Genomic DNA, 288,358 nt, shown 5'->3' with positions numbered 1-288,358 from the left:
GAATTTTATCTAATATATAGCGAAGTAGCCAATCGCTATCTTTGACGTTCTGTTGCTATATGACTTAACAAAGACTCCACAGCGCTGATGTTGATGATATTTTATGATGGTGGTTCTTTCCCCAGCTAGGAAAATGTGGAAAGGTTCATTAAAAATCAATAAGTGTTGAAAACAATGAAGGAAAAGGTGGTGGTGGTGATTACTGTTTTAAGAGGGAGTGCAACTGGGCAGCCATCCTCTATTAATACTAATCAGAGGGGAAAAATGGAAGGTGGCCCATACTTCAAGAAAATGAAGGTTTCGGGCAAAGAAAGACAAGGGCCTTTTCTAAAAAATGTAAGTACCCCTGGGGCCCCTTTTAGTCACCTCTTACGATAGGCAGAGGATACTGTGGATGTTACTCTGCCACCCCAACACACAGGGGAAAATAATGGTCGATGAATGACACAGAGGTGTATTATTATTATTATTATTATTATTATTATTATTATCATCATCAAAACATTTTTCTGTGGTCTTAAAGGTAATATAACGTATTTTTCCTTTTGATATAAATTTAATGTTAATGGTATTGTGTCCTCAGGAGAGGCCTGGTCAGTGAGTCACCGCTCACCTCACCCCTCCTGCCGTCATAGCAGGCATCTGCGATCCGGAGTCGTGGATTTTGACTCATTGGAATATTAATTTAGCTATTAGTTTGCAGTCGTGAGTTTTGATACCATTTGCTACTAATTTTTGCACGTGAGTTTTGAGACGAAACCGGCCATACGTACACTGTAAATTACGCTGGCGTAGGCGTAATTTGCAGTAGCTTCTTCACCATAAATATCCCAATTACTGATCTTTTTTTTTTGTTCTTTTTGTTCGTTGCTTGTACGGCCCAAGTGTAGAGCTTAAGCTTCTAGATCTGACACTGTACTGTAAACAATAATTATTTTGGATATTTCAAACAACATATGGAAACTATTCAATTTGTTGGGGAAATTATTGTTATTGCTGAAAATTAACGGCAGTGGCAAGTGATATGTAGAAGATCCCTATGTATGTTATTAATATGATTAATGTACACAGTCCTGCACCATTGTATTGCCTAACTTAAACATGTCGAGACACATGATGAACACGCTGTGTAATATTGAAACTTGAGAAATCTTCATATTAAGTGAAAATCCAGCTGACACTTGTTTATATTTTATGTTGCATCTTCGAGTGTAGATGTCTGCGGCACCACCTCCAGACTTCTTGGATCTTCGTATTTTCCTGAGTATTTGATTGTATGTACATCGTAATTTTTTTATTTTCTGTTTCAGTTCCGTTAACCCAAAACCCTCTTTACCCATTTTCGCAATCAAGTCCTCTTCCGCCGCCCGTCTCATATTCTTATTTCTATAAGTAACGCTGTTTATGTTCCATAAACATTATTTTTCGCTGTAGAGCTCCACAAATTTGCAAGTTTCTTCTTCCGTCCACTTCATTTTGCCGCCAAATAAACGCTCGACATAATACCACCGCATGTACACACATGCAAATACAGCAGTCGAATGACGCGTCAGCTGAAAAATCGAACGTCCTCGGACTTCTCCGCCAGCTCTCGGAGCTCGGTTCCGGTGGAGGGGGAAGGATAGTGGTAGAGTTACTTTACCGCAGCGGAAACCCACTCTACTCTACTGCCTACTAACTACTCTACTCTACTTGCTACTATCCCGGTCGTTTACACGATGCTAGTAGCTCTACTATCCACTCTACTCGCCTCGCTACTCTACCCGTGTAAACCAGCCCTTAGTTAGGTACCAACCCGGTATTTGCCTGGAGGAGAAGTGGGAAACCACGGAAATCCACTTCCAAGATGGCTTAGGGGGAAATCGATCCCGCCTCTACTCAGTTGACCTCCTGAGGCTGAATGGACCCCGTTCCAGTTCTCGTACCACTTTTCAAATTTCGTAGAAGCAGGAATCGAAACCGGGCATCCGGGGGTGGCAGCTAATCACACTAACCGCTACACTACAGAGGCGGAATGAACCGAGATTGTTTTTTTCTGTATTACACATACTTTTTAGACAAACTAATATACGCAGGGATATATGGACTTTGCCGGGCTGAGTGGCTCAGACAGTTGAGGCGCTGGCCTTCTGACCCCAACTTGGCAGGTTCGATCCTGGCTCAGTCCGGTGATATTTGAAGGCACTCAAATAAGTCAGCCTCGTGTCGGTAGATTTACTGGCACGTAAAAGAACTGCTGCGGGACTAAATTCCGGCACCTCAACGTCTCCGAAAACCCTAAAAGAGTAGTTAGTGGGTCGTAAAGCAAATAACATTATTGTCATTTTGGATATATGGACATTTATGAAAAATATAATAACCACAAAAATCTCCGTTATTATTCCTCGACTGAACTCGATAGCTGCAGTGCGGCCAGTATCCACTATTCGGGAGATTGGGCGTTCTAACCCCACTGTCGGCAGCCCTTGAAGATGATTTCCTGTGGTTTCCCATTTTCACACCAGGCAAATGCTGGGGCTGTGCCTTAAAGGACACGGCCGCTTCCTTTCCACTCCTAGCCCTCTCCTATCCCATCGTCGCCATAAGACTTATCTGTGTCGGTGCGACGCAAAGCAGCTTGCAAATATATATACATACAGGACTATATATATTATTCCTCGCAAGGTAACTGACAAACTTATGGAACGTAAGCGGTCGAACTAATATTTTACGTAGGTTTTATTACGTAGTGTGTTTGGATATGGCTGATATTACCGGGGAAACTAGACATATCCCATTTTGAGTCCCTTAATTTCGCTACGCCAATGTTTACTAATCGCCTAGTCCTTGAACTTCGCCGAGTTTCCAGAAATTCTACAACGAAGATTTCCTGTGAGGTCACGACAAACAAAGAGGTCGACAAAAATTGAACTGAACCTAATTTCGAATTCTGTCTACCCAGTCCGAGATAAATACAAAGTATGAAGCAGAACATTTGAAGGGTACAGACAAAATTATAAAATACAGTAAAGATAAGTTCGTTGATAGCATTCCCCACAAGTTCGTCCTTTTTCCAGTATTTCCTTTCCAGTATTTCCTAATCGACGTTAAACAGAAGAAAATGCTATACATTCTTACCTTTGTGTTGAGTTCTACAGGTGAATCAGAACTCATGATCGGAGAATTATCGTTTCAATACAAAATAAACTGTACGTCTGGCTGCTACTTAAGCACACAAGGCGGATACAAGCCCTACACTGATAACGTGTATACTGCTTACTGCTTTGTGCTGCTTGCTGCAGCCAGTGTTGCCAACACAATTTTCATTTAATAAGCAAGATCATCATCCAATATAAGCTAGAAAAAGCTAAATCAGAACTAGAAAAAGTAAAAAAAAAAAATAAGCCGAACTTTTATAGCACTGCTGACCGTGTAGAGAACGAAATTGTTATTTGTTCTGTTCAATTAGCAAAGAACTATAACCATAAACCATGGATATTTAATTATGTATACTGAGCTAGTCCTGACAGGTGGAGTTGGTGGTGATTATTGTCTTAAGAGGAAATACAACTGGGCAAGCATCCTTTATAAAACACCCAGAGAAAAAGTGGAAGGGTTCTGACACTTTGAAAAATAAGGACGTCGGCCGAAAAAATACAAGGACCACGAAGGGCGTGAAAGTGAAAGACTTAATAGGCCTCGTGACCTAATACCTTCGGGGTCGGAAAAGAACAAGCGTTGACCAAGAGAGATCGGATAGGATAGAGCCTGGCACAAATAAGTAAGTTTTGTGAGGTGATCGGACGATAGTAAAACTGAAGTATGAGAAGACATATCATAATATTACATCATAAAGGCACATTCCAGGCTCCCGCTGGACCAGTGGTGAGTGACCTACAATGATCACAGCTAGTTTCGCTGTTACTACCACATCATACAAGGTGAGAGTGTGTATGTTCGTTCATACCGGGGGGATCACAACGCCATATCTCGTCAGGCACGTTGAAGGAAATAAGCTAGATTTAGTGGGGGAAAAGCTAAATTGGCAAAACTGGCTGCAGCTGCGCTAGTTCGTTAGGACTCTCACCACACACTCCGGTGAATCCCACCATGAGTCATAATTTTCAAGGTGAAATTGTAATTACATCTAACATACTTCTAACTTAAGTACCGGAAAGCAACAAACAAGTGCAATTAATTCACCCCTCCGTATGAGAAGAGTCAAATTTCATAATCGCACTGCTAACTAGTAACTAAAAAGTTTAATGCGTAGGGACCAAACGTATGAGATTCTAGCGCTGTCAGAACTAGCAGTCTAGCACGCCAAAATGGTAGTCAATGGTGGGAGAAAGAGCGATTTTCAGTCAGATCAGAATAGTGGGACACTTGAGGTTAGCAACATCACTGGTAAATATCAGGGCAAAGCGCTGTTGTCAATCTACTGGTCTAAGATTCGCGCTTCGTATGTGGTTTGTTTGCAGTTTATTGTTTTCGTGATAACTTTAGGCGTGTTATTACTGCAGGAATTATAGATGCATTCTGTTATATGACAACTTTAACAATCTTTCATCTTATGCCATCAACAAGTCACCCGTGCGGAGTGGCCGAGCTATTGCTCTGCAGTCGTTAGACGCGTGGGTTCGAACCTCACCGTCGACTGTCCTGAGAATGGTTTTCTGTGGTTTCCCATTTTCACTTCCAGGCAAATGCTGGGACAGTTCCTCTTCATAGAGCACAACCGAGACCTTCCACATCCTTACCCAGTTCCATTACGGTTGCCAAATAAAAAAGAAAAGAATACGGGAGATAAGGGACTCGTCAAATTTTCACTAGAAAACACTGCTTTTGTAGTTGTGAACGGCACGTACATAATTTTTTATCCACTCAGTAAAATAAAGACATACAAAGCACATACCTTACCAGGGTTTAAACTGATACCATGCAAGGTTCTGTGGTGTAGCAGTTATCGGGATTAGCTGCCTCAGTTAGATTCCCGGCCTTGCCAAGGAAATTGAAAAGTGGTATGAGGGCTGGAATGTGGTCCATTCAGCCTCGGGCGGTCAACTGAATAGAGGAGGGTTCAATTCACACCTCAGGCACTTCTCCTCCAGGCAAATGCCGGGATGGTTCCTAACTTAAGGCCACGGTCGCTTCCTTCCCTCTTCCTTCTCTATCCCTCCCGAGCTTCCCAGCCCCGGACAAGGCCCCTGTTCAGCATAGCAGCCGGGGCCACCTGGGCGAGGTACTGTTCCTCCTTCCCTGTTGTATTCCCCCGACCCATGGTCTCACGCTCCCGGACACTGCCCTTGAGGAGACAGAGGTGAGATCCCTCGCTGAGTCCGAGAGGAAGAGAAACCCTAGACGCAAAATGCATTAAGAAAGAAAGAAAGGAATAAGGAAGCAACATGCAAGGTACTTATGATTGATACACTAAGAAAATAATTCTTCTTCTTCTGCTTTATCTGTTTACCCTCCAGGGTCAGTTTTTCCCTCGGACTCAGCGAGGGATCCCACCTCTACCGCCTCAAGGGCAGTGTCCTGGAGCTTCATACTCTGGGTCGGAGATACAACTGGGGAGGATGACCTCACCTGCTATGCTGAGCAGGGTCCTTGCGGGGGATGCGAAGATTGGAAGGGATAGATAAGGAGGAGGGAAGGAAGTGGCCGTAGCCTTAAGTTAGGTACCATTCCGGCATTTGCCTGGAGGAGATGTGGGAAAGCACGGAAAACCACTTCCAGGATGTCTGAGGTGGGAATCGAACCCAACTCAAGTCAGTTAACTTCCCGAGGCTGAGTGGACCCCGTTCCAGCCCTCGAACCCAGGCCTCCGGCGGGGGACGGGGTGGCAGCTAATCACACTAACCACTACACTACAGAGGTGGGCAAGAAAATAATTCTACAATTGAAATACTAGAAATACTTTACTTTTTAAAATCATAGTTCACTATTTCCCTTCAAAGTTTTTCATCATTTCTAGCAAACTGAAAGAAATCCCTACACGAGTAATCAAAATTGGTTATATTTTGCAGTTCACATTCGATCAGATGTGTTGAGCTTCTGTTTCGAATCTATCCACTTGTTCATTAGAGTGAAATACTCTGTCTATAATAAAGTTCCTATTATATGGTCTATATTTGTACTTAAATAATTGAGTTATACTGAGTTTAGGTCGTGGTGGACCTAATCCATTTGCAAGTAATTTAGTGTTCTAGTTTTTAAATATCCCATCTTGTTCATTTTACTTATTTTAACTAACAAATCACTCACAAATAAGTCGTGAATATTCACCAATATTTTTTTCTAAAACGCATGTACTAGCGACATGCACCTTACACGCATATTAGGTTAAACGTAAACCATGTGTTTACTTCCCTGTTTGGTTCGGCCTGGCCAACAACTGCATGGAAAACCCACAAGCACGAAACGAAAATTCCCTTTTATTGAATGAATGAATGAATGAATGCAAACCGACAACCTGTTTTCCAGTCTTTGACCGGGTCAGGGATGTATTGAATGAAGCATATATAGGCTGTTAATGCAATGGGGTCGCCACTCCCAAAGTGATTTATTAATGACTGATACATGCTATGAAATGAGAATGGAGAGTGTTGGTGGAATGAAAGATGACAGGGAAAACCAGAGTACCCGAAGAAAAACCTGTCCCGCCTCCGCTTTGTCCAGCACAAATCTCACATGGAGTGACCGGGATTTGAACTAGGGTATCCAGCGGTGAGAAGCCGACGTGCTGCCGTCTGAGCCACGGAGGCTCTCCCTTTCATTATAAAATTGAAATTAATATTTCTATTTTATTCCGATGGAAGAAGTGGAAACAGCCAAACTCCCTACATGAACAAACATTTTTATAATTCGCCCTGCTGAAAAAATCTCGAATCGGTTAGGTCCTGCGGAAAAATTGCTACATTGGCAATCAATCAACACTGATCTGCATTTAGGGCAGTTGCCCAGGTGGCAGATCCCGTCTGTCTTTTCTTAAATAGTTACAAAGAATTTGGAACTTAAGTGAAGATCTCCCTTGGTAAATATTCCAATCCTTAACTCCCTTTACTTTGAACAAGTAATTGTCCTCTTGAATTCCATATTGGGATCTTTTCTACTTTTAAAGACACCACTCAAACATATTCATCTACGAATTTCATTCCGCTCCATCCCTCCATTAACAGCTCGAAACGTACTACTTAGTCGAGCAGCTCATCTCCTTTCTCCCAGTGCCCCCAGCCCGATCTTTGCAACATTTTCGGAAATCTTCCAGAACAAATGGTGCTGCTCTTCTGCGGATTTTTCCAGTTCTCGAATCAAGTAATCCTTACATACATTGGAACCATACTCTATTTGAGGTCTTACCACAGACGTATATGCCCTCTCCATTACATCCTTACTACAACTCATAAATACTCTCAAAACCATGTTCATAGATCGGTTCCTTTTATTTACAATCCCATTTATATGATTATCCCCAATGAAGATATTTCCTTACATTAACACCTACGTACTTACAGTGATCCCCATAAGGAAATTCACCCCATGAATGCAGTATCTAAAACTGAGAGGACTTTCCCTATTAGTGAAGCTCACAACCTGAATTTTAACCCCACTTATCATCATAGCATTGCCTGCAGTCCATTTCGCATCATTGTCGAGGTCGTTTTGCAGTTGCTCACAACCTTGTAACTTATTTACTACTCTATACAGAATAACATCCTCCGCAAAATCCCCTATCTCTGACTCCAGTTCTTTACTCATATCATTTATATATACCAGGATTCTCCCCAACGCCGTACTTTCTGCTTATAAATGTCCCGCATGCACAAATGATGAATGGGATGTCTACCAACTGATTTTCACAGGGGCACTACTGCCAGCCGGCAGCTTACGTCAAAATATGAAGACATAAGAACCGGACTGTCGCTCGCAGAATGTTACTCAGCGCTTGCGCCCCTTGCATTAGGCCACCGCATAGTTCTAGGCTGGTGTATAGTATAGCCGCACTATATTTCCTGTCTGCATATCGGCAATGGTTAGTGTTGTAACCGTCCAGGCTTCTCCAGCCATATTAATTGTTATTGTACAGTCCTATTACGTGATATCACTCGATTTCAAGATTATCCACCATCGGCAATTATTCATTAACACATATTAATTTAAATTCAATCAATTGTAAATAAGGCTTTTGGAATCATATTGTATATATTAGAACGTCATTTATTATTTACCATAAGATAGGAATTCATTATGTACTGTAAATATGTTCAATATATTGAGACAGAGTTTGTGTCATTTCATCTCATACTTGTGTATACGGAAACGTTATTCTTGACGCTGGAAATTTGGAATGAGTCATTGGCATGACGAATATAAGAACCAAGTGTGATTACTCATCGAGTTCAGGCGCCCCCCGCCAGGCAGCGCTAGAGTTCGGTGGCTCCACAATACCTATCAGCTGGTCTTAGGAATGGTGACACAGGAAACGTATTACTCCGTAACTGATAAGTATATACACTGTCTTTTATAAAAAAAAATGAGAGATTACAATTAAAATGCCACGGCAGAGAACAATGGAAAAATATCACACACGGAAATAAGAGCTACGACTTTCATCACATGTTGCGAAAAGCACAAGTTACTCGAGTGTATATATACATATACATAGCATATTAAAAAGCACCCATGAACTATTTAAAGGTAATACTCTACTTACCATCTCAGTTTGTCGGTTACTGGACTTTCGAAAGCTTCCGTGAAGATTTGGCGGATGTTCGAGATTGTAAATCTCGCCGGATTTCTTTCACTCTGAAGAAAAATCTGCATTTCAGATAATGATAAACAAGTCTGGGGATTATATCCATAATATGTTGAAGACAACAGCCAGCACCTGAAGGATCAACTGAAATTTTGTCTATAGAATCGATACAATCAAAAAATATTTCGCTCCACATCGATTTTGAGTTCAGTTTTTCACTAATTACTTTCTCGGCCTGGAAAAGAATGTCACATATACTTTTGGAAGGGCGTGTTAAAAACACTTCATTATTGCTTGAACCGTAGTCTTTTATTTCGGAGAGAACTGAAAATGTACTATGATTATTATCACGTAGAGAATGGGCACAGGACGAACACTTAATAAATTTAGAAGAGTGCTTAACAACGTACCCAGCCAAATGGTACACTAAACACTTTTCAATCGAAGAGTTTCGAACTGCGCTATCAAATTCAGGTACAGAGCTTTCCCAGTCTTCGATATTTACTGCATTTTGAACCACGATTTTTTGCTTAATGGAAGTTTCCACTGATTTTTTCACTGTCTCATTATGCATTTCCACATTCCGGGCTAACATACGCATCTGATTAACATACGAGGTCAAGATCGGCTCCCGTTTAGGTTCGCAATTTCCTCCTACATTTAAAGCCTGCTTTATAGGGACATAGACACATTGAAGTAGATGCAAATGAAGGAAATCTATTGTCGATGGATGATCATCTGAACTGAAAGAACGCATAATTCCGAAGTGCCGTTCCAAGGGATCCTGGGTGAGCTTTCCTGTTAACACATACTTATAACCTCTTTCCCAAAGCCATTCAGACATTTCCAAAGTACTCTGTAGGGTTACCATAAGTGATTCCAAGGTTCTGTTGGAGGCAAAGGTGTTATTAGTAGATCTCACAGTTTGAAGAAAATTAACAAGAACTGTATGAGAAGGTGAACCTCTACGAAGAGCCTGAGAAGGGATGAATGCATTTAGTGCATCAGCAACAATATTTATATCGCTGGTAAATGTTTCAGTGTCCTCACTACCTTGTAATCCTGCCAGTCCCATTTCGCGATAAAATTTCATACCTTTGGCAACACTATCACTAAAAAGTTGGAAGGCAAGCCTAGCATTCATTCTCTGGAACGATGATGGGTCTAAATGAGCAACTGTCAGCTTGGGGCAGGCTCTAAGTCCAGCATATCCTGATAGATCTTCTTTGAACAGTTCCCTATAGAAATTGAAATTAATGATTTTGTCGTTATAGTGAAGTTCTACTTTATCATGAAAGTGGTTTCTTATGCATTTCAATACATGCACGAAGTCGGAGAAAGCCCAGATCTTTCTCTTAACATCTGCAGGATTAATGATGCGAGGTTGTAGAGAACTTGTCTTGCCACTGATTCCTAACGATTTCCAGGCCTTTTTATTTGTCTGACTACCATCACAAGTAAATCCAACCACCCTCGCCCCAGCCTCTTCTAACTGCAAAATCACCTGTATTAGAATTTTTGCGAGAATGTCTCCTGGAGTAGCATTTCTGCATGCATAAACAGCAACTGGTTGCACCCAATTATGCATAAAAGGTACGAACATGAACACTAGAGCGTGATTTGCAAGCAAGTTTTTCTGGAGGTCTGGCGTGTGTTCACCTAAATCAACTAATCCATCTACTTTATGGGAAAAACTATTGAACTGGATTTCTTCTCTTAGCTTAACTTCATCAAAAATAACAACACCATAACGTGAATTATCATTTTCATCCTTAAGAAAATCTGAAATAGCATTTATGCTATGCGAATTAACTCCATAAGGGCACTTAAGCCCTTTACAAAGTTTTCTCAAGTGACTTTCTGAGGGCAGAGGCAAGAGGTCATGTCGCCGACAATGACGGAATCCTTTCGGTGATTTTATTCTCAACAATAAACTCTCTAAAATGAATTCATTGCTGTACCTCATTCCATTAGAAGATTTCACCTGGCATTTCTTAAGCATGGTATCGATTATCATCTTTTCCTTCTTGCTAAGGTGTTCGTTATCTCTATAATTAAATTCCTGTGTATTTCTAACCTGCTTCTCCAGTAAATTAATTCTCGATTTTGCTGCGTTTAGACTGGACCTAGCTCGAATTAAATTTCGATTAGCATTTTTAGGCGCCTTTTGAGCGATAATATTGTCTTTTCGGCATCAGAAAGCACACTAGCATAACCCAAATTTTGATCAACATTAGACTGACCTTTTAATTCTCCATTTGCTGCTACACTCGCGTCTTCAATCTTCTTTCTTCTCCTAGTGGTGTCTAGATTCTTTTTCTTGTTGGGAGTTTCACGGGACTTAATCTCACTTGAAAGGTATTTCGGCAAATTAGGGAAAATGTGAGGCACTGCTCCTGGACGTAATTTCCATCTATCACGAGGCATAACCACTTTTTCACCATTCACTATAAAGTTATCTGATTTTACTATCAAATCATCAGAGAAATGAACTTGACAAATTCTACTTCTACGCGTTAACACAGTATCCTTTCGTGGAATAGCTCTGGCCCATTTTTCAAATTTATTTATATCCTTCGGTGGTGAAAAGAATTTTATACCATTAACTATTCTACCATAGCCTGACTTACAGCCAGGCACAAAACAGTACGGCATGTTGAACTATTAATTTAATCAGACCACTAACACACGTGCTTTAAGTGCACAACACACAATGAACTTAGTTTAGGAACTGAAAACAAAGGAAATTCAACTTGTTGACTTGAAATATCTCGCACATCAACATCTCCCGCACTTTCCAACACATGGTTTGCCGGTCTACTGAAGCACGTGTTGGATTCCGACGTTTGCAGTGCTCCCAGTGGCGGGTCCACAAACTACCACGCTATAACAGTTGAGTAATCACACTTGGTTCTTATATTCGTCATGTCATTGGGTTTAACTCATGAGTACTGTATTATACAGTGACCCGCGCGCGAGGCTAGCGCAAGCTACCGCCTGCTTCGTCGCCACGCCTACTGGTTACTTGTGAAGAATGAAGAGAGGGAAGATATGATATGAGATCAACGAATCCGATGCTACATTGTAAAGAGACTGGGTATGGAGCTGTTACCAAGAGTGGGGAGAGCTCGGGTATATTATCGCGTACGGAGCAATCACCAGAACCCCAGACAACCAACTTTATTATTTTGGAACAGTGAGTGGTCGCCTCGAGACAATTATTTTCGGAACAGTGAGTTGTCGCTTCAAGACACAGTACGTAGCTGCTGTGATGTTGTCGGATCAGGGTGAGACGAAACAAGCATACGGCTTGTGATATATTGTATAATTATTCTGGACGAAGAACTACGTTAGTTCAAGTCCACGGTATTTGGTACAAGTCTGTATTATATCAGGAGAATAGCTAAGTTGGATTGAGATTTCTGATAACATGGAAAAATTTATAACACTGAATTTTCTCCTCCTAAGATCAACGGTGATCAATGCTCACAAGCATAGGGCCAATGTCTAATTTAAAGACTAGGCAATTAGGGAGTACTAGTCCAGATAGCCCACGGAATACAGATGACCTCAACGGTAGCTACAATTGGTGAGCCACAATTAGACAATGCAAGCAACAGTAAATTGCAGTAACGTTAAATTCGTAATTCCCTCCAAACTAAAAGTTACTTTTCCGAATCATCTCATTTTTTAAAATTCATTTGACCAGATATTGCGTTAATTTTCTTTCTCAAAGTGATAATTAATGGTTAATTATTTAAAATCCTACTCCTGTGATTTAAGTATAAGTCTGTATGCTAGTAAATATAAATTTTGTTGTAGATTTTTGTTTAAATCTGTAAAGCTGGCCCCCAAACATTACATAGAGAAATGGGAAACCATGGAGTGATAATTGATTCTATTTGCGTGGCAATTTGCGGGCAAGCCAAATATAGTTTATATTTATATTCATGTGTCCCCAGCTATTAACTTTCGTCTCCCCAAGTGTGGAAGCATAACAGAGTGAACAGTTACAGTGTGTTCAGCAGCGACGAATACACAGACATTATTTTAATCTGGACAACCCGGTCGCAATGCAGCCGAAGCTCCAAACAGACGTATGCCTTCTACACACGTATTTCGCCGAAGAGTATTAGTTTTTGTTCCATACAAGCAACTCTTTTATCGAGTGAAATGTCTACACGTGTATAAATTAATAAGTTATTAAATTTCCTTTTCTGCATCTTTGGCGTGTTTACAAACAGTAGCGGCGATTAGGGTTGGGGCGACGGGGGACAGTCGCCACCCCCCCACGTTGTGGAGTAAACAATATTTTTTTATTCCACTTTAGCCAACTGGAACTAGGAATTACTTTTTAAAGCTATTTGTACAAGCCTTGTTGTCTTATCTGCTAATTCTTTCCTTTATTTTCTTTAATTATTAACATAATTATTGGCGGAAATACGCACAAAATGACGTTCGTCGCGGCTAATCGATTTGTATAGCACTACGGCAAGTAGTGGAGACTTTGCACGTGCTGTGATGAAGGGTAGTAAGGGTACATATTTTTTTGCCAAGGTCGTGGACACTGAGTTATAATTCACTACTTTCCGCGCGCATTCGTCAGTCTGGCAGTCTCTTTAGTGTCTGTTAGATTCTTAGTGTGTTTTCAAATACTACATTTTTAATTGCATAATCATGCTGTACTTCTATTTAATTGTACCGGGCGAGCTGGCCGTGGTGCTAGGGGCGCGCAGCTGTGAGCTTGCACCCGGGAGATAGTGGTTTCGAATCCCACTGTTGGCAGCCCTGAGGATGGTTTTCCATGGTTTCCCATTTTCATACCAGGCAAATGCTGGGGCTGTACCTTAAGGCCATGGCCGCTGCCGCTTCCTTTCCACGCCTAGCCATTTCCTGTCCCGTCGTCACCGCAAGTGCTATCTGTGTCGGTGCGACGTAAAGCCAATTATAAAAATATATATTTAATTGTAATTGTAATTTCAACGGGAGATAATACCACGTTTACTTTCACCGGACTAAATTCTTTCGTTTGTGTTATGTTATTTATTATGTAAATGTAATTAACTTTCCGCGTGATTTTATTTATAATAATAATCTTTTTGAGACTTTGATTCAATGCTGTATAATAAAATTTTCACCACGTCTCACAAACAAACCAGCTGGCTAAAGTGGAATAAAAATGTAATGTTTACTGCACAAAGTGGGGGGGGGGGGCGACTGTCGCCCCTCGCCCCACCCCCTAATCGCCGCTACTGTTTCTAAATACGCCAACGATGCAGAAAAGGAAATTTAATAACTTATTAATTTATACACGTATAGACATTCCACTCGATAAAAGAGTTGCTTGTATGGAACGAAAACTAATACTGTTCGGCGAAATACGTGTGTAGAAGGCATACGGCTGTTTGGCGCTTCGGCTGCATTGCGACCGGGTTGTCCAGATTAAAATAATGTCTGTGTATTCGTCGCTGCTGAGCACACTAGCCATTGCCGATATGCAGACAGTAAATATAGTGCCGCTGTACCATACACCAGCCTAGAACTATGCGATGGAAAACGAGGTTTACTAATGCAAGGGGTGCAAGCGCTGAGTAACATTCTGCGAGCGACAGTCCGGTTCTTATGTCTTCATATTTTGACGTAAGCTGCCGGCTGGCAGTAGTGCCCCTGTGAAAATCAGTTGTTAGATATCCCATTCTTCATTTGTGCATGCGGGACATTTATTAGTAGAAAGTACGGCGTTGGGGAGCCACCTGGTATATAAGAAAATAAGAATAGCAATAATACCGCCTTTATGAATTTCCCTCTTCATGATTACAGGATCAGATAATATTTCACCTACTCTCATTCTCTATTTTCTGTCCTCTGGAAATATAGCCACCCATTCAGTCACACTTTTGTCTAGTCCTACTGCACTCATTTTTGCCGGTAGTCTCTCATGATCTACTCTATGAAATGCCTTATATAGGTCAGTCGCGATACAGTTCATTTGATTCCCTTAATCAAATAGATCTGCTATACCTTGCTGGAATTCTAATATTTGGTCTTCAGTGGAATAACCTTTCCTACACCCGAACTGCCTTCTATCGAACCAGTTATTAATTTCGCAAACTTGTCTAATATAATAAGAAAGAATGCTTTCCCAAAGCTTAATTATAGCACATTTTACCGACTGTCTATCACCCATTCCTTTATATACAGGGGCTACTATAGCAGCTGTCCATTTATTTAGTATAGCTCCTAACCCATTAGTGCATAAAGTTATTTTTGCCCTGCCACCATCCTGGCTACAAATGTGATTCAACAATGAACGCTAAGAATTGAGAATAATGTACTCTTGTTTCCTGTTAGCTACAGCCTTTCTTAAGTGAAGGAAAGTACTGTGGGCTGAAAACCATGCATAAAATTCGTACTTTTCTCATTTTAAGCCGTCCGATTTTTCGGACGCTATGCACTAATGGGTTTGCGACAGTAATCAAATCAGAACTATGGTACTATATCAAAACCCACTGTCTTTAGTATATTCCCAGAAATCTTATCTTTTCAAGTTTTCAACTTTGTATCGTATTGTAAATGTCTTTGTAATCGGAGCCCCCTCCACTACCACCCCTCCTAAGCCGAGGTCCCGGGTTAGTGCCGAGGGATCTGTGGTGGGTTCGCTTGCATGCTGAAAGCAGTTGTGTCGCTCCGATTTGTCTCGGAGGATCAATCTCGTCATTACGCCTTGCGATCCTCGCGTCTTTCCCCATGCTGGATGGCCGGTGCCATCTGGTGACGAGAGACGTAGCCAACGATTTCTTCGACCTCTCACAACGAAGCACTAGAACACAGGATAGCCGAGACGACGCACACGCAAATGCCAAAATTATAGTTGTTTTTCCAAACTGTTACCTCGCGAAATTAGATTAGAGTAAAACCATTTTGCATTATGCATTACTTTAATTATTGCCTTTACTTCAATTATTCAATCATTACCATTCATCCACAATTATTTCTTAACCCTTTACTGCATAGTGTTGCCTTGAGACAACATATCACTTTTCACCTACGTACGTGAATACAAATTATGATCAGAGGTAGTTTTACGGCACACTCACCCTCAACTGTACAGTCAATCAACCACATATGCCACAGATGCCTTTAATATATAACAGACAACAAAAGAGCCCTGCAACCAAAGGTACTCCTTCCACCCCGTAAACATCCACGTTTACCAACCACCGTTCATTTTCCGTAGCACCTCCCCATCACATTACCACAGGCTTCAGGAGTACCTCTGGCTCAACCTCAAAGACATTACCGACCTACGGTCGTGCAAGTATACGTGTGCCTTGAAATACGTACCCATGGCCAGTAAGCAATATAACGATCGGTCTTAATCACCCAACACGCATTCCAATTTCAATTATTCAATTTATTTATTTATTTATTTATTTATTTATTTATTTTATTGACACTTGCAAAATCTTAATAGACTGGCTGTAACGGATCAAACACCCCATAATTAAAAACAATTGCACGCTGGACGCCAGGCTTCGAAATAAATGCAATTTGAAACCGAATTTAGATATAAAAAGTACTAAACAGAATTTAATGAGACTATCTCGGTCGTGAGGTATAGGGATACTAACCATTAAATACCATGTGGAAAAACATAAGGAACCTACTAAAAAGTCAATTATTTAACGACGTAAAAAGAAAAAAGTTTTATTTAAAAAAGATGAAATTACGTAAAAACGAGTTTTTACCAAAATTAAAAATTACTGACTGAGATTACAATTTATTACTACACGCGCGGACTTGCGTTAACAGGGATTACTAATGCTCACCGTAGGTTGATCTTTTCGTCGTCTGCTTCCGTGGTTGATCGTTGTCGTCTCTTTTCCACCAGCATCATCCTTGGCATCTGCTTCATGGAATGGATTCCACCCTGAATCTATCACTCCCTATTGTGCTGAGTACCAATAACATAATACCAGCCTTACAATGTGAAATTCCACATCGGAATTAATTGAATAGGGAGAACGGAAAACATCCAGTCCTTCTATATTATTTGAACTTGTCTTTCTAAATAATCTGAGTAAGTCCCACAGAGCCGATAAGAAATGTTGAGTATAAGCACATCGTAAGCGATGCACTCAGACAGCAGAGTTGGATGCAGAATGCCGAATACAGAATCAGAATGATGAATGATGAATGATCTTCACCACGCCGTGTAGATCTATATACACTGACTGACAGAGCAAATGCAACACCAAGAAGGAGTGGTCAGAACTTTATGCCAATTGCAGGGTAGACTGACGTCACTGAGGTATGCTCATGATGTGAAATGCGCCGCTGTGCTGCGCACGTAGCGAACCATAAATGGGACACGGCGTTGGCGAATGGCCCACTTCGTACCGTGATTTCTCAGCCGACAGTCATTGTAGAACGTGTTGTCGTGTGCCACAGGACACGTGTATAGCTAAAAATGCCAGGCCGCCGTCAATGGAGGCATTTCCAGCAGACAGACGACTTTACGAGGGGTATGGTGATCGGGCTGAGAAGGGCAGGTTGGCCGCTTCGTCAAATCGCAGCCGATACCCATAGGGATGTGTCCACGGTGCAGCGCCTGTGGCGAAGATGGTTGGCGCAGGGACATGTGGCCCGTGCGAGGGGTCCAGGCGCAGCCCGAGTGACGTCAGCACGCGAGGATCGGCGCATCCGCCGCCAAGCGGTGGCAGCCCTGCACGCCACGTCAACCGCCATTCTTCAGCATGTGCAAGACACCCTGGCTGTTCCAATATCGACCAGAACAATTTCCCGTCGATTGGTTGAAGGAGGCCTGCACTCCCGGCGTCCGCTCAGAAGACTACCATTGACTCCACAGCATAGACGTGCACGCCTGGCATGGTGCCGGGCTAGAGCGACTTGGATGAGGGAATGGCGGAACGTCGTGTTCTCCGGTGAGTCACGCTTCTGTTCTGTCAGTGATAGTCACCGCAGACGAGTGTGGCGTCGGCGTGGAGAAAGGTCAAATCCGGCAGTAACTGTGGAGCGCCCTACCGCTAGACAACGCGGCATCATGGTTTGGGGCGCTATTGCGTATGATTCCACGTCACCTCTAGTGCGTATTCAAGGCACGTTAAATGCCCACCGCTACGTGCAGCATGTGCTGCGGCCGGTGGCACTCCCGTACCTTCAGGGGCTGCCCAATGCTCTGTTTCAGCAGGATAATGCCCGCCCACACACTGCTCGCATCTCCCAACAGGCTCTACGAGGTGTACAGATGCTTCCGTGGCCAGCGTACTCTCCGGATCTCTCACCAATCGAACACGTGTGGGATCTCATTGGACGCCGTTTGCAAACTCTGCCCCAGCCTCGTACGGACGGTGGTGGTGGTGATTATTGTTTTAAGAGGAAGTACAACTAGGCAACCATCCTCTATTTAACACTAATCAGAGGGAAAATATGGAAGGGGCCCGACACTTCGAAAAATGAAGGTATCGGCCAAAGAAAGGCAAGGGCCTCGAAGGGCGTGAAAATGAAAGACTCCCTAGCCCTCGCAAACCTAATAGCGTCGGGGTCGGAAAAGAACAAGAGTTGACCAAGGGAGGTCGGATAGGATAGATGAAAGTGAGGAGCCTGGCACAAGTAAGTGGAAGCAATGCCAGGACTCAGCTGAGGGCCCCGTGGTCGCCAACCCACGCTCCGAAGCTCAGAGCCCCTGGGGCTCTCGTACGGACGACCAACTGTGGCAAATGGTTGACAGAGAATGGAGAACCATCCCTCAGGACACCATCCGCACTCTTCTTGACTCTGTACCTCGACGTGTTTCTGCATGCATCGCCGCTCGCGGTGGTCCTACATCCTACTGAGTCGATGCCGTGCGCATTGTGTAACCTGCATATCGGTTTGAAATAAATATCAATTATTCGTCCGTGCCGTCTCTGTTTTTTCCCCAACTTTCATCCCTTTCGAGCCACTCCTTCTTGGTGTTGCATTTGCTCTGTCAGTCAGTGTAAATCCTCTTCAGATACCCACTTCCTCCCTTGTCACAAGACATCTCGTTCCAATGAGAGCCGATATACGTCACCACCCTGTCTACATAGAGATGAAGTATCTGTCCTTGACAGAAAAAGCCCTCCTGATAGGAGCACGTGATATGGGGTGATTTTGCGTCCCAACAACGAAATTATGTATCTTTCTCTTGCTGTTGCGTACGTTTCCAAGAACCATCCAAAATTAACCTTCCTGGACTATTGCGAGATACCAAGTAGCCTGTTAGCGCAAGACCTGTCTTGACATTACCACGGAATATTCTAATATATTACAAATAAAAATAATATCTCGTTCTTACGTACAATTACATAAATGATGATGATGGACGTTAATAATGAATAAAATTATATATGATACATGATACATATATATACAATTAATTCGGGTGGGCAATCAAATTATGTACATGTCGTGGCGACTACGATTATTACATTCGCCCCCCTGATTCTGACATGCGTAACACGTAGTGTCGGAGTCACTCACAACATATTTATATATAACACATCAAATATACTAGTTTGTCATACATCGAATCATCATTCACAGCTTGTCAAATTTACACTCCTCTCGACGTCTCATACAGTTCATCTTGCATCAGTCTATCATGTGGTATCACCTCAAATTAGACCGACACAAATTATTTACCCAACTTTAACATGCCAACCATGTATACATATATTTCAGCCTCCACGCTCTCGAGTGTTCAACTGTCCTTCAACTTCCATCAAAATTCACACATTACACAATTGCAAAAACAATACCTAAAAATACTACTATACAACATCTCTGATTTCTTCACACTGAAGCGTTCATCAGTTTTAAGATTGTCTTCACCAGATTAAAATAGCACAAAAAACATATAGCGCAACCACACGCTATTCCATATGTGAGATCATCATTTCACCTGGTGTCATCCAATACCAAGTGTATCCCCACACATGACCCTACAAGCACTGTTACACACGTTCACCCACACGCCGTTGGAACATGTAACCGTGCTACCGCAAGTCCTCTCATGGCACATATTCGCCTGCGATAACTCTATTTTACAAAAACAAACGTTTTACGTAGGTATTCCTATTGGGCAAGTCTGAATTCATTTACATTTACAAAAAAACATGGCATCACATACGCGCCGATTGACATGACTCAAGTCCGCAGCAGTACAGTGAGCTCACTCCAGACAACACACCACGCCCCCCACCTGTCTACAGACATACTCCGGAAAAACCACTCCTTACATACACACAGCTAATACACAAACACACCAACACCTCGACACAGTAACCAGGCTGACTTCCCGTTACCTGCGTTCTGATTACTTAATGGCTCAATCACGCCGTCTGATAGCATACTTTGTATTTGCTCTTCTACTGCTTTAGAAAACTTGTTTGGAATGCCATACCTCGGTCCACTAAAAAGGCCACTATCCAGTACAGAAAAGGAATGCTCAAACACATGAGATCGGTCAGGTTTCACTGACGTGTTCAAGCAACACCGCCAACAACTCATCTTGTCGTCCTTCCTCTAACAACTCTTGCTTACAGCTTCCCATAATGCGTCCTTTTCACGCTTATTCAACAACACATGACACAGAACGAAGTTCTCACTAACTTCTACTTCCCTGAAGCTCTCTCTAGCTTCCTCGATATATTGTGAAACCCTGACAACACACCCCATGGCACAATCACCCTGTTTCCCCTGAATGTCACCCTCAAAATTGACTTTAATATGAGCCTCGTTCCACGTTAAGTTAACCACAGCTTCTTTGTAATCTAATTGTGCTGAGTGTGACATCAGCCAGTCCCATCCCAAGATGATATTAAATACAAGATGCGGAATAACTAAACATATCTGAACCATAATATAACCAGCAATACTTATAGGTAATGCCACCTGCTTACATACTTGTTTGGACTTCTTGCCAACAGCAGTGATGATATACGTACTCTTAACTGGCATTTCCTCCACATAAATACCTCGTTGTACAAAACTCATATACCACTCATAACTAATGCATGACCTCTGACTACCTGAGTCAATAAGTGCATGGACACCCGCCTCCCATACTTCTAACTTAACAATGGGATTAACCACTTGCTCCTGTTTATTAATATATTCCTGCTGTGGCTCAAACATTAAGTCATCTCTAGGTCATACGATAACTCCATAACACAACTTTGGGTTATCGGTGGATACGGATGAAATACAGACCCTGAATTACAGCCCGTACTTAGTTTAAATGTCTTACTTGGCCCAGACCGTTCGTCTCGCTAGTGCTCACATTCCTATCCGCCTGTCGGTTACCTGCTTGCTGATCCGCTCGTTGTTGGTTCCCGTTACTCCTAGGGATTCATTGATTTCTATTTTCCTAGTTCGGCTGCCTACGGTTTTCCCTGCGCTCATACTGCGGGGCATAATCTTGCGCGTTCCCATTTCTACTCTCTATATTTCCCAACCCATCAAATTTAGTAAGCAGCTGTTCCATCTCCTGAATAGTGCTAGATTTCTGCATTACCGCTGCAGTTCTTACACGTTCAGGAAAATGCCTGAGTAGTAGCCTTACTACGTCAGTATCCGTCGCTATCCCAGCTAAATTCTGGCATATCATGACGTGAGCCAAGAAGTACTCCGTCATGGATACCCCCTCATTCGCCTAAACTTGCCAAAAACGACTCTTTCCCTCTCACGACTCTGAATTGTCTCGCTCCAGTATTTTTCTTTAAATTTATTCCGGAACTCGTTGAGGTCATTCATACTGTTACGGTACACCACGAACCAGAATCTCGTTTCTCCCACGATAGCACTGCTAATAATTTCCAAAACTTGCTCCCATTCAATATACCCCTCATTTATGCTTCGCTCAAACCGCTTCTGAATAAGGTTAAGGAAGTCCAGTGGGTTGGTTTGTCTCCCGTTAAACTTCGGTAATTCCTCTTCTCTTACGTAATTTCCTCCGTGCTTCACCCCATCACAGCTACCTTGTTTCTCTCGTATCTACCGTCTTAGCTTCGCTTCTACATTATTGACTCTCTCCTCAACTTTCATTTCTCTACCTTCTATCTCACTTAACATGCTTGTCTGTTTGTTTCTTAACGCTTTAATTTCACTTTCCTGTGTTTCTACTCTCTCCCTAGTTTTATTATTTTCCTTCCCAATAACTTCTAAAAGTTCGATTTTTTGCTCTACCAACTTCTTATCCACCTCTCTCTTATGTTGTTCAGTCTTCTCATTCTGTTCCTCTAACCGTTTATCGCAATTCTCACTCTTTCTTAACATCTCGCTTATTTCCTTACTATGTTCCTTCATTTTCTTATCAGTTTCTGCTTTGTATTCTCTAAGTTCGTCACATAGCTCTTTCTTAGTTTTCTCTAGGTCTGCCTTAATTTCCTTCCCCTGCTGCTTTAATTTTTCATTGATTTTCTTCCCCTGCTGCTCTAATTTTTCATTAATTTCCTTCCCCTGATGCTCTAATTTTTCATTAATTTCCTTCCCCTGATCCTTCAACTCCTTCTTTAACTCTTTAAACATAGACTGTATAAAACCTCTTAACTCAGTGCTATTTTCTTCGGTGGTAGGGATAACCTCCACTCCGCCCCCCCAATTTATTACCCTCTGAGTCATCATGTTGAGCCTGGTTATCCGTCTTATCTACTCTCATCTCCTCCAGAGACTCATCTACCATGTCTTTATCGTTAGTTGACGAACCACTTCTAAGCACACTACCATCACGTAACATCATACCTTGCGTTTGATCTGCCATGATTCTCTAACATCAAACATATACTGAAATATTGAAATTTATTGATAGCACTTTCGCCCCTTAACAAAACACAGACCCTATCTTCAGATTTGCCGTTCCCTATATCGTATTTAATGGTTTTTCGCTCCCCACGTTATGGTGTCATAATGTAACGGATCAAACACCCCATAATTAAAAACAATTGCACGCTGGACGCCAGGCTTCGAAATAAATGCAATTTGAAACCGAATTTAGATATAAAAAGTACTAAACATAATTTAATGAGACTATCTCGGTCATGAGGTATAGGGATACTAACCATTAAATACCATGTGGAAAAACATAAGGAACCTACTAAAAAGTCAATTATTTAACGACGTAAAGAGAAAAAAGTTTTATTTAAAACAAGATGAAGTTACGTAAAAACGAGTTTTTACCAAAATTAAAAATTACTGACTGAGATTACAATTTATTACTACACGCGCGGACTTGCGTTAACAGGGATTACTAATGCTCACCGTAGGTTGATCTTTTCGTCGTCTGCTTCCGTGGTTGATCGTTGTCGTCTCTTTTCCACCAGCATCATCCTTGGCATCTGCTTCATGGAATGGATTCCACCCTGAATCTATCACTCCCTATTGTGCTGAGTACCAATAACATAATACCAGCCTTACAATGTGAAATTCCACATCGGAATTAATTGAATAGGGAGAACGGAAAACATCCAGTCCTTCTATATTGTTTGAACTTGTCTTTCTAAATAATCTGAGTAAGTCTCACAGAGCCGATAAGAAATGTTGAGTATAAGCACATCGTAAGCAATGCACTCAGACAGCAGAGTTGGATGCAGAATGCAGAATGCCGAATACAGAATCAGAATGATGAATGATGAATGATCTTCACCACGCCGTGTAGATCTGTATAAATCCTCTTCAGATTCCCACTTCCTCCCTTGTCACAAGACATCTCGTTCCAATGAGAGCCGATATACGTCACCACCCTGTCTACATAGAGATGAAGTATCTGTCCTTGACAGAAAAAGCCCTCCTGATAGGAGCACGTGATATGGGGTGATTTTGCGTCCCAACAACGAAATTATGTATCCTCCTCTTGCTGTTGCGTACGTTTCCAAGAACCATCCAAAATTAACCTTCCTGGACTATTGCGAGATACCAAGTAGCCTGTTAGCGCAAGACCTGTCTTGACATTACCACGGAATATTCTAATATATTACAAATAAAAATAATATCTCGTTCTTACGTACAATTACATAAATGATGATGATGGACGTTAATAATGAATAAAATTATATATGATACATGGTACATATATATACAATTAATTCGGGTGGGCAATCAAATTATGTAAATGTCGTGGCGACCACCATTATTACATGGCTTAGGAGCGAATGCAGCACACCGGAACCAGTGAATTCCGGCGCTATCCCGAATGCCCCCTCCGAGATAGGGGGGTGTTCATTCCGTAAACCCATGGCCGTGTGCAGGGACCTTGCCAGAGAGAAGGCGTTATTTTCCAGCTGGCCACGTGAGGAGAGGAGCAGTGGCCACGGCTCTACATCTCTGTACTCGGAGACAGAAGGGCCCGTCCCCACCGTCGGCTGTTCTGTTGAAGACATTTGACTGGACATTAAAAGTGGGAAACTATAAAGAGCTCTGAGTGCTTTATTTTGAAGAATTTGAAGTTCTGCCATTTGAACTTGGGTACAGCAACTCCATACAACATTAGTGTATTGCAGAAGGCTATCAATTAAAGCATAGCAAACACACTTTACGTTAGAATCGGGAATTATTCCAATACGCCTGTAGTCGGTACTATTTTACTCTCCTAAACTAAGGCGAATTCCGGGACAGTTTCTAGTATGGACCATGGCCGCCATCGTGCTCATCTTCTCCGAACATCTCCTTCACGGAATCAAACCTCCCTGAATTGAGGAGGCCCGCCGTCCCCTTCAGGGACGGAATGAGGGGGGGAATGTACAGACAACAAGAAGTACCCGGGCTGATGGGATTTAGCGTGTGGGGGGCCGGCGGGATATTTACATCGAAACAGGGGGGAAAATGGGCTACAAAATGGTAAGTTTCTTGAAGCTCTCTGAGCGAATTTCGACAAAGAGGTAAATAGTAAGAGTTTACCGACTTAAGTGCGGTAATACAGTAGTTTCTTGAGATTCTGATTCAGTACTATACAATAAAGCTTACACCAAAGGAAGAACATTACACACGCATTACAATCAAATAGAAGTACGGCGTAATTATAGAACTAACAATCGTTTAATATTTGACTACAAGCTAATGAACTAACAGACACTAGAAGAGACTGCCAGACTGATGAATGCGCGCGGCAAGTGGGTGAATCATACGTCACAGTCCATGACCTTGGCAAAAATATACCCCTGCTACCCTTCGTCACATTTCATGCAAAGTGTCCACTGCTTGCTGTGGCGCTATACAGATCGGTTAGCCGCGACGAACGACACTTTTATTGCGTATTTCCGCGAATAATTTTAAAGAATATAAAGGAAATAATTAGCTGATAAGACAAGAGGGCTTGTACAAATTGCTTGATTTAATAATTCCTAGTTTCAGCCGGCTAAAATTGGAAATTCCCCTTCGACCCCCCAATCGCCGCTACTGGTACAGAGTATGCTTCGGTCTACAAGTGGCCACGGCTGGTCCGTGGTCCGACAGCTCTGCACTCCGATCCAACCGAACAACCGAGAATATGGCGGGTGGCCACGGCTTACCGTGGATCTACAATACACCGCTGATTCGGGTGACGGGAGGTGCTGGTCCCTACCGTCGGCTGTCCTTAGACAGGTTCTCCAATTGCGTGCAGTAAAGCGAATGCCGGTATAGACCACGGCGGCTAACTCCCTTACCTTCCAAATCTTCTGGCTTGAGAGACGGCGTCAGCGTCTAAGAGGTCCACCAGGGGCACGGAATGAATTGTTAGTAGTACCAGGAGCAGACATTTTTATTTGACGCCATCTACTTGTTTGCTCGTCAATTTCCACGTTCCGTTCTACTCTAGGCCCACTAGATGGCAGAGTAAACCGAATCTGTATTGGGCACCTGTGGCTGTATTTTGTCGGGTAACCACCGAATGTGTCATCGGAGATTTTGTACATGCCGATATCGTACTATATGGAGTGACGAATGGACTTGTTTTCGCCCTTCAAAAATCCAACTACCTCTGCCGGGTTTGAACCCGCTATCTTGGGATCCGGAGACCGACACTCTACCACTGATCCACAGTGGCAAATATTGTGTAGTGAACTCTTTGAAGTTAGCTCCGTATTTTTCTCCATACCTTTACATAACACAAATAAAGTATATTACTGTACATATAAAATGTCCAGAGGACCAACAGGCATAACAGGCTGTGCACTGTTGCTGTAAGATATAGTTTCAAAGAATTAACATGACAACAATTTTTATGCGTTATTTTATTATGACGATCTCTTGGTGAAAATTATACTCACAGAAAATCTAGACTACTGTACTATTACTGAAGCGAATAAAGATGAATGTGAAGTCAAACATTTGCTCGATTTTATTAATTGAGCGTTTCTTGAAAAATGACGTGTGTTATGCTTTCGTCCTTCTTTATGAAGCTCATGTTATGTTCTTAGTTCGGGACAAATTTCCCAGTTTTGTGTTTATGTAACCCTATCACTCTCAGTCTTGTTGAAGTGTCCATCAGTTTCTTGAAGTAGAACAATTCAGCCACGGTACTTTTGCTGTGTAGACTCATTGTGCACACAAGACAGCCAGCAGATTGAGGATCTATTACTAATTACGCTGAGTAGAAAGTGCTTTTGATACAAGCGCAGACAGCAAGTTAACAGTAATGGAGGAAGAAGGGAGGAAATGATATGATAAATCAATTTCAAAATATATGTGAATTCTCTTAAGTACAATATACCGTGGGCCGATGACCTTCGATGTTAGGCCCCTTAAAACAACAAGCAAGCAAGCAACAATATCCCGTACCTTATAATCGTCTTCGTTTTATTTTTTAAGCACTTTTGTGATATTAGTAGTTAAGCGAATTTTTCCATCTTTGTCCACGAAGTTTTTGTATGTAGGGTATTTTCACTTGCAAAGAATAGTTCTGTCGACGGCATTGTGGTATGTAAGTCCGATGAATCATTCTTTGTCACGTCTGTGTAGCACAATGAACGACGTCCACCTTCAGACTTGAGGGTGACAGCGTAAGCGAACATTGACGCCTTTTCAGCATCTCCAACGTAATGAACACACGAGGTTATACATCAAAAATAGTTCCGCCTCAGGTATGCATTAGATCATACACTTTTACACCTGAGAAAGGACTGGGCCATGTGCAAGTGAGTGAAGTAGAACGAAAAATGTATTTAGGGTGTGCGTCGGTGTAATGTTTAGACAATTGCTCTCTACCCCCAGTCTATGTGCAGACCATACGGCACTTATAAATCCTGTGATAACAATTAACTTAATGCTGCTGGACGTTTGAGCCCAGTAATCTCATAGTGCAAGCACGATCTTTATTCTCTCAAGGGAAGACAATGCACTTTGCCATTTCTTCAGCCATATAATTCCTGGCGGAATTTAACCCTGCTCTGCATACTGGACATTTTGTCACACCTTGCTGCTTACATTGTGAGCAAATGCTATGACCGGACCGTCAATTGTGATTTGTACTTGTCATGTACTTAAAACAAATAGTCTTCAGTAGATCCTCATCGAATACACCTCACTGTGATTCAGCAAATCCAGCCATTTGATCCTCCTCCTGAAACAAAAACGGACGGATTAGTGCAGGCTAAACAACTCGTGACCTCTTCTCATACGTCCTTCGCCCAAACTGAGTAATGAGACGTACCGTAAGGGACATTCATATCTCGTCATAAATTTATTTAATATCGGAATGTGATAAAATAATGTATTCAGCCACCAGTCTTCTGTCCTAGAAGTTAATACTTCAGTGTTTAATTCTCTGACACACTAACACTACCATCACCAATAATAATAATAATAATAATAATAATAATAATAATAATAATAATAATAATAATAATAATAATAATAATTTATACGATTACATGGAAGTCAAAGTGTAACTATTTTTATAAAGGTACATATAAAATATTGTTAATAATAATAATAAAGATTTCATTGCAGCCAATGGCCATTAAAGTATGCTTACACGACTAATTCCATTAAACAGAATTTGATTAGTCCGATCTGTCTTTTAGTACACGTCACAACTTGATATAAATCGCAAGTCTTCTCGTACAATGCACATACACACATTCCTTTCTCGAATCTGCTCTGGCACTTTTTTGGACCGCACTGTCGCCAGCCCTGAAAATGGTTTTCCATGGTTTCCCATTTTCACACCAGGCAAATGCTGGGGCTGTTCCTTAATTAAGGCCACGGCCGCTTCCTTCCCACTCCTAGCCCTTCCCTGTCCCATCGTCGCCATAAGACCTGTCTGTGTCGATGCGACGTAAAGCAACTAGGAAAAAAAAAGGTACTTTTTGGTTAACTTTTAGCATTAGTATTCCATGTTTGAAGTGAATTTTTGGGGTTTCTTTATTGTGGCGTTGATTGATAGTTTACGAAGTCAGATTTAGATATATTTCAGTGTGTATAATTTTAAGTTTTAATTATATTTTTTTACCTTTGCATTAAACTATTTCCTTATGGCACCCCAGATTGTCTGGGAAGTTGTTGATCCTGTCACTGCCTTCGTAATACAACAGGCCATACTGTAGGAAGCGCGCGAAGGCAATCAGCTGATCGATTAGGGCGAATGTTACGAGTTGCATCTCTGAGTGTAATACGAAGTGTTTGAAAGCTTTCTGTGAATAATAGGGGTTATTGAAAGTCAATTATTGATTTTTAAGTACGTTAAATACATTTTCTTCTAAATTATCGTAATTCATCAAACCAAGATCCACACAGATAGCTGTAATTGAAATAGTGAGACAAGGTTGTTTAGGTTAGGTATGCTATCTCCTCGTGGGGAGCTGAGTTCATTCAGAGGATATATTGCTCCTTGTTAAATACATTAATTGAATATTTTCTGTTCTGTGTTAATACAATGTGTTGTGAGTTGAAGTGTGTGTGAAAAGCGATTGCCACTATGCCAAAAAGTTGTTGTGTGCCAGGATGCAAGTCCAACTACATTTCCTTCGGATGAGGAAAGAATTCATTTATGGAAGAGGAAAATACCGAGGGAAAATTTAACAATTACAAAGAATACGAGAGTATGCATAATTCATTTTCCTGAAGACCAAATTGTGAGAGAAATCAGAGCAACCCATGCTGATGGTGAGTCCTGCTTTTGTCTTTCTTCTTGTGGTACAGATTTATAGTAGTGAGTTTTGCAGAATAAGTCTACAAGTAATTAAATGGGCAATAACTGAGCCTGAATTTGTGATGTTTCTTGGGTAGGGAACATTGAGAATTAGCTGCCTTCTTTCCTCTGATGCTAAGTAAGATTAAAACACAGTTTAAAATGTAGAAATGAATGCAGTTTATAAATCCTAATCTTTGTTAAATGATTTTAGCATTATTATAACACTGAAAAATTAAACTATTGCTAGTATGAATGATGTTTATCTTGTAGACAACAACAAATGGGCCAATTTTTTTGCTTAGGTACTGAATTGGTGGTACCACGCAAGAAACTGGAACTGACAAGTGATGCCGTACCATCAATATTTCCAAATTTACCAAAGTTTCTTACTTCAGACAATCGCGTTTATCGTAAAGATCCAGAGGAAAGAAGAAAAACTTATATCGAGAATGAAAACAGGAAATATACTCAGTGGTTGTCAGAAGATGAAATTTCAAATTTAGATCAGGTTTTAAATAATGAATCAAAGTATAATCATTTAGATTGGATAGTCAAAGGTAAAAATGAGAAATTGTATTTTATGAATGTAGATTTCAGTGAATGTGCATCCCTTAAAGGAACTGTGACCATTGATAAAGAGTTAAAAGTAAACATTGTTGTTGATAGTATAAATATTGAGGTAGGGCAGTTTTCATATATTTTAGGCCCAGAGCTATTATGCAACTCTTACTCTAAACTGGTTAATTTGTTAACGGCAGTAAACAACCTTGAAAGTAAAGATGTCACAATTAAGGATAAAATTAGACATATCCAGGTTATTCTTAAGTGTAATGATGTTTGTGAGGAAAGCAGAATAAAAGCTGCTCTGGATTTCATTAGTGAACAGCTTGCACTTTTATTTTCCAGTCAGATGAGGTATTCTGTTGATACTTTAGTTTTTGCCTGTAGCTTTTTTTATTCATTTCCTGCTGCTTACAGATTTCTTAGGAATTTGGAAATTCTTGTGTTGCCACATCCCTCTTATCTCAAAACATTCACTTTATCTAGCATTAGTTCTGATGTTAATGATTCACTTAAGAAGTATCTGAAAGTAAAATGTGATGCCCTGGAAGCGCATGAAAAACTGGTATGTCTGTTGTTAGATGAGATATATGTTAAACCAAAAATTACATACAAAGGCAACAAAATTGTTGGCATGGCAAGGAATTCATTGGATCTTACATCAGCAACTACTGTTCAGACTTTTATGATTAAATCTATTTTGTCAAAACAGAAAGATGTAGTAGCTTTACTGCCAGTAAAAAATATGGATGCTGATTTTCTCTATTAGTCAGTAATGAATGTCTTACGCACACTTCATGAAGCAGGCTATGAGGTTGTTGCTGTTATTGCAGACAATGCTAAGGTTAATGTTAAATGTTACAAACTGTTAAGTAATGATAGTGTGATCCACCCATTTATCTTTAACCCCTGTGACAGTCAGAAGAAGTGCTTTTTACTATTTGATACAGTTCATCTGTTGAAGAATTTAAGAAACAATTGGTTAAACGAGAGGGACAGTACTTTCATCTACCCATCAATGTTAATGCCATTCAGTTGTGTAAATTTCAGGATGTCAGAAGAATTTATCAGGACCAGAAACTTCATCTTGTAAAGCATGCCCCAGGACTTTCCTATCGAGTGTGCTATCCAAAAGTTTTGTACGACAAAATGTTAATTATGCCGTAGCGCTTTTTGATGATAAAACAATTGCAGCAATGTCTACTATCCAGGATACAGAGGGTACGAAAGAGTGGTTGCAAATTATCAGGAAGTGGTGGATGATTGTTAATGTGAAGCATCCCGAGAAGGGGATTCGTTTGAGAGAGAAGTATGCTGAGCCTATTAGAAACATGGGTCAGGAAAGTGTTCAGTATTTGTATTCCTTTTGCTCCTGGCTCAAAAGCTGGAATGATATTGTTATCATTGACTCTCCCAAAAGTTGTGGAAAGCTCAGTAAGGAGACATTTTCAGCTTTGTTACATTCCACTGAGACCTTGCTCGAACTATGTAAATACTTTCTGAATGATCTGAAGTTGCATTATGTAATGTTAGGCACTTTTCAAACTGATGTCTTGGAGCAAAGATTTGGAAAGTATAGGCAGATGAGTGGGTGCAACTACAATGTTTCAGTTCAGCAGATAATAGAATCTGAGAGAAAAATAAAAGTTACAAATTTACTGAAGTTAAAGTCTAGGCAAGCAATTTTCAATGTTTCTGAGATGATCAAAGATATTAATGCAGCTTCAGACCAGGACATATCCAATGAATTCCTTTTGCCTGCTGAATATGACCATGTCATAAATGAAAGTGAGGAAATTGAGATGGAATCCTCTACTTTAGAAATAATAATATTTCTTGCTGGCTATGTTAGCTTTAAAGTCTCTCTCAGATGTGAGTGCTTGTTGTGTAAGACAACTCTAATTACAGCTTCAGACTTAATTTGTGATTTACCCCCTGAAGTGAGTTATTTAAACCATTTAAATGGTGGAGGATTAAAGTATCCATCTTGTTTCTCACTTGAAATTGGAATTCAGGTGTATAAAATGTTTTAAGTTCTTGTTTCTGATAGTTACAAATTGTTATTTTTGTATTCTGAGGACCCAAAATCTGTGCTTAATCATCTGGTACTAGAAGCAATGCAACTTAGTTCCTCTACAATTGTATGTGAATGTGGGAAAACATTAGTATATCTTGCTGGCCGGTGTGTTACCATTTGGGTGAATGTATTGCTAAATAACTACAGTAAAATTCAAACAAATGTTTGTGTGGAAGAAAGTGCCTCCAAACGATCTTGAAAGGATAGTGCCGGAAGTTCCAAGAAGAAAACCAGGAAAGCTGCCGTATTTATGGACATCTAAAGTTATGGAGGTAATGCCTTTTATTATTACACATTTTATTTTTGTGCGTTCGTTGTTTCCATTCTTTTATCAATGAAAAATATGATTTGTTGAGTGCGTTGACAAGTAAGACAATCGTTATGCTTTGACTGTTTTTATCACGTTCTAAACCAAATTTTCCTAAAATTATGTCGGCCTTATTTACTATATTTCGAAAGATCACAGTGTTATTGTGTTCATCTGTTATATTAATGCAACCAATCGTTAATATTTCGTAACTAAAAGACAAATTATATCGCATTACAATGATATGTGCATGCATTGCGCGGGTCGGACGGACCTAGCCGACCGCCTCTTTGCGTGACGCCACAGAAGTTACAGTACGGCCTGATCATTACGAAGGCAGTGATTCTGTCAAACGAATAATAGGGCTAAGAGTAAGTTATAACTGTGTGTACTTACGCGTCGCAATATGGACATGATTTACACTATTTCAACTCTCACTACGTCTGTCATCAATCAGTCTAGGGACCCAGAAACTATGGAATCAACACTCCTCTCAACCATTCTGAACATGTTCAATTTCATCCCTTCCCATCCACTATAACGATAGTGGGGGGGGGGGGGTTGAACTTGGACTTAAACCGGAGTGTCTCATCTTAGTGACCCCAAAAACTATTGATCGTACATCAATATGGATCGTTTCCTACATTTTAATCGTCCATCCCCGCCCCTATGGCTGCTAGTAGTGTCTCATCCCTACAGTGATTTTTTCATTTAGTGAGTCGTGTGGTTGAGGGCTATACTGGAACATACACACGTTCACAATCACGGACAGTTTGTACCTTTTCATCTCTTCTCAATTGCCATGCCGATGGAAGCTGAACTTGGACTTAAACGGCATTCAGAGTGTCACAGTTCATCTCAGCAGCCCATAAAACTATGGATCTTTTCCCAAATTCTTCGACTGATCGTTCCTTCACATTCGATAGTCATCTTCATTACATTCCTGATGAAATGGTTTTGCAGCTTACAAAAAACAACCTGCTGAAACAGGAGGAATAGCTCATTTCCTTGCAATGCCTTCACCATGAAGTAAGCAGCAGAAATCGCAAATTTCTTCATTAATCCATGATTTACAAAACACAACAATTTGTTTGCGTGTTGAGAATTTGTTCCAGTTTCCTCTTTATAGACTCCCTCTGCTTCCACAAGTCTATAAAATCTGTTTTCTTCATTATAGAACAAAACCGATTTTAATTGTCATTTCGTCGCAAATAAGGGAGCAAACTTTCTCCACATCATTCCTTTATTAGCGTCGAAATACCAGCTCCACACTTCACCGTCCCTACTGTACCAGGAACGCACGGTGCATGCCGTATTTATTAACAGCAATGTATAATTATCACACGCGCCGAGAACTCCTAGCTCGCTGTGTTTACATCTGCCAGGACGAGGAAGCGAGCGAGCGAACAGCTGTGCGTGACGTAGATACAAGAGCAAGGCAGACAATCCCGCCCAACTCGTCAACCTACCTCGTGGCGAGAACTGGATGCATCTGGAATTCATAAGGCATGCATTCGAGAATTTGTGTTATTCTGTCCATTGCAAAGTCAAGTGACGACGTGGTGATTGTAAAACGCGACTTGTAGATTATCACGCCGAGAATTGAACTTAGTGTAATTCTCGAACTGTGGAACTTAATATTTCTTCGATCAAAAAACAACTGAAGTGTTTAACTTATTTCGTTACTGTGCAGGTGTTAGAACATTACTTAATATTTCAGTAACTGATATTTGAAAGTGTTTGAGATATCTCATCGTTATAACACAAGTGTTTACACATTTCTTACCATTCAAGACTTAAGTGCTCCTTACCTAGTGATAAACTTTGAGTACGATAGACTGCGCCAACGGTACTATTAAATGCGAGTGACTTAAACTGATAATCCATTACGGTGTTAATCTTAAATGGATTGGAAATGATTTCTGCACATAATTGTATATAATTGCTACTAAATATTCTTCAGTGACTTTGTTATTTTATGAGACTCACTGTGCTAAGAGTGACTGACTAGTTATTATTTATTTCATCGCTATTAGCAGTGTCGTACAGACAAACTCTTTTTTGTGTGTCAAGTGCGACAGTATTATTTTTAAGTTGTGGCAAATAACCACAGACAGTGTATAGCAAGTGAACTGTGTTTAGTTTCATCGTTTTTCAGTGATAAATAACCATAAACTGTGTTCCATTATTATTTCATTTTTTGGTAACATTTTCGTTCCTTAAATCAATGCCATCCGCATTTTCATCTTTAACATTTTGAAGTGACATTCATTAATTTCTATCTGTAAGTGTCAAGTGAAGTTTATTGGCATATTCCAAACAACGTGTTGTCTGCCAATATGAATTAAAGGTAGTACTTTGCAAATTTTGGTGACAAGTGATTGTGAACGGATTTTTTTTCGGAAAAGTGGGGGGAGTAACTTCGACAATGAACCGTAGCGAACGTTAAAATATGCAGGCGTATTGGGATGACGACATCTAGGCTCCGCGGGTGTCAATTCCCCGTTCCCTTTTACTCGGCCAGATCGCATTAGTAAACATTAATAACATGATTATTGAAAGGTTAATAAGAATTTACTTTGAATATGATAACTTACGGAACTTTTTCGAATTCTTTCAAAATGTTTAATCAATTTTTTACAGACCTTTTATTTACAAACTGTTTTACTTCGCACCGTCGCAGATAGGTTTTATAGCGACGATGGGATAGGAAAGGATTAGGAATTGGAAGGAAGCGGCCGTGGCCTTAATTAAGGTACAGCCTCAGCACTTCCCTCATGTGAAAATGGAAAACTAGGAAAAACCATCTTCAGGACTGCCGACAGTGAACCCACTATCTCCCAAATGCAAGTTCACAGCTGCACGCCCCTAGGAGCACGACCAACTCGCTCGGTAAAAAAATATAATAATAATTGTTACCTTGTTTTTGTGGAAGAGAGAGATGAAAGAAGGCGTGGGCACGAATGGGCCGATATAAGACAAATAGATTAATTAGAGCTATATTTCTTTTCTCTGCTATTTTAGTTTCTTTTCAAATGTTAAATTTTAGCAAACAATTCGCTTAGCGAAAACAAAATTTCAGTTACAAAACTAGCTCGTTAGAGTAGGTACAATGTAAAAAGAAACAACAAAATGCCAATTAACAATCTGCTCTTAAAGCTCCCAATTTACAAATGTGACTTGAGCACTACTGCTCCATTCACTCCACAATCAAGGAGACGGATCCCCCAATTTATTTTCTACAAGTTTACTAGAAGATTACTCCCAGAACCTTATGACATTACAGTCTTCCAAAGGCACCATTCAGCCATAACATTAATAGAAAGACCGTCTTTGCTCTATAAAGTTTACACTTAAGAACAGTGGCGGTTTCTGGTATAGCGCAAAGGAGCAATGAACCTCCAGTTTATATCAAATTGTACTCAACTACGTAATTTTCATAACTCCCTTGTCAATCTCGAAGCTCTTGCTATTGCTAATTCCCTCAATCCGTAATATACTCGTACTGGCTTTCAATTCATGTGAGCTGCGCAAGGTCTGTGGCTGGATATTTGTCTGGAATGAACCCCCTTGCAAAGGCGATCTCTCCGTCCGTACATAGGCGAACGGAGTGGCGAGGTGCGGGGGGACGAAAGCCAGCACTAAGGCAAGACCAGGATATCGCGGAAACGGATCTCTGTTCTTTACGCATGCGCAATAGGCCACTGTCTCAAGACTAGCTAGTCGCGTTGTTGGGGTTGCGGTATGTGCCTGCCATCTGTTGGCCTTACGGGAATTTGACTAGGCAACAGAGAATAGTGCACGTAACTAGCGCTAGTGTTGAAAAGCATCGTTACTACCAAAAGTCACATTAAACTGTCAAATTCCAATTAATATCTTGTCCCAAATATATCATTACTTACTAAACACCTATTAATTTGCCTTCTCTGAAATAATTACCTTTTGGAGAGAAACTTAACTCAAAAATCATTGAGGCAAAGAATAGCGGCAAGGTAATACCAATGAAAACTTTGAAATATAGTTGTGACATCGGAAGCAGAAAGGTGTTTCTCTACCCTGAAGAGAATAAAGACTTTCTAGCGCAGCACAATGACCGAGGATAGACATCTCTTGCTATGTTGTCAATTGAAAGAAACTTTGTTCGAGACTCTGCGGACTTCAATGTAGCAGTTATTTCTTATTTTGCATGTGGTAAAACTCGGCATGTAGGCCTACCGTATTTTCTGCCCCTCTCGTATTTGATCACATTTCTAGAACTTATGTCATCTTAGTTTAGGAGGTTACGGCCCACGATGGAAGAGAAGCTAGCGGAGATGGGGAGAGGAGAGGGTGGGGGAAGGCAATTTTTTCTTCTTTTGAACGCCCAGTGATGAAAGTCAAGCGCCGCCACTGCTTAAGAATCTATTTCCAGAAATTACCAGGCCTATCAAAGACACAACCGACATTTTACAACTTCAAGCAATATGCTCACCAGTCCAACATCTTAACATAAAAGAAATGTAATACAGTAGGATTTCACAGGGGTATTTAATACCCGCTCTACCGCGCCTTTGTGAAAAACAATAGGTTAAAGTTACTGGCCCAAAAATCAAAATTGTGTGGAGGCGGACACTGCACTCCTTGAAATTTGAAAAGAAAAGCTCAATACCCTAATTGGGCTTATGGCCAGAAGTTACAGAGGCTAAGCTTATACTACTGAGGTGACTAGGTGGAGAAAATACTTAAGTTACAGGTTACAAACTGAAAAATGTTACAAAATCATAGTCAGGTCGAAATGAAGATGATAGGTAACACAAGAGAGTAGCTCACTCTCTATTCCCTGATTACGGTTAACTTCCTTTGGCTTGTTTGAAATTCACATTAGATGTTTGACATCTACATTTTAGAAAATTAAAGTTACATTATTAAAAAGTGGGAACCTTCCCCTCGAGGTAGCTGTCAAAGACTATCATTTAGTTAAACCAGGACTGCCATTACCTTGAGCTTACGGACGTCTCAACGATGGACGAGGCATCCCCACCTCTCTTCGCAAACACATACACTAGACTAGACAACCTGGTCGAAAATGTGCCATCTTCTATACCCGAGAGGAAGGTTCCAGAAACTCTGAGCTAAAGCCCGACACACACCCAATTTTGATTGGGTAATTAAATAAATACTAGACCCTGTTTGATTGGCTAAGAAATAAATATACAAAATTTTCTATTGGCCAACATCTTAAGTTGGCGGGAAGAGATCGAAGTGTTGTAAACTTTAACACACAAAAAACAAAGAATAATCATGAGTTTACGAAATCTAGGAATACAAATTTACTTTATAATTTTAGTAGTCAATTTTCACACCAGAGTGCTTAACATAATTTATAATAGAGACATCTGTAGGGAAATCTCCAAACTTCTTGTATTAGTTGTTGCGCGTTTTAGTTTGGCATTCTTCAAGGCGCTTTATTTGAATGAACGGGGCGGATGTATCTTCCGGTACAATAATAATAATAATAATAATAATAATAATAATAATAATAATAATAACTGAAATACGTAATAATGAAACCAAGCAAGCGATTATAAATCGTGTGATCGAATCTACTTAACTATAAGAGACTGAGAAACGCTAGAACTCAACAGATCAGGAACGCAAAACTACGACACGCTCACAGTTTAATTCAACTGAATGTTTTAAAAGCTATGTAGTGGAAATCCACAATGAGCTTTGGCATTACCAAAGGACGAGATGACGAGGAAATAAATATACCCTTGGAGAAAGTGAACGATTATTTTAAATCAAACTGCACATTAAATGCAGCCCTGCCGGGCTGAATGGCTCAGACTGCTGAGGCGCTGGCCTTCTGACTCCAACTTGGCAGGTTGTATCCTGGCTCAGTCCGGTGGTATATGAAGGCGCGTCCCAGCAGTTCCAGGTTTCCCGGCTACCAGGACTCAGGGAGCACCTGGACGTCTCGGGCTACCAGGAGGCAGCCACGTAGACGGAGCCAAGGACCGAGGACGACGGCGGCGCTCCCGAGCGCCGCGACGGCGCGACCCAGTTGGAAAGCTGTACTGTACGAAGTACACGCAGACCAACAAGGCCGCCAACCAGGATCGTCGACCACCTACCAAGGCGAAGTGGTCGCAGACGCAGGCCTACCAGGAGGGGCCTGTCACCCGGGTGCAAACCAGGAGAGCGCCCGTGATGGTGGATGGCAGCACGGCAGTGGAAAAGGACGTCCCTTGGCGTGCTGAGGCCGCCGTCCAGGCCCTGCCAGCCAACATGTCGTTCGAGATGCAGACCTCCATGTGCGTCCCCCAGGGCAGGGAACGCAGTCGAGTGTTAGCACTGACCGACGCCGCCGCCGCCAGCCAGGAGGAAGAAGCAGATGGCAACGCAGCGGAACCACCAGCCACCCCGGGGTCACCAGGACGGGAGGAGAGCCACCAGGACGAGGCCTCTTCCCCAGCCGAGAAGCAGCCCCAGGGAAGAAGAAGAAGACGACGCCGCACAAGGAAGCAGAAGGCGACGGTGGCTCATCAGGAGAGGACCGCCCAGCCGCAACCCAGGACTGCTCCCAGGACAGCAGCCGACCGAGGAACCAACCAGGAGAAGACCTCAGCGGGTAGCGGCAGTCAGGTGAGAGTAAAACGTCCCCCTCAGCAGCTCTTGCAGTGTTGCCGCTGTCTGAGGTGGGGCCACCGACAGGTCAGCTGTGGGCTGGAGGTGAGGTGCAACCGCTGTGGTGGTGATCACCACTACACGGCCTGCGCAGCACTTAGAGACGCGCCGGTGTGCGCCAACTGCTCGGGGGACCACCCGGCCTCCCATCGCAGTTGCCCTGTCTACCGGGCTATGGCGCGGGCAGAGAGGAAGGAGGCCCGGCGCCATGACCCACCCCCTTCCAGGACACCCCGTCTCGGCGGGCTTGGCCTCATTCTCCGGGATCGGAGACTGGGTACGAAGTACCCCAAGGAGGTGGAGCCGTGCGGCAGGCCCTAGCGGTACTCGACGCATGGCTCCGCAGCCGGCAAGGACCGCGCTAGTCACAGCAGTGCCCAGACGGACTGATCCCCAGGCGATGGAATGGCGAGGAATGGATTTATGTTTTGTGCATGTTACCTGTTCCTAACTAACACAACCTCTGGTCTTTTTCCAGCCCACATCCTTGCATGTGCTATCACAAGATATCAGGTTTTACACGTAGGCTCTTTCTTCTTTCTGCCTATGTGGTTTTTCCCTGACCCTTCAATACCATACTTCAACACCATATACCTAACACAATCTCGCCTGGTAACGTGTCTGACATGGAAACAGGCAGATACTCCTTGTATCACTTCCCACTCTACCCAGCTATCTCTTTTCTTCTTAGAAATTAATAGCATGTCGGAGGCCATGTAGATTGAGTCGATGGTCACGGCGGGGGAACGGGCTACGGGGGCCCCCCGTAAAAAAAAGCCTCTCCAGGCACTCCCACAGTGTCCAGCGATCAGACTACACCGTATGTCAGACACGGTGGTGGTGGTGGTGATTATTGTTTTAAGAGGAAGTACAACTAGGCAACCATCCTCTATATAACACTAATCAGAGGGAAAAAGGGAAGGGATCCGACACTTCGAAAAATGAAGATATCGGTCAAAGAAAGACAAGGGCCACGAAGGGCGTGAAAATGAAAAACTCCCTAGCCCTCGCAAACCTAATAGCGTCGGGATCGGAAAAGAAGAGGAGTTGACCAAGGGAGGTCGGATAGGACAGATGAAAGTGAGGAGCCTGGCACAAGTAAGTGGAAGCAATGCCAGGACTCAGCTGAGGGCCCCCTGGTCGCCAACCCACGCTCCACAGTTAAGAGCCCCTGGGGCTGTCAGACACGGAGGTACCCTCATAAATAAGTGTTCTGAACAGGTGGACTAACTCGGGAGGTGTCACCTCAGGACATCGCCTCATGCATCCTGCCTCCCGTATCGCCAACGTGCATCCTGTCCTAGCATTCTGCTACTCATGAACTTTAACACAAGTTCCCTGCAAGTTCTCCGACTTCAATCCAACCATTCTGCTATTCATGAACTTTATCGCAAGTTCCTTGCAAGTTCTACAACTCCTAACTAACATTCTGCTACTACGGACTTTCTACAAGTTCCACTTGTCATTCTACCAATCACAGATAGTCGTCAACTATCACGGACATTCATTCATTCGAGCAGCCTATCTTATCAAGATAGAACTCAATATACATAGAAATATTAATGTGTATAACTGTAAATAATTTTCAGACCCTCATTCTAGTAATTTACACTGACTGACAGAGCAAATGCAACACCAAGAAGGAGTGGTCAGAACTTTATGCCAATTGCAGGGTAGACTGACGTCACTGAGGTATGCTCATGATGTGAAATGCGCCGCTGTGCTGCGCACGTAGCGAACCATAAATGGGACACGGCGTTGGCGAATGGCCCACTTCGTACCGTGATTTCTCAGCCGACAGTCATTGTAGAACGTGTTGTCGTGTGCCACAGGACACGTGTGTAGCTAAGAATGCCAGGCCGCCGTCAACGGAGACATTTCCAGCAGACAGACGACTTTACGAGGGGTATGGTGATCGGGCTGAGAAGGGCAGGTTGGTCGCTTCGTCAAATCGCAGCCGATACCCATAGGGATGTGTCCACGGTGCAGCGCCTGTGGCGAAGATGGTTGGCGCAGGGACATGTGGCACGTGCGAGGGGTCCAGGCGCAGCCCGAGTGACGTCAGCACGCGAGGATCGGCGCATCCGCCGCCAAGCGGTGGCAGCCCCACACGCCACGTCAACCGCCATTCTTCAGCATGTGCAAGACACCCTGGCTGTTCCAATATCGACCAGAACAATTTCCTGTCGATTGGTTGAAGGAGGCCTGCACTCCCGGCGTCCGCTCAGAAGACTACCATTGACTCCAAAGCATAGACGTGCACGCCTGGCATGGTGCCGGGCTAGAGCGACTTAAATGGCGGAACGTCGTGTTCTCCGATGAGTCACGCTTCTGTTCTGTCAGTGATAGTCACCGCAGACGAGTGTGGCGTCGGCGTGGAGAAAGGTCAAATCCGGCAGTAACTGTGGAGCGCCCTACCGCTAGACAACGCGGCATCATGGTTTGGGGCGCTATTGCGTATGATTCCACGTCACCTCTAGTGCGTATTCAAGGCACGTTAAATGCCCACCGCTACGTGCAGCATGTGCTGCGGCCGGTGGCACTCCCGTACCTTCAGGGGCTGCCCAATGCTCTGTTTCAGCAGGATAATGCCCGCCCACACACTGCTCGCATCTCCCAACAGGCTCTACGAGGTGTACAGATGCTTCCGTGGCCAGCGTACTCTCCGGATCTCTCACCAATCGAACACGTGTGGGATCTCATTGGACGCCGTTTGCAAACTCTGCCCCAGCCTCGTACGGACGACCAACTGTGGCAAATGGTGGACAGAGAATGGAGAACCATCCCTCAGGACACCATCCGCACTCTTATTGACTCTGTACCTCGACGTGTTTCTGCGTGCATCGCCGCTCGCGGTGGTCCTACATCCTATTGAGTCGATGCCGTGCGCATTGTGTAACCTGCATATCGGTTTGAAATAAACATCAATTATTCATCCGTGCCGTCTCTGTTTTTTCCCTAACTTTCATCCCTTTCGAACCACTCCTTCTTGGTGTTGCATTTGCTCTGTCAGTCAGTGTATGTTATCATTGAACGTGTGCAGCACATTAAAGATCAGGACAAGTTTCGTTCCTTTTGTGTACATACTGTATGAAAATTTCCAGAGAATAAACTTTTATGTTGTGCCTTGTATATCAAGTTCCTTGTATACAACACAACACAGGTCCCATTCTTCAATGAGAGCCCGTTCGAGGTCCTGGAGAGTCTGTGATGGAACAGGACGCCCACGAATACTTCTGTCAAGCCTATTCCACACATGCTCGATGGGATTAAGGTCGGGACACACTGGTGGTCATTCCATCTATTGAATGTCCAGTTCTCGCAAGACAGCTCTGGTGATGCACGCTACATGAGCCCTGGCATTGCCGTGCATGTGTACGAATTCAGTACCTACACCTTATTCAGCAACCAACAAATGCTGTAGCAGTATCTGCTCGTTGTACCCCGCAGCGGTAAGATTACCACGGACGACGACAAAATCCGTACGGCCATCGATACTGATGCCACCCCACATCATCACAGAACCTTCTCCGAATCGGTCGTCTTCCCGGACTATATTTGGCATGTACTGGTCACCATGGCATCTCCATACACGTTGACGTCCATCACGCTGTATCAGGGGAAATCTTGACTCGTCTTTGAACAACACGGGTTTCCATTGGTCAAGTTGCCAGTTGACGTGGGTACGGGCAAACAGAAGGCGAGCTGCATGATGTTTCTGCGTTAAACGGGGCACTCGAACAGCACGTCTGGGTCGTAAGGACACTTCTCTTAACATGTTCCTTACTGTCTGGTCAGATACCGTGACTCCAGTGACCCTCCTGAGGTCTTGTTGAAGTTCTCTAGCAGTTCCTGAATGACGCTGCAACACACAGATGGTCAGATATCGGTCATCCTGTGGGGTTGTCATGCGTCCACGACCTTGTCGAAACGCCCATATGAATTGGCCTGTCTCATTGTAGCGATTCCACAAGCGTTGAATAACTAGCGGAGGGACATTGAGATCCACAGCAACACGACGAACAGTCCATCCTTCCTGGATCAAAGTGACGGCCCTTGCGACTTGAACCTCGTTAAGATGTCTCATGTGATGTGCTAATTTACGTACAACGTGCTCAAATGACTGCAGTATTTTGTGTAACTCAGTAGTTGATTTGTGAGAGTTCTGGATCCTCCTCCTCCTCCTCCTCCTCAGCAGGCTGCCCTTCCCGACGTCAGACCATTCGAATTAATGTTATAGGGAGCACGTAACAGGTGTTCAACCAGAAGGCTGCACTTTTTCTACACCAGACTATTGGGAATAATGGGCAAGGGAGCGTTTAACGACCGTTATACTAGCAGGCTTCCCTTCCCTATACCAGGCCTTTAGAATTAATGACATAGGAGCGTTTAACAGGCGTTCTATTAGCAGGTTGCCCTTCCCTACGCCAGACCGTTACGATTACACAATCAGAGATATTTAACAGCCGTTCATTTAGAAGGCTGTCCTTCCCTACGCCAGACCGTTAAGATGAACGCGATAGGGAACATTCAACAGGTGATTAAGAAGGTATTCAACAGATATTCAATGAGGTGTTCAAAGGAGATGGAATTCGGTATATAAATAAGAGAGATTTTTCTTAATATGTTTATTAAAGATACATATAAATCAGTAAAAAGCATATTGTGCAGCATAATCTTATGTACTACATTATTAATCACTTTACATTATTGATAACACAGTATCTACAACAATGTTGTAAAAGTACACCTCATCTAACAAAACATAATTACATAAACTAAATGTAATCCTATGTGAAGTAATAATGGTCAATGATACTATTACCCCAGGCTAGAGTATCTGTTGAGTTAGGTATAATAAATCTCTTATTATCATCATTACTTAGAGCAACTTTGTTTATTAACTGAGTATAAAGCTGATGATGTATGCTTTTAAACAAATACATTTTCTTCATTAATACTGGTGAACTATTGGTAATACAGTTCTTATAATCATCTACACTCAGATCATTCTCAACAACATTCTTCTTAATACCTTTCAGATTCTTAATTACTTTATCATTTTCAGGTATAATGCTGTATGATTTAGCTTTAGTGCCTACAAAACTGAATTCATCTTTCATTTTCCCAAGAACTTTTTTATTAACTCGTGGGAGGTTATAAACATTACTTTCTGGGTAGTCACTTGTATCAAACCTGTCTAGATCTGGTTTTATATCATTATAAATGTCATTTGTTTTAATCTCGTATATAAAAGAATCAGTGTCTGTGTAGAGCAGCTTTACATTTTCAGAGTACTTCTCCATATATTCATAGTGAAAATCATACAGGAGCATTTTGGATAATTCAAGAACTGTAAAGCCTACATAGATTGGTTTGTCATAGGTTACTTTTAATCGATTCATTTGTATTAAAACTAAATCTTCATGAATAATTGCACAGCTGTGGAAGTTTGGTTTACTTATTAAGTTGTTAGCACCATAGCTTCCACCAACATTCTCCCATTTTGTTGTAACTAATTTTACGTCTACTCTTTTATCAACATTTTCAATAGTTTTCCCAAAGACTGAATTAATCATGAGTTTGTAGAAGTCTTTCTCAAACGCATTTGTAGACATCATTCTTAAATTAGTATTGAAATCGATGTAGGGTCTTAGCCATGGTGACTGGTGAAATTCAAGAACCCGATGAATTTTGGTAAGCTTCAACCCAATTTGCAAACATTGTTTCAAGTTACGGTATATAAATAAGAGAGATTTTTCTTAATATGTTTATTAAAGATACATATAAATCAGTAAAAAGCATATTGTGCAGCATAATCTTATGTACTACATTATTAATCACTTTACATTATTGATAACACAGTATCTACAACAATTTATCATTTAAGTTTGCAATTAACACATTCGTTTTTGATGTGATATATGGAGATTTTATATTCTCAGGGCAAAATGGATAATCATTATGAAATTCATTCAGCTCTTTCGGGTATTGGAGACTAACTTCAAGAATGTATCCTTTGTCAGCTTCGTCATCTATGTTTTGAACCTCTAAATTCTCAATTTCACTTTTTGATAGCCAGCGGAAACTATTTAGTGGTAGATATTGACTCATAGCCCAACCGTACTGAGTATTTACATCTAGATAAACGATATACTTCGACTGTTTACCTGGATCATAATTAGACATATATTTGTTGTTGGCAGCAGAAAATCGCGTAGAGCACTGACTTAAACCACCGCGAATATTTGATTTTATGAAATGTACCATGTCAAGATCAGTTAGTAATTCCATATTCACCTGTGTGTATTTCAACATAGCATCCCAACTTAAACCCGGTGCCGTATAATACTGACAAGGATCAAGGTTGTATGTTTTGATGCAAACTTCACGAAACTCTTCGAAAACATCTGCTAATAATAGAACATCTGTTTTTAGATATAAATCAGAGTATTCACCTAGCGTTTGAATGCGAAACTGTTCCCAGATACGTTGTGCATGAAAATAGTCATTATCAGTAATTTCAGTTAAATTTAGAGAGCTGTAAAATGACTCTTTTGATGGCAAAGAGCGTTCTTCAAGACGCTCTACACTATATATAAATTCGTAAGGAAATACACCTTGCGCCTAATTAAATTAGACTCGTCATCGTTCGGAAAGAAGCGCCGAATTTCTGTGAATTGTTCTGAATGCAAATTACTGGAAAGCTGATCAAGACTAAATGGCATGAAGCGTAATGAGTCAATGAATATTAGTTTGATAGTACATTTATCATTTACCTTTAAGAATTTTGTAAATGAAATATACCGCTCTTTGTTCTGAGGGATTAGCTCAATTCTCTCATCTGAAGCAACAAAATCTTTAATAATGAAGTGTGAGTCGTAACCGAATAAGTTATGCAGTATAACTGGGATAAATTTAGGAATTTTATACTTCAAATTACAGCTATTATGGGCAGGAAATCTATAAAATCCAGTCAAATGGCGGGTGCTACTCTTATTAGGTTATAAAAGTGAATGTACTTCTGGGGGTGGGTTGGTGGGTTCCTAGACATAGCAATGAACAGATCTCTCCCCTAAGAGGAATTCCAAGTAAGATTTGCATTATTTTCACACTCTATTCCCTGGTTTCGGTGAAGTTCTTTTGACTTGTTTGAAATGTACATTTAAAGTTTGTAATTAACATTTGTGAAAATAAAAGTTACATTACTAAAGATTTGAAATCTTCCCCTCGAGCTAGCTTTCAAAGATGATCACATATAAGCCCCCGCCTCCGTTACGAACATACTCTGGACTGCAACGACCACAAAAACAATATGGCTCACCAGCCCTCGGCTTTTATATCCGAGAGGAAAGTTCCAGAAAACTCTGGGGCAAGGCCCTGACACCCACCCCCCATTCTTATTGGTAAATTTAATGGATATCAGAAAAATTTGAAGGTAGATAAATAACTTACTTACTTCCTCTTCATGGATTGGGCTAATAGCCTGGTCCGACCTCAGATTTCATTCCATCTCTTCATAGGACGACCAATATCTCTTCTTCCCGTAGGATGGTATTCCATGGCAAGTTTTGGGATTCTGTCGTTATCCATCCCCAGAACGTGTTTTTTTTCAATTTATCCTGTTTGGAATATTCTTTCATTCATTGAGACTATATTTCATTGTTGTCTTATCTCTTCATTTCGTATTTTATCTTTTAGGGAGTATCTTTCACTGATCTTAGGAATCTCATTGCAGATGATTGTATTTTATTCCTATAGTTTGTTTTATCCACCCATGTCTCACTTCCATATAACAAAGTTGGTACAGCCATAGTCTTATAGAATTTAAGTTGAGTATCTTCTCTTACTTTTCCTTTCAGTGTTCGGCGAATTGTCCCACACATATATTGAAATCGATGAGGCTTCTTCTTCACCTCGTCATCATCATTAAAAGATATTTCACAACCAAGGAACTTCAAATTTGTGACTTGTTCTCGTTGCCTACGTTATAATACAAGGCCTGGAAATAGAGCCCGTAAAACGCTATGGAAGTGGTTACACTTAAGTTCAATGCCGGGCCGCTAGAATCGCTATCTTGCCCCCTGTCTACCAGGCTCGCGCCTTTAAACGTGTTCATTAACTGAGTTGGTTGTGAATGTATTATGTACTTGTCTGATGTTAAGCATTCTCAGTTCCAGTCATGGTTTATCACGAGAAATTAAAGGTAGTGGAATTTCGTTTCACAAGTTTCCAGTGAATGTTCAATTGTCGAAGCATTATACAGAGGAAGTATTACGCATGAGATACGACTTCAAGCTGATCGAAGTAGGCCTCTGTTCCTAAGTTTAGATCCGTGTTACGTCAGAAGAATCGGGCGATCCCAAAATTTGTCACTGGACTTTTTACAACTATGCTACCGTGACCGGCAATCATTTGAGAGGCATCTTCAAACTCAGAAATCTTAAATTAGGAAACCAACGAGGAAAATAATTTGCCCAATAAATTTCACGAAAATGAATGTAGCAAGAGCTAAAAATATTGTTTTTCCCCTGAAACAACATCTGGTTTGAAAAGTATGGAGGTGGTTTTATCCCGAGAGCATAAAATACAGTTTGAAATAAGCCATTTGTTTTATGGAGCATTTTATTAAATTGTTCAATGTGCATAACATCTGCAACACCTCACATGGGACATATTCAGTAACGAGAACAAACGAGCATCTTTTAACCGGGCGAGTTGGTCGTACGGTTAGGGGCGCGCGGCTGTGAGCTTGGATCCGGGAGATAGTGGGTTCGAATCCCACTGTCGGCAGCCCTGAAGATGGTTTTCCGTGGTTTCCAATTTTGACACCAGGCAAATGCTGGGGCTGTACCTTAATTAAGGCCACGGCCGCTTCCTTCCAACTCCTAGGCCTTTCCTAGGCCTTTCCTCTCCCATCGTCGCCATAATACCTATCTGTGTCGGTGCGATGTAAAGTCACTAGCAAAAAAAAAAAAAAAGCATCTTTTAGTACTGAAGATGAACTCCTCAGTTGGTTAATTAATGATTTCCTGTCATATATTAAGAAACTTAAAATGCATTCAGAGAAAGTAAAAAAGAATCATGAGAGAAATGTATCAGGCATAGATCTTGACTACCCAGTCCACTGTGGCCTGCGTAAAATACCTCATAAGTATACATTTGCATTATGCATTGATGAAGAACCTAACGAGCTATGCCATCGAGCTCTTCTTCAGCTACCTAAGACGCCAATCGGAATACAATGACATTATGGTTCGTGTGGCAAAAGAAAAAACAGACTGTAAAGGCTGTTTAGAACATATCTGTTCTCCAGCTACTCAAAGTCCAACATTGTGTCTTATTCGTTTTCAAGATCGAGGAGCCCTCAGATACCGAAAATCGTCTGTGGCACTTCTGCAGTGAACGACGGAATTTGTCACTTCCGTTACATAGTACTTGTCCCGAAGAGAGTTACTAAAAGGTGTACGTTTACTTTTTCGAAAGACGTGTTCAACAGTGAAATTAAGTGTGGAAAGTGTAAAGGCGACAAACCACCTCTTTTTCTACTATGAAAATTTCTGAGCCCTCTGTTAGACAACATTGCTTTGAGCCACTCAAGTAGAAGAGAGAAAGTTATGAAACTTGATAAGAAGCCCCTCAGGAGGAAAGTTTTGAAACTTCAATGACATATCCAAGCCACTGCAGCACCGCTCTATAAATAAAGTACTGCCAATACTCGCAATAACATTCAGTTCTTTTTATTTAGGATATACTTTACTTATTGACATATACGGCCATGCGAATACAAGGGGGCAAGACCGCGATCCTAGCGGCTGAATGGTGAACTAGGATGCTACCCGTTTCCACGAGTGCATTTCAAGGCCTTGTATAGTATTATAGCGTAGGCAACGCTTGTTCTACTGGTTGACTGTCAATTACTATCTTCGCTCTGATAGGATATTTCCCTTGCCACGCCATAACTTTGGTTTTTGTTCTGGATAGCCGAAGATTATAGTAGTAATAATGATTTTTTGCATGATGACCTGGTATTTCTAATGAATGTGTGGAAGATATTTTGTCGGAAACAATGGTGATGTAGCACATACATTCGTGTGGAAAAAATGTAATATTGTAAATACTGAACGATCTAATATCATTCCATTTACGGATATTCTGGTGTAGGGGTTCTTTTACAGTATTCCACACCCATTGCACTCAGCTAACTTTTCATCCTCACTACGCCTAAATCACTTCCAAACGTCAGGGGCATCTATATATGAAGTTCACAATTTTAAACCGGTATATTAAAGTTACTACCAAACAGTGGAATATCTGTGCAATTTCTGTTAGTACGAAAAATAAGCCAATAACGAAAAAAAAAACTATCGTTGACTATCGATAGTAGGCAACTGACTATCGATGTCAGACGATAGTGGTCGCTATCGATAACTATCGATAGCACTATCGATAATTTCCCGCCTCTATTGCCAACATTTAAACTGGGATATGATATCATTGTGACAAGTGACATACGAGCGTAATTCTAGGTGGTACTTTCGCAACGACTAAATAGTGTCTGAGGTTTCACATAATCCATACAGAGAATGATATATATATATAAACAGTGTTCCTTATCAGCTGATTGTGTTGTCCATAGTGTATAGTAAGAAAGGAGTGAATTGTGAAGGAAAATTTAACCATTGCCTCCACCGCTGGGAGATGCCACTTTGGTCAGGGAATTTTTTTACTAGCGAATAACAGCTCAAATTTCTTCCAATGAACTCTTATCTCATTGACTCCTGCTGACGTATAGAAATTAAACAATACAGAATAACAGCTTAACTAGAATATACACATCGACTGATTCGTGTAGGGTTATGCATTTCAATATCCAACAACCTAAGAATAAATAGTTCATTCATCTTTCTTATCTTTAAATTCCAAGCGTTTTGCCGGTCAATTCGGACAACGAACCAATCTCAACAAACAAAAACGAATCAAATTGTGGTGCATGCAATAATTAATTTGAATCTCAATATAATGCTCAGTGTGAAGGCCCTTGTAACAAATGGTATCATAAAGATTGTGCGAAACTTACAAACGGAGAATTTGAAATTATGAAAAGAGCAAAGTGTAAACTCACTTGGCTTTGTGACATCTGCAAATCTAAACTTTTGGATTTTAAAGAAAAAAATAATCCGCTCAATCAAATGAATGAAAAAATAGAAACCACATTGTCCTTTCTTTCTACAGACATGACTACAATAATTGAAAAGACTGTTGAAAAACTTCTAAGTCAAAAACAAAAATCAACGGTTATAAACGAAGGCCCTGTTATGAATGGTGTGAAAATATCGTTCACAGGGTCGGTTGGTGCATGCATTTCAGTGGGCATGGTAGACTGATATGTAATAGCAACTTCTGATTCAGTGAGGAAAGCAACGGGAAACTACCCCACTCCTCATTTCCCTAGTATGCCTCTTCAGTGACACCTAGGCTATCTATGGCAGCTGTTGGTGGAGCTGTAGAGGATCAAACCAGCCTTTGGGCTGAATACCCAACATACATAAAAGGCCAGCACCTACAATTCCTGTCCAACAAATAGCTAACGCCGCAAAAAGTCATGTCGTTCAGAACTCTAAAAGAGGTACTACTACATCTGCCCTTCAAGATTTGAACAGAAAAACGGGAGAAGAAGGAAGAAACTATAGAGAAGCATTGAGAAGAAATGAGATCCCGCGATACCTTAAGACAACAATAGGCACAATGCAATCAACCAAAGGGGAACTTCAGGCTGGAGCTAAACATGCTTGGCTCTATGTCGGCAAGGCGCATCATGATACCGCTAAAGAGAAAATAGAAGGACATTTGCACAAACAAGGAATTACCACTGTAATTGAATGTGAAGAATTACAAACGAAAGGTCACCATAAGGCATTCCGCATAGGAATATTATTTGCAGACCTTGCAAAAGTGGAAAGGGCGGAATTCTGGCCCAGACATGTCCTTGTAAGACGGTATCGATTTCGACGTTCAACCAGGGCACGCTTTGATTTTTAATCTACTTTTGTGGAATGTCGAAGGTCTAACAAATCCCCTCAAATTGATACCTGACGATTCATTAACAAGACAAGATATACTCATTTTTACGGAAACTTTCTTAACAGACGATATGGGACTTCAAGGATTCTATGCAACTTATGCACTTGCAAAACAAAAAGAATTAGGCAGACCGTCGGGTGGTGCCTCCTGCTATTACAAACCACCTTTCGGAAAAATTCAAAAGGTATTCAATGATGAAAATATTATAATAATACGTTCGGATCTGATCACAACAGTAGGTCTATACCTGCCACCCGGTCCTCCCATAGAAGACGTTATAGAAACTATAATGGAAACAACAACAAAAATTGATTTATCAAGAAATATAATAATAGCTGGTGATTTCAACAGCAGAATAGATATTCAGAATCAGAGACAAGAGATTCTTTTGCAGATAATGGATGAAGAAGGTTTCAAGCTAATCAACAAGCCAGAAGATAAAACCTATTTCGCATCAAACGGATGCAGTACAATAGACCTTATATTTTACAGAGGTCAACGGATGAAAATCTTAGATTACAACTTAAGCACTCTCAAATCAATTATTCCGTTCAGAAAACATTGTCCAGTATCAATAAAAGTGGAAATCTTGTCTTCTGCGAAAGAAACTACCCAGCCACATCACTCTGGCACAAGAAAACTAGATGAAACGAAGCTCGCTGCAGCCTTGGATCAAGTGAGTACTATCCAACATCACTTGAGTAATAATGAACTAGGCGCAGAGGCTAGACATTGGAAAATATAATTCTAGACGCAGTTATTCCATATAAAAAGAGGAAATCCCAAATATGGTTTGATTCACAACGCTTTCAAGAAAGATAACGAACTTTACACTTCTTAAGGATCGCAAGTGAAACTAATCGACAAGAAGATCTCTTAAAATACTCTTCGGCGAGAAGGAAATATAAAGACCTCAAGAAAAAGTTAAACCATATAGAAACTAAAGCTAGAGAACTTGCAGAGGTAGCAAAAAGAGATCCATTTATAGCATTAAGAAAAAGAAAATCACAAATTGGGAATCCCATTTCTCCAAAATTCTAAACATTTCTGGTGTCCATTTGGCCTTCAATTTTGACTCTAATGATAGTAAAAACATTCATTCATAAGTTTTTACCAATCTGAAGTGGAACAAGTTATTCAATCAGTCAAAAGCAAAAAATATTCAAGTCCTGACCACATATTTAACGAACATATAAAACAAACGGTAGATCTACTCTTGGACATTTGGACAAAATTATTAAATAAATGCGTTGAACTTGGAAACATCCCCAATAGTTGGAGGAAATCGACAATCAAAGTATTATATAAAGGCAAAGGTGATTCAGAAGATTCAAATACATACAGAGGTGTCGCACTGGAAAATAATATATTAAAAATACTTACCAAGTTACTAACAAGTAAATTTACTGAAGAACTAGACAACAATTTGCCAGAGGAGCAATTTGGTTTCCGTAAAGGCAGAAGCACACTACACGCAATAAAAAACCTGACTGATGATATAGAAGAATCTTTGAGACATCCAAAAGGGAAGATCTACTGTGTATTTATTGATTATACAAAAGCTTTTGATCTACTAGACAGACAAGTACTATTTCATAAACTCGAAAAAATTCTTGGGAAAGTACACCCACTAGTTAAATTATTAAGAAATATTCTAGCATTCAACTATGTAATTATCAATGACTCCACATCAAGCTCGTCTGAGATTATTCAAACAAATGGAGTCTTACCCGGAGATCCCATTAGCCCACGGACGTTTAACATTGCAACCTCTGACATTGTCAAATCAATTAAGGACATATCAAACTTATCACTGTATATGTACGCAGATGACGTCCTGGCCTCAAACGACAAAGAAGATCTTCAAAAAGTATTGGACAGCAGACCTGCGTGGGCAGATGATAATAAATTTAAAATCAACGATAAGAAAACAGTGCAAATGATCTTCAGAAAATGGGGAAATTTAGCAGCAAGTGATAAAATATTTCATAAGAGTAATCCATTAGAAATAGTGAACACATTTAAATACTTAGGCATTACTCTTCAAACAACAATCAAATCCTTCAGAATCGATATAAAAGATACATCAACAACAGTAATAAAAGGTATTCATGATATACAAAACTTACAACAGCTCTCACTAGAAACTGCCATGAAGCTTTTTTATGCCAAAATTGTACCCAACCTAACATATGGTATCGAAATCATATGGCCCAAATTATCCCTCCATGATCTTGCTACAGTGGAAAAAGTGAAAGCTCGGTTTTCGAAAGCTGTTTTAGGCCTATCAAAATATATCCTTTCAAGACTCTCATACGAACTTACTAGAGAAACATTCCTCATAGAAGATTTAAGGATAAGTCACGGTTTGCTTTCTACTGTGAACTATGAAAAATTGGTTACGTGAACGATGTTGATCCACGAAATATCACTGCAATATTTATCACAAACGAAAGGTAATTATTGATTTACTCAAATAAAGTCTCAAATCCCAGATTGATTAAGAAATACGTCGTTACGAGCAAGAAATATGTATACGTATTTACTGGCTGTAAATAGGAGTCCATGGTGTTGCATTCCGCTGCTTGCGCCGTCTTTTGTTTCTTTCTTGAGGTCCAGGGCTGAAACCAACGAGCTAGAAAGAAGACTATAGAGTGGCTATTGGACCGCCATATTTGAATCTACTTGAAAGCCACGTCCACCATATTGTAAGCGATCAAATCGAGTGGGCGTGTGATGAATCAAGTTCAGAAGCTGCGGAAATAAATACAGTTACACAGTTTTCTTTATTAGAGAAGCACTCAAAGATCCATAATGCCTGTTTAAAAGGACATTAAAAATACAGGGTACAGGCTATATACTTACATTTTTTTTGCTATTGGCTTTACGACGCATCGACACAGATAAGTCTTACGGCGACGATGGGACAGGAAAGGGCTAGGAATGGGAAGGAATCGGCTGTGGCCTTAATTAAGGTACAGCCGCAGCATTTGCCTGGTGTGAAAATGGGAAACCACAGAAAACCATCTTCAGGTCTGCCGATAGTGGGGTTCGAACCCACTATCACCCGAATACTGGATACTGGCCGCACTTAAGCGACTGCAGCTATCGATCTCCGTCTTACATATTGTATAAAGAAAGAAAATTAGTGCATTTCCAGTACGGTAGCCCTAATTACAAAACATATCACAATAGTACATTGCCATTAAACAAATTTAGACCTACATACAGGGAATGAAAATATAGAACAGAAAACCTTGAACAAAGTGATATAACAACACCGAGAAATAATTCATATAACTTTAATGAAAATGAAAACCTACAACCTGTTTTCCAGTCATTGACCGGGTCAGGAATGTAATGAATGAAGCAGATATAGGCTGTTAGTGCGATGGGGTCGCCACTCCCAAAGTGATTTATTAATGACTGATGGATGCTATGAAATGAGAATGGAGAGTGTTGCTGGAATGAAAGATGACAGGGAAAACCGGAGTACCCGGAGAAAAACCTGTCCCGCCTCCGCTTTGTCCAGCACAAATCTCACATGGTGTGACCGGGATTTGAACCACGGTATCCAGCGGTGAGAGGCCGACGCGCTGCCGTCTGAGCCACGGGGGCTCCTATAACTTTAATAATAATAATAATAATAATAATAATAATAATAATAATAATAATAATAATAATAATAATAATAATACATCCTGGTATTTTGCCAGTTACCTGGATTTGGCATTTGTATGGATTTAGCCTAATTCTACGACCGGATGCCCTTCCTGACGACGACGCCAACCCTAGGTGGAGTGATGTATTTACTATTACGTGTTTCTGTGGTGGTTTGTAGTATGTTCTGTTGTGTGTAGATGAAGAAGGTTATCCAGTCGCCGATCCAGAGGAATTAACTGTCAACTACCCGGTAAAAATCCTCAACTCGGTCTAATCCAGGGCCCTCTGAACCAAAGGCCAGCACGCTGATCATTCAGCCAAAGAGCCGGACACAAAGCAACTTGGCAGGTTCGATCCCAGCTCAATACGATGGTATCTGACGGTGCTCAAATCCCCCAGCCTCGTGTCAGTAGATTTACTGGCACGCAAAAGAACTCCTGCGGGACTACATTCAGGCACCTCGGCTTATCAGAAAAAGTAGTTAGTAGGACGTAGAACTAATAATAATTTACGAAAAATAAGTATTTGTTCACATAACTTCTTTTTCAAAATGCTGAGGAAATATGCTCTGTAGGATACAAAGTAATAATAAATAGTGTTATTAGTTTTTCGTCCTACCAACTACTTAGTACGGTTTTCGGAGACGCTGAAGTGGCGGACATATGTCCCTCCGGAGTCCCCTTACGTGCTAGTAAATCTACTGATAGAAGGGTGACGTATCTGAGCACCTTCAAATACCAAATATGCCAACTTAGCTCAGAAATCCAGCGCTCTACCGTCTGAGTCACTCAGCCAGGCTGGATACAGTTTATCGTGTCTGGCTGTCTGGTCAGTTCCTACAAGAAAATAAAAGTAGGCCTACCCTACACGTGCTGGATTGTGCTACACAGGCAACGTAATTCTGCTAATCACCCATAACTGTGTACTTTAGTAAAAAAAATATTTTTTGAAATATGATTACATTCTTCGTGTTTTTTCTACAGTTTATGCATTATCTTGCCACACACGTAGAGAGCATAATTTATTCGATCTAATCTATTAAAAGTAACGCATCGTAAGCGGAAGAATGGCGCTTAAACTATGGAGTCGCTATTTCGCCTTGGCACCACCCAGAGCACTGTAGTAGTCATGTTAGCCACTCTATAGACCTCTTTCTAGCTCGTTGGCTGAAACCGATGAATGGCAGTGCTATGTCTGCGATTTTTGTTATCTTTGGCCGTATGTCTTGCATTCCGCTGCTCGCGCCGTCGTTTTTTTTTTTTTTTTTTTTTTTTTTTTTTTTTTTTTTCCCTTGAGGTCCAGGACTGGCACCAACTAGCTCTCTTTCTAGCGAATGGGAGTGCGGGTAGTTTGTTGAAAAATAGCATGATCCCTGGACCAATAAATCGTTTAATGAATCAGTTAATGTACATGAAGTTGACAGCCCATCAAATTCCATCGAATGAGAAAAATCAATAAAACGACATCAAAGAACTTCAGTGAGCAAAGACATCACAGACGACAGTTTTGGACGAACAAAACACTTACGGAAGCGCTGCGACGTAGCAGAAATAGTTGTTGTAAGGCAGTAAAGTATGTATTCTCTAAATTAAATATTTCGTATTATTTCTTAATCAACCTGGGATTTGAGACGTTATTTGAGTAAAAGCAATTACTATCTCCCATTTGTGACAAATATTACAGTGATATTTCGTGAATCACATTCGTTCACATAACCTGAAAAATTAATTAAAGACAGACAACGAAAAAGATCTGAAATATGGAGTGAATTTTATTCCACTGATGGTGTAACGACCAATGAGTGGAAGCAAACTCACTTCAAACTCAGACATATCACAAGGAGGTTTGATACTCATGGGTTCCACTACAAAATATTTTTTTTTGCTAGGGGCTTTACGTCGCACCTACACAGATAGGTCTTATGGCGACGATGGGATAGGAAAGGCCTAGGAGTTGGAAGGAAGCGGCCGTGGCCTTAATTAAGGTACAGCCCCAGCATTTGCCTGGTGTGAAAATGGGAAACCACGGAAAACCATTTTCAGGGCTGCCGATAGTGGGATTCGAACCTACTATCTCCCGGATGCAAGCTCACAGCCCACTACAAAATATGTGCGAACAAACGATTTCACGAACCCGGACAAGCATGTGTGTGTGAAAGATGTAACCTCCAATGCGACAGGTATCATGCCATGTACTGTGTACTTAGAACAGAATCTTTGACAAAATTCTGTTCATGTAATTTTTTGCACATTGTGCGCATTTTCTAATAATAATAATAATAATAATAATAATATATATATATTTGCTATTTGCTTTACGTCGCTCCGACACAGATATGTCTTACGGCGACGATGGGATAGGAAAGGCCTAGGAATGGGAAGGAAGCGGCCGTGGCCTTAATTAAGGTACAGCCTCGGCATTTGCCTGGTGTGAAAATGGGAAACCACGGAAAACCATCTTCAGGGCTGCCGACAGTGGGGCTCGAACCCACTATCTTCCGATTACTGGATACCGGCCGCACTTAAGCGACTGCAGCTATCGAGCTCGGTTATAATAATTTCTAATAATAACAATAAATTGCAATTCGGCTTAGAGTAAGATAACATTGTAAAAAGCTGTCGTAATTTAAAACGGTGTCCCTACTGTCTATCTTTAACGAGAGTCACTAAAATATGGCAATAACAAAAATATAATTCATTGTCCTGAAATTTAAACATTTGTTGGTAAATAATATTTCCATGGGAAAATGTATTAAAATTATGTTCGTATTTGACTGTTCTCTATATTTCTTTGGATTGCGATCGTCTCCTTAGGGTGAGGTCACCATGCTGTTGTGAGACCTTAGGTTCTAGGAGGTGTCGTGGAAACCATGAAATGAGAGGAAAGTGAGGGCACTTCCTGTTCATCATGGCGTCAGTTATACAGAAATCAGGCCAAATGCTGGCCTACCTCATTCTTCTGATTTGGAAGGAAGTTTTGTGGGTTAGTTCATACACTAATCTCGATGGAGTTGTTTAATAGAAGATGGTTGTTTAGGTGCACTTCCTCTTAAAACAATCTTCAATAACTATGACGGATCTGAATGTTCAAAACACCTTGCCATCTAGCCCCTGTGTACTTCACTGTCATCCGGCTTCACTTTCGGAGCACCAAGGCTTCTTCTTGTATTCTTTATTGAGTCCATAAAGTGCCATTTCGGTCCGCAAGTCTACCGCCCCGTACTTTCCATTTCTGTACGTCTGTGAATTGCTTTATTCGCTTGTATCTCGTATTATCAATCATTTTTCCCTTACCAAACCTGGTTCTTCTTCTTTCTTTCTTGCGAACCGGCCAAACTTAGGACCACGCCAATACCACTTCACTTCCTTCTAATCATCCCTTCTTCCTTCCTCTTTCTCCACAGTGCCTTCATTCTTTCAGAATGTTGCGCTCTTCTCTCTTCAGTCCATCTTCCCCCTCTGCGCTCTTTCTTTTCTTCAACCAGAACTTTTATGTTGGAAAGTCTTTTCCTGAATTGGTCTCTATCACGATATTCTTCATCTGCAATTCCTAACCTCTTGAGTTCCAACAACTGCTTCTATTATATAAGTTACGTGAAGTAGGTTATGACAGCCCATCACTTCAGAGACCCAACTAAAATTTACTTTCAGATTCATGATGTTTGGTCAACTATGTTATGTTCATTGTCCTTTTCCTTTCTTGCAATAATACGATTTATAAGGCAGTGAATTTATATAATAACAGTCCCTACTTTTACTCTTCGCCTAGACAAAGAACAACAATTAAAATAAGACAGTGAAGAAGACAGTTATTAAATCATACGAGATAAATGTAAAATAACAACATGTTTTCCACTGAGATATCAATGATTGGTTATGGAGAGCTCATGAGGGTGTGTTATAGTTTTCATGCTTATAACTATTCACAACTGAAGAGATCACATTCCTTCCCCTCTGTAAGTAAATGTTGCAGATGTCCCAGAGAGCAAATCATTATTCCCATTACTGTTGTCATTTTCTCTTTCATACTCTAATTCTACACTTTTCTTTACATGCTACAACCTAATTTGTAACCATCCTTTCATTTTAAATTGTGATTACTCTTCCGTTAGACTTCGGGTTATTATTGTGACAGGGTATTTAAAATATGTTTACGTTATGTCCGGTGTAAATTCAGAACAGTTATTCGTCTGTCTTGAATCAAACGTTACGGTTCTCCTTTCCTTTTTCTACGTAGTTAATTCGTAGCTTACGGATGTGTGAAGCGGCCGAGTTCTCATCAGTGGAGTCACGCTCTAGATAGGAGTGGTAAAATAACACGCACGGTATCTCCTGCCTGCCTTCAGACGAGCCTAAAAGAAGCCCCAGGGGCTCTGAACTTTGGAGCGTGGGTTGGCGACCACGGGGCCCTTAGCTGATTCCTGGCATTGCTTCCACTTACTTGTGCCAGGGTCCTCACTTTCATCTATCCTATCTGACCTCCCTTGGTCAACTCTTGTTCTTTTCCGACCCCGACGCTATTAGGTGTGCGAGGGCTAGGGAGTCTTTCATTTTCACGCCCTTCGTGGCCCTTGTCTTCCTTTGGCCGATATCTTCATTTTTCGAAGTGTCGGAACCCTTCCCCTATTTCCCTCTGATTAGTGTTAGATAGAGGATGGTTGCCTAGTTGTACTTCCTCTTAAAACAATAATCACCACCACCACCACCACCACCTTTCACGCCCTTCGTGGCCCTTGTCTTCCTTTGGCCGATAACTTCATTTTTCGAAGGGTCGGTCCCTTCCATATTTTCTCTCTGATTAGTGTTATATAGAGGATGGTTGCCTAGTTGTACTTCCTCTTAAAACAATAATCACCATCACCACCACCTTTCACGCCCTTCGTGGCCCTTGTCTTTCTATGACCGATATCTTCATTTTTCGAAGTGTCGGATCCCTTCTCTTTTTCCCTCTGATTAGTGTTATATAGAGGATGGTTGCCTTGTTGTACTTCCTCTTAAAACAATAATCACCACCACCACCACCTCAGTTGAGTCCTGGCATTGCTTCCACTTACTTATGCCAGCCTCCTCACTTTCATCTATCCTATCCGACCTCTCTTGGTCAACTCTTGTTCTTTTCCGACCCCGACGCTATTAAGTTTGCGAGGGCTAGGGAAGTCTTTCATTTTAACGCCCTTCGTGGCCCTTGTCTTACTTTGGCCGATATCTTCATTTTTCGAAGTGTCGGATCCCTTCCATTTTTCCCTCTGATTAGTGTTATATAGAGGATGGTTGCCCAGTTGTACTTCCTCTTAAAACAATAATCACCACCACCACCACTTTCATGGGGCACGACTTTGGATCTTCTTTTGCCTCCAGTGCATCGATATTTCTCCTCTTATTGCATCGAAGTCGTGTAGTGAGGGTTGTTGACGTTGGTAGTAGTGAAGGTAAGGTACTGTTGCGACCATCTTTTCAGCCATATTATAAAAGCTTAACAGAAAATTGCTGAGGCTTCGCTCTATTTCCTGTAACACTTAGTTCATATAATAAATATCCATATTCGATTCCATTTTATAATCTATACTAGCGAATGTACCCGTGCTTCGCTACGGTATTCTACATTGTATTCGAATATCGAAGTAAATAGTGTACATGCAGTAAATAAGAGTTTTAAAATTGCATGTCTCTTAGCGTTATCCGAGAAAGAGCACCCCCTGTGGGTGGGGGCGGTAGAATAACACCCACGGTATCCCCTACCTGTCATAAGAGGCGACTAAAAGGGGCCTCAGGGGCTCTGAACTTTGGAGCGTGGGTTGGCGACCACGGGGCCCTCAGCTGAGTCCTGGCATTGCTTCCACTTACATGTGCCAGGCTCCTCAATTTCATCTATCCTATCCGACCTCCCTTGGTCAAATCTTGTTCTTTTCTGACCCCGACGCTATTAGGTTTGCGAGGGCTAGGGAGTCTTTCATTTTCACGCCCTTCGTGGCCCTTGTCTTTCTTTGACCGATATCTTCATTTTTCGAAGTGTCGGATCCCTTCCATTTTTCCCTCTGATTAGTGTTATATAGAGGATGGTTGCCTACTTGTACTTCCTCTTAAAACAATCACCACCACCACCACCACCACCTCACACCATGTTGGTGAGTTTCCATCAAAATAGCAGGTCACTATGCCTAATGCCAGTCACATTTTAGTTGAGGACATTTCTTTATAATGGCGGGCACCCTTGCCTACAGCCAAACAAATCGGGTAGGGGAGTTTTAAACAAAACTGCATGCTCACTTGCCTTCTGCAAGTCAAATCGAGAAGGGAACTATTCATTACAATTGTAGGCCTTCCTTACTAATAACAGTTACACAGGCATTGGTGAAGGAACCCTTTCTACTGCCAGTCAAAGTCGGTGTGGGGAGTACTGATTACAATAGCAGACCCACCCTTTCTCGATCGCAAAAAATCGACATCAGTGAATATATATAGATCGACATACGAAAGTATATGCGTGTTTACAATATTGAAGACCTTCATTTACAGATTAACTGCTACTAAACGTACGTCAGATCGACAAAGGATTATACCAAAAGACACGCCAGATTTAGTGGACTAAATGGCTGGTCCTATGATATGTAATCTATTCTTGGGTCAGATTGAGTTAGAAACGTGGAACAGAGTAAAGGTTTTGTAAGATTATCTCACATTACATTACTTTTCAGATAATTATGTGACAGCTACATACATAGCATTTGGCTCACATATGCCTACTGGGTGGGCCAATTTTCGTGAAGAGTATGATGATTCTGTATTTCATATAAGTAATTGAAAGTATGAATTATGCATGTGAAAATTCAAAATTGACTTAACATCGATTAATAGAGAAAAATCAAACGTAAAAGGGATACAGATACGGCAAAAAGTCATAAGACCAAGGTTGTAGATCATTCCAAATTGAACGGAGATTGTGCAATCCGTTATGTGATAGGAATTTCCGAAGGTCTGCACCATCATTAAAATTGCCTGCATATTTCGATATTCTTCGGGGATAAAAAGTGAAAAATTTAATGATTTAGAATGTTTTCCGTTCGTTACAGGCTAAAACGTATAATATTGTCAAATTTCAATTATCTTCTTTTTCTTCTGACAGATTATGCCGCAATCTTGATTTTGGGCGAGGCGGGTAAAAATTAGGTCTTTCAGGAAACTAAACCAAAAATTATGGAGATGGTCATTATTACCCCTTAAACGGAAAGCTGTACGAAAATTTCGCCAAAATAGTCAGTGTAGAGGCACACAGTCGTTACGATTTGATTTATATAGATAAGGAATCTGCTCCATGTAAAACACCTTTTGGGCAAAAGTGACCATTCATGATATCTCCCTTATTAATCCTCCTGACGAAAAAATGCACATGAAAAAAAGTTTAGAGGTGGAATTCCATCACGTTTGGTCGATTTCCAGTCAGGTTGGTCTTGTTCTGTATATATTGTGGAAGAGTAAAATCACCATTTGTGTTCCCTATAAACCGCCATTTTTCCCTCCGATTACTGTTATATAGAGGATGGTTGCCTAGTTGTACTTCCTCTTAAAACAATAATCACCACCACCACCACCAGGAGGATTAATAAGGGAGATATCATGAATGGTCACTTTTGCAGATTAAGTCCAGCGGACATAGCCCAAATGGTGTTTTACATGGAGCAGATTCCTTATCTATATAAATCAAATCGTAACGATTGTGTCCCCCTGTGGGTGGGGGCGGTAGAATAACACCCACGGTATCCCCTGCCTGTCGTAAGAGGCGACTAAAAGGGGCCACAGGGGCTCTGAACTTTGGAGCGTGGGTTGGCGACCACGGGGCCCCCAGCTGAGTCCTGGCATTGCTTCCACTTACTTGTGCCAGGCTCCTCACTTTCATCTATCCTATCCGACCTCCCTTGGTCAACTCTTGTTCTTTTCCGACCCCGACGCTATTAGGTTTGCGAGGGCTGGGGAGTCTTTCATTTTCACGCCCTTCGTGGCCCTTGTCTTTCTTTGACCGATATCTTCATTTTTTGAAGTGTCGGATCCCTTCCTTTTTTTCCCTCTAATTAGTGTTATATAGAGGATGGTTGCCTAGTTGTACTTCCTCTTAAAATATTAATCACCACCACCACCACCACCACCGTAACGACTGTGTGCCTCTACACTGACTATTTTGGCGAAATTTTCGTACAGCTTTCCGTTTAAGGGGTAAAAATGACCATTTCCATAATTTTTGGTTTAGTTTCCTGAAAGACCTAATTTTTACCTGCTTCGCCCAAAATCAAGATTGCGGCATAATCTGCCAGAAGAAAAAGAAGATAATTGAAATGTGACAAAATACGTTTTAGCCTGTAACGAACGGAAAACATCCTAGATCATTAAATTTTTCACTTTTTATCCCCGAAGAATATCGAAATATACAGGCAATTTTAATGATGGTGCAGACCTTCTCCCCCTGTGGGTGGGGGAAGTAGAATAACACACACGGCATCCCCTGCCTGTCGTAAGAGGCGACTAAAAGGGGCCCTAGGGGCTCTGAACTTTGGAGCGTGGGTTAGCGACCGCGGGGCCCTCAGCTGAGTTCTGGCACTGCTTCCACTTACTTGTGCCAGGCTCCTCACTTTTCACTATCCTATCCGACCACCCTTGGTCAACTCTTGTTCTTTTCCGACCCCGACGCTATTAGGTTTGCGAGGGCTAGGGAGTCTTTCATTTTCACGCCCTTCGTGGCCCTTGTCTTTCTTTGACCGATATCTTCATTTTTCGAAGTGTCGGATCCCTTCTATTTTTCCCTCTGATTAGTGTTATATAGAGGATGGTTGCCTAGTTGTACTTTCTCTTAAGACAATAATCACCAACACCACCAATTCCTCTTAAAACAATAATCACCACCACCACCTCCAAAAACTGGAGTTTATTGCACTGTTGTGCTTCACTTAATCTCAAAACACACGCTAATTTCAGTACTGTTCACAATGCCACAATGAGAATTAATCAACAAACTGTGACGATATTTTGTTTAAGATTTCTTATATTGGATGTGCCAATGATCTTTCGTTCTTTGTCTTTTAATGAATAAGCACATTTCCCAATCCCTTTCCTTACGCTGACGTATCCTTGATATAACAAGAAAAACTTAGGAAATCGACCAGCTTCTGCCGATAGCGGGAGTGGCACTCTGAGTAAAACCTTGTCACCAAGCTCAAATTCATCCAATGTTTATCCTTCTGAATATTATCCAGTAGAATTAAATTAGAACTATATGACTATTCAATTATATTATAATCTAGCATAATGTAAATGTGCGCTTCAACTGTGCAGGCGTATTTCAGGGCAACGGGGTATTTCGGTGCTACAAAAGTTGAGTTATCATGAACATTAAACTTGTTTTCGTAAAGATGTGCTCTACTTGGTCGGCCACAAAAAACATCACGATGTGATATCAACAATTCTCACAATTCGTACTTCTCACTTAACGCTAAATTACACTTCCCCGCTGTCTCATACAGTTTCCCCTGTGTGTGGGGGCAGTAGAATAACACCCACGGTATCCCCTGCCTGTCGTAAGAGGCAACTAAAAGGGGCCCCAAGTGCTCTCTCTCCCCCTGTGGGTGGGGGCGGTAGAATAACATCCACGGCATCCCCTGCCTGTAGTAAGAGGCGACTAAAAGGGGCCCCAGGGGCTCTAAACTTTGGAGCGTGGGTTGGCGGCCACGGGGCCCTTAGCTGAGTCCTGGCATTGCTTCCACTTACTTGTGCCAGGCTCCTCACTTTCATCTATCCTATCTGAACTTCCTTGGTCAACTCTTGTTCTTTTCCGACCCCGACGGTATTACGTATGGAGGCCTAGGGAGTCTTTCATTTTCACGCCCTTCGTGGCCCTTGTCTTCCTTTGGCCGATACCTTCATTCTTCGAAGTGTCGGATCCCTTCCATATTTTCCCTCTGATTAGTGTTATATAGAGGATGCTTGCCTAGTTGTACTTCCTCTTAAAACAATAATCACCACCACCACGGAATCCCCTGCCTGTCGTAAGAGGCGACTAAAAGGGGCCCCAGGGGCTCTGAACTTTGGAGCGTGGATTGGCGACCACGGGGCCCTCAGCTGAGTCCTGGCATTGCTTCCACTTGTGCCAGGCTCCTCACTTTCATCTATCCTATCTGACCTACCTTGGTCAACACTTGTTCTTTTCCGACCCCGACGCTATTAGGTTTGCGAGGGCTAAGGAGTCTTTCATTTTCACGCCCTTCGTGGCCCTTCTCTTTCTTTGACCGATATCTTCATTTTTCGAAGTGTCGGATCCCTTCTATTTTTCCCTCTGATTAGTGTTATATAGAGGATGGTTGCCTAGTTGTACTTCCTCTTAAAACAATAATCACCACCACCACCACCACCACCACCACACCAAGTGCTCTGAATTTTGGAGCGTGGGTTGGCGACCACGGGGCCCATAGCTGAGTCCTGGCATTGCTTCCAATTATTTGTGCCAGACTCCTCACTTTCATCTGTCCTATCCTACCTCTCTTGGTCAACTCTTGTTCTTTTCTGACCCCGACGCTATTAGGTTTGCGAGGGCTAGGGAGTCTTTCATTTTCACGCCCTTCGTGGCCCTTGTCTTCCTTTGGCCGATACCTTCATTCTTCGAAGTGTCGGATCTCTTCCATTTTTCTCTCTGATTAGTGTTATATAGAGGATGGTTGCCTAGTTGTACTTCCTCTTAAAACAATAATCACCACCACCACCACCACATCTCTGAACTTTGGAGCGTGGGTTGGCGACCACGGGGAACTCAGCTGAGTCCTGGCATTACTTACACTTACTTGTGCCAGGCTTCTCACTTTCATCTATCCTATCTGACCTCCCTTGTTCAACTCTTGTCCTTTTCGTAACACGACGCTATTAGGTTTTCGAGGGCTAGGGTTTCTTTCGTTTTCACGCCCTTCGTGGCCCTTGTCTTTCTTTGGCCAATATCTTCATTTTTCGAAGTGTTGGACCCCTTCCAATTTTCCCTCTGATTAGTGTTATATAGAGGATGGTTGCCTAGTTGCACTTCCTCTTAAAACAATAATCACCACCACCTCTTAAAACAATAACCACCACCACCACCACCCGATGCTATTAGGTTTGCGAGGGCTAGGGAGTCTTTCATTTTCACGCCCGTCGTGGCCCTTGTTTTTCTTTGACCGATGCATTCATTTTTCGAAGTGTCGGATCCCTTCAATCATTCCCTCTGATTAGTGTTATATAGAGGATGATTGCCTAGTTGGACTTCCTCTTAAGACAATAATCACCACCACCGTCGGAACTGTGGAGCGTGGGTTGGCGACATTGGGGCTCCCCCTGTGGGTGGGGGCGGTAGAATAACACCCACGGTATCCCCTGCCTGTCGTAAGAGGCGACTAAAAGGGGCCCCAGGGGCTCTGAACTATGGAGCGTGGGTTGGCGACCACGGGGCCCTCAGCTGAGTCCTGGCATTTCTTCCACTTACTTGTGCCAGGCTCCTCACTTTCATCTATCCTATCCGACCTCCCTTGGTCAACTCTTGTTCTTTTCCGACCCCGACGCTATTAGGTTTGCGAGGGCTAGGGAGTCTTTCATTTTCACGCCTTTCGTGGCCCTTGTCTTCCTTTGGCCGATATCTTCATTGTTCGAAGTGTCGGATCCCTTCCATTTTTCACTCTGATTAGTGTTATATAGAGGATGGTTGCCTAGTTGTACTTCCTCTTAAAACAATAATCACCACCACCTCTTAAAACAATAACCACCACCACCACCACCCGATGCTATTAGGTTTGCGAGGGCTAGGGAGTCTTTCATTTTCACGCCCGTCGTGGCCCTTGTCTTCCTTTGGCCGATACCTTCACTTTTCGAAGTGTCGGATCCCTTCCATTTTTCCCTCTGATTAGTGTTAAATAGAGGATGGTTGCCTAGTTGTACTTCCTCTTAAAACAATAATCACCACCACATCACCTTTCCGACCCCGACGCTATTACGTTTGCGAGGGCTAGGGAGTCTTTCATTTTTTCATACACTTCGCGGCCCATGTCTTGCCTTGGAGGATACCTTCATTTTTCGAATTGTCGGACCCCTTTCCCCTGTGGGTGGGGCGGTAGAAAAACACCCTCGGTATCCCCAGCCTGTCGTCATAGGCGACTAACAGGGGACTCAAGGGCTCTGAACTTTGGAGCGTGGGCTGGCGTCCACGGGACCCTCAGCTGAGTCCTGGCATCGCTTCCACTTACTTGTGCCAGGCTGCTCACTTTCATCTATCCTATCAGACCTCTCTTGGTTAACTCTTGTTCTTTTCCGACCCCGACGCGATTAGGTTTGCGAGGGCAAGGGAGTCTTTCATTTTCACGCCCTTCGTGGCCCTTGTTTTTCTTTGACCGATGCATTCATTTTTCGAAGTGTCGGATCCCTTCAATCATTCCCTCTGATTAGTGTTATATAGAGGATGATTGCCTAGTTGGACTTCCTCTTAAGACAATAATCACCACCACCGTCGGAACTGTGGAGCGTGGGTTGGCGACATTGGGGCTCCCCCTGTGGGTCGGGACGGTAGAATAACACCCACGGTATCCCCTGCCTGTCGTAAGAGGCGACAAAAAGGGGCCTAGGGGCTCTGAACATTGGAGCGTGGGTTTGCGACCACGGGGCCCTTAGCTGAGTCCTGGCATTGCTTCCACTTACTTGTGCCAGGCTCCTCACTTTCATCTATCCTATCCGACCTCCCTTGGTCAACTCTTGTTCTTTTCAGACCCCGACGGTATTACGTATGGAGGCCTAGGGAGTTTTTCATTTTCACGCCCTTCGTGGCCCTTGTCTTCCTTTGGCCGATGCATTCATTTTTCGAAGTGTCGGATCCCTTCCATTTTTCCCTCTGATTAGTGTTATATAGAGGATGGTTGCCTAGTTGTACTTCCTCTTAAAACAATAATCACCACCACCACTCTGAACATTGGATCGTGGGTTGGCTACCACGGGGCCCTTAGCTGAGTCCTGGCATTGTTTCCACTTACTTGAGCCAGGCTCCTCCCTTTCATCTATCCTGTCCGACCTTCCTTGGTCAACTCTTGTTCTTTTCCGAACCCGACGCTATTAGGTTTGCGAGGGCTAGGGAGTCTTTCATTTTTACGCCCTTCGTGGCCCTTGTCTTCCTTTGGCCGATACCTTCATTCTTCAAAGTGTCGGTCACCTACCATATTTTCCCTCTGATTAGTGTTATATAGAGGATGGTTGCCTAGTTGAACTTCCTCTTAAAACAATAATCACCTCCATTTCGAAGTGTCGATTTTCAGCAGCGAAAACCTCAGTTGTACACTTCTGTCGACGTCGGCCTGTGCATCCCGAACCAGAGCTCCGCTTGCGAAACAGTGTCTTACCAGTGGTTGACACCTGCAAATTCCTGGGTCTCCATTTTGATAAGAGACTTACGTGGCAGCCCCACATCCGTCAGTTAAAGGTTGCCTGCATGAAGAGACTTGCTTAAGACATGCTTAAGTTTCTCAGCGGCACTTCGTGGGGGGCTGACCGTGCGGTACTGCTACGATTTTACACGGCGACGGTCCTCTCCCGAATTGACTATGGAAGTGCGGCTTATGGCTCAGCATCAAAATCTACGCTGAGCCTTTTGGACAGTATTCACCATAGTGGAGTAAGGCTGGCAACGGGTGCTTTCCGTACTAGCCCCATTCCCAGCCTGCTCGCTGAAGCGGGAGTTCCACCTTTACGGATAAGGAGGCAGCAGTTACTCCTAACGTACGCTGCCAAAATTCGTGAAATGCCGCTACGTCCAAGCTATCAATGCATCTATCGCACCCAATACCACCAGCGGTGCCAAGACCGGCCGAATGCCAACGGCCGGTTGGGTTTCGGATTGATAGCTTGTGTCATGATTTGAATATTGATATCGGTGGTTGTCTTGAACGAACTCATACCGAGGTACCTCCGTGGTTGGTTCCGCGACCGGATATACGTCTAGATCTGCTCCGTGGACCCAAGGTGAACACGGATTCCTCCGTTTATCGGAGGTATTTCCAGGACTTTGTTCACCAATATCCGGCCGCGAGACTTATCTTCACGGATGGTTCTAAAATCGGAGATAATGTTGGTTGCTCTTTTGTCATTGATGATATGAGTACGAAGATCTCGCTCCCTATAGTATGTAGCGTGTATACTGCAGAGCTTTACGCCATCTTAGAGGCTCTGCAGTTTGCACTGCGTGACGAAAGAAGCCACTTTCTGTTGTGTACCGATTCGTTAAGCTCTCTGCAGTCTATTGAAACCTGTTTCTCCCAAGACCCACTGGTGCAGCAGATACATGACCTTCTAGCCAGGTTAAGCGATGCTAGCACCAGAATTCCTTTCGCGTGGCTTCCAAGCCACGTTGGGATTGCGGGAAACGAACTTGCGGATGAAGCAGCAAAGGAAGCTGCACTTTTACCTCCAAGACCCGACAATGTACCTGCTAAGGATATTTGTTCTCAGCTACGTCGAACCATCTTGGCGTTCTGGGAATCGGAGTGTCTAGATATCCGAACTCCCAACAAGCTTAGAGCAATTAAGAAGACAACTACCGTGTGGCGGTCCTCTTTCCGACCTTCACGGAGAGAGGCCATAGTACTGTGCAGGCTGAGGATAGGTCATTTACGATCCACGCACTCTTATCTCCTAAAGAGGGAAGACCCCCCAGTGTGTTCTTGTGGTGCCAAATTCACCGTGGCCCACATCCTCACACAGTGCGCCGATCTCTCTGGCCTAAGACGGAGCCTCGGCCTGCAGGAAACACTCGAACGCATACTAGCCGATGACACGACTACTGCTGATCTCGTCATCCGCTTTATGTGCGACAGTGGACTTATCAAGGGTATGTAAATTACAAGTGTACTGTTACTCAGAGAACGTACGTTCCCTTTTGATACGTTAGTAATCCTTTCGGCCTAGTTTTATAATTATTTTTTGTTTTATTTTGTACTGCGTTTCCAAAATCCTTTGTTGAATAAATAATTTTGTTTTATATTTTAAATTTCTTTTCCACTTAATTGTTCAGAGAGGATGATTACCTCGTTGTACTTCCTCTTAAAACAAAAATCACCACCATCTTTCTTTTTCACGCCCTTCGTGACCCTTGTCTTCCTTTGGTCGATATCTTCATTTTTCGAAGTGTCGGACCCCTTCCATTTTTTCTCTCTGATTAGTGTTATATAGAGGATGGTTGCCTAGTTGTACTTCCTCTTAAAACAATAATCACCACCACCACCTCTTCATTTTTCGAAGTGTCGGACCCCTATTATTAGTGTTATGTAGAGGATGGTTGCCTAGTTGTACTTCCTCTTAAATAATCACCACCATCTCTTGCTCAACTCTTCTTCTTTTCCGACCCCGACGCGATTAGGTTTGCGAGGGCTAGGGAGTCTTTCATTTTCACGCCCTTCGTGGCCCTTGTCTTTCTTTCACCGATATCTTCATTTTTCGAAGTGTTGGATCCCTTCCATTTTTCCCTGAGATTAGTGTTATATAGAAGATGGTTGCCTACTTGTACTTCCTCTTAAAACAATAATCACCCCCACCCCCACCTATTAGGTTTGCGAGGACTAGGGAGTCATTCATTTTCACGCCCTACGTGGCCCTTGTCTTCCTTTGGCAGATATCTTCATTTTTTTCGAAGTGTCGGACCCCTTCCTTTTTTTCCTTCTGATTAGTGTTATATAGAGGATGGTTGCCTAGTTGTACTTGCTCTTAAAACATTAATCACCACCACCACCACCACCTGTGGGTGGGGGCGGTAGAATAACACCCACGGTATCGCCTGCCTGTCGTAACAGGCGACAAAAATGGGCCCTACGGGCTCTGAACTTTGGATCGTGGGTTGGCTACCACGGGGCCCTTAGCTGAGTCCTGGCATTGCCTACACTTACAGGTGCCAGGCTCCTCACTTTCATCCCCCTGTGGGTGGGGGCAGTAGAATAACACCCACGGTATCCCCTGCCTGTCGTAAGAGGCGACTAAAAGGGGCCCAGGGGCTCTGAACTTTGGAGCGTGGTTTAGCGACCACGAGGCCCTAAGCTGAATCCTGGCATTGCTTCCACTTACTTGTGCCAGGCTCCTCACCTTCATCTATCCTATCCGACCTCTCTTGGTCAACTCTTGTTCTCTTCCGACCCCGACGCTATTAGGTTTGCGAGGGCTAGGGAGTCTTTCATTTTCACGCCCTTCGTGGCCCTTGTCTTCCTTTGGCCGATATCTTCATTTTTCGAAGTGTCGGATCGCTTCCATTTTTCCCCTCTGATTAGTGTTATATAGAGGATGGTTGCCTAGTTGTACTTCCTCTTAAAGCAATAATCACCACCACCAATCACCACCCTGCCTGTCGTAAGAGGCGACTAAAAGGGGCCCCAGGGGCTCAACTTTGGAGCGTGGGTTGGCGACCACGGGGCCCTCAGCTGAGTCCTGGCATTGCTTCCACTTACTTGTGCCAGGCTCCTCACTTTCATCTATCCTATCCGACCTCTCTTGGTCAACTCTTGTTCTTTTCTGACCCCGACGCTATTAGGTTTGCGAGGGCTAGGGAGTCTTTCATTTTTACGCCCTTCGTGGCCCTTGTCTTCCTTTGGCCGATATCGTCATTTTTCGAAGTGTCGTACCCCTTTCATTTCTTCCCTCTGATTAGTGTTATATAAAGGATGGTTGCCAAGTTGTACTTCCTCTTAAAACAATAATCACCACCACCACCTCGGATATCTTCCATTTATCCCTCTCATTAGTGTTTATATAGAGGATGGTTGCCCAGTTGTACTTCCTCTTAAAACAATAATCATCACCACCACCACCATCATTCTTCGAAGTGTCGGATCCCTTCTATTTTTCCCTCTGATTAGTGTTATATAGAGGGTGGAGTCCTAGTTTTACTTCCTCTTAAAACAATAATCACCACCACCACCACCACCACCACCACCACCAGAGAGGCCACAGTACTCTGCAGGCTGAGGATAGGTCATTTACCATCCACGCACTCTTATCTCCTAAAGAGGGAAGACCCCCCAGTGTGTTCTTGTGGTGCCGACTTTACCGTGGCCCACATCCTCAACAGAGTGCGCCGATCTCTCTGGCCTAAGACGGAGCCTCGGCCTGCAGGAAACACTCGAACGCATACTAGCCGGTGACGCGACTACTGCTGATGTTGTCATCCGCTATGTGCGACAGTGGACTTATCAAGGGTATGTAAATTACAAGTGTACTGTTACTCAGGGAACGTACGTTCCCTTTTGATACATTAGTAATCCTTACGTCGTAATTCTATGATTGTTTTTTGTTTTATTTTGTACTGCGTTTCCAAATTACTTTGTTGAATAAATAATTTTGTTTTTATATTTTAAAATTATCTTCCACTTATTTGTTCCGAGATGATGGTTACCTCTTTGTACTTCCTCTTAAAACAATAATCATCACCACTACCTCCGCATCACAACTGTTATTATATGATGGCCTATCAAGCACGATGTTTTGTAAAAGGGACAAAGTCTCTCATCCCCCTGTGGGTGGGGGCGGTAGAATAACACCCACGGTATCCCCTGCCTGTCGTAAGAAGCGACTAAAAGGGGCCCCAGGGGCTCTGAACTTTGGAGCGTGGGTTGGCTACCACGGGGCCCTCAGCTGAGTCCTGGCATTGCTTCCACATACTTGTGCCTGGCTCCTCACTTTCATCTATCCTATCCGACCTCCCTTGGTCAACTCTTGTTCTTTTCCGACCCCGACGCTATTAGGTTTGCGAGGGCTAGGGAGTCTTTCATTTTCACGCCCTTCATGGCCCTTGTCTTCCTTTGGCCGATACCTTCATTTTTCGAAGTGTCGGACCCCTTCCTTTTTTCTCTCTGATTAGTGTTATATAGAGGATGGTTGCCTAGTTGTACTTCCTCTTAAGACAATAATCACCACCACCACCACCACAAAGTCTCTCACAGTGCAATGACATATATTATAAATGGCAACCAACATGCTTGCAGTAAGGTTAAAAAGTATAGAAAAAGAAATACATCTATTAATTTAAATAGAAACAATTTATTGCACAAGCAGGTACACCGTTCATAAAAAATGAAGGAATATAGCACATATATTTGGCAGCACAAGTGCACGATAGAAAAATAGTTGTATTTTTGACCAACTGGTATGTGATGTCACAAAATTATAGTCAGTTATTATTTTCTTCAAGGTCTGACTGGGTAAATTCCCAGGTAACCCAAGAGTACCGAATTTCCAGGCCCTGACAAAGTCGCACCAATTTCCAGAATTCGCCCTTGTATATTCAGCAAGTAGTGCCTGAAACAAAGAGATCATTTTGAATTTGAGTCTCTTTTGCAAGTTGTGCATTTTAATAGAGGACAGATTAGAGCTAGCTTTACCACATGCCAGAACACTAGTTATGGCCACACTATATATAAAAAAAAAAAAAACTGGATCACTTACGAAGCCAGAACAGTACCCAGCACACTCATCCAAATGGAATATACAGTATAACCCTGATTTTGCATGACCTCGACTTAGCTTTAACACGCAATTAACGGAAGAAATTTCAAGTTGTGAAAATTATTTCGTAAGAGCAATGCAATATTATATCCATTTAACGTAATTCACAATAGGGTAAAACCCCCATTTAGTATTAATGAAATGTTAAATTTCTTAAATATTTATTTCTATTTGTTTTGGTTATGGGACATTTAGAACCTAGAAAAAAAGACGTCATGATATTCAAGGCAGAAGAGGAATTTAGAGCGCAGGCACTTAGGACCAAAGTGAGATGTTGGACTCATATATCCGCCTGTGAGGGAGGGGGAGGGGTAGAATAACACCCACGGTATCCCCTGCCTGTCGTAAGAGGCGACTAAAAGGGGCCCTCAGCTGAGTACTGGCATTGCTTCCACTTACTTGTGCCAGGCTCCTCACTTTCACCTATCGTTATCGACCTTGGTCAACTCTGGTTCTTTTCTGACCCCGACGCTATTAGGTTTCCAAGGGCTAGTAATTACAATAATTGAAATTATTAGGGGTCCTCCTATTCAACCCCCTGTGGGTGGGGGCGGTAGAATAACACCCACGGTATCTCCTGCCTGTCGTAAGAGGCGACTAAAAGGGGCCCCAGGGGCTCTGAACTTTGGAGCGTGGGTTGGCGACCACGGGGCCCTTAGCTGAGTCCTGGCATTGCTTCCACTTACTTGTGCCAGGCTCCTCACTTTCATCTATCCTATCCGACCTCCCTTGGTCAACTCTTGTTCTTTTCCGACCCCGACGCTATTAGGTTTGCGAGGGCTAGGGAGTCTTTCATTTTCACGCCCTTCGTGGCCCTTGTCTTTCTTTGTCCGATATCTTCATTTTTCGAAGTGTCGGTTCCCTTCCATTTTTCATTCTGATTAGTGTTATATAGAGGATGGCTGTACTTCCTCTTAAAACAATAATCACCACCACCACCACTCCTCCTATTCAATCCCCCTGTGGGTGGGGGCGGTAGAATAACACCCACGGTATCCCCTGCCTGTCGTAAGAGGCGACTAAAGGGGGCCCCAGGGGCTCTGAACTTTGGAGCGTGGGTTGGCGACCATGGGGCCCTTAGCTGAGTCCTGGCATTGCTTCCACTTACTTGTGCCAGGCTCCTCACTTTCATCTATCCTATCCGACCTCCCTTGGTCAACTCTTGTTCTTTTCCGACCCCGACGCTATTAGGTTTGCGAGGGCTAGGGAGTCTTTCATTTTCACGCCCTTCGTGGCCCTTATCTTCCTATGGCCGATATCTTCATATTTCGAAGTGTCGGATCCCTTCCATTTTTCCCTCTGATTAGTGTTAAATAGAGGATGGTTGCCTAGTTGTACTTCCTCTTAAAACTTGCCCCAGGGGCTCTGAACTTTGGAGCGTGGGTTGGCGACCACGGGGCCCTCAGCTGAGTCCTGGCATTGCTTCCACTTACTTGTGCCAGGCTCCTCACTTTCATCTATCCTATCCGACCTCACTTGGTCAACTCTTGTTCTTTTCCGACCCCGACGCTATTAGGTTTGCGAGGGCTAGGGAGTCTTTCATTTTCACGCCCTTCGTGGCCCTTGTCTTCCTTTGGCCGATATCTTCATTTTTCGAAGTGTCGGATCCCTTCCATTTTTCCCTCTGATTAGTGTTATATAGAGGATGGTTGCCTAGTTGTACTTCCTCTTAAAACAATAATCACCACCACCATCACCACCTCTTAAAACAATAATCACCACCACCACCTCCTATTCAATGCAAAGACATTCATTACTGTGAATTGATCACATGTCGTTCACATGAGGTACTAGTTTCGGCACTGAACTCGTGCCATCATCAGCCAACGAGTCAAATCAGGCAAACACAAACAACTTTAAAACAATTTAATACACCTGCATAGATGAATATTAAATAAAAATATATGGTGCATGATGATATTGCACTTTAGTATAAAATTATTTTAATAATGATGATGACTCTGTTGTTTTATACACATGGTGGTTAGTCAGCTTATATACGTCTTTAGTTCTTTAATCTTGTTGAAAACATGCTGCAGAGTTTTAATGTCACGTGAACTTGACACTTTGTTTGATCTATGGTTTGGTTCTGAAAGAATAAACGTTCATGTGATGGACTTGGTTAGACCCAAAGGATTAAATTCTCACTTCAGTATGGGGTTTTGGAACCTTGGGCAGCCTGTTAGATCAGCAGACAGAGCTGGAGTCTAACTGCACTGAGTCTGCTGATCTAACAGGCTGCTCAAGATTCCAAAACCCCATACTGAAGTGAAAATTAATCCTTTGGGTCTAACCAAGTCCATCACATGAACGTTTATTCTTTCGGAACCAAACCATAGAAAATCAAATAATAATATTAGATTAAAAATTCCACCTGTTCAATACATAAGTGTATTTTATTTAAATTTAAGATATACTTCTTAAGATATTACATACAGGGACATGTTTCATCCTCCTGTGGGTGGGGGCGGTAGAATAGCACCCACGGTATCCTCTGCCTGTCGTAAGAGGCGACTAAAAGGGGCCGCAGGGGCTCTGAACTTTGGAGCGTGGGCTGGCGACCACGGGGCCCTCAGCTGAGTCCCGGCATTGCTTCCACTTACTTGTGCCAGGCTCCTCACTTTAATCTATCCTATCCGACCTCCCTTGGTCAACTCTTGTTCTTTTTCGATCCCGACGCTATTAGGTTTGCCAGGGCTAGGGAGTCTTTCGTTTTCACGCCCTTCATGGCCCTTGCCGATATCTTCATTTTTCGAAGTGTCCGATCCCTTCCATTTTTCCCTCTGATTAGTGTTATATAGAGGATGGTTGCCTAGTTGTACTTCCGCTTAAAACAATAATCACCACCAATACCCCAACACGGCGGGGGGAAAGACTTCCCCAAATAGGGCTGGAAATTCCAGCCCTCCTTCCAATGCCCAGATTACAGAGGAGGAGAAAGGGAAGCCACAGAGCTCCCGTAAGAAACCCCCTCTAGGGACACCATGACCTTGAAGTCGGTGTGGGGGCTTGTGTGCTTGTTGATCCCGAGGGCTGTGCCAGCTCAGGGTTACCCATGCTGGATAGGCCTCGGTGTAGGGCCAGACTAACAAGGTGTCCCACGAGTTGATTGAGAGGTGTCTTGTGCTCTTTATTCTTCATTACTATTTCTACCCTTCTATTCTCACCATCTTCAATTTCATTCCTCTTCCTGTCTGGCCACCCTCTCTGCCTCGGGTAGATTAGGTTAGAGATTAGAAAAAAGCAAAAAAAATAAATTAAAAATACGTTAGTACGGAGGTTTTATCCTCCCCCAATCACAAGTTTCGGGTCGTGGCGAGGTGATGCATGGCTACTGGGAGAGTAGTTCCAAGCGACCCCCTCCAGATACCGGGCGCCCTTTGGAGTATATAGCCTTGCCTCCGGTAAATCTCCTTGGCTCTGCCGGAGGTCGACCTCGTATTTCCGTGAGTACTCGTGGGACAAAAGACGGAACCTCTTTCTCTTCCTTCTTTTACAAAGGGTGGCACCTTTCAAAAAACAGCGTCAAATATTGCTAAGAAACGTAAGCGGTATACTCCAGTTCCTGTAGACTACATGAGTGACGAACGTCTTCCTCGATTCCTGGTTGCTTCCAGGGTCGATGGTAAAAGTTCCCTTGACGAATGTCCTTTTATGATAAGCAATTCCATCGAAGAAATTGTTGCTGGTGAAGTCGACGAGATGCGCAAGCTCCGAGATGGATCCGTACTTATCAAGACATCTACGGCTGAACAGTCCAGACGGCTACTTAAAGCAAAGTTATTCGGTAAGGTAGAGGTGAAAATCGAGTAGCACCAAACCCTTAACTCTTGCAAGGGAGTTATATTCCACAGGGATTTGGTTAAGTCTTCCGATGATACGATGATCCGGTACCTAGCACGTCGGGGTGTAACCGACGTGAAGAGGTTGAAGAGGCGTGTGGGTGATAAGCTACTCGATACGGGTGCTTTCATCCTTACCTTCGACGCTGAGACCATACCTGAACGAATAAAGGTAGCAATGTATCGCCTGACTGTTCGTCCGTACATTCCGGCACCAATGAGGTGTTATAACTGTCAAAGGTTTGGCCACACCTCATTGCGATGTACAGGTTCGACGACCTGCAAAATGTGTGGGAAGTGCGAGCATGCTGGGGTTGAATGCACACCACCACCTGTGTGCGTCAACTGCCCGGGTACGCATGCTCCAATCTCCAAGGAGTGCCCCACATTCAAGCGGGAGAAGAAGATCCAGGAGATAAAAACGCTGGATAAGCTATCTTATCCAGACGCCCGGAGGAAGTTCAAATCCATGGCTGCTCCGGAGTTCTCCATCTCATTCGCGGAAAAGGTCACAAACGTACGGATCACTCCACAGAGTTATGTACAGAACACCGCTATTGAAAATGCATTGAAAAGTCAAAGCCAGCAACAAAATTCAGTAAGTAAAGAAACTGGAGTTTCACCATGTGAAGCACCGAAAAGAGCTTTACTGTCGACGTTGCCTGGGAAGGGCCCTTCCCAGGAACGTTCGGCTGGGAAGTCCTCCCCCAACAGGGCGGGGGGAAAGACTTCCCCAAATAGGGCTGGAAAGTCCAACCCTCCTTCCACTGCCCAGATCATAAAGGAGGAGAAGGTGAAGCCACAGAGCTCCCTTAAAAAATTGGAGAAGAAGCCTTCTCCAACTCAGTCGGGGTCCACAGGATCACCGAAGAAATCCGGCAAGCCATCTGCCGGCTCTCCTCCCAAAAAGAGAGAAACGGTGGGCAAGAGCGAGAGGCCCCGACGCCCTCTTGTTCGATCACTTTCTGGAGAACCTAGTTCTCCCAGAAAGAAGGCCCACTGTTCCAGACCAATGAGATCACCGTCCGCGGAGGGTCCAGTCACTGCGCCTCCTTCTTCTGAGGAGACAATGGAGACTGAACCACTCATTGTCGTGGATGGTGACGACAATACCGACAACAACGGCGGAAAATGGCAGGTAGTTGACAAAAAGAAGGGCAAGCAATTGTCCTAATTTCGCAACACTACCAATCCACACAATGGCACTATTGCAGTGGAACTGCAGTAGTTACCACTGTCGCCTAGCTGAGTTACGTCAACTGATATCCGTCTATGCGGCCGCCATAGTCTGTCTACAGGAATCTCGTTTGAGACCTGGACACGACACGACTATGAGAGGATATCGTCTTTATTCCAAAGACAGAGTAGCTGTGGATGGCGCGGCAACTGGGGGCGTTTGTACCCTAGTTCGCTCCGACATCTTCATCCCCCTGTGGGTGGGGGCGGTAGAATAACACCCACGGTATCCCCTGCCTGTCGTAAGAGGCGACTAAAAGGGGCCCCAGGGGCTCTGAACTATGGAGCGTGGGTTGGCGACCACGTGGCCCTCAGCTGAGTCCTGGCAATGCTTCCACATACTTGTGCCTGGCTCCTCACTTTTATCTATCCTATCCGACCTCCCTTGGTCAACTCTTGTTCTTTTCCGACCCCGACGCTATTAGGTTTGCGAGGGCTAGGGAGTCTTTCATTTTCACGCCCTTCGTGGCCCTTGTCTTCCTTTGGCCGATAACTTCATTTTTCGAAGTGTCGGACCCCTTCCTTTTTTCTCTCTGATTAGTGTTATATAGAGGATGATTGCCTAGTTGTACTTCCTCTTAAAACAATAATCACCACCACCACCACCGACATCTTCAGCGAAGAAGTACCGCTCCGTACTCAGCTAGATGCAGTTGCAGTTCGCACTCCGTTGCCAGTAATGACAACGGTTTGCAACGTGTACTTTCCACCGGATTATAACCTTGATATGCATGCACTACAAGATTTGATCGCTCAGTTGCCTCCTCCTTCCCCCCCCCCCCCTGTGGGTGGGGGCGGTAAAATAACACCCACGGTATCCCCTACCTGTCGTAAGAGGCGACTGAAAGGGGCCCCAGGGGCTCTGAAATATGGAGCGTGGGTTGGCGACCACGGGGCCCTCAGCTGAGTCCTGGCATTTCTTCCACTTACTTGTGCCAGGCTCCTCAATTTCATCTATCCTATCCGACCTCCCTTGGTCAACTCTTGTTCTTTTCCGACCCCGACGCTATTAGGTTTGCGAGGGCTAGGGAGTCTTTCATTTTCATGCCCTTCGTGGCCCTTTTCTTCCTTTGGCCGATATCTTCATTTTTCGAAGTGTCGGACCCCTTCCTTTTTTCTCTCTGATTAGTGTTATATAGAGGATGATTGCCTAGTTGTACTTCCTCTTAAAACAATAATCACCACCACCACCACCGACATCTTCAGCGAAGAAGTACCGCTCCGTACTCAGCTAGATGCAGTTGCAGTTGCAGTTCGCACTCCGTTGCCAGTAATGACAACGGTTTGCAACGTGTACTTTCCACCGGATTATAACCTTGATATGCATGCACTACAAGATTTGATCGCTCAGTTGCCTCCTCCTTCCCCCCCCCCCCCCCCCTGTGGGTGGGGGCGGTAAAATAACACCCACGGTATCCCCTACCTGTCGTAAGAGGCGACTGAAAGGGGCCCCAGGGGCTCTGAAATATGGAGCGTGGGTTGGCGACCACGGGGCCCTCAGCTGAGTCCTGGCATTGCTTCCACTTACTTGTGCCAGGCTCCTCACTTTCATCTATCCTATCCGACCTCTCTTGGTCAACTCTTGTTCTTTTCCGACCCCGACGCTATTAGGTTTGCGAGGGCTAGGGAGTCTTTCATTTTCACGCCCTTCGTGGCCCTTGTCTTTCTTTGGCCGATACCTTCATTTTTCGAAGTGTCGGACCCCTTCAATTTTCTCTCTCTGATTAGTGTTATGTAGAGGATGGTTGCCTAGTTGTACTTCCTCTTAAAACAATAATCACCACCACCACCACGACGGGCTTTTAAGCATTATCGTCGGAATCCTACGATGGCCAATCATATCGCATTTAAGCGTCTGCGCGCGAAGGCCCGTTTTTTGATTCGAGAAAGTAAGAAAGCTACGTGGGAAAAGTATGTGTCATCCATCACGGCACAAACTCCGTCATCACAAGTGTGGACAAAACTCCGCCGTATTGTCGGAGTACAGAATGTGCCCTCAGTACCCGGAATCTCCATTAATGGAGATATAGTTACGATTCCTTCAGTCATTGCAGACCACATCGCGTCACATTTCGCAGATACGTCCAGCTCTAGGAGATACGACCCTGCATTTCTTCCAATTAAGCGCGAAGCAGAGGCCCACCATCTCTCTTTTGCCTCTAGTGCTTCGCATCCCTACAACGTGGCCTTCACGGAGTGGGAGTTGCGAAGTGCACTTGCGCTATGCAGAGATACGGCTCCTGGACCGGACAAAATCCATAATCAAATGCTTAAGCATTTGAGTGACAGATGTCTCAAGGATATCCTCACCCTATCCAACAGAATATGGAGTGAGGGAGTGTTTCCATCTCAATGGCGTGAGGGAATTGTAATACCAATTCCCAAGTCAGGTAAAGATCCAAAACTTCTGGATAGTTATAGGCCAATATGCCTTACAAATGGCCTCTGTAAGCTATTTGAAAGGATGGTTAACCGCCGTCTTGTGTGGGCCATGGAAAGGGAAGGCCTCTTGTCTAACTACCAGTGTGGTTTTCGCTCTCATCGGTCTGCCACTGATCATCTGGTCAGACTGGAGAGCGCCATTCAGGAGGCCTTTCTCCGGAAGGAACACCTAGTCGCCGTGTTTTTTGACCTGGAAAAAGCTTACGATACTACCTGGCGATATGGGATTCTCTCCACTCTACACCAGTGGGGATTTCGGGGAAATTTGCCAACGTTTATTGAGAACTTCATGTCCCTCCGTCTCTTTCGAGTCCGAGTAGGGAATGCTTTTTCTCAATATTACGTTCAGGAAAATGGAGTACCTCAGGGATCGGTACTGAGTGTCACGCTGTACGCAATCGCAATCAACGGCATAGTTGCCGCTGCTGGGCCCGCAGTCGTTCCTTCGCTGTATGTAGACGATTTAGCTCTACATTACAGCTCCGGAAGGGTGGCGTTTGCTGAGAGACAGCTACAGCAAGATATTAACCGAGTCGACAGATGGGCCCTGCAACATGGTTTTCGATTTTCAGCAGCGAAAACCTCAGTTGTACACTTCTGTCGACGTCGACCTGTGCATCTCGAACCAGAGCTCCGCTTGCGAAACAGTGTCTTACCAGTGGTTGACACCTGCAAATTCCTGGGTCTCCATTTTGATAAGAGACTTACGTGGCAGCCCCACATCCGTCAGTTAAAGGTTGCCTGCATGAAGAGACTTAACATGCTTAAGTTTCTCAGCGGCACTTCGTGGGGGGCTGACCGTGCGGTACTGCTAAGATTTTACACGGAAACGGTCCTCTCCCGAATTGACTATGGAAGTGCGGCTTATGGCTCAGCATCAAAATCTACGCTGAGCCTTTTAGACAGTATTCACCATAGTGGAGTAAGGCTGGCAACGGGTGCTTTCCGTACTAGCCCCATTCCCAGCCTGCTCGCTGAAGCGGGAGTTCCACCTTTACGGATAAGGAGGCAGCAGTTACTCCTAACGTACGCTGCCAAAATTCGTGAAATGCCGCTACATCCAAGCTATCAATGCATCTATCGCACCCAATACCACCAGCGGTGCCAAGACCGGCCGAATGCCACACGGCCGGTTGGGTTTCGGATTGATAACTTGTGTCATGATTTGAATATTGATATCGGTGGTTGTCTTGAACGAACTCTTAGCGAGGACCCCAGGGGCTCTGAACTTTGGAGCGTGGGTTGGCGACCATGGGGCCCTTAGCTGAGTCCTGGCATTGCTTCCACTTACTTGTGTCAGGCTCCTCACTTTCATCTATCCTATCCGACCTCTCTTGGTCATCTCTTGTTCTTTTCCGACCCCGACGCTATTAGGTTTGCGAGGGCTAGGGAGTCTTTCATTTTCACGCCCTTCATGGCCCTTGCCTTCCTTTGGCCGATATCTTCATTTTTCGAAGTGTCGGACCCCTTCCATTTTTCCCTCTGATTAGTGTTATATAGAGGATGGTTGCCTAGTTGTACTTCCTCTTAAAACAATAATCACCACCACCACCACCATCTTAGCGAGGTACCTCCGTGGTTGGTTCCGCGACCGGATATACGTCTAGATCTACTCCGTGGACCCAAGGTGAACACGGACTCCTCCGTTCATCGGAGGTATTTCCAGGACTTCGTTCACCAATATCCGGCCGCGAGACTTATCTTCACGGATGGTTCTAAAATCTGAGATAATGTTGGTTGCTCTTTTGTCACTGATGATATGAGTACGAAGATCTCGCTCCCTAAAGTATGTAGCGTGTATACTGCAGAGCTTTACGCCATCTTAGAGGCTCTGCAGTTTGCACTGCGTGACGAAAGAAGCCACTTTCTGTTGTGTACCGATTCGTTAAGCTCTCTGCAGTCTATTGAAACCTGTTTCTCGCAACACCCACTGGTGCAGCAGATACATGACCTTCTAGCCAGGTTAAGCGATGCTAGCACCAGAATTCCTTTCGCGTGGCTTCCAAGCCACGTTGGGATTGCGGGAAACGAACTTGCGGATGAAGCAGCAAAGGAAGCTGCACTTTTACCTCCAAGACCCGTCAATGTACCTGCTAAGGATATTTGTTCTCAGCTACGTCGAACCATCTTGGCGTTCTGGGAATCGGAGTGGCTAGATATCCGAACTCCCAACAAGCTGAGAGCAATTAAGAAGACAACTACCGTGTGGCGGTCCTCTTTCCGACCTTCACGGAGAGAGGCCATAGTACTGTGCAGGCTGAGGATAGGTCATTTACGATCCACGCACTCTTATCTCCTAAAGAGGGAAGACCCCCCAGTGTGTTCTTGTGGTGCCGAATTCACCGTGGCCCACATCCTCACAGAGTGCGCCGATCTCTCTGGCCTAAGACGGAGCCTCGGCCTGCAGGAAACACTCGAACGCATACTAGCCGATGACGCGACTACTGCTGATCTCGTCATCCGCTTTATGTGCGACAGTGGATTTATCAAGGGTATGTAAATTACAAGTGTACTGTTACTCAGAGAACGTACGTTCCCTTTTGATATGTTAGTAATCCTTTCGGCCTAATTCTATAATTGTTTTTGTTTTATTTTGTACTGCGCTTCCAAATTCCTTTGTTGAATAAATAATTTTGTTTTATATTTTAAATTTCTTTTCCACTTATTTGTTCAGAGAGGATGATTACCTCGTTGTACTTCCTCTTAAAACAAAAATCACCACCACCACTGAAGCCACAGAGCTCCACAAAAAATTGGAGAAGAAGCCTTCTCCAACTCAGTCGGGGTCCACAGGATCACCGAAGAATTCCGGCAAGCCATCTGCCGGCTCTCCTCCCAAAAAGAGAGAAACGGTGGGCAAGAGCGAGAGGCCCCGACGCCCTCTTGTTCGATCACTTTCTGGAGAACCTAGTTCTCCCAGGAAGAAGGCCCACTGTTCCAGACCAATGAGATCACCGTCCGCGGAGGGTCCAGTCACCGCGCCTCCTTCTTCTGAAGAGACAATGGAGACTGGATGGTGACGAAAATACTGACAACAACGGCGGAAAATGGCAGGTAGTTGCCAAAAGAAGGGCAAGCAATTGTCCTAATTTCGCAAGACTACCGATCCACACAATGGCACTATTGCAGTGGAACTGCAGTAGTTACCACTGTCGCTTAGCTGAGTTACGTCAACTGATATCCGTCTATGCGGCCTCCATAGTCTGTGTACAGGAATCTCGTTTGAGACCTGGACACGACACGACTTTGAGAGGATATCGTCTTTATTCCAAAGACAGAGTAGCTGTGGATGGCGCGGCAACTGGGGGCGTTTGTACCCTAGTTCGCTCCGACATCTTCAGCGAAGAAGTACCGCCCCGTACTCAGCTAGATGCAGTTGCAGTTCGCACTCCGTTGCCAGTAATGACAACGGTTTGCAACGTGTACTTTCCACCGGATTATAACCTTGATATGCATGCACTACAAGATTTGATCGCTCAGTTGCCTCCTCCTTTCCTCATGCTGGGGGATGTGAACGCCCGTAACACACTATGGGGTTCTCCGTCTTCCTGTTCGAGGGGGAGGAAGCTCGAGCGAATGATCAACCTATTTGATCTTTGTGTGCTCAATACAGGGGAACCGACACATTGCAGTAGCGCGCATGGCACATTCTCACACCTGGATGTCACTTTGTGTAGCCGTGCGCTAGTTCCCCTGCTACGGTGGCAAGTTCACGACGACCTCTGTGATAGTGACCCCTTCCCGATAATTCTGTCTCTCTTGAATCAAACACAGTCCGAAGTACCCAAGCGCTGGTTACTTCGGCGGGCAAATTGGCCAGAATTTACAAAATGCGCAGTGATGGCTGATGATATGCTGGAGACTGTTGACGACACAGTCTCTTCCATTACTACTGGAATTTTGGCTGCTGCTGAGGAAACAATTCCTTCCTCGTCCGGTATTCGTCGCCGCAAACAGGTCCCATGGTGGACGGACGAAATTGCAGCAGCCATACGTGATCACCGACGGGCTTTTAAGCATTATCGTCGGAATCCTACGACGGCCAATCATATCGCATTTAAGCGTCTGCGTGCGAAGGCCCGTTTTTTGATTCGAGAAAGTAAAAAATCTACGTGGGAAAAGTACGTGTCATCCATCACGGCACATACTCCGTCATCATACGTGTGGACAAAACTCCGCCGTATTGTCGGAGTACAGAATGTGCCCTCAGTACCCGGAATCTCCATTAATGGAGATATAGTTACGATTCCTTCAGTCATTGCCGGCCACATCGCGTCACATTTCGCAGATACGCCCAGTTCTAGGAGATACGACCCTGCATTTCTCACAATTAAGCGCGAAGCAGAGGCACACCATCTCTCTTTTGCCTCTAGTGCTTCGCATCCCTTCCCCCTGTGGGTGGGGGTGGTAGAATAACACCCACGGTATCCCCGGCCTGTTGTAAGAGGCAACTAAAAGGGGCCTCAGGGGTTCTGAACTTTGGAGCGTGGGTTGGCGACCACGGGGCCCTCAGCTGAGTCCTGCCATTGCTTCCCTCCCCCTGTGGGTGGGGGCAGTAGAATAACACCCAAGGTATCCCCTGCATGTCGCATGTCGTAAGAGGCGACTAAAAGGGTCCTCGGGGGCTCTGAACTTTGGAGCGTGCGTTGGCAACCACGGGGCCCTCAGCTGAGTCCTGGTATTGCTTCCACTTACTTGTGCCAGGCTCCTCACTTTCATCTATCCTATCCGACCTCCCTTGGTCAACTCTTGTTCCTTTCCGACCCCGACGCTATTAGGTTTGCGAGGGCTAAGGAATCTTTCATTTTCATGCCCTTCGTGGCCCTTGTCTTCCTTTGGCCGCTATCTTCATTTTTCGAAGTGCCGGATCCCTTCCATTTTTCCCCTCTGATTAGTGTTATATAGAGGATGGTTGCCCAGTTGTACTTCCTCTTAAAACAATAATCACCACCACCACCACCCCCACCTGCCATTGCTTCCACTTACTTGTGCCAGGCTCCTCACTTTCATCTATCCTATCCGACCTCCCTTGGTCAACTCTTGTTCTTTTCCGACCCCGACGCTATTAGGTTTACGAGGGCTAGGGAGTCTTTCATTTTCACGCCCTTCGTGGCCCTTGTCTTCCTTTGGCCGACATCTTCATTTTTCGAAGTGTCGGATCCCTTCCATGTTTTCCCTCTGATTAGTGTTATATAGAGGATGGTTGTCTAGTTGTACTTCCTCTTAAAACAATAATCACCACCACCACCTTTGACTGATATCTTCTCCCCCTGTGGGTGGGGGTGGTAGAATAACACCCACGGTATTCCCTGCCTGTCGTAAGAGGCGCCTAAAAGGGGCCCCAGGGGCTCTGAACATTGGAGCGTGGGTTGGCGACCACGGGGCCCTCAGCTGAGTCCTGCCATTGCTTCCCTCCCCCTGTGGGTGGGGGCAGTAGAATAACACCCAAGGTATCCCCTGCATGTCGTAAGAGGCGACTAAAAGGGTCCTCGGGGGCTCTGAACTTTGGAGCGTGCGTTGGCAACCACGGGGCCCTCAGCTGAGTCCTGGTATTGCTTCCACTTACTTGTGCCAGGCTCCTCACTTTCATCTATCCTATCCGACCTCCCTTGGTCAACTCTTGTTCTTTTCCGACCCCGACGCTATTAGGTTTGCGAGGGCTAAGGAATCTTTCATTTTCATGCCCTTCGTGGCCCTTGTCTTCCTTTGGCCGCTATCTTCATTTTTCGAAGTGCCGGATCCCTTCCATTTTTCCCCTCTGATTAGTGTTATATAGAGGATGGTTGCCCAGTTGTACTTCCTCTTAAAACAATAATCACCACCACCACCACCCCCACCTGCCATTGCTTCCACTTACTTGTGCCAGGCTGCTCACTTTAATCTATCCTGTCCGACCTCCCTTGACCAACTCTTGTTCTTTTCCGACCCCGACGCTATTAGGTTTGCGAGGGCTAGGGAGTTTTTCATTTTCATGCCCTTCGTGTCCCTTGTCTTCCTTTGGCCGATACCTTCATTTTTCGAAGTGTCGGACCCCTTCCATTTTTTCTCTCCGATTAGTGTTATATTGAGGATGGTTGCCTAGATGTACTTCCTCTTAAAACAATAATCACCACCACCTTGTCTTCCTTTGGCCGATATCTTCATTTTTCGAAGTGTCGAACCCCTTTCATTTCTTCCCTCTGATTAGTGTTATATAGAGGATGGTTGCCTAGTTGTACTTCCTCTTAAAACAATAATCACCACCTTCGTTGAGTCCTGGTATTGCTTCCACTTACTTGTGCCAGGCTCCTCAATTTCATCTATCCTATCCGACCTCTCTTGGTCAAGCCCCCAGGGGCTCTGAACTTTGGAGCGTGGGGTGGCGACCACGGGGCCCTCAGCTGAGTCTTGGCATTGCTTCCACTTACTTGTGCCAGGCTCCTCACTTTCATCTATTCTATCCGACCTCCCTTGGTCAACTCTTGTTCTTTTCCGACCCCGACGCTATTAGGTTTGCGAGGGCTAGGGAGTCTTTCATTTTCACGCCCTTCGTGGCCCTTGTCTTCCTTTGGCCGATATCTTCATTTTTCGAAGTGTCGGATCCCTTCCATTTTTCCCTCTGATTAGTGTTATATAGAGGATGGTTGCCCAGTTGTACTTCTTCTTAAAACAATAATCACCACCACCACCATCTCTTGGTCAACTCTTGTTCTTTTCAGACCCCGACGCTATTAGGCTTGCGAGGGCTAGGGAGTCTTTCATTTTCACGCCCTTCGTGGCCCTTGTCTTCCTTTGGCCGATATCTTCATTTTTCGAAGTGTTGGACCCCTTCCATATTTTCCCTCTGATTAGTGTTATATAGAGGATGGTTGCCTAGTTGTACTTCCTCTTAAAACAACAATCACCTCCACCACCACTTCGCATCCCTACAACGTGCCCTTCACGGAGTGGGAGTTGCGAAGTGCACTCGCGCTATGCAGAGATAGGGCTCCTGGTCCGGACAAAATCCATAACTCTCAAGGATATCCTCAGCCTATTCAACAGAATATGGAGTGAGGGAGTGTTTCCATCTCAATGGCGTGAGGGAATTGTGATACCTATTCCCAAGCCAGGTAAAGATCCAAAACTTCTGGACAGTTATAGGCCAATATGCCTTACAAATGGCCTCTGTAAGCTATTTGAAACGATGGTTAACCGGCGTCTTGTGTGGGCCATGGGGCCTCAGAACTTTGGAGCGTGGGTTGGCGACCACAGGGCCCTTAGCTGGGTCTTGGCATTGCTTCCACTTACTTGTGCCAGGCTCCTCACTTTTATCTATCCTATCCGACCTCCCTTGGTCAACCCTTAATCTTCTCCGACCCCGACGCTATTAGGTTTGCGAGGGCTAGGGAGTCTTTCATTTTCACGCCCTTCGTGGCCCTTGTCGTCCTTTGGCCGATACCTTCATTCTTCTAAGTGTCGGATCCCTTCCATTTTTCTCTCTGATTAGTGTTATATAGAGGATGGTTGCCTAGTTGTACTTCCTCTTAAAACAATAATCACCACCACCACCACCTGTGGGCCATGGAAAAAGATCGCCTCTTGTCTAACTACCAGTGTGGTTTTCGCTCTCATCGGTCTGCCACTGATCATCTGGTCAGACTGGACAGCGCCATTCAGGAGGCCTTTCTCCGGAAGGAACACCTAGTCGCCGTGTTTTTTGACCTGGAGAATGCTTACGACAGTACCTGGCGATATGGGATTCTCTCCACACTACGCCCCAGGGGCTCTGAACTTTGGAGCGTGGGTTGGCGACCACGGGCCCTCAGCTGAGTCCTGGCATTGCTTCCACTTACTTGTGCCAGGCTCCTCACTTTCGTCTATCCTATCCGACCTACCTTGGTCAACTCTTGTTCTTTTCCGACCCCGACGCTATTAGGTTTGCGAGGGCTAGGGAGTCTTTCAATTTCATGCACTTCGTGGCCCTTGCCTTTCTTTGGCCGATCCCTTCATTTTTCGAAGTGTCGGACCCCTTCCATTTTTTCTCTCTGATTAGTGTTATATAGAGGATGGTTGCCTAGTTGTACTTCCTCTTAAAACAATAATCACCACCACCACCACTCTCCACACTACACCAATGGGGATTTCGGGGAAATTTGCCAACGTTTATTGAGAACTTCATGTCCCTCCGTCTCTTTCGAGTCCGAGCAGGGAATGCATTTTCTCAATATTACGTTCAGGAAGATGGAGTACCTCAGGGATCGGTACTGAGGGTCACGCTGTTCGCAATCGCCATCAACGGCATAGTTGCCGCTGCTGGGCCCGCAGTCGTTTCTTCGCTGTATGTAGACGACTTAGCGCTACATTACAGCTCCGGAAGGGTGGCCTTTGCTGAGAGGCAGCTACAGCAAGCTATTAACCGAGTCGACAGATGGGCCCTGCAACACGGTTTTCGACTTTCAGCAGCGAAACCCTCTGTTGTACACTTCTGTCGACGTCGGCCTGTGCATCCCGAACCAGAGCTCCGCTTGCGAAACAGTGTCTTACCAGTAGTTGACACCTGCAGATTCCTGGGTCTCCATTTTGATAAGGGACTTACGTGGCAGCCCCACATCCGTCAGTTAAAGGTTGCCTGCATGAAGAGACTTAACATGCTTAAGTTTCTCAGCGGCACTTCGTGGGGGGCTGACCGTGCGGTACTGCTGCGATTTTACACGGCTACGGTCCTCTCCCGGATTGATTACCCCCTGTGGGTGGGGGCGGTAGAATAACACCCACGGTATCCCCTGCCTGTCGTAAGAGGCGACTAAAAGGGGCCTCAGGGGCTTCGAACTTTGGAGAGTGGGTTGGCGACCACGGGGCCCTGAGCCGAGTCCTGGCATTGCTTCCACTTACTTGTGCCAGGCTCCTCACTTTCACCTTCCTGTCCGACCTCTCTTGGTCAACTCTTGTTCATTTCCGACCCCGACGCTATTAGGTTTGCGAGGGCTAGGGAGTCTTTCATTTTCACGCCCTTCGTGGCCCTTTTCTTCCTTTGGCCGATATCTTCATTTTTCGAAGTTTCGGATCCCTTCCATTTTTCCCTCTGATTAGTGTTACATAGAGGATGGTTGCCTAGTTGTACTTCCTCTTAAAACAATCACCACCACCACCACCCCAGGGGCTCTGAACTTTGGAGCGTGGGTTGGCGACCACGGGGCCTTTAGCTGAGTCGTGGCATTGCTTCCACTTACTTGTGCCAGGCTCCTCACGTTCATCTATCCTATCCGACCTCCCTTGGTCAACTCTTGTTCTTTTCCGACCCCGACGCTATTAGGTTTGCGAGGGCTAGGGAGTCTTTCATTTTCACGCCCTTCGTAGCCCTTGTCTTCCTTTGGCCGATATCTTCATTTTTCGAAGTGTCGGACCCCTTCCCATTTTTCTCTCTGTTTAGTGTTATATAGAGGATGGTTGCCTAGTTGTACTTCCTCTTAAAACAATAGTCACCACCACCACCACTCTCTCTGGCCTAAGACAGAGCCTCGGCCTGCAGGAAACACTCGAACGCATACTAGCCGATGACGCGACTACTGCTGATCTCGTCATCCGCTTTATGTGCGACAGTGGACTTATCAAGGGTATATAAATTACAAGTGTACTGTTACTCAGGGAACGTACGTTCCCTTTTGATACATTAGTAATCCTTTCGGCCTAATTCTATAATTGATTTTTGTTTTATTTTGTACTGCGTTTCCAAATTACTTTATTGAATAAATAATTTCGTTTTTATATTTTAAAATTCTCTTCCGCTTGTTTGTTCAGAGAGGGTGATTACCTCGTTGTACTTCCTCTTAAAATAAAAATCACCACCACCACCACCACCACCAACCTCTCTTGGTCTACTCTTGTTCTTTTCCGACCCCGACGCTATTAGCTTTGCGAGGCCTAGGGAGTCTTTCATTTTCACGCCCTTCGTGGCCCTTGTCTTCCTTTGGCCGATACCTTCATTTTTCGAAGTGACGGACCCCTTCCATTTTTCTCTCTGATTAGTGTTATATAGAGGATGGTTGCCCAGTTGTACTTCCTCTTAAAACAATAATCACCACCACCAACACCGGACATTTTTCACCCATGTTGAGGGCATCATCAGCCTAAAAATCTCAAACCTAAAAGAAAGATAGATCAGGATCCTGATTGTTTTTATACTTAAGTAAGGGGTACAATTTGTATAGATTTTTGCGAATGTCTTGTTTTTTAAAATATGGTAACAAGTGGTTAGTTAGAAGTTTAAAAATAATACGTAAAATTGCTGCGCTGAATTAAAATTTGGTAAAATATTATGCCTTATTCTGGAGATGGCATAAGTAGCTTATAATAGCTTAATAAATTAGGAATAAAAAACACTCTGAGTGGTAGTAAGTTGTTCAAGTGCTTAGGAGTGAAGACAGGTTAGCTGGTAGATAAAATTGCTGTGCTGAAATAAAATTTGGTAAAATATGGTGCCTTATTCTGGAGATGGCAAAAGTAGCTTATAATCTATATATATAAAATAACTTGTCCTGACTGACTGACTGACTGACTGACTGACTGACTGACTGATTCATCATCGCCGAGCCAAAACTACTGGACATAAAGAAATTAAATTTTGGGGATATATTCATATTAAGATGTAGGTGCTCGCTAAGAGAGGATTTTTGGATATTCCGTCGCTAAGGGGGTGAAAAGGGGGGTGAAATTTTAAAATGAGTGTATCTATATCTCAAAACTTTAAAAGTTTACAGATGTAAAAATTGGTATTTAGAATCTTCTTTAAAAATAAAGAAATACGTATTTTTCTGTTTTCAGAAAATCCCAATAGGAGGGATGAAAAAGGGTGAAAATGGGGGAAAATGGGTTGAATGCCTTTAATCAGGATACCGGTACTTATATCTCAGAAACTGAAGATATTACAGACCTGAAAATTGGTACTTTTGATCTCTTTTAAAAATAAAGAGGCACGTATTTTTTTGTTTTTGTAAAATCCAATTAATGGGAGGGTGAAAAGGGGGTGAATTTTTAAAATGAGTGAATCTATATCTCCAAACTTTTAAAGTTTGCAGATGTAAAAATTGGTATTTAGAATCTTCATTAAAAATAAAGAAACACGTATATTTTGTTTTCTGAAAATCGTAATAGGAAGGGTGGTAAAGGTTGAAAAAGGGGTCGAATGCATTTCATGAGTCTACTTATATTTCACAACCTGAAGATATTACAGACCTGAAAATTGGTGTTTGGGATCTCCTTTTAAAATAAAGAAACACGTATTTTTGTTTGTGGAAAATCTAATTAATGGAGGGGGTTGAAAAGGGGGTAATTTTTTAAAATGAGTGTATATATATCTCAAAACTTTTCAAGTTTATAGATGTAAAAATTGGTGTTTAGAATCTCCTTTAAAAATAAAAAACACGTATTCTTTTGTTTTCGGAAAATCCCAATAGGAAGGGTTTAATTTTTTTTTTTGCTAGGGGCTTTACGTCGCACCGACACAGATAGGTCTTATGGCGACGATGGGATAGGAAAGGCCTAGGAGTTGGAAGGAAGCGGCCGTGGCCTTAATTAAGGTACAGCCCCAGCATTTGCCTGGTGTGAAAATGGGAAACCACGGAAAACCATTTTCAGGGCTGCCGATAGTGGGATTCGAACCTACTATCTCCCGGATGCAAGCTCACAGCCGCGCGCCTCTACGCGCACGGCCAACTCGCCCGGTGGAAGGGTTTAAAAGGGTGAATAATGGGTTGAATGGCTTTCATGAGGCTACTTATATTTCAGAACCTGAATATATTACAGGCCTGAAAATTGGTATTTTGGATCTACTTTAAAAGTAAAGAAACAGGTATTTTTTCGTTTTTGAAAAATCCAAATATTGGGGGTGAAAAGAGGGGGTGAATTTTTTAAAATGAGTGTGTCTACATCTTAAAACTTTAAAATTTACAGATGTAAAAATTGGTAGTTAGAATCTCCTCTAAAAATAAAGGAACACGTATTTTTTTGTTTCCTGTAAATCCTAATAGGAGTGGTGTAAAAGAGTGAAAAATGGGTTGAATGCCTTTAATGAGGATACACATATCTCATAAACGAAAGATATTACAGAACTGATAATTTTCATATGGGATCTCCTTTAAAAATAAAGAAACACGTATGTTTTAGTTTTTGGAAAAGCCAATTAATGGCCGTTAAACAGGAGTGACAAATTGGGGTGAATTTTTTGAAAGACTATATCTACAGAATATCTTGGAAACGTAAAATGTTACAGACGTAAAGATTGGGTGTAAATCTCCTGTAAATGTAAAGAAATATAGGTGATTTGTTTTTGAAAACTCCACTTAAGGGGAACTCAAAAGGGGTGAAATTTTAAAATGAGAATTTTTACAGTATATCTAAAAAAACTTAACATGTTACAGAAGTGAAAAATGGTATTTTTTATCTCTATTAAACATAAAGAAACGTGTACTTTTAGTTTTCGGAAATACCACTTGGTTGGTGGGAGGGGGGGGGGTAAACGTGACTGAAAATGGTGATGAATTCTTTTAATTAGGCTACTGATATCTCAAAAATGAAGATGTTACAGACGTGAAATTTGATATTTGCAATCTGCTTTAAAAGTAAAGAAACACGTATTCTCGGAAAATCCAATGAAGGGGTGGGGGTGAAAGAATTGAAAAATTAATTGACTTAATTGTATGAGAATACATACATCTAATAAAAACTAAAGTTGTTACAGACGTGAAAATTCGTATTTGGACCTCCTTTAAAAACAAAGAAGAACGCGTTTTGGTGGGGAAACCATCTTGGAGGGCGGGAGTGTAAAGGAGTTGAATTCCTTTCATGAGGACACATAAATCAAAAACTGAAGAAGTTAGAGTCGTGATAATTGGTATCTAGAAGGTCCTTTACTATTAAAGAAACAAGTATTTTTTGCGGTAAAATTCACTTAGGGGAGGGAGGGGGGAAGGAGTGTGAAAGGAAGTGAAAGAAAGTGAATTATTTTTATGGGGATATTTACATCTCAAAACCGAAGGTAATAGACGTGAACATTGGTGTTTGGAATCTCCCTTAAACATAAAGAAACAAGCATTCTTTTAATTTTTTTGGTGGGGGGGGGGGCAGTAAATAAACTTAACGGCGGTGGGGTGTAGAAGGAGGTGAGACCAATTGATTTTACTGTTATTAATGCACTTATAAGGATCCTCCGTTGCTCAGGCGGCAGCGCGCCGGCCTCTCACAGCTGGGTTCCGTGGTTCAAATCCCGGTCACTCCATGTGGCATTCGTGCTGGACAAAACGGAGGCGGGACAGGTTTTTCTTCGGATACTCCGGTTTTCCCTGTCATCAGCCATTCCAGCAACACATAATAATAATAATAATAATAATAATAATAATAATAATAATCCGGACCGTCGTTAAATGCGCGGACCGCGCTGGAAACGGCTCCTGGACGGGTAATGACTAAGGATGCAGTCCGGCCGCGGGTTCAGTGCCGCCAAGGCACCCAATATGACACCACTCCGGATCTCCTGAAGGATTTTATCCATATTAAAAATATTATAGGAAAAGATGGCAAAGATTTACGAACCCAACTGACCGGGAGGAATACCTGAGCCTAGCCCGGGAAGTACGAAATCGATTGCTGGAAAGGAAGATTTTAAAATGGGAGGAAACGTGCCGTGAAATCATAGAAATCCAGTCAGATCGGGAATTTTGGTGGATTCTTGCAGAAAACGAGTCAGATCGCGAATTTCGGCGGATTATATATCTAAAACAATAAGCATTCAATTATAAATTTCAGTATAATACCGTAGCGAAGCACGGGTATCTTGCTAGTAGCTTAATAAATTAGGAATAAAAGTCACTCTTAGTGGTAGTAAGTTGTTCAAGTGCTTAGGAGCGATGACAGGTATTCGTCGGAAAACATAGCTATATTTATAATAAAATTAGCTGGTAGATGTGGTTGTAGCTTCTTGCATAAAAAGTCAAAAGGAAACTATACTGTATGAGGTTGTGTAGAGCTTGAGGTGTTATGTCTGAAATAAGAGGAGAATGAAATGTTAAAGAATAATATTAAAGGAGGAGAGAAAAAAGAAAAAGATATGTGTGAAAATTACTTACCCCTTTGACAGCTGTGATGTTAATTTTGTGATGTGAGTTGAAGAAAATATGTAGTGTGTGAATTTCATTATCTTTTAACTGTTGTAATGTTAAATAGTTGCCATGGTAGCATTTGAACTTCTATTTTATCTTCTTAACTATTGTAATGCTAATTAGTTGCCATGGAAGCACTTGAAAGAGAAATATTTGTGCTTCTAGTGTTATACCGATGTGGGATTGGTGGGGGAGGGTGCGGAGGTGGGGGTGGGTTGGGAGGGGCGTTAAGTTTAAGTGTCATTGGATGTGGTTGGCCCGTGTGGGCGGAAGGGGAGGGAGCTGTGCCTCCTAAAGTGGGATGGGTCTTGGAAGAAGATAATTTTAGATTGCTTATTAAGTTATTATGTTTATAGTTTATAGATTGCAACAATTTTGGTAAAATTTCTTATAATGGGTTTTTAACTCCAATAATATCGTTAAGGTTTGAATTTTTGTTGTAATATTGGTCTAAAAATATATAGAAGTTTTTTAATTTGTTCATTAATTTTCCTGAGGTATTGATCTATAGTAGTGAAATGATGACCTGCTTCTTTCATATGAGAGCTCATAGCTGAAAATTTGTTGTGTTTGGAGGCATTATAATGTTCTAAGTATCTAGTTTGAAAGCTGCGGCCAGTTTGTCCAATGTACGAGACGCCACATTGGGTGCAAGAGAGTCTGTAAATGCCTGAACCTGAATAAGTGTTATTATTTGAATTGACAGTCTTGTGATTGAAAATCCCCCTGTGGGTGGGGGCGGTAGAATAACACCCACGGTAACCCCTGCCTGTCGTAAGAGGCGACTAAAAGGGGCCCAAGGGCTCTGAACTTTGGAGCGTGGGTTAGCGACCACGGGGCCCTCAGCTGAGTCCTGGCATTGCTTCCACTTACTTGTGCCAGGCTCCTCACTTTCATCTATCCTATCCGACCTCTCTTGGTCAACTCTTGTTCTTTTCCGACCCCGACGCTATTAGGTTTGCGAGGGCTAGGGAGTCTTTCATTTTCACGCCCTTCGTGGCCCTTGTCTTCCTTTGGCCGATATCTTCATTTTTCGAAATGTCGGACCCCTTCCATATTTTCTCTCTGATTAGTGTTATATAGAGGATGGTTGCCTAGTTGTACGCCCCAGGGGCTCTGAACTATGGAGCGTGGGTTGGCGACCACGGGGCCCTCAGCTGAGTCCTGGCATTGCTTCCACTTACTTGTGCCAGGCTCCTCACTTTTATCTATCCTATCCGACCTCCCTTGGTCAACTCTTGTTCTTTTCCGACCCCGACGCTATTAGGTTTGCGAGGGCTAGGGAGTCTTTCATTTTCACGCCCTTCGTGGCCCTTGTCTTCCTTTGGCCGATACCTTCATTTTTCGAAGTGTCGGACCCCTTCCTTTTTTCTCTCTGATTAGTGTTATATAGAGGATGGTTGCCTAGTTGTACTTCCTCTTAAAACAATAATCACCACCACCACCTAGTTGTACTTCCTCTTAAAACAATAATCACCACCACCACCACCTGTGATTGAAAAATTTTAATTCAGCGCAGCAATTTTGCGTATTATTTTTAAACTTCTAACTAACCACTTGTTACCACATTTAAAAAAACAAGACATTCGCAAAAATCTATACAAACTGTACCTCTTACTTAAGTATAAAAACAATCAGGATCCTGATCTATCTTTCTTTTACGTTTGAGATTTTTAGGCTGATGATCCTCTCAACATGGGTGAAACATGTCCCTGTATGTAATATCTTAAGAACTAACTTATATCTTAAATTTAAATAAAAAACACTTACGTGTCGAACAGGTGGAATTTTTAATCTAATATTATTATTTGATTTTAAGTACATTTCAATACGGAACATAATATGAGATTTATAACATGTGCCAATCAGGCACACTGCATATCAAACAAGTATCTCAACCTAAAAGTTAAGATTAGCACTTTATGTAAAGACTTAGCTTTTAAAAGAATGTCTTAGACTAAAATTGGTACCAAGATTTTTGAAACACATCCAAAGAAAGAACTTATCAACTCCATATTTAATAAAAACGCAAATCAAAACGAATGAAATATGGCTTAAAAATGAAATAAAAAATCTCTACACGAAAAAGTCACTCTTAAACTTACAACTTTACAAAACACACTTAACTGTATCCCAACATATAAATGCTATAGAATGGAATTCTTTTCAATTACATGTAGATTACAAACTGAACGATGTTCTAAGCAAGAAACAATTAACTTTAGATAAAAAAACTTGCCTATTTAAAAGAAAATCAATTACAGTCTCCTAACAAGTGCATCAATACTAGAACTCCTTTTCTCAGCAACACACCAGCCATAGTTAACGTAACCAATACAATTTTCTCAAAAATGAAATGGAACTCTTAAGTAAAGGTTTAAAACATAACTGGCCTAGTATGCAAAAAGAAAATGATATTATCACTACCTTAGAAGAGATTGAAACCAATATTTCAAAACTCCCTTTGGAATCACAAAATGACACTAGATACGACATAAAAAAGAAACTACTAACATTAACTGAAGGATTAAACAAAAATTCTGATTTCAACAACACTAAACTTAAAAACAAAATAAATATTAACAACATAATAGTAACCAAAGCTGATAAAGGACGAACTACGGTTTTATTAAATAAAGAAGACTATATTAAAAAACAGAGGATTTTTTTACAAATGAAAAATACACAATAGTCAAAAAAGACCCCACACCAAAAATCCAGCAAAATTTTAAAACATTATTAAAAAATTCTACATTTTTACTCAATGAGCAAGAACAACAAAATCTAATCCTTATGAACGCCCTTGCCCCAGGGGCTCTGAACTTTGGAGCGTGGGTTGGCGACCACGGGGCCCTCAGCTGAGTCCTGGCATTGCTTCCACTTACTTGTGCCATGCTCCTCACTTTCATCTATCCTATCCGACCTCCCTTGGTCAACTCTTGTTCTTTTCCGCCCCCGACGCTATTAGGTTTGCGAGGGCTAGGGAGTCTTTCATTTTCACGCCCTTCGTGGCCCTTGTCTTCCTTTGGCCGATATCTTCATTTTTCGAAGTGTCGGATCCCTTCTATTTTTCCCTCTGATTAGCGTTATATAGAGGATGGTTGCCTAGTTGTACTTCCTCTTAAAACAATAATCACCACCACCACCACTATGAACGCCCTTATTCCTACAGTCAGAGCATTACCAAAATTACACAAAAAAGATACTCCCATACGTCCAATAATCAATTGTAAAAACAGCCCAACTTATAAAACATCTAAATTTATCCACAAATTTCTCAAAAAACATTACATTTTTAATAAAAAATCCCCTTTAAAGAATTCAGTAGACTTTTGCGATATTCTAACAAAATTCTCCTTACAACCTAACCACATTATGTGCTCTTTTGACTTACAAATATGTACTCTAACGTACCAACCAAAGAAACAGTAAACATCATCAAAGATAACCTCAGTAAACATAGCAAACTTAGCAAGCTTGAAATAGAAGATTTCTTAAGAAACCTAAACTTTGTGCTCAAAAATAATTATTTTACTTTTAATGATAAAATTTACCATCAGGATGATCTGGCTATGGGAGACCCCTTATCTGGCATCTTAGCCGACATATACTTAGATTTCTTAGAACATCATAAAATTTCAACAAATATAAAAGGCCTAAGGCCGCGTGCACACCAAGCGCGCTTCGCATAGTGTGTCGCGTGTAGCGTGAAATGCTATGCATAGCGCAAGGCGCGCTTGCTGTTCACACCGAACAGCTTAGTTTGGTGCGAGGCGTTTTAGGGTCGTCACAAACTAATGCCATTATCCAAGTACACTAGAAACAGTTTACTGATGGATAACAGTTACCTAAAATTAAGAATTAGAAAGAAGAATCGAAAGTGGATTCATGAATTTAATGAAGAACGAATTACTTTCGGAGAATTCCATCGTTTGTACAGAGATGCAAGACTTTATCGCGATAAATTTTATGATTACTTAAGAATGACAAAAAATACCTTTGACCTTCCAAACCCTACAACTGAAATGTGGCGACAAGTAGCAGAGAAGTATTGGGAGAAATTTGATTTTCCCAATTGTCCACGAGCACCATGCAGCAAACACGTGGAAATTAAATTTCCGGCTAAATCACGCTCTTTATATAATAATTATAAATAGTATTTTACAATACTGTTACAGTTAGCATACACAATTTATCATCGTAACAAAAGTGAAGTAAATGTGTGAGAAATATTATATTTACTTCCAAACCCACTCCTAGCCTGCAGAGTGATATTCTTCATGTTACCATCCTCCATTTGCAAAATTATAGGTTCTATGCACTTTGTCACAAAGTGTCCGGCTACATGGCTAAATGGTTACCGTACTGGCCTTTGGTTACAGGAGTCCCGGGCTCGATTCCCGGCAGAGTCGGGAATTGTAATCATAATTAGTAAATTCCATTGGCACGGAGGCTTAGTGTATGTGTGTATTCATAATCATTTCATCCTCATCACGACGCAGGTCACCTACGGGAGTTAATTCAAAAGACCTGCACCTGGCAAGCCGAACTTCTCCTCGGATACTTCTGACACTAAAATCCATACGCTATTTCATCGTGTCACAATGTTAAGCCCAGTAAAGTGTGACACAAGTAATATTACTGTATATGTTTACTGTAGGAATGCGATAAAACTGTTGTAGATACGTAAGTCCACTTATTTTGCAAAACAGTTACATTTTTATAGTTTTTGTGTCTTGGGTTCCATATTTCTTCTCTTTGAAACAATGCATGAATAATTTCTTCTTCCATAGCTTCAGATCCCCCTGTGGGTGGGGGCGGTAGAATAACACCCACGGTATCCCCTGCCTGTCGTAAGAGGCGACTAAAAGGGGCCCCAGGGGCTCTGAACTTTGGAGCGTGGGTTGGTGACTACGGGGCCTTTAGCTGAGCCCTGGCATTGCTTCCACTTACTTGTGCCAGGCTCCTCACTTCAGATGACTGAAAGTAAGTACTGGTCTCTTAAACCATTTTATAGTAATTAACACCTACTATCCTATCCGACCTCTCTTGGTTAACTCTTGTTCTTTTCTGACCCCGACGCTATTAGGTTTGCGAGGGCTAGGGAGTCTTTCATTTTCACGCCCTTCGTGGCCCTTGTCTTTCTCTGACCGATATCTTCATTTTTCTAAGCGTCGGATCCCTTCCATTTTTCCCACTGATTAGTGTTATATAGAGGATGGTTGCTTAGTTGTACTTCCTCTCAAAACAATCACCACCACCACCACCATAGCTTCAGAACAAGCTAGGTAACGCTAAGCAAGTAACCAACACTGCGCGTTGTCTGGCGCTTCGCTTAGCTGTAATGTAGGCGTTCAGCGCAGCAGAGCGCGGGCTGTGTGAACACCTGGCTTAGGAACAAAGCACTGGTTATGTTTAGCGTGACGCTTAGCGTTGAGCAACACGCGACACACTATGCGAAGCGCGCTCGGTGTGCACGCGGCCTAAGCCTTTGCCTCAGATACGTTGACGACACTTTTGTAATTACTGACAAAGAGCTCAACAGCGACAATATTTTAACTTTCCTAAACCACCTAGACAAAATATAAAATTCACCAAGGAAGATGAAATCAATAAAACCCTAAATTTCCTAGATATCACAGTAATAATAATTTCGTGTAGCTATTTCTAGCCGAGTGCAGCCCTTGTAAGGCAGACCCTCCGATGAGGGTGGGCGGCATCTGCCAGGTGTAGGTAACTGCGTGTTATTGTGGTGGAGGATAGCGTTGTGTGTGGTGTGTGAGTTGCAGGGATGTTGGGGACAGCACAAACACCCAGCCCCCGGGCCACTGGAATTAAACAATTAAGGTTAAAATCCCCGACCCGGCTGGGAATCGAACCCGGGACCCTCTGATATCACAGTAACACGTAATAATGATAATTTTGACTTCCAAATTTATAGAAAACCAACCCACACCACAATAACAATAAAAAATACTTCATTAGATCCAAAATCCCATAAACTAGCTACCTTCCATAGTTTAATTTGCAGAGCCTTAAAAATCCCTCTATCACCTAAAAACCTAAAAAATGAACTCAATTATATAAAAGATTTGGCAAAAATTAATGGATATAAACCAGGAACTATTAATAATTTAATAAACAAAATAAAACTCAAATTAACAACTAACCTCATCCCTGACAGACCCAAAAAATCTAATTTTTTTTACTTTTACTTACAACAACCCAGACATTTACCAAATTTCGAACCCCCTAAAAAACGAAAACACTTGCATAGCCTTTAGAACAAATAACACCAACCAAAAATTATTTTTCAATCACAACACTGTCAATTCAAATAATAACACTTACTGAAGTTCAGACATTTACACACTCTCTTGCACCCAATGTGGCGTCTCGTACATTGGACAAACTGGTCGCAGCTTTCAAACTAGATACTTACAACATTATAACGCCTCCAAACACAACAAATTTTCACCTATGAGCTCTCATATGGAAGAAGCAGGTCATCATTTCACTATTATAGATCAAAACCTCACTATCATTAAAAAAGTAGGTAAAGGAAAATTAATGGACGAATTAGAAAACATCTATATATTTTTAGACCAATATTACAACAAAAGTTAAAACCTTAACGAAATTATTGAAGTTAAAAACCCATTATACGTAATTTTACCAAAATTGTTGCAATCTATAAACTTTTTCTTTCAAAATGACGCCCGGTAATGACGACGTAGTGTTTTGTCCTCCGGGTAAATTAACCGTAAAATGTGACGAAAAGTGCGGAAAATGTCGAAGATTAGTGAAAAATGGAATGTTGTGTGATTCATGTGATCGATGGTGGCATTATAAGTGTGGAAATTGCCCTGGAGACGTACAAACTAATGAAAATGTTGACTGGATTTGTGAGCAGTGTGTTCGGAATGTTGTAGTTGGCGACGGCGTTGATGATGAAGCACCGAAACAATCGATGAGGAATATAAAAGTGCATTAGAAATTATAAACATTCTAAAAAAGGACAATGAGGCTCTTAAAGTTGAAAATCAAAAATTAAAAAAAGACTGCGATAGCTAGAATTTGGGACTGACCATTCTTCGAGTGATATACCGGTACCAGTAACAAACTCGAGCACGTGGTGTCAAGTAGTTCGTGGATGGCCGGCTAAGAAGAAATCTACAACTGAATTTCCGGAAATAAACATCAGAAATAGGTTTTCTGCCCTAAATAATTGAATTCTGGAAGACAACGATCGCGCGCGTGAAACCAAATCATCGCGATCCGCTGCCGTTGCCGTGCCGAGTTAAAAATTTAGGCCTAGAATTCAGATTAAAGACCCAGTTAGGCCTAAATCAGCAAAGGTAGCTGTGTTTGGTGATAGCCAAGGAAGGGAAATTGCAGGAGTGATTAACGACGAGAATATAGCAGCAACCGGAGAAATATATCCAGGAGCTTCTATCAGCAGTGTCCTGGAAAACGTAGAAGAAGCAACTAGGAACTTCGGGAGCGGCGATGCAGTGCTTATCATCGGTGGGACGAACGACGTAGCTCACGACGACGCCAAGAATGTAAGATCACAACTTAAACATACACTAGGGAAGCTGACCCACACTAACGTCTTTGTAGTGAACGTGCCCCACAGGCATGATTTGCGTAGAGACTCGTGTGTGAACATTGAAGTGGGCAAGGTCAATACAGATATTGTTAACATTTGTAAATATTTTCGGAATACTCAGGTTATTGAATGCAACAGTTTTGACAGATACTGTTATACAAAACATGGCCTCCATCTAAACAGTTCAGGTAAACGAAAGATAGCAAATATTGTTCTAGATTTTATTAATCTTAAGATACGTACTGTAAAACAGGCAACTTCCTTGAGATATAATACTGACCAGAAAAACTAGTAGAAAGAGCGAGCTGTACTTCAAGCTGGCTCAGTCAACTAGAAAATGAAACTCAGGATAGTAAGAAAATACAAGTTACCCAATTGCAACAGTCAAGTTTTAGGGAGGAAGGGGGTCTGAGATTGCTCTTCGAAAAATGAAGGTATCGGCCAAAGGAAGACAAGGGCCGCGAAGGGCATGAAAATGAAAGACTCGCAAACCTAATAGCGTCGGGGTCGGAAAAGAACAAGAATTGACCAAGGGAGGTCGGATAGGATAGATGAAAGTGAGGAGCCTGGCACAAGTAAGGGGAAGCAATGCCAGGACTCAGCTGAGGGCCCCGTGGTCGCCAACCCACGCTCCAAAGTTCAGAGCCCCTGGGGCCCCTTTCAGTCGCCTCTTACGACAGGTACTTGTGCCAGGCTCCTCACTTTCATCTATCTTGTCCGACCTCCCTTGGTCAACTCTTGTTCTTTTCAGACCCTGATGCTATTAGGTTTGCGAGGGCTACGGAGTCTTTCACTTTCACGCCCTTCGTGGCCCTTGTCTTTCTTTGGCCGATATCCTCATTTTTTGAAGTGTCGGACCCCTTCCATTTCTTCTCTCTGATTAGTGTTAAATAGAGGATGGTTGCCTAGTTGTACTTCCTCTTAAAACAATAATCACCACCACCACCCGTGAAGGAGTGGAACAGTTTACCAGGGGAAGTGTTTGATCCTTTTTCAAAATCTGTACAGATATTCAAGAAGAGAATAAACAGCAACAGAGAAAATAAATGAAGTGTTAGAGGGCATTCGACCAGTGCAGGTTATTGTAAATAAAAAAATGTGTGTGAATAAATTAATTCCATCCCCTGGTCTAAGGACTTTGGACAGCCAAAGTAGGGGACTGCCTGTAGGGGTGAAGTACAGTGGTAGCCCCAGGGGCTCTGAACTTTGGAGCGTGGGTTGGCGACCACAGGGCCCTCAGCTGAGTCCTGGCATTGCTTCCACTTACTTGTGCCAGGCTCCTCACTTTCATCTATCCTATCCGACCTCTCTTGGTCAACTCTTGTTCTTTTCCGACCCCGACGCTATTAGGTTTGCGAGGGCTAGGGAGTCTTTCATTTTCACGCCCTTCGTGGCCCTTCTCTTATTTTGGTCGATATCTTCATTTTTCGAAGTATCGGACCCCTTCCATTTTTTCCCTCTGATTAGTGTTATATAGAGGATGGTTGCCTAGTTGTACTTCCTCTTAAAACAATAATCACCACCATCACCACCTGAAGTACAGTGGGGACTTCGAGGGCCCTGGGACCGCTACGGTAGCTGTGAAGGCCCTTCAGGAACTCTGAAAAGTGGTGGCAAAAGGGGCTCTGGTTAAGACGCAGCAGGTCGCTATGCTACTTAGGTTCCAGAATGGGTAAAGAAAAAAAAAAAAAGAAAAAAAAAAATAAATAAATGCAATGTAAATATTAATCTTATACCAGTTGTATAGTATTAATAGAAGTAATTCCACATACTGTATATCAGTTGACTATATTTGTAAGCAGTACAGGAGATATTATAAGTAAAATTTTGTAAACAATATAAATTTATTAAGGATGAGCTGTGTGTTTAATAGACAACATTGTTAGCGTAAATTGTATAATATTGTAATATAGGAAAATTTTCTTCTCTTGTTAATTTAATATTTAGTGCTTGACAATAATGTATTTCAGTGTACCATTTGCCACCGAGGTAGACACCTCATTTGCAAATAAAGAGATTTTGATTTGATTTGAACTACAAAATTTAATAAACAATCTAAAATTATCTTCTTCCAAGACCCCACCCACTTTAGGAGGCACAGCTCCCTCCCCTTCCGCCCCTACGGGCCAACCACATTCAATGACACTTAACGCCCCTCCCGACCCACCCCCACCTCTGCACCCTCCCCCACCAATCTCACATCCGTATAACACTAGAAGCACAAATATTTCTCATTCAAATGCTTCCATAACAACTAATTAGCATTACAATAGTTAACAAGATAAAATAGAAGTTCAAATGCTACCATGGCAACTATTTAACATTACAACAGTTAAAAGATAAATTAAATCCACACACTACGTTTTCTTCAACTCACATCACAAAATTAACATCACAACTGTCAAAGGGGTAAGTAATTTTCACACATATCTTTTTCTTTTTTCTCTCCTCCTTTAATATTATTCCTTAACATTTCATTCTCCTCTTATTTCAGACATAACACCTCATGCTCTACACAACCTCATATAGTTTCCTTTTGACTTTTAATACAAGAAGCTACAACCACATCTACCAGCTAATTTTATTATAAGTATAGCTACGTTTTCCAACAAATACTGAGCCCTGACAGCAATCCCTGTGACCATTTTGCACATCTTAATTCTGTATCTCAGTGTTGGGTTATGCCACGGCAAAGCAAAGCAGTCGGAGATCCATGAAGCCTCCACTCTAGGGACGTGCAAGTCCGACGAGTCGGGTCACAGGTTCATATAGTGGACTGTTATCATCGTGGTTTAAACGTAGAAAGTAATCATTTCCTGCCTAAAAATTATATGACTATTCTGCAATAGAATGTTTAGAGATCTAGGATATTGGCATATTCATTAAGATACATTGACCATCATTTCATTTTATCCTAAATTAAATAACTATCCTAGTATTCCTACGCTACATCAAATGAGAAATCTATGAAATGTTTCATTTATGGAAGGACTTTCCGTTTAATGATTCAAAACAACTTCGAATGTCAGTTACATAATGAGTAAATTATTAGCAACACAAACGGATATAGAAAGAAAATAAATGTTACGTTAAAATTGAAATAAACATCTAACTTCTTGCTCTTGTTATAAAGAAATTATAACATCGTCATTCAAGAGAAAATCGAAAAAAACAAAAGAGACGAAGTGTCCCACTGCTGAAGGCTTACAATGAAATATCTATTATCCTTCACGCATTTCGAAATAAATAACTGGGAATTATAGAATCGTCCATTTCAGAATGCTGTTCCTACTCAAATATCTCATAATATTCCGTCATTCTAATTTAAATCATCGCATTATTTGTCGGTAAACAGTCTATCTAGCAACTTGAAAACACCGTTATTCTAAATTTCATAAATCATCATAAATGCAAGAGAAATGTTTGAAAGACAGGATTGTAACATGATATGTCATCCACCAAAATCATGCATTTAAAAGACAGACTCGATCCTCTCGAACATTCATCGAAGACTGCACCTAGATAAAGGACATCAATAGACATTGCAACATCTACAATAACCTTCTCTAACTACGTTGATTCTGCACCTCCGGATTCCACTGCGACATTTGGTCTGAAATAACTACTTCAGCACTAAGCATCAACTCAAATGATCTACAAAATATCCAACCAGCAAAGAAATGATTTACTTACCATAGAAGATCATATTCCCTTTTACGACATGACCCAACATCTTTACGTTACCGGTTACTTTGTGAGGATCCTAAACATCCCTTTAATACCGTACGCTCTGGTCAATCTTGTATTTAAATAGGTTAAATGTGACGACCATCTATTAGTGTTCATGAGTGCAAAAATCCTACAACATTATTCTTAAATACGGCCTCGTGCCTAAACAAATCATTCTTCACAACAACATCAAACTTCACGCATGACCAACGCAATTCCTAACGCCAATGAAATCATCAGGACCTTCACATTACATCATCATAAAATACGCAATCCTAATGACACGTCTATAACTATCCACATCTCACTATCCACATACATATTTTCAAAGATCCTACCGTATCAAGCACCTTATCGCGTCGCACAAATCATCATGCACAGTGAATTCACAATAGCTAGGAATAATCTATTCAGGCAATTACGTCAAAAACTACTAAATACGTTGCCGCATTATCACCATATCACCACAATAATATCACACTTCCATTATCAAACACCGTATTTCTGCACAAGCACATAATATTAGAAGACCATGGATCGCACGTCGTAAATACCAAGCTCCTCCGAGGTATTTTGAGCCATGAATTAAGTTAACGTTTATCACAATAACGCCATTACGGTACCAATATCATCGATGCCGAAAAATCATTCCGTAAAACCTTGCTAGCAGACATTAAAAGAAAACTCACACGACCCATCGTATTTTATCACAACGCAGATTGACTCATCGTACTAGACGCAACGATCATAAGTATACAACACAATGATTATCAAATAACGGTCGCCTTCAAGTTGAAAAAATTATACATGTCTTAAATTGACATTAAAAAAATGTATACTACTCTACATCTAAAATAAGCAACTATGTGGCGGAATATGTATATGATATTCGAGTACTCATCCTGGGTTGTTGCTCCACGACGGTGTCACCTTCCATGCTCAGCTCTCAATTATTAATATTATCCGTTGGTATCCATCACATTCCTGGTCAGATCCTTCGAGGTCCCTCTATTTTAGTTGTTCATGTTAATACGTGCAGTCATCTCATATGTATAACCAATAAATGATGATTCCATGTTACCTGAAACTCAGAGATATCTATTAGGACAGGGTTATACACCTCAACACAATTTTACAGTTCAATTGACACACTTGCCTTAGCACTTTCGATAACAAGATATCTTGTTTTACAATATAATATGAGTTTATAATATGCCAATATCACGCTAATATATCTCTCCAATACAATCTTTCTCCCACAAATTTTTGCTTCCGATCCTTCTAAGATGCAGATTGAGAGTCAACTTCCCCAGAGACAAAACAAAATTCTACCACAACATAATAATCGCAGACGGTTTGCTTTTTAGAATTCTTCTCTGCTTCCAGCTCCCATATGTTCTTGACAATTGGAAACATTTGACACATAATGCATAACGATCTCGTATAAATCAGCTGTACTCGCAAAGGAACTTATTTAATAATTGCTGCCTCGTATTTAGGTTAGTAATCGACAGTTTCATTCTTCATCTCGATCGTCGAATCGTGCGAGACTAGATGTACAAGGTATGGCCCTCTCATATAAACTTATTATTCACACATTTCATGGCCCTCAGTAATATTCTGTCATTGATATTCTGCCGTTTCCTACGCTTTTCAGTAACTATACTTGAAAAAATGTGTATTATTCATTTAATCTTGCATTATATTTCACGATGTTTAATTGTCTACCAATATTTCCAAGGTACCACGGGGTTTAGAGCTTGTTATCAATCCACCGCAATCTTCAATTCAGCGATGCCGTTCACATAATTAGACAAGTCAACTGAATTCAAATTCTCCTGAAGGTGATAACCGGATATAAGATTTCATTGACATTATTTCTCAACATAAACTTCCAATGTGTTCACCAATCTCATCCTGACATACATTGGAAGGTTATAATACCTGTCTTCGCTCCTAAGCACTTGAACAACTTACTACAACTCAGAGTGATTTTTTTTCCCTAATTTATTAAGCTATTATAAGCTACTTATGCCATCTCCAGAATAAGGCACCATATTTTACCAAATTTTAATTCAGCGCAGCAATTTTACGTATTATTTTTAAACTTCTAACTAACCAACTGTTACCACATTTTACCCCCCCTGTGGGTTTGCGGTAGAATAACACCCACGGTATCCCCTGCCTGTCGTAAGAGGCGACTAAAAGAGGACCCAGGGGCTCTGAACTTTGGAGCGTGGGTTGGCGACCACGGGGCCCTTAGCTGAGCCCTGGCATTGCTTCCACTTACTTGTGTCAGGCTCCTCACTTTCACCTATCCTATCCGACCTCTCTTGGTCAACTCTTGTTCTTTTCTGACCCCGACGCTATTAGGTTTGCGAGGGCTAGGGAGTCTATCATTTTCACGCCCTTCGTGGCCCTTGTCTTTCCTTGACCGATATCTTCATTTTTCGAAGTGTCGGATCCCTTCCATTTTACCCTCTGGTTAGTGTTATATAGAGGATGGTTGCCTAGTTGTACTTCCTCTTAAAACAATAATCACCACCACCACCACTTACCACATTAAAAAAAAAAACATTCGCAAAAATCTATACAAATTGTACCTCTAACTTAAGTATAAAAACAATCAGGATCCTGATCTATCTTTCTTTTAGGTTTGAGATTTTTAGGCTGATGATGTTCTCAACAAGGGTGAAACATGTCCCTGTATGTAATATCTTAAGAACTAACTTATACCTTAAATTTAAATTTTAAAAAATTATGTATCGAACAGGTGGAAGTTTTAATCTAATATTATTATTTGATTTTAAGTACATTTCAATACGGAACATAATATGAGATTTATAACATGTGCTCCCCCTGTGGGTGGGGGCGGTAGAATAACACCCACGGTATCCCCTGCCTGTCGTAAGAGGCGACTAAAAGGGGCCCCAGGGGCTCTGAACTTTGGAGCGTGGGTTGGCGACCACGGGGCCCTCAGCTGAGTCCTGGCATTGCTTCCACTTACTTGTACCAGGCTCCTCACTTTCATCTACCCCATCTGACCTACCTTGGTCAACACTTGTTCTTTTCCGACCCCGACGCTATTAGGTTTGCGAGGGCTAGGGAGTCTTTCATTTTCACGCCCTTCGTGGCCCTTATCTTTCTTTGACCGATATCTTCATTTTACGAAGTGTCGGATCCCTTGCATTTTTCCCTCTGATTAGTGTTATATAGAGGATGGTTGCCTAGTTGTACTTCCTCTTAAAACAATAATCACCACCACAGAGTCTTGGACAGAGCACCAGTACTGAAAATGCATCGAAAAGTCAAATCCAGCAACAAAATTCAATAACTACAGAAACTGGAGATTCAAATCGTGAAGCACCGAAAAGAGCGTTACTGTCGACGTTGCCTGAGAAGGGCCCTTCCCAGGAACGTTCGGCTGGGAAGTTCTACCCCAACAGGGCGGGGTGAAAGACTTCCCCTAATAGGGCTGGAAAGTCCAGCCCTCCTTCCATTGCCCAGATCATAAAGGAGGAGAAGGTGAAGCCAAAGAGCTTCCTGAAAAAATTCGAGAAGAAGCCTTCTCCAACTCAGTCAGGGTCCACTGGATCCCCGAAGAAATCCGGCAAGCCATCTGCCGGCTCCCCTCCAAAAAATAAAGAAATGGTGGGCAAGAGCGAGAGGCCCCGACGTCCTCTTGTTCGATCACATTCTGGAGAACCTAGTTCTCCTAGGAAGAAGGCCCATTGTTCCCGAACAATGAGATCACCGTCCGCGGAGTTCCAGTCACCGTGCCTCCTTCTTCTGAGTTGACGATGGAGACTGAACCACTCGTTATCGTGGATGATGACGACAATACCGACAAGAACGGCGGAAAGTGGCAGGTAGTTGACAAAAAGAAGGGCATGCAATTGTCCTAATTTCGCAACACTTCCAATCCACACAATGGCATTATTGCAGTGGAATGCAGTAGTAACCACTGTCGCCTAGCTGAGTTACGTCAATTGATATCCGTCTATGCGGCCTCCATAGTCTGTCTACAGGAATCTCGTCTGAGACCTGGCCATGACACGACTATGAGAGGATACCGTCTTTTTTCCAAAGACAGAGTAACTATGGATGGCGCGGCAACTGGGGGCGTTTGTACCCTAGTTCGCTCCGACATCTTCAGCGAAGAAGTACCGCTCCGTACTCAACTAGATGCAGTTGCAGTTCGCACTCCGTTGCCAGTAACGACAACGGTTTGCAACGTGTACTTTCCACCGGATTATAACCTTGACATTCGTGCACTACAAGATTTGATCAGTCAGCTGCCTCCTATTTTCCTCATGCTGGGAGACGTGAACGCCCGTAACATACTATGGGGTTCTCCGTCCTCCTGTTCTAGGGGAAGGATGCTCCAGCAAATGATCAACCTATTCGATATTTGCGTGCTTAATACAGGGGAACCGACACATTTCAGCAGCGCACATGGCACATTCTCATACCAGGATGTCACTCTGTGTAGACGTGCACTAGCTCCCCTGCTACGGTGGCAAGTTCACGACGACGTCTGTGATAGTGACCACTTCCCGATAATTCTGTCTCTCTTGAATCAAAGACAGTCTGAAGTACCCAAGCGCTGGTTACTTCGGCGGGCAAACTGGCCAGAATTTACAAAATGCGCAGTGATTTCTGATGATATGCTGGAGTCTGTTGACGACCACGTTTCTTCCATTACTACTGGAATTTTGGCTGTTGCTGAGGAAACAATTCGTTCCTCATTCGGTATTCGTCGCCGGAAACAGGTCCCATCGTGGACGGACGGAATTGCAGCAGCCATACGTGATCGCCGACGGGCTATTAAGCATTATCGTCGGAATCCTACGATGGCCAATCATATCACATTTAAGCGTCTGCGTGCGAAGGCCGTTTTTTTGATTCGAGAAAGTAAGAAATCTACGTGGAAAAAGTATGTGTCATCCATTACGGCACATACTCCGTCATCACAAGTGTGAACAAAACTCCGTCATCACAAGTGTGAACAAAACTCCGTCGTATTATCGGAGTACAGAATGTGCCCTCAGTACCTGGAATCTCCATTAATGGAGATATAGTCACGATTCCTTCAGTCATAGCCGACCACATCGCGTCACATTTCGCAGATACGTCCCGCTCTAGGAGATACGACCCTGCATTTCTTCCAACTGAGCGCGAAGCAGAGGCACACCATCTCTCTTTTGCCTCTAGTGCTTCGCATCCCTACAACGTGCCCTTCACGGAGTGGGAGTTGCAGAGTGCACCCGCGCTATGCAGAGATACGACTCCTGGACCGGAGAAAAGTCCATAATCAAATGCTTCCGCATTTGATCCCCCTGTGGGTGGGGGCGGTAGAATAACACCCACGGTATCCCCTGCCTGTCGTAAGAAGCGACTAAAAGTGGCCCCAGGGGCTCTGAACTTTGGAGCGTGGGTTGGCGACCACGGGGCCCTCAGATGAGTCCTGGCATTGCTTCCACTTACTTGTGCCAGGCTCCTCACTTTTATCCATCCTATCCGACCTCTCTTGGTCAACTCTTGTTCTTTTCCGACCCCGACGCTATTAGGCTTGCGAGGGCTAGGGAGTCTTTCATTTTCACGCCCTTCGTGGCCCTTGTCTTCCTTTGGCCGATAACTTCATTTTTCGAAGTGTCGGACCCCTTCCATTTTTTCTCTCTGATTAGTGTTATATAGAGGATGGTTGCCTAGTTGTACTTCCTCTTAAAACAATAATCACCACCACTTGGTCAACTCTTATTCTTTTCCGACCCCGACGCTATTAGGTTTGAGAGAGCTAGGGAGTCTTTCATTTTCATGCCCTCCTCGGCCCTTGTCTTCCTTTGGCCGATACCTTAATTTTTCGAAGTGTCGGACCCCTTCCTTTTTTCCCCTCTGATTAGTGTTATATAGAGGATGGTTGCCTAGTTGTACTTCCTCTTAAAATAATAATCACCACCACCACTTAAGCATTTGAGTGGCAGATGTCTCAAGGACATCCTCACCCTCTTCAAAAGAATACGGAGTGAGGGAGTGTTTCCATCTCAATGGCGTGAGGGAATTGTGATACCAATTCCCAAGCCAGGTAAAGATCCAAAACTACTGGATAGTTATAGGCCAATATGCCTTACAAATGGCCTCTGTAAGCTATTTGAAAGGATGGTTAACCGGCGTCTTGTGTCGGCCATGGAAAAGGAGGGTCTCTTGTCTAACTACCATCAATAATCTACTTCCCACAGAACAAGCTGGCTTCAGACCCGGGAGAAATTGCGCTGACCAAATTTTTGCATTGATCTCTCATATTGAAAATGGATTTGAGAATCGGAAGATTAGTATGGCTGTCTTCTTAGACTTATCAGCAGCCTATGATACTGTTTGGCGACAATGGCTCCTGCTAAAACTTATCTCTGCCATCCCCTGTGTCAAGCTTACAAATCTCATTGGCAATATGATTAGCAACAGAAACTTTCAGATCTTCTCGGATGATGCAGTAAGGAAAACCTACAAACTGAATGATGGACTTCCACAAGGATCTGTTCTGGCACCCTTACTTTTCAACCTCTATACTGCTGACTTACCAGCAACTAAGTGCAGGAAATTTATTTACGCAGATGATATACTACTGGTTAGCCAAACACCAAGTTTTCCAGAAGCTGAACAAAGTTCTTACATCAGATCTAAAAAAGCTAGATACATACTTCCAAAAGTGGTGTCTCCGTCCAAATCTCCAAAAGACTGTTGCATCTGTGTTTCATCTCAGAAATAAATTTGCCAACTACAAGCCTACAATAACATTCAGAAATCAATCCTTAAAACACTGTCCCTTCCCAAATTATTTAGGTGTCACATTAAACAGATCCCTAACATATAAACATCATATTAACAACACAGCCGCCAAGATTAAAAGTCGGAATAATATTCTTCAAAAATTAGCCGGCACATCCTGGGGCGCAAACAACCAAGTGTTGAGATCCACTGCTCTAGCTCTTTGCTATTCAGTTGCCGGATACTGCGCTTCAACTTGGCTGAACAGTGCTCATACCGCGAAGATTGATGCTCAACTAAATCAAGCAATGCGCATTATAACTGGTTGTATTCGCTCTACAAACATGGCCTGGCTGCCTACACTCAGTAATATTCCACCGCCTTGCTTAAGAAGGTCTGAAGCTCTTCTAAAACTGTGGAAGAAGACCAGCGAGGACTCCAACCTCCCCGTTCACCAGGATATTACTCAACCTGCCCCACCACGACTTAAGTCTAGATCTCCACCCTGGCGCACTGCACTTACATTGGAAGAATCTGGGTTCTCCATCACGAATGCCTGGTTACACCAATGGCAGCAGTCTTCTGTTCCCAATAAACATCTTGTGACTCTACCTCATATTCAACCTCCCGGATTCCATCTACCCAAACGTCAATGGAGGACTCTATAAACAGGATAAGAGTCAATCAAGCAAGATGCGGCTATACTCTTTATAAATGGGGCTGGCAGAAGTCTTCCGGGTGTGAGTGTGGAGCTACCTCACAGACCATCCACCACATAATTGCCGAGTGTCCACAGAGAGCATTTCAAGGTCCTTTGGAGGACATACACAACGCAACTGAGGAGGCCTTAAAATGGATCAATGGACTTTATTTGGAACTGTAGGCTTCTGCTTGTATACATTGTGTATATATTTTATACTTATTTATATGATCTATCTGTGCACATCAAACGATAAATAAATAAATAAAAAATAAATAAATAAATAAATAAATAAATAAATAAATAAATAAATAAATAAATAAATAAATAAATAAATAAATAAATAAATAAATAACCAGTATGGTTTTCGCTCTCATCGCTCTGCCACTGATCATCTGGTCAGACTGGAGAGCGCCATTCGGGAGGCCTTTCTCCGGAAGGAACACCTAGTCGCCGTGTTTTTTGACCTGGAGAAAGCTTACGACAGTACCTGGCGATATGGGATTCTCTCCACACTACACCAGAGGGGATTTCGGGGAAATTTGCCAACGTTTATTGAGAACTTCATGTCCCTCCGTCTCTTTCGAGTCCGAGTAGGGAATGCATTTTCTCAATATTACGTTCAGGACAATAGAGTACCTCAGGGATCGGTACTGAGTGTCACGCTGTTCGCAATCGCCATCAACAGCATAGTTGCCGCTGCTGGGCCTGCAGTCGATCCTTCGCTGTATGTAGATGACTTAGCTTTACATTACAGCTCTGGAAGGGTGGCGTTTGCTGAGAGACAGCTACAGCAAGCTATTAACCGAGTCTACAGATGGGCCCTGCAACACGGTTTTCGATTTTCAGCAGTGAAAACCTATGTTGTACACTTTTGTCGACATCAGCCTTTGCATCCCGAACCAGAACTCCGCTTGCGAAACAGTGTCTTACCAGTGGTTGACACCTGCAGATTCCTGGGTCTTCATTTTGATAAGAGACTTACGTGGCAGCCCCACATCCGTCAGTTGAAGGTTGCCTGCATGAAGAGACTTAACATGCTTAAGTTTCTCAGCGGCACTTCGTGGGGGGCTGACCGTGCGGTACTGCTGCGATTTTACACGGCTACGGTCCTCTCCCGCATTGACTATGGAAGTGTGGATTATGGCTCAGCATCAAAATCTACGCTGAGCCTTTTGGACAGTATTCACCATAGTGGAGAAAGGCTGGCAACGGGTGCTCTCCGTACTAGACACATTCCCAGCCTACTCGCTGAAGCGGGAGTTCCACTTTTACGGATAAGGAGGCAGCAGTTACTCCCCACGTAAGCTGCCAAAATTCGTGTAATGCCGCTACATCCAAGCTATCAATGCATCTATTGTACTCAATACCACCAGCGGTGCCGAGACCGGCCGAATGCCACACGGCCGGTTGGGTTTCGGATTGATAGCTTGTGTCATGATTTGAATATTGATATCGGTGGTTGTCTTGAACGAACTCTTAGCGAGGTACCTCCGTGGTTGGTTCCGCGACCGGATATACGTCTAGATCTGCTGCGTGGACTCAAGGTGAACACGGATTCCTCCGTTTATCGGAGGTATTTCCAGGACTTCGTTCACCAATATCCAGCTGCGAGACTTATCTTTCCGGATGGTTCAAGAATCGGAGATAATGTTGGATGCTCTTTCGTCATTGATGATATGAGCACGAAGATCTCGCTCCCTAACGTATGCAGAGAGTATACTGCAGAGTTTTACGCTATCTTAGAGGCTCTGTAGTTTGCACTCCGTGACGAAAGAAGCCACTTTCCGTTGTGTACGGATTCGTTAAACTCTCTGCAGTCTATTGAAACCTGTTTCTCGCACCCACTGGTGCAGCAGATACATGACCTTCTAGCCAGGTTATGGGATGCTGGCACCAGAATCACTTTCGCGTGGCTTCCAAGCCATGCTGGGATTGTGGGAAACAAACTTGCAGATGAAGCTGCAAAGGAAGCTGTACTTTTACCTCCAAGATCAGTCAATGTACCTGCTAAGGATATTTGTTCTCAGCTACGTCGAACCATCTTGGCGTCCTGGGAATCGGAGTGGCTAGATATCCGAACTCCCAACAAGCCGAGAGCAATTAAGAAGACAACTACCGTGTGGCGGTCCTCTTTCCGACCTTCACAGAAAGAGGCCATAGTACTATGCAGACTGAGGATAGGTTGTTTACGATCCACGCACTCTTATCTCCTAAAGAGGGAAGACCCCCCCAGTGTGTTCTTGTGGTGCCGACTTCACCGTGGCCCACATCCTCACAGAGTGCGTTGATCTCTCTGGACTGAGACGGTGCCTCGGCCTGCAGGAAACACACGAACGCATACTAGCCGATGACGCGACTACTGCTGATCTCGTCATACGCTTTATGTGCGACAGTGGACTTATCAAGGGCATATAAATTACAAGTTTACTGTTACTCAGGGAATGTACGTTCCTTTTTGATACTTTAATAATCCTTTCGGCCTAATTCTATAATCGTTATTTGTTTATTTTGTACTGTGTTTCCAAATTACTTTGTTGAATAAATAATTTCGTTTTTATATTTTAAAATTTTCTGCCACTTACTTGTTCAGAGAGGATGATTACCTCGTTGTACTTCCTCTTAAAACAAAAATCACCACCACCACTAAAAGGTGCTCCACGGGCTCTGAACTTTCGAGCGTCAGTTGGCGACCACGGGGCTGAGTCCTGGCATTGTCTCCACTTACTTGTTCCTGGCTCCTCACAATCACCTATCCTATCCGACCTCCCTTGGTCAACTCTTGTTCTTTTCCAATCCCGGCGGTATTAGAGCACTCGAGGCCTAGGGAACCTTTATTTTCACACCATTCATGGCCCTCGTCTTCCTTTGGCCAATACCTTCATTTTGGAAGTGTCGGATGCCTTTACCCCAGAGGATCTGAACTTTGGAGCGTGGGTTCGCGACCACAGGGCCCTCGGCTGAGTCCTGGCATTATTTCCACTTACTTGTGCCAGGCTTCACAATTTCATCTATCCTATCCGACCTCACTTGGTCAACTCTTGTTCTTTTCCAATACGTTCATTTTTCAAAGTGTCGGACCCCTTCTCCCCCTGAGGGCGGGGGTGGTAGAATAACACCCACGGTACCCCCTGCCTGTCGTAAGAGGCGACTAAAAGGGTCTCAGGGGCTCTGAACTTTGGAGCGTGGGTTGGCGACCACGGGGCCCTCAGCTCAGTCCTGGCATTTCTTCCACTTACTTGTGCCAGGCTCCTCACTTTCATCTATCCTATCCGATCTCTCTTGGTCAACTCTTGTTCTTTTCCAACCCCGATGCTATTAGGTTTGCGAGGGCTAGGGAGTCTTTCATTTTCACGCCCTTCGTGGCCCTTGTCTTCCTTTGGCCGATATCTTCATTTTTCGAAGTGTCGGACCCCTTCCATATTTTCCCTCTGATTAGTGTTATATAGAGGATGGTTGCCTAGTTGTACTTCCTCTTAAAACAATAATCACCACCACCACCACCTCAGCTGAGTCCTGGCATTTCTTCCACTTACTTGTGCCAGGCTCCTCACTTTTATCTATCCTATTCATCCTCCCTTGGTCAACTCTTGTTCTTTTCCGACCCCGACACTATAAGGTTTGCGAGGGCTAGGGAGTCTTTCATTTTCACGCCCTTCATGTCCCTTGTCTTGCTTCGGCCGATACCTTCATTTTTCGAAGTGTCGGATCCTTCCATTTTTCTCTCAGATTAGTGTTATATAGAGGATGGTTGCCTAGTTGTACTTCCTCTTAAAACAATAATCACCACCACCACCACCACCACCTGTCGGACCCCTTCCATTTTTCCCTTTGAATAGTGTTATATAGAGGATGGTTGCCCAGTTGTATTTCCCCTTAAAACAATAATCACCACCATCACCGCCTGTCGGATGCCTTCAATTTTTTTTCTTATTAGTGTTATATAGTGGATGGTTGCCTAGTCGTACCTCCTCTTAAAACAATAATCACAACCACCACTCTTAAAACAAAAACCACCACCACCACTTTCATTTCCACTCACTTCATAGCATTCAGCTTTCTATGGCCGATACCTTAATTACGAAATAAGATAAGCTTGTACTACCCACCTGACTTCCCATGGCACATCACCTTCAGTGCTGTACATTGGCTGATATCGAGCAACAACAGGTAATTGCTCATTGAGATCCTGGACCTCGGCTGGCTGAAGAGGAAAGGCTTTGTAGTCCCTGGCTACTGAAGTACTCCCACCAGATGGATCAGCATATAAAACCTTCATGCTTCAAGACAAGAAAAAATGTATGAGGAAAAAGAGCTAATATTATCTTTATTCTTTAACTTGAGTTTCAGAATCTAGCTGAAGGAGAGCATACAATCACAAGTTGCAATAGATATTATCTTTTGTGTTAAAACACTTTTAAATTTTGATTTATTTAATTCATGATCCTATGACATAAGCAAAAGTATAAAAAATAAATATACACACATAAGCATTAATATCTACAAATTCACAGGGACACATGACGAGGCATAACTTTCTTTACATCAAAACTGCCTGTCCATTCTAAAGCTACTGGTGTTGCCAATGATATGCTCTTCTGTCACATTCAAATACATTATCGTGAACTAAGTGTAAGGGAGCATCCCAATCACAATTGGGAGAAGGAAAGAGCATTCGGCACAGATTCTGTCATTAGCCCGTATTCTACTGAGGGCAGTCTACATTCTTCTGTTTCCAATATCCCTCAAAACTTGAAGGTAGCTGCTAGTACTCTATTGGACATTCAGCTGGTTTTCTGTGAATGTCATTGGTCGTCCAGATTCTTTTTCTTTTACAAATTTGCTTTACGTCGCACTGATACAGACAGGTTTTATGGTGATGATGGGAGTGAAAGCTTAGGAGTGGAAAGAAATCAGCCGTGGCCTTAAGGTACAACCCCAGCATTTGCCTGGTGTGAAAATGGCAACCCACGGAAAACAATCTGCAAGGCTGCCGACGGTGAGGTTCGAACCCACTACCTCCAGGATGAAAGCTCACAGCTGCGAGCCCCAACTCCCCCCTGTGGGTGGGGGCGGTAGAATAACACCACGGTATCCTCTGCCTGTCGTAAGAGGCGACTAAAAGGGCCTCAGGGGCTCTGAACTTTTGAGCATGGGTTAGCGTCCACGAGGCCCTCAGCTGAGTCCTGGCATTGCTTCCACTTACTTGTGCCATGCTCCTCACTTTCATCTATCCTATCCGACCTCTCTTGGTCAACTCTAGTTCTTTTCCGACCCCGACGCTATTAGGTTTGCGAGGGCTAGGGAATCTTTCATTTTCACGCCCTTCGTGGCCCTTGTCTTCCTTTGGCCGATATCTTCATTTTTCGAAGTGTCGGACCCCTTCCATTTTTTCCGTCTGATTAGTGTTATATAGAGGATGGTTGCCTAGTTGTACTTCCTCTTAAAACAATTATCACCACCACCACCTCCTCACTTTCATCTATCCTATCCGCCCTCCCTTGGTCAACTCTTGTTCTTTTCCGACCCCGATGCTATTAGGTTTGCGAGGGCTAGGGAGTCTTTCATCTTCACGCCCTTCGTGGCCCTTGTCTTCCTTTGGACGATATCTTCATTTTTCGAAGTGTCGGACCCCTTCCATTTTTTCTCTCTGATTAGTGTTACATAGAGGATGGTTGCCTAGTTGTACTTCCTCTTAAAACAATAATCATCATCATCATGATCTTGTGCCAGGCTCTCACTTTCATCACCCCAGGGGCTCTGAACTATGGAGCGTGGGTTGGCGACCACAGGGCCCTCAGATGAGTCCTGGCATTGCTTCCACTTACTTGTGCCAGGCTCCTCACCTTCATCTATCCTATCCGACCTCTCTTGGTCAACTCTTGTTCTTTTCCGACCCCGACGCTATTAGGTTTGCGAGGGCTAGGGAGTCTTTCATTTTCACGCCCTTCGTGGCCCTTGTCTTTCTTTGGCCGATACCTTCATTTTTCGAAGTGTCGGACCCCTTCCATTTTTCCCCGTGATTAGTGTTATATAGAGGATGGTTGCCTAGTTGTACTTCCTCTTAAAACAATAATCACCACCACCACCACCTCAGCTGAGTCCTGGCATTCCTTCCACTTACTTGTGCCAGGCTCCTCACTTTCATCTATCCTATCCGACCTCTCTTGGTCAACTCTTGTTCTTTTCCGACCCCGACGCTATTAGGTTTGCGAGGGCTAGGGAGTCTTTCATTTTCACGCCGTTCGTGGCCCTTGTCTTCCTTTGGCCGATGTTTCATTTTTTGAAGTATCGGATTCCTTCAATTTTTTCCTCTGATTAGTGTTATATAGAGGATGGTAGCCTAGTTGTACTTCCTCTTAAAATAATAATCACCACCACCACTATTAGGTTTGCGAGGGCTAGGGAGACTTTCATTTTCACGCCCTTCGTGGCCCTTATCTGCCTTTGACCGATACCTCCATTTTTCGAAGTGTCGGATCCCTTCTCTTTTTCCCTCCGATTAGTGTTATATAGAGGATGGTTGCCTAGTTGTACTTTCTCTTAAAACAATAATCACCACCACCACCACCACCACCACCACGAGCCCCAACTCACCCGATACATCTAGATTTCAGACCAGCGATGTTACAATGAATAGGAAAAGACGGGTCACTCAGGATTAGTGCAACTATCGTATGTACGATAGGTGGCATGATGTTGCTGAGGACAGGCAGCCAGTAAGTAAGCGTGTTATGTCTGATTAGTCTCAAGGTGTTAATAAGCTGGGTATCGGTTCTTTACACGGGGCCGGTTTAGCCACATATGAGCACAATATTCAACAGCAGTGTCCCCCTGCATAGGCACTTGGACTCAAATTTCCAGTACTGAACTGAGCATCAGCATTTAACATCCAAATTCCTCCCCCTGAGGGAGGGTGTGGTAGAGTAACACCCATGGTATCCACTGCCTGTTGCCCCAGGGGCTCTGAACTTTGGATCCTCATGTGGGTGGGGGCGGTAGAATAACACCCACTGTATCCACTGCCTGTCGTAAGAGGCGACGAAAAGGGGCCTCACGAGCTCTGAACTTTGCAGCGTGGGTTGGCGAACACGAGGCCCTGAGGTGAGTCCTGGCATTGCTTCCACTTACTTGTGCCAGGCTCCTCACTTTCATCTATCCTATCAGACCTCGATTGGTCAACACTTGTTCTTTTCCGACCCCGACGCTATTCAGTTTTTCGAGGGCTAGGGAGTCTTTCATTTTTACGCCCTCGTGGCCCTTGTCTTCCTTTGGCCGATACCTTCATTTTTCGAAGTGTCGGACCCCTTCCATTTTTCCCTCTGATTAGTGCTATATAGAGGATGGTTGCCTAGTTGTACTTCCTCTTAAAACAATAATCACCACCATCACCACTACTCTCCCTTGAAAATGTAGGTGAAAGGTATTTTCAGATTCTTGAAAAATATCTTGCAGTTCTCATATTGAAATCAATAAATTGAAAGAATGTTAGATTAAAACACATTAAATCAAAGAACATTAGATTGGGAAAATAAAAACGAAATTGGAACATTAAATTGAAAAACGTTAAATTGTAAACATTAGATGCATTTTATCAGATGAAATAAAATATCAAATCAGAATATATACAATATCAAGATTGAAAGTCTCAAATGTTGGACGCAGTTTTCATACATCATCGCAATAAATAAAATAAAAATTAAGTAGAATCACAACTCTATCTCATGAGTCTTCGTGAACTTTCTCCTAACACTCATCTCATCTTCACTTAGCATTCATTAATTTCTTTATAATAAGGCATCTTCGCTTAATTGAAAGATACTCGTACTTGAAATAACATCATGATTAACATGAGAATATGTCCTCAGAAAATGTTAAACACTTGACTTGTATGACATTGCCAAATATATCTTCAAGTGAACCTTTCCAATAAATTTTTCAAAAAAAAAAAAAGAATTTTCTAAAGAATTTTTCAAGTAATTTCAAGGTAATTTCAAAGAAATTTTCAAAGAATTTTCTAAATAATTTTCAAGGTTCTTGCTGTGCCTTCTAGCAGAGGCAAAGATAACCCAATAAGCCGTTATTTTCCATAAATCATACGTTCAAATATTATGATTAAAAAGAAATATGAATTGATCTCTTATTTGTAAGTAAAAATTAAGTTAAGTGCATATCTTTATTATAAAATTGTGCTATCATCTACACCTGTCAACCATGCAACCAATTCATACTGTATCCAGGTAGTTCAACTTGTAAGAAGACTATCTGCAATTAATAACCTTCAGTTGAGTAAATAAGTCTCCAGTGATATCGAATAAAGCTTCAGAATAAGCTCCTAAGCTTCCATAATCTGTATGGGAATTCTCACGGTTGCCATAGACATGTGGATGTAGGCTTATCTTATAAATAAAGTTGTTCGTGTCTGTTTGTCTGTTCCACCATCAAGTCGAAACGGCTGGATAGATCTCAACCAAACTTCATATTTACAGTATACTGACCCCGGGGAAGGTTTCAATGTGCGTATCATTTTAAAATCTTTGAAAAGATGGGGGTTTTATAGGAAAAATGGTTTTCCTCCATTTCCTCTTATACTATTATAGGCAAAATATCGAATTTGTCGTGTAAGGACGAGACAAAGCTCAATTTAATCCTCTTGACGCAAAGAACAAAACTCGGTAAGCCCTACGGGCCCAAAAACCATGTTTTAAGGCCCTAAAACCAACTGTTACGGAGATATTGGCACCACACTACCCCTGCTCTAGGAATCGGATAAAGAAATGAACTGCCGTAACCATGGCAACGTCTGCTCCAGGATTCTAGAGCAGTGAGATTATGCATGTACGTTTGGGCATAGCTGCCAACCAAAATTGGTACAAATAAGACTTAATATCTGGAAAAAATATACTGTTGTGTAAGGCACTCATAGGACTCCTTTGGGCGGGGATGGAAATGGGGTGAAGTACGAGTTAAAAATCTTACTATATATAGAAATGGAAGTGTGTGTGTAAATGACACATCTCCTCCTAAACCACTGGAGCAATTTCAACCAAACTTGGTACATGTATTACTTACTATCGGGAGACGATCACTGTGGGGGGGTAAGCCATCCCTAGCGCCCTTAAGGGAGAGGGTCGGGGGGGGGGGGGTAGTTACAATAATAATCGAGAATAGTGTCAAATTCATAGTTTTCGGGGTCGCTGAGTTGAAAAGTAATACTCTTGAAGTTTTTAAAGCCCTTCTCCTCTGTTACCGCTTTCTTATATCCGTAACTCGTACCGTCACAATTTATTGAGGGACATTTCATTTTCCAGTGCATCCACTTGGTATTTATATATTTATATATTTGTCCTACCCAGCTGTCCTCAGTTATAATCCTATTTTCTATTAATTTCCACATTCTTAACCAAACTTGGTACACGTATTACTTACCATTGGGAAACGATCACTGTGGGGGGGTAAGCCATCCCTGGCGCCCTTAAGGGAGAGGTGCCTCAGGGGCTCTGAACTTTGGAGCGTGGGTTGGCAACCACGAGGCCCTCAGCTGAGTCCTGGCATTGCTTCCACTTACTTGTGCCGGGCTCCTCACTTTCATCTATCCTGTCTGACCTCCCTTGGTCAACTCTTGTTCTTTTCCGACCTCGACGCTATTAGGTTTGCGAGGGCTAGGGAGTCTTTCATTTTCACGCCCTTCGTGGCCCTTGTCTTTCTTTGACCGATATCTTCATTTTTTGAAGGTGTCGGATCCCTTCCATTTTTCCCCTCTGATTAGTGTTATATAGAGGATGGTTGCCCAGTTGTACTTCCTCTTAAAACAACAATCACCACCACCACCTTAAGGGAGAGGGTCGGGGGGGGGGGGGGTAGTTACAATAATAATCGAGAATAGTGTCGAATTCATGGTTTTCGGGGTCGCTGAGTTGAAAAGTAATACTCTTGAATTTTTCAAAGTCCAGCCCCCTTCTCCTCTGTTACCGCTTTTTTATATCCGTAACTCGTACCGTCACAATTTATTGAGGGACGTTTCATTTTCCAGTGCATCCACTTAGTATTCATATATTTATATATTTGTCCTACCCGGCTGTCCTCAGTTATAATCCTATTTTCTATTAATTTCCACATTCTTAACTGTATTACTTTCTTCCTTAATTACTCCGTATGTATGTGAGTGCTAATTCCGAAACCTGGACAGATCTTTTTACATGGTTATGGGAGTATTTAGGGATTGTACTAAGGATATAAATGAGAGGGCGCGTAAATGTCTCCTAAGAGCACAATTATTAGAGTATGGTTCCAATGAATGCGACTCACACCAGAACTACTTGATACGAAAACTGCGAAACAAGCAAAGGAAAGCAGCAAGATTCGTTCTGGGTTATTTCCGACAAAGGAGTATTGTTACGAAAATGTTTCAAACTATGGGCTGGGAAGACTTGGGAGTAAGGAGACTAAATGCTCGGCTATGTCGTATGTTTCGAGCTCTCAGTGGAGGGAAACGTGGGATGCCAGAGTTTGAGCATACCTTTTAAAACTGGAAAACGTCATAATATACGAACATGAAGTTGGAATTCACGAGGACACATTGGAACAAATGTTCACTGACATGAGTAGCGTATTGGAATAAATTATCAATGAAAACGTTCCATAAATTCCCAACTTCTTTGGAAAGGTCTAAGTTGAACCTAGGTAAACAACTGATGGGGAATGTGCCACATGAACGACAGACCTAAATGCAAATAATTGATAAATTGATCGATTGATTGATAATTGATTCATTGATTGATTGATTGACTGATTGCCCGCAGAAAGACGTAATTGTTGAATACATTCCACCACATTCGGTTGGCCTCAGGAACGGCATACGATCGTAAAACTGGGCCAACTCCCCGATCTCGCAAACATAAGAACACTGAAGTCGGATGAGAGAAGAGAGTGGTGCTGGTGCTGCTTTTTGTTTCAAGAGGATGTACAACTGGGCAACCATCCTATATTAACACTAATCAGTGGCAAAAATTGAAGGAATCCGACACTTCCGAAATTAAGTTATCGGACAAAGAAGACAAGGACCGCGAAGGGCATCGAAATGAGGCCTCGAATGCTCTAATGCCGTCGGGGTCTGCAAAGAACAAGAATTGACCAGGGAAGGTCAGATAGGATAGAAAAAGTGAGGAGCGTGGCACAGGTAAGTGCAAGCAATTACGAGACTCACCTATGGGTTCGTCGTCGCGACCCCACCCTGCTAAGTTAAGGGCCCCTGGGGGGATTTCAGTCACCTCTTACGACACGCAGGGGATAATTTGAATGTATTCTACCACCCCCCCTCCCACAGGCGGTTTCAATCTTAAAACTGAGCCAATTCCCTAGATATCACAAACATAACACTGGAGTCGGATGACAGCAAGAGTTTACCAAGCGAGAGCAAGGGCGGGGAGACTTGAGTCCCAACAAATGGGGTTATGTTTTTCCTGTTTCATACCTACTATTAAAAATTACAGCCATAAGCAACAAAATCATACCACCTTACGAACTTCAGCAAGAAACAAATTTCATAAATTGTGACGGTACGAGTTACGGATATAAGCGGTAACAGAGGAGGAATTTAGGCGCAGGGACTCTTAGGTAAACAAATAAGAAGACGACTTAGGGTTTGTGGTTGTTATTTCGAAGCATTTTGCAGCCTTTCCCTTTCTTTTGCCGATATCTTCATTTTTCGAAGTATCGGATCGCTTTCAATTTCGTTCTGATTAGTGATAAGGCAGGATTATTGAGGAGTTGTCCTTCCTTTTGAAACAATCACAAATTTAATAAATGATAGGAGAAGAAGCCAGAGGAATCTTTCTCTAAATAAATGAACCATTTTGCCAAAGAAAAATAGTCATATCGTCTCATGGAACCAACAATACAGCGTAATGTTACGATACAAATGTCAAACCTATGAAGTGTCTGCCACCATGACAGTTACAGGCAACAGTTACTTCGGTGAGCTTCAGTGAGGGGCGCTGTAACAAGTATGTTTTAGCTGTCTAAATCATCCATGACGTTAAGCGTTGCTCCGAGCAAAAGGAACTTGACTGCTTAATGGAATTCACCCTGGTGGTGCTTAGCTCTTCTCTGTATTACATTGTTACTTTTTAATCGAGATTGGTAACATATCTATGTGAGTGTACATGTGCGTAGTTGCGTTTATAAATATCTGAAATATTGTTTCCTGTTTCAGAAGCGTTGCGACGGGACGTTAATTTATTTTCACTTTCGAAATTTTCGGCTACTGAAATTTCATTAGGAACCCTTGTGTCTGAAATTCTTTTCTGGGCAGGGTTTGTGGTTGTTATTTCGAAGCATTTTGCGGCCTTTCCTTTCCTTTTGCCGATATCTTCATTCTTCGAAGTATCGGATCTCTTTCAATTCCGTTCTGATTAGTGATAAGGCAGGATTGTTGAGTTGTCTTTCCTTTCCAAACAATCCCCAATATGGCCATTTCCATTTTGTTTTGTTTCCCCCTGTGGGTGGGGGCAGTAGAATAACACCCACGGTATCCCCTGCCTGTCGTAAGAGGCGACTAAAAGGGGCCTCAGGGGCTCTGAACTGTGGAGCGTGGGTTGGCAACCACGGGGCCCTCAGCTGAGTCCTGGCATTGCTTCTACTTACTTGTGTCAGGCTCCTCACTTTCATCTATCCTATCCGACCTCTCTTGGTCAACTCTTGTTCTTTTCCGACCCCGACGCTATTAGGTTTGCGAGGGCTAGGGAGTCTTTCATTTTCACGCCCTTCGTGGCCCTTGTCTTCCTTTGGCCGATATATTCATTTTTCAAAGTGTCGGACCCCTTCCATTTTTTCCGTCTGATTAGTGTTATATAGAGGATGGTTGCCTAGTTGTACTTCCTCTTAAAACAATAATCACCACCACCTTTCCATTTTGTTGCTGATTGCTATTTTCAACCTGGACTTTCCCTTCCTTTTCCGATATCTTCATTCTTCGAAGGTATCGCATCTCTAATTATTTCGTTCTGATTAGTGTTAACAGAAGATTGTTGCATATTTTTACTTCCTCTCGAAATAATAATCACAACCACCTCTCTTTCGCTGATTATTACCCTGCCTTTCCAGTTTCTGCTCGGGGAGGGGTTTCTGCTTTTGTTATTTTCGAGCCCTTCCCTTTATTTTGCCGATAACTTCACTCTTCGAAGTATCGGATCTCTTTCAGTTTTTTTCTGATTAGTGTTAATAGAGGATAGTTCCCCTGTTGTACTTCCTCTTAAAACAATCACCAGCACCACCGCCACCACCAAAAAACAATCACCACCACATCCACTTTGCTGCCCATTACAGAGTTACTGATTGGGTTTTGACACTTTTGTGACTGTTCTTTTCACCATGCCTGCTAGGAAGCGAATTAACATTGGACGGTCCTTATCAAAAGCTAAAAAAGTGAAAATACTGAGGGCTTCCCAGACTGCTTCAGACCGCGAGGCCAGACTCAATGCAGACAGACTGAGGAAGACGACTGACCGTGATTCGGAGACTGCTTCTGAGCGCAAGGCCAGGCTTAGCTCACAGAGAGCACGCCAGTCCACATCTAGGACATCTGAGACTGCTTCTGAGCGCGAGGCCAGACTCAATGCAGACAGACTGAGGAAGACCACTGACCGTGATTCGGAGACCGCTTCTGAGCGCGAGGCCAGACTCAGCTCGCAAAGATTTAGACAGGTGCGTGTAAGACAAACAGAATCAGAGGATCAGCAGAGGGCTCGAATGGAACACGACAGAGAGCACCATTCCCTCATACGCGAAAACCTAACTGCGGAGGAATATTCTCAGGCATTAACACAACGAAGAAGTAGCTACGCGTCGTTAAATGAAATGCAAAATACTCAGCAGAAAGAGAAAAGACAACGTGCAGCAGAAAGACGCACATCAGAGACCACTGATGAATATCGCAGACGGTTAGATGAAGATAGAGTGAGACATGCCGATGTTAGAGAATTATATTCAACGTCCATTGAATCTAGGTGTCCTAATATGATTCCTTGGCAAGAAAAGCAGCGAAGTGCATATGCTTATAACCCTCTTATCGACTACCATTCAAGAGCCCATATAGGAACTTTGAGTAAAGTGTGTCCTTTCTGTACCGCTCTCAAATGGAAGCAAGAGTCAGAAGGAATGTGCTGCTCTTCCGGAAAAATTAAATTAAATCCTCTAACTCCTCTACCGCAACTTCTTATTTCCCTGCTAAATGGGACACATACTGACTCTCGCCACTTCCTTCAGTTTGTGCGAGCCTACAACAGCGCATTCCAAATGACAAGCTTCGGAGCTGCAAAAGTAGTGGAAGGGAATTATATGCCAACATTCAGAATTCAAGGACAAGTATACCACTTAATAGGTTCACTACTCCCTACAAACAATGAAAATTCTAAATATCTTCAAATTTATTTCATTGCAGACCACAAGGCACAGGTAGATCAAAGAACAGCAATAATACCAAATTTAAAAAGCCATTTAGTTAATGATTTGCAGAGCATGTTAGATGATGTGAACCCGTATGTCAAGGAACTGAAGACAACTCTAGAGACAATGCCGGACGGTGACACCCACAAGATTGTGATCCACGCCGACCGAGTTCCTGCTGGTGAGCACAGAGGTTGTTATAATCAGGCAACAACAAACGAGATAGCTGTCTTATTGGTTGGGCAGGAATGTGATAAGCGAGACATCGTACTTCGGACAAGAGACCAGGGCCTGAGACGAATATCTGAAACCCACCAATCATACGACGCTCTCCAATATCCCCTGATGTTCCCTCGTGGAGATGATTGCTACCACTCCTTATTGCACCACGTAGACCCATGAACCGGAGAACTAAAGACCCCTCTCAAGAAAATATCTTCTCTCCAGTTTTATTCTTATCGTATTATGATAAGACGAAGAGAGATAAACTACTTACATTGTTACCGTCAACTGTCCAATCAGTTCTGGGTAGACATGTATGCAAGGATAGAGACTGAAAGGTTACTCTATATCAGAACACACCAAAGGGAACTAAGGGCTGAGAGCTACATCCACCTTAAGGACGCCCTGAGGCAGGACGAGGGTAACATAGCAGATTTGGGACGGTTAGTCATTTTACCGTTCACTTTCACTGGAGGACCCCGATATATGCACGAGCGATCTCAGGATGCATTCTGTTACGTGCAAAAATACTCGTGCCCAGATCTATTCATTACAATTACAACCAATCCAAAATGGGAAGAAATTGGCAATGCCGTATACAATGGTCAGTCAGCGAATGATCATCACGACATTATTACACGTGTATTTCACATGAAATTAAAATGCCTCATGGACTTACTAACCAAAGAACAAATATTTGGGCCAGCTCTTTGTTTTATGTACTCTGTTGAATGGCAAAAGCATGGCTTGCCTCACGCCCACATATTATTATGGCTAGAGGACAAGATACGATCTGTCGATATTGATAAGGTCATTAGTGCTGAACTTCCAGATCCAGATAACGATCCAGAGCTTTTTAACATAGTCAAATGTCACATGGTCCATGGGCCATGCGGATCTTTCAACGTAGGCTCACCATGTACGAAAGGTGGACGATGCTCAAAACGATACCCACGAGAATTCGTCAATGAAACTGTCACAGGGAGCGATGGGTATCCATCCTACAAGCGCAGGAATCCTTCTAAGGGTGGCTTCACCGCACGCCTTGTGCTAAATGGACAGGATATGGAAGTGGATAACAGATGGATAGTGCCATACTCTCCTGTTTCGTCTAGGGTATTCAAAACTCACATCAATGTTGAATACTGCAACAGTGTTACGTCCATAAAATACATCTGTAAGTACATCAACAAAGGAAGCGATCAAGCAGTCTTAGGTTTGCAAGACAAAAATGATGAAGTGTGCCAGTATCAGAGCGGAAGGTACATATCCAGTTCAGAAGCAGTTTGGTGAATTCTTTCATTTCCTATCCATGAAAGGTATCCCCCAGTAATGCAATTAGATGTTCATCTAGAAAATTTTCAAAGAATTGTGTTTACTGCAGAAACGGCTAAAGACATAGTAGAAAATCCACGTAACACCACCTTAATGGCATTCTTCAATTTATGTCAGACAGATGATTTTGCTAAGACACTGTTGTATGAAGACGTTCCCTCTTACTACACGTATAACAAACAGCAGGGTACCTTTGTAAGAAGAAAGAAAGGAGTACCTGTGGTGGCATTTCAGGGCGTTAGAAAGCAGCACGTAATTAGCCAAGTGTATGCAGTCCATCCTAATAATTCCGAGTGCTTCTATTTACGCATGCTCCTGTTCACTGTCAGGGGACCAACCTCCTTCACTGACCTTCGCACCGTCAATGGCATACTTCATCCTACATATCGGAGCGCATGCAAAGCCCGTGGACTACTCCTGGATGACTCTCAATGGGAAGAAACACTGAGGGAAGTGATCGTTTCACAAAGCCCAGAAAAACTTCGCCGGCTTTTTGGTACATTGTTAGTATTTTGCAGTCTCTCTGATCCGTTGAATCTGTGGAATAAATATAAGGAGAGCCTAGCAGAAGATTTCATACGACAACTTTCTCACTGTAACGACAGTACTGCTGATAAAATGATCGCCCATGTGGAAGACAGATGTCTTCAAGACCTTGAGGAATACGTTCTATCCATTGGCGGTCAACCTTTGAACATTTACGGCCTTCCTTCCCCTCAGATCTTACGAACGTTAAATGCTGACTATCTCAGAGAAACAAATTATGATAAAGAAGCGTTAAGGTCTTTTGTTCTACTAAATGAACCAAAACTTACAGATGAGCAGACTGTAGTATATAGAGAAGTATTAAACTGTGTTAAAAATGAGGAAAGTAGAATGTTTTTCTTAGACGCTCCGGGATGAACTGGAAAAACATTCCTGATTAACTTACTGTTGTCTAAGATCAGAGAGGATAGTAAGATTGCTGTAGCAGTAGCCTCTTCGGGGATCGCAGCCACTCTTTTACCCAGTGGCAAAACTGCTCACTCGATGTTTAAAGTGCCTATAGATCTAGACTGCACAGAGTCACCAATATGTAATATCACAAAACAAAGTAATATGTCCAAGGTTCTGCAAGATTGCAGTCTTATAATTTGGGATGAATGCACTATGGCTCACAGAAAGGCGATTGAAGCAGTTGACCTAACGCTGCGGGACATCCGAAACAGTGATAACTTCTTTGGAGGTGTCCCTATCCTCTTTTCTGGGGATTTTCATCAAACGTTACCGGTTGTTCCAAGAGGGAGCAGAGCAGATGAAGTGAACGCTTCACTAAGAAGATCATCACTTTGGCCAAATATCAAAAAACTGTCCCTGACACAGAATATGAGGGTACATCTAGGAGGTGATGAAAACATACATACCTTTACTGAAAGTTTGTTGTCGATTGGAAACGGCTCACTCGGAGATAGTAACGGGATCATTACTCTTTCTGATGAATTTTGTATGCCGCTTTCTAACGTTGAAGCTCTTATTTCGTCGGTGTACCCGGACATAGAAAATATTAGGAGCAAACCCACCTCATGGCTCTGCTGCAGAGCGATCTTAACTCCAACTAATGAAGAAGCGGCGTACATTAATTCGACTATCCTCACAATGTTACACGGTGAAGAGACAGTTTATACGTCTGTCGATCAAGTAATCAACTCTGACGACGCAGTTCACTATCCTCCTGAGTTCCTGAATTCTGTAACGGCTCCGGGGCTTCCATCGCACAAAATTACCTTAATGATCGGCGCACCAATCATACTCATGCGCAATCTCAGCCCACCTAATTTGTGCAATGGGACAAGACTTCAGGTGAACGCCCTCCACAAACACGTGATAGAGGCAACTATCATGACTGGATGCGGTGAAGAACAGTCAGTCAGACGTTGAGTATTGCTGGACTTGACCTCAGATCGCCCTGCTTCTCCCACGGGCAACTGTACGTCGCATGTTCCCGAGTCAGCAGCAGCAGGTCCCTGTTTATATGTGCACCAAAAAATAAAACACGAAATATTGTTTATCAAGAAGTTCTTCAACGACTCTGTTCTTCCTTCGCTTCAGTACATGTACTGATGAAATATTATATGAAATTGATCCCATAAACTGAATAGACTCCGAATTATGGGAAGGTCATCAGCGTTACTTAATTTTTCCTCGCACACTATTGATTATCTGCAAGTAGAAATGGGGGCATGCCATCATAATGAAAACTGGCAGAATCGACACTGATTGGGTATATGGAAGAAGACTTAAAGTTAAAATGGGAATTCTCCAAATTGACTGCGAATGGCCGTAGGCAAGTGGGCCTGCCCTTAAAATGAAAACTCCCCAACTCGATTGTGAATTGCAGTAGGTAAGGGGGCCTGCTATTATAAAAAACCTTCCGAATTCGACTGTGACTGGAAATAGGAAAGGATATCCGCCGTTATAATATCAACTGCGAACTCGACTGTGACTGGGACTGATAAACTCTACCAGCAATGATGATGAAAACTACCCATTTTAATTGTGACTGGTAGTAAGCAAGGGGGACTGCCACTATCATTAAAACTCCTCAACTCAATTGTGACTCGCAGTAGGCAAGGGGAACTGCCTTAATAATTAAAACTCCTCAACTCGATTGTGAATTGCAGTAGGTAAGGGGGCCTGTCCCCCTGTGGGTGGGGGCGGTAGAATAACACCCACGGTATCCCCTGCCTGTCGTAAGAGGCGACTGAAAGGGGCCCCAGGGGCTCTGAACTATGGAGCATGGGTTGGCGACCACGGGGCCCTCAGCTGAGTCCTGGCATTTCTTCCACTTACTTGTGCCAGGCTCCTCACTTTCATCTATCCTATCCAACCTCCCTTGGTCAACTCTTGTTCTTTTCCGACCCCGACGCTATTAGGTTTGCGAGGGCTAGGGAGTCTTTCATTTTCATGCCCTTCGTGGCCCTCTTCTGCCTTTGGCCGATATCTTCATTTTTCGAAGTGTCGGACCCCTTCCATTTTTTCTCTCTGATTAGTGTTATATAGAGGATGGTTGCCTAGTTGTACTTCCTCTTAAAACAATAATCACCACCACCACTAAGGGGGCCTGCTATTATAAAAAAAACTCCCCAATTCGACTACGACTGGAAATAGGAAAGGAGATCCGCCGTTATGTCAACTGCGAACTCGACTGGGACTGAGACTGATAAATTCTACCAGCAATGAGGATGAAAACTACCCATTTTGATTGTGACTGGCAGTAGGCAAGGGGGACTGCCACTATCATTAAAACTCCTCAACTCGATTGTGACTCGCATTTGGCAAGGGGAACTGCCTTTATAATTAAAACTCCTCAACTCGATTCCGACTTGCAGTAGGCAAGCGGGAGTACCCTTATAATTAAAACTCGCCAACTACACTATGACTGAATATAGGACAGAGGGCTGTGGCTACCGATAAACAAGTGGGCCGGCCATTATAATGAAACCTGCGTAAGTCCGTTGTGACTGGCAATAAGAGAAAGTATGTCTGTCATCTATATAAATAAAATCGTAACAAACGTGTGTCCGTACATTGACTATTTTGGCAAAATTTCCGTACAGTTATCCGTTTTACGTGTTATAATGACCATTCGCATAATTTTTAGCTTTGGTGTCTGTTTGTTTGGCAGTTTGTCTGATTGTCTATAACTTGAAAACTACTGGATATATTTCTACCAAACTTCATATTTAGAATCCACCTGTCCTTGGGCAAGTTTCAGGGCCAATGTTGTTTCTAAAGCCCTGAATTGACTGGGGGTTAATACGAAACCGAAACCGTGATTTATCACTCCCATAAAATAAACACAACCAAACTTAATAGAAATCTACCTGCTTTAATATACACCAATTTCTAAACCTTTTTTTCTCATGTGCATCATTTCGATACGAGATGTCATTAACGGACCATTTTTCGGTACAAGTTCCACCGGACTTAACTCAAGAGCGGGTGCGTGCAAAGCCTATATCTTATAACTTGAAAACTACTGGAGATATTTCAACCAAACTTCATATTTAGCATCCCCCTGTCCAAAGGTAAGTTTTTAGATCCATACCATGTCAAATTCCCGGAATGGACTTGGGGTTTATAGGGAACCGAAACAGTGATTTTACTCTCCCACAATATATACAAGACCAGCCTGACTGGAAATCGACCAATCTTGATGGAAATCCATTTTTCTCATGTGCATTTTTTCGACAGGAGGAATAATAAGGAAGATATCACGAACGGTCGGTTTTGCAGCCTAAGTCCTGCGGACATAGCCCAAAAGTTGTTTTACGTGGAGCAGATTCCTTATCTATATAAATAAAATCGTAATGAGCGTGTATCTGTGCATTGACTATTATAGCGAAGTTTTCGTACAGCTATCCGTTTAAGGTGTAATAATGACCATCTGCATATTTTTTTAGCTATCGTTTCCTGAAAGTCCTGATTTTACCCCCCCCCCACTCAAAATCAAGATTGCAGCACAATCTGCCAGACGAGCCAGATAATTGAAATTATACAAAAGTATACGATTTAGCCTGTGACCGACGGAAAACTTCCAAGACCTTTAAATATTTCACTTTTTATTCCCAAAGAATAACGAAATATGGAGGCAATTTTAATGACGGTGCACACCTTCGTTTCGGGGTATTTTGCGGCTAAACGGTCAGTCGTATCAGAAAACGGGTGGCCCAATCTCAGTTCAATTTGGAGTGATCTACATCTTTGGTCCTATGACGTTTCGTCGTATCTCTATTCCTCATATGTTAGATTTGTCTCAATTTCTCTATTATAGCTGCATTTTGCTCTTTTTGCATGTATAATTCGTAGTTCGAATCACTTATATGAAAGATAGAATCATCTAATTCTACACGAATATTGGCCCAGCCAGTATCCATACGTGAGTCAAATTCTATGTTTGTACCTGTCAGATTCATACACAAAAGTAATGCACTGTGAGACAACCATACCAAACTTTCACCCTATTCAACGTTTCTAACTCAATTTTACCCATCAATGGATTATACAGGAGAAAATATCTTAAGACTAGCCATTTAGACCTCTAAATGAGGCATCTTATGCCACAATCCGTTTGTCGATATGATGTATCGTTTAGCAGCAGTTAATCTGTAATGAAGGTTTGCAATATTGTAAACATGCATATACTTCGTATGTCGATCTATATATATTCATTGAAGTCGATTTGTAGGTATGTAGAAAGGGTGTGTTTGGCATTACAATCAATATTTTACATCGATAGTGACTCTCAGCAGGATTCCCCTGTGGGTGGGGGTGGTAGAATAACACCCACGGTATTCTGTGCCTGTCGTAAGAGGCGACTAAAAGGGGCCCCGGGGGTTCTGAACATTGGAGCGTGGGTTAGCGACCACGGGGCCCTTAGCTGAGTCCTGGCATTGCTTCCACTTACTTGTGCCAGGCTCCTCACTTTCATCTATCCTATCCGACCTCCCTTGGTCAACTCTTGTTCTTTTCCGACCCCGACGCTATTAGGTTTGCGAGGGCTAGGGAGTCTTTCGTTTTCACGCCCTTCGTGGCCCTTGTCTTCCTTTGGCCGATACCTTCATTTTTCGAAGTGTCGGACCCCTTCCATTTTTCTCTCTGATTAGTGTTATATAGAGGATGATTGCCTAGTTGTACTTCCTCTTAAAACAATAATCACCACCACCACCACCTTAAAACAATAATCACCACCACCACCATCTCAGCAGGAGGGCGTCTGCTAATGTAATTATTACTCTCCACATCGACTTTGACTGGCACTAGGAATGGAATCCTTCTCCAACTCCCTTGTAACTAGCATTCGTAAGGAGGGACTACCATTTTCATTACTAATTCCCTTCTTGATTTGACTGGCACAAGTCAAGGGAGCATGCTGTGATGTTCCAAAATCCCCTAACCGATTGTGTTTGGGAGTGTGACCGCCATTATAAACAAATTTACCCATCTAAAATGTGACTGCCATTAGGTATACAGTAGTGGCCTTGCTATTATAATGGAAACTCACCAACTCGGTGTGACTGTCATTAAGAGAAGGGGTCTGTCATTATAATGATAACAAGCGCAATTCAATTTTGACTGGCAGTAGGGAAGGTGCCTGCTATTATAGTAGAAACTTCTCCAGTGTAATCTGTCTGGAAGTAGGAAAGGGCGCCTGCCATTGTAACGAAAACTCCCCAAATCGATTGTAACCGCGCAGTAGGTAATGGGGCCTCTCATTATAATGAAAATTTACCTACTCGATTGTTATTGGCAGTAGGCAAGTGAGCCTACCGTTATCATCACAACTCCGCAACTCGCACTTTACATTGCAAACAATGTATGGGAACCTCCCCCTGCTGTTTCTGGATAACGCTAAGAGACATGCAATTTTTAAAGAAATCTTATCACTACATGTACAGTAATTTACTTCGATATCTGTATACACTGTAGAATAGCGTAGCGAAGCACGGGTATATTTGCTAGTTTGATAATATTTTTCTCATCAGGAATCATCTGGTACTATATAAGTTGAACATCAACATATGGACGTTATTGAGATCGTAACTCAAGTTATCCACGGCTAAATTAAGGATTAATAGTCGATTGAAGACTAAATATCATCCTCCATAATCTTAAAAACACGTAACATGGAATATTATCATTGCTAAAATAACCTATGACTTCACCTATGAAATAATAATCACCACCAATATTACTTATCACAACTTTGTATCATCATACTTATAAAACATCGCTTTACAACAGTCATCTCTCACATCATAATAAATGCATTAACTCATCCTACATCGACGTATATCATACTGTCATTCATTATCATTTACCATATTATTCCGTTGGAATCTCATTTCCTTTTATATTTCCACGAAACATTATCATATCAAACTATTTAGCCAACAAAAATTCTACATACGATCTCATTTTTCACTGTTAATTGATGTCATGAACTCTTATATAAACCTAGTGTTTACCACAACATTATATATATAATCCACTTGGAGAAAACTTAACCTCTGTTCATCTAATATGGACAGCATTGCGAACGAATAGCTAGATATCACTGGTTCTTTGCGACCTACACATGGATTTGACATTTTGGTAAGATGATTACCTATCGTCCTCTAACCTATCTGTATTAGCCTTCTTCTCTTGTATTTATTCTCACTGATACTAATTAAGATAGCACTTCAAAACAGAATTCCATTTAAATTATAGACTTATGGACTTATATCTGCTCTGAATCCCACGCTGACATCTCGTGTCCGGGAACTTGGAGCGAGCTCGGCTCCTGTCATCTCCTTCATTTGGTTGGGGACATCTGGGCTTGTCTTGGCGGGTCACTGGGCCTCATAGTCGGGAATCGTCAACTCGTGCCGCTTCCTCTGGGCAGCCTCGCCTTCATTTTCTTAATGCATAATGTGGCTGGTCTTTTTGATCAATTGAAACACAGCAAGACGACAGCTTCATTAGTGTTGTCATCTTATGGTTATGTTCTATGACAATCTGCACAAAGTATAATAATATTGTTCTCTAGGAATTTGATCTTGGACATATTTCAAAGATTTGTAACACGTCTGCAAATATTTCAATCGAATTATATATATATATATATATTCTTCTTTGCCGTTCTGTTAATTTTCTTGGTAGATAGTCTCTTAGAGTTGGACCCCTGTGGGTGGGGGCGGTAGAATAACACCCACGGTATCCCCTGCCTGTCGTAAGAGGTGACTAAAAGGGGCCTCACGGGCTCTGAACTTTGGAACCCCCTGTGGGTGGGGGCGGTAGGATAACACCCACGGTATCCCCTGCCTGTCGTAAGAGGCGACTAAAAGGGACCCCAAGGGCTCTAAACTTTGGAGCATGGGTTGGCGACCAAGGGGCCCTTAGCTGAGTCCTGGTATTGCTTCCACTTACTTGTGCCAGGCTCCTCCCTTTCATCTATCCTATCCGACATCCCTTAGTCAACTCTTGTTCTTTTCCAACCCCGACGCTATTAGGTTTGCGAGGGCTAGGGAGTTTCTCATTTTCACGCCCTTCGTGGCCCTTATCTTTCTTTGGCCGATATCATCATTTTTCGAAGTGTCGGATCCCTTCCATTTTTCTCTCTGATTAGTGTTATATACAGGATGGTTGCCCAGTTGTACTTCCTCCTAAAACAATAATCACCACCACCACAACCTCCTGGCATTGCTTCCACTTACTTGTGCCAGGCTCCTCACTTTCGTCTATCCTATCTGACCTCTCTTGGTCAACTCTTGTTCTTTTCCGACCCCGACACTATTAGGTTTGCGAGGGCTAGGGAGTCTTTCATTTTCACGCCCTTCATGACCCTTGTCTTCCTTTGGCTGATATCTTCATTTTTTGAAGTATCGGACCCCTTCCATTTTTTTCCTTCTGATTAGTGTTATATAGAGGATAGTTGCCCAGTTGTACTTCCTCTTAAAACAATAACCACCACCACCGTCGAATAAGTGCATAAATTTTGAAAAGTTTTGGCTGACACATTAGAACCCCCCTGTGGGTGGGGGCGGTAGAATAACACCCACGGTATCCCCTGCCTGTCGTAAGAGGCGACTAAAAGGGGCCTCAGAGGCTCTGAACTTTGGAGTGCGGGTTAGCGACCACAGGGCCCTCAGCTGAGTCTGGCATTGCTTCCACTTACTTGTGCCAGGCTCCTCACTTTCATCTCTATCCAACCTCCCTTGGTCAACTCTTGTTCTTTTCTGACCCCGACGCTATTAGGTTTGCGAGGGCTAGGGAGTCTTTCATTTTCACGCCCTTCATTGCCCTTGTCTTCCTTTGGCTCATATCTTCATTTTTTAAGTATCGGACCCGTTCCATTTTTTCCTTCTGATTAGTGTTGTACCGTTTTCATCGTCCTGATAATGGAATAAATGATGTCATACGGCGTTAAAATTTGCCATGCACGGTAATGAGATCACAGAGATTATGTAATTGAGCCATACATCTAAACAAAAAACGAATGTATTAAGTTTTATAGGCCGTGATTTCATAATATATAATACGGACGCATAAAATCAAGGAGGCCATGAATGTGACAGCAAAGATGTTCATTTGGCGAATCAAGTATGCCTAGGTCACGAAATTAGACATAAAGATATAAAGGATCCATGCGGCCGTGATAAAAAAATAATAGAAAGTTTTTAAAAATTGTTAAAAAAAGAAGTGAGTGAACAATAAAAAAAATTTACGCAAGACTTCGAAGCAAGTTCATCCACAAAGAAAATAGTCCTCGCGGGAAGAAGAAGGGAGATATATAAAAGAGCTAGAGCTAAAGATCCAGCACATTGAAGAATTTTTAAAGTTACGCCGATATCTGACCTAAAATCGAGGCGGAAAAGCAGAAGAAATTAAATTATTTTTGGACAGTAGTCGGAATACAAACTGAAGGTCGTCACGAAATACCAAAACAAATTAGACTTCTCATATGCTGATTGTCTGAATGAAAAATTAAGAGCTAATTCGATAATTTACTTGTTAAAGTCTATTACGGGAAATTGACATTGAATTTATGCTATAATAACCTGATACAAAACTATAATCTAGCTTCTTTGTAGTACATTTTGAAGACTATGGTCATGACATTAATTACGATGCTGGAAATGTTTCTTTCACATATGACTAACGGCTACAACATGAGAGGCTAAATCGGAGATGGGGCCGACTTTCCGACGTAGACCGCCCAGCTGTTCCTGCTAGCCCGAGTCTTGAGACTACCGCCTGATGATGACGTAGCGGATGTTGGAGACTATCTATGCAGCCCTAAGATGACAACATCGGAGCCTAACCCAGTCATCTAACATCGGCAGTCGCAAGTTAAGTTCCAAAGAATTATTTTATAATCTTGAAATTTATGTGTCGTAGACGTAGTATATAAATATTTGCAGTAAACATTGGTATGTAGCTTGTTATGAAGTTCTTCGTGATGAAATCTCAATCGATACTATCTTTGCAATGAGATTATCCTAGTTGATTTATCATTATGGGAGTAGGTATTCTTCGAGTGTATATAATCAATGTCATGATATAGGAATGCTTAAAGTTAAACAAGGAGAGATTTCAAATGATGTTTTCAACCATTATGGAAATGAAACGACGTACACAATGTGATATATTCCAGACGTAATGTTTTAAAGAAGATAATTAATTTCTGAGTTGCTTAGACTTGGTTACAATTACGACGCGACTACATGTGAGTAAATATTAACTTATTTTGTTTATACATGTGTTTCCTTTACAGAATAACGTGATCATGTGTATTACAAATGAAACTTAACCCAGAAATGCACCGCTGTAGTATATTAACGATATGTTAAGATGATTTGCCGCCTAGATGGGAGTGATGTTTATGTAGGGAAGTAAGGATTTGAGCGACTTGTTGACGTGGTTATACGTATAATTATTCGTTGAGATATATTTATGGTAATGAATGACGCGGTATTATAATATTTAATATTGGTATATGGAGAGATAAATATACTTATGAATTTTTTGGTAGTAAATACGATGTGTTACTAACCAATAATGTTATTTAACGTATGCGGCATGACTTTAAAATAGTAATGCAAGGTATATTGGGTTAATGATACATATATACAATGAAATACGTCGCAGAATTCGTATGTTGGTTACCGTAAATTGTCTTCAGATAAAATTTTCCAAAATAAGGAATAAATAAGGGTAAACTTGTTGTCTTCATGGAGAATATGTCAACGTTGTAATGAATGGTATTTGATGTTTGGTCTTAAGGATATATTTTATGGATAAAGCGACTTCATAATTTGAATCTCTACCACAATTAAATAAATAATGTTACCAAATATATTCCTACGAATTTTATGGTACTTGATTGGACATAGGTGCAACCATAAATCAGGATAGGTATAATTTCTGATAGAACTACGATAATAACTGATCATTATACGATACCTACATTTAATTTTAGGATGTAATATGATTATTTTTACCAATGACATGGTCAAACTGACCAATATTTTTCTTTTAATGATCGATATATGTTCGAAATAGCCATTTTGAGCTAATATATACTTGGAACTTACTTGCAACTGCTGACGTTATAATTTTGGAAGATATGCCTTTGTTTAGTGACAAAATATGAATTCAATATCAACGAAAATAAGCATTTTTTTTTTTTAAACCAGAGCCGAGGGACTCTAATTTAGCATATTTATTATGCATTTTTCTAAGGCTTAGGGACTTGGTTTTTTTAACCAATATTAATTTATTTACTTACCAATTGATTGTCGTTATTAATATGAGATACTTAATTTCAAAGAATATTTGACTACATCCTCATCAAATATGACTAATACCTACAATTTATATGATTATGAGAATTTTTCTTTGTTTTTATGATGTGGATAACAAGTAATTAGCAAGAGGATTAATTGAATCAGATCGTAGATAGTTTAGGTTTATATTTTTCAACAGAAAGAAGAGAAAGGTGATTGATGTAAATGACTGTTATTATATTTTCTTTTATGATTCTAGAATCATGAATAAAATTGTAGATTTATACAATTTAGAGGTTATTATTGGAAATAGGCTGATATAATTATGGTAGATAAGATGATTTCGAATTAATTTAAAAATATTATTTTTTTTTCTTTCTCGAATGAATGGACATGGACAACTTAATATTGATTCCGACGGATGGATGGTATCGCTGGTAATTTATTAAAAGGAAATGCGGTTTCCCAGTTGACCTCACGTAAAAAATACTATTCACAGATGCATTTTAATTATCCCTGAGAGGTGTCGCGTGGCAATTTAGGAACTATTCTGATAACAAATGTGACATGTGAAATGAAGATTGCGGCGTTGCTTAATTTTTTTTTAATGGCGCGGTCACTGATTTATTCATTGATTGATAGAAGCATGTATAGCTACCGACACTCAGCATCGTTTTTATAAATGCATTGATCCATTCTACTGATCCGAAGAGATGATAGTCGGAGGAGGGGAAAATAGCCGGAGCACTTATAGGTCGCCCATGATGGTGCAAGAAAATTATTCCCCGCAGGATGGTGCAGTGTTATATAGAGGATGGTTGCCTAGTTGTACTTCCTTTTAAAACAATAATCACCACCACCACCACCACCACCACCACCACCACCACCACCACCTCAGCTGAGTCCTGGCATTGCTTCCAGTTACTTGTGCCAGGCTCCTCACTTTCATCTATCCTATCCGACCTCACTTGGTCAACTCTTGTTCTTTTCCGACCCCGACGCTATTCGGTTTGCGAGGGCTAGGAAGTCTTTCATTTTCATGCCCTTCATGGCCCTTGTCTTCCTTTGTCTGATACCTTCATTTTTTGAAGTGTCGGACCCCTTCCATTTCCTCTCTGATTAGTGTTATATAGAGGATGGTTGCCTAGTTGTACTTCCTCTTAAAACAATAATCACCACCACCACTTTCCCATATTCAGCAATATATTTTTGGCTAAACATTGTAACACTTGTTTCGAGTTTGCTCGCTGTATCGGTTGAAGTGATACTTAGAAAATACGTCCATAACCACGACTATAAATTTATGTCCCTTCCTCGCGGTTGGTAATTTGCCGAATATATCGATGGCATAGATTTCCTTGGCTTTCTGTGGCAATATGGCTTTGGGTTCGTGTCTGACTAAACAGTTTCCATGCTTGACCTTCTGGCATATATCGCAAGTCCTTACTACATTTTTCATCATTCTCCTTATTCCTTTCCAGGTAAATTTTCCAATATAACCTGAGTAACTTTCTCTATGCCTCCGTGTCCAATAATTCTGTGTGCGTGCCAGATTACTTCTCTATGCAATATAGAAGGTAACACAATTCGCATTTTTCCTTGGTTTTTGCCCATCGTAGCCATTAACATCCCCTGTTCGATGCTATATACTCTTCTTATCCTTGCTTTCACTTCATCATCACAATTCTTGTTCTCCAATCTGTCCACAATTTGTTTTAGCTTTCCATCTTCACGTTGTAAATTTTTCAAGTCCCGCAGCTTTTCCAGTAACTCTTCATCCTGTGGGATCAGTTCTATTTTATGGACTTCCCCTTCTCTTTTGGCAGGATTTCGGCTTAGAGCATCTGCCAACACATTATCCTTCCCTTTGCAATACTCAATCTTTATTTGGAATTGTTGAGTAAACAACATCCACCTCGTTATTCATTCGCTTGTCATCGCAGCCTTCAACCCAAATATCAGTGCTATGTGATCCGATCTGACTATTACTGGATAACCATAGATAGTTTTCCTCCAATGTTGTAGAGACTATCGCCAGCAAATCTTGTTCTGTAGTTGTGTAATTCACTTCATGACTTCTTAATTTTCGACTAGTAAAAGCCAAATATGTTCTTTTCTGCGGTTGGTCTTTTTCCTCCTGGTATAGACATGCCCCTATACCTATATTTGAAGCATCTGATTGAATTATGAATTCTCTTTCGTAGTCCAGATAGCCTACTTTTATGCTCCTCTCCAACGATGTTTTCATTTCCTGAAATGCCTTTTCATCCCATTTCCATCTGTTATTCATTTTTAACAGATCTTGCAAGGGCGCTGCCGTTCGAGTATAATTTTGGCAATGGTTGGAGAATAATTGGGTCATTCCAAGGAACTGTCTAACCTGTTTAATCCGCTTCGGACGAGGAAAATCACATATGGCCTTAATTTTCACAGGGTTCGGTCGTACACCTGTGCCATCAATCATGTGTCCAATGAATAATACCTCTTCCTGGCAAAATGTTGACTTTCCTATGTTTACTTTGAATCCTGTTGCCCTCAGATTCTCAAATAGTTTCGTTAGCTTGCCACGGTGGTCTGGGAACGTTTTGGTTGCTAAAATTAGGTCATCCACATAATAAGTCAGACTCTTTCACTTCTAGCGTCAGGTTCCTATCCAAAGCTCTTACTAAAACTGCACAGCTATTCTTGAGTCCAAAAGGAAGTCTCCAATAAACATATGTTTGATTGTCGAACATGAATCCTGTCAGCAATCTGGATTTTTCTTCTAGGACGATGTGATGATATGAGGAGGTGAAATCCATGGTCATGAAGTACTTCATGTCTCTAAATTTCTTAATAATATCTTTATTCTTGGGTACTTGATTGTATTCTGGTATTAATTTTCCGTTCAGCTGGCGAGCATCCAAACATATTCTCAGTTTCCCATTGCTTTTCATTACTATAACCAATGGATTTAAATATGGAATGGATGTCTTAGTTATTATACTATCATCCTCCATTTCTTTTATCATTTTCTTAACTTCTGGAAAGTGTTTTTCCGGTAAGTCGTACAATTTGCCTTTGTAAGGTGTCCAGTCATTCACCAGTAGCTTATATCTGAAATTTGGAATCTGTCCAGGCTTGTTTTTGAATACATCGGAGTATTTTTGCAAGATTTCGTAAAGTTTAGACTTCTCCGTAGGCAAAATCTTAGCATTGGCAACTGCCTCTGTAATGTTTGGCATATCATTTTCCTCTTCCATAGCCATGACCTTCTCTATATCGTTCAGTATCTCTTCCTGTGTCATACCTATATCCTTCTCTTCCGTCCAGCTGAGTCCTGGCATTGCTTCCACTTACTTGTGCCAGGCTCCTCACTTTCATCTATCCTATCCGACCTCTTTTGGTCAACTCATGTTCTTTTCCGACCCCGATGCTATTAGGTTTGCGAGGGCTAGGGAGTCTTTCATTTTCATGCCCTTCGTGGCCCTTGTCTTTCTTTGGCCGATATCTTCATTTTTCGAAGTGTTGGACCCCTTCCATATTTTCCCTCTGATTAGTGTTATATAGAGGATGGTTGCCTAGTTGTACTTCCTCTTAAAACAATAATCACCACCACCACCATCTCTTCTGTCCCAATCTCGGGGTGTCTTCTTGACTGGGGACCTATTTCTTCTTCCTCCATTTTCAGGCCTTCAACTGTGTCTACACCCTCATTGATTTTATTTCTTTCCTGTACATTTTCTGCACCTTCACCATACACAGGAAATCTCACTTCCTGCTTCTCCATATCTATTGTCATTCCAGTCACTGTCATAAAATCTACTCCCAGTACTATTTGATTTTATTCATGACAATGAATGGATCTTCGAAATTCCTTTTCCCAATGCTAATCTCGAGGAATATCTGTACATCGCATTCCACCACCTTGTCCAGTATTATCCCATGTATTTTGATTTTTGATACGGGTACTGTCAACAATTTCATCCTCCTGTTAATGTCTTGGAACAATTCTTTGGAGAACACACTAATACTGGCGCCTGAGTCTACGAGACAATGTACCCTTAGTTCACCAACTATGGCCACTATGATAGGTAAGCTATATTTTCTCCTTCGGGAATTTGCCGATATATCTTTTGTTAAGTCTTCTGAGTCGATTTCCCATGAAGCTACCTGTGTGATTAAATAACTGAGAATTTTGTGGTTTACTGTGTCTTCAACATTTTCGATCTTTCCATCTATCCGGAAATTGGCGTTTTTTGTGCTTGTTATCCTCTCTTCCTCTCTCCTACACCCAAATTCTTTGGTGTTCGGATTGAGTCTTTGCTCCTCTTGCTTCCTTTTCTTGTACACTTGCAGTTCGAGACTCTCTGCCCCTTCTATTTCTGCATTAATGTCCTGGTCTCTTATTGCTCTTTCCCATTTGTTTTTATCATCTCGGGCTTCTCTTGATTCTTGAATGTGCCTTCTGTTATAATATCCGATTATCTCTATCATTCCTTCTTTTGTATCCAATTCTTCTTCTAGGATTATAACTTCCTCTTCCATCCCTAAATTGATTCCTATACGGCATATAAGATCCGTGACTTCTGTTTGCGGTATATGCTTCCTGGCCATAGGAACCTTTCCTACAATTACATCTTTCACCTTCTGTTCTCAAATCTTCTCGATCATTCCATTCCCTTTTCCTACTTATTCCCTTCCGTTCATCAGATATATTCTTGCTTACGTCTTAATGAGTTAGTATATTAACGGTTTCCTCACCATTGGTATTCCTGTATTAATATATATATATATATATATATATATATATATATATATATATATTCTTCTTTGCTGTTCTGTCAATCTTCTCGGTAGATAGCCTCTTAGAGTTGGTTATATCGGCTAAACATGTCGTCTTAGGTAAGAAATGTGGCGTAGCGGTGCGGAAGATCTTATATGTCACGAGCGCTCCCCCTGTGGGTGGGGGCGGTAGAATAACACCCACGGTATTCCCTGCCTGTCGTAAGAGGCGACTAAAAGGAGCCCCAGGGGCTCTGAACTTTGGAGCGTGGGTTGGCGACCACGGGGCCCTCAGCTGAGCCCTGGCATTGCTTCCACTTACTGGTGCCAGGCTCCTCACTTTTATCTATCCTATCCGACCTCTCTTGGTTAACTCTTGTTCTTTTCCGACCCCGACGCTATTAGGTTTGCGAGGGCTAGGGAGTCTTTCAATTTCACGCCCTTCGTGGCCCTTGTCTTTCTTTGGAAGATACCTTCATTTTTCGAAGTGTCGGATCCCTTCTATATTTCCCTCTGATTAGTGTTATATAGACGATGGTTGCCTAGTTGTACTTCCTCTTAAAACAATAATCACCACCGCCACCTTTCACGAGCGCAATTAAAATTTACAGAATACAGTGTTCTTAAGTGCTCATATTTCACAGAATATTTCGTAGATCAGCTATGATCTACTTAAGGTGCAATATTTTCTTAAAACGTTGTCTTCTTTCCTTTAGGTACTTCCTTAACGTTCTCCTGTAGTACGGATCGAATATAAATTTTTTTCAATAATAATTCTTAACATTCTTCTTACTCCTTTCTTTAGCACCGCCTTCTACGCTCCTTCCTTTTCAAGCGCTTGACGAAAACATTACGCCTTTGGTTCATAGCAGTACTCTGACATTTTCTTATTGAAGTTTTAGACGACTTATCCTCCATTTTTGTTCCACTAAGATCATGTTAGGACAGTGAAATGGCACTGTGTTATATAGAGGATGGATGCCTAGTTGTACTTCATCTTAAAACAATAATTACCACCACCACCACCTTCCATTTTTTCCTCTGATTAGTGTTATATAGAGGATGGTTGCCTAGATGTACTTCCTCTTAAAACAATAATCACCACCACCACCATCACTCTGAACTTTGGTGCGTGGGTTGGCGACCACGGGGCCATCAGCTGAGTCCTGGCATTGCTTCCACTTACTTGTGGCAGGCTCCTCACTTTTATCTATCCTATCCGACCTCCCTTGGTCAACTCTTGTTCTTTTCCGACCCCGACGCTATTAGGTTTGTGAGGGTTAGGGAGTCTTTCATTTTCACACCCTTCGTGGCCCTTGTCTTCCTTTGGCCAATACCTTCATTTTTCGAAGTGTCGGATCCTTCCATTTTTCTTTCTGATTAGTGTTATATAGCGGATGGTTGCCTAGTTGTACTTCCTCTTCAAACAATAATCACCACCACCGCTTCCACTTACTAGTGTCAGGCTCCTCACTTTCATCTATCCTATCTGACCTCTCTTGGTCAACTCTTGTTCTTTTCTGACCCAGACGCTATTAGGTTTGCGAGGGCAAGGGAGTCTTTCAGTTTCACGCCCTTCGTGGCCCTTGTCATTCTTTGACCGATATCTTCATTTTTCAAAGTGTCGGATCCCTTCCATTTTTCTCTCTGATTAGTGTTGTACCGTTTTCATCATCCTGATATCGGAATAAAGGTTGTCATACGACATTAAAAGTTTGCCATGCACGGTAATGAGATCGCGAGGATTATGTAATTGGGCCATACATCAGAAAAGAACGCATATATTAAGTGAAATAGGCCGTGATTTCGGAATGTATATATAATACGAACGTATAAAATCAAGAAGGCCATGCACGGGACAGCAAAGAGGTTTATTTGGCGAATTAAGTATGCCTAGATCACGGACTGAGACGGAAAGTTATAAAGGATCCATGCGGCAGTGATAAAATAATAGAAGGTTTTTAAAATTGTTAAAAAAGAAGAAGTAGGTGAACAATAAAAAAATCTGTTACGCAAAACGACGTAAATTTATCCACGAGAAGAAAAATTAATCCTCGCATAAAGAAGAAGGGAGATATTGCAGTTATTACGGGCTGAAGAACCTGCAAAGCAAAGAAATATTCGAATCACACCTATATTTGAACGAATATCGTGACGGAAAATCAGAGCAAGTTGGAAAATACCCGAACAGTAGTCGGAGTATAGACCGAAGGCCGTAACGAGAAATCAAGTCGAGTTTAACGCAGTATAGGTTGATTAGCTGGACAAAAGAAATTTTTAGAAAGCTAACTTGATAATTTTTACCTGTTAAACTGCCGCAAGGAATTAACCTTGAATTACTGTCTTAATAACCTGAATCATAGATATAAACTTGATACTCATTCTCAAGAGTGATGGACGTGAAATTAATTCCCATTTTGGAAATGTTTCTTTCACATATGACTGACGGCTACAACATGAGAGGCTAAATCGGAGATGGAGCCGACTTTCCGACGCAGACCGCCCAGCTGTTTCTACTATCCCGGGTCCCAAAACTACAACCTGATGGTGACGTAACGGAGGATGTAGACGTTCTACGCAGTCCTAAGATGACAACATCGAAGCCAAAGCCAGTCATCTAACGTCAGTGATCGCAAGATAAGTTCCAAAGAGTTACTTTATTTTCTTGAAATTAATATGCAGTAAATATAGTAATTATATATCTGTAGTGAACATTGGTGTGTTGTTTTTACGTAGTTCTTCGTGATAAAATCTCAGTCGTTGCCATCTTTGCAATGAGATTGTCCTTGTTGACTTATTATATGGGAATAGGTATTTCTTCCAGAGTTTACAATCAATGTCATAATATAGGAATGTTTATAATTGAACAAGGAGAGATTTAGAATGTGATTTTCAACCATTATGGGATTGAAACGTCGTATATAAAGAGACGTATCCCTAATTTAATATTTTTAAAGAAGATAGTTGATTTCTGAGTAACTAATATCTGGTTGCTGTAACGACGCGATGACATGTGAGTAAATATTAACTTGTTTGGTTTATATATGTGTTTCATTTTCAGGTTAACGTGTTTATGTGTATTATATATGAAATCTAACCCAAAAGAGTACCGTTGCAGTACATTAATGAGACGTTAAGATGGTTTGCCGTCGTGTTGGAAATGATAAATGTTTACGTGGGGAAGTTATGATTTGAGTGGCATGTTAATGTGGATTTACGAATAATTATTCGCTGAGATATGTTTGTGGGAATGAATAATGATATATTATGGTAATTAATATTGGTAAATGGAGGGATAGATATGCTTATGGTTAATTTTGGCGGTAAATACGGCGTATTACTGGCCGATGGTGATGTTTGACATATGCGGCAAGATATTAATATGGTAATGCGAGATATATTGGGTTAGTGATACACGAATACAATGAAATACATCTCAGATTTCGTATATGGGTTACCGTAAACTGTCTTCATAGATAATATATCAACGTTGTACTGAATATTATTTGAAGTTTGGTGGCGAGAATGTATTTAATTCATAGAACAATCCCATAATTTAAATCTCTACCACAATTAGATAAAATAGGTTACCAAATGCATTCCTGCGGAATTTTTCATATCTGATTGAATATTGGTAAAACCATAAATCTGTTAGGTATAATTTCTATTTGAACTACTTTTATAATTATTCTTTACACGATACCTACATTTAATTTTAAGGTGTTATTTGAATATTTTAACCAAATGACATGGTCAAGGTGACCAATATTTCACATTTAATGAACTATATATATTGGAAATAGCTATTTTAAGCTGATACATATTTGGAACTTACTTGCGATTGCTAACGTTATAACATCGAAAGAAACGCATAATAGTGACAGAATATCAATTTGATAATGATGAAAATAAACATTTTTTTTATAAAAGAAAGAAACAAGAACTGATGGACTCAGATTATGCATATTTATTATAAAGTTTAATTAGGCTTAGGGACTTAGGTTTATTTTTTACCCAAAAATGTTATACTACGTTTTCAACAGTTAGGATATGTATTTTTGAATAATGTAAGTAAGAGAATTTATCCTTTATTTTGATGCGCATAATTGATCCATGAAGAATAGTTGAATCAGATCGAAGATAGATTCAAATTTAATTTTTCTTTTATAGAGAGGAGGAAGATAATTGATGTTGATAAATATTATCAGATTTTCTTTTATGATTCTAGAATCATGAAATAAATTATAGATTATCCAATTTAGATGTTATTATTTTAGGAGATAGGCTAATATCATTAGGATATAAATGATTTTGAATTAATTCATTTAAAAAAATATTTTATTTATTTTCTTTTCTTTTCTTCGAATGATTGGACTTGGAAAACTTGATACTGATTCTGGATGATGAATGGTATCGATAGTAATTTATTGAAAAGGAAATGTGGTGTCTCAGTTGATCTCACGTAAAAATAGTATGGTTCGCAGATGCAATTTAAACATCCCTGAGAGGTGTCGCGTGGCAATTTAAGGATTATCATATCAAATAATGTGATAGGAAAAATGAGGGTTACGACATCACTTAAAGTCTCTGATGCGATAACTGTTTATACAATGAGTATTTAAAGCGAGCGTAGCTACCGACACTTAGCATCAATTTTATTAAATGCATTCATCCATTTAATGATCTGCAGAAATGATGGATGGTTGAAGGGAAAATAGCCAGAGCAATTGTTAGGTCGCCCAATCTGGCGCACATATTAAAAATGGTTGCCCAATATGGTGCAAGAAAGAAACCCCCTCAGGATGCTGCAGTGTTATATAGAGGATGGATGCCTAGTTGTACTTCATCTTAAAATAATAATTACCACCACCACCACCTTCCATTTTTCCCTCTGATTAGTGTTATATAGAGGATGGTTGCCTAGTTGTACTTCCTCTCAAAACAATAAGCACCACCACCACCACCACCACCTGACGGTATTACGTATAGAGGCCTATGGAGTCTTTCATTTTCATGCCCTTCGTGGTTCTTGTCTTCCTTTGGCCGATACCTTCATTTTTCGAAGTATTGGACCCCTTCCATTTTTTTTCTCTGATTAGTGTTATATAGAGGATGGTTGCCCAGTTCTACTTCATCTTAAAACAATAATCACCACCACCACCATCCCCTGCCTGTTGTACGAGGCGACTAAAAGGAGCCCCAGCGGCTCTGAACTTTGGACAGGGAGAGACAGAGAGAGAGAGAGAGAGAGAGAGAGAGAGAGAGAGAGAGAGAGAGAGAGAGAGAGAAGAGAGAGCACGAGAGAGAGAAAGAGAGAGCACAAGAGAGAGAGAGAGAGAGAGGCAGAGTGGGAACCACGGATCCCTGAGCTGAGTCCCCCTGTGGGTGAGAACGGTACAATAACATGGTATCCCCTGCCTGTAGTAAGAAGCGACTAAAAGGGACCCCAGTGGCTTCCCCCTGTGGGCGGGGGCGGTAGAATAACACCCACGGTATCCCCTGCCTGTCGTAAGAGGCGACTGAAAGGGGCCCCAGGGGCTCTGAACTTTGGAGCATGGGTTGGCGACCACGGGGCCCTCAGCTGAGTCCTGGCAATGCTTCCACTTACTTGTGCCAGGCTCCTCACTTTCATCTATCCTATCCGACCTCCCTTGGTCAATTCTTGTTCTTTTCCGACCCCGACGCTATTAGGTTTGCGAGGGCTAGGGAGTCTTTCATTTTCATGCCCTTCGCGGCCCTTGTCTTCCTTTGGCCGATACCTTCATTTTTCGAAGTGTCAGGCCCCTTCCATTTTTTCTCTCTGATTAGTGTTATATAGAGGATGGTTGCCTAGTTGTACTTCCTCTTAAAACAATAATCACCACCACCACCTCCTGGCATTGCTTCCACTTGTGCAAGACTCCTCACTTTCATCTATCCTATCCGACCTACCTTGGTCAACTCTTGTTCTTTTCCGACCCCGACGCTATTAGGTTTGCGAGAGCTAAGGAGTCTTTCATTTTCAAGTTCTTCGTGGCCCTTGTCTTCCTTTGGCCGATATCTTCATTTTTTCGAAGTGTCGTACCCCTTCCATTTTTCCTTCTGATTAGTGTTATATAGAGGATGGTTGCCTAGTTGTACTTCCTCTTAAAACAATAATCACCACCACCACCACCCCAGGGGCTCTGAACTTTGGAGCTTGGGTTGTCGACCACGGGGCCCTTAGCTGAGTTCTGGCATTGCTTCCACTTACTTGTGCTAGGCTCCTCACTTTCATCTATCCTATTCGACCTCTCCTGGTCAACTCTTGTTCTTTTCTGACCCTCACGATATTACGCATGGAGGCCTAGGGAGTCTTTCATTTTCGCGCTGTTTGTGGTCCGTGTCTTCCTTTGGCCAATATCTTCATTTTTCGAAGTGTCAGATGCCTTCCACTTTTTCTCCCCGTGGGTGGGGGCGGTAGAATAACACCCATGGTAACCCCTGCCTGTCGTAAGAGGCGACTAAAAGGGGCCCCAGGGGCTCTGAAGTTAGGAGCGTGGGTTGGCGACCACGGGGCCCTCAGCTATGTCCTGACATTGCTTCCACTTACTTGTGCCAGAATCCTTTCATCTATCCTATCTGACCTCTCTTGGTCAACTCTTGTTCTTTTCCGACCCCGACGCTATTAGGTTTGCGAGGGCTAGGGAGTCTTTCATTTTCAAGCTCTTCGTGGCCCTTGTCTTCCCCCCCCCCCCCCAGGGGCTCTGAACTTTGGAGAGTGGGTTGGCGACCACGGGGCCCTCAGCTGAGTCCTGGCATTGCTTCCACTTACTTGTGCCAGGCTCCTCACTTTCATCTATCCTATCCGACCTCCCTTGGTCAACTCTTGTTCTTTTCCGACCCCGACGCTATTAGGTTTGCGAGGGCTAGGGAGTCTTTCATTTTCACGCCCTTCGTGGCCCCTGTCTTCCTTTGGTCGATATCTTCATTTTTCGAAGTGTCGGATCCCTTCCTTATTTTCCCTCTGATTAGTGTTATATAGAGGATGGTTGCCTAGTTGTACTTCCTCTTAAAACAATAATCACCACCACCTTGTCTTCCTTTGGCCGATATCTTCATTTTTTCGAAGTGTCGGACCCCTTCCATTTTTCCCTCTGATTAGTGTTATGTAGGGGATGGTTGCCCAGTTGTACTTCCTCTTAAAACAATAATCCCCACCACCACCTTCCCCTTTTCCCTCTGATTAGTGTTATATAGAGGATGATTGCCTATTTGTACATCCTCTTAAAACAGTAATCTGCACCAATATCACCACCAGAGCTGAGTCCCAGCATTGCTTCCACGCACTTATGCCAGGCTCCTCGCTTTAATCTATCCTATCCAACCTCCCTTGGTCAACTCTTGTTCTTTTCTGACCCCAACGGTATTAGAGCACTCTAGGCCTAAGGAGTCTTTCATTTTCACGCCCTTCATGGCCCGTGTCTTCCTTTGGCCGGTATCTTCATTTTTCAAGGTGTTGGTTCCCTCCATCTTTTTCTCTCTGATTAGTGTTATATAGAGAATGGTTGCCTCGTTGTACTTCCTCTTAAAAAATAATCAACACCACCACCACTAAAACAATTAGCACCACCATCACCCCCTGTACCGAGATATGAGCCGGTCTATGACAGAATCATCTCCATGAAGACAACTGCTTATCTGTGTAGGATCAATATCATCAGGTTTATGCTCCCACTGCTGTCGCACTGGATGAAGAAATTGATAAATTCTACAAATTGCTGGAACACACCATCAGAAAGATACCTTAGAAGGAAATATTAATGCGAAGATAGGCGAGACTACTAAAGAGAGTCACTTGAGACACATGGTTGGAGGGCACGGTTTAGGTGTGTCAAACGAATGTGGTGAGCGTCAGCTGGAATCCTGTGTTGGCAATAACATGTCCATCTACAATACCCTCTTCCAGCATCACCCACAGTGTCGATATACATGAATTTCTCCTGGCGACAGGGCTCAAAATCAGACTAATTTCATTTCGGTTATCCTCCTATGGGAGGGGGCAGTAAAATAACACCCACGGTATTCACCTGTTGTAAGAGGCGACTAAAAGGGGCTTCAGGGGCTCTGAAATTTGGTCCCCCTGTGGGTGGTAGCATAACACCCACGGTATCCTCTGCCTGTCGTAAGAGGCGACTAAAAGGGCTTCCAAGGGCTCTGAATTTTGGAGCGTGGGTTGGCGACCACGGGGCCCTCAGCTGAGTCCTGGCATTGCTTCCACTTACTTGTGCCAGGCTCCTCACTTTCATCTATACTATCCGACCTCCTCTGGTCAACTCTTTTTCTTTTCTGACCCCGACGCTATTAGGTTTACGAGGGCTAGGGAGTCTTTAATTTTCACGCCCTTCGTGGCCCTTGTCTTCCTTTGGCCGATACCTTCATTTTTTGAAGTGTTGGACACCTTGTTTTCTTTTTTTTTCTCTCTGATTAGTGATATATAGAGGACGGTTACCTAGTTGTACTTCCTCTTAAACAAATAACCACCACCACCACCACCTGGAGCAGACTGTGGTAATGACCATTCTATGCTATCCATCAAAATGTAGATCAAACTGAAATTGACCAAGAAGGAGAGAGTGAGACAGGTTTGTATTACTGACAAAAATGTCCTCCAAGAGAATAAGAACAAAACTTCAGCAAGTACAGGAAGAACGACCAGCCTCCCAAACATGGGACAACCTCAAGACAATCATTAATTCTTCTGACTCTGAACTAATTACTAAGCGTCCCCAATCTAAGCACCCCTGGATATCGAACACCACTCTACTGCTGATAGAAGAGAGAAGCAGACTGAAGAAACATGGCATTCAAACGAAGCAAGACGAAGAAGCATACCGCGCACTTTGCCACAAAATACAGCGCAAATGCAGAACTGACAGGACGTGGTTCCTCATTAGTATTTGTGATGAAATAGACCACCATCAAAAGTTGAATCAAACACATCATATTTTTTTTAAAGTTAACAGCATTACCCATGAGTTCAAACCAGGTGAATGCGTGACTGAAGATGAAGATGGCAGCCTTATTACCAATAAGAATAAAGCAATAGAGCGATGGAAACAGTACTGTGAAACACTGTATTGCAAAGGAAAAAATTCTGCCGAACAGGAATTTTTTATGGGGTATGACAAGGAACCACCTGATATTCTTTTCAGTGAAATAAATAATAATAATAATAATAATAATAATAATAATGATAATAATAACAATAACAATAATAACAATAATAATAATAATAATAATAATAATAATAATAATAATAATAATAATAATAATAATAATAATAATCATATGGCCTCAGCTACCATTTGCAGACATTTCGATCTGACGCTGTCTGCTCGTCAATTTCGACGTTCCGTTTTACTCTAGGTCCGCTAGATGGCAGACAGAGTAAACCGGATCTCTCTTGGACGTCTATGGCTGAGATTTAATGAATTTTGTCGGGTAAATACCAAATGTATCACCAGAGATCTTTTACATGCCGACATCGTACGACATGGAGTGTCGAAAGGACTTTTTTCCGCCCTTCAAAAATCCAACTACCTCTGCCGGGTTTGAACCCGCTATCCTGGGATCCGGAGGCCGACACTCTACCACGGATTCACAGAGGCAGCTTCAGTGAAATTGTGAATGCCTTCAATCATCTGAAGTATTACAAAGCCCCAGGTATTGATGGTATTTCCGGAGAAATGTCAAAAGTGATGGGGGAGGATGGCATGCGTGTTTTACATTCAGTGTGTAATATAGTTTGGAAAAGTGGTGAATGGCCCAAGGACTGGACAACATCAATACTAATTCCTCTTCAGCAAAAGGGGTCCATAAGGGATTTTTCCAACTATCGTACTATTGCATTGATATCTTATGCAAGCAAATGGTAGCTGATCAGCAGGGTCAAATCCAACTTACAGGACATGTAAAGGGCCTGGAGAGAGTAAAGGTATTTGTATACCTTGGGTCATTCATCAATGACACAGGAAGCTGTGAAAGAGAGATCAAAAGACATACTGTTCTAGATCATGCTGCAATGGTTAAACTCACTAAAATCTGGCAGAATTGGGCAATATCAAAAGCTTTGAAGATGCGGTTGTGGAATCACTAGCATTCTCAGTCTTTTAGTATGGCTGTTAGGCCTGGACAGTGAGTGCCAGAAACAAAAGTCGAATTGATGCCTTTGAGATGTGGTGTTGGCAGAGAATGCTGCGTGTACCCTGGACGGAAAGAAGAACCAATGTTTCCATTCAGAATGAACTCAGCATCAAGAAACATCTATCTTCCCGTGAGAGTGAATGTTACCTCAAGATCCTTGGCCACATCCCCCTGTGGTTGGGGGCGGTAGAATAACACCCACAGTATCCCCTGCCTGTCGTAAGAGGCGATTAAAAGGGGCCCCAGGGGCTCTGAACTTTGGAGCGTAGGTTGGCGACCACGGGGCCCTTAGCTGAGTCCTGGCATTGCTTCCACTTACTTGTGACAGGCTCCTCATTTTCATCTACCCTATCCGACCTCCCTTGGTCAACTCTTGTTCTTTTCCGACCCCGACGCTATTAGGTTTGCAAGGGCTAGGGAGTCTTTCATTTTCATGCCCTTCGTGGCCCTTGTCTTTCTTTGACTGATATCTTCATTTTTCGAAGTGTCGGATCCCTTCTATTTTTCCCCTCTGATTAGTGTTATATACAGGATGGTTGCCTAGTTGTACTTCCTCTTAAAACAATAATCACCACCACCACTCCTTGGCCACATTTACAGAAGAGAGGGAGCAAACTTAGGATATACCATTTTGCAAGGCAAAGTTGAAGGCAGTAGACCATGGGGAAGAACAGCAAGTAAATGGTTACATTAGGCGAAGAAGATCATTTCAGATCATGTTAAGGAAAGCTGTCTCTGTGATCAGTGATAGATTGTCGGCCTCTGGATCCCAAGATAGCGGGTTCAAATCCGGCAAAAGTAGTCGGATTTTTGAAAGACGGAAAAAAAAGTCCATTTGACACTCCATGTCGTATGATGTCGGCATGTAAAAGATCTCTGGTGTCACATTTGGTGTTTACCCGATAAAATTAATTCAACCTCAGCCACAGATACTCAAAAGAGATTCGGTTTACTCTGTCTTCCATCTAGTAGGCCTAGAGTAAAACAAGAACATCGAAACTGACGAGCAGACAGCCAGATGGCATAAAATTCAAATGTCTGCACATGTCAGCTGCGGGCATACGATTATTATTAATACTATTACGTTAAGGAAAGCTGGAAACTGTTCTGGATGGAGCCATCTGGTAAAGGCAGCAACGCAGACATGAGTTCCGAGGTCGCAGCGCTAAGCAATAAGCAAAACAACTAATGATGATGTGTTTAAAATGTACTTTTCAAGGTTATTTAAATAAATATCAGCTAAAGAGCCAGATATAGGTCCTACTAAGACTGACAGAGGTACTGTATTAGGTTTGCAAGGCCTAGCCCTTTCCTATCCTTTGTCGATATGTTTCTTCAAAGCCCCCTGTGGGTGGGGGCGGTAGAATAACACCCACGGTATCCCCTGCCTGTCGTAAGAGGCGACTAAAAGGGGCCCCAGGGGCTCTGAACTTAGGAGTGTGGGTTGGCGACCAGGGGCCCTTAGCTGAGTCCTGGCATTGCTTCCACTTACTTGTGCCAGGCTCCTCACTTTCATCTATCCTATCCGACCTTCCTTGGTCACCTCTTGTTCTTTTCCGACCCCGACGCTATTAGGTTTGCGAGTACTAGGGAGTCTTTCATTTTCACGCCCTTCGTGGCCCTTGTCTTCCTTTGGCCGATATCTTCATTTTTCGAAGTGTCGGATCCCTTCCATTTTTATTTCTGATTAGTGTTATATAGAGGATGGTTGCCCAGTTGTACTTCCTCTTAAAACAATAATCACCACCACCACCTTTCTTCAAAGCATCAGAGTTCTTCCTTTTCCCCTTCTCATTAGTGTTGTACTTCCACCTAAGACCACATCCAAACAAGGTACTAACCTGTATTTCCCAGTATTTTCCTCAATAAGCAGCATGAGATCCAGGTTAGTGATGTCGTCGTCATTGTTCTTCGTGGAAACCACGAACACTGTTGCACCATTACAGGAGAAATCACACATTAGCAGTCTGAAAAACAGAGAAGTGACTCAACCCACCATCTCCAGAATGCCAGCTCATGTTCAATTTTATACTTTAAAATTAAATTAGTTTCACTCCTGACGTTTCTGTGGCAAACATTCATGCTTTCACGGCTCATACTTATAGACATGATATAGGCTTTTGGGCTTATGCCGTGTCAAGAAAATAAGGTGAAATTCTTTACGTTTCGCAGAGAACTTTGCTCTGCGTCTTCAGAAGAAAATCTCGACTGCTCACGTGAAAGTGGTACATTCATTTGTCACCATATGGCTCACCGGACATGGTACAGCGCTAGCATTCAAAGCGGAAGTTGACGGAACTATCAGAATCAGTCTGAGAGGATCACATAACAGGTGTACATACATATGACAGTATGACATGACACAAGCTTGGAATGAAACATCTGGCGATGAGGAACGTACGAATTTGGAAAGCAACGAAACAAAATAAAAATAGTGAAGGGATAGGGAAGGGAACTACAAACGCAAATGCTTAATGGCTGACAACCACGTATTACTTAATTGATAGCCAGTGTCCCTGTTGAAATCATTAGGGTTTCTATGAATTTCCACAGCTTCCCATACAAACCTGGACATGTAGTTTCTAGTGTAGGAAAGAGCTCAAGCATCTTGGAATACGTCATGACCTGACGATAGAGCGTCCTCAGCTATTGCTGATTTGTCTGGGTGGTTGAGGCCCCCTGTGGGTGGGGGCGGTAGAATAACATCCACAGTATCCCCTGCCTGTCGTAAGAGGCGACTAAAGAAGGGCCTCAGGGCCTCTGAACTTTGGAGCATGGGTTGGCAACCACGAGGCCCTCAGCTGAGTCCTGGAATTGCTTCCACTTACTTGTGCCAGGCTCCTCACTTTCATCTATCCTATCCGACCTCCCTTGGTCAACTCTTGTTCTTTTCCGACCCCGACGCTATTAGGTTTGCGAGGGCTAGGGAGTCTTTCATTTTCACGCCCTTCGTGGCCCTTGTCTTCCTTTGGCCGATATCTTCATTTTTCGAAGTGTCGGACCCCTTCCATTTTTCTCTCTGATTAGTGTTATATAGAGGATGGTTGCCTAGTTGTACTTCCTCTTAAAACAATAATCACCACCACCATCTCTGCAGTCTACTGAAGCCTGTTTCTCGCAACACCCACTGGTGCAGCAGATTCATGACCTTCTAGCCAGGTGAAGTGATGCTGGCCGGATGAAGCTGAAGAAGCGGTACTTTTACCTCCAACACTGGTCAATGTACCTGCTCAAGATATTTGTTCTCAGCCACGTCGCCCCCTGTGGGTGGGGGGCGGTAGAATAACACCCACGGTATCCCCTGCCTGTTGTAAGAGGCGACTAAAAGGGGCCTCAGGGGCTCTGAATTTTGGAGCGTGGGTTGGCGACCATGGGGCCCTCAGCTGAGTCCTGGCATTGCTTCCACTTACTTGTGTCAGGCTCCTCACTTTCATCTCTCCTATCCGACCTCTCTTGGTCAACTCTTGTTCTTTTCCGACCCCGATGCTATTAGGTTTGCGAGGGCTAGGGACTCTTTCATTTTCACGCCCTTCGTGGCCCTTGTCTTCCTTTGGCCGATATCTTCATTTTTCGAAGTGTCGGATCCCTTCCATTTTTCCGTCTGATTAGTGTTATATAGAGAATGGTTTCCTAGTTGTACTTCCTCTTAAAACAATAATCACCACCACCACCACCACCACCATCAGCCACGTCGAACCATCTTGGCGTCCTGGGAATCAGATTGGCTATCCGAACTCCCAACAAGGTGAGATCAATTAAGAAGACAACTACTGTGTGGCGGTCCTCTTTCTGGCTTTCACGGAGAGAGGCCATAGTATTGTGTAGGCTGAGGATAGGTCATTTATGATCTACCCACTCTTATTTCCTAAAAACGGAAGACCCCCGAGTGTATCTTGTGCTGCCGACTTTACCGTGGCCCACATCCTCACAGAGTGCACTGATCTCTCTGGCCTAAGACGTGACTTTGGCCAGCAGGAAACATTCGAACGCATACTAGCTGATGACGCGACTATCGCTGATTTCGTCATCCACTTTATGTGCGACAGTGGACTAATCAAGGGTACATAAATTACATGTGTACTGTTACTCAGGGAACGCACATTCCCTTTTGATTCGTTAGTAATTTTTCGGCCTAATAAAATTATTTTTTGTTTTATTTTGTACTGTGTTTTCAAATTCCTTTGTTGAATAAATCATTTTGTTTTTATTTTAAATTTATTTTCCACTAATATGTTCAGAGGGGATGATTACCTCATTGTACTTCCTTTTAAAACAAAAATTCACCACCACCACCACCACCACCACCACCACCACCACTACCACTACCACCACCACTGGCTTGTTGAGACGAATATTTCGTTCATGTTCCTTGATACGAGTATCAATGTTTGGCCATGTATATCTTACCGAAGTACAGGAAATTTCGTATACCCCAGGATGTAAAAGTGGGGACAATTTGTACTTGGTTTTACCCAGACTGTGAGCAATTTTAGTAACTGTGCCAAACAGGGTTTTTATATTGTGTTTGCGGTGGACCTTGGCAATTCGATCTGCGGTGTTATGAATGTAAGGCAGATAGGCAGTTCCCTGAGATTTGCCTGGTCATTTCTCTGGAATGCAGGACTTTATGAATCTGCAAATTGCTGTAACCATTACCATTGAACGTGACTGGGTGTGTCCATCTCCACCTGGATATTTGATGGCTCACAAATTCGTCTCACCTTCTTGGTGAGTGTTGTGAGAATGCCTTGTTTTTGTATGAACAAGTTGTCAACCATAACCCTTCAACCTAATGCACTTTTGGTGAGTTTCAATGTGGAGTCCTTGTTCACTAAAGTGCTGACTGACTTGGTCATGTCTCTCATTGAACATCTGTTTCCTGAGGACATTACTAAGCTATTTTACCACTGCATAACTTCCAGCTATTTCTTGCGGGGTAGGAATTTTTATGAACAGACTGATGGAGTGGCTATGGGAAGTCCACTTTCACCCGTAGTCACTAATTTCTTTATGGAGCATTTTGAGAAGGAGGCTATCGATTCGGCGCCTGTCAAACCTATGATCTAGTGGAGGTATGTTGATGATACATTTGTGGTCTGGACAGAAGGTTCTCAGAAACTTACCCCAGGGGCTCTGAACTTTGGAGCGTGGGTTGGCGACCAAGGGGTCCTCAGCTGAGTCCTGGCATTGCTTCCACTTACTCGTGCCAGGCTCCTCACTTTCATCTATCGTATCTGACCTCACTTGGTCAACTCTTGTTCTTTTCCGACCCCGACGCTATTAGGTTTGCGAGGGCTAGGGTGTCTTTCATTTTCATGCCCTTCGTGGTCCTTGTCTTTCTTTGGCGCCCCAGGGGCTCTGAACTTTGGAGCGTGGGTTGGCGACCACGGGGCCCTTAGCTGAGTCCTGGCATTTCTTCCACTTACTTGTGCCAGGCTCCTCACTTTCATCTATCCTATCCGACCTCCCTTGGTCAACTCTTGTTCTTTTCCGACCCCGACGCTATTAGGTTTGCGAGGGCTAGGGAGTCTTTCATTTTCACGCCCTTCGTGGCCCTTGTCTTTCTTTGACCGATAACTTCATTTTTCGAAGTGTCGGATCCCTTCCAATTTTCCCTCTGATTAGTGTTATATAGAGGATGGTTGCCTAGTTGTACTTCCTCTTAAAACAATAATCACCACCACCACCTCTTTCTTTGGCCGATACCTTCATTTTTTGAAGTGCCGGACCCCTTCCATTTTTTCTCTCTGATTAGTGTTATATAGAGGATGGTTGCCTAGTTGTACTTCCTCTTAAAACAATAATCACCACCTGAGAAACTCCATCCATTTCTAAACCACGTAAATTAGCAACATCCTTCAATTAAATTCACTATGGAGATGGAGTTGGACGGATGCCTTCCTTTCTTGGATGTTCTAGTAAGAAAGGAACCGGATGGCTCCTTAGGACATACCATCTATCGTAAGCTTACCCACACAAATCGCTATCTTCTTGCAGATTCGCACCACCATCCAGCACAAAAACAAGGCATTCTCACGACACTCACCAAGAGGGCGAGATAAATTTGTGAGCCATCAGATATCCAGGTGGAGATGGACATACTCAAAGTCACGTTCAAGGATAATCTTTACAGCGATTTGCAGATTTATAGAGCCCTGCATCCCAGAGAAACGACCAGGCAAAGCTCACAGAAGAAAGAAGTGAAGGAAACTGCCTACCTGCCTTACATTCACAACACCACAGATCAAATTCCCAAGGTCCTCCCCAAACACAAGATAAAAACCCTGTTTGGCACAGTCACTAAAATTGCTCACAGTCTTAGTAACCCTTTCAGACCTGAAAGAAAACTGGAGGTGTGAATTTTTGTTTGTACGTCAAGAACTGACTAAAATGCTCCTCAATACACATATTAATAGTTTATTTTACAAAATAAAAACTTGCATCCGAAAAACAGGACCCACACAATTGTGCGTATCAAAATTCAAAACCTCGTTGTATCACGTACGATGGTGTAGCTTCAAAATTTACGTTCACTAACCAATGTACACACTTCATTGAATATATTCCAGTATTCAGTAAAGCTTCTAGATTAATATAAACGCAGTAAATAAATACTTACTTTCGGCACTACTGCTTCCTGCCATCTCGCCGATCAACTGTGCTTTTTAAACTCTTCTTCCTTCGCCCTGGCAGTCAAGCGCATACTAAAATCAATTGAAATACACGCCACGTGTCCTGCACAATCACTGCAGTCCGGTGTAGCGCCGAAAAAACATCAAATACGGTCAGGGATAACTAAAATACGAACCCGCACAATTGTGCGTACTCGGTCTGAAAGGGGTAAAACCAAGGACAAATTGTCCCCACTTTTACATCATGGGGCATAAGAAATTCCCTGTACTTCGGTAAGGTATACATTGGCCAAACATTGGTACTCGTATCAAGGAACATGAATGTAATATTCGTCTCAACCAGCCAGATAAATGAGCAATAGGTGAGCACGCTCTATCGTCGGGTCATGATGTTGTGTTCGAAGATGCTCGAGCTCTTTCCCACACTAGACACTACAGGTCCAGGATTATATGGAAAGCTATGGAAATACACAGAAATCCTAACAATTGCAACAGGGACACTGGCTATCAATTAAGTAATACATGACTGCCAGCCATTAAGGCTGTGCATAGCAAGGCAAGGCATAGCATTCCCTGTCCCTTCAGTATTGTTATTTCATTTCATTGCTTTCCAAATTCGTACGTTCCAGGCTTGTGTCATGTCATACTTTCATATGTATGTACACCTGTTATGTTGTGTGACCCTCTCAGACTGATTCTGATGATTCTGTCATCTGATGGCTCCGTCAGCTTCCGATTTGAATGCTAGCGCTGTACCGCATCTGGTGAGCCATGAACGTACCACTTCCACTTCTATTATAAATTACAAATTCAAACCTCACTGTTTGAAAAGCCTTTCTCGTGAACAGTCTAGATTTTCTTCTGAAGACGCAGAGCAAAGTTCTCTGCAAAACATAAAGAATTTCCCCTTATTTTCTTGACACGGCATAAGCCTACATCACGTCTATTTCATTTTGTTATTACTCACACAGCATCACGTAACCTAACTTCAGTGAGCATTTATCATAATAACCTATCTCAGCCACCAGCAGAGTAATGATCACCTCATCACTAAAAATTTACAGGAAATAGCCTTGCTGAAATTTAAACAGACATGAAACTATATAATCTATCCTCTGAAATCGGTGATGATGCATGCTGCCACATCTTCAACATATCACATTCTTACTTCATTTTAATACCTAATATTAATATTAAGCGATCATTTACTAAGCCGCTATTTTTAATGAGTTAATAACTGCTGTTGAAACAATCAGTAAATTCTATAGCTTTCAACAGACACATTTCACTCATGACTGCATATCCAAACTATATTTTTTCAGTTGAATATTTGCATATCCTGTTTTAAATTTCTGGAAACTTTGCCTTTTGTCCACAAAATACACAGCAGTTACTGCTTATTCATTCAAAATGAGCCTTATTTTCCCTGACTTCTCCTCCCCATCGTACTTTCTTCCTGATGCATGATTAATATGGAGCTTTTCTTTAGCCATGAATGAACTATAATGAGAACTCACCCTGGGCATCTAAACATGTGACATAAGAAACTGGCGCCACATAAATAAAGTAATATGTATGAAGCACACTCCTCGGTTTTGGCGGGAACAGATTTGCCAATGGTATGGGCCAAAGTTTGAAAAGAATATGCAGGTATTATTCGTGTATATGCAGTATTTCATAGACCCAAATTCTGACCCCCAATCAAACATTTTCGAACAGTTTATCTACAAGGACAGCAATTGCAGTACAAACCGATGAAAATAGAGGTCCTCGGCTGCTTCCAACAATCTCAGCCGTTGGATTTCAAGGCAGCCCCCACCCTGGAAGGCATCTCGGTTGTGGTGTTGGACACAGCCCTTGTTCATCTTATCACAAGAAGACTCTTTCTGGACCAAACCAGATTCCTCACTCTGTAATGCATCATCTCCACTTTGCTGTGTCTGCTCTGAGCTCACTTCTTTAGGCTTCTCACTCCTCTCAATGCAGCAGTCGTTGAGACAGGAAGGAACACTGGGCTGGTACTGCTGCTTACTCAAATTGTACCAAGGGTGGTCCTGAATAACCTGGCAATAAACCACATACACACATAGGCTGTAGTACAATCCTTCCATTAATGTTATATGTATATACACATACACACACAGATTGTCTGAAAATAAGTTATGGAAATTGTAAGAGGGCATAGTGTTCTGAAACAAAAATCGACATGGGGCGTTTTATATTTCCCCCTAGTGAAAGCTCACTGGAAAATCAACAAAGAAACGCAAGTTTAACCGTGAGCAACTTCAGTGTCAGCCTAGGCAGCGTGTAGCCTGCCAAGCTGTCTTGCTTGATAACGTTGGGTGGTGCGCTACCGTACGCGCGTTGACGTGTCGCTCACGTGCAACCTTGCTAGTACTGCCGGCGTATCACTGACCAATACCTGCCATCATGCCCGGATAATGAAGTGTTTTCATTCATATTATCATGCGCTACGGTATTCAGAACCGACTGGTGTACAAAACTGGAATACTACCAGTAAAACCTCTGCTGATTTCGGGTGAGCACCGTTTTATTATTTATAAGCTTCACTTTCCGTATTGATTGGATTCAATGTATAGACAAGAAAAGTGTTCCACCGATCAATACTTATTTATTGTGAATGAATTATTACACTAGTACCGGCCATCAGCTAGTACATAACATTTATAGTCATTAGACAAAATTATTTCCCACTAACTCCCCCCTGTGGGTGGGGCCCCCTGTGGTTGGGGGCGGTAGAATAACACCCACGGTATCACCTGCCTGTCATAAGAGGTGACTAAAAGGGGCCTCAGAGGCCCTGCACTTTGGAGCGTGGGTTGGCGACCACGGGGCCCTCAGCTGAGTCCTGGCATTCTTTCCACTTACTTATGCCAGGCTCCTCACTTTCATCTATCCTATCCGACCTCCCTTGGTCAACTCTTGTTCTTTTCTGACCCCGACGCTATTAGGTTTGCGAGGGCTAGGGTATCTTTCATTTTTACGCCCTACGTGACCCTTGTCTTCCTTTGGCCCATATCTTAATTTTTCGAAGTGTCGGGCCCCTTCCACTTTTTCTCTCTGATTAGTGTTATATAGAGGATGGTTGCCCAGTTGTACTTCCTCTTAAAACAATAATCACCACCACCACCAGACAAAATTACAAAGATGTTGTGTTAGATCATCCGGATGTCTAATGAAGAATGGAAGTAAAATATATTGCAGTATTGTTATGTTAAAATATTTGTGATTAAAGTTGGTGGTGATAATAAACTATAAACAATAAACTATAACCTATTGAGTATATATGGATATGAGTACATTAAACACATTAAAACATATAGGCCACAGTATAAAACACTTGAAAAATATAACACATTACAACATAGTATATATTTTTAAAAACGTCTATTAAAATTTGAGTTCAGGTTGTATAGCGTTCATTCTTCAATCTTCTTGTGGTTCTTGTGCTAATTTAGTTGTATTGGGTGATCATCGAGAATGTCCTATGGCTGATATACTTTATATTGATGTGTTGTAAGAACTCTTATCATTAAAATTTTTTGAAAATTGAGTACTGTGCAATTCAACTATTGATGTACTCCAGTAAGTTTTATATATACTGCGAGACATCAAAATTTCTCCAGAAATACAATAACAAACATAGACAAACTGCTCAGACATGCAAAACACTAAACAGGACTAATGAAATTTGGTTAAAAGAAGAAATAAAATTCCTATATCGCAAAAAATCAACATCTCAATAATGAACTTTATTCAACACATATCAAAGTATCCCATGGACTCCCACATAGCTATTGGAATTACTTTCAACAAATTTCTAAAGATAACATAGAAAATTTAGCCATAAAGAAACAAAATACATTAAACAAAAAACTGGAAACACTGAAACAACAAAGCAAACCGAAACCACTAACCATAATCAAAAATAAAGATCCTCCTCATCTTAACGAGAATTCCCAACATAAATTCCACCCACCCATAAAAAATCTCACACTAACTGCATTTGACGATGAAGAGACGGCTATGTTGAGCAAGGGACCCAAACACAACTGGGGTAATGCATCATCCTATCAGAATATTATAACTGCCATTACCAAAACAGAACTCACCTTACAGAAAATCCCATACGATATACGAGACGAAGTTAGACACAAAATCAGTAGAAAGATCCCGCAATACATCAATAACATTCACAATAATAACCTAAAAATTAATACCACCAATAAATCGAACCTAAACAAACTCAAAAACAAGATAAAACAGAACAATCTACTAATAACAAAAGCCGACAAAGGCAACACCACGGTCATTATGGATAAGAATGATTACATAACAAAGACTAAAGAATGTTTCCAAGACAACACTTTTTCAATTAAACGCCGAGATCCAACCAATAACATACAAAGGAATTTAAAAAATCTACTCAAGAACACACACTTTCTTTTCACCGAAACAGAATCTGCTAAACTAATAACTATTAACCACCAATTACCATCAGCAAAAACCTACCCTAAAATACACAAAGAAAATATACCCATAAGACCGATTATAAACTATAGAGCCAGTCCAACCTATAAATTATCACAATTCATTCAAAATTTTTTGAAAAAGCATTATTCCTTTTTAGCAAACAAAACAATACAAAACTCAATAGATTTTTGCAACAGAACCAAAGAACTAAAGATTGAACAACATCATACTCTTGCTTCATTTGATATAACAAACATGTACCCTAACATTCCTATCAAACACCCCCCTGTGGGTGGGGGCAGTAGAATAACACCCACGGTATCTCCTGCCTGTTGTAAGAGGCAACTAAAAGGCGCCCCAGGGGCCCTGAACTTTGGAGCGTGGGTTGGCGACCATGGAGCCCTTAGCTGAGTCCTGACATTGCTTCCACTTACTTGTGCCAGGCTCCTCGCTTTCATCTATCCTATCCGACCTCTCTTGGTCAACTCTTGTTCTTTTCCTACCCCGACGCTATTAGGTTTGCGAGGCCCTTCGTGGCCCTTGTCTTCCTTTGGCCGATATCTTCATTTTTCGAAGTGTCAGATCCCTTCCATTTTTTCCCCTCTGATTAGTGTTATATAGAGGATGGTTGCCTAGTTGTACTTCTTCTTAAAACAATAATCACCACCACCACCACTCCTATCAAAGAAACAATCAAAATAATAGAATCTAACCTAAAAAACCATAGCAACTTGAGCACCTTAGAAATAGAAGAATTCATGAATCTACTCAAATTCGCCATAAACAATAACTACTTCAGATTTCATGATACCATATATCAGCAACAAGGCCTACCTATGGGATCTCCTGCTTCCGGAATATTAGCAGTAATATATATAGATCACCTAGAACACACATCAATCAACAAAATAGATAATATATATTTTTGGTGCAGATTTGTCGAAGATATCTTCGTAATCATAGATAATAGATCCACTGATGCAGATACTATACTAGACAAACTTAACACTTTAGACCCCCAAATTAAATTTACTAAAGAAACAAAAAATAACCGTACCTTAAATTACTTGGCCTTGACAATAACCAGACACGACAACCACTTATCTTACAAGATCTATAGGAAACCCACACACACTTTCAATACCATAAAAAATGACTCCATTCATCCTAACACACACAAAAGAGCAGCCTATTATAGCATGATATATAGAGCTTTTAATATCCCATTGACAATAGAAGATCAAAATAATGAATTAAAATTAATCCACGATATAGCCAAACATAACGGATACAGCAAAGAAATGGTCAATAAAATCATTCACAAAATAAAATCCCAACCCAAAACTAAATTAATTAAAACAGCCACACCCAAAAAAGATGATGAGCTATTTACCTTCAACAACACCAATATACGTAGTGTGTCCGGAAAATACGTATAAATCCGTTGGGGTGACGTATCACGTATCGTGGAGGCGCCGCCAGGTGGCACTGCTGTTGTCGCCAATCTTCTCAACGCTCAGTTCGAGTCGGAGAGCTCTGCGTGTCAGTAGCAGTGTGCGGCTGCTTGTTGAAAGTTACCCGTTTTCACCTGCCGTCGGTATGGAGCTCTCTCTGATTGAGGAACAGCGCGCCCCAGGGGTTCTGAACTATGGAGCGTGGGTTGGCGACCACGGGGCCCTTAGCTGAGTCCTGGCATTGCTTCCACTTACTTGTGCCAGGCTCCTCACTTTCATCTATCCTATCCGACCTCCCTTGGTCAACCCTTGTTCTTTTCCGACCCCAACGCTATTAGGTTTGCGAGGGCTAGGGAGTCTTTCATTTTCACGCCCTTCGTGGCCCTTGTCTTTCTTTGGCCGATACCTTCATTTTTCGATTTTCCATATTTTCTCTCTGATTAGCGTTATATAGAGGATGGTTGCCTAGTTGTACTTCCTCTTAAAACAATAATCACCACCACCTGAGGAACAGCGCATCAACATCAAGTCTCAGAGCTCGTGTGGCCCGAGTTCGACCGGATCTGGCACAAGGGGGCAGGTGGATCCTTCATCACGACAATGCGCCCGCTCACACGTCGCTCGTTGTGCGTGAGTTTTTGGCCCGAAGCTCAATCACCGTGACAGACCACCCGCCTTATTCATCCGATTTAGCCCCTTGTGACTTCTTCCTGTTCCCGAAATGCAAAATGGTGCTTCGGGGGCGGCACTTGGGTGATGTGGAAGCCATCAAGGGAGAAACGACACGGCAACTGAACAGCAACACAACTGAAGACTTTCAACAATGTTATCAACAGTGGAAACGGCATTGGCAGAAGTGCATCTTGTCTCAGGGAGAGTACTTTGAAGGAGACCATATTGTAATACCTGAATAATTGTCAAATAAAGTTATTATTCAACTTTTATACGTATTTTCCGGACATACTACGTATATAATATAACTAATATTTTTAAGAAGCACAACCTGCAAATAGCATTCAAAACCACACACAACAGCACCAACACTATACACAACACCAAAACAGTCAATAATAATAATAATAATAATAATAATAATAATAATAATAATAATAATAATAATAATAATAATAATAATAATAATAATAATAATAATAATAATAATTACAACCAATCAGGTGTCTACCGTATCAAATGTAACAACTGTGACACAAGTTATATTGCAACTTTTATTATAGTTTGGATCCACCTTTGAACTTTGGAGCGTGGGATGGCGACCACGGGGCCCTTAGCTGAGTCCTGGCATTGCTTCCACTTACTTGTGCCAGGATCCTCACTTTCATCACTCCTATCCGACCTCCCTTGGTCAACTCTTGTTCTTTTCAGACCCCGACGGTATTACGTATGGAGGCCTAGGGAGTCTTTCATTTTCACGCCCTTCATGGCCCTTATCTTCCTTTGGCCGATACCTTCATTTTTTGAAAGGTCGGACCACTTCCATTCTTTCTCTCTGATTAGTGTTATATAGAGGATGGTTGCCTTGTTGTACTTCCTCTTAAAACAATAATCACCACCACCATCACCAATTGCCCCCCCTCCCCTGTGGGTTGGGGCGGTAGAATAACACCCACGGTATCCCCTGCCTGTCGTAAGAGGCGACTAAAAGGGGCCCCAAAGGCTCTGAACTTGGGAGCGTGGGTTGGCGACCACGGGGCCCTCAGCTGAGTTCTGGCATTGCTTCCACTTACTTGTGCCAGTCTCCTCACTTTCATCTCTCCTATCCGACCTCCCTTGGTCAACCCTTGTTCTTTTCAGACCCCGACGGTATTACGTATGGAGGCCTAGGGAGTCTTTCATTTTCACGCCCTTCATGGCCCTTATCTTCCTTTGGCTGATACCTTCATTTTTTGAAAGGTCGGACCACTTCCATTCTTTCTCTCTGATTAGTGTTATATAGAGGATGGTTGCCTTGTTGTACTTCCTCTTAAAACAATAATCACCACCACCATCACCAATTGCTCCCCCCCCCCTGTGGGTTGGGGCGGTAGAATAACACCCACGGTATCCCCTGCCTGTCGTAAGAGGCGACTAAAAGGGGCCCCAAAGGCTCTGAACTTGGGAGCGTGGGTTGGCGACCACGGGGCCCTCAGCTGAGTTCTGGCATTGCTTCCACTTACTTGTGCCAGTCTCCTCACTTTCATCTATCCTATCTGACCTACCTTGGTCAACTCTTGTTCTTTTCCGACCCCGACGCTATTAGGTTTGCGAGGGCTAGGGAGTCTTTCATTTTCACGCCCTTCGCGGACCTTGTCTTTCTTTGACCGATATCTTCATTTTTCGAAGTGTCGGATCCCTTCCATTTTTCCCTCTGATTAGTGTTATATAGAGGATGGTTGCCTAGTTGTACTTCCCCTTAAAACAATAATCACCACCACCACCACCACCAATTGTCCCATATAAGAACTGCTGCAGTCATGACAGCATAATCTGTACACTCCGGAACTATAAAAAACATTATTTATTTATTTATTTATTTATTTATTTATTATTTATTGAAGTGGAGTTATGCAGGATACCAATGCTTCTATTATTAGTTTTATAAGAAATCTTGGTGTTATGCTTTTTGAAGACGTCTTTCAAAGCACACGGAAAACGTTCTCACGCCACGCCCTCTCACCGCATCGCTCTACATAATTCCCCTCTCCCTTCCCTCCTTCCTTCCTTGCCTTTAACTCTAAGCCCCTCATTCCTCCCCGCTTTTCCCTACCTATCCTGCTATTTCCCCTCAATAACATCCCTGATCAACTTCTCTCCCTTCCCCTCCAATACACGTACATTGGTCACGGTGTCTTTTGACTCTCAGTGTCTTCTCTAACATCTGATTACACACATCATACACGACGCCAGAGGTCTCATATTCACGTTAATTCTTAGGACAGGACTTTATCTTTTCTCAAGAGTTTATCTTAACATCCCCCTTCTTTTTTTTTTACTTTACTGCTTCAGGACCCATTTTGAACCGAGAACATCGTTTAGCACCCAGGGGAAAACACAGAGTCCGCCTCATTTTCATGTAAAAACTTGCTATAGAATTCTTAGTAGACCGACTCCAGCCACAATTTCTTAAGTTACAGAAGACAAGCATTTTACTACGTAAAAACAGAGTTTGAAGTTCCTTCATGTTCTCTTTAGATTTATAATTTGTCATGTCTTAATACTGGTTAAGCTATTTTAACGACTAATCTTTTTCAATCAATGGTAAAACAAAATGGTTTTGACTGAAGTTCATAACATTTGCACCATTTACTTCGAGATTCTGTGAATGTTCATCAAGAAGACTTCCATACAAATATTCTCCTGAAAAAGGAAATATGGTGTTAGACTTTTGTCCTTGGCTCACTGTTAATCTAGTCAGATATCATTCAAAGTTTTTAAGATTCAGTGAACTCTTGTTAAGAGGATCTTTACATAAAACTTTAAGATAATTGGTGCTATATTTTTTAGAAGAGAGTACTTTTAGATCAATGTTACAAGTTAATATTCATGGCTCATGTTTTTAATCGAGTGATTTCTCCTATCATTTATAAGATTTGTTTACACTTTTATGCATTGTTTTTGCTACCTTAAGTTGTCATTGTATGTTTTTCTACTTTTGTGGCTGAAGATGATGCACACCAGCATCGAACCCGGTCCCATGAATAATAAAATGTCATAATCCATTTTATAAGATTGTATTGTATTAAATAGGTGGACCCCACTTTTTTGTTCCCATTAGATTCTCGGTTCAATATGGATTCAATATGAAGTTATTAAACTTGAATGAAATAATCTTGTTGTGAGCAGCCATCTTGCCAAAGATCAAAATCACTTAGAGATAGCACTGCGGTAGATGGACAATTGTTTTCTAGTGTAAGCGCTCCCAGCACTCACTCACGACACCATCCTCTCGGTTCAAGTCATGGCCAACTAGACTTCCTCATTGGCATGATGGCAGAAGCAGAGATTCAGTGTGATACAGTGGAGTTGCCTGGAGTATCAAGGGAAAGCATTCACAATGGCCAAAACGGTAGGAGTATTGACCCAAATCTGACTGATGATATCAGTCGGCAGATAATGGAGAATCAGTATGAAGAAGAGGTGCATCTTGAGACTGCGAGATCACTGTTGAAGAACATCATGGCTATTGCTCTTAAGAATCTAAAAACGGAAATACAAAATGGCCTCATGAAGTTGGAAGAAGCTTTAGAGGCTGGAGCAACATGCAGGATGTCGTGGAAGAAACCCCCTGTGGGTGGGGGCAGTAGAATAACACCCACGGTATCCCCTGCCTGTCGTAAGAGGTGACTAAAAGGGGCCTCAGAGGCTCTGAACTTTGGAGCGTGAGTTGGCGACCACGGGGCCCTTAGCTGAGTCCTGGCATTGCTTCTACTTACTTGTGCCAGGCTCCTCACTTTCATCTATCCTATCCGACCTCCCTCGGTCAACTCTTGTTCTTTTCATACCCCGACGGTATTACGTATGGAGGCCTAGGGAGTCTTTCATTTTCACGCCCTTCGTGGCCCTTGTCTTCCTTTGGCTGATACATTCATTTTTCGAAGTGTCGCATCCCTTCCATTTTTCCCTCTGATTAGTGTTATATAGAGGATGGTTGCCTAGTTGTACTTCCTCTTAAAACCACCACCACCATTGTGGAAGAAATCTACAGAAGAACTAAAGCAGAGATCAACTACCATGGAGAACAAGGAATTGTCCAGGCCATCACCGGTGGCAAATGACTCTGAGGAAGACCAAGGAAAATGGGAAACGTTTCTATCCAAGAAGAAGAGAAAGAAGAAGAGTGAGACCAGTAACGATCTTGAAAGTACAGCGTTTAGAGAGAGTGGAATACGACCTCATTCTAAATCAAGGAGTCATTCAGAAGCCGTAATCATCAAACCAATGAACAGTAAGACTTTTGCTAATGTTTTGAAGGATATCAGGAACAGGGTAAAGCCGGAAGACAGTGGAGCAGGCATCCGATCTATCCGCAAAACAAGGCTGTTCTTCTTGAATTCAATAAAACAACAAAGATTGAAAACAGGGAGATATTCAGTAAATCTCTGAGAGATGCCTTCGGATGAGATGGCGATTTAAAGGCTTTAATCCCCCAAACTACACTGGAGATTCGAAACATGGGTGGCATCACTACCGCTGCAGATGTGAAGGAAGCTGCAAGACAAGATTCCGATAATCCCCATGGGGAGCTGAAAATAACGGTCACAAAACCAAACAGCTGGGGACAGAAACTTGCCATCTTCGAAACTAAAGACGAGGATGCTCAGAAACTACTGGAAGCAGGAGGAATTAAGATAGGATGGCTATACTGCAGAGTATGTGCTAGAACCATGTTACCTCACTGCTTTCAATGCCTATCATATGGACACCTGGCAAGAAACTGCACAGGCCCCGACAGAAGTAAGCTCTGTTTTAAGTGTGGATAATCTGGTCACAAGGCAGTAGACTGTAAAAAAGAATAATCCGCGATGCATGCTTTGGACAGACAAGCGTGTTAATGAAGCTAAACGAAATCATGTTCCTGGATCGGGTGCATGCACAATATTTTGTGAAGCTCTTGAAAAGGCCAAAAATCACAACAAATGATGCGAATCCTTCAAGCAAACGCGCACAGGAGTCAAACTGCTTACGACCTTATGACACAGCTGATTTATGAGATGGAAGCAGACATCGTTATTATTAGCGAACCATATCAAGAGAGGGATCATCCATGGTGGTTTGTGGATAACCTTGGAACAGCTGCAATTTGGATACCAGATCTAGGAAAAGTTTCTGTAACAGAGCACGGATGAAAAGATGGTATTGTTTGGGTGCAGACTGGGGGAATAACTATTGTAAGCCGTTACTTTATGCCAAATGAATCTGTTTCCAACTTTCAGACGAAACTTGATGCCCTTGAGGATGCATTACACGGAATGGAAAACAGACTAGTGGTCGCTGGTTATTTAAATGCTCAAGCGATGTAATGGGGCATGCCAGAAACAGACTCCAGAGGACAGCGTACAATGGAGATGGCAGCCAGAATGGGTTTGGTGGTCAACAACATTGGAAATGTGCCAACATTTCGACGGCCAGGATGCCAGGGAACAATACCAGATGTAACCTTCTCATTGGAGGATATCATGCCTAAGATTCCTGAACGGCAAGTGATCAAGAACTATATGGGGAGTGATCATCAATATATCATCTTTCGACTGCTCCAGGAATCTCCTCAAGTAAGAAACATCTTGGGCAGGCCAGCACGGTGGACTGTAGCCGGTATCGACAAGGAAATGTTTACTGATGTAATAGGGAATGGAATGGAGAACATAAGAGGAAAATGTTTTGGTCGTAGAGAGAAAGAAGCAGCTGGTGTATGTGTCAAACTCAGCAAGCAGCCAATCCACCAAGCATCCAATGTCTCAATGTCCCAAAGGAGACCATGAAATAGCAAGCGCCCAGCGTACTGGTGGACTGAAGAGATTGCTGAACTGAGAAGGAATTGGCTGTGACTTCAACTTCAACGCAGGGCTCAGAGGATGAGAGGCAGTCCAGAGAATACCTCAGTCACAGCGGATTACAAGTCAGCAAAGAAGGAACTCCGTAACGCAATTAGAAAGACTAAAGCCGATAAATGGTGGGCATTGGCTAAAGAAGAAGATGATCCAGGGGGACTAAGTTACATACCCCTGTGGGTGGGGGCAGTAGAATAACACCCACAGTATCCCCTGCCTGTCGTAAGAGGATTAAAAGGGGCTCCAAGGGCTCTGAACTTTGGAGCGTGGGTTGGCGACCACGGGGCCCACAGCTGAGTCCTGGCATTGCTTCCACTTACTTGTGCCGGGCTCCTCACTTCCATCTATCCTATCCGATCTCTCTTGATCAACTCTTGTTCTTTTCCGACCCCGACGCTATTAGGTTTGCGAGGGCTAGGGAGTCTTTCATTTTCACGCCCTTCGTGGCCCTTCTCTTTCTATGACCGATATCTTCATTTTTCGAAGTGTCGGATCCCTTCGATTTTTCCTCTGATTAGTGTTATATAGAGGATGGTTGCCTAGTTGTACTTCCTCTTAAAACAATAATCACCACCACCACCGGACTAAGTTACAAGAATGTAATGAAGAAACTCGGGACATTTTCAACCCCGAGTATGGATCTGCAAACCATTGAACAAATTGTGGATACACTATTCCCAGACCATCCAGAGAGGATTGACTTAACGATGAAAAAGAACTGGATGATATACCCCTCTTCATAGTAGAAAAGCTGAATAGAGCTATTAACTCTCTTAGAAACAAGAAGACTCCAGGAAAAGATGGTATACCTACACAAGTGCTGAAGATAATATCAGAACTCTATCCAGAACTGTTGCTGAATTTGTACAATCGCTGCCTGCAAGCAGGTGTTTTTAGTCCCTGATGGAAAATGGCCCAATTAGTTTTGATCAGCAAAGGAAAACTTGGTGGTTATAGACCTTTATGTATGCTAGACACAGCTGGAAAAGGCCTGGAGAAACTTCTGCAGCTCAGAACCCTCTCAGCAGTTCAACTAGTAGGGGATCTATCTGTTCGCCAACATGGATTTCGGAGAGGGCACTTGACGCTGGATGCAGTGTGGGAGGTGGTGAATACAGCAGAAAGAGCATAAACGGGCAATCATCATTCCCGTAAATTGACACTTCTTGTGACCCTGGATGTGAAGAATGCTTCCAATTCGGCAAGGTGGAGCGACATGTTGGTAGCTCTTGAAGAAACTTTCAAGATCTTTGGAACATAATGTATGATGGCTTGTTACGTTTGGAGATGCCAGATGACACGAAGCTTGAGGGCTACGCTGATGATGTGGCCACCTTGATAGTGGCTCGTAATGTTGAAATGACTCAAATCAAACTGAACCAGGTGATGCGGCGCATAAAAGAATGGATGATGAGTCACAGTCTAACACTAGCCGAACACAAAACGGAGATAGTTCTTCTGACGAGGAAAAGGATCGAGACTCTTGTGCCAATGACTGCTGGAGAGTTAGTGATTGAAACATCTGCGAGCACAAAATATTTAGGAGTGACACTTGACTCCAAGCTCACTTTCTAGAATCGTACTCAGAGAATGACAGATAAGGCAGTAAAATACATGCCTGCACTTTGTAGACTGATGGAAAATATTAAAGGTCTGAAATCCAGTAAACGACATCTTCTTATGTTGATGGTTCAGTCAGTGCTGCTGTATGGCTCTGAAATCTAGGCTGAATCTTCGAGATTTGCTTGGTATCGGAGAAGGATAGCTGCCATACAATGGAGAGCAGCTTTACGTATTGCAAGTGCATACCGCACGTTTTCAGAACCTGGAATCATCACAGTAGCAGCAATAGCCCCAATAGAACTACTTGCATTGGAGCGACAAGAAATCTGGCATATCCGAGGAGAGATGCGAAAGAAATGTGCAAAGAAGCATGCCTTCAGTCAACGGATGAGGCGATAGCAACTCAGATGGGAAAGTGACCCTCGGGGTAAATGGACCAACAACTGATACCACGATTGGATATCTGGGTCGAAAGGGCTCATGGTGATGTAAACTATTACCTCACACAGCTTCTAACAGCACATGGATATTTTTGGAAATTCCTGCACAGAGTGGGCAGAGCGAGTGATGCAGCATGCATATACTGTGATGACATCAATGACGTATTTCACACCTTCTTTGTGTGCGGCCATTGGATGATACAGAGAAGATGTGTGGAAACTGAACTAGAAGAACTGACAGCAGATATTATTCCCGTGATGCTATGAAACCAGGAATCCTGGGATCGCGTGGCAGTGTATGTGGAGGATGTCCTTCATCAGAAGAAGACGAAGAGGATTTGGAAGCGTACGAAATTTCGTAACAGAGAAATGAAGAAGAAGAAGAAGTCTGAAAGGCAAAGTAAGCACGATATCAACCTGAAGTAATGCGAGAGCGGTTCCAGGGAGATGATACAGACCGTGGGAAAAGGGTGTGTGTTTTTTTCTGGGTAAGAATCTCACACACTTCTGGAGTGCGGACCCTTCACAAGTGTCTTCCCCCTGTGGGTGGGGGCGGTAGAATAACACCCACGGTATCCCCTGCCTGTCGTAAGAGGCGACTAAAAGGGGCCCTAAGGGCTCTGAATTTTGGAGCGTGGGTTGGCGACCACGGGGTCCTTAGCTGAGTCCTGGCATTGCTTCCACTTACTTGTGCCAGGCTCCTCACTTTCATCTAACCTATCCGACCTCCCTTGATCAACTCTTGTTCTTTTCCGACCCCGACGCTATTAGGTTTGCGAGGGCTAGGGAGTCTTTCATTTTCATGCCCTTCGTGGCCCTTGTCTTCCTTTGGCTTCCCTCTGTGGGTGGCCCCTCTGTGGGTGGGGGCGGTAGAATAACACCCACGGTATCCCCTGCCTGTCGTAAGAGGTGACTAAAAGGGGCCCCAGGGGCTCTGTACCTTGGAGCGTGGGTTGGCGAACACGGGGCCCTCAGCTAAGTCCTGGCATTGCTTCCACTTACTTGTGTCAGGCTCCTCACTTTCATCTATCCTATCCGACCTCTCTTGGTCAACTCCTGTTCTTTTCCGACCCCGACGCTATTAGGTTTGCGAGGGCTAGGGAGTCTTTCATTTTCACGCCCTTCGTGGCCCTTGTCTTCCTTTGGCCGATATCTTCATTTCTCGAAGTGTCGGACCCCTTCCATTTTTTCTCTCTGATTAGTGTTATATAGAGGATGGTTGCCTAGTTGTACTTCCTCTTAAAACAATAATCACCACCACCACCACTACAGTTGATATAAAAATCCTAAACTTAAATATAAATATATAAATCTGCATTTTTATAGGCTGCTACAATTAAAAAGTAATGAAATCCAAAGTTCTACCAGCATTTCCTAAAAAGTATTTTTGAAATTTTAATAAAAGTTAGACGATACCATCACACAACACCTACTATTCATAATAAAGAAAGAAAACAAGAAACAACACAATTAGTTTCTTAAAAAAATAAAATTTGTTGGCACATGTGTATTTCTCCAAATTTTCTTGAAAAGTGTGAATTTTTTCTTGTTAATAATCAAACATATTTTGAAATAATCTCACTCAGGCTGATATCTAAGTCACAATATACAAAACTAAAAATTACTTCCGTACTCTACTGTTTCAAAACTGTGCATAAATTAAAAACAATTAAAATAATTTGAATAAAAAATTATATAGTTTAATTCACAGATATGTAAATTAATTTTTACAAAACATTATACGTTTGATCACATACTGAAAATGGTAACATTCATGGAAACACAACTCTTTAGCAATATTTCAATGTATATCATCCCATAACCCCGCGTTTATTCCAAACAGATGAGATTTGGAAAATCATGGCCCAAGCAGACTTTTTTCACATTTTGTACACATAGTGCGGGATCGCTTTCGTTTTTCAACCTTTTTTGCTGGCCTTGCTACATACACAGCATTCTCTCTTTCCTTGTTACCTTCCAATTTTTTTAAAGAAACATCAGCTGAAATAAAATTGAAAGAGTCTGACGTACCTGGAATGTTGTGTGAGTCACATACATTGAGAACAAGCTGAGATGGTTCTATAACATCACTAAAAACACTTTCACTTGCTAATTCGGTATCCAAATCACTTTCCGGCAAGTCGTACACCTAAATATCCTCATCTTCACTCGAATAATCCTTTAAATAAGCTCGTAAATAATCATCTTCTCTCACTACAAAAGCACATTTCCTTGACTCCATATTGTTTACCAACAAGCTAAAAGTGCATTTCAACATTATTCTGTTTCCTCACGAAAGCATTACAGAGATATCTGATGGCTAGGTTTATTTATTATTAATTATTATTATTATTTATTAATATTATTATGTTTTTACTTGTGTAATCAGCCAATAACAGTTACAGGAATAAACTGAAAATTTATCATTTTCATTTTTTACGGAGTATTCCCCTTCCAGCTACTTACTCCTGCCACCTGGCTGACGAACATTTCTGGGAAGAACACTGCTATATGTATAAAATCCACATTGTGTCCGTCATTCAGAGTGATGTTGAGAAAATGAGAATGTTTCAATTAGGGTTGGACACCCCCCTGTGGGTGGGGGCGGTAGAATAACACCCACGGTATCCCCTGCCTGTCGTAAGAGGCGACTAAAAGGGGCCCCAGGGGCTCTGAACTTTGGAGCGTGGGTTGGCGACCACGGGGCCCTCAGCTGAGTCCTGGCATTGCTTCCACTTACTTGTGCCAGGCTCCTCACTTTCATCTATCCTATCCGACCTCCCTTGGTCAACTCTTGTTCTTTTCCGACCCCGACGCTATTAGGTTTGCGAGGGCTAGGGAGTCTTTCATTTTCACGCCCTTCGTGGCCCTTGTCTTCCTTTGGCCGATATCTTCATTTTTCGAAGGGTCGGTCTCTTCCTTTTTTTTCTCTCTGATTAGTGTTATATAGAGGATGGTTGCCTAGTTGTACTTCCTCTTAAAACAATAATCACCACCATTAGGGTTGGACAGACCAGAACAGTCGGTTGTTCTGAAATATTAGGAACTTGATGTGGAGTGTTTCGGTACAGTGTGCTGGCTCACGGGCCAGTAACTGCACGGTAGAGAGAACTTCGTGAGGCAACATGACATTACGCGTCAGCGGGAATGTGCCTGTACCGGACGTGCTGTGTATAGTTACAGCCAGCAAAAAGCTGCACGGAATGTGAAAGAACAGTCAGAACACATATTCGCGCCCAATAATCGCATTTAAAGGCTGCGTTTAGGTTAAGATTATTTCGGTCAATATGAAATATACATACCACGGTTACAATGGCAGTACAGGTGTTTGCATGGTTTTTTCAACATCTCACCAACACAGATAGGTTTTATAATACCAATATAGTTGGTCCGTTATTGGCGATTATAAATTTTCCACCTAACTCATTCCTGGTTGCCAGCTTTTTGCCCCCGTGTGCTAAGTTGGGCTCATCAATTGGTAAATAGCACACCTACCAAGACACGTAGCTAATGCATACCGTGGAGGACACTGGGTAGGCTACTTGGAGCCACTGGCAGTGCCAATGCACTAGGAGAGACTTTTGAAAATGAGACAAATAGAGCGCATCGTTCCATAATATGTTACTAGATATTAACAGAAGTATTAAAGTTTGTAGGGTTCCATTCATAGCCAAAAACACTCCTTCTCTCCCTGTGGGTGGGGGCGGTAGAATAACACCCTCGGTATCCCCTGCCTGTCGTAAGAGGCGACTAAAGGGCCCCAAGGGGCTCTCAACTAGGGAGCATTGGTCAGCGATCACAGGGTCCTTAGCTGAGTCCTGGCATTGCTTCCACTTGCTTGTCCCAGGCTCCTCACTTTCATCTATTCTATCCAACCTTCCTTGGTCAACTCTTTTTCTTTTCCGATCCCGACGCTATTAGGTATCCGAGGGCTAGGGAGTCTTGCACTTACACGCCCTTCATGGCCCTTGTCTTTCTTTGGCCGATACCTTCATTTTTCAAAGTGTCGGATCCCTTCCATTTTTCCTCTCTGATTAGTGTTATACAGACAATGGTTGCTATTGTACTTCCTCTTAAAACAGTAATCACCACCACCACCACCACCACCACCACCTGCTACAATTTTCTTTAATGATTTACAAATATACCGTAATACATTTTTATGCTTTTACAGACACACTGTAAATCTACAGTCCAAGAGCTTTTGTCAGAATGCTTTACAGTGTCAATCAGTTCAGCCGTTCTCTCAAAATTGATATAACAAAAATCAACCTAGTTTTTTAAATATAGAATTATTATTATTATTATTATTATTATTATTATTATTATTATTATTATTGATACATGACATTTTTAAGAATGAAATCCTATTAATTGAAGTTGGAATCACAAACAAAAATATCTTAAAACAGACTGAAACCACTAAAGGAAGAAAGTACGAGATGCTAGCCAACGAACTCTCACTTATGTACAATCGAGCCAAGGTGACGATGGTCCCTGTGGTAATAACGTGGGACGGGCTAGTTACCAAATTGTTCAAGAAGCACATGGACAAATTGGAAGTGAGCAAACAGCTACAGGCCTACCTACAGACCATTGTACTAAAAAGAACGTGTGAGTGTGCTAATCGACTTCAGACGAGGCAACTTGGATAACGAGTTATGGACGGAGGACTTACAAAGAATGATGGACCAGATGGAGGCGGTCCTGGTGCCATAAATGGTGTACAAAAAGTGTGTATATAAATGCGTAGAATCATTGGATGTAACATGGACTTGAAAACTAATTGAATAAATTATTTATTATTATTATTTGGAGATTCCAGAGGACACGAAGCTTGTGGGCTGTGCTGATGATGTGACCGCTTTGATAGTGGCTCGTAATGTTGAAATGGCTCAAATCAAACTGAACCAGGTGATACGGCACATAAAAGAATGGATGATGATTCACAGTCCAACATTAGCCGAAAACAAAACGGAGATAGTTCTTCCGACGAGGAAAAGGATCGAGACACTTGTGCCAATGACTGTTGGAGAGTTAGTGTTTGAAACATCTTTGAGCACAAAATATTTAGGTGTGACACTTGACTCCAAGCTCACATTCTGGAATCACATTCAGAGAGCGACAGATAAGGCAGTAAAATACATAACTGCACTTAGCAGACTGATGGGAAATATTAAAGGTCTGAAATCCAGTAAACGACATCTTCTCATGTCGACGGTTCAGTCAGTGCTCCTGTATGGCTCTGTAATCTGGGCTGATCCTTTGGATTTGCTTGGTATCGGAGAAGGATAGCTGCCGTACAACAGAGAGCAGCTTCACGTATTGCATGTGCATACCGCACAGTTTACCAACCTGCAATCCTCACGGTGGCAGCAATAGCCCCAATAGAGTTACTTGCATTGGAGCGACAGGAAATCTGGCGTACCCAAGGAGAGATGGGAAAGAAATGTGCAAAGAAGCGTGCTTTCAGTCAATGGATGATGCGATGGCAACTCGGATGGGAAAATGACCCTCGGGGTAAATGCCCAAGTGACTGATACCACGCATGGATATGTGGGTTGAAAGGGTTCACAGTGAAGTTAACTATTACCTCACGCAGCTTCTAACAGGACATGGATACTTTCGGAAATTCCTGCATAGAGTGGGCAGAGCAAGTGATGCAGCATGCGTACACTGTGATGACATCGATGACGTATTTCACACCTTCTTTGTGTGGGGCCATTAAGATACAGAGAAGATGTGTTGAAACTGAACTAGGAGAACTGACAGCAGATAATATTATTTCTGCAATGCTACGAAACCAGGAATCTTGGGATCGTGTGGCAGTGTATGTGGAGGATATCCTTCATCAGAAGAAGAAGAAGGATTTGGAAGCGTACGAACGTTCGTAAAGGAGAAAAGAAGAAAGAAGAAGTCTGAAAGACAAAGTAAGCATGATATCACCCTGAAGTAATGCAAGAGCAGTTCCGGGGTGATGATACACACTGTGGGATAAGGGTGTGTGGTTTTTAGTGGGTAAGAATCTCAAATACTTGTAGAGTGCAGACCCTTCACAAGTGTCTTTTGAAGATTTTCCACAGTCTGTCGTAAAAAAAAAAAATTATTATTATTATTATTATTATTATTATTATTATTATTATTATTATTATTATTATTATTATTATTATTATTATTCACAATTACCTGTGGACAACACATTGTATGGATTTAAACCATAATGCATACCTCAGTGTGCACCTTTTGCTATTTATACTGACACATGAAGGAAAAAGCTGCAAGATATAGCCAAATATTTTCCTTATTTTTCTATCAAAAATGAGGATGAGAGTAAACCAAAGCTTAATGGAATCACACATATTTCACTGCCGTGCCTAGTTCATTCGTGATCTTTAGTGTACTGTCAAAGCCTAATGCAGGCTATGCTTGCAACTCGACCGGAGCATAACTTCTGACATTGTGAGTTATCCTTGCACTTAGATAACAGGATGCTTTCAATACACAGTGTCCACAGATATATTCTCTCAAGTTTCCCTGACTTTCCCTGACCTACTAAGAAAAATTTCCCTGACTCAAGAAAAGTGAGTGACAAGTTAATTTGCTGAACATAATGTTTCACAAGGAACAAGAAAGGAAATTCCAGACTCCACCATTCCCATAGCTGGCCTAATTCTCTCACCACTTCCCCCTGTGGGTGGGGGCGGTAGAATAACACCCACGGTATCCCCTGCCTGTCGTAAGAGGCGACTAAAAGGGGCCCCATGGGCTCTGAACCTTGGAGCGTGGGGGTGGCGACCACGGGGCCCTTAGCTGAGTCCTGGCATTGTTTCCACTTACTTGTGCCAGGCTCCTCACTTTCATCTATGCTATCCGACCTCCCTTGGTCGACTCTTGTTCTTTTCCGACCCCGACGCTATTAGGTTTGCGAGGGCTAGGGAGTCTTTCATTTTCACGCCCTTCGTGGCTCTTGTCTTCCTTTGACTGATAGCTTCATTTTTCGAAGTGTCGGACCCCTTCCATTTTTTCTCTCTGATTAGTGTTACAGGTATATAGAGGATGGTTGCCCAGTTGTACTTCCTCTTAAAACAACAATCACCACCACCACCTCTCTCACCACTTCCTTTCTTTTAATTATTTATGGATGGCAATTTATAAATATACAAATTGTTTTTGTTTTGCTAGAGTCTTTACGTCGCACCGACACAGATATGTCTTATAGCGGCAATGGGAATGGAAAGGGCTAGGAGTCGGAAGGAAGCGGCCATGGCCTTAATTAAGGTCCCCCTGTGGGTGGGGGCGGTAGAATAACACCCACGGTATCCCCTGCCTGTCGTAAGAGGCGACTGAAAGGGGCCCCAGGGGCTCTGAACTTTGGAGCGTGGGTTGGCGACCACGGGGCCCTCAGCTGAGTCCTGGCATTTCTTCCACTTACTTGTGCCAGGCTCCTCACTTTCATCTATCCTATCCGATCTCTCTTGGTCAACTCTTGTTCTTTTCCGACCCCGACGCTATTAGGTTTGCGAGGGCTAGGGAGTCTTTCATTTTCACGCCCTTCGTGGCCCTTGTCTTCCTTTGGCCGATATCTTCATTTTTCGAAGTGTCGGACCCCTTCCATAATTTCCCTCTGATTAGTGTTATATAGAGGATGGTTGCCTAGTTGTACTTCCTCTTAAAACAATAATCACCACCACCACCACCACCACCACCACCTTAATTAAGGTACAGCCCCAACATTTGCCTGGTGTGAAAATGGGAAACCACGGGAAACCATCTTCTGGGCTGCTGACAGTGGGATTCGAACCCACTATCTCCCGGATGCAAGTACTCACTGCGCACCCCTAACCGCACGGCCAACTCGCCCGGTACAAATTGTTTAAAGGTAACATCTAGGCCTAAATTATATCTTTATCATATCATTTCCAAGAAACACAGTACAACTAACTTATTAAACCCTCAGCGCCGACCTCTATGCGTGGTATAGACCCTCTTTTCTTCCGTAGCCGCCGACCTCTATACGTGGTATAGACCCAAACATGGTTTCGCATTTACGGCTATAGCGCGAAGAGTTTTGGAGTTATGGATATGCGAATTGTTTTGTTTCCAAGAAGACATTTTCGGGTTTTGTCAGTGTTGTAAATAAGAATTGAAAATCGTTAAACTGTACTTGTGTTTGCAAGGATAATTATTTTTCAAATAAGTCTGAACACTAATCTCTTGCTTTTTTAAAGTCTGTTTGCTTCATTCTATCCCACAGAATAAAATAAAGAACTGATGATCTGAGAAGTTTGTCTTTTCGTGTGATGTTCTTTGCTCTAATTTTACATTAAGTGCGGTTTATTTATTATATTTGTCTTTATTTCTCAGCTTGTAATATTTTCGTGTAACTCTCAACGAGCGCTTTGTGTAGGCATCAGTTAGTGCTGCTTTCTGTCATACGATACGAGAACCAGTTGTTCATGGTATATATTTAAATCTAAGAAAATCTAAGAAACTACCCAACACGCTCTGTTCCTCTTCATCTCGCGCCATAGCTTTACCGCCTTATGTCCCGCAATAAACATCACAGAAACCTGCCCCCACCCTACACGTAACGCTGCAACAATACACCACAAATACTGGCACAGTCAACCTCCATACTCTCAGAACACATATTCCTTAATACCAATTTTATATTCTTGTCGAGCTGAATACCGGACCTGTGAAGATTACAAGATTATTTTGTGCATCTACAGAATGGTGGTGTTAATGAAGCTATTTAATACAGAGAGAGACTTTCAAAGGTGGTTAAATGAAGAAGTTATATCATGTTCAAGATCATGCTTTCACGTCTCTGCACAGTATTTAAAATACAATTTACCGTTGGTCTTTATAGCTATTGTTGAGAGTGAAGGAGAATTTCCTGTTGTGTATGCTTATCAGGAACTCAAGGGAGACTTCATTAGTTAAGTCGTAACATAGCAAAAATTATGAACTCTTCTCAGAAGAACTCTTGAAGTTTTCACCTTACTTTTTCCTGCCTGCTGGCTCTTCAGAAGTGTGTGCGCGTGCGTTTTATATTCAGGGATCATTCAAGGCAAATATTTTCGCACTGCAAGATGTGTGGTTAAGGTTATTTTTAATATGTATAACTTTTGCTTTCTCAACGATTCATTTGTTTCTATATTCGTCCCTGTTTTTATCTCCTCGTAAGATGTGTATTGTTTAATGTAACGCCTTGTGTAATATAAATGTCTACATGCTAGCCTATTTCCCACATTTTGGCTGAAGATGACGCCAAACAGCGTCGAAACTAGTTCCAAGTGTAAATATATGTTGTAAATAAACTATAACATTTTTGTATTGAAAAGGTGGACCCTTTTAGGTTTCCTATCTTCCATTCTCAATTCAATACGGACAAAAAAGAAATTCTTAGATTTAAATGAAGCAGCCAACCAGGCAAAGTCGGTAGCCTATCATTACTTGGGCTTAAAAATCAAAATTGGGAAAATAGGCAAGGATATAACATTTATCAAACAGTGCATTACACAGAATTTAACCCCTAATTTTTTTAAAAGCGTCACGAAACAACGTTTTGTTCCTCCCCATCAACACGATGTTCAGGTTAGGCCAAACAAACTTTGGTTAGAAAATGAACTAAAATTTCTCTATAAGAAAAAGTCGTTTTTAAATCATCGCTTATATGAAACTCACTTAGAGGCAGCCACCTTACTCTCAAGTGCTCAGTGGAATCTTTTTCAAGACGAAGTCCAAATCAAGTTGTTCAATATTTTGTCCAAAAAACAGATAACACTAGAGAAAAAACTTGAAGCACTTAAAAATAAGGTAAAACACAGCAACTCCCCTCCAAAACCTAACAGCAAGCCTAAATTCGCTAATGACACTCTACAACAATTCCACCCACCAGTAATTAATCTTTCCACCACCAACTTAGATGAGGACAATATAAGAATTCTTTCGAAAGGTCCAAAGCACAACTGGCCCTGTTTCAACTCGGCCCTTACAGCCTCCAAACTCGTAGTTGAATCAGAAGTTGCTATCAGCAAAATGCCATATGAACTACAAGACGAACTCAGAATGGACGTAAAAAAACAATTAAACAAAAGTTTTTTCTCAAAAAATCACACTGCGACCCCTATCACCAAAATCAACAAAGATTTCCTTACTGAAAGAAAACAAATTCTCAATCTTAAAAAGAAAGTCAAAGACAACCAACTCATCATTACAAAGGCCGACAAAGGCAACACAACAGTCATTATGGATAAAACAGATTACATTCAGAAAACCAAAAATTTCTTAGATAATGACTCCTTTTCGATAGTTAAGAAGGACCCAACACAATCAATTCAAAGGCAATTGAAACAAATTCTAAAGAGCATATCTTTTCTCCTCACTGAGCAAGAAAAACAAAAGTTAATTACTATGAACCCAGGCCTACCAACAGCTAAAGCACTACCCAAAATCCACAAAACCGGTGTCCCTATTCGACCCATAATAAACTACAGACCAAGCCCCTTATATAAATTATCTCAATTTATCCAACAATTTCTTAATAAACATTATAAATTCTCATCAAATAAATCCATCAGGAACACTGTAGAATTAGTGAACAAACTAAACAGTTTCAAGCTTCAACCATATCATTCAATGCACTCCTTTGATATAGTCAACATGTATCCCAGTATAAAAACCAACTCATTATTCCCGATCATCAAAAAGAACTTACTTGCTAACAATCAACTAAGTAAACTAGAAGTTCAAGACTTTATGACCATATTAAGATTACTAATTAACAATAACTATTTCACATTCGATAAGATCATTTACAAACAAGATGGTTTGGCTATGGGTTTGCCAGCCTCAGGAATTTTAGCAGAGATCTACCTTGATTTCCTAGATTGATTTCCGCCATCGACAATAACATCAAATTTGCTAATATCCAATTCTGGGCTAGGTACGTAGATGACACATTTATAAACCTAGATGAACGCTCCATAGACGCGCCATCCACCCTCAAAAACCTTAATAACATTGATCATGACATTAAATTTACCTTAGAATCAGAGATAAACAACTCCATCAACTTCCTAGACCTAACAATCAATAGGCACCCCTCTTCGTTCACATATAGTATCTATAGAAAGCCCACTCAAACGGCCACTACTATAAGAAATGACTCACTACACCCCCAAACACACAAAGCGGCTACATATAATAGCTTTAAGATGTACAATATTATAGGTTAGGATCCACCTTTCAATACTCCGTAATAAGATGGTAAAAAGTAGTTACAACCTGTTTAATGGGACCGGTTTCAACACATTTTAAGTGTCATCATCAGCCAATTTGCGGAGATCTTAAAACAACTAGCACATTGAATACAGGCAAAAAATTAACATTGTATCATAACGTAGCAATTCAGTAAATGTTCAAAACACAATAATCACAGTCAAGAGAGTAAACAGAACATCACTATCTTGCGCCGAAAACAAATATAGCTGAAGTTCATAAGCAGGTCAAATATTCGCTTATGTAAAGTCGTTGCTAGGCAGGTCTTGTAGGCATTTGTTTCTCCGGCCGAAGAGCAAAAGGTGACGTGAATGAAGTCCTAGGAAAACAGTGTAGGATTTAATTTCGTCAAATTTCAAAGTGGATATATAGGTTTTATAAAATAATTTAAAACGTTAAAAAAGAATAAAGCCAAATAAAAAATATATTTAAAAAATAGGAAGAAATAATGAAAGAAATACGAGGTTCAACTCGAAACAACTTGCCGTAGTAATTGATAAAGAAATGATAAATAGAGAAAGGGGACGTTAATTAGAGGGTGGTGCTGGTGGTGGTGGTGGTGGTGGTGGTGGTGGTGGTGGTAGTGGTTATTGTTATTAGAGGAAATACAATTGGGCAACAATCCTTAATATAATACTAATTCGAAGGAAAAAGAAAAAGAACCGACACTTCGAAAAATGAAGATATCGGTTAAAGGAAGACACGGGCCACGAAGGGCGTGAAAATGAAAGACTCCCTAGCCCTCGCAAACCTAATAGCATCGGGGTCGGAAAAGAACAAGAATTGACCAAGGGAGGTCGGACAGGATAGATGAAAGTGAGGAGCCTGGCACAAGTAAGTGGAAGCAATGCCAGGACTCAGCTAAGGGCCCCGTGGTCGCCAACCCACGCTCTGAAGTTCCGACCCCGATGCTATTAGGTTTGCGAGGGCTAGGGAGTCTTTCATTTTCACGACCTTCGTGGCCCTTGTCTTCCTTTAACCGATATCTTCATTTTTCGAAGTGTCGGTTCTTTTTCTTTTTCCTTCGAATTAGTATTATATTAAGGATTGTTGCCCAATTGTATTTCCTCTAATAACAATAACCACTACCACCACCACCACCACCACCACCACCACCACCACCACCATCACCACCCTCTAATTAACGTCCCCTTTCTCTATTTATAATTTCTTTATCAATTACTACGGCAAGTTGTTTCGAGTTGAACCTCGTATTTCTTTCATTATTTCTTCCTATTTTTTAAATATATTTTTTATTTGGCTTTATTCTTTTTTAACGTTTTAAATTATTTTATAAAACCTATATATCCACTTTGAAATTTGACGAAATTAAATCCTACACTGTTTTCCTAGGACTTCATTCACGTCACCTTTTGCTCTTCGGCCGGAGAAACAAATGCCTACAAGACCTGCCTAGCAACGACTTTACATAAGCGAATATTTGACCTGCTTATGAACTTCAGCTATATTTGTTTTCGGCGCAAGATAGTGATGTTCTGTTTACTCTCTTGACTGTGATTATTGTGTTTTGAACATTTACTGAATTGCTACGTTATGATACAATGTTAATTTTTTGCCTGTATTCAATGTGCTAGTTGTTTTAAGATCTCCGCAAATTGGCTGATGATGACACTTAAAATGTGTTGAAACCGGTCCCATTAAACAGGTTGTAACTACTTTTTACCATCTTATTACGGAGTATTGAAAGGTGGATCCTAACCTATAATATTGTACATCTTATTTCTCTATTCAATACGGAACAATAATGAAGTTTTTAACTTTAAATATAATAGCTTGGTAGACCGAGCATTCAAAATTCCGATGTCAAGAAAAAACTTAAATAAAGAATTGAACACCATTCGCTCGATAGCAAAATTTAATGGATATAATGAATCCTTTATTGAAAGAATAATCAATAAATTCAGACACCGCCCAAAAACCACCCTAATAAAAGACAATACTAACACTGCCACGTTTTCCACATTTACCTTCAATAAAGAAATTTACAACGTCACTAACGTTCTTAAAAAACACAACGTTAAAATAGCCTTTCATACTAACAATAGAAGCACAGAGATCCTACACAACTCTTCATCAATAAATAAAAGTAGTCCTTTTTCTAAATCAGGTGTATATACGTTTTCTTGCCAAGACTGCAAAAGTTCTTACCTAGGGCAAACAGGACGCAGCTTTAAATTCAGATATGCAGAACATGTCAATGCCATAAAACACAACCGTTTTTCCGCGGTCGGCCTACATATAAAATAATTTAAGCACAACTTTACTGAAATAAATCAAGATCTTGAGGTATTAGATATTCTAAACAAAGGTTCTTTCCTAGACGTCACTGAAAACCTCTATATTCATTTAGACCAATATTTCAATCCCAACCTAAACTTAAATGATATCTCAGAGAAACCAAAGATCCTATTCGACTTTCTCGATGAATTTTTCAAAAACATGAATATCCCGAAAAACAGATCTGTCTTTCACATTATGCATAATGCTTTGTCACGCCACACACTTTCACCACATCACCCTCCATATTTCCCCTCCTTCCACTCCTCCTCCCCCCCTACCGCTCCTTCCCTCTCCTCTCCTAATCCAACAATGGCCGCTCCCCAGACCTAAACTATCCAACACGCTCTGTTCCTCTTCATCTCGCGCCATAGCTTTACCGCCTTATGTCCCGCAATAAACATCACAGAAACCTGCCCCCACCCTACACGTAACGCTGCAACAATACACCACAAATACTGGCACAGTCAACCTCCATACTCTCAGAACACATATTCCTTAATACCAATTTTATATTCTTGTCGAGCTGAATACCGGACCTGTGAAGATTACAAGATTATTTTGTGCATCTACAGAATGGTGGTGTTAATGAAGCTATGTAATATAGAGAGAGACTTTCAAAGGTGGTTAAATGAAGAAGTTATATCATGTTCAAGATCATGCTTTCACGTCTCTGCACAGTATTTAAAATACAATTTACCGTTGGTCTTTATAGCTATTGTTGAGAGTGAAGGAGAATTTCCTGTTGTGTATGTTTATCAGGAACTCAAGGGAAACTTCATTAGTTAGTCGTAACATAGAAAAAATGATGAACTCTTCTCAGAAGAACTCTTAAAGTTTTCACCTTACTTTTTCCTGCCTGCTGGCTCTTCAGAAGTGTGTGCGCGTGCGTTTTATATTCAGGGATCATTCAAGGCAAATATTTTCGCACTGCAAGATGTGTGGTTAAGGTTATTTTTAATATGTATAACTTTTGCTTTCTCAACGATTCATTTGTTTCTATATTCGTCCCTGTTTTTATCTCCTCGTAAGATGTGTATTGTTTAATGTAACGCCTTGTGTAATATAAATGTCTACATGCTAGCCTATTTCCCACATTTTGGCTGAAGATGACGCCAAACAGCGTCAAAACTAGTTCCAAGTGTAAATATATGTTGTAAATAAACTATAACATTTTTGTATTGAAAAGGTGGACCCTTTTAAGTTTCCTATCTTCCATGGTATATATCTCGCTTGAAAGATGATGTCTCAACCTTTTATCTGAAATATGTGTCGAGTTGGTTTGTTTCGTCATAAATGTTATTCCTCTCATTCAGTTTCGTCCTGCTGCTTTCGGTCTCGCTGCAGCTTCATCAGTCAGTGTGACACGCCGCGCTCGATGGCTAACTTCAGCCGTGGTTTGACTGACAGTATCGTGCTTGAAATATTGAGTAATTCAGATGAAAATTTAGTCGAAAGGAGTAGTGACAATATTAGCAGCAGTGATAATGAAATAGATGATGTGTCTGTGGCGGATACAGTGGTAAATGATGAGAGTGACGATGAGGAGGAACCAGTACTTGGAAATTTCGTGTAGGAGACTATAGATAATTATACAGGTCAAAGGGAAGATTTCAAGAGTGAATTCTGATTCCTAAATTCTCTAATAATATTCAGCCAGGTCACAGGGACAAACATTGAGCAGTTATATTATCGGGTTTAGCTGATGGAAGGTTTGTTTACAAAATACGCTCACTCGGGCGGGGAACGAAATATTCAAGGCTGACGCGCATCAGATAATACAGTTCCAAGGTTGCAGGAAAGACATTTTATCAGGAAATTAGCACCCAAGTGTGAGAAATCCAAACCTCAGACACGTTGTATCGTCTATTCAAAACGTGGCGAAAAGAAGACGTCGGTGTACTGCTGCCAGGAGTGTGATTTGGGTCTCTGTCTCGAAGAGCGCTTCGAAATCTATCACACGAAACTAAATTACTAAGGAAATATGAAACAATTGTGTAATTACCTGGGTGCACATAGTTCTATCATAAGGAATTCCAAATTTCGTGAATATCGGGCTACTCTTGTACATGTAGTAACGCTTTAAGTGAATCAATGTATTTCAGTCGCGCGTAGTTGAAATCTCATCCGGCCGCGGGGTAGGAAGCTCTTTAAATGGCTGCGACGCTGAGGGGTTAATACAGTAATTCAAATATGAAAATAAAATTATTTTACCACAGCAATCTAAATACTATTTCATGTGGATTTAAGACACTCTTGAGATCAAAAGCAATTAAATTGTGTTTCTAATGTAGGTCAATATAATTTTAATACTTCTTTAGTATTAGTCAGGAGCCTCCATGGCTCAGGCGGCAGCACGCCGGCCTCTCACCACTGGGTTCCGTGGTTCAAGTCCTGGCACTCCATGTGAAATTTTTGCTGGACAAAATGAAAGTGAGACAGGTTTTTCTCCAGGTATTCCACTTTTCTCTGTCATATTTTTTTTTTTTTTTTTTTTTTTTTTTTGCTAGGGGCTTTACGTCGCACCGACACAGACAGGTCTTATGGCAACGATGGGATAGGAAAGGCCTAGGAGTTGGAAGGAAGCAGCCGTGGCCTTAATTAAGGTACAGCCCCAGCATTTGCCTGGTGTGAAAATGGGAAACCACGGAAAACCATCTTCAGGGCTGCCGATAGTAGTCTAGACTGACTATATTTAAAACAGTTTTCAAATATGAAGACAAATCATTTAGGAAAGATAAGAACGAAAAAGAAAAGTTTGCATTTATCGAATAGATTACCGTTTTAGTTTTATGTTTTCGAGAACAATATTTTCCTCCTTTCAATTTTCAACTTTTTCTGTTTTTTTCTCCAAATCTTTCAACTGTAATTCAATTTCCCTTTTCTCCATTTCTCCTTTTCTTCTTCTGATTACTTTTCTTTTTTTTTATTTTCCAGGTATGATGTACTTCTAGAAGCTCGGATCGAGGTCAGCATACTTCTATTGACAGTAACATTCCCTGAACCACCAACGTGTTTCACACTATCAAATCCCCCTATGGGTGGGGGTGGTAGAATAACACCCACAGTATCCCCTGCCTGCCGTAAGAGGCGACTAAAAGGGGCCCCAGGGGCTCTGAACTTTGGAGCGTGGGTTGGCGACCACGGGGCCCTTAGCTGAGTCCTGGCATTGCTTCCACTTGTGCCAGGCTCCTCACTTTCATCTATCCTATCCGACCTCCCTTGTTCAACTCTTGTTCTTTTCAGACCCCGACGGTATTACGTATGGAGGCCTAGGGAGTTTTTCATTTTCACGCCCTTCGTGGCCCTTGTCTTCCTTTGGCCGATACATTCATTTTTCGAAGTGTCGGATCCCTTCCATTTTTCCCTCTGATTAGTGTTATATAGAGGATGGTTGCCTAGTTGTACTTCCTCTTAAAACAATAATCACCACCACCACCACCACTCACACTATCAAAAATTATTCTCTGGGACACAAGTGGTTCTTCTAAAATATTTTTGACCCATAAATGTTTATTGACAGAAAATCCTGTCTCAAAAAATGCATTACCATGGGATAAAATGCAACAAAGTTTCATTACAGACCAGAGATCTTTATATTTCTCATCTTCTCCTAAAAGATTGCGGAAAAATTCATCCAATCCCAAGTCATCCGTTCTTTTAGAAATGAAGTCATTAATTTGTTTGCAAATTCCTGCAATGTTCTGAGCTTCCTTGGTTAGCATACAGAAAAGTCATTTGGCCTTTTCAGCACCTTTATCACATATTCTTGTATGGCTGTGCAAGTTTTCAAGAAAGACATCAATCCATTTCATTGCCAAACTGGATTTCGGCATTATCATTTTAGGGTCTAGGGCAGTGGGACCCCTTGCTAAATGTGAATTTAGAGGACTTTTCTCTCTGATTTTTTTCTAACATGGTGATTAAGAGATTTGTATGAGTAGAATGTCATGACTGTGCTGGATCTTCTGGTGAGTATGGAAACTTAGCAAACACTACATCTAGGCCTAAAAACATGTTAAGTTTTCAGCTAATGAGTAGACCCTTTGGAAGAAAAAAGTTAAATATGATAAATATGACTTCATATAGTTTTTCAAAAGCCGGTATGAGTCGTTCAGATGGTTGAGGCGCTGGCCTTCTGACCTCAACTTGGCATATTCGATCCTGGCTCAGACTGGTCGACGTCCTGTGGGTGGGGGCGACTAAAAGGGGCCCAGGAGCTCTGAACTTTGGAGCGTGGGTTCGCAACCACGGGCCCCTTAGCAGAGTCCTGGCACAGCTTCCACTTACTTGTGCCAGACTCCTCACTTTCATCTATCCTATCCAACCTCTCTTGGTCAACTCATGTTCTTTTCCGACCCCGACACTATTAGGTTTGCGAGGGCTTTCGTTTTCATGCCCTTCGTGGCCCTTGTCTTCCTTTGGCCAATATCTTCATTTTTCGGAGTGACGGATAACTTCCATTTTTTCCCTATGATTAGTGTTATATAGAGGATAGTTGCCTAGTTGTACTCCCTCTTAAAACAATAATCACCACCACCACCACCAGCTCAGACTGGGGGTATTTGTAGGTGCTCAAATATGTCAGCCTTGTGTCGGTAGATTTACTGGCAAGTAAAAGAACTCCTGCAGGACTAAAATCTGGCACCTCCGCATCTCCAAAAAACCATAAAAGTAGTTAGTGGGACGTAAAGCCAATAACATTAATTACATTTAGTTTTTCACAAGCTGAGCATATCAAGCAAGAACAGTGGCTTGGTGACATTTTAGTCTCTCAATATAGGAATGTCTTTGAGTGCTGTGATTTTTACCCATCGGTTTATTGATTTGGCATGTATAACCTAAAACTCAGGCTAAGTCTGAACAATATTTTAAACACCAACACTGTAATACATGTAATGTATTTTAACTGCAGTGTGCAATTATGTTATTTACTTCATGAAATGAAATGAACATTGGTAAAATGAAAATGCCAAGCCCAAACAGTCAACCATTTAAAATGGGAAACCAATATACAGAAGCTGTCGACAGTACATCTATCTTGGACACAAGATAAAACATGGAAAAGACAATCAACATGCATAAATTCCACACAGAATAGGTATGAGTTGGATAGCATTCCAAAAACTAAGATTCAACCTGACCAACAAGGATGTTCCAATCAACCTGAAGAGCAAGGTTTATAATAGTTGCATGATGCCAGTTACTAATTACGTTCCAGAAACAATGACTCTGACTAAAGAAAGTGCTGGCAAGCTTCAGCGAACACAATGAGCCATGGAGCGACAGATGCTAGGAATCAGCCTTAGGGATACGATCCATTCAGGGGACATCAGGAAAAGAACGAATGCAACAGACATCCTGGAGAGAATAGCAAGACTTAAATGGAAATGGATAGGACACATAGCTTGACAAAACTACAACAGGTGGACCTCTAGGATTGTTCACTGGAGACCATGGACAACACAAGAGAGGCATTGGAAGACCCCAGAAGAGATGGCTCGATAACAAAGCTGTAACAAGTGATGAAAATCATGTTTTATCCGTATTGAAAGTTTTCGTAAAATATGTAGGAAAATATTTAAGATTTGTTACCACCTATTCAATACAATACAAGATGTTGACATATAGGTCAAAATATTTTTCTAATTTGATTGCGACATGTTTCGCCCCTTATTGTGAGGCATCTTCAGTCATTAATCAAAACCTTATTAACTTTTGTCGGACATTTCAAACATTTTACAGCTATTATAAAAATGTTCATAAAACAACTAAGAATCTAATATAATGATGAACAATGTGTAGTACACTTAATGAATAGGACGACATTAGATAGCTCGAAGCCTTAGTCAATATTAGGTTTTAAATATATAGTGGAAATCATATAAAATAATTTCAATAGAGATATACAGTACATTTAAATGATATTACAATAGTAGGTTCTAGATGGTACACTTAAAAATGCAGGTATCGTAAGTGACAGTTGATGGCTTATGGCCGTAGTCAGAGTTTGAAATATAGGTAAAATGGCATGTTAATATACACATATGAAAAAGATTACATTAAAAAATATAAAATGTAAAATGTAAAGGAAAAGCATTCCAAATGTTGGGCAACAGTTATTGACGCCAGCCACTGATCTCTATACATGGATCGCTGATGGCAGGTCTCCGCTGCAGGAGAAAGTACGCCAAGTTGAGTGCGCGGTTCGCCATGTTGACGTACCCAACCTAGAGCTCTCCTTATGGGGAAGCAATGATAATATAGTCAATTTTAAGTCGCAATTAATGGCGCATTGGAATAATTAAAAATATAGAGACATGTTCACTCAAAGCATAAGGACATTGGGATCACTGACACGTCATTCCGAGGTCACTAAATCTCCGGGATAGCAATAAACATGAGTGTATAATAACGGCCGACAAATATTAACTTAGGTGCTGAATACATGCAATTAGCGATCGGTAACACAATACAAGTGAAAACCAGTTTCTGGAAACATTGCTGTAAATTGTATACATGTATGCCACGAAATTATGCATTCTTAAAATGATGTACCTATAAAAGTAGCTCGCTATACAGGCCTAGATTCGACATACCATAATCGGTGCTTGATAATGAATTCCTGTTTCTATGAAATAACGCGCATATTATCAAATTAAAATATCAGTGAAGCAAATGTACACATTTATAAAACCAGCAAATATTCAAAACTTGTCAATATATCACATTACCTGCAGCTTAATTTACTATTACAGACCTTTTTAATTAAGTTCAGCTAGCAAAGCGATATTGATAGTCATCATCAGATATATGTAACACCAGTTAAAAGAGTCCCAAATACCACGAATTGTATAATGGGATAGCCCCAAACACCCACCACACTTTTCCTTCTCCCACCCATAATTATTACCGATGTAAATAAGGTCTAGAATTCCCCCAGACTTCATTTTCTAAGATTGTTATAAGCTCACGTCAATTATTTCATCGAAACCGTCAGTTTAATTACGAGAAATAAAAAAAATAAGTAAATTTTTTACTTGGAGTTAATGTTCAGTAAAATTGAAAACAGTTGGCTGTACATCACTTCTAAGGTGTACAGTTTGTCCATTTCTATCAAAACAGTCTTCCTCTAAGTGATCCGAGCAGAGAACAGCTGTTTTAGAAGGCTCCCAATTCTCCCGCCTGATACTCCTAATCGATGATCTTAGATGTTCGGGTCTCGAAAAAGGAAACCTACAAAAATTAATTGCCATTTTGCTCCCGGAAATATGCGAAATAAGATACAATAAACCTAAAACTCAAAACACTACCCTAGGAAGATTCTTATGTACAGTATAAAACTCCCCGATGAAATGATTTCTCCTTCTACTGATCGGTTCTGTTTGTACATCCATAAGCTAAACACTGCGGTATGTTAATACCCCGTAGAATGTTTCTTCATTCATATTTCAGATAAACACATCATCATCATCATCATCTGTCGGCTTTTTCCCTCGGACACAGCGAGGGATCCCACCTCTACCGCCTCAAGGGCAGTGTCCTGGAGCTTCAGACTCTTGATCGGGGATACAACTGGGGAGAATGACCAGTACCTCGCCCAGGCGGCCTCACCTGCTATGCTGAACAGGGGCCTTGTGAAGGGATGGGGAGAATGGAAGGGATAGGCAAGGAAGAGGGAAGGAAGCGGCCGTGGCCTTATGTTAGGTACCATCCCGGCATTCGCCTGGAGGAGAAGTGAGAAACCACGGACAACCACTTCCAGGATGGCTGAGGTGGGAATCGAACCCACCTCTACTCAGTTGACCTCCCGAGGCTGAGTGGACCCCGTTCCAGCCCTCATACCACTTTTCAAATTTCGTGGCAGAGCCGGGAATCGAACCCGGGCCTCCGGGGGTGGCAGCTAATCACGCTAACCACTACACCACATAGGCGGACTCAGATAAACACATACATATTTAAATTGAATCTTGTAATCCACAAGTATACTACAAGGCAACGAACCTAAATTCGTAAAATACACTACTATTTACTTTGCAATAATAAAGCACAGAACACTCGTGGAACTACAATCAAGAGGCCTGGCGTCACTGAACTAAGCATAAACAAAGCAAGCGCGCTCCTCGTGGTCTACTGCACCGTGCGCTCACTGCCATCTTACTGCGCCAGACATCTTCTATTCGGCTTACTGCTACCCAAGCTACCAGCCATCCAGGTATAGAGATCAGTGACGCCAGCGTATATTTGCCCGTAATGTTTAATGGTCACTGTTCATAAGTTATTTATAGATGGGTACTAGATACTAGTCTCTTGACAACGATTCACGCAACAAGTCAAACGGGCCAGCAACGCCATAGAATCAACCAATCAACAACATTATTTCAACAGCCCCATAAACTCTCAACATTCGTCAATAATATAATTTCCAATAACATTTTGAAAATACATTGTTAATCTGTTAAGAAAACAACAGCCATTCAACCTTCGTGTTAAAATTCTTAACAACGTAGAGAATAACAGCTCATCATCTCTACAAACTTACCCAGATGAATCAAAATAAATTTAAACTAACTATAAATTTCTTGTCAGTACAATCTCGCTGAACCCATCTATAAATAACTTATGAACACTGACCATTAAACATAACGGGCAAATATACGCTGGCGTCAATAACTGTTGCCCAACATTTGGAATGTTTTTCCTTTACATTTTACATTTTATATTTTTTAATGTAATCTTTTTCATATGTGTATATTAACATGCTATTTTACCTATATTTCAAACTCTGACTACAGCCATAAGCCATCAACTGTCACTTATGATACCTGCATTTTTAAGTGTACCATCTAGAACCTACTATTGTAGTATCATTTAAATGTACTGTATATCTCTATTGAAATGATTTTATATGATTTCCACTATATATTTAAAACCTAATATTGACTAAGGCTTCGAGCCATCTAATGTCGTCCTGTTCATTAAGTGTACTACACATTGTTCATCATTATATTAGATTCTTAGTTGTTTTATGAACATTTTTATAATAGCTGTAAAATGTTTGAAATGTCCGACAAAAGTTAATAAGGTTTTGATTAATGACTGAAGATGCCTCACAATAAGGGGCGAAACATGTCTCAATAAAATTAGAAAAATATTTTGACCTATATGTCAACATCTTGTATTGTATTGAATAGGTGGTAATAAATATTTTCCTCATATTTTAACAAAGCTGTTGGCTGGAACATGCTGGTTCCAACTGGCTCAACACCAAAGACAATGCAAGCATATGGAAGAGGTCTACATCCAGCAGTGGACTGAAATAGGCTAGAAAAGAAGAAGACCATTAATATTATTAATATTATTATAATTGAGCATAGTTAACATATGGGACTGAGACCACTCCAACCGATGAGCACTAGTTTTGTAGAGATATACATTTGTTAAATTCACGTTATTTTTTTTAATGATGTACATGCCTACTTTTTGTCATATTATAGAGTATTTGGCTGTATTTGTTTACAAATGTAAGCTCTTCAGTAAAGAAATAAATAACTATTGCATGCCAAAATAAATTAGTATAATTAGAGCTGTCAATTTGGTTCATAAAATCTTTGATTTGTTACTCTGACATGGATCACCCAAAATTTGGCTTAGGTTTGGAGAATACTTTAATAATCAGCATTAACTTATGCACTGTTTATTATTTTCATATTCCAAGATGTAATTGAAGCATTTAATTAAATCCCCCTGTGGGTGAAGGCAGTAGAATAACATCCACCGTATCACCTGCCTGTCGTAAGAGGCAACTGAGAGGGCCCCAGGGGCTCTGAACATTGGAGTGTGGGTTGGCAACCACGGGGCCCTTAGCTGAGTTGTGGCATTGGTTCCACTTACTTGTGACAGGCTCCTCACTTTCACCTATCCTTTCCGTCCTTCCTTGGTCAACTCTTGTTCTTTTCCGACCTCGATGCTATTAGGTTTGCGAGGGCTAGCAAGTCTTTTATTTTCACACAACACAATTTTACCACCAGGTAAAACACCTGCTGTGGGATGAGCAAATACCCATGAAAACAAAAATGACATTGTACAAATCCTATTATACACCAATTCTTACATACAGTCTCGAAACCACAACACTGACCAATAGAGATAATTTCAAACTTCAGGCAGCTGAAACGAAATTCCTACGCACGATGATCCACAAAAACCTGGAAAGACAAGATTAGGAATGAGAAAATTAGAGAAGAAGTAGGAATAGATGATTCTCTCCTCAAAAAGATTCAGATATCAAAACTGAAGTGGTTTGGTCACATGAAGAGGATGCCAGTAAACAGAACTGCAAGGAAGGAATTTGACAGAAAAGTAGAAGGAAGACGACCCGTGGGAAGGCCACGAAGGAAATGGATTTAGTTAAGAACGATGTACTGCTGAGAGGTCATGATTGGGACAAGTTGGTGGAGGAAGAATGGTACAAGGAGCCCCAGGGGCTCTGAACTTTGGAGCATGGGTTGGCGACCACGGGGCCCTTAGCTGAGTCCTGGCATTGCTTCCACTTACTTGTGCCAGGCTCCTCACTTTCATCTATCCTATCTGACCTCCCTTGGTCAACTCTTGTTCTTTTCTGACCCCGACGCTATTAGGTTTGCGAGGGCTAGGGAGTCTTTCATTTTCACGCCCTTCGTGGCTCTTGTCTTTCTTTGGCCGATACCTTCATTTTTCGAAGTGTCGGACCGCTTCCATTTTTTCTCTCTGATTAGTGTTATATAGAGGATGGTTGCCTTGTTGTACTTCCTCTTAAAACAATAATCACCACCACCTGGTACAAGGACAGGATGAGATGGAGGGGGCTCATATACCACACCTGGGAAACTGGAGATGGTTTAGGATGATGATGATGATGATGATGATGATGGTGGTGGTGGTGGCGGTGGTGGTGGTGACCCTTGTCTTCCTTTGGCCGATACCTTCATTTTTCGAAGTGCTGCATCACTTCCATTTTTCCCCTCTGATTAGTGTTATATAGAGGATTGTTGCCTAGTTGTACTTCCTCTTAAAACAATCACCACCGGGCGAGTTGGCCGTGCGCGTAGAGGCGCGCGGCTGTGAGCTTGCATCCGGGAGATAGTAGGTTCGAATCCCACTATCGGCAGCCCTCAAGGTGGTTTTCCGTGGTTTCCCATTTTCACGCCAGGCAAATGCTGGGTCTGTACCTTAATTAAGGCCACGGCCGCTTCCTTCCAACTCCTAGGCCTTTCCTATCCCATCGTCGCCATAAGACCTATCTGTGTCGGTGCGACGTAAAGCCCCTAGCAAAAAAAAAAAAAAACAATCACCATTTAATTAGAATTTAAAGTTTTACTGCTACAACATCCGCCTGTGGGTGGGGGCGGTAGAATAACACCCACGGTATCCCCTGCTTGTCGTAAGAGGTGACTAAAAGGGGCCCCAGGGGCTCTGAACTTTCTAGCGTGGGTTGGCTACCACGGGGCCCTTAGCTGAGTCCTGGCATTGCTTCCACTTACTTGTGGCAGGCTCCTCACTTTCATCTATACTATCCGACCTCTCTTGGTCAACTCTTGTTCTTTTCCGACCCCGACACTATTAGGTTTGCGAGGGCTAGGGAGTCTTTCATTTTCACGTCCTTCGTGGCCCTTGTCTCCCTTTGGCCGATACCTTCATTTTTCGAAGTGTCGCGTCCCTTCCATTTCTTCCCTCTGATTAGTGTTATATAGAGGATGGTTGCATAGTTGTACTTCCTCTTAAAACAATAATCACCACCACAATCACCACTGCTACAACAGCTGATATAGAAAAGTTATTGAAAATTCACATAAATTCAACTTGCAAAAAAATGATCTTCACAGCATAAACTGTAGACTTTTCCAATATATCACCGGCATTTCTCTGGCTTGCCAAAAACCACTTCTTCCTAGTTTTAGGGCCCTTTGACACATCTATAAACAATTTGTTTGGGGTGGTATGCAATGTATTAATACACATCGGAACTATATCCCGTTTATAAGTTTCCTGCCTCAATGTCTGCAAAGGATTCGTTTGAAGTCCAAAATATAGCACTCAGATTATTACACAATGTATAGATATCGAATTTAACTATACCAGACACTAACATAAAGTAGAAATACGTGAAGTGTATCCTGTTCCTCACAGCGCACTGTGTTATTTCGTCTGTTAATACAGTGAACGTGTATGAGGATGTCAGACCAATAAGATTTTGTACTTGCATCACGTGACATTTTCATACATTAATTTGGATTTTGATCATATTTGGAGTTAATATTACTACATTCTGACCACATGTTTGAATTCTGCATGAAATTTTGAATAAGATTAGCACATTTTTAATTAAAACCCTGGATCATGCTCGTTCTGTACTACCACCGCTTTGATAGCATCCCTGTGAATAGCGGCATAGAATACATTCCACAGTATGTTCAGTCTTTTTACAATTGGTTTTATGTTGCACAGACACAGATAGGTCTTATAGCAATGATGGGACAGGAAAGGGCTAGGAGTGGGAAGGAAGCGGCCATGGCCTTAATTAAGGTACAGCCCCAGTATTTTCCCAATGGGAAACCACGGAAAACCATCTTCAAGACTGCCAGTCTTCGAACCCACTATCTCCCAAATAACAGATACTGGCCGTACTTAAGCAACTGCAGCTATCGAGCTTGGTATGTTCAGTCTATCACAAGGGCCAAACAAAGGTCATATTAACTTATGAACAAGGATTGGAGGTCACAGAGTCCCTGGCTGAATGTGGGATTGCTTCCAGTTATCCAGGCTCCTCACTTTCATCTTTCTGGCCCATGCCCGACCAACTGCCGTTCTCTTCTGACCCTGATGGCATTAGGTTTGCAAGGTATTTTCACACCCTTCATGGCCCTTTTCTTTCTTTTACCGATATCTTTGTTCTTTGAAGTGGCGAACCTTTTACATTTCCCTTCTGATTAGTGATTTTTAATTTTTTACAATTTGATTTATGCCACACCTACACACATAGGTCTTATGAAGACAACGGGAGAGGAAACGGCTAGGACTGGAGGGAAGCAGCTGTGGTCTTAAGGTACAGCTGTGAGCTTGCATCTGGGAGATAGTAGGTTCGAATCCCACTATCGGCAGCCCTGAAAATGGTTTTCCGTGGTTTCCCATTTTCACACCAGGCAAATGCTGGGGCTGTACCTTAATTAAGGCCACGGCCGCTTCCTTCCAACTCCCAGGCCTTTCCTATCCCATCGTCGCCATAAGACCTATCTGTGTCGGTGCGACGTAAAGTCCCTAGCAACAAAAAATAAAAAAAATTAAGGTACAGACCCAGCATTTGCCTGGTGTGAAAATAGGAAACCATGGAAAACCACTGTCAGGGCTGCTGACAGTGGAGTTCGAACCAACTATCTCCCGAATGCAAGCTGACAGCTACGTGACCTGAATCGCACACCCACCCGCTCATTGGTGTTAATAGAGGATGGTTGTCCAGTTTCACTTCCCATTAAAACAACAATCCCCAGCACCACCTGTTCCCACTTCCGTGTAAAGTCCCGCAACAGTATTTCTACTTTCAAACAAAAAGCATCACCGACTTCCTCTCTCAGTACGCTAACCTGTCATCATTTTTACCCTATTTCATGTTGCTATCTTTCTATATATGAACTGTTTTGTCACTTCCCATCAATTAGTTATGAAATGTTTACCTTGCCTTTGTGATAAAGCCTCTTCCCGTAGCCTTGGCAGAAAGATGTAGAGAATGGTAAATGTGATGGCCCATGAATGTACAGGTAATTCCACAGTTTTTTCCAGAAGATGTACTCCAAACATACAAAATGATCCGGGTCCAGGGTTTCATGTACCCAGCTGGGTGCAAACAAAGCTACTGATAGTTTGTACTCCTGGATGAATTTTAAAGCCTAGAAAAGAAACAGATCATAACAGTGTCAAATGCCAATAAAATTACATAATCACATTATAGCATAAAAATTTTGCTCAACACACGGTGTTCAATAATAATATTTTTGCTGCACCATTACATAGTATGCTAATTACATGTGACGAAATTGTCACATTATGATACTGCTTTTTATTATAGTACTGCTGATATTACAACCATTAATTTCCAACTAACCATACCCAATATCAATATTGTATGTGGAACAATCCTGAACTGATAAACAAGACACTGAAGAAATTATTAACCCAACTTTAAACAGTCCATTTCCCAGATAAATTTCACAAAATGTACACTCAACAACCTGTATATAAAATAACTTCTGTTCATGTTACTTTTAATCTATATAAATAAAATTGTAGGGGGTCCGCTGTCTGCAATTTCTTTCGTTTTGCCAATTTTTCAGATATTTATCCGTTTTAGGTCAACTCAAGACCGAATCAGTGGTTTTTACGTTTCATGTCTGTTTGTCTGTCTGTCTGTCTGTTTGTCTCTTTGTCTGTTTGTCTGTTCCACCATCACTTCGAAATGGCTGGATAGATCTCAACTAAACTTCATATTTAGAGTATACTCATCCCGGGGAAGGTTTCGATATGCATATCATTTTAAAATCTTTGAATACACGGGGGGTTTATAGGAAAACCTGAATGGTTTTTCCACCATCACTTCGAAACGGCTGGATAGATCTCACCAAACTTCATATTTAGAGTATACTCATCCTGGGAAAGGTTTTGATATGCATATTATTTTAAAATCTTTGAATAGACGGGGGTTTTATAGGAAAACCATTTAACGTCTCTTCATTATAAACAACTTTCGTTATGTTCATAATTTACCTCACTCTTCACATGACGGAGAAATTTACAATTTTCCGCTGGTATCATGCTCTGCGTTGAGTGACCGACAGACCGACAACGAACCTACAGGTTACCATGGCAACGTCTCTGACTGCATGCCAGCAGGGAAGTAACGTATTGCCATTTTCCTCATCATGCTTTTAAATTCGTGGTTGTTCCTCGGGTAGAAGGCAAGAGAGGCATCAATCGGCCTATCTGCGGGATATTGGCAGAATATCGTTGGATGTTATAACCACCATCGAATAGATTCAGTAATAACACCATTAGTCATCTTCTTATTATTTGTTTACCTAAGAATCACTGGACCTAAATTTCTCCTCTGTTACCGCTTTATTATATCCATAACTCACACTAGCATAATTTATTGAGGGGCATTTGATTTTCCAATACATTCACTTGGCATTTACATATTTGTCGTTATCCGGCTGTTATAATCCATTTTCTATTACTTTCAACTGTCTTAACTGTATTATTTTCTTCCTTAATTACGCCGTATGTACGCGAGTGCTACAAACTACGGAATGTATTTCCACCAAGACTCAAATTTAGAATACAAATGTCCTTAATAGGTTTTAGGGCAAATATTGTTTCTAAATCCCTGAACTGACTGGGGGTTTATACAAAACCCAAACGGTGATTTTGCACTTCCACAAAATATACACAACCAAACTTAATGGAAATCTACCTACCTTGGTAGAAATTAACTTCTAAACCTTTTTTCTGATGTGCATCATTTCGATACGAGGATTAATAAGGGAGATACCATAAACGGACCGTTTTTCTGTACAAGTCCCATCGGACTTAACTCACGAGCGGGTGCGTGTAAAGCGTATTCCTCACAACTTGAAAACTACTGAAGACATTCGAACCAAAATTTATATTATCATCCACCTGTCCAAAGGTAGGTTTTAAACGTAAATAACATTTCATGTTCCGGAATGGACTGGCGGTTTATACGGAACCGAAATGGTGATTTTACTATTCCACAATATATACAGAACAAGACGAACCTGACTGGAAATCGACCAAACGTGATGGAATTCCACCTCTAAAACTTTTTTTTCATGTGCATTTTTTCATCAGGAGGATTAATAAGGGAGATATCATGAATGGTCACTTTTGCAGGTTAAGTCCAACGGACATAGCCCAAAAGGTGTTTTACATGGAGCAGATTCCTTATCTATATAAATCAAATAGTAACGACTGTGTGCCTCTACAATGACTATTTTGGTGAAATTTTCGTACAGCTTTCCATTTAAGGGGTAATAATAACCATCTCCATAATTTTTGGTTTAGTTTCCTGAAAGTACTAATTTTTACCCATCTCGCCCAAAATTCACATTGCGACATAATCTGCCAGAAGAAAAAGAAGATAATTGAAATTTGACAAAATTATACGTTTTAGCCTGTAACGAATGGAAAACATCCTAGATCATTAAATTTTTCACTTTTTATCCCCGGAGAATATCGAAATATGCAGGCAATTTTAATGATGGTGCAGACCTTCGGAAATTCCTATCACATAACAGATTGCACAATCTCCGTTCAATTTGGAATGATCTACAACCTTGGTCTTATGTCTTTTTGCCGTATCTGTATCCCTTTTACGATTGATTTTTCTCTATTAATCAATGTTAAGTCAATTTGGAATTTTCACATGCATAATTCCTAATTTCAATTACTTATATGAAATACAGAATCATCATACTCTTCACGAAAATTGGCCCACCCAGTAGCCATATGTGAGCCAAATGCTATGTATGTAGCTGTCACATAATTATCCGAAAAGTAATGTAATGTGAGGTAATCTTACAAAACCTTTACCCTGTTCCACGTTTCTAACTCAATCTGACCCAAGAATAGATGACATATCATAGGACCAGCCATTTAGGCCACTAAATCCGGCGTGTCTTATGGTATAATCCTTTGTCGATATGACGTACGTTTAGTAGCAGTTAATCTGTAAATGAAGGTCTTCAATATTGTAAACACGCATATACTTTCGTATGTCGATCTATATATATTCACTGATTTCGATTTTTAGCGATCGAGAAAGGGTGGGTCTGATAATGTAATCAGTACTCCCCACACCGACTTTGACTGGCAGTAGGAAAGGGTTCCTTCTCCAACTCCTGTGTAACTGTCATTAGTAAGGAAGGCCTACAATTGTAATGAATAGTCCCCTTCTCGATTTGACTTGCAGAAGGCAAGTGAGCATGCAGTTTTGTTTAAAACTCCCCTACCCGATTGTGTTTGGCAGTAGGCAAGGGTGCCCGCCATTATAAAGAAATGTCCTCGTCTAAAATGTGACTGGCATTAGGCATAGTGGCCTGCTATTTTGATGGAAACTCACCAACTTGGTGTGACTGGCAGTAAGCTGACTGGCAGTAGGAAAATGGGCCTGGCATTATAATGATAACTGCACAACTCAATTTCGAGTGATAGTAGGGTAATTGCCTGACATTATAATAGAAACTCCTCAACTGTAATCTGTCTGGAAGTAGGAAAGGGGGGCTGCCATTTTAACGAAAACTCACCAAATCGATTCTGTCCGTGTAGTAGGCAATGGGGCCTGCAATTATAATGTAAACTTCCCAACTCGATTGTGAATGCCAGTAGGCAAGTGAGCCTGCCGTTATATCACAAATCCATAACAAACACTTTACATTGGAAACAACATACGGGGACCTCCCCATGCTCTTTCTCGGATAACACTAAGAGACATGCAATTTTAAAACAATCTTATTTACTGCATGTACACTATTTACTTTGATATTCGAATACAATGTAGAATACCGTAGCGAAGCACGGGGACATTCGCTAGTATTATAAAAAGCTGTGTTCATTTTCTGTATTTTGAATATCAATACTTTGAAGTTAAAGCTACGGCCAGTGTGTGTCTCGTAGGCAACGGTCGTAAACACACATGGTCTGGTCAATACACGGCCAACTAGATCTATGCTGCAGTTGAACTAGCTAGAGGGCACATCAAGTCAGTAGTGGTCAACATATTACCACGCTGACCATCTGTTGTATTGAGCCTCCGTGGCTGTGGCGACAGCCCCCTGTGAGTGGGGGCGGTAGAATAACACCCACGGTATTCCCTGCCTGTCGTAAGAGGCAACTAAAAGGGGCCTCAGAGGCTCTGAACTTTGGAGCTTGGGTTGGCGACCATGGGGCCTTTAGCTGAGTCCTGGCATTGCTTCCACTTACTTATGCCAGGCTCCTCACTTTCATCTATCCTATCCGACCTCCCTTGGTCAACTCTTGTTCTTTTCTGACCCCGACGCTATTAGGTTTGCGAGGGCTAGGGAGTCTTTCATTTTCACGCCCTTCGTGGCCCTTGTCTCCTTTGGCCGATATCTTCATTTTTCGAACTGTCGGACCCCTTCCATTTTTCCCTCTGATTAATGTTATATAGAGGATGGTTGCCTAGTTGTACTTCCTCTTAAAACAATAATCACCACCACCTGAGGCGGCAGCGCACAGCCTCTCACTGCTGGGTTCCATGGTTGAAATCCCGGTCACTCCATGTGAAATTTGTGCTGGACAAAGTGGAGGTGGGACAGGTTTTTCTCCAGGTACTCCGGTTTTCCCTGTCATCTTTCAGTCTAGCAAAACTCTCCAATATCATTTCATTTCATCTATCATTCAATAATCATTGCCCAAGAAGAGTGCGACAGGCTTTGGCAGCCGGCACAATTCCTACCCTCGCCACTAGATCGGGCTTCACTCATTCCATTCCTGACCCAGTTGAATGACTGGAAACAGGCTGTGGATTTTCATTTTCACCATCTGTTGTATTAATCAATACAGACCACTGTGCATCGATCAGTTTATTGTTCAACTATATTCCACTATGCTGGATTATTTATACATTTCTAATAAAACTCTTTCCGTGCCTCACAGAGGAATAGGAAGTGCCTGTGTTGAAGGAGTAGACAAAGCCAAACATTAGCTCCGAGAAATTAAGTTAAAAGTTTGAAAAACTTTACATTTTCCTTTTGACAGCAGGTAACAAGTTCACAATGATAATTATAATTTAAAAATGTGTCATTTATTAAATTTTGTGGAGTACTTTCTTGTTATTTTTCTTAATTGTTATTGTGCTGGTTATCCCTTTAACCTTCTACATCTCAATGATGATGATGATGATGATGATGATGAAAGAGACTCATAGGCATCTTGCCTATAATCTTTCTGTGGTGGTTGGTACTGATGTATGTTGTGTATTAAGATGAATATAAACACCCACTCGCTGAGTCAAAGGAATTAGCCATGCACAGTTAAAATCTACAAACCGATCAGGGAACGAACCCGGGGCTCTCTTTAGTGAAGGCCAGCATGCTAACCATTCAAATAAGGAGCCGGGCAATCCCCCTGATCTATCAAGGGTCTAGAAATCTGTCCTCAGATTCCACTGCTTGATAAGTTATGCTATGTTTTCTTACTATCATCATTTTGTCAGTGCTGATTGATACTTTAAAAATATCTCGGTCTCCACCCTCTGTGGGTAGAGGCGGTAGAATGGTATTCACTGCCTGTCGTAAGAGGCGACTGACAGGGGGAACACCCCTTCCTTCACTGTGGATGGGACAGTAGAATAACACCCACAATATCCCCTGCCTGTCGTAAGAGGCAACAAAAATGGGGACACGGAGCTCATAACTTGGGAGCGTATCTTGGTATCCACTGATTTCCTATCTGAATCTGGCATTGCTTCCACTTACGTGTGTCAAGCTCCTCGATTTCATCCTTCCTATCTGATCTCTCTTGGAGAACCAGAGGCTCTGAACTTAGGAATGTGGGTTGGTGACCAAGGTGTCCCTAGCAGAATCTCGTCAATTCTTCCACTTACTTGTGTCGTCAGGCTCCTTGCTTTCATTTCTCTAAAGGAATAACTTCTTCGAAGCAGAGACATCCACCAAAGGACATACCAGCTATGATGAGCAACTAAATGCCAGTGCAGCTATGATTCTAAAGGGGAAACATCCGGAGATATAGACACCAGCCAGGAGAATAGACTTCCATCAACGTAATTTAAGTACAAATTAATAAATATTATCTTTCTTTTCAGTAGGGTATTATATGATCTTTCTTCTAGTTACAGTATTTGCTATCAGTTTACACTATTTAGAGCTTCTTTTTCACTTCAAACTTCTGTTAGGTGACAGCAGAATTTTTAGAGAATTGTGTATTCCTGTCCACAATAATGTGGGATAGTCATAACCCTCAATTTCATGGAATGGCTAGCTTCCAGTGAGGTTTATAGATAGTTTTTATGTTGTATTTGTCCACCGGAAGCTAGCCCGCTATCTACCACCAGTAAAAGACACAACAGAATTACAGGCCCCTGGAGTATATCACACTGAATGTAGCTGTGGAGTTTGTTATGTAGGTGAGACAAAACGTCTGATCTCCACCCGCCTAAAAGAACATATCCGTCACACCAAGAACCAAAACACAGATATTTCAGCGGTAGCCAAGCATTCCTACGAAACTAGGCACGGAATATCATTTGACAAGACCAAGATCCTAGCAGCTATCCCTTGGAATCTGGAAAGGAAAATCCGCGAGGCTATCGAAATCAAGAAACATCCGAACAACATAAATCTAGAAGAAGGATATAAATTCAGTAATTCTTGGATGCCTATCATTCATAGTTTAAGACATATAGACCACAACATAAACACACGGGCCGCAACCCCATTACATAACAGCGCGAGCAAGCCCCCACTACCTGGCTGTGACCAATACTTTCCAGAAACCTCACGAGACAGCCAGGGCTTACGTCAGCCAGAAAGGCTACGATATAAAAGGCCAACATCAGGGCCACTCTAGTGGTGTAATTTCTGCCTGGGAGACTGATTACCTCGGATCGAGTAGGGGTATTTCAGTCGCCTTGACAAAGAATACTGCAATGTATTCGAAACGTCGGCAAACTCTACGTGATGTGCAGACAAGTACAACACGGTTCAACCCGGAAATTAAATTAAATAATTCTTCACACCGTGGAAGCTTCACTTCTAAGGAACAGAATTCGATCATCTTAGAGAAATTACAATATTATGATTGGTCATCATTTAATTGTCCAGAGATTTACGGATAAATAACAATTATAATATAATTTAAAATAATAATTCAGATTTAATTATAATATCGGTATAGTGTTTAAATGAAATGATAAATGAGGCTGAGTATTTTTATGGTACTTTTGGAGATGTATTACTGAAGTGAATAGTGCTCACATGGCCTTGATAAAGCCTAATTAGAGTCTATGGGGGAAACTGACCCAGTCTTACAGTAGCATTTGTGATTTATGGGGATGATATTTGGATGAGCACGTGTTGCCTGTTTGCAACCATTCCAGTATAATAAAAATCATTCCAAAGCATACTCAACTGAAATTAAATAATCCTGAGTGACATACTTGCTTTAGATGACAGATTATGATGATCTTATGTAAGGTTTATAAGGTGATTGTTCTTCTCCAGAGTTCTATGAATATCTTGAGACAAAGCTGATAGAATCATATAATGCAACGAAGCGATTCCCAGACTAATCTATCACGAACCATTAAATTGAAGATAGTAAACTCTTTAACTGATTTAAAGAGGAGATTAGGGCATGTTAAAAAAAATATTAAAAATAAATGGGGTTAAAGAACGTCAAATAGAGCATAAAAATTGTGTGCCTTACTTGTATGCTTGCCTGTGTGAGATGTGTAATTGTTGTATCAATCAATCAATGTCTAAAGGTAATGTCTTGTCGTTTCAACCATTGTCTTCTGTCTTCAGCTTGTCATTTCATCTCACAGTAGGTGCATCCAACGTTTTGCATCAATACTTGAATGAATTGCTTCCTAGGTCGACTTCTTCCCTTCTTTTCTAAGATCTTTCCTTCTAGTAGATTGGTCAGAAAGGTATTATGACGCACTGTGTGTCCAATGAATTTAGCTGCTCTTCTATGTATTGTTATCATCAGCTGTTTCTTCTTCTATATTTCTCGCAGGATACTTTGTTGGTTCTTTTTCAGTCCAACTGACTTTAGCATTTGCCTGTAGACTCACATCTCAAATGCTTCAAGCCATTTCCTATCCTCTTCTTGGATTGTCCAAGATTCACATCCATATAAGAGTACGCTCCACACAAATGACATCACAAAACTTTTCCTAATCTCAATATCTAGATGTATATTGGTCAGATTTCTTTTGTTGCTGAATGCTTGTTTGGCAAGCGCTATTCTTCTTCTTATCTATTTGCTGCAAGGGTTATCATTTGTGATTAGACTTCCGAGGTAAGGGAAACTGGTGACTTATTCCACTAATTGTGTATATTACCATGTTAATATGCACCATTATGATGCGTTACTCTTGTCTGATCTACTCGTGTTTTGCCACAAGGTAGAATCGTTAACATCACTGAACTTACAGTTTTCTATAGGGACTACTGTGAAAGGAAGTCTTTAAATATATTTTTTTCAGTTAGGAATCAATTACAGATCGTAAAATATTCTCAGAGAGAAGATCAACCATCAAAATGTCAAAAATAGATACATTTTGTATGAATGAAGATTCACAACTAAATATTTTTACCATCCACCTTGTCAATACATTAGTTGCTTATGGCAACTTATTAGTGAATAGTGGTACATGTTTTGTATTTTTGTAACATCTTCAGCCACATAACTTTGGTTAAATGAAAAGGATTCATACATTGAAAAAGAGAGTAAGTGTCTTTAAAAATAGCATAAGAAGATCAAATGACAACATTGAAAACAAAATACTCATGAAAATATATATAAACCCTTTTTACAATTGAAAGCTTTGTAATCTAGAAGTTGTCAAGGAAACACTTGTACAATAGTCCATAGAGAATATGTTCTGTTTTAAAAAAGTTCATGTTAAAGATTTTTAAATAATATTTTTGATTATTCTTAAGCCAATTTATAATTAAAAATTATACATTTTTTTAGTAAATGTTGAATTCTAGGTTTCATAATGTGGCTACTATTACTATTGGAGATGATAATATCACTAATTCCTAGTTGTTATTTCTTTTAATCCTGCTCTCCTCTGGAACTGTTTCTATTGTCTTTTTTACAGCCTCGTGTCTGGTGTAGAAGTGATGTGTTCTTTCTTGTTCACATACTTGAGGAGGTGGGGGAGCGGGGGATATTGGCATGTCATGGACTTCCTTGTTGTTACCTTCTGCTTCAAGGGGGGAGGAACACGTTGTAGGGCTATCTGGAGGTGGAGAGATTCCAATTCTTTTTTCGTAATCTTTTTAAAGTATTTTCAAATACACCTGAATTTGATCATATAATGGGTTATTATACTCTATAGCCACATTAAGGTAATCATTTTTTTTTAACAAGTTGGTTTAGATAAATGTATAGACCTTAATAGGTGTTCATTAAGCTGCCCTTTTTAAATTTATTTATGATGGTGAGGTCTTATTCTATGCTGGTAAATTTATGACCTGTGGCAGTCACGTGTGCTCCCATAGCTGAGAATCTTCTATGCTTTTCAGCATTTACATGTTCTAATTATCTTATTTTAAAATTCTGGCCGGATTGTCCTAAGTACGTATTCTTGCACTCAAAGCATGTAAGTTCATTTGTTCCCGAATCCAAAAATTTACCTTTTTCAGAGAGATTTACTGTATCATATTTGAAAATACTTTCATGTTGTTATTGGTGGAAAATGCAATTCTGAAATTTTTTCTCTTGAACAAATTTTTTTATCACATGTCATCATCATCATTAGTCGTCGTGCTCATTACTGAACGTCGTGACCTCATAACTCCATCATTTCCGTGTTGCAAACTCGACAAGATGTCTCCATCCCGAGCGGTTTTCACATTTTGTTAATATGATCTGAAGTGGTAGCCCAGTGCCCCAGGGGCTCTGAACTTTGGAGCGTGGGTTGGCGACCACGGGGCCCTTAGCTGAGTCCTGGCATTGTTTCCACTTACTTGTGCCAGGCTCCTCACTTTCATCTATCCTATCCGACCTCCCTTGGTCAACCCTTGTTCTTTTCCGACCCCGACGCTATTAGGTTTGCGAGGGCTAGGGAGTCTTTCATTTTCACGCCCTTCGTGGCCCTTGTCTTTCTTTGGCCGATATCTTCATTTATCGAAGTGTCCGACCCCTTCCATTTTTTCCTCTCTGATTAGCGTTATATAGAGGATGGTTGCCTAGTTGTACTTCCTCTTAAAACAATAATCACCACCACCTGGTAGCCCAGTGATCTTCTTCGCCTGATCTATCCATGTGCCTGCTGTTCTTCCTCGTGGTCTACTGCCTGCAATTTTGCCTTGTAAAATTACCCTCTCCACGTTCTCTCCGTCTCATCTTAAAATGTGGCCAAGGAACTGAAGGTAACGCTCACTCACACAGGAAGATAGGCGTTTCTTGATGCAGAGTTCGTCCAGAATGGAAACATTAGTTCTTCTTTCTGTCCAGGATACACGTAGCATTCTCCGCCAACACCACATCTCAAAGGCATCAAATGCGCTTTTTGTCTTTAGCATTTATGGTCCAGGTCTCACAGCCGTAGTGATTCTACCAAGTGCATCTTCGTCGCTTTTGATATTGCCCGGTTCTGCCAGATCTTAGTAAGTTTAATAATTGCAGCACGACCTCTTTATCACAGCTTCCCATGTCATTGATGACAGACCCCAAGTATACAAATTCCTTAACTATATCCAGGTCCTTTAGGCATCCCGCAAGTTGGATTTGACCTTGCCAATCAACTACCATTAGTTTGGTCTTTTTGATGTTTATCTCTAGACCATACTGAAGACTAGTGTTCTTCACCCTTGTAAGCAGGTCATGAAGTTCCTCTTCAATACCAGCGATGAGGGAAGTGTCATCTGCAAAGCGCAGGTTATTAATTTTTCTGCCACCAATCGAGATTCCACCATTCCAGCCATTGAGAGCTCTTTTGATGACACACTCTGCATAGATGTTGTAGAGTTGAGGTGATAATATACAACCTTGCCTTACTCCATTTGTCACACTGAAAATGCCTGAGAGATCACCATCCACGTTTATGGTTGCTGCGTGATTTTTTATATAGGCTTTTCAGTAACGATATTAAATGCAGTGGAACCCCAAATTCCTTTAGCACCTGCCACAACTTGTCCCACATAACACTATCAAAGGCCTTTTTGTAGTCCAGGAAGCAGATAAAGGCAGGGACACAAAACTCGCGATATTTCTCAATTATCTGTCTCATGTTCAGGATAGACTCTCGTGTTCCTTTACCTGCAACAAAGCCTGCTTGTTCTGCGGATATCTGAGGTTGCAGGAATGGTTTTAGGTGTTGATTTATTATGTACAGCAGAACTTTGCTTGCATGGGATATTAATGTGATAGTACGATAATTGGAACAATCCTTTATAGACCCCTTTTTGTGAAGAGGGATTAGTATTGATGTTGTGCAGTCCTTGGGCCATTCACCAGTTTTCCACACCATATTACATACCGAATGTAAAACACGCATGCCCTCCTCCCCCATCACTTTCAGCATTTCTCCCGAAATACCATCCATACCTGGGGCTTTGTTGTTCTTCAAATGATTGACAGCATTCACAATTTCAGTGAATAAAATATCAGGTTCTTCATCATACCTCATAGAAATTTCCTGTTCAGCAGAATTATTTCCTTTGCAATACAGCATTTCACAGTATTGTTTCCACCTCTCTATTGCCTTGTTCTTATCAGTAATAAGGTTGCCATCTTCATCTTCAATCACCCATGTGCGTGGTTTGAACTCATGGGTAATGCTATTGACTTTTTTTAAAAAGAACACGTGTTTGATTCAGCCTATGATGTTGGTCTATTTCATCACAAATACTGGTGAGATACCGCGTCTTGTCAGTTCCGCAATTGCGCTGTATTTTGCAGCAAAGTTCACTGTATGCTTCTTCGTCTTGCTTGGTTTGAATGCCACGTTTCTTCAGTATGCTCCGCTCTTCTATCAGCAGTAGAGTGGTGTTCAATATCCAGGGGTGCTTAGCTTGGGAAGAATTAGTAAATGGTTCAGGGAGAGAAGAGTTAATGATTGACTTGAGGTTATCCCATGTTTGGGAGGCTGATCCTTCCTCCAGTACTTGCTGGAGTTTTGGCCTTATTCTTTCCCCAAAATCTTGGAGAGCACTTTTGTCAGTAATGTGAACCTGTGTCACTCTCTTCTTCTTGGTCAATTTCAGTTTGATCCGCATTTTCATGGATAGCATAATGTGGTCACTACCACAGTCTGCTCCAGGATAGGTTTTGCAATCCAGTACAGAAGTCCGCCATCGTTGCCTCACCAAAATGAAATCAATCTGATTTCGAACCCTGTCGCCAGGAGAAATCCATGTGTATCAACACCGTGGGTGATGTTGGAAGAGAGTATTGCAGATAGACAGGTTATTGCCAACACAGAACTCCAGTAGATGCCCACCACGCTCATTTCTCACACCTAGACCGTGCCTTCCAACCACATGTCTCAAATGATTGTCTTCAATAGTCTCACTTATCTTCGCATTAAAATCACCCTGAATGACTAATATTTCCTTCTGAGGAATCTTTCTGATGGTGTGCTCCAGCAACTCGTAGAATTCATCGATTTCTTCATCCAGTGCAAATGCAGTAGGAGCATAAACCAGAATGAAGTTGATCCTACATGGAGAAGAAGGAGATGATTCTGTCAGAAACAGGCTCATATCCGACGACAGCACTGGCTAGTATTTTAGGAATCACTACAGTGACACCATTCCGAATGAGATCCTCACTTCCAGAAAAATATATGGTGTTATCCGAGTGAGTGACAAAGTGGCCACAACCTTTCCAATGTGTCTCGCTGAGTCCGAGTATATCCAGATCATGTAGACTCATTGCTCTTTCAACGATAGCCAGTTTTCCTGTCTGTAAGAGACCTCGTACATTCCAGGTTGCAATCTTTCTAACTATGCGCAAAGTTGGTTTGGATTGATCCAACTGGGAAACTTACTCCGGATACTGATTTATGATTGAGTAAAGCCATGAGGTTGTCTTGGGAAAATTAACAGTGGTGGTTTCCCTTTGCCTTCCACTGACCCCCAATTCCACTCTGCTCACCGATCCAGCTTCCCGCTGGGGTTGTTACCCAACCTTCCACTGGGTTGCTCGGCTTAACAGGGGCACCATGTGTAGGTAGGAAATGGAGAATTGAGGTGAGAGAGGCTAAGAGAGAACTCTCTTGTTGAGTTCTTATATTCGGATCACACCTCCATTTAGCCAGAGTCTCAAGGTGGTCGTAGACTCTCCCTAGGTCAGTTCCCAGGGCCCATTACATGTATGTTTAGATTATTATATGTGAATTTGATGTATTTCTCAGTTTTACTACATTCGATCGCTAATTTAGGTCATCGTTTCTCGGAAAATTTATTAATTATTTTATCCATCATGTTATTGTTGAAACCATTAAACAGGGCTTGTTGTCGGATAAACTATAGTTCTTTATCAACAAGGTGGATAGTAAAAAAAGATTTAGTTGTGAATCTGTGAAAGTGCGATACGGACCATGAAGTTGATTTTATGTAATAGAGTGAAGATTGTCGAGCCGAGTGAAGGAATAAGATTGTTTAAAGGATTTAAAATTTGATCTTTTTGTAAACAGTGTAAAAAGGATTCATAAGAGATATTTGAGAGAAAGAGATCCTTGACGTTTATTATCATAACATTTCTGAGAGGATAGAATTAAATAAGCTCAGAGTGGAATTTATTTGGCAGAACACATGTGACTTGATCAGGAAGCAGATTAAGGAGATCACTTTTAATTTATCAAATATAGACTAGGAATGAATTAGTTTTATTATTCTTCAATTTCAAAAAACCCTAGCCACGTGTAACATTTTTCATCTGATGAAGGAGGACCCTTGTTTCAAGTGTAAAGTTTCAATATTAGAGTGTCAATTAATGAGTTTTAAAACAAGAGAGACTTTAAATATCCAATCCAACCTCAGAACAGGTTTTTTTTGGTACTTGTGATGTTATTTTAGTGCGTATTGTCAATAAATGTGAGCTTAAATTTTGTTGTGTGTCTCATTAGCCAGACATCTTCCAATCCCACAAGTTATTTTAATGCCCTGGAATAATACATCGCCAGACATGAACAGTTCACTTTTGGGATTTCTTGTGTTTGAGCAGCTGGAGCACTGTATAAAGGGGGCAATAAGTAGTGCTACTTCGGTATTACATTAGTCTATTTCTCACATGCTGGAGTGTATGGAAGCACAGCTTCATACCATCATGGTATGGTAGTGATGCTAACGTACATATACTGTAGTTGTTACTATAGTATGGTAACTGTGCTGGTGTATAGCAACTACATACAGTATGATAGTAAAGTACCACAACCACCAACCAATTAACTCTTCCATCCCCCCCAACCCACTATAGTTAAGAGAGGGAGTTTGTCTTGTTCTTGCCCTTAAAAGAATAATCACTCCTACAACTGAGATCTGCTTAGGCATAAGGGATTTAGGTGCTTGTGTATAATTTGATCACCAATGTCCAGATAATGGCAGAACATCATCAACCACATGTTGCAGACAAAGGAGTGACAATGACTTGTTCAGCATTGTGATGTAGTAATATTAAAATTATTTTTTCCTTCTTCTCGGCTGAATGGTACAAGGGTGCCAGTTTTGATATCACAACCAGGTCAGGGATCTGTTTTCTTCCTCTGACTGGGCGTTTGTTTTTGCCTCAATACACTCCGCTTCATCCACACACAACATACAATAGCGAATACAGAGTTGGTATCAGAAGGGCAACCAGCTGTAAAATAGAGCCATGTCCATACGCGCAACATAGCTCACACCAACTACTGCACCAGAGTATGGGAAAAGCAAAAAAAGAAGAATAATAACATTCAAATTATTTTGGTGAGCTGGCCAGAAAAATAGTTTCTTCATTTTCTATCAGAACATCTTTCCTATGGACATACAGATAGTCATTGCACTGTGAAGAAATATGACAAGTCCACCCAAAGAGAAAACTTCAGCAGTAAGACAAGGAATTGTATACCTGCCAAGTGTTGAAACCACCACCACTGAAGCACTTCCGTCCAAACACGTCGACTCCAACATAAACATCCAACATTCGGACTCCAGCATTCACTGCAGAGTTCAGTAGTGTCTTCTCTGTCCAGTTGTAGTTCAAAAAAATTCCATCACAGTTGTCAAAGAAGGTCCTACAAATACAGTACATCAGCATGTTTATAAATAGTAGCTGATTTACTCATAGGAAGCTAGGATAGGAACATTCAAAAAGGATAAATACAGTTACCATTTTAGCCAAAATATTAGAAAAAATTATTAAAATATTTTAAAATTCCTTCTTAAGAATAATTACTTTCATAAGTATCAATATGGCTTTATTCCAAATTCCAGCACATACAATGCTGTTGAGGATATTATCATTAGACTGCAGGAAGCACTTGATTCACGAAAATTAGCTTCTGGGTTATTTATAGACTTAAGGAAAGCCTTTGACACAGTTGATCACAATATCATGATCAGAAAATTGGAAGAAGCAGGAGTAAGAGGTATAGCGATGAACTGGTTTAAGGATTATCTCAGTGACCAATCATAGTTTGTTTCATATAAAAATGCGAAAAGTTTATCTCTTCTTATATCAATTGGAATTCCTCAAGGTTCAGTACAGGATCCAATTTTATTTCTAATATTTGTGAATGATACAGGCTCCCTGAAATTACAAGGACAATTATCTCTTTTTTCTTTTTGCAGATAATACAAATATTTTTATGTTGGTACTTCTGCTAAAGAACTTGAGGTAAAAATACAGTATAACATTAGCCTATTACAACTTGACCATCCATCAATCTTATCAAGACCAACTACATAATTTTTCACAACCCCTCATGTGCAACTCCTCTTGATCTTACATTAACATTTTTCGATCATCCTTTACCAACAGTACAATTTACTAAATTTCTAGGTTTAAAAATAGATGAAATGCTTGACTGGAATGAGCAAGTTAAAACCATATGAAAAAAAAAAGTAAGTCCAGCAATTGGAGTGCTTCACAGACAAAGATATAAATTCAACCATAAGTTTGTAAAATCTATTTATCATACACAAGGCTCATGTTGCCTTTGCTGGCAGGATGTAGTGTTTAAAGTCCACTATGTCTTCTGGTATGGGCTATATCCAATTTGTTACTTTCATTGACCTGTCTCAGTCATCTTTGGCTTTGACGATATGAAAGTGACTGAGGTAGGAGTGATTCTAGTAATACCGTTCCTTATGCAGGCAGTCCCTGTTATGAATAGTGTGAAAATATCGCTCATAGGGTCGAGTGGTGCATGCATTTCAGTGGGCTTGGCAGACTGATATGTAATAGCAACTTCTGGCTCAGTGAGGAAAGCAGCAGGAAACTATCTCACTCCTCATTTCCCAAGTATGCCTCTTCAGTGACACCTAGACTATCTATGACAGCTGTTGGTGGAGTTGTAGAGGATCAAACCAGCCTTTGGGCTGAATACCCAACATACACAAGGCTCATGGGACCGTTTGTCACCAATAAATAAATGCTCTCATTGAAAGTCACCTGACTTATATCATTCATGTTCGGGGATGTTGCAATAAGGAACTCTTTAGAAAGTTGCCATTTTACGAAAAAGAGCATTAAAATTACTTTAAAATTTAACGCCCTTAACACCTACGGATTATTTATATAAGAAATGCAGACTTCTACCACTCCATATGTTACGTGATAGAGTTTCACCTATGATGGTATATAAAATTAAGCATAATTTGGTTCATACAAACATTATTTGTATCATAAATTCTGACATATTCTCGTATAACAATCAAGGAGCAGAGGGAATCCATACAAAATTTGTAAAAACTAGTAAGTATGGTTGTAACTCCTTATGGCACTACTCTGTGAAGGGGTACAATGGCCTCCCTAAACATATACAACAAACCCAACCCCACGGCACTTAACGCCCTTGAAAGGACCTTGGCCTGCCCAGTGACTGCTGCTCAGCCCGAAGTCCTGCAGATTACGAGGGGTCGTATGGTCAGCACGACACATTCTCTTGGCCGTTATTCTGGACTTTCGAGACCGGGAAACATATACAACAGGCAACAACAACTTCAAAATTTAAACAAAAATAATATTCAGTGGAGACCCTCCGTGGCTCAGACGGCAGCGTGTCGGCCTCTCACCGCTGGATACCGTGGTTTAAATCCCGGTCACTCCATGTGAGATTTGTGTTGGACAAAGCGGAGGCAGGACAGGTTTTTCTCCGGGTACTCCGGTTTTTCCTGTCATCTTTAATTCCAGCAACACTCTCCATTATCATTTCATAGCATTTATCAGTCATTAATAAATCACCTTGGGAGTGGCGACCCCATTGTAACAACAGCCTATATATGTTTCATTCATTACATCCCTGACCCGGTCAAAGATTGGAAAACAGGTTTTCAATATTCAGTGGACAAAAGGAAATGAGCAGTAAATCTTACAAACCAAGTAATGCACAGTGGTCTTATATACGAGAGCCATCCGGAAAGTAGTACCCGTTAGCGCCGCATGAAACGATGACTACTCGGGTAGCCACTGGGCAAGGTCAGACCGTGTCAGTGGCTTGTCTGCCTGCTCTGTGCGAGGTTGCGTGACGCTAGCATTGCCTGTGTTGTGTCTGTGATCGTTTAAAATGTTTAAACAAATTGAGAACCCCGCCAGTTATGAAGTGAGGGCCGTGATTACATTTCTTAATGCACAAAACGTTCAACCTTGTGATATTCATCACCAATTAACGGAGATGTATGGAGACAATGTGATGGACGAGTCATCCGTTCGGCACTGGTGTCACAACTTCAACCTGGGGAGGGGGAATACACACGACGAGGAGCGTTCAGGGAGACCATCTATCATTACAGACCAACTGCTGAGAGCAGTAGACGAATGCGTGAGGAACGATCGGCGTGTCACAATTGTTGAACTCTGTGAACATTTTCCTAATGTGTCTCGAACAATTGTTCATGAAATTGTCAAAGACCATCTGCATTATTCAAAAATCTGTGCAAAGTGGGTCCCTCGCATACTTACAGAGGAGCACAAAACCAAGCGTATGGCTGCAGCACTGACGTTTCTGGGATATTATTCCGATGAGGGAGACTCTTTCCTGACTCGCATCATTACTGGGGACGAAATATGGGTTTGTTATGCATCACCTGAGAGTAAACAACAGTCAATGGAGTGGCATCATGCTCATTCACCAACCAAACCAATAAAATTCAAGACAGTTCTGTCCACCAGTAAACTCATGGCAACCGTTTTCTGGGATTGCCGAGGTGTTCTGCTCAGTGATTTTATGGCCCGTGGAGACACAATTAATGCTAATGCGTATTGTGAAACATTAAAGAAATTACGGCGGGCAATACAAAATCGACGGCGAGGTCTATTGTATACAGGCATCATTCTCCTTCATGACAATGCCAGGCCTCATGCAGCTGTGATAACACAACAACTTTTGCAGCAATTCAGGTGGGAAACCTTCGACCATCCGCCGTATAGCCCAGACTTGGCCCCTTCGGATTTTCATCTCTTTACGAAGCTCAAAGACTTTCTGGCGGGAAAAAGATTTGACAGCGATGAAGAACTTAAACAAGCCGTGACTACATATCTCAATATGCTGGCGGTGGAGGACTATGACGCTGGAATACAAAAACTCGTCCCACATTATGAGAAAAGCCTAAATTTGCTTGGAGATTATGTGGAGAAGTAGTGTAAAGTATGCTCTTTCCAATAAAAATGTGTATATTTGTTAATATTTACTCCTGTGTCTTTATTGTGCAAACGGGTACCACTTTCCGGATGGCCTTTGTGTTTGTAAGGGTTTCCTCTTCTCTAAGACTGTAATGTATTTAGAAATAAGGTATTAATTTATTCTAAATATTTTCTATACTCTGCCAATATTTAATCTTTGTATTGCACCGTTAAGAGCCTCGGCTCAGGTGCCCTTTCTTGAGTAAATCAAATAAGACACTGTGACAGGATTAGAAAGAAGATCCAATGACATACGCCTACTAAAGTTGGGTTATCCTAGAAAATGACTATGAACATATCAGCAGTACATAAATCTACATCCTTGAGAAAGCCTCAATCTTAGGAGTGTAGGACAAGTAGAAAGCCAAATAAACACAAGAAAATGGAAAGAAAGGAAAATGTACTTTACAGATTCTAGAAGAAACTCAGGAAAAATACAGAAGGAAAAAGATTCCCATACTATCCTGGTCTCCATAAAATCAATCACATTTTAAAACAAGCATTCAATCTTCTCTTCTCCTCACCTCACACCTGCAATCTTTTTTCATAAAGGTTCACAGTCATATTCAGTTGCCTGTCGCACTGAAAAAACATTCTCTACGATCCACACCAGCCCCCAACCCCTTCTCAATATTTCCTGTGTGAACACAACCATTGCAAGACTTGCTGTCTACATAAACCCAGCACTACATTCATCAGTAGCATTACCTTAAAGTTTTACCCCCATACACAGTTGTCTTCACTGCACTCCACTCAGCATCATCTACCAGCTTTTTACATTGGCTTAAATATCAACATTCTACCCAAACAAATATGTGACCACCACAATATTGAAAAATCCATAACATGGTTCCTCTGTCCCCATAACTGGCTCGAAAAAAAAAAAGACAGTTTCACAGTTAAAGCCCCCTTGCCGTTAGAGATTCTGAAGTTGGATATCATCTGGTGCTCAGTGTTGTGTGTGTGTGTGTGTGTCCTCCGCCCTCAAGCTCCGCGCCTACAAGCTCCGCAACCCGCTGCATCACCGATGTTTCCAGAGTCTACGAGGTGACTGCACTGCGCCTGGCATGCTCATCTTCAGCCAGCGCTATATCAGGAGCGACGTTCCTTGCCTTACCGAGGACTACCCCAGTGTCCAACTGCCGCACCACACTGCAAGTCAAACACGGAGGCATTCCTCTTAAAAATGTGTCTTGAACAGGTGGACTGATTGCTGGTCGTGAGGTCTCACCTCCGGACATTGCCTCATCTTCCCTGATTCCCGTGGCCACGTCGAGCCCCAAGTCAAGCATTCTGCTACACTCTCAAGTCCTCACCAGTGCTCCGACGACTATCTTAGCATTCTGCGAATTAAGATATTGATGCCAGTTCCTTTCAAGTCTAAGTCCAATACTAGCATTCTACTAACGAGACTCTCCCTACAAGTTACGGTTTTTATCCCACAGCAGATAGTTTTCGACTATCCAAGGACATTTCTTAGTGGAATAGACTATCTCCTCAAGATAGGTTTGAATGTGTATACAGGACTCTCACTTCGTAAATATATATTTGTGCCACAGACTTTCAGTCTATCATTTAATAACAGCATTAACTGTGTGCAATCAATCAAGCTTCAAGACAATTTCATTATATTTCTTGCAAATCTATATATATAAAAGAACATGTCCTGACTGACTGACTGATTCATCATCGCCGAGCCAAAACTACTGGACATGAAGAAATGAAACTTTGGGGATACATTTATATTAAGATGTAGGTGCTCACTAAGAGAGGATTTTTGGATATTCCATCGCTAAGGGGGTGAAAAAGGGGGGTGAAATTGTAAAATGAGTATCTATATCTCAAAACTTTAAAAGTTTACAGATGTAAAAATTGGTATTTGGAATCTTCTTTAAAAATAAGGAAACACGTATTTTTTGTTTTCGGAAAATCCCAATAGGAGGGGTGAAAAAGGGTGAAAAAGTGGTTGAATGCCTTTAATCAGGATACCGGTACGTATATCTCAGAAAATGAAGATATTACAGACCTGAAAATTGGTACTTTTGATCTCTCTTAAAAATAAAGAAACATGTATTTTTTTTGTTTTTGGAAAATCCAATTAATGGGAGGGTTAAAAAGGGGGTGAATTTTTAGAATGAGTGCATCTATATCTCGAAACTTTTAAAGTTTACAGATGTAAAAATTGGTATTTAGAATCTTCATTAAAAATTTAAAAATCACGTATTTTTTGTTTTCGGAAAATCCCAATAGGAGGGGTGAAAAATGGGTTGAATGCCTTTAATGAGGATACTTCTATCTCACAAACTGAAGATATTACAGACGTGAATTTGAAGTGTTTGGGATCTCCTTCAAAAATAAGGAAACACGTACTTTTGTTTTTGAAAACTCCAATTAATGGGGGGGTGAAAAGGGGGGTGAATTTTTAAAATCTATATCTCAAAACTTTTAAAGTGTATAGATGTAAAATATGGTATTTAGAATCTCCTTTAAAAATAAACATGTATTTTTTTATTTTCGGAAAATCCCGATAGGAAGGGTGGAAAAGGGTGAAAAAAGGGCTGAATGCCTTTAATGAGGCTACTTATATTTCAGAACCTGAAGATATTTCAGACCTGAAAATTGGTATTGGGGATCCACTTTAAAAATAAGGAAACACGTATTTTTTCGTTTGTGGAAAATCCAAATAATGGGGGGTGAAAAAGGGGTGAATTTTTAAAATGAGTGTGTCTATATCTTAAAACTTTAAAAGTTTACAGATGTAAAAATTGGTATTTAGAATCTGCTTTAAAAAGAAAGGAACATTTTTTTTTCTTTCAGAAAATCCCAATAGGAGGGGTGAAACAGGGGTTGAATGCCTTTAATGAGGATACTTAAATCTCAGAAACTGAATATATTACAGACCTGAAATTTGGTATTTGGGATCTCCTTTCAAAATAAGGAAACTTTTTTTTCTTTTGGAAAATCCAATTAATGGGGGATGACAAGGGGGGGTGTAATTTTTATACAGTATATCTCAAAAACTTAACATGTTACAGAAGTGAAAAATGGTATTTTTATCTCTGTTAAAAATGAAGGAACGTGCATTTTTAGCTTTCGGAAATACCACTTGGGTGGAGACGGGAGGGGGGTAAAAGGGACTGAAAATGGTGTTGAATTATTTTAATTAGGCTACTGTTATCTCAAAAATGAAGTTGTTACAGACGTGAAATTTGATATTTGGAATCTGCTTTAAAAGTAAAGAAACACCTATTGTCGAAAAATCCAATGAATGCGGGGGGGGGGGGGGGGGGTAAGGTGAAAGAATTTAAAAATTGACTTAATTGTATGAGAATACTTACATCTAATAAAAACTAAAGTTGTTAGGACCTACAGACGTGAAAATTGGTATTTGGTTCTCCTTTAAAAACAAAGAAAAACCCGTTTAGGGGGGGGGAATCATCTTGGGGGGCGGGAGTGATAAGGAATTGAATTCCTTTCATGAGGACACATAAATAAAAAACTGAAGAAGTTAGAGTCGTGATAATTGGTATTTAGACGATCCTTTTCTATTAAAGAAACAAGTATTTTTTGCCGGAAAATTCACTTGGGTGGGGGGGGGGAGGAGTGTGAAAGTGAAAAAAGTTAATTATTTTTATCTCAAAACTAAAGGTAATAGACGTAAACATTGGAGTTTGGAATCTCCTTTAAACATAAAGAAACACGCCTTCTTTTAGTTTTTTGGGGGGGGGGGGTGTAAATAAACTTAACGGCGGTGGGGTGTAAACGGAGGTGAGACCAATTGATTTTGCTGTTCATAATGTATTTATAAGGAGCCTCCGTTGCTCAGGCGGCATCGCGCCGGCCTCTCACAGCTGGGTACCGTGGTTGAAATCCTGGTCTCTACATGTGACATTCGTGCTGGACAAAACGGAGGCGGGACAGGTTTTTCCTGTCACCATTCATTCCAGCAACACTTTCCAATATCATTTCATTTCATCTGGCATTCATTAATCATTGCCCCAGAGGAGTGCGACAGGTTTCGGCAGCCGGCACAATTCCTGTTGTCGCCGCTAGATGGGGGCTTTATTCATTCCTTTCCTGACCCTGTGGAATGACTGGAAACAGGCTCTAGATTTTCGATGTACTTATTCTGATCATAAACCGAGCCATCTTTTCCTTCGAAGAACGTTCTTAGATTACAGTAGATTCTCCTGGCATATAAATAAAAATTTAAACACATTTGAAATAAACGATAAGAATGAGATTGACCGTCCTATTGTTCACCTCTATAATAAGGTCAATAATGCACGGAAGTATGTCATTCGTATCGCCAGAAATCCCGCACACTTGCCTACGCGCGACAATAGTGCTGGTCATATTCTCAACAATGACAATGGCAGCACATGTAATTTACCGCCAAGTAGCGGTCTTGCATCTTGCTGTGGGGTCCAGAACATAATAATAATAATAATAATAATAATAATAATAATAATAATAATAATAATAATAATAATAATAATAATAATAATAATGTTTTGGACCGTCGTCAAATGTGCGGACCGCACTGGAAATGGGTACTGGACGGGTAATGACTAAGAATGCAGTCCGACCGCGGGTTAAGTACCGCCAAGGCACCCAAGACGACACCACGCCGGATCTCCTGAAGGATTTGATATATATCAAAAATGCTTATAGGAAAAGATGGCAAAGATTTAGGGACCCAACTGGCCGGGTGGAATACCCGGACCTAGCCCCGTAAGTACGAAATCGATTGCTGGAAAGAAAGATTGAAGGATGGGAGGAAACTTGCCGTAATCTATTAGAAAACGAGTCAGATCGCGAATTTTGGCGGATTTTCTCAGAGAACGAGTCAGATCGCGAATTTTGGCGGATTATATATAAAACAATAAGCATTCAATTATAAATTTCAGTATAATACCGTAGCGAAGCACGGGTATATTGCTAGTACTGTATAAAACTACTGAGTAATAAACTTCATGTTGTGTTACTGTATACCAAGTTCCTTGTACACAACACTCAGATCTAGGGAAGACCTGGCCTTATCATTAGATAACTGCTCCTTTTATCCATTCTCATCTTCTCTCTCCGCCCGACCCCCTCCCGCTCCCTTTACCACCGAGTAGTGTCTAGTTGTCAACAATAACTACCACCATTCTCCTCCAACCGATGAAGCCTGCAATCAGAAATTTTGGACCCCTGTCTTTCTTTTAAGTGTATTTTATCCATGCGCGCTCACACAGTAAGTCACTGCTCCCCTTCCATTTCCTATGCATATATTAGAAAGATTACAGGAATATGCATAAATGAATGGGACATAATCTATTACGGCACTGAATAAAGATGTGCAGAAAGCAACAGGAAACTATGGCAGTCCTCATTTTCTTAACATTCCTCTTCAGTGATGTCTAGGCCATGTATGATTGCTGATGGTGGAGCTACTGAGGACCCAACCATCTTTTGGTCTGAGGACTCAACATACATAGCTTTTTACTTATACCTTATGCCCTTGATATTTCATAGACATGTTGCTAGTCAACAACAGGGCTAGAACAGATAAAGTGTCCAAAACTGCCAGTCTTTCATCTACAGTTGTAAAGGTACGAAACATGTTTACAGTATAGTTTTTCAATTTTTGCGATATTTGTTATTTCTAATGCAGTCAACTTATAATGAGTCCCTGGAATGAGAAAAGGAATGATTAATGTGTCATTGTGAGGCAGCAAAGGAAAGCTACTTTTTCTTTTTTTGCTTTACTTCGCACCAACACAGATAGGTCTTATGGCGACTATGGGATGGGAAAGGCCTAGGAGTTGGGAGGAAGCGGTCATAGCTTTCATTAAGTTACACCCCAGCAATTGCCTGGTGTGATAATGGGAAACAACGGAAAACTGTCTTCAGGGCTGCCGACAGTGGGATTCGAACCCACTATCCCTTGGCTGCAAGCTCACAGCTACGTGCCCCTAACCGCATGGCCAACTTGCCTGGTGGAAAGCTATTTGACCAGAAAGAAAATTTAGAGAGCCCATTCTACTACGGTCGTCTGACGAGAAGTCGCATGGACGTGGGGTAAGAAGTGCGGCTGGGTACTGAGCATGTACCAGTCTCAAGGCCTAAATATCGCAATAACGTTTGCAAACTGAGGTGCTGTTGTGAAGCAGTGGAATTGTGCTTTAGTTACTCATTTAATGTAAGTACTACACAACCAACAGTTCAATAAATGAACGTGTATCTGTTACTCGTGCCATACCTACGTCTTATCAGACGGAGATAGTAACTCAATGAAACTAGTTGTATAAGAAGTGGTTCTTGTTCTGGAAAAGTGACATTCTACAAGGGAGACAAATACCTCATTACCTACAGCAAACAACTGAAAACCTGTACTGCACCTGATCTTCACACTGTGGGCGGGGGCAGTATCTCCTGCATGTCATAACTAAAGGGAGACCTGGAGCTCTCAGCTCGGAAGTGTGGGTTGGCGACCACGGTTCCCCCACCTCGCTTTCGCTTAATTGTGTCAGCCTCCCCTCGTTCATCTTTCCTATCCGACCTCCCGTGGTCAACTCTTGTTCTTTTCCGACCACGACGCTATTAATTTTCGAGATCCAGGGAGTCTTTCATTTTCATGTCCTTCGTGCCCCTTGTCTTTCTTTGGCCGATATCTTCATTTTTCAATGTGTCAAATCCCTTCCATTTTCTCTCTCTGATTAGTGTTTTAGAGAGGATGCTTGTCTAGTTGTACTTCCTCTCGAAACAATAATCACACCACCACTCCTTTGTTTTGCTGATACTCTCATTCTTTGATGGGTGGAAATTCTTCAATTTCTCCTCTCATTAATGTTAAGAAGGCAAGGTGCCCTACTGGTTCTTAAAATATTATTAGCATCATCACCCTGCTGGAAACACTAGATCTCAGGCACTACCGCAAATCTTGTTCTTTACTTTGTGAGTGAAACTGGTCTGATCAAAGATTTCCAAGTTTTAAATGTTTTCTTTCTTAGGGAACTTCTGATCCCTTATGATGTATTGCCCCTCCCCTTTTTTCTTTCATTATTCCAAATTGCTTTGTTAAACTTGTAATTGATGTTTATTTTTGTTTATGAATGTGATTTGCAGATTATAATATCCTGTATTCAACCCCTGTGGTGATAATATATACCTACAGCATCCCCTAATAAAGTTACTGGGTTTCCGTCTCACTAATTACTTCTGTTTTCGGGGATGCCGAGGTGGCAGAATTTTGTCCCACAGGACTTCTTTTACAAGCCAGTAAATTTGCCAACACGAGATTGACCAACTTCAAATACCACCAAAGCCAGAACCAGATCGAACCTGCCAACCATCTGAGCCACTCAGCCCGGCACACAGTATATCCTGCCTGTCGTAAGAGATGACTAAAAGGTACCCTAGGGACTCTTAACTTGTCAGTGTGTGTGTTGGCAACCATGAGGCTCTTGGCTGAGTTTTGGCATTGCTTCCTCTTACTTGTTTGTGCCAGGCTCCTCACTTTCATCTATCCTATCAGACCTCCCTTGGTCAACTCTTTTTTTTTTTTCCTCCTGACTTGATGGCATTAGATTTTCGAGGCTTAGGGTGTCTTTCATTTTCATGCACTTCATGGCCCTTTCCATTCTTTTGCCGATATCTTCATTTTTTTGAAGTGTCCGACTTGTTTTAATTTTCCCCTTGATTAGTGTTAACAGAGTACATTTACACAGTTGTACTTCCTCTTAAAACAGTAATTACCACCACCAGAGAATGACTCAGAGCTTCAGGTTACTTTATGTCGAGTAACCCACACAAACGTAGTAGGCGAATGGAACTTCTGATGAATTAAGACAAGGCCAAATTAATGACAAACAAGGTCAAGGAACCAATAAAAGTGAACAGTGGGACAATGAAATGAAAAATGAAATGGTGCATGGCTTTTAGTGCGGGGAGTGTCCAAGGACAAGTTTGGCTCGCCAGATGCAGGCCTTATAATTTGACGCACGTAGGCAACCTGTGCGTCATGACGAGGATGAAATCACAATATGAAAAAGTTAAAAAGGTTTCACCTTTTCAATACACTGTTATTAAGTTGTACCAATATTAAGTTACAACATATTAATTATGGGACCGGTTTCGGCACATTTAAAGTATCGTCATCGGCCGATTAAGAGAACAGGGCAAAAGAACTAAATCATAAACAATTATAAACACACATGACAAATATACGACGTTATTCACAATCAAAAGGATGTACGTAGAAATATCACACTTTTTACGAAGAAGTAAATTCAGTTGAAGTTCATTTGTAACGTAACAGTCTTGTATATTCCTGCTGTGCTGTATTCACGTTAAAAGATGTTGAATTGATGGTAAATAACGAGTCAAAAAGTTTAATCCGACATAAAATCTTGAGGGATGACTCATTAAAAGATTGATCTTGAGAGATGCAGCTTGTGTACAGTTGTTGCTAGGCAAGGTCTTGTAGTTAAATTGAAATAATAAATATGGTAGTTCAACCTATTCAATACAAGTAAATAAGAGATGTAGAGATTACATTCTTATTTAATTAAAAGTGGAAATGGTACCGGTTTCGACCCCAGTCTGGGCCATCATCAGCCGATTATAACTCGAAAAACAATGCATAAGTAAGAAAGAAGTTAACGGTCAAGTCCATACAATATCAGTTGAAGAGGTGATATAAAAATGACGGGGGTAGGCAATGTAAAATTCAGACGAAGTGGAATGTAATTCACTTAAAAGAAATAATGCGTAATCTTCCGAGCATCAGCACGGCACACGCAATGTTTGGCACAGTCTCACAATGTTCACGAAAAGCAGAGAACAGTTAAATGAGCCAGACTGCATACACCATCAGGCACAAAGTCACAACACAATCCAAATATGAAGATCTAAAGTCATGAAGAAGCCAAAGACGAGCAGCTCAACCGAAGTAACTTGCAAATTCCAGAAGATCGGCACAGTGTTTACAACGTCAAGTGCTGTAGTTTCATACGTTGACGGAGATTGAAAATGTACCTATATATATATCTATATATATATAAAATAGCTTGTCCTGACTGACTGATTGATTCATCATCGCCGAGCCAAAACTACTGGACATAATGAAATGAGATTTTTGGGATACATTCATATTAAGATGTAGGTGCTCGCTAAGAGAGGATTTTTGGATACTCCGTCGCTAAGGGGGTGAAAAGGGGGGTGAAATTTTAAAATGAGTGAATCTATATCTCAAAACTTTGAAAGTTTACAGATGTAGAAATTGGTATTTAGAATCTTCTTTAAAAATAAGGAAATACGTATTTTTTTGTTTTCAGAAAATCCCAATAGGAGGGGTGAAAAAGGGTGAAAAAGGGGTTGAATGCCTTTAATCAGGATACCGGTACTTATATCTCAGACACTGAAGATATTACAGACCTGAAAATTGGTACTTTTGATCTCTTTTAAAAATAAAGAAACACGTATTTTTTGTTTTTGGAAAATCCAATTAATGGGAGTGTGAAGAGGGGGGTGAATTTTTAAAATCAGTGTATCTATATCTCAAAACTTTGAAAGTTTACAGATGTAAAAATTGGTATTTAGAATCTTCATTAAAAATAAAGAAACACATATTTTTTTGTTTTCGGAAAATCCCAATAGGAAAGGTGGAAAGGGGTGAAAAATGGGTTGAATGCATTTAATGAGGATACATATATCTCAGAAACTGAATATATTACAGACCTGAAAATTGGTGTTTTGGATCTCCTTTAAAAATAAAGAAATACGTTTTTTTTTTTTGTTTTTGGAAAATCCAATTAATTGGGAGGTGGGAGGGGGTGAATTTTTAAAATGAATGTATCTATATCACAAAAATTTTAAAGTTTATAGATGTAAAATTTAGTATTTAGAATCTCCTTTAAAAATAAAGAAACAAGTATATTTTTGTTTTCGGAAAATCCCAATAGGAAGGGTGGAAAAGGGTGAAAATGTGTTGAATGCCTTTAATGAGGATACATGTATCTCAAACACTGAAGATATTACAGAACTGAAAATTTGTATATGGGATTTCCTTTAAAAATAAAGAAACACGTATTTTTTGTTTTTGGAAAATCCAATTAATGGAGGTTAAACAGGAGTGACATATTTAGGTGAATTTTTTGAAAGACGGTATCTACAGAATATCTGAAAAACGTAGAATGTTACAGACGTAAAAAGTGATATTTGGAATCTCCTGTAAATGTAAAGAAACATAGGCGATTTGTTTTTGGAAACTCCTCTTAAGGGGAACTAAAAAGGGGGTTAAATTTTAAAATGAGAAATTATACAGTATATCTCAAGAAACATAACATGTAACAGAAGTGAAAAATGGTATTTTTATCTCTATAAAAATAAGGAAACGTGTATTTTTAGTTTTCGGATATAGCATTTGGGTGGAGGGGGGGGGGGTAAAAGTGACTGAAAATGGTGTTGAATTCTTTTAATTAGGCTACTGTTATCTCAAAAATGAAGATGTTACAGACGAGAAATTTGATGTTTGGAATCTGCTTTAAAAGTAAAGAAGCACGAATTCTCGGAAAATCCAATGAATGGGGAGGGGGGGAGGTGAAAGAATTGAAAAATTAATTGAATTAATTGTATGAGAATACTTACATCTAATAAAAACTAAAGTTGTTAGGGCCTACAGACGTGAAAATTGGTATTTGGATCTCCTTTAAAGACAAAGAAAAGCCTGTTTTGTGGGGGATCATCGTGGGAGGCGTGAGTGGAAACGAGCTGAATTCCTTTCATAGGACACATAAATCAAAAACTGAAGAAGTTACAGTCGTGATAATTGGTATTTAGAAGATCCTTTACTATTAAAGAAACAAGTATTTTTCGCCGGAAAACTCACTTGAGGGGGGGGGGGGGGGAGTGTGAAAGTGAAAAAAGTGAATTACTTTAAACTGAAAACTGAAGGTAATAGATGTAAACAATGGTGTTTGGAACCTCCTTTAAACATAAAGAAACACGCCTTCTTTTAGTTTTTTTGGCGGGGGAGGGGGGGTAAATAACCTTAACGGCGGTGGGGTGTAAAAGGAGTTGAGACCAATTGATTTTACTGTTCATAATGTATTTATAAGGAGCCTCCGTTGCTCAGGCGGCAGCCTCTCACAGCTGGGTTCCGTGGTTCAAATCCCGGTCTCTCCATGTGACAAACGTGCTGGACAAAACGGAGGTGGGACAGGTTTTTCTCCGGATACTCCGGTTTTCCCTGTCATCATTCATTCCAGCAACACTGTCCAATATAATTTCATTTCATTTGTCGTCCATTAATCGTTGCCCCAGAGGAGTGCGACAGGTTTCGGCTGCCGGCACAATTCCTATTGTCGCCGCTAGATGGGGGCTTTATTAATTCCATTCCTGACCCTGTCGAATGACTGGAAACAGGCTGTAGATTTTCGATGTACTTATTCTGATCATAAACCGTTCATTTTTAATCTTTCCTTGGTTCGTTTTCAAGAGCCATCTTTCCCTTCGGAGAACGTTCTTAGATTACAGTACCTTCTCCTGGCATAAATATATAAATTTAAAAACATTTGAAATAAACGATAGGAATGAGATTGACCGTTAAATTGTTCACCTCTCATAATAAGGTCAATAATGCACGGAAGTATGTCATTCGTATGGCCAGAAATCCCCCACCCTGAAGATGGTTTTCCGTGGTTTCCCATTTTCACACCAGGAAAATGCTGGGGCTGTACCTTAATTAAGACCACGGCCGCTTCCTTCCAACTCCTAGGCCTTTCCTATCCCATCGTCGCCATAAGACCTATCCGTGTCGGTGCGACGTAAAGCCCCTAGCAAAAAAAAAATAATAAAAAAATAAATCCCCCACACTTGCCTACGCGCGACAATGGTGCTGGTCACATTCTCAACAATGACAATGGCAGCAGATGTAATTTACCGCCAAGTAGCGGTCTTGCATCTTGCTCTTGGGTCCAGAACATCTATAATAATAATAATAATAATAATAATAATAATAATAATAATAATAATAATAATAATAATATTGTTCTGGACTGTCGTCAAATGTGCGGACCGCGCTGGAAACGGGTCCTGGACGGGTAATGACTAAGAATGCAGTCCGGCTGCGGGTTCAGAACCACCAAGGCACCCAAGACGACACCACGCCGGATCTCCTGAAGGATTTGATCCGTATTAAAAATGCTTATAGGGAACGATGGCAAAGATTTAGGGACGCAACTGACCGGGTGGAATACCTGGACCTAGCCCGGGAAGTACGAAATCAATTGCTGGAAAGAAAGATTGAAAAATGGAGGGAGACCTGCTGTAATCTATTAGGAAACTAGTCAGATCACGAATTTTGGCGGATTCTCGCAGAAAACGAGTCAGATCGCGAATTTCGGCGGATTATATATCTAAAACAATAAGAATTCAATTATAAATTTCAGTATAATACCGTAGCGAAGCACGGGTACCTTGCTAGTATATATATAAAATTATAATACGATTCAATATAATGGAATACTAAATTATGATCTTGAAGATTTTTAGAACAGTTGACGTGAAAAAACAATAGTGAATAGAAAAAAATGGTAAAAAGCGCAATACCGGAAACAAATGAAAACGTGTATGCACAGTGCGCTATTTCTTGAATATAAAAAATTCAGGTCGTGATTGAAGTAGTCAAAGTTGGCGGACGCAAGGCGTGAGTTTAAATTTGAAAGTGAGGGCCCAAAATGAAGGGGCAATGTAGCTTTTTTTTTTTTAGGTGAAAAGAAAAATACTATAAGTTAATAAAGAAAGAAGATTAGTGGATAAGAAAAGATTAAAAGGGTTTAAAGTTAAAAGGTGGTGAGAAAGGATAAGATAGGGATGGAGGAGGGGTAGTTTAGGGTGGGTTAGGAGGGTGGGTTAATGGAGGCACAAAATGTGGGTAGGAACTTTGTAAGGCTACATTGCCACCTTCATTTTGGGCCCTCACTTTCAAATTTAAACTCACGCCTTGTGTCCGCCAACTTTGACTACTTAAATCACGACCTGAATTTTTTATATTCAAGAAATAGTGCACTGTGCATACAAGTTTTCATTTGTTTCCGGTATTGCGCTTTTTACCATTTTTTCTGTTCACTATTGTTTTTTCACGTCAACTGTTATAAAAATCTCCAAGATCATAATTACATATTCCATTATATTGAATCGTATTATAATTATATATATATATATATATATATATATAGGTACATTTTCATGAACTAAGCAAATACTTGATCATTAATCTATCCTTCAATCTCCGTCAGCGTATGAAACTACAGCACTTGACGTTGTAAACACCGCACCGATCTTCTGGAGCTTGCAACCACCTACAACAGCTTTCATAACCCCAGCAGCACATTCTTCATCTTCAATCTGTATATTCAACAAGACAATCTAATTTATAGTGATTGGACTTTAAGCAAATAGTGGCCAATAGTGCCCCATTTGAACTTGGCATGTACACGTGAAGAACAGTACTTCATATGAAGTTTTACAAATTTGCAGGACTGCCTCTTACCTTTTAACTTATTTTGAAATGTACCATTGTTTTATGTTGAATTTAATGTATTTTACTCAGTATATATTTGAAGAGGTCATTCAATACAGGTTTTAATTACCTGGCATTTCATTTCTCAACGCAATCTCAAAAATTCATTCTCACATTACTTAATTTGACAAAGTTTTATATAAAGTATATTACTCCATTTGAAATTGACACATACGCTTGAGGAAAGAACATTACTTCATATGAATTTCACAAAACGTATATGATTGTTTTATACCTTTCAACTTTTATATATTGAAGTGTGATGTCTTCTTCGCATGAAATGTATTTTAAATAGTATATAATTGCAGGAGTTATTCAACAGAGGTTACAATTACCTAGATCACTATTAATTCAAACGCACTTCACTTTATTATTGTAATTTCTTCTTTGAATTCACATTACTCATTTTGACAAAGTCTAAGCCTAGTAAGAAGTATCTGTATAAGCACATGCGGCTACATTTAAGCATATTCAGTCGACTAAAAACAATGCAATATAAAAAGTCCTTTTAAAGAACTATTATTAGTAAAACTTGAACGACAATGCTATATTCAAGGTCAGGTGTAAACAACAAATTTTATCATGTGTTGTAACTTTTTAAAAAAATTTTAATGTGTTAAAGATAGATATCTTTTTAATATTCTTGATCCGTTAAACCTAGATGTAAGAAGCAGAATTTCACTTCTAGACATATTACCTAATGTCCATCAAACACGACATGTTTATTTGTAAGATACAACTGTTTGATTATGTATTCTAATGTGTATGTAAATGACAGCTGAAGATGACTTGTAATAAGTCGAAACCGGTCCTGTTTTAAATAATAACATTAAATTTAGTATTGATAAGGTGGATCTCTTTCTTTCTATGACATACTATAGATATCAATACGGAACATCATGAAATTTATTAATCAAGTTATTAATCAAGATATGATAACTAAATTCGGCAAAATTGTTCAAGTGAACCAATTTAAATATTTGGGAGAAATTATTCAGCCCTCTGGTTTAAACCGCGAAGCAAATAAAGAAAGAATTTCCAAATTACAGAAAGCATACAGGATCACTTGGAACAGGTATAATACAAAATCAATATCTCGGAATGCATAACTTAGACACTATAATACAGTGATCAAACCTGAAGCGTTATATGCCTCAGAAACCTTAATCATTGGTGGCGGATCTTTAACCAAAGACATTGAGAAACAAGAAAGGAAAATTTTAAGAAAAAATTTTTGGCCCAGTTTGTATAGATGGAATATGGAGAAAAAAACCATCCCAGGAGATATAGTCATTCTGAAAAAATTTCTCACACTTTTCGGAAAAGATGATTGAAATTTTATGGACACATTATCAGAATGAACACTAACAGGCTAACTAAAAGAATTCTCAACCTGGCCCTTTCGTCTAAAACCAAGAACAGCTGGCTTCGTGAAATTGAAACAGATCTCCAGGAAATCAACATCTCAGAAGACATTGTACAGGACAGATGTAAATTCAGAACCAAAATCAACAATCACCACTTTGAAGACAAACCCAACACCAGAGCTACTATAACTTGGACAGAAGAAGGAAGGAAGAAGCTCAGTGAGAGGATGAAGAGATTTTGGGGAGGAAAAGAAGGCCAACACATCAGCTAAGCAAGTTCAACCGTGCTCCTGAATAGGGCATAACGATGTAAAAAAAAAAATAATAAAAACAATAAATATATACTTTATGTGGGAGTGTGGGAAATCTCTCATGAAGACACTTGTAAGGGTCTGCACTCCACAAGCGTGTGAAATTCCTACTCGCTAAAACCCACACACCCTTTTCCCAAGACATATCTCACCGCAGAACCACTCTCGCATTACTTCAGGACAGTGTCATGCTTGTAATTTCTCAGGTTTCTTCTTCCTTTATTTCTCCTTTACTGCCGTCCATGAGCATTCAAATCCCTCCTTTTCTGATGCAGGATGCCTTCTACATATACTGCTACCTGACCCGAAGATTCTTGGTTTCATAGCATCACCTGCACAATAGTTTCTGGCGTCAATTCTGCTTGCTCAGCTTCTGTAATGAAGATACTTTTAATTTTTATAAATTTATTTCATTAATTGAAGTTGGCACTTTTCAAGCCAATTTCTGATTGGTCGGATGATTCTGTATTGTTGAAAATTGTTACGCATGCAACAGTCATGTCCGTCATCAAGTTGTGATATCGCATCATTAAGACATATCAAATGCAATAAAGTATTGAAGGCACCAAGTTCCTTTACTTTAAAATCAAAAACAAACATTGGCGCCCAACAGCACGGCTCTCAATAACCTGAGATGTTCAATACAAGCAAGATCATGAAAAGTGAAATGCAGAAGTGAAAACAATACGTCACAATTGAGGTTAAGCAGCGGAGTAACAACACAACACATAGACATGATGCTTTATAGGCTTTTGGGATGTCATCATCGGAGAATCAAGAAAACACGCACTAAACAGACTAGAATCATTAGTCAAGAGGTTAAGCAGACACCCCAAACTCAAGACAGCTGATGCAGATTTCATGGATGAATATGAAAAACTAGGGCATATGAGCTTGATTGAAACAAACCAAAATCAAGATGTACCAAATTCATAGTTCATACTCCATCAACCAGCAGTACGCCTAGATAGTGACACCACAAAGGTCAGAGTGGTATTTGATGCCTCGGCAGAAACATCACTCGATGACAAGCTCATGACAGGACCTAATTTACAGCGATATCTTTTTCAGACTGTACTTAGATTTCGCAGCCATACGTACGTCATGACGGCAGATGTGGAAAAGATGTTTCGGCAAATCCTCATCCATCCTGAAGATCGAGCATTACAGCAGATTTTGTGGAAAGAGGAATCTTCAGCCCCTGTGAGGATTTATTAGTTGAATACAGTAACATACGGAACAGCGTCGGCACCTTACCATGCCATGAGATGCCTAAATTAATTGGCTACTCTTCATGAAAATGAATTTCCAGCAGCAGCAAAGGCTATTCGCGATGATTTTTATATGGATGACTGCTTAAGTGGAGGAGACATTCTAGAAGACGTGATCGGGTACGGTGGCAAATACAAAATATACTCAAGAGTGGTGGAATGCATTTGAGGAAATGGAGGTCGAACAGCAAAGAGATCTTGCAGGATTTGGAGAGCAAAAGCGATGAAAGGATTTTACTGGTTTAGACAAAGGTGAAGCTAGTAAGACTCTTGGACTGGCAAAGCAGTCACCAAGATCCACACGAGAAGTCGCATCCAAAATCGCACAGATTTTTGATCCACTAGGACTCGTGGGTCCAGTATTGATCAAAGGGAAGTTGTTGATGCAACACTTATGGGTAGATGGATTTGAACAGGATCAGCCATTGTCTCGAGAGCACCTTCAGATTTGGAACAAGTACTATAAGTCATTAGAAAGACTGAACAACATCAGAATTATGAGACACATAAATCCTGGGAATTGCTCTGGCTCTTTTGAATTGTTTGGATTTAGTGATGCTTCAGAGAAGGCTTTTGGAGCCTGCATTTATGCAGTTTGTCAAACACAAAGTGGTCTCTACATTTCCAATTTAGTTTGTGCGAAGATGAAAGTAGCTCCTTTAAAAACCATTTCGCTGCCAAGATTCAAATTGGAGGCAGCCCTTCTTCTTGCACAACTTGTCAAAACAAGAGTGAGTGCTTTGAAAGCAAAAATTGGTCAGATCAGATTATGGAGTGACAGTACAATTGTTTTGGGATGGATCGACACTGAGCCAAGGCTGCTGAAGACATTTGTGGCAAACAGGATTGCAAAGATTCAAGAAGCCACTGATGCAACAACCTGGAAGCATGTTCCTTCGATTGAAAATCCAGCTGATCTTCTTCTCTAGAGGAATTTCTTCAGCAGAACTCGAAGATAAAAAGCTGTGGTGGAGTGGACCTTCTTGGCTTTGCACACAATGTCAACAACCAAGGCATTCAGAAGAATTTGAAACAGAACTACCAGAGCTGAAGGTCACAGCAGTTATGTTGACAGCAACATCAACCAGCATTCTACTGAATAAATTCTCGTCATTTCCGAAATTATGCTGTATAATAGCATGTTGTCAAAGATTCATCTATAATTGCAAACTCAAACCGCTAGAAAGGAAAAAAGGTTCACTAGAAATAAAAAAAGTTGTAAAGCAGACAAACAGGTAGTCAAATGGGCACAATTAGAAGCATTCCCTCAAGTACTACATTGCTTAATTAATAATCAAGACCTCCCAAAGAAGAGTTCTCTAAAGTCACTCAGTCCGTTTCTGGATAGTGACGGATTGATTAGGGTTGGAGGAAGGCTTCATTTTTCGGAGCTAACATCAGAACAGAGACATCCTGTGCTTCTACCAGCAAATCATCACATCACCAGAATGATCATGGAAAATGAATGTCGTCGTCTAAAGCACTGTTCCTCAGAGCAACTGCTACATGCAACTTGACAACAATATTGGCCTATAAGCGACAGCCCCAGGGGCTCTGAACTTTGGAGCGTGGGTTGGCGACCACGGGGCCCTCAGCTGAGTCCTGGCATTGCTTCCACTTACTTGTGCCAGGCTCCTCACTTTCATCTATCCTATCCGACCTCCCTTGGTCAACTCTTGTTCTTTTCCGACCCCAACGCTATTAGGTTTGCGAGGGCTAGGGAGTCTTTCATTTTCATGCCCTTCGTGGCCCTTGTCTTCCTTTGACCGATATCTTCATTTTTCGAAGTATTGGACCCCTTCCATATTTTCCCTCTGATTAGTGTTAAATAGAGGATGGTTGCCTAGTTGTACTTCCTCTTAAAACAATAATCACCACCACCACCACCACCACCACCACCACCACCACTATCAGCGACAGAAAAGGATTGTCAAGAGGTGTCTGAAGTGCTTTTATTACCATCCTACAGTTCCAGAGGTACGCATGGCAGATTTACCAAAAGAAAGGGTTACGTTAGTTGTTCGACCCTTTGTTACCACAGGAGTGGACAATGCAGGTCCAATATCTGTAAGAGAAAGCCACAGAATAGGCTGCATTCATACTTACAAGAGTTATGTAGCTGTATTTACATGCTTCAGTACCAAGGCAGTGCATTTGGAGTTTGTGTCAGAGCTAACGACCGAAGCTTTCTTAGCTGCACTGCAACGCTTTACGGCGAGAAGAGGTTTGTGCAAGCAGCTTTTCTCTGATAATGGGAAGAATTTCACTTGAACAGCCAACACACTACAAGATATCCAGTCCTTTTTGGAAAAGGGGTCAACGACCATTACCTCCAGCTCCAAATTTCGAGCTAATATCAAAACAGCTATATCATCAGCATAGTCCATTAGCATTGTGTCTCCCGGCATTTCTAACCTCAACAATCCATCATACACGATGTTCTACAGATTTGGGCCAAGGATGGACCCTTGTGCTGCACCAGCTATGAGCCATTTCACTCTCTGCCCATCTTCTGATACTAGAGTACGATCTTTCAAATAATTTTTATTATGTGCATGAGATACTCTGGTAGTTTGAAAGTTTCCTGAAGCGCTTCCAACATGTCATTCTACTTTACCGAGTTGAAAGCGTTCTTGACATCCAGAGCCACAAGAAGTGTTGAGCCCTTATTGAAGTACTCATTTAATTAATCAGTCATCTATTCAAACGTATATGATGATGATGATGATGCTTGTTGTTTATAGGGGCCGAACATCGAGGTCATCGGCCCCTAATGGTACGAAGTAAAATGACAAATTCAAAGTTCAAAATCATCCACTGACCGAAATAAAAAATGTCATGAAGAATGAATGGATGGACATGAATTTAAAACAATCAGTGGATCCGACTCAAAAAACTATCATAAATAATAGTATTACTGACCAAGGGACCACTTCCAAAGCACAAACCTGAACCGAGGATGCTTGATGTCTAAAGGGGTCCAAAATCCATGTCGAAGGCCCCTCAGAATGGTACTTATCGCTAGGAAAGTAGAACCATGGTATATGTCATGTTGGGGTACTAATCAAAACGGAGCGAAGACTCACGGTGTTCCACACATGATGGTACTGTCCCTGTCAAATTTGGCGATCTCGAGAATATTTCCAACAAATTAATATTAAAAGTTTTATTGTCTGCCGGGAGCTGTAATTTGTCATTTGGGAAGTAGTCAGTGAACTCCAAACCAGTTTTTTTCTTCATTCAGAGGGGCGATGTATTGATCCAGCTTCGACAAGGCCAAGGTAAATCACATGACGAGCCCACGTGCTGTCCTGCCACGCGCGAAAGACTGACAGCCAGCTTCTCAAACAGTCTGAGCCAATTACAAGGGACCCGATAACCAATTATCGTCTTCGTAGAGTACACGCCTCCCATGTCAAGGATATAAAAAGCCTTGTTCCGAGTAAATCACTCTCTTGGATGTTCGATTCTCTGCTGGACAACTCTCTGCTGTGCGATTCTACTCTCTGCTGTTTGACTCTATGACGCTACGTTACTCGACCACATGGGAAATAACTTTGCAGTATGAGCAGACGCCCGTTCTGACACAATTTAGTGGAATAGTTAACTAACTCCTATGGAGTAAAATTCAACTTAAAAACCAAGTTAAGTGTGACTATCAATAAGAATATTCAGTAATTCTGCGTGTGTTTGTGCCTATATTAACATTTACCGTCTCAGTTACAGCTTTCACGTCTGGAACGCAACAGAGGTCAACCTGAAGATCGCAGCACATCAAGATGGATAATTCTTCAAGAATCTACACCTAAACTTCATTGTGGGACGTCTACTACCGTGTCTCCATGGATTTCAAAAAAGTGAGGCGTATCTGGTCAGGAGGAGGTGACTGACCGGAGAAATGCTGGAATGATTGACTCCTACCTGGGATCGAATCTTATCTAAAACTTGAGTACCATTTAACAATTTTATTTCTGTCTCATCTTTGTAAAACTAGAGGTCTTTCTTCTTTAAATCGTAGATCTATTAGTTTTGTTGTAGTTAAAAACATTTCATTTTTCCATTTCTTGAGGTGTCGTGGTGGTCGAGTCATGTGTGTGAATGAAATTTGGAACCTATTAGATTAGATGTGTAGTCTGTCTTTGAATGATTTCCCATGCATATGAGTTAGGTATCTAAAAATCACTGACCACGCGATAAACCTTATTTCCTTGTAATATTGAAATTAATCGGACTTGAATTTACGTGTACAATTTGTGAGATAGGGTCGAACCTAGTGTCTTTTTAAGATCACTTGTATTTTTTTTGGATCGAGTCATCTAATTTTACGATATTTCATGAGAATTGATAGATGTAATAATCACTTGAGTAATAATAAAATTAACTAAAGATCGGGTAAAAAGAGAATTAAACGCTCGTGAGCCATAACTTATCTTAGATTCCTTATATGTGAGATTTAATGTGCTCTGTTCATGAAGTGTCTGGAATATGGCAAATCCTGCGGGATATTTATTATGTAATTGAGCAACTGGAGAATTTATTTGTGATAACTGACTTGTTCTTGTGTCATTGGGAGCACAAGGGAACTTATTGCAAGTAGAGCATGTGTTGCGTGTGTATTTCATGGATAGGGAATAATAATAATAATAATAATAATAATAATAATAATAATAATAATAATAATAATAATAATGTGATTGAGGCTCACGAACGCGACAGTTGCCATTTGTAACCCATGTGATGGTAGTGATTATGGATTTTATTGGAATCTTCAATTATATCTTCGAAATTTAGATGAATCTCAATCGTTGTGAGAGAAATATTTCAACCCAAGTGATATCCCTAATTTCGATCACTAGTCACTATTGATGATAGAATAATTTCCGTACACGAATTTATCTTCTACTGAATGTTGACGTGGCCATGCTTAAAATTAAAGAATAAACCTATAAGGGCAGGATTCGATGTAAATAATGTATATAAAAGTACGTGTTTCCCTGTATGAATGTGGTGTGTGTGTGTGTGTGTGTAAATACGAGTATTTTCCATGTATCTTGATTGTTCCATTTGATTTTATCTGGTCGTGTACTTGTGGCGACACAGATTACGTTCATCGTTGTGTGCCACCTTGAGAAGTTATTAAGGGAAAATTTAATAAGTTTAAGTCGAGGAAGACTAGAAGAGGATTTTATTTTGTTGATTAGTATGATTTAAAAGGAAAGATCATCTCGTTATTTCGCAAAGGAAAACTATTTGTAAAGTAAATTATTATTTAATTAGCTCACACGTGGATAACAAAATTTTCCAAGACATTTATGTTTAAAATTTCGAAACTATTTAAAATTAATTTGAAATGTGAATGCCATGCAGATATCAGAACTAAATGTTTACAAACGGCATAATTATCTTGAATTCTAATGATAATGAGTCACAATAATTAACTGAAGAATAATTATTTAAAATATAAATTATAATTGTCATGCGGATAATGCAGTGAGATACATTAATTAGAAACATGATCGTGTGATGGTAAAGAACATGTTACTCAAACAAGGCTAGAGATTAATAATAATAATAATAATAATAATAATAATAATAATTAGGAAAATTTGAAATTAACTTTGATTTTTATTAAAGCTTATGCTGGTGTAATTGACAAATGTTATATATTTTAAATGTTGAAATTTATCAGAATTCAGCTTAAACCACGTGTTGAGACTACTCTTAATTCATAAAACCTCTAGCAACTTTTATTGTGGAACCATAAGCGAGACAGCTGTCTAATTATTTTGTCAAAACCCTTCTGTTATTTGAATTCTTTCAGCCAAGTATTTAATTTTAAAAGGCAGTAGAGGCCTAATATTTCTTTGATTTTTATTCCAGAACAATAAGGCTGGATGTCGAGAAATACGTGTGATTCTTAAACACTGCGGATGAAAATAATATTATGAAAGTTCATTGCAAAACAAAACCATCAAGGATATATATATATATATTTTTTTTTTTTGTGATATGCTTATGTCAATAAATGTCAGAGTGGTTTTTTTTAATTTATTTTCTTCACCTGGTCATCAACCCCTTTTCCCTTAAATGCCTCTAGAAAACGATAGCTATGAATGAACTGTCCACCTCGGGATCTCTCGCTCACTGGCAGGGCTTAGCTACGCAATAATGGGGGCAGTACTACTCACAAGTATTATACGTCATTCAGGTAATGCTGACCTATGGTGTTTCTCACACAATGGCGCCACTCATAGCCAACGCAATGAGGTTCCTCACCTAGGTGTACTAATCACGGGTGCCGGTATTCCCGTGACGTTCCTCACATAGTGGGTACTAATCACAGGCAACGCAGACCCACGGTGTCACTCATATAGTGATACTAATCACAGGCAACGCCCAGACCTGTGGTGTTGCTCACATGGGTACGACTCATGGGTACTGGAAACCCACAGTGATCCACCCTCTGCTGCTACTAAGCACAAACTTATTTCGTACCTAATATAGTGGTACTACTCGCAAGTAAAGGCGACCCATGGTGTTCCCCGCGTGATGGTACTAATCAAAAGTAGTTTCATGGTTCTAAGACAAACATCCCTTCGTCGCCCCTTTAAGTCGCCTCTCAGGACAGGCAGGGGATACCGTGGGTGTGTGGTTGTATTTTTCGTCTGCGTCCCCCACCCACAGGGGGTAGAGAGAGAAAAAAAGAAAAAAGAAGAGATGCGTCACTTCGACAAATGATGTAACGGACGAAGAAAGGCAAGGGCCACGAAGGACGTGAAAATGAAAGACTCCCTAGGCCTCAAACGCTCTAATACCGTCAGGGTCGGAAAAAAACAAGAGTTGACCAAGGGAGGTCGGACAGGATAGACGAAAGTGAGGAGCCTGGCACAAGTAAGTGGAAGCAATGCCACGACTCAGCTAGAGCCCCGTGGTCGCCAATCCACACTCCCAAGTTGAGAACTCCTTGGGCCCCTTTTAGTCGCCTCTTACGACAGGCAGGGGATACCGCGGGTGTATTCTACATGTGCGTCCCCCACCCATAGGGGTTTTGGGCCCCTTTTAGTCGCATGATACGACAGGCAGGGGATACCGTGGGTGTATTCTTCATCTGCGTCCCCCACCCACAGGGGGTAGTGTGTTTGGTCCGCGAGAGGTATTTTATTTCCCTCAAGTCCGCCGGCAAGCCGGTTAGGACCCCCCTATCCGCCACCTGGGACGCGCCATGTGCGTGTATCACCTCCCCCTGCTATGCCAGCATGGTAGGTTCGTGGTATTCAAACATATAAACAAGATTTTATTTTATTAAGTTTTAGTAATTGGCTAAGAACATCTACGTTCAGCAGCTCATGTCGCAATTTCTACAGGAAGCTTGGAGCTCAGGTCTGTTTGCTCACCGGCTAAGTTTAGAAGCAGGAATGTTGACATGACAAACAAAGCAGAACCCAAGGAAACAATAGAACTCCAGACCAACGGAAAACATTTCGGAGGCCCAGCGTGAGGCTAGAGGAGCTGGAAATATACGTTTGAAGTAAGCATCAAGAGCGCGATGTGCTGGACCAATGATATGATAGCGTCACCGTCATTTTGGCTAGGCATTGGTCTATGCGAGTGATGGGCCCGATCAAGGATTCAACGGCGCACGAGAGGAGGAATTAGGCTAGCTACCCTATTATTCTGCAAGATTCTGTGCAGGTAACATCGAGAGAAGTATTATTTACATGAGTGCAGGTCAGAACTTGTTTCTTGATCATGTGGGGATTTGAACTTTGGTTTAAGATGCTCAGTCTGTGTTTCAATTATTCAAGGTTAAATTTTTGAGAATGGCTTTTATTTTTCGATTTCCAGAGGGAAGAACAGTTTCCAGATAATCATTCGATGTTTAGTAGCTTGCCGGTTTAAACAGATTTTACAAGGACATCAAATTCAGTAATTTCCAGTCCAGCATTTAACCTCCTCAGTCTGTATGTAGCATGTGCTCTACATGTGGTTTTGTCTACTTACAATAAAACAAAATAATTTAAGGAAAAAAGTAATAATGGTAGGAAAGTCAACTCTGAGTCCTGATGTAGCATATATGCTACATGAATAAAACAACTTAGTGAAACACACTAATTTTCTATGGTGAATTTTTTAAAATTTTAAAATTATTTGAGCAAAATATAACACATCGAATGCATCAACAGGCTCGGGACTGAAGAGGTTAAATGGGAAATATTTGACCTAGTTACGGGATTAGATAAGTTGTTCCGCAACTGAAGGGGAACTGGTTTCACAGTCAGTGGAAATTACCTCGGCTGTAGTATTCTAGTAACTGGTGGGTTAATCTTCACCCAGTTTTCTACATCATGGACCAGGGGATGTTTTAAGAATAACATCCAGCAGCAGCGACGGAAACTACAAGATCACCACTTCTACACCAGGAGAATGGAGACCCAAGGACTGATCCGGTTCTTTACTGAAGGCATCACTTTCAATATGGCTGGCTAAAACGATGGGGTGCCAGCAGTCCCGATGGCTGGCGGCGATAAGTCAATGAAATAGATGAGCACAGAATTGTCAATGTAATTATGTGAGTGTGAATGTGTTTTAATGTTGCAAAAGGGGATAGGTTAGTTTGATATTTAATTTCAGTAAATTTAGCTTTGTTTTGTTTGGAAAGGACTACGTCCTATTTAAAGTAAATGTTAGGAAGCTTGTTAATGTAAATATAACTGTAACGTAAATGTGGATGGATTGCATAAGGTCGCCTTTCATTTTATTCAGATATTTTTGCTGAGTGGTTAGTGTCATTTCTTTTACGAGTCAGTTTCTTATTTTAGCCTCATTTATTTTGATGTTTGAGACGCAGTATAAGTCTTGGGGCTTAAATGTAAATAACGATTCAAATTTAAGTCAGGAAGGACTAGATTAAAGTATTATTAATGGGAGCTCAAAGTGTACGGAAACATGCTGTCACGTTTTTTGGGATTTCTTGCATGATGTATGAATGAGTATGTGTGAGATGGTGGAGTTTGGATCCACAAACTTTAATAGCATCATCTTCATGAATATTTGAATATCAAGATGAGTGTAAATTAGTGTTTGATTCACGAGTTCCTTGAACACAGTTTCAAGTTCCGAATATTAAAATCAATTTTTCTGTAAAATTTTATTATTATTATTCATGTGAGTCTCTTATGTTGCGAGGATAAGGTATTTCAGTAACTTTCAGATGTTCAGACATGATCGATTGTCTATGTAGCAATTTCTTAGTTTCAGATTATGATATTACAGAGTTGGCCACTGTATTATCCATGTTTAACTTTACGACCACGAGTGCTTTGATTTGTGACCAGCGCAGTCTTATTTCTTTTCATGCAAGCGAATGTTACACGACGTCATTTCATATACTTATTCAGTTTTGGCAACTTTAGGACAAGTGTTATGGCTTAATGTGATTTTGAGTAAGATGACGTGTTCCTCATTTGGAAAGGCCTGCATTTTCTTGTTAGTGTGACTTGCCTCGGATAGACTGTTGAGCAGTGTGTGTTAAGGGTTGGACCCTGTGTATTTTGATATTTGCTGCTTTATTTTGGGAAACTGAATCTCTGCTTTTGAGTCATTCTGCTGTGTGTTGGTGAGGGTGATATGTTTGTCTACCGAGAAGAGTTTTATTTAAGCGGCCTATGCTTTGTGATGATTCTATTGGTTTTTTGTCCATGTCACTACGCACTACGGTTGATGCAGCAGACGAGACATTTATATCGCGACATTTAGTTTTGATTTTCTTTTGTGATACAACTGCGCTGAGGAATATTTTTGTGTCATGTAATCTATTTCAGGAGCCAACGTTGAATTATGTGTTGAAAGTTAAAGCCTACTCTGTTATTTTTATGAATTTGTGGCATGTAATTTATTTCAGGTATCCACGTTGATTTGTGCGGGTCGTTATTAAGTCCACCACTTGATTGATTTTGTGTCATATAATTTATTTCAGGAACCTACGCTGAATAGGGTGTGTTGCTTAAAGTGTAAAATTATGTTTCCTTATATTTTCCATCTGCCTTTGCTGGCGAGATGTAGTGTTTACAGTGCACTGTGTCTTCTGGTATGGGCTATATCAAATTTGCTACTTTCATTGACCTGTCTCAGTCTCATCCTTGGCTTTGACAATATGAAAGTGACTGAGGTATGAGTGATGCCAGTAATACCATTCCTTATGCAGCCAGTCCCTGTTATGAATGGTGTGAAAATATCACTCATAGGGTCGGTTGGTGCATACATTTCAGTGGGCTTGGCAGACTGATATGTAATAGCAACAGCTGGCTCGGTGAGGAAAGCAACGGGAAACTACCTCACTCCTCATTTCCCTAGTATGCCTCTTCAGTGATGCCTAGGCTATTTATGACAGCTGTTGGCAGAGCTGCAGAGGATCAAACCAGCCTTCGGGCTGAATACCAAACACAAACACAACACATATTTTCCATCGAGGCTTTGAATGAATGAGAGTTGCGTGAATGAAGCATGTTTTCTTTCCTTGGTGAGCCCTGGAAATATGGACATGTTTTTGTGTCTTTGATTGCGTATATTTGCCATTTATGTGATTTTGTAGTGTGTGGTTCCAATCCACTGTATTTTACTGTGATCATTAGATTGCTCATGATTCAGGGTGTATATATTTGTGCATAGGATGTTTTACCACTCAGCGTGTTATATATTGTACAGTAAGATTAGTTTTCTTCTCCCCTTTTTGTGCATTAAATCACGTCTTTTCTTAAGGTTAGATGCCCCCTCTGCAACGTCAAATGTGCAGGAAAGGGGAATGTACTCCTCTACAGTTCAAAGTGTTAACAAAAAGTAAAGCCAGGAGCGTGATGCGAGCACGCAAGCCCAAGGTGTAAAATTAATGAAACTTCAAGAATTTGATTTGTAACGTTAAGTACGTGTGTCGGCATACAATTGTATATTTGTTGATACTTTGATTCTTAAGATGGATGTTATCAAGCTGATGAGAATAATTCTGAGTCTTGTAAATTTTTGATCATATGATATTTATTTTGTTGCTAATGTTTCATATTTTTCTTGTTTATTTTTAATAAACAGATTTTTCTTCTATAGTGATATCGTGCTTCAGCTCGCTTTATTTATAGCTTTTAGTTAACCTCACCGTGTCCATATTCGTTATATGTTCCCCATCAAAATCCCGGGTGTATGTATTTTTAGGGCATTATTTTATCATAGTTCAGACTGAGCACCCCTGGTCTGGGGCAAATTACCCTGATGGTAGAAACGGAGACAGTGTCACTTTTCGAGAATGATGATTACTCATTTGTGCACTTTTTGCTGTATCCAACACTTCCCACACTGCATTGATTGTCGAGTGTCCTTGTCAAAAACCATGTTGACTATAAGATATGTCCCCAGCTAGTTGAACTGCTGAAAGTATTCTTGGCTGCAGAAGTTTCTCTAATCCTTTCCTAGCAGTATCCAGCATACATAAAGGCCTATCGCCCCCAGATTTCCCTTTGCTTATTAAAACTAGCCAAGCTGTTTTCCAGCGAACACTAAGCACCCCCGATAGCAGGCAGCGATTGTATTTTTCAGCTGGAATACCATCTGGTCCTGAGGCCCTTTTATTTCTAAAGGAGCTAATCGCTCGTCAATTCTTCTGGTACAAAAAGTGGTACGTCATCTATGAAGTCATCATCATCATCATCATCAGACCTCTCAGGATGATCTGGGAATAATGTATCTACAATATCCTTCAATGCATTTGAGTCCATGATCGAATTTGAGAAACTTCCAAGTTTCTTCATAACGATCTTGTATTCTAAACCCCATGGGTCGTCATCCACTTCCTTAGCCATTTTCCACCATTTGTTGACTTTACTCTTTTCAATAACATTTCTCAGTTCTTTTTCTGCTGACTTATACTCAGCTGTCAGTGAGGTGTCTTCTTCATGCTCTCTGTGCCCTCCATCTAAGTTGCAAACAATGTCTTCTCTGGTCAGCAATTTCTTTGGTCCACCAATATGGTGAACGCTTCCCGTTTCATAACGTATTACAAGTCATGGACAAATCACATGCTTAGATAGTTTATTGCTTCCAACATCAAGTACAGGAAATGTACAGTAGGTATTGTCAGTATTAACACAAATAATCTATAGACAACATCTCAGCCATAATGCCCGAGTCTTTAGAAAAATTATTTTAGCTACCTATATTAGGTCAGTTTTTGAAATGACACATTCTAGAAACTCCTCTACACTATAAAATGCCTTTCTCCTTAACAATTGTGACGGTACCCTGTTAAATGCACTTCTGTCTAATGCTCGAATTGGTAGTGGAAGCTTATTGTACATCGTAAGCTGTTGGTAATGGTGGCTGTTTGTGCTTTTCCTAAGATTGGAGTGAGCAGTATCCCGATCATTCTTGTATCGTGCATATGAACTGTAGGTCTTTCTTTAAATTCGGAAAGATTCTCTTTTACATGCATAATATTTGTAAGAATACATAAACAGGAAACTGCCATAATTTTTAGGCTCACAAGGGAAGTTTTACACGAGTCTCGAAATTCTAACCCAGCAATTAGACGGACTGCCTTTTTCTACCAAATAAATACATTACAGTGAAACCTCGTTAGTACGTTTCTGCATGGGACGACGAAAACAAAGTCGTGTTAAGCAGGAAAACGTACTATCGAATATCCCACTAAAAACTATCCAACAGGGAGATGGTATCACTTTACACATTAGTATGTTTTACATTGTGTGTGTCTAGTGTTTCAGGGGATAAAGGAGAGCACTAAAATGTATGAAAAAGTCTAGAGAACACATATCAATAATACTCTACTGGAGCCTGTTAAAGTAACAAGAGACTATTACAAGATGTGAAAAACTTGGAAAAATAGACAGAACATTCTTTTGCCCTTTGGCTCATAGAAGTAGCTACAGTACCTACATATTATAACTAGGGAGCGGATTTTTATGTAATTACATATTTTTTTTGCGTAAGTTTTAACGCAAGTTACGAAGTTCATTATTCCTATTGTGCATCCCCAAGTGTAAAAACTGAATCTTATTTCATATAAAAACACATATTTTCACATTTTTTAAATGTAAATACATATTTTAAGAAAATCTGTAATAAGCACATAAATCGGCAATATTTGTTGATCAATAAAATTTAAAATGCTTCTGTGTTATAAAACAATGCTCATATTTTCATTTTACGATTACGGTATTGTTTTTAACAGTGTATTTAACATAATGTATCTGAATGTTTCGGCTATTTATGGACTTCCCTCCATAAGTTCTAAAACTTGCTGGTCACTGGCTACGTCGTTACATTTAGACAGCGATTTGATTTGCTGCACAAGATGTTTCCTTGCATGATGTCATTCCAACTCTTTATGAGTCAACCCTCTAGGATTTTGTTTATAGAATATCAGCGAAAGGCAATCACGGAGAGATAAGGTGACGTAATTCCGTTACGACATGGGAAACTCGGACGAATATTGCCCCACCATTACGTTGTGGAATTTCATCACTCCTAAGAGTAAGGTTAGCTGTTCGGGTCCATATATCATTCCCGTGGTTGTGTGATTTTGTATGGATTTATAGGAAATATTTCCTTCAGTGTACGCTGCTATTCTTTTTATTGAAACAGTGATTCACCGTAAATGCGTGTGTCGTAACCTGCAAAATAATGCCAAAAGCGAAGTCGAGTACAAGGTCGCGTCTTCAACAATATGTAGTGGAATTTAAAAGCATTTTCACTACCGATGGAAAAGTATTATTTTGCCAACCGTGTGGTAAAACAGTAAGTGCAGATCAACGTTCTCAAGTAATCCAGCATTTGTCTGGAAATAAGCATACTGCGGCTGCTTCGCGTGTGCGTTCGCGACAATTACTAATAGCTGAACCAGCTACTTCCCAGTATTCCCAGTATTATTTAGATGTGTGCAGAGCATTTGTTTGCGCCGACATTCCTCTTGGTAAAATAAATAATCCGGAACTGAGAAATTTCCTAACAAAGTACACTAATTTTGAGCCTCCAGACGAATCTACATTAAGGAAAAACTATCTCCCAAAATGTTACGAAGAAACTTTACAGAGAATTCGGGCAGTATGTGATAGCGAAAAACTGTGGGCGAGCATTGACGAAACCACTGATTCAAGTGGCAGAAAAGTAGGAAATGTTATAGTTGGTGTGTTGAAGAATGACAAAACTGCTGGCGAACATTCTTATTTGCTAGCGTGTAAAGAAATGCTTGCTGCAAACCATGTCACTGTAGCTAGGTTATTCAATGAAGCCATGCATTTACTTTGGCCAAAAGGTATAAAATACGACCATGTATTGCTTTTCCTTACTGACAGTGCAGCTTACATGAAAAAGGCAGCCGAAGGCCTTTCTGTGAGCTTTCCGAAAATGATACACGTAACTTGCGTTGCTCATGCTCTACACAGGTTATTTGAAACTGTGTGGGCTCAGTATCCTCAAGTGGATAAATTAGTGTCTAATGGCAAAAAAGTCTTCGTAAAAGCACCCTCAAGAATCGATCTCTTTAAAGAGAAAAACCCGGATCTTGCGCTTCCTCCTCTGCCTATTGTTACGCGGTGGGGTACCTGGCTTAGCGCTGTGGTATACTATGCAGACAATTTCGAAAGTGTTGCATCTGTTGTGAACGTGCTAGATAAAAACCACGCGTCGTCAATTAAGATTCTTCAAGATATACTAAAAGGCAGCTCTTTAAAAAATGATTTGGCGTTTATATCTGCCAATCTAAGCTTCTTGTGTAAAACTATAGACATACTTGAAAAATCCATTAACCTGTTGTCCAAAACAGTGAAGGAAGTGCGCGCTGTTGAAAATAAATTAGATTCACTCCCGGCTTCGCAGGTACAGGGACTGTTAAAGGTCAAATATCAAAATTTTTTGAGGAAAAACAAGAGGATTTCAAACAATGTGCCAAATTTCTAATGTATTATAGGGTGCTCATGTTGGCGAAATTGATGGCGTTATTTTTGGTGACATTCCTCTCTTTAACTATGCTCGTCTGACTTCCTGTGATGTGGAGCAATTGTTTTCGCAGTATAAGGCATTCTTTAGAGATAATTGGCATGCATTTGTGATGGACAATTTGGAGATGACCTTTGTTGTTTACTGCAATTCTGAGACTACTTCTAGCAACTAATATTCCAGCGTGTGATTGGTGAGTACGAACTGGTACTATTTTTTCAAAGATGATAGGTTGCTTTTTGCCATATTTAAACAAAACATTACCTTTAAAAAAACAACCATTCATAATATCTACTCTGGCATATCAAAAATTAATATACCATACAGCACGTTTCCATACACAGACACCATTTTGCCTTAAGGAGCACGTTTGGTAGCACCATATTCTAATACAAAACATTATACTTATTTACTTCTTGAGCGCGAGTAGTTACGGGATATTTAAAGGAAAATAATTTCAATTTTTTATCACATATTTTACAGTTTTCCAGCACATAAAAAATTAATATTTTTCACATTTTTGGCACATAAAAATCCGCTCCATAATTATAACACATCACTTTCTTCCTAAAACAACTGTATAATGAATTAATTGTTAGGTTTCTGACCAGTGGGCAATTAAAAACTGTTTTCTGGTCACTTGGTTCGAGCATGAATTTCTCGCAAGGTTATACTCGCCATTCACGATTAAACGCCTTTGGCCGCCATCTTGAACACAAAACTTTGGCAGTACTCGGCATTGGTTCGGACAGACTTGCCGGAGATTAAACCTGCCAATTGTCAACTAGCAGTTTATATTTTTGTATGAATGGTACGCGCTTTACCTTCAATTTATTGTGTTGAGTGGTAAAAAAGTGAAGAGATTTGTTGTGTGACAGCCTACTTATGGAATAATAGGATAATCATGAGAACTTCGGTAGCACTGTATATATGGTATCTGCCTTGTGATAGCCTAACTATGGATAATAAAAGGGTCGTGAAACCACTCACTACTAAATTAAAATCCTTCAAGAAGTAGACAGGAATCCACATTTTAAGTGCATAGAGTTGGCGCAAACGTTAAAACTAGCACCTCCAATTTGAACACTATTGTGGGCAACCGAGACAAAATTGAAAATGCGTATAAGCAAACTAGAAACGGAACAAGTAAACGTGCGCGAAGGAAAATTTCCGAAGTTGGAAAGAATGATTTTGAATAAATAAATTTCTAATTTCTGATTGGAATGCGAAACAGGCTACAAGCACAATCTAGCACACCTGGTTATTCAACAATCTCACTGACAACAAAGACCTTTCCATAGAACAAAAAATTAACCACTTTTCCCTTTGAGAAAATCAAATGATCATAGATATGTCTCTCGGTCATGACCATCCATCCCCCTGTGGGTGGGGCGGTAGAATAACACGCGGTGTCTCCTGCCTATCGTAAGAAGCGATTAAAAGGGGCCTCACGGCTTCTGAACTTTGGAGTGTGGGTTGGCAACCACGGGGCCCTCAGCTGAGTCCTGGCATTGCTTCCACTTACTTGTGCCAGGCTCCTCACTTTCATCTATCCTATCCGACCTCCCTTGGTCAACTCTTGTTCTTTTCAGACCCCGATGCTATTAGGTTTGCAAGGGCTAGGGAGTCTTTCATTTTCATGCCCTTCGTGGCCCTTGTCTTCCTTTGGCCGATACCTTCATTTTTCGAAGTGTCGGACCCCTTCCATTTGTTCTCTCTGATTCGTGTTATATAGAGGATGGTTGCCTAGTTGTACTTCCTCTTAAAACAATAATCACCACCATGACCATCCACCAACGGCTGCACAGTTGCTAGAGTTATACTTCCGTTACACATTTTGTGGCGGTAACTTCCGTGATGCATAATTTCGGATGACTCCCAGCCATAAGCCATGTATGTCAAGGACAGCTTTGAAACAAAAAACAAAACAAAACAAAAAAGCGTGAAAATTTAATTCAGCGCTCCTATCCGCAGTGGAATCTATTACTGTGCTTTAACTTAGCACTGTCCTGTCTTGTTCTAGTGTAAAGTCTTTGATGCCAATCAATGACGCAAAACTCAACTTTACCTAAGCTAACAGTTTGCCCCTCTAAGTCACAATATACTCGGTGTTCGAGAATTCAAGGTCATTTCCTCTTATCACGCAACTTTCTCTGACCGACCTGTTGCTAAACAGTTGTCTTGCCCAGTAATATTGGGGTTTGATTTCATGTCGCATTCCAGTCTTGTGCTCGATCTTCAGAGCAAATAGTGCACATTCAAATTTAACACGTTGAGTGCCAGACCGATTTTCATAGGCTTGCCGTCTAGTGCCGTGAGCTAATAACATCGAGTTACTCCCTGGTGCCAAAACGTTCACAGCCTTAACCAAGCAGATGATCGCTGATATGAGGATGTATTTATGAATATTAGGTTAACTTATTATGTATATTAGGTAAAATATTGCGACCCCATATGGGATCGTATTGGTCATTACGAACTGTACACGTACACGCGCCCCCATATGGGGTCGTACTTATACAGTAGTTACTGTCCCGACACTCGGTCATACTTACATTTTCCTTTGTGGGGGCGCGTTATATGCTGTTGATTATGATAGATATGTTATCTTGTTCATACTGGAGCCGTTAAAAAGTACGATCTCCGATTTAAGGTCAGGAAATGTTTGTAAATGACGATCTTCCGATTTTAGGTTAGGAAATTTTCGTATAGAATATAGTTATATAAAGTAGTGAAAATCATGTGAATTTGGTAAATTAGGATGTAACAGAATAATAGTATAAGAAGAATGAGTAGTTACAGAATATTGAATAAGTATACAATTTTTTTTGTATAACTTTCAATTTGAGTAAGAGAAGCTGGCAGCGCTGGTTGTGCACATGGGAAACCAGTGACTATATCGTTGAAGACGGTCATAATTGTTGCAACAGCTGGCTTGGAAACCTGGAGTACAGTGGGGAAGTGTGTGCTGAAGACTGTAATTCATGAATGTGGTTGAACGTGCGAGATCGATATTTGCTGTATACTGGGTTCAAAATCACTGTAACTATATACTACGTCTACATCATCATTGTCCGACTTGTTCGATATATCGTCCAGACAGTCTGCACTAAGTCTTTTACTGCTCGAATTACTCGTAACGACTGTATTACCTTTTATTGTTCCACCTTCTCCTCTAAAAAGATTTGCTTTTCTTCTGTTGCCCATCTGCCATTACCTTTCCCACGCCTCCAAAACCAAGCCTGCATTTCACACACTCATCCTTTCGATGCCGCCTGCTTTATCTGCACCACCATACTGAAATACAAAGAAACTCTCTCTCCATAAAAATTGTTACTGTCGCCCAGTAAATTATTGTTTCAGTGTCCTAATTGTCATCTGCGGCCAAGTTTCAACATCTGGCGAGTGATGCTAGTGTGGGGTAAGGGCCCACCCCGTTCTGGCCTAGTCTCCTCCATGACGGCATACTTGAACACCATCCTTACCGGCAAGGACTGAGGTGCAGTATCACAACAGCCTACTTCATCTTGGGGCAGTGTTTCAATATCTGGTCTGTGGTGACCATCAAGATGGCTATCCCTCTCAACGTAGTGTGAGAGCTGTATCTGAGGGTACTTGAGGGGTCCAGGGGACCCCACCCGGGTATCGGCACTGGTGGCCGCACTTTCCGTCAAACTTGGACTGTACCTCCCGGACTTCTACGGCTTCAGGAAGACTTCAAGACTTGTTTCAGCATAATTACTTACAAATAAACTTTCATCAAGAAATTCTCTGACTATAAACTACAGCTTCAAATTTTTCTAAAAAGTAGAATTACAAACATGTGTCACTAGTGGATAGACTTTAGAGGGTAGAGGTCTGTACCAGAGGTACAAACACTCCGTACATTAAAAACTAGCGCTTTGTATAAGGCCCTCTGAAACATGAATTTTGAAACCACTAGTACAAGAAGTCTGAACATTTCTCAACAGATGCCGCTACTATAAACTTATGCCGCACCCTCTAGGGTGAAGATGAACAATTAAAATGCAAGAGTAATTTCTTATGTTAAGGTTTCCAAAACTGGAATGTTTAATGTTTGTTTTTGATGTTCAAAAGTTATCAACACTTCTATCTCTTCCCGCCAACTTAAGGGTTGGCCAATGAAAAATACTGTACATTTATGGGAAGTCCACCAGCTCAAGGTAATGGCAGATCTGTGATAGCCTTTCAAAGCTAGTTCGAGGGGAAGTTTTCAAATCTTTAGTAATGTAACTTTATTTTCTAAAATGTAAATTTTTAACTTTAAATGTAAATTTCATTCAAGCCAAAAGAAACCAAAATCAGGGAATAGAGAGTGAGATACCCTCTTGTATTCCCTCTCAACTTGATCTTGAAGTGACTACGATTCTGTAACCTTTAAAATCTACCTTGTATTTTCTGTAAGTTAAATACTTTTTTCCATCTAGTCACCTCCGTAGTATAAGCGTAGCCTCTGTAATGTCAGGCCATAAGCCCAAATAGGGTTTTTAGTATCTCTTTGTAAATTTCAAGGAGTGCAAGTGTTTGCCTCCTTATCATTTTGGTTTTTGGCCAGTAAATTTAACCTTCTGTTTTTACCAAAGGCCTTGTAGAACAGGTATTTGTTACCCCTGTTAAACTCTCATTTCATTCTTTTCAAGTTAAAGATACCAAACTGTTGAGCGTAAAAGACAGTGAAGACTGTTCAATTCTGTTAAATGTAGGTTGTGCCTGGATAGGCCTAGAAGTATAAAGTTACAGAGTAAAGCTGTTCTTCCTATTAATGTAAAGGTTGAATGGTGCCTCTGAAAGACTGGAATGGTATAATGTTTGGAGAGTTGTCTCCTAGATAATTTTGGGGAGCAAAGATGCTCTTGTAGGATAGCATATTTTGGATACTGTCTCCTAGAGATATTAGTAAATGGAGCAGTGGTTGCTTGTCACATTGGCAAGGTAGGAGCTTCAAGCTCTTATTGTCAATTAATGTCGTTTAATTGTTCTAGGAATTCATAACATTACTTCTCGTACTCATTGTTGTACCTGAGATTTTGTTATTTGCTTAGTGAATTGTTTTTGTTAAAATTTAACACTGGAAAGAGAAAAAGGAAATAAAACTGCTAATTTTAAAGTTTTAATTCTATCTTTGGATTTTCGTATATCCACCCATTCATGCCCACACCTTCTTTCACCTCTGTGATCCACAATATCTCCGTAATAATAATAATAATAATAATAATAATAATATTGCTTAATTTTCAACTGAATCTGCAAATAAAGATTTTTTTCTCCTATATAAACAAAATCTTACCTGTTTAAATTGTTAAGTTCATTCTGCCACTTCAGCTTCCCCTCTGTAGTGACGCTATCATACCAAATAAGTTGTGCATGCGGTACATTGTCGTGGAGTTTTCGGTGAAGTATTTTGACGAAATTCTCCATCTTCTCCACTTGGCATGGATCCAGTTTGTTCTCAACATTGAGCAAATAGCCATCAAAACCCACATATTTACAGATGTTGACAAGACAATTGACAAATGTCTCCAATGATTCATCACTTTCAAAAATTTGGTCCCAAACAGCCTTACCTGCATCCCACTCAGTAATCAAGGTTCCTGAAAGCAAAAGCAATGCTAGCCTGTCAAAGAGCAAGGTAAATATAATTCTGAATACATACAAAGAAAAGACGCTTTCTAATAACATCACACAAAATTCATCAACACCAAGATACAGTATATAAGTACACTAATACGCCATTAATGACCAGACACCAACTGAAAGGAAAGTTGACTGATCCCATACTTTCCTCGACCATGTCATGAGCTTATACAAGGCTGCGGGTGCATGGTAGGTATGACTGCTAGCTACAGCAGCCTAAACAGACGTATGACAAGAGCCCACTGGGGCTCAAAGTGGCATGATTACCGGTGGGCACTGATTCGGTCATTCCATCCATGAGATTTCTGGCAAGTTTCAAATACCATGTTCAACAGTGAGTAATGCACTGGTGAAATGATGATGCCAGGGAGTTATAAAACTCCTAACTCAACAAGGAAAGACAAAACAATTACCGTATAGGGACTGATGCATTCGGCATGAAGAGAAGTCAAACTGGCAAGCTTCATTAGAAAATGTGGCTACAGAATTTCAATTAGCATTCAGTAATGATACCAGTACTTGCACCACTCATCGGGATATGTTTGCACTTGAATTCCAAGAACAAGCTGTGGCACATAAGGCAAGGGCTACAGAAGATGGCTGTCCACTTGTAAAAGCAATAATCACCACCGCTAAAACTGAAAATTCACTGCCGGTTACAGCCGTGTGAAATATATTGCCTGTTGACTGTAGAACAATGGAAGAGAATCATGCTACGTATTGTGGCAGTCTGATGGATTATGTATGAACTTGGTGAGCGTTACTTACCGGAGTGTACTGTTTTCAATGTGGAATTTGGCGGAGGATACAGGTAATACCTGAAGCCAACTAGTTTCAGTTTCAACTGAAAACTGACTTGCTGGTGTACCCATGCTTCGCTACGGATTTCTACATTGTATACTGAATTCTAGGTTAAGTAGTGTACATGTTGTGGGCAAGACTGTATCAAATTGCATAGCTCTTAATGTTACCCCCAAAACGCAACAGGGAAGACACCATATGTCTCATCTGAAAACTGGGTTAAGGAATTTTCATTGTAGTGGCTATCAGTCACAATCAAGTTGGGCAGTTTTCGTTGTAATGGCAGACACACTCCACCTGATTGATAGATGGATAGATACTTGCCTTTTTACATCCTCCTAACAAATCAACATAGGTCATTGCAACAACTTCAGTAGATATGTCACAATTAAAATCAATGCATTCCTATGAAATAATCAAATGAAAAACAGCACATTTTCTCACATTTAATGAATTGTACTATACTGCCGAATTAACAGTCCAAAGTTCCAGAGCTGGAATGAGCAGGCAACAGGCAGCCGTGAACATTCCCCTGCAATTATTTGATTAAGTGTCCACACTGCTGATTCCAATCAATGCCTCAGAGTTTTGTAGGGATGGAATAGCTGGAATACTATGACGAACTAGTTTGTTATGTATCAGTAGTATCAAAAAATTTATGAACTAGAGGAATGGCATGCTAAAGAAGAATGTTATCTAATTCCCCAGCTACTTCTCACAAATGTTCAGGCAGCCTGTTGTACTCTGTACGCAAGAGTAATCCAGCTACCAGAGGTGAGTGGCAACAGAAGATAGAAAGCAAACCGCAACAAACAATGGTCAACTTCCGTGGTTTCCCATTTTCAGACCAGGCAAATGCTGTAGCTGTATCTTAATTAAGGCCATGGTTGATTCCTTGCCACTCCTAGCCCTTTATTATCCCATCGCTGCCATAAGACATATCTGTGTTGGTGCGATGTAAAGCAAATTGTAAAAAACAATGGTCAATGTAATGTTATTGTTGAGCAATTTTATGAGCTTTCGATATTGTAGGCCTTCACATTTAGATTTCTTCCGAATCTGTGATATTAGTGCATCTAATGTAAAGGATGTCCATATTTCATTCATGAATCCCTCTTGTCTTATTCTTCAAGCAATTGTTCCTTTACAATTTTTTCTCAATTTTATAATCATCTTCAAAATTTTCCTTGTTGATACCGACAGATGACCTTGTGGTTTTACACCTTAAGACAATCATAACAAAAACCATTGCCAGTTAACACGATCATAACTTATAGCTTTCATTTCTGTGTTAACGTTTGACTTATATACTTATAGGAATCAGTAACATTTATTATGTTATATATTATATAAACAACCCTCAATTGATTCCTAAAATATAAGTTAACACGATTGAACAATAAGGACTAAGCAACAAAAGCCCAAATTTATCTAAATCCAAGAATTCCCTCGTTACAGTCGTCCCCTGTGGGTGGGGGGCAAGAGAATAACACCCATGGTATTCCCTGCCTGTTGTAAGAAGCGACTAAAAGGGGCCCCAGGGGCTCTGAACATTGGAGCAAGGGTAGGCGACCACGGGGACCTCAGCTGAGTCCTGGCATTGCTTCCACTTACTTGTGTCAGGCTCCTCACTTTCATCTATCCTATACTACCTTCCTTGGTCAAACTCTTGTTCTTTTCTGACCCCGATGCTATTAGGGTTCGGAAGTCTAGGGAGTCTCATTTTCACGACCTTCGTGGCCCTCGCCTTTCTTTGGCCGATACCTTGATTTTTCGAAGTGTTAGATCCCTTCCATTTTTTCTCTCTGATTAGTGTTATATAGAGGATGGTTGCCTAGTTGTACTTCCTCTTAAAACAGTAATCACCACCACCACCTCCCTGCTGTAGTGGTACTGTCGAATATTCAATATGTTCGTATTTCATTATGTAATTTCCTCAATTCTTCAACAGCCTACTTTTTTCTTTCTTGATGTCCACAGCAGCTGTGAGTTCAGTTTTATTAATATTTACCTCTTTGGGTGCAATTTCATGGAAATAAATGAGTGCAGTTCTCCGACCATAACTTTGACCACCAATGCTGTAGTGTTTGTAAACAAAGCTTCACGGGCTCTGCTTTGTTATTCTATTTAATTTTATTTTGTAGATATCTGTTTGATCTCTTCTTCTACATCCATTCCTTTTTCCAGATTCTCTCTGGGTAGGGTAGTGTACCAAAGCCCTCCACCTTACTCGATCTTCCACCATTCCTCTTCTAGTACTTTATTGCTATTGACTCCTCTATTTGCAATACAGTCTACAACAGAGCTCCTCCATCTAATTCTAGGCTGTCCCCTAGGTCTCTTTGCAGTCTCTGTATCCATGAATAATCTCTTTGGTATTCTCTCTCCTGGCATTCTCATCATGTGACCAAAACATTTTAGCTTTGCTCTATCAATCTCTTCTCGAAGTTTACACACTCCCACGTTTCTCCTTATTTCCTCATTTTGTATTCTCACTCATCTTGTCTTTCCCTGGATGCTCCTCAAGAACCTCATTTCAGTTCCTTGGGTTCTGCTTAGTCAACATCCAGGCTGCTGAAGCATAGGTCAGTATAGGTTTATAATAGAACGAGTATAAAACCTTCTTGCACATCTTTGTTCCATACAATGTCTCTCACACATTGGTAGAAACTTGCAAACTGCTGTATTTCCAAATCTCCATCTAGTGAAATGCTGCCCAAATATTTAAAATTTGTGGCTACTTCAAGAGGTTCATTTCCAATTTTATCACTCCCCTGGATTTTCTGTTACCTCTCGTTATGATCAAAGCCTTGCTTTTTACAGTACTAATCTCCATTCCGAAATTTCTTATCTCCTCATTCCATAAATCAACTTGTGTCTGTACTTCATCTTCATTATCTCCCCTAACTACAATGTCATCAGCAAAGAGCATAGACTTTACTTGCTCGCCCATCATCTTCTCCTTGATATTATGTAGAATTCTATCCATGATGATAATGAAGAGTAAGGGAGACAATACACTTCCCTGTCTTAAGCCTGTCTCAACTCTGAACCATTCAGTTTAACCCACTTTGGTTCTAACACAGCTTTCGTAATTTTGATGCAATGCTATTACCATCTGCATTGTTTCATACCCAATCTGTGCCTCTGCATACCAAATTCCTTGGGGCACTGTCGTCATATGCCTTTTCAATATCTAGAAACGTTACTACCATGTCCTTTCCATATTCCCAATACCTTTCCATCATTTGATGCAATGTAAATATTGGGTGAAATGTGGACCTGCCTCTACTGAATTCATACTGGTGTGCTACCAATTTTCCCTCTACTTTGTCTCTTATTTGTTTATCCAAAATTCTTTCAAGGATCTTAAGCAGACCCTACACGGTCAATAAAACCGTCAGTACCAAAAAATATTGACAGTAATACGGATCGTGTGTGGACTGGAATGATGGAATGAAGGCCAGTACTGAAGCAGATCTGGATTTCCTGATCTGCAAGTGTCAGTACTGCAGAGTGGTGGGGATACTGACAGTTATACTGACCGTGTGAGTACGTTCGTCAGTATTAACGGAGCAGCAATGGACGTCAAATACATTTCTTACCAAGGCCAAGTAGAGGTGCTTGTGGAACCGCCAAGTAGGCTTATTGCAAAAGTTTAACGAGCTATATGAAACACTGCAAGAATAAACGTAACACAATACTTCACATGCTTCCACAACAGCTGTACTGATGCAAACTGGTGACATTATAGCGGAAAACTTTAAATCTTCAAAATTTCTACCAGTTGCAAGATACCTCAATGTCACCACTAATCTCTCTGCCACCATTAAACATGTCTGCATGTTTGTATTTTGCCTTATTAGAAAAGGCTCTACCATTCCTAGTAATTTCGCAGAAGTACCCTCACTCGTTCGGAGATAGTTCTGATAATCTTGTGCTTCTGCTATTGACAGTACCAATCTTTAACCCATCGTTTACATTTAACACTGAGTTTCGTGCAGTGTGCTAATATGATAGCTATACACGACCGCCTTTTATGATCCATTTTGATAGAATACCGCAATTGCATGTTATAAATCTCATTCTGTATTGACGGTTTTTATTTGTAAAGTGATAATACTGCAATGATAAGCAAGTGCACTAGTACTGACCAATATATTGACAGTAATAATGATCATGTAAGGTCTCTACAATATTGATGCGTACTGTCAGTATAATTGATTCAGTATTACTGATCAGTATTATAGACCGTGTAGGGTCTGCTTTAGCTGTATGAGGTATCAGTGTCACTCCTCTATAATTTTCACATTGCTTCCTGTCTCCTTTCTAAAAAAATATCTGTTTGGTGCGAGTTATTAACTTCTGTCCATATTTTGTAATTGAACTGATTATATATATTTTTAGTACAGTGTGTGTGTTTAAATACAGCATCTTCATTACGGAAAATTAGTGATGAAGTATGGCAAAATTTGTTGGAAGAAGAAAGTAACACATCAGACTTTGAGATTGAGAATGAACCAACAGATTCAGAGTCCAATTCAGAATGTGTATCAGTATTCCTTCGCATCAAATATCAGAAAGTAAAAGTGATAATGAGCCTGCCATACTGCAATGTATCGTAACAACGTGGTCTAAAGTGATGCCTCCAAAACAAGGCATGTCGATATATTTTGCCCCATATTTTCAAGAATACACCTCTCTGAGTGACGAAACTTTTGCTAGTGCATTACAGGTACATTATTATAATACCAATATAGTTGGTCCGTTATTGGACGTTGTAAATTTTCCAGCTAACTCATTCCTGGTTGCCAGCGTTTCGCCCCAGTGTGCTAAGTTGGGCTCATCAGTTGGTAAATAGCACACCCACCAAGACGCATGGCTAGTGCATACCGTGGAGGCCACTGCGTAGGCTATTTGGAGCCACCGTCAGTGCAAGTGCACTATGAGAGACTTTGTCTCATTTTCAAAAATTGATGCCTGCCTGGCCATCAGATGACACAGATGTTCATTCCTATAGGGAACCTGAAATATTTGTTCCAAATGAGTAAATTTATAATACCAATATAGTTGGTCCATTATTGGACATTATAAATTTTACAGCTAACTCATTCCTGGTTGCCAGCGTTTCGCCCCAGTGTGCTAAGTTGGGCTCCGTATATCTCAGTCCGTTTGACAACTTTCAGTTTTATGTAGGCCCTACATATATAAAAGCTTTACTATTATTTTGAATTTAGGAATTACACTTTTTGAACTGATTGTATACTTTTCTTGTCAAGACATTTATCCAATTTTGCATCAACAGAACAATCCTCAATGTATTAGCTTTAAATGTAGATACATAAAACTTTGTAGATTTATTTCATACATCGTAGATATTCAGTATTTTATTTAGACAAGGAAAAGCTGCCAAATATGGCTGTCACCACAAGATTTAACATTGCCAGTTCTAAGGTTAAGGGCAATGTAGTGTAGGTCGTAGTAGGCCGTATTCCTAATGAGCTCCCCCTGTCGATCGGTAGTCGAGTGTCGGCCCCCGGATCCCAAGACTGCAGATTCAAACCTGGCAGAGGTAGTTGGATTACTGAGAGAAGTCCATTCAACACTCCATGACGTATGATGTTGGCATGTGAAAGATCTCTGGAGAAATACTTGGTGTTTATGCAACAAAATTCATTAAAACTCAGCCATCTACACCAAAGAGAGATTCGGTCTACTCTCCCATCTGGTAGGCTTAGAGTAAAAGGGAACATCAAAACTGATGAACAGGAGGCCACATAGTGTCAAATTAAAATACCTGCTCATGGTGGTTCAGGTCACACAATTAATATTATTGAGATACACATTATGACGATCATTGTGTTGTTGAAAATTGATTGCTCCACAGCTGAAATCCATGGGTCAGGACAGTGAAATATCCCCTACCTGATATAAGAGGCAACTAAATGGAGGATTAATAATAATAATATAAAAGAATTTATTGGACTCCAACCTATTCAATACATTACTGGATGTTAACATTTTTAGTTAAACATCGTTAAAATGGAGACATGTTTCGCCCTCCATGTGGGGCATCATCAGTCATATCAAAGCACCTCAAAATTAAACCAGACGTCTGGTTGGAAATTATGAGCAATATTTGTAAGAAAGAATACATTAAAAACACGTACAAAGTCCTATCCAAAACGAAATAACAACAGACTAGTTACACATAGTAAAATACGCTAGTGGTTTCTTAATATTAAAATTAGGTTATCATATGCACAGTATAAAAATGGAAGTAATCAAAGTCCGTATGATATTGAGTTCGATGGTAGTTCTGCGTAGTATATACAAATGTTGGCAAAATAAAACACAATTTATAATTACTGTACACTTATTTCTAATTGTTAAAAATGATGAGGTAAAACATTCCAATTTGACTATTTGTAATTTGGCTCCAACCAAAATAATTCGCCCTAGGATTCATGAGGTAGTCAAACTCCGTTGGTCACTCTCTATTTGAATGGAGTGCACAGTGCAAATGAACAGCTTTTGTTGATTGTAATTTGTTGTTTTAACTCTGTCTTAGCACAGCCTCAGTTTACAATCAACAAAAGCTGTTCATTTGCACTGTGCACTCCATTCAAATAGAGAGTGACCAACGGAGTTTGACTACCTCATGAATCCTAGGGCGAATTATTTTGGTTGGAGCCAAATTACAAATAGTCAAATTGGAATGTTTTACCTCATCATTTTTAACAATTAGAAATAAGTGTACAGTAATTATAAATTGTGTTTTATTTTGCCAACATTTGTATATACTACGCAGAACTACCATCGAACTCAATATTATACGGACTTTGATTACTTCCATTTTTATACTGTGCATATGATAACCTAATTTTAATATTAAGAAACCACTAGCGTATTTTACTATGTGTAAGTAGTCTGTTGTTATTTCGTTTTGGATAGGACTTTGTACGTGTTTTTAATGTATTCTTTCTTACAAATATTGCTCATAATTTCCAACCAGACGTCTGGTTTAATTTTGAGGTGCTTTGATATGACTGATGATGCCCCACATGAAGGGCGAAACATGTCTCCATTTTAACGATGTTTAACTAAAAATGTTAACATCCAGTAATGTATTGAATAGGTTGGAGTCCAATAAATTCTTTTATATTATTATTATTGAGATTCTTTCAATACGGAAAATAAAATGATTTTCATTACTTGCAAATGGAGGATTGCCGTGGGCTCTCCATTTGGAAGCATTGGTTGGAGACCATGTGGCCTTTAAATGAGTGTGGCATTGCTTCCGCATACTTATTTCATCTTTCCTCTCCAAACTCTTGCTCTTCTCAAACCCATATTAGGTTTGCGAAGTCAAGGCAGTCTTTCATTTTCATGTCTGTTGTAGCCCTTCCCTTTTCTGCCGATACCTTCATTGCACTAACACACTGAGGGTTTTTAGCGATGCAAGGGTGTAGGCAAATATAAATGTTACAGGTGGGTGGAGGAAGCTATGGGAAGTATTACATTTGAAAACAATAAATCAAAAAATCACTGGGGTCTCCCTGTAAGTATGTTAAAGAAATTCAAAATAAGAATTGATCACTCTTGTTTTAACATCTCATTTAAAGCTTTATTCACGTTTCCCATGTCCACTCCGAAATGTATATTTTCCATATATTAATTCAATAATTATGTTCCATTTTCATTTTTTGTCCAATTTAACAAAATTTCAGTTATATGAGTAAAATTTAAATGTCCCCACAAAGTCATTATAACAGTATTCAACTGTACTACTAGGTTATTACTAATACTGATTAGGTCAGAGAATGATTCTTTCACACCAGAAGTGTTGAGGAATGGGAGGTAGCGTTGCTCACGTCCGTAGGTTTAACCTCTAATTGCCCTACACGTGCCTCCTGGGTGGTGCTAACTGAGCAACAGTGAAAACAGGCAGCCAGACTATCCACAGGATCTCCTGGCAATGACATATTTTCGACGAAATAATAGAAACAGTTCTTCTCAGAACTCACTAGCGAGAAACATTGGTCCATCTATCAGACTCCTACAACTGAATGTCGAGGGCATTAGCAAGGCAAAGTGTGACTATTTGTCGAAATTCCTGTTGGACAATAACATCGACATTGTCGCCATTCAGGAAACTCATGTTTCCAACGAAGAAGCATTCCGAAGCAGAGGTCGAATTCCTGGATATACTGCTCTTGGTGCAACTTATCACGAGGTATATGGTATTGCTACGTATGTTCGGAGCAACCTAAACAAGGCTTCACTAATATCTGTTAATGTGGAGGAAGATATACATACGGTTGCCATGCAAGTGCATGATATCACTATAACAAATGTTTATAAGCCACCTAAGACACCCTGGCCCGATTTTGTCTTACAAACTGCAGAACATCCTGCAATTTATATAGGGGACTTCAATAGTCACCATGAATTTTGGAAATACTCTGACAATGATGAGAATGGAAGTATGCTTGCAGAATGGGCTGAAGTGAACAATCTTCATCTAGTGTTCGATGCCAAAGATCAAGGTACTTTCAGGTCAGCTGCTTGGAGTAAGGATTCTAATCCTGACTTATGTTTTGTTACCTGCAATGACAGAGGTTTCCCGATCAATGCCACAAGAAAAGTGATAGATGCCTTCCCCCACAGCCAGCACAGACCTGTAATAATACAAATTGGTTGCACGGTCCCTGTCATACGATCAACTCCACATGCTCGATGGAACTTCCAGAAAGCTGACTGGGCAAAGTTTTCGAGGGAACTGGATAAGTGCATTCGCTGGATCCCTCCATCTCATAAGAACTACCATCGGTTCATCGGTGCAGTAACAACAACAGCTAAAAAGTGTATGCCGAGAGGATATCGAAAAGAATATATCCCAGGATGGAGTGATGAAAGTGAAACACTGTACCAACAATTCCAGCAAAGTAGTGACCAAGAGATAGCTACAGAACTTTTGACCAGCTTAGACTTATCTCGTAGGCAGAAATGGACAGACACAATTGAAAGTATGGACTTTACCCACTCAAGCAGGGAAGCATGGAGTCTTCTGAGGAGATTGGGAGGAAGTGGATCAGTATGCAGGAAACCTTCAGGAGTAACACCTGACCAAATTGCTTCCCACATCATTACCACATCAAGAGTGCCTCCCGACAAGAAACATACCAAACATATCAGACGGCAGCTTCGTGACTTGAAAAAGACAACATTTCCCTCATCTGAATATGCACGCCCCTTCACAGTTTTAGACATTGACATGGGACTGAAGGACCTCAAACCTTTTAAGTCACCTGGTTTCGATGGCATCCATCCAGAATTTCTTATTCATTTGGGAGGATATGCTAAGAAATGGTTGGCAGAGTTCTTTACTGACATCCTACTGACTGGTCAACTTCCATTGGAGTTCAAGAAGGCAAAGATAATTTCCATTCTGAAACCTGGCAAACCCAGCAACAAGGTAGAAAGCTATCGACCCATTGCCCTTCTTAGCTGCTGCTACAAACTTTTTGAAAAGTTGATATATAACAGAATAAGCAGCGCAATCCTAGAGCATATTCCAGTTGAACAGGCAGGCTTCAGACCAGGACGTAGCTGCTGTGACCAAGTATTGTCTCTTACATCCTTCATTGAGGCAGGATATCAAATGAAGCTGAAAACATCTGTAGCATTTGTTGATCTTACTGCTGCCTTTGACACTGTATGGAGGGAAGGCCTTATCTACAAATTTCTTCGTATCATACCATGCAGAAAGATGGCTCAACTGATTAACAACATGTTAAGTGATCGGAAGTTCCAAGTAATCACTGGATGCAAGATAAGCAAGGAGAAGAAGCTGAACAACGGATTGCCCCAAGGATCAGTTCTCTCACCATTATTGTTCAACTTATATCTCTCTGACCTTCCTGACACTTCATCCAGAAAATTCTGCTATGCCGACGACTTGGCTCTAGCTGTACAAGATCAGGTAATGGAGACGACTGAAGAGATTCTGACCAAAGACCTGTCTTTACTGGAAGACTACTTCAAAATCTGGAGACTCCAACCCAGTGCGAGCAAAACAGAAGTGTCCTGCTTTCATTTAAATAATCGTTTGGCGAACGTGAAACTGAATGTTAGTTTCAGAGGGAGAATTCTTCATCATAACTGGAACCCAAAATACCTTGGTGTCATCTTGGACCGTACACTATCCTTCAAACAACACCTCCTGAACTTAGCACAAAAGTTGAAGTCTCGAAATAACATCCTTCATAAACTGTGTGGAACTACTTGGGGATCTTCAGCAACCACTTTGCGATCTTCAGCCCTGGGTTTGGTGTATTCAAGTGCCGAGTATTGTGCACCTGTTTGGATGAACAGTCATCATACAAGGCTTGTTGACACCCAGCTTAATACCACAATGCGCATCATATCTGGCGCAATCACATCTACTCCAGTTCATTGGCTTCCACTGCTAACTGGTATAATGCCACCTGATCTACGCCGATCTAATGCCCTTATGAAGGAATTTCACAAGATCTCAAGAAATCCTAGTCTACCCGTGAATAGTGACCTGCCACTTCTGAATCTTAACAGACTAAAATCACGCCATCCAACTCTGCGTGATGCCTCTAACATGGATGCTAAAGATTTTAAATCTCTTGATGAGTGGAAAAGTAGATGGGAAGCAGCAACGGATGTGCGCCTTCATACCTTCTTCTCAGGTCCCAGACTTCCAAGTGGATCCCACCTACCACGCAAGACCTGGACTGCCCTGAATAGAATCAGAACAGGACATGGTCGGTGCAGAGCCGCTCTCCATAAGTGGAAAAAGCTACCTAACCCAGACTGTGACTGCGGAGCTCCACACCAGACTGTTCGTCATATCGTCAGGGAATGTAGGATTCGAGCCTATCACGGTGATGAGGATGACTTCCTGCTGCTAACTCCGGATGCTGCACGATGGATCGAAGAATTAGACATTCAATTGTGAAGCACAAGTTGCTTTGTTTCTCAGCTGTAAATATGTATATATGTATATTACTGATTATGTCTGTATAAGCCATACGCTAAATAATGTTGAGGAATATGAATTTAGAATGTCCTTTTCAGGACCCCACATGACAGCAATTATGTCCATAAATATCAAGGGAATATCTTCAGCAAAAGAAGAAATTAAGCACAATCTTTGCAAGACACATGGCTGTGACATCCTTTGTGTTTAAGAAACACACACCAAGACAGTAATCAGCGACGTCGAACAGTTAGCGGTATGGTGTCATTGATTATTGGATGAACTCAGTGCGACATCTATATCTGCACCTTTGAGTGCCATGTATTTTATGTAATGTGTTTGTCGTTTGTTTACATGCTTGCGGCTTTCTCGGAAAGGATGTTGTCAAGCAGTGCTCAATGCTGCCAACCTCTCCACTTAGGAACTAATGAGCGAGTGGTGCTTCGATAGGTGGTGGTGGTGATTATTGTTACACCATTGGTCTGGACTGGTTCTTGCCATGCGGACGGTTAGGATAGGACCTGGACAAGACCAGCGAAGCGGCCCTAGGCCTCTAGTTTCGTGTGCAAACACGACTGGTCTGGACTGGTTCTTGCCGTGCGAACGGTTAGGATAGGACCTGGACAAGACCATTGGTCTGGACTGGTTCTTGCCATGCGGATGGTTAGGATAGGATCTGGACAAGACCTGAGATATATGGACAAGCAAAGGGGCGCTTTTATTGTGCTGGGGTTGGTAATGGATTATGATTATCATAATTGACGGGAATGAGATCGCATGCCACTTTACATTGGCCAATAGGAGTGCAAGTTACTACTTCAGCAATGAAAATGGTGTGTAATACTCTTCATTAGGTTATAAAGTAAATGTAGTTCTTGCGGCGGGATGGTGGGTTGCTGGACATCGCTATGAACACATTTCTCCTCTGAGATGCATTCCAAGTAAGATTTCATTAATTTCTTATTTCCAGGGCTTGAGTTTTACCATACAATTTATGATTTATGTATATTTGTACTGTTCATATTGTATCAACATGTAATAATAATAATAATAATAATAATAATAATAATAATAATAATGTTTTAAGAGGTCTAATTTTTTAATGTATAAGGAAAAAGTAATGAACTGTTAAACTTACCAAGAACTCTGACCCCATGCAGATGCCCAGCATTAATCCATGTAGGTGGGGGTATTGTGACTAGATGATGACTAAAATACACAAAGATGTCAATACAGCCCCAATGAAAAAATCTGTACTCTTTACACTTCGGGCTTCCAACAACAAATCTGGAAAGAAAAAAATGTTAACAGGCTTCTATTATCATATACTCTATTGTATCATTGATGAGTATTAAAATAAAGGTAATGAAGTAGGCTTCCATGGCTGCATTGAATGGAAAAGTGTTGCCTTCTGATTGAATATGCTATTTTAACGACTGTCGACATTTTACCTACTGTACAAAAGGCCTCGTCAAGAGTATGGCAATCAGATGTAATTGACCTTCTCTCATACAAGTGCAGGTGCAAACATTCACTGTGCAGTCCCAAATTCTGAAGAGAGGACATCAGGAACTACAGTGTGTGAGCCAAACTCTGGCCAAGTGCAGGCTTTCTTCTTCATAAATGAAGTTGTTTGAATGCTTCTCTATTTCAAACTAGAAAATCTGTTCTATTCACCCATGAGTCGGTGTAATTATGATCTTTGCACAAAAATGAAAGAACCTGTCAAGAGAAGTTGTACGACACAAGAGAAACCATCAGCATGTCGATGATAAGCTGCCCGATACAAATGCTTTTACCTTGGCCTGAGACTTGCAGTCACAGCCCAAGAGAATCAATGTACTGTTTGACTGTTCACTCATACAGTGCATTCTTGCTCCAATGAGGTGTTACAAATGCCAGAAATTTGGCCACACTTCTGTTCGTTATCAACGATCCTGTGGGATATATGGAAAATGTGAGCGTGCTGATGAGTGCACACCGGTCTGCATCAATTGCACAAATGAGCATTCAAGGAATGCCCCACTTTCAAGGAGAAGATGATGATCCAGGAGATCAAAACAATGAAAAATCTATCCTATCCAGAATCCCAGAACAAGTTTGATTCAATGGTTTCTCCGGACTTCTCTGTCTCATTTGTTGAGAAGGTCATGAGGGTACGGATCTTATCAGAGAGCTTTCTACCTTACACAAACAACCTGCAAGTAATAAAGAGTTCAATTAGCCACAGCAAATATGATTAATAATGGTCCCTAGAAGATACCCATCTATCTTAGGAAAGCATAAAATGCTTCGTTGCTAACGTCGTTTGAGAAAGGCTATCCCCAGGTATATACATTCGGAGACCTTCGATATAATTAATAACTGTTCACGTGACAAGTGGTGAGGAAATAGAGCATACCACATTAAAGAGCTTCATGAACGAACTCAATTCATTAACACTGCACAATGTACGGCGAGACATACTAATAAAAACTGCATGAACAATGACAATTGTTTACCTCTCCTCAGAAAGATCTTTGAGGTGCCTGTTTGTAGCTCTCTTTTCTTTTTTTCCTTTTCGATATGGCTGTTAGAAGCAATAAAATAAATTAGGGCCTACTAGTTGTAGCTTTTAAAGGACGTTGTAAGAAGACATACACACCAAGTTAAACAACTTGCACCGACTGTTGGCAGTCAAGAAATTGATAGACACAGGGTTTATGGATTTTTTCAACTTCACCCACTTTCGGATATCAACAAATTGGCAACAACAGTTCTTTAACCGACCAGTTTCACAGAAACTGTTCAGCTTTATCTGTTTACTAGTAATGTGCACAGCTAACCTCATCCTCTCCTTCATACGACCTCACAATCGTTCCTGACAATTATATTTAGAGAACTTTCATGCAATTGTATTATCTTAAATTTGAGGGACACCTTTTTTTTTTTCTGGAAAACTTTTTCTGTGTCCTAGGAAATGCCATCCTTTTTCTACTACTACTACTACTACTACTACTCTACTCTTAATAATAATAATAATAACAACAGCGTAACAACAATACCTGTCTTCCAAATATCCACCCTGCAAGTCATGACAAAAAAGAGTTTTCGGTGTGCTATTTCTCTCGTAGCGAAAGGGTTGCCTCCATAAAGACATAAAACCGTGACAAATTTGTTTAGCTCCACGCAAATTATGCCTAGAACGGGGCTGTAAACCCATCACAGTATTTGCCCATGGAACGGCAGTTGGATCCCAGTCAAGCACCTCTGCGTATGTCTTTAAAGGTTTACAAATTAGCCCTGCCGGCTCAGTCTGGAGCTGAGATGCCATTTTTCACAGCACAGTTTACAATTAAAACACTCACTCAGCTAAATCACAAATCGAAATAAAAATAATTACAATCTACAACGTGCTACCCTTATCACAGATACCGACATTTAACCCGTCAACCAAAAAAGTATGCTGTCACTGCCCACCACTATGCTGTCAACACATCTTCTTCTTCTCCTTCTACGTCTTCGTTGTTTGTTCTTGGAATCTGCGCAGCGCACTACGTCCAGTCCAACGAGCTTGAATAACCATCGCCCTCTACTATGACTGCGCAGCCCTCTACCCCACTACTATGGCTGCGGGATACTGCGCAGCACCAAATTGTCAAAAGAAGACAACTGACGGAATTGAGTGTTTCGCTTCCCTAGAGATAAGCGATGGAGAGCTCAGTGGGTACAAAACTGTAGGCGTGATAAATGGCAACCTACAGATAATTGCTTCTTGGGCGAGGTTAGTGAAGTTATACATTCGTCTTATTCCTGAATAACAGTATGTTTATGTGAACGATGTTTTATATTTATAGATCTTATTATGTATTTTTTTCTAGCATCAATTTGAAGAATCGCAATTTGAACTAAAGAGGGCAGATGGACAGAAACTACTCAAGTGGAATTCCATCCCAACTATTTTCAACGCCCCTAATCCAACCAAGTCTTTGACATATAATAGGAAACCTCCCAAAGACAGAGAATTGTCTTTCAAAACAAGCAAGAAAAGTAACAGGAAATGTGTAATAGTAGTATTGATGTTTATGAAAATTTCCTTTTCATGTGTCCGGCTCCATGGCTAAATGGCTAGTGTGCTGGCCTTTGGTCACAGGTGTCCCAGGTTCGATTCCCGGCAGGTTCAGGAATTTTAACCATAATTGGACAATTTCGCTGGCACGGGGGCTGGGTGTATGTGTCTTCTTCATCTTCATTTCATCCTCATCACGACGCGCAGGTCGCCTACGGGAGTCAGATCAAAAGATCTGCACTTGGCAAGTCGAATTTGTCCTCAGACGCTCCTGGCACTAAAAGCCAAACGCCATTTAATTCCATTCCTTTTCATGTAAACTACAGACAGTATCATTCTAACTCTACATGCAACGTAGAAATGTTTCACAGATATTTGAAATGCTTGTTCCTGTTCATTTACCAATTATAATCACAACAAACAATAGGCCTATAACTTCAAACCAACAATTTATGTCCAGCTGGCCATCATTACAACAATTTCATTGATGATAGCAGTCTTATACTGCACTGTAGTTTATTATTTACAGCTAAATTTCATTCATCTTAAATGCTCTATAGAGTACATTAAATGGTTGGACAAATACTTAGAGATCACAACACTCGCTTCACTCGCACTAACCAACTACTGTAATTTAATGTACCGTAGCCTAACATAATATCCTAATGTAATCCCTAAAATAGCCTAACCTAGGTTAACTCAACTTAATAGTGACTGAATTTCTATTTCTTATGGAATCATGTCTACCAATGGCTTTAATTTTCTTAACCATTATTATTATTATTATTATTATTATTATTATTATTATTATTATTATTATTATTATTATTATTATTATATGCACGAATATTAAGACTCAGCTAAGAGCCCCGTGGTCGCCAACCCACGCTCCCTATTTAGGAGCGCCTGACGCCCCTTTCAGTCGCCTCTTATGACAGGCAGGGGTTACTGTGGGTGTTGTTCTATTGCCCCCACCCACGGGGGGAATCTATTTTGGGTTGTGACTACGAGGCCCTTAGCTGAGTTTCGACATTGCTTTCAGTATTTTAGCCCATCCGACCTCCCCTAGTCAACACTTGTTCTTTTCCGACCGCGACGGCATTAGCGCATTCGAGGCCTAGGAAGTTTTTCATTTCCACGCACTTTGTGGCCTTCATCTTTCTTTTGCTGATACCTTCATTTTTCGAAGTGTTGGTCCCCTTCCATTTGTTTTCTTCTGATTAGTGTTTATAGAGGATGGTTGTCCAGTTGTACTTCCTCTTAAAACAATAATCACCACCACCACTTTATACTGTATAGCTGCATAGGTTATCAATAAACTAGTTAAGAGTAGCTAAGAACATCACTCTTGTTGCATATGTGCAGAATATTTTTGCCTTAGAACCCAAAGAAATACCACATGAATGGTTAACAACAGTTACCATACATAATTTAATGCACTCAACTCAAGAGGCATTCAGTGTTTGTCAAACTTTTAGAAACGCAGTATCGGAAATTACTTTCTTAATAAAACGCTGAAGGTAATTTATAACAACCGTCGTTTAGTTCCTTAAATACAGTACTTCAAGTTCAATATTTCATGTACCGGTAATCATAATATGACACAGGTATTGTACAGATTTCTATGTTTCTTCAATAAGATTACGTATTTGACAGATGATATTGATGATGCTTGTTGTTTAAAGGGGCCTAACATCGAAGGTCATCGGCCCGACAGATGATATTAATAAGAAACACAGTAAGACCAAGTTGTAAGGAAGTAAAAGAGAAGAACATGAGATTTTCTGTTGATTCTTGTTTCTAATAATAATAATAATAATAATAATAATAATAATAATAATAATAATAATAATAATAATAATAATAATAATAATAATAATAATAATTTCAGGCTCTGTTAATTATCTTCCTATTCAAATAGCTGTGAATGTATTCGTATCATTTAAGTGTAATACTTATATATACATGACCAGTAGATGCCCAATTAAATTATTTATGAAAAATAGTTGGTATTTTGTTTTTATTTCAATGTACGGTACCGAAATCCTCTAAATTCGAATACACTTGCCTTTGGTTACGCTCGCTTAAAGACTCAATATGGCGGCTCCGTAAGTAGCATTCGTGACTTGACCTCCCTAGACAGACCTTGATAACATAGAGAGGCGGAAGCGCTGCCTTGATGAAGCTAATAGAACGAACGTCCGCCATGTTTCCTGTGGTCACATAAGCAAGGGAGCATGGCCCTTGAATGACAAAAAGTGTAGAAAATACGCATTTTAGAATCAGTGGGGCAGAATTAAAGACCGTTGCTGAAAGCTTAAAGCATTAAAAGTCATAGACCGCGAGTACCACCACTTCATCTTATTGCGGCACGAGGCCAACATCACAATCACTTGATTGTAGGGCAGTTCGAATTCATCGCACAGTGACATACGAATAGGCCTCGAAATCGGAACAAGAGCGTTACCCTGCTTGGCAGGTGTGGTTAAGCGTAAATTACAATAAAAACCGTAAACATAAATATTTATGACAGAAATCCTTAAAATGATAGGGACGTACAATAGTTTACAACCTCATTCAGATCATATTTTTAAAAGTATTGCATGGGTACTGTCTTTCTTCCTTAATTTGTTTACCCTCCAGAGTTGGCTTTTCCCACGGAATCAGCGAGGGATCCTACCTCTTCTATCTCAAGAGCAGTGCCCTGGAGCGTGAGACTTTGGATCGGGGGTACAACTGGGAAGGAGGGCCAGTACCTCGCCCAGGCAGCTGCACCTGCTATGCTGAACAGGAGCCTTGTGGGGGGATGGGAAGATTGGAAGGGATAGACGAGGAAGATGGAGGGAAGTGGCCGTGGCCGTAAGTTAGGTACCAACCCGGCATTTGCCTGGAGGGGAAGTGGGAAACCACTTCGAGGATGGCTGAGGTGGGAGTCGAACTCACCTCTACTCTGTTGACCTCCCGAGGTTGAGCGGACCACGTTCCAGCCTTCGTATCCCTTTTCAAATTTCGTGGCAATGCCGGGAATCGAACGCGGGCATCCGGGGGTGGCAGCTACTCACGCTAATCACTACACCACAGAGGCGGCCGATGAGTACTGTACCACTAATTGTTTAGGGGGCATGTCATTTCTCCAATTACCATATCATACTAGAATTACTATCTGAAAGGTAACCTTGAAAGTTAGCCATTATGAAGTGTAGCCTAGTTTTATATACCAAGGCAACTGACATCTATAATAAAGGCTTCATAAATTTCACAAATAGCAGTAAAATTTTGTATTACCATACTTGGTTTACGTTTGACCGAAATAGGTGACTTTTCGTGGTTACGTTTCGTTGGTAGTAGGCGCTCCATTTTCTTTGTAAATGTGAATTAAATAGTGTTGGAACGGCATTTGCCTGTTATTGCCGTTGGTCATGTGTTTCATACATGTACTTATCTTCGAAATGTGCCGAGCATAAGCGACTTATTGAGTGGGATACCATTCATCTCTTTTCGTTCTCACAACGCATTTTTCCTTTAATTCCTTGTTCTTTAAAGGAAATATGAAACATAATCCGACAAATAATTACCGTGGCTAACCGTACTTTCGCTGTGTAAGCATTAAACTGGGTTTAATTACAACAGAAATTACAAACAAGGAATCTCGGCTATCACTCAGTAATACTTACTTAAAATACGATATATCCTTGTTTTTATTACTCCGATTAGTACAACTGTACGCTGAGCATACGGCTGGCATTTTTGAAAGCGACAGTTTATCTTTCCACTTCTTAACACTTACGAAACTTAGGAAATTAAATTGGCATGCACTATCTCCCTGTCACCTCAACATTATGTTCTCGCGCCAAATCGCTTTGTTTTGGCAACCGTTAACATGGCTGCCCCTCATCAACTTGCTTCCGCAGGGAGCGCTGATGTCAGGCTTACAGCCCCTCTATGTTATTCTATAGATCATCCAGCGTTAAGAAAAGACTACAGGCCTTATGGGCTTGTACTTCTATTGGTGTTGCCCACTTTAGTTCTACATGTATATAAAAATTATAATGAATTCCTATCAAAATGTATAATTTTTCTTATGAAACAAATATTGGTTGTGCCATACAATACTGAAGAAGACGTAAAATAATTTTGATATCTTTGAGTTTATCCTTTTAAATATCGTAAATGGGGTTCAGTACACGGAACAGCCGGCCATGCTTGTCGCATTGCGCGCCACATTTCAGCGTGTAGTGCGGAGGTGTGTACAGTCGTCAACACGTGTAATAACTCAGCTTAACCACTGCGAATCATCATTGGTGAGGTCAGTGCGGCATGTTTCCCTTCTTGTGTGTGTCACTCATTACAGTGATTGCTTATGTAAGGGAGATATTCGGCAGAGTGAAGTGATCGTCTTCCTGGGGCGCATAGTGTTTTGTTATAAATACAGTATATTGTGTTTAATTTTTCGTGTATTGCATTGCTTTTGGTTGTGTGTATCGTGTATTGTTTTTGTCTGTTTAGTATTTTGTATAATCAATCAACGAGTAATACATTTAAATTATAGCTGAACATGTGAAAACGAGAAGTAGTGAAGTTGTCAGGAGGAAGGAACGGCAAATGGTGCTTAATTCATTTTCAAATTTTAAAACAAAGCATCCAGGACGAAGTGTAAACTGGGTAATAGATAAAGCCGCAACGTTTTTAGGAATTTCGAGGTCTTCCGTCTTCAAAATAAGGAAGGAAGCCAGCGAAGGGCCACTCCAGAGTCCCAGCAAGAAGTGGGAAAGGAAAAAGTTAATTCGCAGTAATTCCAGACTCATTAAATACGATGATTTTGTCAGAAGTGGAATACGGCCACAGTTCATGAATTCTATTTTAGAGATGAACCGCCAACTCTGAACACAATCCTCACTTCCGTAAACAGCAACCCCGAACTACCTGATTTTAAGAAATCATTCGAATAGGTCATTCAGCATTCTGTATTTTATATTGCGGAAGAATATTTAAGTTATCGTATTTTGTGATAAACATGAAGCCCTTGCATCTGTTGTCACTTACGAGTAAATTTATCTGAAATGAGCTGAAGGATACATCACCGAGATAGAGATATATCGCCGTCAGCTTCCTGTGTTGTAACCACACAGTATTTGCCTTAATAATGAAATGTTTCTGGGGGCTAATAGACTCAGCACCGCGCTCTCTTAAAGCAACAACGATCATGAAACTTTCTGAGATATTAGAAACAAGACAATCATTTCTGTTTCTGGACATGCATGTTATTATTATTATTATTATTATTATTATTATTATTATTATTATTATTATTATTATTATTATTATTATTATTATTATTATTATTATTATTATTATTATTATTATTATTATTTAGTTCGCATCCCTGCGTGTTCAAACTCATACTCTATTTCGAATGATACAGTCAGTGGGCTATTATCCTTGGAAACGTTATGGCAAAACGAAATTTCATGACTGTAATTTCATTAGTGACTGGAGATAATCTGGCATTTATATTATTATTAGTCTTGAAACAGCTGTACGAAGCGATGTATAATTTTATGTCATCGCTGTATTTCACAGTGTCAGAGCCGCGGTGAGTGAGCGAGTATGGCAACAGTGGAAGGCAGCAGGCCCATAAGGCCTGTAGTCTTTTCTAAACTCTGACTTCAGCTCCTCGTCCTGATAACGTATCATATCAGATGCTCAAATTATTACTACTTAGAGCTAAGAAAGTATTATTAGAGATGTATAATGACATTTTACGGAATTTTATTACGCCAACTACTTGGAATGAATTTTTTCTTATTCCTATTCTTAAAAATAGGCAACTACCAACGGAACCGAACAATTACCGCGGTATAGTGTTAGGTTCGTGTATCCGTAAAGTCTTTTTAAAGATTTTACTTCGGAGGATTATATGGGCATTGGAATACTATAGTCTAACGCCGCAATATCAATATTCCTTTTTCAAGGGACGTAGTACTTATGACGCGTTTAACATGTTTGTTATAGACTTGTTACTAGCTCGTCACAGAAAACACAGCACAATTGCAGTTTTTCTAGATAATCAGAGGGCCTATGATTCTGTACCACTGAATATCCTCTGGGACAAACTTGCATCTATGAAAATACCTGAGGGATTTATTCTCATTCTTAGACAACTGCTCACATATCGAACTTTGTACTTTAAAACAGCACAATATGCAATACGACCGCGTCAGGTGAGTACAGGTTTGCCTCAGGGAGATATTCTGAGCGGCATTCTTTTTGCAATATTTATGAAGGATTTCGAAACACTCATTCTCCGTCATGCTCGCATACAGACGTATGCAGATGATTTTTTGCTTTATTATACGCATGAGAATTTACAGGTCTGTAGACAGCATATCATAGACACGCTTAGAGAAGCCATAACATGGTTGGGTGCTCATGGATTACATCTTTCTATCGCAAAATGTCGAGCGATGATATTCACACATCATCGAGCCTATGATCGATCACTGATTTCCTTTTATTATTATTAAATCCCCATAATTAGTCAACATAAATATCTTGGATTATTTATAGATCATAAGCTTACATGGAAGCAACATTTTCTATACTTACGTACGAAAAGTGAACAGTATATACAGATAATAAAAGCTGTCACCCGCAGACATTGGGGAGCGGACCCTAGTGTGGCAATTTCATTGTATAAGTCCACTATAAGATCGATCCTGGAATATGGATCACATATTTTTGACTTAGTATCGAGTACGAATGTGAACACTCTCAATATATGTCAATATCGAGTGCTACGCACATGTATAGGAGCTCTAAAAACAACGCCTACAAATGCACTCTTGGTTGAATCTTGCGAAGCTCCCTTGCAGGTGCGTAGAAAAATGATCGTTAAGCAATATATACTCAAAAAATTTTCTCTGACGAGGCATCCTTTAATTCCGAAATTACACCTACTCTGTGAGTATTATTCAACACGGCGTCAAGGTTTGAGAAGACTGCCTGCTCTATATCAAGCTTTTGAGGCGTTAAAATCGATCCAGAATACAGTATTGCAAAGTGTAACTTTAATGCCCTCTACTTTACCATATTCTGTTTCTCATTACAGACCTCAGGTAATCTGGCCTAACCGCAGTAGCTATACTGACGTCATTCGCGCACAGGAGACAGAGCATTTACCAGCAAAAGATTGAAACTTCTCTGTATCTCCCCAAGCATTGACATATTTACAGATGGAGCCAAGAATGCCACTGGAGTCGGAGCTGCTTTTTATATACCTTCAATAAATGTCAAGAAACAGTATGGTTTACCTAGTGATTGTTCGATCTTTACTGCGGAATTATTCGCTATTCAACAAGCTTTACTCTTTGTTCAGCGGCAGGGCTATAAGCGAGTTACAATTTATACAGATGTGATGAGCGCGTTGCAGTCCCTGATCTCCTATGCACTATCCTATAACTGGTATGTATACAATGTTAAAAGTCTTCTCTATATGCTTGATAATTCCGGTATTTACGTAACATTAGTCTGGGTACCCGGACATGTCGGTATTTTGGGTAATGAACAAGCAGATTTCCTTGCAAAACAAGCTTCTCGTCTCCCTTTTCCTGCTTCAGATTATGTAGTTGTAATTAGACAATCAGCGCGTAATGAATGGCAAGCTGTTTGGAGACAGACTGCACAAGTCAGAGGTAACTTTTATTACCATCTTCAACCATCTATACCTGTAAAACCATGGTTTATGAGAGGGTTATATTCCAGAAGGCATATTACTAATATCATTAGGCTGCGTTTTAATCATGCCCTTACACCTCAATATAAATTTCGTTTCCATTTAACGCAGGATTCAAACTGTTTGTGCGGTGCAAGTAATGGCGACGCGAACCATATTCTATTTCAGTGTTCCCTATATGCCAATCCGCGTAGGAAATTTATTAGTAATCTCCTGAGACTCAAGCAGGATTTTCCAACAAGTGTTTCTTGTTTGCTAAGTAATCCTTCTGTAGAGATCATCAACGTAATAAATACGTTTTTGGATGAAGCAAATATTGTGTTATAAATTTTTATGTAGTGTATGGCGGATCATATTCACACGCTCCTGGTTCCATTGGGGTGATTCATTATATTTGTGGAGTATTCATTGAGTGTGATATAGTGAAATATAATCGTGTGTGTCTTACAAAGACGTGTTTTCATCGAAGGAAGTCTTCGTTTTGTCCCAGTGTTATTCAGCAAGTACGGATTACAGAGTGATATAGTGGAATACAGTGGTGTGTCCCCCTTTCTAATGTACAAATAGTTTTTTCATGGATTGAAGTGTTCATTATTATCAGTGTTAGTCAGCAAGTAAGGGATTATAGACTGGATGAAATGTCTTCGACAAAGCCCAAAAGCTTCCCTAACAACAACAACATTTTCTTAACTCTGGATGCTCTATAGCTCGTTGGTCCAGTCACTGGGTTGGTTTAAACTACAGCCGTCTCGATCCTATACTATTTAAAATGGCGGCACATTCGGTGTTCGGCTGTTGTGCAGTGCACACGTCTCGCTCCGGTCACTGGTGCAGCGGCTTTTTCCTGTCTGTCGATAAGTAGAGTGTTTTATGTTTGTGTTTGTATCCTAGTAATTTTTCTTTTGTGTTTGTTTCGGTGCTAGTATAGTGTAATCCCCTTTTAGAGTACTATGTCTGTAGATAGTGGCGGTGGCCCTTTAGGAAGACCTCCTGATATTGGTAAAGATGCCGTGAGTGAGGACTTACACATGGACGCTAGTAATACTGATACCCAACGAGACAGTTCTCAAGATACAATACGTGACATGGATCAGCGTCCGCACGTTCCTGTATCTACCTATTCTAACACTCATCTTGGCCCCTACATAGTATTTGTCGAATCGACCGAATCTCAAAATAAAATAGGACATATTCACCCTATGACTCTGGGTAGGATTTTCTACGAGAGGCAAATTGGTGACGTCAAGGCCATCCATAGGAAGGGAAGAAATAGGATCCAAGTTACTTTCATGTCTAGTAGGGCTGCAAACGCCTTTCTTTCTCATCCCATTCTTAAAGAAAAGAAATTGACAGCTTTTATTCCGTCCTCGAATATTCAGCGAGTAGGGGTAATACGGGGAGTAGACACTACTCTTTCCGAATCCGACATTCTCACCTATTTAGACTCACCATATCCTGTAGTGAAAGTACAACGTCTAAATAGACGTTCATCCAAAGAAGGAAAAACTGAATGTATTCCTACAGGTACTGTGAAGGTTGTATTCGAAAGTCAACAACTTCCGAAAAGTGTGTCCATTTTTAAAGTCATTTTAGAGGTTCAGGCTTTTATATTCTCTCCTTTATTATGCAAACGATGTCAGCGGTATGGACATACCGCTACTACTTGTCGTTCCAGGGAGCCGAGATGTGGAAAATGTTCCCTTACTCACTCTACTGAAGATTGCACTCACCAAGTAGTTAAATGCGCTAATTGCGGCGGAAATCATCCTGCGGGAGCAGAACATTGTGAAATCCACAAACAACAGAAAGAAATTAAACGCATTATGAGTGTTGAAAACAAATCATATTTAGAAATGAAAAACTATTTTGCCCCATTACAGTCCCTATCCAACCCCCTTCTGATGCCACAACATTTCCCTCCTTTACCCAATAGACCATCTCAATCGGAAGAAACTCTCCCTCGAAAGCGTAAATTTACTATGGTGGTTAGTAACCCTTCCCGCCCACCCGTTAAACCAGGTTATGACAGGGCATCATATCTCAATTTGATAAGTAATCCGAAGACGGTTCCAGAACATTCTGGCACCCCAGTCGTGCGTTTGATACCTGCTACTTCTAACGAGCCTGCATCTACATCACGGAAGTCAAGTCCCCACGGGCAATCTTCAGATTCCCACGCACCACTATCAGCATCTCCCTCTGTCCCGGCTTTACACGGTAATTCAAATGTTACTTATACCGACCAATGTCGCAACTTTTCTAAGAAAATTGAAGATTTAATAGCAGACGTGGGACAAAATGTCCGCTTGAAGCATTTGTTAAAGTCATTTCAGGAAGATGCTCTTCTTTTATTGGAACAATCCACTCCTTCCAAGTAAAACATACGGATATTGTAATAGAATTGTAGGAGCACTTTCCACACATCCGCCTCCGCCGAAATCGTGTCTGTACGCTTACACATCTCTCTTGCCTTACTTTTCTTGACAGTACCTTCTGTCCATGTGGCCGAGCAGTCAGTACTGTAACTCCCATCTATTTTCACTGTCAGACATATGAACATCACCGTCGCGAATTCATAGGTAAGCTTTTTCATGAGGGTTACCAACTGCCGTTAAACGTTTCGTGTTTAGTGTACTAACCGACTTTTCACGTTGTCGATTTAATCATCAATTTTTTCGTTGTCTGTAACATCCAGTTGTAACCTTTTCCTTTCCTCTAGGTACAGACTTGCACATACTCACCCTTATATGTGGTCCGGTCTTGTTTGTTTGTAGTAAGACGTCGTGACAGACCACACAGACGTGAAGAATTAGACCCCTGTGTCCCAGTGTTTTTGTGTTCTTCCCTGATCGTTTAGCCTATCTCTCATTGGTATTTTCCTAAGTTTCATCATTAACCGTTGCAATTCGCTTTTTTACATAGCTCTCCCTTCTCTTTCGTAGTGTACTACTTTCTTCTACTGTTGGCACCTCTCCCAGACATTAATTAACCCGCAAACCAGTGACTGGACGTAGCGTCTTACGACGATGTCCAACAACTAACCAAGAAGAAGAAGAAAATGGCGCCAGCGGCTAGTAATGTTTGTGCTCAGTCCGTTCGTGTGTCTCGTACGGTGCGGATCGTTCTTTGGTTGCAGTCTGGTGTTTGCCTGCGGTGACAAGTAGTGTGTGACTGTTTGGCGAGTGTGTGTCTGTGTACGCTTTGGTGATGGATACTGATAGTGGAGGAGATGAGGCACCGGATCCCTCATCTAATGCCAATGTTGGTCGTGAAGAAACTGTGCCGATGCAAACCGATTTGATTAATATCACTTCAAATATGAATTCATTACAGCAGCCTTTACAACCTCAACAGTCTAATGCCGCTCAGCCGCCTCCTCCACCTCCCCCACCTCCTGAAGAGTTGGAGGTTTATCAACAGGCTCATTTTGGTCCATTTATTGTATTTGTTGAATCAACTAAGTCGAAAAATATTGGTGGGCTACATCCTATGGCGCTTGGACGCTTGTTTTACGATAATGACATTTTTGTGAAAGGTATAACGCCCAAAGGACGCAATAGATTACTGGTGGAATTTAGTTCCGCGATCCAAGCTAATTCCTTTCTACGTCATTCAATACTTGCAACTCACTCATTGAAAGCATATATTCCCAGTTCCAATATCTTTCGTGTTGGACTTATACGCGGTGTGGAAAAGAATGTTTCTGATTCTGACATTCTTAAATACCTTAAATCTGATGTTCGGGTCAAATCGGTCAAGCGGCTTAACCGTAAGGTTGTGGAGCCCAGTGGAGTGACCTACGTTCCAACTGGCACAGTTAAGATTGTTTTTCGCTCTCAAACTCTTCCTCAATATGTCTCTTTGTTTCAAGTGCATTTAGAAGTTTCCCCTTTCATTTTTTCCCCGATTATCTGTTCAAAATGTCAGCGATATGGACACACGATTAAAAACTGTCAAGCTAAGTCACCCCGATGTGGGCATTGTGCGTTACATCACCTTACATCAGAGTGTCAGGAAAATATTCGCCGCTGTGTTCACTGTCATCAGGCACATTATACTGGCTCATCAAACTGCCCTACTCATCAACAGCAAACTGCCCTTAAAAAGCTTATGTGTACAGAAAATCTATCCTTTTCCGAGGCGTCTGCTAGAATACCCTCGACCCAATTTGACACGTCCAATAATACCCATCTTTTTCCACCTCTTCCTTCTACTAGTTCCACTTCACCTGTGGAAACCCCGAGGAAACGTAAATTTACTCAGGTGGTTATGAATGAGCCCCGTCCCATTCCAACACCTGGTTTTGATAAGTCTGGGTATCTTAATCTCATCCGACCCCCTCCAGTGTCTTCACATACCTCGGTCCTTCCATCCACTTCATCTTCATCCTCCCCGTCCCCGATTCCGTCTACGTCCCGTAATTCTCAGTGTTTACCTTCAGCTCCTTCTCAATCATCTAGTTCCCCTCTACTACGCCAAAAGGCGTATCTCCAAAGTGGTATTCATCAACTATTTCTGCAACTTATTCAATTATTAGGGGACCAGCCACATGTCGCACATACACTTTATAAGCTTCGTGACTGTGTGCACACTATGTTCTCTTTAGATGCTACGTATCCTGCAGTGGAATGCTAGGAGTATTCCTTCTAAACGGTATGAGTTACAATTTTTGATAAATGAAATTTCCCCATTCATTATAGCATTACAGGAGACTTGGTTTTCCCCATCCTCTGATTTTTATTTAAATGGCTTTAATGTTGAACGCTGTGATGGTGTTGGTTACG

At 41.3% G+C, this 288,358-nt stretch overlaps 1 protein-coding gene across 2 annotated transcripts; it reads right to left on the bottom strand.

Moving 5' to 3' along the window:
* Positions 1-72,280: 72,280 nt before the first annotated feature.
* Positions 72,281-275,328, bottom strand: ENGase (Endo-beta-N-acetylglucosaminidase). 2 transcript variants are annotated; one of them, XM_067149703.2, is made up of 9 exons: positions 274,839-275,328; positions 272,933-273,081; positions 259,636-259,939; positions 219,035-219,200; positions 203,866-204,078; positions 163,829-164,139; positions 157,286-157,411; positions 117,315-117,485; positions 72,281-72,558 (listed from the first exon to the last, which is right to left on the bottom strand). In XM_067149703.2, the coding sequence occupies exons 1-9, from the start codon at positions 275,105-275,107 to the stop codon at positions 72,447-72,449; spliced, it is 1,821 nt and encodes a 606-aa protein (XP_067005804.2). In that variant the 5' UTR covers positions 275,108-275,328; the 3' UTR covers positions 72,281-72,446. The 2 variants fall into 2 exon arrangements, with proteins under 2 accessions (XP_067005804.2, XP_067005805.2); XM_067149704.2 differs by having other exon boundaries at positions 274,823-275,008.
* Positions 275,329-288,358: the final 13,030 nt, after the last annotated feature.

Source organism: Anabrus simplex, chromosome 6 (genome assembly GCF_040414725.1).
Source record: "Anabrus simplex isolate iqAnaSimp1 chromosome 6, ASM4041472v1, whole genome shotgun sequence".
Classification (NCBI taxonomy): domain Eukaryota; kingdom Metazoa; phylum Arthropoda; class Insecta; order Orthoptera; family Tettigoniidae; genus Anabrus; species Anabrus simplex.
The sequence above is the reverse complement of the archived record's forward strand: the minus strand, read 5'-3'. Positions and strand labels throughout refer to the sequence as shown.

What these genes read in the sequence shown, in the direction of transcription:
- ENGase (XM_067149703.2), bottom strand. Translation starts at nt 275,107, where the DNA reads ATGGCATCTCAGCTCCAGACTGAGCCGGCAGGGCTAATTTGTAAACCT. An exon ending in GAACTTAACAATTTAAACAG is followed by an intron (nt 219,201 to 259,635) that starts GTAAGATTTTGT and finishes CTGTATTTGTAG; the next exon opens with GACCTTCTTTGACAACTGTG. An exon ending in GGCTTTATCACAAAGGCAAG is followed by an intron (nt 164,140 to 203,865) that starts GTAAACATTTCA and finishes GTTTATTGCCAG; the next exon opens with GTTATTCAGGACCACCCTTG.